The sequence below is a fragment of the Pleurodeles waltl genome, chromosome 3_1 (assembly GCF_031143425.1).
Source record: "Pleurodeles waltl isolate 20211129_DDA chromosome 3_1, aPleWal1.hap1.20221129, whole genome shotgun sequence".
NCBI lineage: Eukaryota > Metazoa > Chordata > Amphibia > Caudata > Salamandridae > Pleurodeles > Pleurodeles waltl.
The window spans coordinates 1912187121-1912475478 of NC_090440.1; the positions used below are offsets into that span (position 1 = coordinate 1912187121).

Below are 288358 nucleotides of genomic sequence, written 5' to 3' on the forward strand. Positions count from 1 at the left end.
GAACAAGAACACAAGCAACCCAGGAATGGTTTTGCCCTTATTAGGGCTCAACTGTCAGGTATATTTTCATTCCAGTGGCCCAGTGTTTCCATCTAGAGGGGGCCTGGCCTGGCAGTTCGAGCTAGACTGTTTCCATGAGAGCAGGACCAAGACTGATTTGCTTAAGGTGGGTCTCTGTCTAGAACAGTGTTTCCCAACCTGTGGTCCGGGGAACCCTGGGGGTCCGCCAAGCCTCCTCAGGCAGTCTGGGACTGCTTAGAAAATAAAATAATATTAACAGATTAAGTACCCAGCTTTCATTATTGACTCAGTGGGGGGTCCCCGCAGTGCAATAATGATTCAGTGGGGGGGTCCTCAGGTTCCAGTAATGAAAAAGCGGGGTTCCACAGAAGTCAAAAGGTTGGGAACCACTGGTCTAGAAGGTCCCAGTGAGAGTGAATGATCGTCTGGAATGCATCTCAAAACTATCAGCAGTGTCAGAGATTAATTAAAGCATTTGTTCCATCACCACGTCGTTTTTGCTGAAGACGCCGTAATTGCAACAAGTTTGTACAAATGTTGTTCCTATGCTCAGTGTGACATATGAGTCAAGCTATACCTCACTGATGAAACATAAGTAGGTTGAAACTGGTCTGGGTTGCTTTTGTTCCCATCTCAAGAGGACCTGGCCTGGCAGTGCTGGACTGCTGCATTGCAGCAGGACCAAAAATGACTTGCATTAGGTGGGATCTCCATCTAGCACAGTGGTTGAAAACAATGGTCTGTAATCCGGGGGCCAGGGTGATCACCAGTGGCTGAGATTAATTCAAGCATTCTTTCCATCATCAAATAATATTGAAGCATGTTGATTCTGTATACAATTCTTTTACTTTTTCTCACATTATAACCGAGATTATTCGCTGATGTGTTGTGAAATTACTATGATGACTGTGTGCTTTTATATACTCTTATAGAATCTGTTATTAAAAGAAAGGTTTAAGGTATTTTTTTTTTCCGAACGGTTTCATTGATTTTGCCATTAACCAGTACAGCCAAAGTTAGTTCCATGTAGATGTCAAGTGCACTATGGGTGTTTAACAGCCGTTCATGCAAACATTTATATGTCAACATAGAATAAGGTGGTTGTTCACAGATAATAATTTATCCAGCAGGTTCACTGTCCTATAATGTTTAATTGTGAGTGCATGTTGTGAGAGCCTATTACACTTGTAAACTTTCATAAAACAATCCTAACTTGTGTGATCCTAACTTGTGTAAATGAACTGTGTTGCACGAAGGGCTTCTCTATACTAATTTCTTGTGACACGTATTACCTGGGCAGCAGTGTCAGGGTGGGACAAAGCTGACCGCTGTGAACCTTGGTGTCGGTGGGCAGGAATGCTGGCCCCCTCATAGGTGTGTCGTATTAGGGCTTTGGGATGTGGCAAGTTCCCTTGTTTGTTCTCAAAAGCAGTCAAAGTCCCCAACCACCTGTCTGATAGAGGTGTCCTTCGGAGGCCTTTGGCCTCCTCCAGCCAAAGGACTGCTCCCTCTGCAGTCGCCCAAGTGCCTTCCATCTATTATGCAGTGGGCCTTCTAAGGACTTCCAGTGGTGTGCAAGGTCTCTACAGGCAACACCTAGTGCAAGGTCCATAAATCTGTCCCCCGCTTTCATCTTTTGTTGGTTTGGAAATAAGTCTTGTAGGAAGACCTCTGCCGTGTACAAGTCTCATCTGCCCAAGGTTCTCTCTAGGTCTGCCACCACCCACTCCCAGAGGGAGGCAACAGTTGGGCATTGCTACACCATGTGCACAAATCGGAGTTTTCTAGGGCTAGATTTATCATGGTGTTGCATTGTCCTTGTGTCACGGAAGATATTGCACGGGCAACTTAACACTAACATTTGATTTACCAAGCAATGCAAGGCAGCCTTGCGTGGACTTACAGTGTTTGATAATTCTTGAGTAACGCAAAGCAGTGCAAATCGCTGCCATGATTTTCTCTGCGCTAGGGAGGCATTCAATGAGGGGAGCATGAGTGTGGTTCATTCCTCCCCTTTCACGCAGAGCAGTGCAGCACAGTGCAGCAAGGTGTCTTTCGGCATTGCGTGAAAGTGTGATAAATCTGGGTCCTAGTGTGCATCTAGGGCAACAGTGGATTTGTGTCCGCATCATCGTGTTAAGCCTATGTGGGCTGAGGTACATCATGTGCAAATATTGAAATTGTGTGTACCTAAATCTCATGTTCCTTGACAGTGTGTATGAACTTTCCAGCATCTGTCGCCATATCTTGTCCCTCAAAGTCTGCCCAGAAGTCTCTCCCATCTGTTTCTAGCACCAAGTATGTCATTTTAAGTGGGCCATAACAACGTCTTGCAAAATCAAGATATCAATCTGCGTCCATCCCCAAAGGTGATCAACGTTTGCAATGTGTTGTCCTTTTGTAGCTCAGGGTTTATGTCTCTTAGCATGTCTCAGTTAGTCAGGAACTATGCACTGGGTAGTCCATTTTCAGTCATCAGGCTGGCCAGGCTTCTAAGGGTTCGCTCCTCATAGAGGTTTCCCAAAGTGGTTATACCAGCTGTCATCCAGTCCACCATCTGTCTACCCATGAGGAATGCCCCTCTTGCTGTGGGGAGCTCCACCAGGGGTAGTGCTGGTACACATAGCAAGTCACTTTACTTCTGTGTCCCACCCATCACCAGTATCGAAGCCTATGATCAGAAGTCTGGGTTTCGAGGCAGTCCTAGGTTCACTCCCATCAGGAGAGCCACTGGGGAGCCCTCTATGTGCAGTTCCCCGAATTCGCCCAGCTCCTGGATCTCCCGACCCATCCACAATCTAGCCGCCACAGCAATTGCACCACCAGCTATTATAGCGGACAGTCAGACACCCACAAACCCGCATGTTGGGTTGGCGCTGCAGGGTAAAAAGTGCTACCCTGTTTCGGCCCCATCCTAGATCAGTTCCTGTAGCATTGTGTTGAAGGATCAAAACCATATCTGCAGAGATAGTAAAAATAGTATAACACCCTTGGTAACATGATCTTGTTGGTAAGGGTGTTCCTAGAAATGATGGGCAACTATAAAATGTGCCAGAATTCCACACAACCATGCAATCCCCAGAGAACCCCGCCTCCAAATTGACCACTAGCATGTCTGAATTCAAACAGTAAATCCTGACCCCCAGGTATTTAAGGATTCTTGGTTCCCACCAAATCCCTGCCCACTGTACAGCTGCTGGGGGCTCCGGCCGATTGCACAGCAGCGCAAAGGTACATGTCTTTTACCACTTGGTGCTAAGACCTGAAACTTTGCCCAGTTCGGCCAGGCGGGCCATGCTCCATGGTATTCCATTTGTGAGACTGCAGAGGGAACGTAGCATTTCATCTGTGTATGAGGGTATCACATGCTTTCCATCTCTCAGCAGGATGCCCTTCCCTTGGCCCTCAATATGAAGTATGCTGGCAAATGGTTCCACCACTATGGCAAGTAGCAGTGAGGAGAGAGGGCAGCATTGTAGTCCCCGTGTGGACTGCAAATGCCTTTGAGATGTCTCTGCCAACCCGAACCCTTGCCTCTGCACCTGAGAACAAGAGCAATACCCATCTATCCCAACCTGCTCCCAGGTTCATTGTGTGCACAACCACCCCAAGTAGCCCCACTGCAACGTTCACAGGCCTTGCCTATGTCAATGGACAACACCAGCACATCCGGGTGACTAATGGACTCATGTTCATCTAGGAGGCAGTATAGCCTTCTAATATTGTGCGTAGTGCTGCAGTGATGAAACCATTTTTGCCATGGTTTACGACATGCTGTAGGTGGGGCAACAGGTGGTTAGCAAAAAAGTTGCTCAGAATCTTATAGTGCAGGATAGCATGGAGAGAGGTCTGTAATCCGCCCCCTCTAGCCTGATCCCCAGTTACTTAGGCACCAACACTATCAAGGCTTACTTGGTGGACTCGGGAAGTGAACTACAGTCCAAGGCCCCTGCATATATTTCTGCTAGCTTTGGTGCAAGGAGAGATTCCTAGGTCTGACAGAACTCTGCTAGGAAGCCGTCTGTACCCAGTGTTTTCCCCTGAGTGAGCTCCTTAAGGGCCACTTGGATCTCAAATTCTGTCACTGGCTCTCCCAGGGCCTCACTGTCAGCCATAGGGAGCTGTAGCAGGGCTGCATGGTTCAGGAATGCTCCAGTCCTCTTATCAAAAGGCGAGTCCAGATGGTATAACTCTCTGTAGTGCCTAGTAAATACCCCAAGGATCTTCTGTAGGGCCTAGACTAGTGTGCCCTCCCGATCAGTGATATGGGTAATATGTCGTTCACTGTTGGTTGACTTCACCAGTCATGCTAGTATTCTCCCAGCTCTGCCCCCCTCAGTGTGCGCAGAGGTCAGGAATTCACGTCTGTCAAGGGCGCTCAGCATCTCTGTAGTAGTGGCATGTTTCTCTTTTTCTGTCAGCAGTCTGTGCATGGGTGAGGGGTTGCACACACATACTCTCTCCAGCCCCCAAATTCTGTCCTCTACTTTGGATACCCTACCAATTGTCCTATACAGAAACCTTGCACTACAGCTTTAAACACATCCTGGTCTATGCTAGTATGTGTCAGTGTGTGTCAATTGTGGTGGAAGTAGCTACGTATTGCGTCTGCTAGCGGGTCACGGAATATGGGTTCCTACGTGTTTGTAAATCGCGGCCTCCAAGTGGGGGGGGGAGTCACCTGTCCCACCTCATGTACATTAGCAGTCGGCTATGGGTTGGATCTGTTAGTGCATATGGGTAAGGTATTCGTCAACTGCAGAGGAGCATACCAGCCTGCGCAGGTGGACGTGCAATGCATGCATTGCTGACCTCTAGGAGTATTCCCTTCTCCCTGCATTCCTCTCCTTCCAACTGTCGCCCTGGCCCCAATGGTGCAACCAATCGTGGAAGTCTGGCCATCTGGGCACTCGGGGGGTCAGCAAGTAGGGTCACTAATCTGTCCAGGGCAATATCCAGCATGTTCGAAGGATGTTCTTGGTCTGATCCATATTAAGACCGGTTAGAAATTGAGTTTTTGGTTGGCTAGGGTATGAACCTAAGCTAGGCAAAACTCACCACTCTGGTTAGAGCATCTAAGTTAAACAACTCACCCCCTGGCAGCTTGGCGTAGAGCAGGCCCCTGAGAACTTGCAGAACAGTGCAGGGGGCCAGTCAAAATCCTCTGGAGAACACTTGGGGCACCAAGCAAGGCATAGGCAGGCCAACACAAGTGTTCTCTTTAACGAAGTGGCTGTCCTTTTCTCAGTCCAGCAGTAAGCAGATAGCAAGCCAAAATAACCATGTTGGGTGGCAGTTTCTTCCTGGTAGTACATACAGTGCTTGGTTAAAACAGGGTCAGGGTGCAGCTGGTAGCATTGCAACAAGCAGAAAGCAATCCACTGAGCCCTTCAGGGCATCCAGCAAGTAGTAGGCAACAGCAGCAGAGCAATCCAGATGAGTCTTTTGTGCAGCACAGCAGTCCTTCTGGCTGAGGTTCAGTCCCAGTTCCAAAAGTGCTCTGAAAACATGGGATCAGAGTCCTTTTACATATACTCAAAAATGTATTTGATGTAAGGGTAACTTCAAAGGAACCCTTTCAAGTGTAACACAAACCCTTTCAACCAAGCCCTGGCTCCAGACATCAGTAGGGTGTAAATAAGCCATTTGTGTTGGGGCAGTACGCAGCCTATTGACATGTAAGGTGTGAACGACCTTTCCCAGCCCAGGAATACTATCAGTATACAGATGAACGCAGATGCCTCTCCTGTCACGCCCAGCCCTTCCTGTGTGGTGGCTCTTTGGAACATATGCACAAAGTATAGCTGTCACTCTGCCCTAGACATAAATTGTAGTCAGGCTGCAAAACACTAGAGTTATAAGCACAGAGAAATGCCCACTTTCTAAAAGTCATAATAGGGGTATTCCCTAATTGGAACCTCTTGCTCAGTATGTGGACATCATTCTTAAACCATATGTGATTAAAATGCAGGCATATGTCTGCGACTCCACAGACATTATCAATAAGGTAGAAGGGTTTTCCTTTGATAAACAGAAGCAAATATTGGTAACTTTTGATATAGAAGCCCGTACACCAACATCCCACACGACGAGGATGAGGTGATCGAAGTGATCAGAGAAACCCTGCAGACAAAACCTCAATCACATATAGTCCCCACTGATTTCCTAGTGGCCCTAGCCACCCTTTGTTTGAAAAATTATTTGACTTTAAAGAAAAATTATATTTGCAAATGAAGGGAGTGACTATGGGTTGTAGCTTTGCACCGGAGATAGCCAATTTAGTGATGGACTGTTTAAAAAAGAGATGGATTTTTAACAGCTCAAATCCTTTCAGAATAAATATCAAGCATTGGTGTCATTACATCGATAATATATTTATGATCTGGGAAGGGGAAAAGACTACCCTTAGAAGATTTCATGAGTGGTTAGATCAACACATGCCGGACTTGAGATTTACCATGCACTGTGACACTGAAAGAGTGAATTTTCCAGATCTATGGATAGTGGCTAATGAAGAAAAAGTTGGAAGTTAGCTTATACACAAAACCCACAGGTTGTAATACCTTATTACATTTCTCGAGTGGACACCCTAGGACGATGAAAGAGAACTTGCCCTATGGATAATCCCTTTGCATCAGGAGGAATGGCGCCAACAAGGAGGACTATTTTGAAAATGTTGCCACTTTAGTTGATAAACTGGTCAGTAGAGGATAGCCGAAAAAGTTGGTAAAAATAGCCTTGAAACAACCATGGTTTACACCTAGAGAAACATTATTGGCACCCAAGAACCGTCAGAAGGAGATCCCTCTGACAAGTGTTCTAACATATAACCCTAAGGCTTTTAAGGTCAGATCAATTGTTGAAGCGAACTGGAAAATACTTACTTCTTTAGAAGTTCAAAAACCATTGTTCTCATTTAGGAAGGGACGTAACCTTTAAGAATATTTATTTAAATCTGCTTGTCCAACTAGAAGGAAACAAGGCCTCAGAGAAATCCACAAATTACTTCGACTGAGTGGGCACTACAAATGTAATATATGTACAGCTTGCCAATTCACCAGCAAAACCAAAATGGCTACTTTGAACGGCCAAATACATCAACAATTGACATTTTTAAAGTGTAATACCAAAAATTGTTGTATATTGTGTTAAGTGTCCATGTCAACTAGTGTATTTAGGAAAAACATCACAGCCAGTGAAGTCTTGCATTCTCCAACATAGATCAAGGATCAAGTGTGGAGTGTGCGGTGCCCCACTTGTACAACATTATGCAGATTTGAAACACTAAGTGGATGATATATGGTGGACAGTCCTTTATGTTATGGAGGCCTCCTGTTTCAGCTATGCTAAATAAAATAAAATAGAGGCCTAGTTGATTCAAAGATTTGGGATTAGATGAAATGTGGTAGTTAATTTGAAGTGGACTTAGTCTCCTTGTATAAAATATGACTGGTTTTCCCAGTCTTTGTCTTTGGATTTCAAAAAAGCTGAGTTTGAGATGTTAACAAATTATTTTGAATTGTTTCCAGATTTATAAAGCTGTGATACCTTGTTTTTTGCTTTTTCGTTTTTTCAGGGTGTTTGAATAAATAATATTTTATATGTATGTAATACAGAAATTTCATAATTGATATTTCAATGACGTCTATGTAGTTTACGTACCATCTTTTCAACCTTATGCTGCAGGTTTTTTGACAGCATGGTGAGATCTAGTTCTCTCTTTGACCGCTTTGCACCATTTTATGTATTATTTATACCTTTTCTAATTATATATGTTTGAAGTTTTTATAGTACCCAAAAGAGCATTGGGTGGAGGTACTTCATGCATCATTGACAGAAGTCTGCAGCTCTCTTTAGTCGTATTTCTCTCTGACCTGTTTAATACACATAGGCAAGAGTAAGGTGGCTGACGATATTTCCAATAGTTTTTTCCAATCGTCGCTCTCTCCATTCGTCAAGTTTTCTATTACGGGCATTCAACAAAGTATAGAGTCTTTGGATCTATCCTTGATCACTTCCATACATTCTTTTGTCTCTTTATTTTAAACCTTTGGATAGGCACCTGGCAGATGGAATTTAACTATAGAAGTATTATCTCAGTATGCTTTGCAACACAATACATAGTATTTACATCCTATCGCTAATCCGTAGTCAACTTGACCAGTGCAAGATGGCGGGCATTCTTCAATAGGCCCTCGTCACCCGTAGCATAGGTCTGACATTTAGAACAGTAGTGATAAGTTTGGGCCTCGGCCCGCCCCCTTTCAAATGTGATCAGCAACAGTTTGATTTTGTGGCAGAGCCAGGAGCATTTTTCCTCGCAAGCGTGTGCGAAGTTTTCTACCACCGATTCTTAGTAAGCGCTTCCTGGTGAGGGATATTAATTTATGCACAATGGGTTGTCTTGCCAGTTTTGTCCACAATTCTCGACTTGTGTTGCACGTTACAGCTCATATCCATTATGTGTTTCCAGGGGGCCTAATTCAGTTAGAGTTCTACATAAGTGGCCATATTTATACGCCGCTCTATTTTGCTGGGCTTTAGTACTACATGACCAAGCCCAAACGGATGGTACACGCTCACTCTTTGCCATTAGTGAGGTATGTGTGGGCAATTAATTTTGGGCTCACTCTTTCTGAGGTGCTTTTATTATTTTGACTTTCCACCACCTAAAATACATGTTTTTCGAAGACACATGGGGGGGTCATTACGACCCTGGCGGAAGGGCGGAGAACCGGCGGTAAGACCACCAACAGGCTGGCGGTCTTACTGCATGGAATTATGACCATGGCGGTTACCGCCATGGTCATCCGCCTGTTCTCCGTTCCGCCCGCCGGGTTGGAGACCTGGGTCACCAGCCCGGCGGCCGTCACTATACCGCCGGAGTTATTTTGACCCGGCTTACCGCCGTGGATTTCCAGCGGTTTGAACCGCCATGAAATCCATGGCGGTAAGCACTATCCGTGCCAGGGAATTCCTTCCCTGGCACTGATAGGGGTCTCCCTCACCCCCACCCCGACTCCCTCCCCTACCCCCCCACCACCCCTGCCACCCCCCAAAGGTGGCAGGTCCCCCCTCCCCACCCCGACCCCCAACATCACTTCACCCATACCCACACGACACGCAGGCACCACCTACATACTTACACGCACACCCACCGACATACATGCCAACATCCACACACACAGACATGCACACCCACATTCAAACATAAACGCACACATCCATAGAGACATACCCACAGACATACACGCACTCATTCCCATACACACAACACCCCCCCAAGCATACACACACTCACACACCCCTTCTACATACACACCCCCACACCCCCATGCACCCGCACCCACACAACACCCCCCCAACCCCCTCCCTTCACGGACGATCGACTTACCTGGTTCGACAATCCTCCGGGAGGGGACGGGAGCCATGGGGGCAGCTCCGCTGACACCACACCGCCAACAGAACACCGCCACGGCGAATCACAGGACGTGATTCGCTGGGCGGTGTTCTGTTGGCGTGGCGGTGGAGGTGGAGCAACCTCCACTTCCCCGCCGCCCGCCAGTATGGCTGTTGGCGGCTCTCCATCCGTAAAGGGACAGAGAGCTGCCAACGGTCATAATAGGCCGAGCGGCAAACCGCCTGCACTGGCGGTCTTCCGCACGGCGGTCCCTCTGCGGTCTTTAAAAAAGACCGCCAAGGTCAAAATGACCCCCATGGTCTTTTAGGTCTTGCTCAGAACGGGGATAGAGATATCTGTATCTGGGAGCAAAGTGGCACAAGATCATTTTTATATGGTCATGTACACTGTTTGAATTTTGTATTTGTGGTTTTGTTTTTTGTGTTATGGTTTGCTTGGGGGTGGCTGGCGTAAACACAAGTCGTGATAAATCTTGAAATGCAAACTTTACTCACAAGTATATATATTGTTTGTTTACTAGGCACTTGTTTCTTCCATGGGCCTGAGGGGGCCCGCAATAGAAAGGAGATGATACGCGTCAACAATTTATTTGGAGGAGTTGTTGGAAATTTTAAAGAGATTCAGATGTTCAGCAGAGATACATCTTTTTGAAGAGAAATGGATAGATGATTCTCCACCTGAACTACCTCCCATGTGGACTGACTCTATAAATCTATGTCAACAGTCATGAAATTGTGTAAAATTAGAAGATTGGAGTCAGACTTAATTTGTAGTGTCAGCCAGAGATCTGGCATACTTTTTCTGTTCTTTTGTTTGTCATCTGTGTTTCATAATTTTCAAGGAAAGATTTTGCCATAGTTTTGTATTTAGATGCTCTGAGTAATATTGCGTGCTTTTGAGAAATGCAAAAATAAAAATGTTTTTAGAAATGATTTATTACAGGTCCAGTGACTATGTATTCAGTGATATAACTTATAATGTGTATTTTTCCTATTGCAACATTTGTTTTGGGTTGTGTATATCACTTTCTAAAAGTGGCATTTCTAAAATAGTAATTCAAAATCCAACTACATCAGTAAGCAGGATTTTTCACTCCCATTCCAATCATACCAATGCTACTCTTTTCAGGTCAGGAATTACCATAAAAAAATGTATAAGGGAATTCCCAATGCTAGTCTACGAGAGAAGCAGCCCTCACAGTAGTGAAAAACGAAATAGGCTGTTTGTCACTACCAGGACATGTAAAACATAAAAGTAGATGTCCTAACTTTTACATACACAGCACCCTGCCCAAATGGCTAACTAGGATTTACCTTATGGGTTATTAAAAGGGGAGTTTAGGCCTTGGCAAGCAGCAGCAAGTAATTTGAAATGCCAAGTCAATGTGTCAGTAAACTGTGCATGCAGATTCTGCAGTGGCAGGCTTGAGCCAGGTTTGAAAGGCTACTTCTGTGAGGGGTGCCATCAGCGCTGCAGGCTCACTAATAGCATTTAATTTACAGGCCCTTGGCATAGGGGATAGCACTTTATCAGAGTGTTACAGGTCAATTAAATATGCCAAATAGGCGTAGGCCAATCACACCATATTTTAGGGGAGAGAGCACATAGATTATAGTACTGCTTAGAAGTGGGAAATTGCCCAGAGTACTAAAGCCAACAAAGAGAGGGTCAAAAAATAGGAGGAAGAAGGCAAAAAGTTTGGGGATAACGATCCAGAAAGGGCCATTTCCACAACACCTCTCTTGCAAACGACAAATAACGAGTAGGGTGTATCTGGCCCCTTCAGCATTAATTGAGTTACTATATTTCCCCTTACACTAGGTATGTTTCTTGCAGGAAGGTCACATTCACACCTCTGTGTTTTCAGAAGGCCAATATCTTATAACTGGACAACCGCACACCTCTCAAGTTCCATATGAGAAAACTGTGTCTAGAACCCTCAGGAGCCATTCCCCTCATCTCTCAATGTGTGGGTCCTGTGCCCACCACCGATAGTCTGGCCAGAGGTGCATCCCCTGCCCCCACCACATTGCCTCTTCTAATGTGTATGCCCACAGCTAAAGAATATGTATGCATGTGCAACTGACAGCCTGGAACCAGCAAAACTTAACAACAGTTGCCCAACTCCTTGACCCCAGGTGAGAATGGTAATGATCAGCCCTCCAGTGAACTCATAAATAGATACGGACTTTAAATGGACCCCTACTACGTGTTTTCCCTGGTTGGTCTTGGGGGTAGTGACCACGGGTGTCGCATCTCTGCCTCACCGCTTCCACCCCATCACCCAAACTGTGCTGGTGGGTAGTCTGTGTCTCTTCCCTGTTCTCAACCTCAACACAAGCGCCATACAGTTTCATGTGTCCACATATTGTGCCTTTCCCTGTCCCTGCTCTGCCTTCAAGCAGGGCCCAATGGAGTTCAAGAGGAGGCTGGCCCATTGTCTATTGTGGTTTAATCTGCCCCCTTGGTCCCCTTCACCTTCTCACAGTTAGTCTGCCATTCTGGGTGTTATGTGTGGGCCAGTGTCTGGGTCTGACAAAGTCTCTCTGTGCCGTCGCTCTCGGAGGACAAGTCTAGAGTGTGTTCACTTGAAGAGGAGCATGTCAGTGCAGCAAAGGTGTTTGATGTTGCGAATGTGGTGGCTTCTTTGTGTTCCTCCAGGGCCTTTGTCTCCTGGACCGCCCTCTGCCCCTTCTTCTCCATTGGCACTTCAGGCAAGGTGGTTTTCTCCAGCCTCCCGCATCCGTGCCAGCCTTATATGTTTCCAACCAGTCCAATGCTCCTGAAGGGTCATCAAAGAACAAGGCTCAGCCATCAATCAGAACCTTTAGGTGGGCGGGGTACAGCAGCATATATTTCAAACTCATGTCCTTTTTCACTGCCACATACACGGCCCTCTGTTGTTGGACGACAAAGGAGTAGTCAGAGAAAATTGCCGCTGCGGTGTTATCACCCTGGAATCGTACAGCCGCCTGGGACCACTGTAGTATGAGGTTTCTGTTGTGGTAATGGAGCAGTCTCTCCACCACTGCGTGAGCCTACACCCAAGAACTCTATGAGGCCACTCCAGGGCAAAGAATGGTGATAGCCCTTGAGGGCCCACTTCCTTCAACAGCAATCACTCCAGGTAGGCAACCATGTCCTTCCCCTCAACTAGTTCTGGCAGGCCCACCACCCGGATATTATTGCATCTGCTCTGACCCTCTGCATCTTCTGCCCTGAGGGATAGGATCGCCACATCTTTGGCAAACTCAGACACTCTTACTTACAATTTCATCACATACAAACCCATCTCTTTCAATTGCATTATTGGCGAGCTTGTGATGGTCGTCATAAAGGATGCCAAGGTCAAGGAAGAACTGATCAATTTTGTGCTCCTGGACTTACCTGGTAGAATTAACAGCATCCAGGATCAAGTCCAGTTTAACCACCAGGGTTACATCTTACTCTCCCCTCTGCGGCTGACACCTCGTTGTCTGTTGACTTCCCACACCACTGCATGGTTTCTGATACCTCAGTATGGCTCTCTAGGAGGGTGTTCCTCGTGGAATGTGTGCGGCCCATATCCACTCGTATTCGTCATACAAGCCACCCGGTGCCAGGGTGTTGTGGGTACACTAGCGCCTCCAAGAGCTCGATTACAGTAAGATGCTGTTGCTTGCAACATTCAGACTTATTTGGGTATATTTATTACATTCTTGAATATCAAGTTTGCAATAACCAATGCTTGTTAAATGTCTAATTTATTATAACCAATGCTTGTTGATAATGCATATTGTATTCCACCTCCTCCAACTGTACCTGCCAAAACATGTGCTCTTCACAATGTGATCTGTTTTGAACATGTGCCACAATCAGGCGGATAATTGTTCATTTCCTTAACAAGCAACCAACTGCCTTTCCACCTCCTCCAACTGTAACTGTCAAACATATGCTTGTCCCAATGTGATCTGTATTGAACATGTGCCACAATCAGGAGGATAACTGCTCATTTCCTTAACAAGCAATTAACTGTCAAAAGGTACATGTGCACATTTGATTATTTAAGGATGCTTGTGAGTCTGAGGCCTTGTTTGGCTTCCTACCTATTGCTCTGCTCACCTGTTTGCAGTCAAGTTCCTTGTCCTCCAGCCTACTTCCAGTCAAGTTCCAGTGCACACCAGGTTCTCTCCAGCCTGCCTACAGTTGAGCTCCACTGTTTCTCGTTCTCTGGCCAGCTTCCAGTCGAGTTCCAGCATTTCTCGTCCTCCGGACAGCCTCCAGTCGAGTTCTGAAGATCCTTGCCCTCTGGTCGACCTCCTGTTGAGTCCCGGCTCTCCTCTTCAGTCTGCTGCCGACAGTCCCGTATTTCTTGTAAAAGACAGAAAATAAAGGTGAAAAAATCCAGTTTGGGTTCTTCAAGCAAGTAACTTAATTTCAAGGAAAAGAAAGATGAATTACTTTATTGAAACAAAACACTGCTCTATCTTTTATATAATTTATGACAATAAGAACTAGCGTGATTTATTATTTGGGTGGAAATCCAAGATACCATTAAACAGACATTTAGGAAAGACGTATTTCCTGTAATAAGTGCTCCCCTGAGAATTAGGAGATTGGAAATAGAGCAAGTTTATCAAAACTATTATTGGCAAGAGATTACACCAGAACACAAAGAAGCCCTTTAGTCAAGTTGATTGTTTTTGAGTTTGGACATTGCTTCAGAGACTCTGAAAGTATTGTAAAAAGAGGAAGGGACTTGTTCAGCCTTATAAAAACATATGCACAATGTGTCAACAATAACTGACATTGTGCAATATATCATTTTACAATATTTAATGCAAGTTCAATGTATCAATGAAGTAATTATTTTGCAGCCCAGAATCCTAAAAACCAAGAACCAAGTATTTTGAGAAATTAGAAGTCCTGACGCCCAACACAACACACCGTCCTGGGTCCAGCAGTCCACGAAGCAGAAGCTGGTATTTTCTCTTCGCAAAAAACACTTCCCCTTGAGAATTTGCGAGAGGGCAATGTGCTCGTCATCGCTGTCACGTTAGTCCTCACCGGGATTGGGAAATTGTCATCACCTTATCGGAATGCCTAGAATTCAGGTGAGTGGCTCGCACAGAACACAGGGGGCTCGTCCACTCATGGACTGCGGGCTCAGTCACAGTCTCCTCCGGTAGCATTGGGTACATCCCTTATCAGCTATGTGACCAACTGTGTGGCAATCATGGACCTTGTTCTTGCCCTGCCCTTTGCTTTTTAGGAGGCAGCCTCCATCACTTCATTCTCCAGATCTGCAGTCACTGGAGTTGGGGGGGGGGAATGGAGGGCTTTCTTATCATCCAAAATAGCCCAACGTCCCACTGGGGTGGTTGCAGTTAGTCAGGGTCTATGCCCGGCTGTGATTGAGGCTTTTTTTGCTGCATGGGACCCTCCTTCACTGTGGTCCCCCAGCTAGGCTCTACAGATCACACTAGGGAGCTCGTCCAGATGGTTGTCTCTTTCTGTGGGGGCTTCTTGTTCTGTGCAAGCTGATCCTCTGTGCCAGTTACCCCGGTTAGGCCTCCTGTCCTCCCTGGGCCTGGGGGGATGGGTAACACCATCCCAAATGTGCAACTGTCCTGGTGTACTGCATCCCTCATGCTGTGGATAGGCAGTGAAGGGGGTATCCCAGGGAAGCACTCTCTCACTGTTGTGCCATGGAGCAAGGTACCCTAGCCCCATCTCCTCCAGCCTACCGCATGCAGATGCCTCCCACCTAGCGGGATGCTCTCACTGGCTGCGTCAATTCGGCACTGTCTGCCTTTCCGCTTTATGCCTTCTCCCCCCTACCAAACCCTACCCCACTCCCTCCTTTTGGGATGTTTTCAGCACCTACCAGGGTATTCCCCGCTTCATTCGCTGCAGGTGGGTGCCATGTTGCTTCTTTACTCAAAAGGGAGGCCTGGTTGCTGCTCCACTGTTTGGGTCAATGTCAGGTCCCAGAGGACACCCCGAGTGTCATGCCTGTCATCCTATGTTAGAGAGACCACTTCTGTGCAATTTAGGACACCAGGAGTGGTCAGGATCACTTAGGACTTGGGTGGCCGACACAGCACTTTAGCAAAGTGCGGCTATCTTCGTGTGCAGTTGGCCGTGACACAAACAAAGGTTTAAGGCTTAAACTGGAAAAGAAACTCCAGATAAAAAAGAACAAATATTAGGAATTTGAGGCACTGTAGGACGCAGAGTCCTCATTCTCTTTTCCAATTACAGTTATAATAAGGGAAAAGAAAAGTTTTACTCAGAGTTGTTTCACACAATCACAGATTTTACAAGAGTGAAGGGTATAATTAAAGGAAACATAGCTATTATTAATCCTACATTGGATCATTCCCACATTAATAGGTATTATGTCAACCATTCACCTTCATTTTCACACGAGTTGCAACATTGGACTTGACAAATGGAGAGCATTACACAAAGAGGAAAAAGACTACAAGCATCCACAAATCACATTCAAGTATAGATTACTTATGAACAAGTTTATGCAATTATCTGTTCTCTCATCTTCAACAGAACCACATATTCTGTCCGATCACGCTTATGTCACTTTCACAGTTTAGCTAGACTTTCTAAAGGCACCCTCAAGACTGTCCAGGTGAATCAGTAAAACAGCCTTAAGAGACACTGGGGGTCATTACGACACTGGCGGGCGGCGGCGGTAACCGCCTTGCGGCCGCACTCCCGCGGCCCCCATTACGACATTCCCGCTGGGCCGGAGGGCGCAAACCAAGTTTGCGCCCGCCGGCCCAGCGGGGATGATGCTGCAACATAGGAGCCGGCTCCTAATGGAGCCGGCGGTGTTGCGGCCGTGCGACGGGTGCAGTTGCGGCCGTGCGACAGGTGCAGTTGCACCCGTCGCGCTTTTCACTGTCTGCTATGCAGACAGTGAAAAGCTGGCCGGGGCCCTGTTAGGGGGCCCCTGCACTGCCCATGCCAGTGGCATGGGCAGTGCAGGGGCCCCCAGGACACCCCTTACCGCCAGCCTCTTCCTGGTGGCGCAAACCGCCAGAAACAGGCTGGCGGTAGGGATGTCATAATCCCCAGGGCAGCGTTGCTTGCAGCACTGCCCTGGTGGATTATCACCGCCGGGGCTAAAACGGCAGGAAACCGCCGGCCCCGGCGGTGCTACTGCCACGGTCGTAATAAGGGCCTCCGTACCACCACCCTGTTGGCGGTACGGACGCTACATTACCCCTGGCGGTCGGAGATGACCCCCTTTGCCTCAAGAACCACGATAAAAGAAACATTAGTGCTTTACATTAAAGGAAACACAACCAACACCACATTGGACATTAAGTGGGACAATGCTACAACAGTAATCAGAGGCAGATTAATATTACATACATCCAGATTTGTGAACATGGTGAGGAAAAAGAAATTGGAACTCAAACCGAATATTAATTGATTAACATAGCAATACTGAATCAATGATAATTTATGATGAACTATAAAAAGCCAGAGGCCAGCTGTAACAGATACTTGTGTGCCAATCTCTTGCAAAAATGATATAAACTAGTCAACTGAATTCCAAGAGAAGGGGAGAAGCAGATCGCCTGTTAACACAAGATTAGACTGAAACAATCTTTCAATAATACATGGAAATAATAGAAAACACAGGTAGTAAGCACACATCCGGTAGTAAGCACACATCCATGACTGACATTGTTAAGTTTTTCCACAATAAATACCTTTTAGTGTGGTACAAGGTTTACTACATTTGTCATGGATTGTAACAGGTGTTTGCCCTCGCTCCCATCTACCTCTAGTCCTTGGAATTATTGGCTGCCCCTTTGTTTTGATCCTTGGAATTATTCGCTTTCTCCTGGCGCTATCTTCAAAGGTCTCTGTTTAGCTAGGGAGTTAGATATCACTTGTTTGAATTGCAGAGCTCCTAATTTGCCCCTATACTGTCCCCCACACCTACGTACGTACTGGGCTTTGTTATGCACTCAAGGTTGTGCTGTAACAACTTCTCTTGGGCCTCCACATTGTTATATGCAGAACCTGTGTGGACCTTTGTTTCGGAGTGTGGCGCATTAACAACTGCTAAAGAACTAACAGAACAAGACTAGTTGCATGCCAATTTGCCGGGCTTTAACAAGATAAAGGTACTGTGCCGCTAGAGTAAAACCTTGTTCTATTTAGGATAAAAATAATCACATGTGAGACACTGCACAAAATCCAAGAGAATTCCCATCTGAGGAGGTGAGCTGTGTGACTATAAATCAACAACATCTCTGATATGCCTTCTCTCAAAGCCCTACACTTTCCCTTTTTTCGTCATCCATCAGTATCAAGTGCAATTTTGGACGTTGGCACTGTGGAGGGGGAAGATGACTGGTGAGTCCATGCCGGTCCCTCAGCAACATTCTGCCTATCCTTCCCAGGAGCATACTAAAAGCTCCTCTTCAGTTTCTCTCCATGACCTCTGTTCATGTCCCCCAAGGGTGGGGCAGGGTGGTGGTGTTATGGACCTCTCAGGTTAAAGACCTCCGATGCAAAGTATGTATTTCTCATACATCTTTTTGTTTCCCTTCAACTTACAGGTCATCCCTTATCTGTCAATGCAACATTATGCCTGAGATTGACAACGTTCTGTATTTCCCAGATGTCTGAACTAACCATTGACAAATTTTGTGGTTCCCCAATGAAAATGTCTGATCAGAACGTGATACTCGAATAATCTGGTAAAGAGATTACAATAACAAACATACAGTAGTGATCTATAGTTTAGCTACAGATTCCGTTGATACTATGAATCAAATGCCACTTCCAGAAAGAATTCCTTCTCACACTGTTGCTCAAAAATATATTTCCATAGCAAAGATTCGCAGCAGATAAAAACCCACTTCTACAGTCTCTAATGGAGACAAATATAATTAATTTACAGAATGCTGGTATGTACTTTCTTGTTAAATGTCTTGGATTTCTTGCCCGAGAATATAGAAGAGCTTTTCAGGTAACCCAGGTTATATGAGAAAAAGAAAAAGGTAATGGGTGGAATGTTTGCAAACGTCTACGACACTTAAGGCCGTATACAGTGCATTCCAGGCCATTGATTTTAGCCCACTATGCCATTTCTGAAAGGAACAAGACATATGGGAATCAGAATTGGTCCTGCTCCAGTAGGAAATCCATCTGGAATGGACAGGCCACGTCCCCTTTCAACAGGAACTGAAGCAACCAAACCGTTTCTGGCCTAGGGAGGCCTTGCTAGTTTGGTATAGCTTGAGTACTGTGGCACAGTGACCATGAAACCTACATCTGAGCACACCATCACACTTAGGGTATCACATTGAGGAAAACTTATAGATGATGGGTGGAATGCATGCAGAAATCTCAAGCACTGACGATTTCTCAGGTTGTATTAAACTCTATTGTTTTTCACCCACACTGCCACTTCAGATAAGCCCTGAGAGATGGCCACTGGCTGACCCCTTTGTTATTAATTAATTCATCATGTTTCTGTTTTCCTCAACCTAGATTCTGTCCCCAGTTTTCAAGAATGCTCCTTCTTTGGAGCACCATAGAGCAACACCAACACTCAATCTGCTCACCTCGCATGTCTTATTCTCTAGCAGAGTTATTAAACATAGTAGGAGCATGCAGGACTGACAAAGCCTTTTGCCATCTTTACAGCTAATTGTTAAGCAATAGATTAACATGTGCCATTCACGGCAAGCTGAAAAATTACAAAAGCCTTTCACTACTTCAGGCACAGTATTACAGCTTTGGCTTGGTTAATACCTTTCAAGCTAGCCTGATATTAATAAAAGCATCCCCTGACACGGTTAGCTCTAGTTAGAGCTCATCAGAGAGGTACAGCTTTTTCCAGGCACAAGGCAGTACCCAGTATAAGTCAAGAGAATACCCTTTCAGGCTTAGAGTGCTGCATAAATTATGTAAATAAGAATGAAGAAAACTCTGGGTAGTTCCCAGGTTTAGGTGGAGGGCATTTCCATGTGGGATCACAGGAAAAAAACATTTTTTGTTAACAGGGCATCTTTAACCTGCCCCTTATATCTTTTTTCACTCATTTTCAAGACAGGACACTTTTTACAAGTTGCGGACAGCCAATCAGAGAGCTCACTCCCGCAGGTGCCTCACTTCCGCAGGAACAAGATGACCCAAAGGGGGAAAAATAAATGCTCCTTCGACCAATCAGAATGTCCTATTTTTTTTTTTTTTTAAAGACGTTGTTCTCACAGGAATCTTGCAAGAGTCCCTCAAACCCAACCGTCCAGATAGACAAATTCTGTTGTTCCCTAATTTCACAAAAACTACTTTAGAGATTTACACCAACTCACAAAAGGCAAGCTTTCTTGACCAACATCTAGATTCCTGCTAAATTCAGTAGTTTTTGTCGTAAAGTGTTCCAAAAAAGTTTATAGAAAATGAAAGAGCTTTGGAGTTTTGGGACCCCCTCCTTTTCTCTCCAACCGGTTGACGGATCACCCCAGAACTTTCCATAAGCAAAAATTAGCACTTGTCAGAAAGGTTGCCCAGTGTTGAAGAGTCTGTGGCCCATATCGGGGCTGGGCCTGATGGTGCTTGACAGTGACCGCGAGGTAGCAGGTCAATGTTAATTGCCGGTGAGATGGTTGGAAAGCGAGATATTCAAAAGAGGACACTGAAAGGTTCTAATGAACACGTGGAGGGAAAGCTGAAAGTCGGACCCTACTTGGTTCATGCCCAAACCCAGTGGTAGAAAAAAAAACAAGTTAACATGGAGTTGGTGCCCATGCTCAAAGTACCTCAGGAGGTGGTACATTAGCTTTTACTAAAGTACTTTGGGAGGAGGTGCATTAGCTTGAAGTAAAAACACACATTGCTCTACTAATATTGAAAAGAACCAGTTTAAAGTTTTAAGATTCAGGCCAAGATTTACTAACAGTTTGCGTTGAGCTTATGTCACAAAAGTGATGCAAATCCAGCATAAAGTGTTGTGGTAGGATTTACTTTCCAACACTAACCATGATTTGCATTAGACAGTTGCCTAAAGTTTATTGGGTCAGCAGGCTTCTCTTCCACTCCTTTTGTGTCCAGTGAATATCTGTTTTCCTGGTATCAGGGGGTCCCTTAAATACTCAAGAGGATGTCTGGAGCTGTGGGTGAAACTTGAGCCACTGCGGCCCATAGGGAATTGACTGATCTCAGAGCAAGACTCATGGAGGAATACATGCACTTGACAAATGTCTCTATACCCTTACACTCACAGTCAGGTGGGGTCTTGGGAAAGGTGCTGGTATTAACCTTCATGATGAACACTTACACCACCAAGATCTCTGGTATGAAGTGTTGTGCAAGAAAGTTAGGGTCGCCAGATGCTGGTCTATGATGCAGAGTCCTGCCTATTAACTGGTGGTCCTGAACATGGTTTTGCCCAAAATGGTGTCCGCAAGGGCCCCCTTAAATGGTAACAGAGGTTCATTTGCCGCTTGACCATGGTGGAGTATTTGTTAGAACATTAGTGTTCACATCCATAGTAGTGAGTTGTAAATCTAGTACTTTTGCTGCCCTCTCCATAACAACAGTGAAGGAGGCACTTTCTTCTTTGGCACAGCCAGGAGGAAAAATTAGGCCATTATATGGAGAAGGATCCTGTAGTTTCTCAAACCATATTTCCTCATTATATTGGGGGACAAAATGATACCCTTCATCAAAATTGTCAATGTCCGAGTCCATGCCAAAAAGGATGTGTAAAGTCTGAGCTCTAACAATGTGGTTAGGGAAAAGTATCCAAATCAGAAGGGTTGCTGGCCAGTTGCCCTCCAGTGGGAGTGGTGGATTCTGCTGGATTCAGAAGGCACAATGGGCAACAAATCCACTGGCACCAGTGTCGATGCAGAGGGAACCAGTGTGCCAGGAAGCACCAGGACCAAAGTCTGAACTGGAGCTGGTGTGGAACTCAAAGCAGATTTCAGGGGCACAGATGGCACAGAGGGTGGACTCACCAGTAGAAGTCTGACTGGAGACCTTTGGGGAACTTTGGGGCTTAAAGACTCGCCAGGTGTAGCCGGTAAAGTGCCAAAAATTCACAGCATGGCCTCTCTAAATGCCTCCACTTGCTGCAATGTCGCAGACTGACTGAAATGCTGGGTGCATTGGAACTAGACATGGAATCAGCTCTGATGAATATCTGGAGCGAAACTGGGTGGCACGTTAACACCCTGGCACCTTCTATGGAATTCGAGTGGAGGGAAGGGGGAGGTTCCTGCTTTTGCTTCTGTTTGAGCTTACTTGAAGACTTCAACTGCGACAAAGATCTGCCGCAACCAGGAACAACTTGGAGAGCAGGAATGGAACCTTCCTTTCGACTTTGATCAGTCATGGAGTGAAGTCTTCCAATGTCCCACCTCCCCTTCTTCATGGCAGCTGCTGCGCCCATCCACGCCTGGATCACGCCCAGCGCCAGTCCCACTGCCCCACGCGCCCGCACGTCACCAGGCGCTGCTACAGGGCCAATGAACACCACGCTCTCAACCCGGGCCGCTCCATTGCCTGCTTCCAAGCCACCCTGAGGCACACCCATGGGCCCTTCTCCTGTCGGATCTGCAGCTTTACCTGCGGCCAAGCCGCCAAGCACCACAACAGAACCACACTCAACCACCTCAGCTGCATCCTCCTCAACACCCGCTCTGTCAACAAGCATGCTGTTGAACTCTGGGACCTACTCACCTCTTCCTCCCCTGACGTCGCCTTCCTCAACAAAACCTGGATGAACCCCTCCTTGGATCCCGACATCGCCATAGCCATCTCTGAAGGCTATAAGATTATCCGCAGAGACCACACCAACAAACCGGGAGAAGGAATAGTCATAGTCCACAAGAACACCATCAGGATCTCAACCAACACCAATGATACTCTCAACACCGCCGACCACTTACACTTCCAGATTCACATCAACGCCATCACCACCCTCAGAGGAACTCTTGTATACAGGCCTCCGTCCTCAGTTCAGCGACGCCAACGCCAACATAATCAGCTCCCAGGCCCTCGCTTCCACGGACTACATTCTCCTCGGTGACTTGAATTTTCACCTAGAGAATGCCAATGACAGCAACTCCACCGCTCTGATCGACAATCTAGCCAACCTTGAGCTCAAACAACTTGTCACGACGCCCACCCACTCCACCGGCCACACTCTCGAATCTGGCTTCTCCGCCAGCAACCACGTCACCATCAGCCATACCACCGAACTCCACTGGACCGACCACCGCTGTGTCCACTTCACCTTCCAGAAATCCAGCGGTCACTACCGCCCACATCAGATCCCCCGCTGCAACTGGAACAAGATCTCGGAAGACCAGCTGCTCTCCACCCTCGCCCGTGCCCCGCCACCTAGCACCACCGACCCCAACACAGCCGCTCTCAAACAGTGGATTGATGACTGCGCCAACATCCTCGCTCCGCTCAGGAAACCCTCCAACAACTGCACCAGCACTAAAGCAATCTGGTTCACCACCAAACTTCAGGCCTCCAAGCGGGAATGCCGTAAAATCAAGAGGAAGTGGCGCCACAAACAAACAGAGAGCAACCACGCCGCCCTCAAGACAGCCATCCGCAAGCACCACCAGCTCATCCGGACCACCAAAAGATCCTTCTCCAAGGATCACATCGACAACACCGCGCACGGCAGCAAAGAGCTCTTCAGCATCGACAAAGAACTCGCTAACCCCAGGTCCTGCTCCGTTGACCCCCCCCACCTTCACAAGACCTCTGTGACTCCCTAGCCACCTTCTTTCACCGCAAGATCACAGACATCCACTGCAGCTTCAACTCCTCGTCCCCCACGACCACCGTGGTCACCACTAACCCCAACGCACCCAGCCTCACCAACCTCTTGCTCACCTGGACCCACATCAACGACGAGGATACCAGCAATACCATGAGCACCATCCACTCCGGATCACCCTCCGACCCCTGCCCCCACCATGTCTTCAACAAAGCAAGTCAAACCATCGCCTCCCAGCTCCGTATTATCATCAACAGCTCCTTCGAGACCGCCACCTTCCCGGAGAGTTGCAAACACGCCAAAGTCAACGCCCTGCAAAAAAAAAAAAAGCAGACCTCAAGAACTACTGGCCCATCTCCATCTTTCCCTTCCCGGCGAAGGTCATGGAGAAGATCGTCAACGGACAACTGACCCACTTCCTGGAGGACAACAAGCTAGACATCTCCCAATCTGGATTCTGTAAGAACCACAGCACTGAGACCGCACTCATCGCCGCAACCGACTACATCAGGAACATGCTCGACAAAGGCGAAACCGCTGCCCTCATCCTTCTAGACCTCTCGGCCTCCTTCGACACCGTCTGTCACCACACTCTCCGCACATGCCTCTATGACGCTGGGATCTGCCACAAGGCCCTGGGCTGGATCACATCCTTCCTCTCTGGCAGAACTCAGAGAGTCTGCCTCCCTCCTTTCCTGTCTGATGCCACCAAGACCATCTGTGGCGTTCCCCAAGGATCCTCTCTCAGCCCAACTCTTTTTAACATCTACATGGCTCCGCTCGCCAACATTGTCCGATCTCATAACCTCAACATCGCTTCCTACGCAGACGACACCCAGCTGATCCTCTTGCTCACCAAGGACCCCGCCACGGCAAAAACTAACCTCCACGACGGACCGGACTCCATCGCCAACTGGATGGAGAAGAGCCACCTCAAACTGAACTCGGACAAGACTGAGATCCTCATCCTCGGCTCCAACCGCTCTGCATGGGACGACTCCTGGTGGCCAGCCACCCAAGGGACCGCACCAACACCCACCACCCACGCACGCAACCTAGGTTTGATCCTAGACTCATCGCTCACCATGACCCAGCAAGTCAACGCTGCCTCATCTTCGTGCTTCAACACCCTCCGCATGCTTTGCAAGATCTTCAGATGGATCCCTACCAAAACCAGAAGGACGGTCACCCACGCCAGCAGCAGACTGGACTACGGCAATGCACTCTACGCGGGAACAACGGCCAAGCTCCAGAAGAAACTGCAACGAATACAGAACGCCTCCGCACGCCTCATCCTCATCATCCCACGCCGCGACCACATCTCAGCCCACCTCAGAGATCTACACTGGCTTCCCGTCAACAAGAGGATCACCTTCAAACTCCTCATCCATGCCCACAAAGCCCTCCACAACGCAGGCCCTGCCTACCTCAACGAGCGACTCACATTCCACGCTCCCATCCGCCAACTCCATTCTGCCAACCTCACCCTCGCCACCGTTTCTCGCATCCATCGAACTACAGCCGACAGCAGATCCTTCTCCCACCTGGCCACCAAGACCTGGAACTCCCTCCCCGTTCACCTAAGACAGACCCAGGACCTCCTGACCTTCAGGAAACACCTCAAGACCTGGTTATTCGAGCAGCAGCAACACTTCCCCCACCCCCCAACTCCCCCCTCAGTGCCTTGAGACCCTAGCAGGTGAGTAGCATGCTTTACGAGTGATTGATTGATTGATTGATTGATGTCTGAAAAAATACAGTTTCACCTTGCAGTCCTGCGTGGCCTTCGGATTCATCTGGCTACAGTCGTCTCAGGCGCTGGAATCATGCTCTGACTCGAGGCACCACAGACATACTTTGTTAGGGTTTGTCACAGACATCTGTTTGTGACAGTCCCTACTGAGCTTGAACCCTGTTGTCTTAGGTGACATTTTACCTTGCACACTGGTAACGTTTAAAACAAAATGAAGCTCCGGACCCACGTTTGAAGGTCCAGAAAGAAATGAACGGATGTCAGAGTGCACGGGTGTGCTTACAAGTGGCTCTGCTTGTCATTTCAGGAGAAGAACAATGTCGGCATGGAGACACAAAACAGCACCTACTGGTGCACATGAGTACTGCTTTAAAGTTTCAGATCCAGCTTGGAAATTTACAAGGTGAAGATAGGAATATTCAAAAGGTGAGTAATCTGAGACTAGAAGTACCCGAGGAGGGTGAGACTAAACAGCATGTCCAGATACCTCCTTCACATTCGCAAAGAAGGCTGTATGACAGGTATTAAATGTTTCAGACCAATACTGCCATAGCAAAAACTAGCATTGGCAAAGCCAATAGGTCTCGCCTATGTGATAGCTATTTGCTTTGCCAATTTCTTTTAGGCAGAGCAGCGTGGATGCTGTCCAGCATAGCTGAAGGTTATTTAAAAAAAAAAAAAAAAGAACTACAAGTGCTTTTTCTTTGAAACGTATTGCATCATAGCACTTTTCTAATAACCTTTATGGGACTTTTAAAAAAAATACTTTTGGCCATGCTGCACAGCAGCCATTCTGCGCTAGAACATAGCTAGGAGACATTGGCAAAACCAATAGCTCTCCCCTAGGTGAGACCTATTGGATTTGCCAATTCTTGTTTGTGAAAACAATTTTGGAACTCAACACACAGTTCAGTCTTGTTTCAGAAGGGAAGTATCATGTTTGAGGAAAGTGATTTATTATATGGTGTGGTTTTGGACTGCACTGCCTGATACACTTAGAGTACCCGTCTAGGTCCCAATCAGACTCGTTTGTAAACCCTTTAGCTCAAACCTGGGTAGCTGTGGCTTCAAGCAGTTTGGCTTAAACAAAAGAACAAATGCAAAGTGTTTAGTAGTACCAAAACAATTGAATAAAACAAGTCACACAGCACTAAAGAAATCCAACAGCAGTTCATGAAAATAGATCTTATTTTTATGAATTGTACACACCAAAACAAATTAAATCAACCAGGGGGTTCCAAAAATATAGATAGTATATAGAATAGTGTGATATTTATGCCTAGAAAGTGCCCTCTGGGATGTGGTGGTAACTAGCCAATGGGCTACTATGTTTCTTCCAGCCTGATGATAACTTCCTTAGATATGTGCCATAGTGTGCAATATTCTACCTACTCCCAAAGTGTGTGGAGCTTGGTAGCCCACCCTAGGGTTACAAGTCCAAGGTTTGGCAACCGGTTTTCCCCTCTGTGTCCCCCACACCAACCTGTCTACCAGAACAAACGAGAAGCCCCTCTTGCATGTGTCCACCATTTGCCCTTCAAACGCAGCTACCCCTTTGAAGCTCACTTTTTGGGCTCACACCGTGTGTGGCTTCCTGCCAGGAAGAAGTAAGGCCTCTATTGTGTCCATTCATCACACCTCTCCCCAGGAAGGCAGAAGGTTACCTGGTGGCCACCATCTGCAAATGGCCACTGGATAAACTTGGACAAGAGAGTATCAACTTTCTAAAGTTGCCTTCTAATTAATCTTTACATCAAGTCGACTTTGGCCTCAAGTCGGATTTAATGTAACACACAAGAAGCCTGCAGTGGAAAAAGTTGTTACCTCTGCCTGGCAGGAAGCCAAACAGAGTGTGAGCCCAAAAGGCGAACTTCAAAGGAAAAGCTGCCTTCAAAGGGCAAATGGTATACACGCAGAGGAGGGACTGCTCTTTTGTTCTAGTAGACAGGTTGGTATTGGGGACAGAGATGGGGAAAGAGGGGCCAAACCGGTTTTACCATGAGCATGTAGCCACATCTCTAGGATGGTCTACCAAGCTCCACATACCAAAAGAAGGGTTCTGGCATCCTAGGAGTGGGCAGAATATTCCACTCTGAGATAGCTAGATACCACACTTTTCAGGAAGTCATCATCAGGTGAGAGGGACCTGGTAGCCCATTGGCTAATTTTCACAGCATCCCCCTCGAGGGCAGGTTTTGGGCATAGACACCCACCTGACACCCAGATCTCAGGTTATGTCTGCACTGGAGAGAGAACCGAAGGGCTGCCCTGCTTTTTCCAGGATCTGGCTGAAAGATGAGCCTCAAAAGGGTTTAAGTCTGCAGTCTGACACCAAGAGACAAACTTGTCATACCATCCAGTGTAAACCTACTTGGTGACATGTTTTCAGGCAGCCAAGATCGACTACCTTTGGAAGTAAGCTATCTCGACTACCTTTGACTGGTGCTGCTCAGCCTCCACACATTCAGAGGAAGTGTCCGAGGGTTGAGGTGGAGGACCTCAACTATACTGTTACAAAACGGATCTCCATCTCTAAGAGGAAATCGAATACTTTTTTTCAACATGTTGGCATACGAAGTCCTCCTTGCCCATTTTGTGGCGATGAGAATCCATCCATTTAAACTTTCTGCTGAACTACTGGGATTTACCTCTGGGGCAAACAGTTTGATGCAGGACAGCCCCTCCTGGGAGAAGATCATTACTGCCACATCGAGATGGATCTCTGCTGTGTGACCCTCCAGGGTCAGGCGAGTCAAGGAATTCACCTTAACATCCAGAGTGAGTGCCAGATAAGATGCTGCAGGAAAATCCCCCCTTTCAGATCCAACTTCCACAATCACAGCATCCCAAAATAGAGTCCAAGAATCCACTGTGCATTTTCTGCTTAGGTACCGACAGTGGTTTCAACATCAAGGTTGATGTTGATGTGGAGATCTTCCACACAGTTCTTGCAGACCTTGATTGGTGGATGTGGCTCTGCAACCTCACATGGGTTGTAACTTCTGGCCTCCATAGTTGCAGGTCACAGTTGTTACAGATGCCTCCTTGTTGGGCTGATGCACTTATCTGGGATAGATGGTGGTGTGAAGGCTTCAGTCCCCGGGGAAGGATGGGTCGGCGAACATTTTGGATCAACAGTGTGGGCTTATGTCGCCTGGCCTGAAAATGGATTTTCTCATCCACGCAGCACTGGCTCTAGGAGTGCACTGTTGAAAGATAAAAGTTCAGAAGGGGCCGAAGAGGGCTGCAGGATTCCTGTATGAATATTGGATTTAAGCATAACAGCTATAACTTCCTCAGAGGGGGGGCCTGAAGGATAGCGAATATCACACTCAAGGTTGTTTCCAAACCACTGGCATTGTGAAAGTCCAAGTAAAGCCCACCATATGTTTGATAGGGAGGACGGAGGTTATCATCCCTCAAATCCTCCTCCTTGTGCAACTGTAATTTGTACTGTGTGTGTCAAGTGGGTCTTGAAATGGATTCTAAGGGTTCTTCTATGTATGTAATACCCTGGCAGGAGCCTGGTCACCAAAGGAAGCTTTTACCTCCTCTCTAGCTACCAAAACGATTTCCTCCGATTTAGAGGGCTAAGGCGGTGCTGAATGCAGTGCAAAGCAAGCTGTTTAAGTCAATAATAAGTGTGTCCGAGGCCAAGTAGCTTCTGAAGAAGCATCATTGAGGCCAGAGCATACGGAAGTGTTCAGTCAGGTGGCATCAAGGTAGGAGCTACTGAAATTGCAGGGAAGGGGCTCGGGAGGTAGAGGGGCAGCCTGGAAGGCCCATGATAGCATGCTGGAGAGCATCAACTTCAGATGATTAGGTGGATGGAGCCAAAAATTCAGATCAAAGCCTCTTGGTAATTAGATCAGTGCTGAGGAAGATGGCATCGGGTGTTGCTAATGTTCACAAGAGTTCCTGGAGCAGGACTATTCCTTAGACAATAAAGAGGTCTTGTCTTCTGTATGGTATTTTTTTTTTTTGTGGGGTGAGCCATTTATACATACCTATCAGGAAGAACATCAGAGGGCTGGAGAGGGAGGGCTTGGGGTGGGGGTCTGCATTTAGAATCAGCCAAGAACAACCTACCCTGTTGCTACCTGAGGGCCTTCTGGTGTGTGAAGGCACAGGAATCGCACGTCAGAGATTGCGTTCAGGCCTAAGACATGACATACTGATATCATGAGGATCAATTTTAAGGTTTGATCTCTGGTACCAGAGCACGTGGATTGTGAACTAATCTGCTGAATCTGCATTGAGGAAGTCGAAAACCAAAGAAGAGCGCCAGACCTGTCAGTAAAATGCAGAAAAACAGGAACTGATGTCAGGAGGTGCCGTTTATATAGTCCAATGTTATTCCTTTATTGGCTAGGTAGGGCCGCGACTTTTGTTATGTGGCACCGTCTGGTGGCACCGGAGAGCTGTTGTCAGAGGAATCAAAAGTGTATAGTCCAGTCTGGCATCTGAAAATATTCATACAGTGAGGAATCGGAGTGAAGACGTATACATCAAAACATTACTAAAATATGTCTCTATTTGTAAATCTTAAAACACTAATTCACATGTGTAGTTCATAACGTGACTGTTTAATCCAATTTACTAAAACTAGTAGTTGTCTTCATGACATTCTTTATCTGTACGATGATATAACTAGTGTGTCATATTTATTCTTACTACCCCAGGATGAAGAAGCTCAAAAAAGGAAAATGAGCATAAAAAAGAAAATGCACCTTGCAGATATGGAAGTGTATCAAAAAGGGGAATTTCTCTTATATTCTATGGATTTAGGAAAGCCAGTACACTGAATATAGTGAGCTCAAGCGACACAATATTCTGAATCCCATATCCGGACCGACACATTTACCAATACCAAAGGATTTTATAAGTGTGGACATTACAATTATTATGCATACACTCAAGATGAAATTAAATAATTTTGCAACCCTAATGAAGACTGCAGTCATAAAATGAATGCATTTATTACACGCAATCCTGTTATTACATATATTTGATAACCCGTGCATGTTGAAAACAGTAAGTAGATGCCACCAAATGAGCCACAGAACAAGGTGCAACACTCAAGTGCTCGGTACATGGTTTGCACGTTTTCCATGACCATACTTTTTTCTGATCATGAAACTATAAAACACAACATTTCTTGGCTTACAGCACATTCAAAACCAAAGGGGGAAAGTAGTGTAAGTGGGGGTGCATCAGGGCATACCAAAATGCTAGCTCTACACCGTAAAGAGGAGGCATGGGTTAACAATTTATACACAGTGAGACGAGAGGTGGATAAAGACCGAACTGCTGATTTTTCTGTGCTTCTTTTCTTAAATGTGTATTCTTTGCGAGCTGAGAAACCCACTATACTTTAACTGAATAAACATTAGGTTTCCTGTACTGATTCCCCCGGTTTTTCTTTTGCAAAACAGACCAATAATAATTTGAGATATCAGATTGCCTGATTGAGGCAATGCAATATACTGTATTGTTATTGGCGAACAATATTAGAATTACACAAATCTACAAAGGTACATAGATGTGATGAATTTTCAAATCCCCGCTATTAATTCTGGCTCATAGGACTACAGTGTATGTAATGTTAGCTGTTTTAGGATCATCATCAGCAAATTATAGTGCCATTTTATGTCACGAAACACGATAGCTAGATTTGCTGTGATAACTACTTCCGTGGACGACATTTTCCAATAAATCATCTGCTATTTTCACAAGTGCCCCCTCAGCCCCCCTCCCACACATTGTTTTTTCTTGGCTTGTCATCCCTCCGCGTGCAGACAAACCCGGCCCTTTTGTGGATCGCTCTTCATGCTGTTGATTGTTCATGATCTGCCTTTGACTGCCAGATTGGAATCTTAATCAGATTAATCCTTTGGCGGCTCAATGCTGAGAGAAACCGTTTCCTCTTCTCTGGTGTGCTATTCCTCCAGGTGACATTTTGATTTGTAGCTGCCTATGGGCTAGTTCTAAGCTCAGGTATCCCTACTGACGCAGTGCCCCTATTCAGACTCCGTCACGATCACAGCCACTCCCCCCAAAACCGGATTCATTATGCTTGTCTGGTTGCAAATGTACTGGCTTCTCCCCATGTCACTTCAGCGGATGTCACCAGACCCAATATTTCTTTCATGTCCGGGCCACCATTGTGTTTTCCTCTTGGCGCTTCCCACTCAAACTATCCTACTGTTGTTGGGTGATGCATAATGGATCTCAGCTATTAGCATCTCTATTCTGGTTCCCCACCTCTGCACTCACTGGATGTCATGGTGCACACAGATTGTCATGTCACTTTCTTGGCTGTCAACACAATTCTGACCACGAATGCCCATGTTCTCTGAGCAATCCAGCAAACAGATGTTCTTGACTTCTACCACACACGGGGCTGAGGGAAACAAGGAGAGGTGCACCACTGCTCACTGAGGAATTTCCCCCCACTGCTATTCAGTTCATTTGAGATCGGGCGTCCGCTCCTAAGTACCAGTCATCTTGACTGGAAGTCAGTAGTCATTATTTTTGAAATCATGTTTATCCATTTTAATCATGTATGGCTCTGAAAATCATACAATGTATTGATTGTGGCATGTTCTTATAGTTAGAAATAATCGTCATATTTTCTCTTGATGAGTATTCAGTTTATACAATAAGGTATATCGACATACCAATAAAGCATTTCCAAACCTAACATCATCGGTCCAGTTTCGATAAAACGTTCTGCAGGCAAGCTACTGGTATAGCTATAACAGTACCACAAACCATTCAATTGTCACAGGCCGCTCATATAAGAACAAATAAATTACATTACATTCAAACTTCTACATCCCTTTCAATATGGTTTTAGATGATGCCATATCTTAGAAACTGCCCTATTGGTGATAGCAGAATCTATTAGGATGACCTTACATCTTGGTCATAATCCTACCTTGATGATATTGGCCCTCCTGGCGGCTTTCAATATTGTTTTTCGTGATCTTCTATTCCAATGCCTGGTAGCCATCGGGGTGGGAGGAACTGCACCGATGTTGTTTAGTTCCCTTCTGAACCTCAGAGAGCAGGCAGTCTGGATGAAGCCACATTTTGTGGATGCTAAGACTATTAAATGTGGAGTGCCACAGGGGTCGACACTGAGCCCTACCCTATTCAACATGTAAATGTTCCCGTTTGCTTTCTTGGTGGAATCTTAAGGCATAAAATCATCTCATATGCGGATGATACTCAGTTACTGCTCTCCCATAAGGGTGATTCTGCCTCAGCCAAGGAGACCTTTTCAGCCTGTATAAAGGCAGTCATGAGTTGGCTGAGATCTAATATTCTGCAATGCAATCAAGACCAGACGGCAATACTGCTTGTTGGCCCCAAACCACTACTTGGATGGACGGAATGTTGGTCGAGGAACTGACGGACTCCCCTTTCTCCAACAAATGTGGCTAGGAATCTGGGGGTGTTATTTAATGGTCATCTTTCTTTTAAGGCCCAGGGTTCCTCTGTTGTAAAAACATGTTTTTGGATACTGAAAGTACCTGAGAAGGCTTTGGCCTTTCTCCCATGGAAAGCACAGAAAATAGTTGTGCAGGTGCTGATTTTATCCAGGATGGACTATTCTATAGTTTCACTGGCTTACGGTTGGCAAGAGAATTGTATTCAAGGTTCTTGTGTTAGCTTACCGGGCCCACCATGGAAAGGAGCCCAATTACCTCAATGCCAAGATTTAGGAATACTGTCCTCTGATGTCTTTGCACTCGGGGGACGCACAGCTGATAGTGGTCTCCCATCTTAAAAAGTGGAGACTTAGAGGATCTTCCTGCTCTGTTTGTGTCGCCTCGATTTGGAATTAGCTTCCATTTAAACTTAGAACAGGGGTCTCCAACCTTTTCTATAATGAGAGCTACTTCTGATCAGCGCATATCGTCGTGAGCTACTGAAGGCCAAGTAACTTGCACATAGTTACTAGACACATCCTCGTCCAGCTTCATTGACTTTAAGCCTAATTTTCATGGAGCCCGATACTATGGTTTGAATAAAATACTATGACCATGGGTACTATGATAGGGCTGCCCTGTGCGTCAGTGAGTGCATGGTCTGTCGGGATGTATGAACATATGTGTAAATGAATGGGATATGTGTATTGGTGACTGAGAGCCTGTGTCATGTGTACTTGTGGCACAAAACATACTTTTCGCCATAAGTGGCACCGTTACATGTACATACAACCATTTTTTTTAAATGGGAAGACATTTAAAGTGCAGAAAAATGTTCTGCAAAGATGTTCATAAGGAAAATGTTTCTACACTTAATGGAACATTTTTCTGCACTTTAAATTTCTCCCACTTAAAAGAAAATGACTATTTTTCAGTTATAAATATGGCACTGTCTCTACCAGCCACTGGGAGCAAGATGCCTGCTGTTTGCAAATGTGACATTTTGAAAAGGGAGAAAATTAAAATGAAGAGTTGACTTAATCATTGTTAACTTTTCATTTTAATTTGCTCTGGTTTAAAAGCATTCAAAAATATCATTTTGTTCTCATGCTCTAACATTTAGTTGAGAAAGATGTTTATTTATGAGTTAAATAACTTGGCGCTTCAGTTCTGAACCTTTGTGACCCACATGGGTCATAAATCTGACTGGAGCACTGATCATTATCAGGCTCTGAAATTTGCAAGAAGATTATAATAATTTAAAATAAACATAGCCTTTCCTTTACTTTAAAAGGAAAGCACGAAACGTATTTATTGCACTTCTTAGTTAAAAATGAACTCCAGGCTGTGAGATACTCTGAAGGTTTCTGCGAGCTACTGGTAGCTCGCAATCGACTGGTTGGAGACAAGTGACTTAAAAATATGCCTAATGAAACTTTCTTTCGTAAGCTGCTAAAAAACAATTTGTTTAGCCCATAATTGTGTCTCCAAACTGTATTTGCACCTTAGCACTGGGACACTTGCTTAGTAGCAGAGCGCTTTACAAATATGGTCACTCACTTATTGATTCATACAATTTTGCTGTTCATGGATATGCTTTACAGCCGTTTTGTCAGCCACCATCCCTTGTATACAGCTCAATATTCAGTGTATATGAATTTAATTTAGATAATCATGTGATGGACAGCTGTGAGAGGTAAGTGCATTTTCCTTTTACTGCTGCAGTTCCAACCTAACACTAACCAGGCCAATGGTAACAGTAGACACATTTTTACGCCTAAGACGGTGTCCCTAGTTCACAACGTGCAGTTTTCCCCAGATTAGTAATTTCCAAACCGATCAACAAGAGAGTTAACACAGGGAAAATATGGGAGTGATGGCAATAGACAAACTGCATATGAAATATTAGGTGAGATTTTGAACAGCAATGACATCCACTCTATGCAGTAAATTGTTTCCAAGTGCATAGAAAAAAAAAGTGTATTTACCTGTAAACTTACATCTAATCAAACATTCAAGGGCCCATATCTAGTTTCCCAGTTAGTCTAAGAAAAGGAATGCATGAGAGAGTCGGTGCAGGAGAACAGTGATGGAGAAAAAATATTCAGAGCAGCCCACATACAATCAGACAAAATCTAAAATGGTCAGACGTGCTGATAGCCAATTTTATCGATGGGTAACATTTTAAAAATGTAGTTTTTTTTTAAAGCAACAATTCATATATTTACATGTGCAGTTCAAAAGGATCCAACACTCTCTTAGTGGATGCCCTATTTGGAAAGGATATGGGTTACCAGGGACGTGTGAAGCCTTTATATTAACCTCAAAGAATTGTAGTTCATCAGCAAGCGCTTGCCTTTCATCCATGTGTGCCCTAGTGATACTCTGTCTTCCATACATGTACCTGGAAATAAACTCTTATTGAATCACTAATAACTCAATAACAAGAATTCTGATGTGAAGTTATGGACTAATTTTTTGGCAAAATGGGTTTACCAATACTTTGCTGAATTCATATATTTAAATTGTGTTGTATTTTGATGTGAATTGTGCATTTATTGTTTAATTCCCAGTGAGTGGGTTGGGGGGAGTGTGTGTGAGAGAGAGTGAGTGAGTGAGTGAGTGAGTGAGTGAGTGTGTGTGTGTGTGTGTGTGTGTGTGTGTGTGTGTGTGTGTGTGCGCGCGTGTTACTGATTTTGTTGATTATTAGTACACTGGGTCCCTGCTACACGGGACCCAGTGCCAATGCTCTTTCCCTAAAATCAATTGGCAAGGATGTTGGCACCCCTGGAAATCTCTAGCAAATGGTACCCCTGGTACTTATGGCATGGGTACTAAGGGCTGCAGCGTGTATTATGCCACCCTAAAGGACCCACACACAAACTGCACCTGCATGCAGACTGCCATCACATGATGTGTGAAATGGTGCAAACCGTTTTAAAAACACAACATTGCACACTCCTGTGTGCAACGTCCACTGACACTGCATGGGTTATGTGTAAGTCACACCCACAGCAGGCCTTAGAGCCCTAAGGCAGGGTGCGTTATAGCATATATGAGGGCATAACACCATGAGCAGATGTACCCCAGCAATGCCTAGTTCAATTGCTAAGCACTGCAAGTTTTCAGGAAGCTATATTGAGACCATGTACTTGGCACTAGTCATTACGAGTTACGCAGCTACATGATGGCTTTACTGAAGATGCTGAGGTTTGGTATCAATCACCTTGTCTGGATAAATCCGTACTGATGTCAGTATTGCACTTTACTTGACGTGCACCAAGGCGGCACCTTAGAGGTGCCCCCTTGAAACCAAACCAGCCATGTATTGTGCTGGCTGACTGGCACTGTCCAGCTTGCCACCACAGATGTGTTTCTGACCTCCTGCTTGGGAGAGCCCGTTCTCTCAGAGGTCAGAAACACTGTCTGCTCTGGAGGAAGGTATTATCACCTCCTCAGCATGATTGCTAGCAATTTAGCATATCTGGGCCAGAGGCTTCAAAGACCTGGGGAATGCGAACCCCTGCCTTGAGGACCATTTGGCACCAGACTTGGTGGGAAATTAGATATTCAGGAGGCGTGTTGCACTTCTGGGCTAGTCACACCCTTAAGGTGGGCTAGCTGAAGTGCATAGCCAAAGAAGCGTTTCACCATCTTTTTTTAGGAACTCTGGGTTAGGCAAATGCCGACTCTTCACAGAAAGTGGTCATCTGGGGGGTGTAGCCACCCCAGGGGTAGTTAGCCTACTGACTACTACCCTTCACTCCCCTAAACACCCCATAATTCAGTATAGAGGGGTCCTCCTGACTCCAGGAAATCTAATTTGTCTACTGGGAACTGAAGGAAGGAGAAAGAAGAGCCAAAATTGTGAGAACAGTGGTTGGCGCCAAAATTTACCTAGCTGCTTACACTGTGACAATCACAAAGGCTGGCTCGTCCAGAAGCTGAACAGCCTCCCCAAACTCTTGGAGGACTGTCTTATCTTCAACGACCTAGCAGCATCTCCCTTGGGGTGGAGTAGCCATCCTGCTGCATCAGCAGGCACCAAATGCAACGATCCGGTACTTCTTATTGCTGGCCTTCAGGCCCACCGAGGGAGCAACTCGACAGAAGGAGGTTGTTGTGAGTCCAGGAGGTCAGCCCTATCGCTCTCACCAAGTCTCAAGATGCTGACCCCTCCAAGAGCCTCTCAGCATCGATACCCTGGGTACCAGAGCCCTTGCAACTATAAAGGCTTGTTGGGTTTGCCAGTCCAAACACCACCGACGTTGCCATCGATCTGCCATTGAGGAGCTTCGGGATTCATGAGGCCATCATGGAGAGTGGCCCTGCTGTCCTGTTTTCTCTCCCTCTCCAGGTTACCAAACTCGAGTGAGAGCCTCTAACCATAGTGACCCGCCAGACAAAGCCTCTGCACTGAGCCCCCCCATCCTGGGTTCACAGAACCAGACTGTGTCTCTGTGCCCCAGACACCGTCATGAGCCAAGCCACCTTCAGGGTTCTGCCAGACTTGTCCCCAAGTCACCACTTGCAGCCTTTCTTTTACAGGTCCCCCTTCCATAGGCTTCAACACATAGTGCTCAATGTTACCACCGTGACCAGCAACTTTGCACCCGGACACACCAGGGCAGGTAAAACAAAACTGCTGGTGGTTCCTTGGACCTTGGTCCCTAAGAATCTTAAGTCCTGGAAATGTGCCCCCCCAAAACAGTTTGCAAGTATACATATGCAGTGTATGTTTTTCCCATGATAAGATAACCAAGTTCGAGGCTCTTGCCTCAAATCTTACAGCTGTGCTATTTTTACTGTTTTATTTGAAAAATCTACAAGTCCAATGTACTTAAACAATAGCGCTGATCTTGGTGTCTAAACATATATAAAAATCTGTGTTGGTTTTAGGAATTGGTCTAGGATTTCTTTCTTAAGTGTGTGTCCCATTTATTGACTGTGTGTGGACAACAAATTCTCAACACTCCCCTCTGATGAGCCTTAGCTGCTCAACCACACTACCACAAATAGAGCTTTTGGGATTATTAAAGTAAGCCCCGCAAAACCAAATAGCGATCGTCTGGACTTTTTAAATGGTGTGCCAGTACATTGGCCCACTACATAAAAAGGCAGCTTCCTACAGTGTGGACAAATGCTACAAGCACACACACTTGCAAAGTCTCACACACAGTTCACTTTCCACTACTAGCACCTCCACAGCACTAAAGTCTAGAACATACAGAGGATGACACCAAGTCCGAAGACTCATTTTAAGGTTCTTTATTAGACTTTTTTCCAATATACCTGTATTGGAATATTAGGAGACAAAAAGGCACAAACTCACAAAAAAGAAACGACCAAATCTAGTCAATTCTACAAAGGGTACATTGGACAGCACTAGAATCCATTCAAAAGTGTCAGAGTTCCCGCTCGGGCTTTGAGAGGATTGTCCCACTAGAAGGGCACCTATTTGGAATTAACCCCGCCTTCTTCAATGCACACAGTGGTAGGATTTGTGACAACTCAGTGAGGTCTACATCAGATAACCAGGCCTGGCACATCGAGGACTATCCAAAGCACAAATTAACAGTGGCAAGTTGCTTCCAAGGAACCAACTCAATGAGAACCACATCAGTTACTGAGGCAGACTCAGTGGGAACTAAGTCCCGAATACAGGTTTCACTCAATGAGGATGTCAGACACCCAGGCTCAACTCAATGAAATTACTTAAGATCTTAGGGCTAACCCAAGAATGACTCATCAGGAAAACAGTTTTGACTCAGTCACTGGCAAATATCATGGATGCCTCAAGTATATTCCTTACAAGAACTGAGGGCAGCGAACCAGAGTGATACAGGCAAGGATTGGTTACCCTACAACACACAGGCAGAGCCCATGACGTCACACACACATTTTCAGATTAGGCCCTACAGGCCACTTGCCTTGAGCCAATTGGCAGTTTAGGCCCCCACACACAGAGTTCGCTGCTATCATAGCGCAGATTCTTCAAATACATAGAAGTCATGATGGGCAATAGGGAAGTCACTTTTTGCCAGTTATAAATTGCATACAGTTAAGTGCAGAAATTTTTAGATTAATTTGAATCTAAAAAACATTCAAATATGCAGGAACAATTGAACTGGTAACATCACCTCTAGGAAACAGGGTAAGGCTTTTCAAATTAATACTTTTTCCACCACATATTCTGTCTCCCAAAAATAGAATCAAAAAGCCAGATTTCTGTTGTGTGCAGACTCTGCTTTGGGAACCACCAAGCATTCTACTTTGTCAGCTCTGGGACTTTCCAGTAAATGGATCTATAAGCGCTCAATGGTATGGGTACCCTAGCACTGCACTGTGTGGGGCCCAGCTCTGGGTAGCTTCAGCATTCCATTGTGTGGGGGCTCAGCTATAGATATCTCTTGCATTCCTCAGCGAGCAGCTTATCACTAGGAATCCATAGAGTTCTAAGGTGTGGGTATTTGGAACTGGACAGGGAACATAAAAAGCTCCTCCAGAATGTGAGCTCTACACTAGGAAAACGTTTTTTTTGCATACGAAATCTACATTAATTTTGGCTATGACAAGTTCTAGGTACCTATTTTGGAACCAAATCGAAAGAACACATTTTGGAGGAGCCAAGTTAGCTATTTACGGTGATTAGTCATCAATGAATCTTGTCAAGTCAGTGGCCCATGAATACAGGTAAAATATGAACAGTTCAAAGAAAAAATGGGCCTATAACTATTGCAATGCAGTGCAAAAGTCAATCATCTTCCAAAAAGAGACACATGTATAATCTGTTTCCAGGAAAACGCTCTGGTTGGGTCAGTATTTGATGAAATAGGACTTTGCAGAACCAGGGTGCTCCTCAGAAAAGGAGCTCAGCTTAACAGGACTGTTCCAGGGAAAAGACCCTGCAGAACATGACTTTTTACAGGAATAGATTTGCATGGAACGTGACAGCTCCCTGGAAAGATACCTATGGAGCATCCAACAGTTACTTCCCTGCAAAACTAGGCTGCTGCTCAGGAAAATACCTTAAAAGAACCAGACTGCTCCTCAGAAAGTGAAGAGAGCTACTTAGAATTTGACTCTTGAAGAGCCAGATGAATTCCCTGCTAGAAACCCCTTAAAACTGGTTGCCCCAGATTGCTCTGCTGTAGAAATCGTTCCTGGAACCAGACTGTTACTGAGGAGGAGACTACAGCAGAGACATTATTCATCAGAATTCCCAATATATCTATAGATAGTGGATTAAATATTTAATTCCCCAAAATCTGAGATTCTCACTTGAATGCGCTCATACATTTAGAGCACCAGGACAGCCTGATTTGGGTATCAGTTATGCTTTACAAATTTCAATTCATATATTGCCGTTCTACAGGACATCCTATCACAAGCCTTTGGTCCCTACAAGCTCATAGCCATAATTGATACATTATATTGCATCAGACCTGGGCGGGATCTACATTTGTCATCCAACTGACCTATGACAAGTTAACAGACCCTTCCTGAAGAAAGAGCCATTGTCACAATTGCTATTGCAAGGATCAAGATTGGCATGAGAAATGATGAGCAAGTTACCTCCAAGAAAGAGACCCTCCACCTCATTATCCACCCCTCCCCGTACCACCACAACATTATATTTTTATTGCAGCCCCATCCATTCAGGAGATGGCCCAGCATTCTAGTGTCTCTAACCTGCAAACCACAGCCTTCAGTAGAAAGGGGCCACAATTATTCTTGGAGAAAAGAAAGGTGCCTTGGTATTCTGAACTCTTTAGGTATGCTATGGCTTCTGTTCAGTTGAAGGAATGTAGCACAAAGAAGGATTGAGGGGGTGTGGAGGGGTGTAATCTTATTAGCAAAAGCGATTTTGCACCAGGAATGTCTGCTTACACCTCAGGAATGCTTTCAAATATTACCCTATCATCTGCCATATTATTTGTGTAACACAAAGGGGAGATGCTATATGTCGCTCTATGAGATGCTCCCAATTGTACTGGATACAGTAAACAATCCTTCTTCTGGGAACTGCCAAGTTTTGTCATCATTCAATGGTATTCCTGGGACTACAAAATGAGGATGGACAGTAACCTCCCAAGAAAGTCCTGAAAGGGCTATGAAACAAGGTATGGGCAGGCTAACAAGTATGGGCAGGTTAGCTAGTATGGGCCAAGTGGAATGTATTCCTAGAAAATTTACTCACAGAGGTTGTATGGTGAAGAAGTAATTTACAGTGAACAGCACCCTGTAGGGAGAAATTAACTTCATGCAGGGTTCTACTAACATCACCCTTACTATACAGTCAGATACTCCACAGGTTACAATACCTCTAGATCTGCCCTATCCCTCTATTCGGCCCACTGTAGGGCATTGGGCAGGAACCAAGGTATACATTAATCCTGGTTAAAAAAAATAATAATAATCCTTTTAAAATGACAAAATTATAGATTTGGTAAACAAGTGACAGAGAAATCAAAGTGAGGCACGAGCACACTGCTCAGAACACAAAGAAGAAATAAAAGGAGTGAATGGGAATATAGCAAGAACATCCGAGCTGCACAGGGCGAGCACCAGCCCTGCCGGAGCTCAGGATTTGTTGGGATTAATACTGGACTCATCTGCTCACAATATTAAAGGGCATCTAGATTTAGCTACAGGAGGTTTCCAATGTCTGCCAAAGCTGGGAGAAGGCCGGATCCAGTGTTCGGCATCACTCCAAAGGTAGAGCCACTCAGCCTCCCTGTAGGCTGGTCTCGCACTCTATGGAAAAAAACAAGATCACTATGAAATAAAACACATTCAGGGGATTTGTTGACCTAATTCTTAAATCAAGAATGTTCTCCACGTTTGTGCATGATCCCAGATCACTTTTTATCCAAAGAACATTTTTTAATTAAAATATATAATGCAAAACATATTTTAATGTTTCCATTATGAAGATGTAATCCCCCATAAACTGTGGTCAGAATCAGCACAAGGACAGTGCATCAATTTCTGCAGAACATCACATTTCCTGTTTATCATATAGTTTAGAAATTTACGGAACATTAGGATTATGGTGTCAAACAATCCCTCCCTGATTCAATCATTCACATATTTATCTTGCTTCATTATCCCCTTGGTCACTATGCGGCCTCCAATCACATTTTACCAGGAGAACATGGTTATTTGGTTATTACATTTAGTCCATATTGCTTATCGCGCACCACTGTCCACAAATCTTTTGGTATTTCTGTGAGCACCCATTGCTCTTGTATATTTCTTGTTCCACTGCCCTACACAAGCCTATATTCAGCAGCAAATCATCATATGTTCTCTTCTTCTTTGAAAGTCATTCCCCTGCAACACTGCCTAATCTCCCCAAGCTCATCTAGTAACCCCATCAACCATCTATATGCACTCACATACACCCACTAACAATCACATCTAACTCCTATTAGTTTAATCTACCACAAAGAAACTGGAACAAATTAATAAAATGGTTTGCATATGCGCACAAGACTAATCTGACTGACCATTAACACTGGACTAACCTTGGGTTCTGGAGCAGCAGGCTGCCTGGCGTAAAGCGTTTCAATGATCTGTTAGAGTGTAGCACACGCAAAATATAACAAACTATAATACAATAACCATAACTTAGTACTGTTTTCCCATGCCAGGGCCATGCTATGTTCCATATTGCCACTGCTAGTCCTACATAGCAACTGTTTGTATTTGGGCAGCAGCCATTTACCCCCTATAACTTGTAAAATTATTCTGGCTTTCCATTCAATTAGTAGATCAGTGATCTCATTTAGTTGTCTGACATTTTGTTCTCCAATATTTGGTGATTTTCAGACACTATCACCATGTGTGAATAAAAGTTCCATCATTCCACACCCTTTTAAACAAAGGGCTGATAGGATGTGTCCCCAAGCCCTGCAATTTACCACAGTGTAGTATCTGGGATGCAGGATTTACAATTATACTAATCAGAACTCTTGCTTGACTGCTACCTTGCGAGGACCTCACACTGCCTTCTCTCATTCTTGGTCTTCTATTTGGCCTACGTCCTTTTCCTCATTTTTCTTTAAACCACATCAGTACATCTGGCGAGTTATTTCTCGACGTTTTGCATTTCTGCAATGTGTCTTTTTTCTTGAGTGGTTCAGTCAAGATGCTGTTTTCAATTCGGATAAGTCCTGCATTTCTTTTAGCTGATCTGAGGACCTCTCCATGGCATGTTTTTATTGGGAATAGAGGAAGTGTTGTTATCACACATAGAGTATTCCTCTCAATGTTTTAAAGGGTTTCATAAAGTTTTCTTCCCAAACATCTCCAGCTTTCGAAGTACCTTTCACATTTTTCAATGTCAGTAATTCCCCCGCCTCCTTTAGATTCTGTCTCGAGGGATTTTCCTGGTAACACCTCAGGCAATCTTATGTTTGTCACTGCTCTCCATGCTAATATGACCTTCTTTATGGCTCATATGTGTGGGCCATAAAGAAGGGTTCCAACGCATATTATTGATAGGTACCCCAGTTCTATTATTTTCTGGTCTAGACTGTATGCGGGCTCCTCGGGAGGTGTGAAGATCTATTTTTTTTTATGTTACCATATGTGCTAGCCAGTAATATTTGCAATTGTCAGGGGAGCTCTCTCGTCAGAGTGATAAGGAAGGTTCTCAAGAGCTCTTGGACGTGCAAGACAAATTTTCTTGGAAATGAAAATGGGATGTTCTGCAGTAAAGAAAGGACATGCGCCAGAGTTTCTCTTTTGTACATTGCTGCTTGCGCCATCAATGACAACGAGAGACTCATTTTTTAAAATTGATCTTTCATTGTATAAAATGAAATACCAGTAAGTAAGACATTTAGCGATCCAATACAGCACTCAATTTGCAATCACACATTAATAAGCTTGGAGTGGCTGGGTGTTATGTGATCTTGGGTCGTGCACACTACTGTAGGTTGTGAGTGATTGGCCAACCTGCTGGTGGAGTGTGTCCTAAAGTTCTCTCAGTTGTGCTCCTTAGCCTACAATGGGAGGGGTAGGGGGAGAAAAAAGGGGCATGTGTCCCTCCCAAGACCAGATGAGAATGGAAGACGTTGCCAATGCGTCACAAAAGCCTTCAACCAATCTATGGCCACCTGTAGATTTCATTATAGGAATACTTGGTCTTCCTGAGAGTATGCAAACTGCACCACCTTGCCCTCAAAGCATAGCACAAATGGTGCAATGTAGACACTGGCAATAGTGCAAACATATTGTATTCTCAGCTGTTTTATTTATTTATTTATTTTAAATTAGGAAGGAATGCAAATGGTGCTCACTCATGTTTTGTTTTCACTTTCACTCAGTGCGAACCACCTCCCACCCTCATCACACTTCAATGAAATAGTTACCTTCTTGTCTCTTGTGGAGCATCTGCTTAGAATGTTGGAGAGCTAGTCTTTATCATAGTCTCCAGACCTTTCCCTTTTCAGAGCTTGTTGCATTTGTCTCAGCTACTGTAGCTCTATGACTTTGTCATTATAGCTCACAATATTTTTGCAGTATGATGACTCATATGCTGAAAAGACAATTGCAAGCCAACAGTAAAGGTCCCTCTTCAATGTATCTAGTTTCGGTTCATGGCCTCTAAGTATCTTCTACGGTTATCCTAGTATTTTCCCACATTGAACAGTAAAATCCAGTTTGAGGTAGTGACAGAAGGCTGGTAGAACATACATGCATTTTTCCAGCAACCAGACAGTGGATACTAGTGCATCCAGTTTCCCCTCCTTTCAAGTGCACTTCCGGTGTTATATATAAAACCCAGATATAGAAGTCTTGTATGACAAAGCAGGGCTCACCACCACCTAGATAGTGGATACACAAGAATTTTGTTTTGCTATACTGTTTTCTGCTATTCGAGTGCTCACCAAAGGGGTATATGTAAACCTAGCAGACTTGTCAGGCAGGATTTGTCACTGCAATGTCAAAAAGGATGCTCACAGCCCAAACAATGCATTTTCAGGATGTTCAGAGGAGTCATCTCTCTTCATTCAGGTCATCCTACTTCTCCTGGGAAGCATTTAACACCTGGTTCACACCTCTTAAAATGTTAATCACTGAATGGGAGCTGTTTGAGAGAAAATGGAAATTAGCCTCCAGGAAATTCAGGCATGGAAAGGGTATCTTTCTAAAAGTTACATTTCGTTAAAATGTATTAAAAATCACACTTTGCCATTGAATTGGATTTTTAATAACTAATAAAATAATAGCTGTTAAATAATTTCTCTAGTGAGTCCCATTTCAGAAATTACAGTATCAGGATTTTAATCTGTACTGTGGTTTTCTACATAGGCCAGGTATGCCTGCCACAGTGAAAAAATAGCTTTTTGGGTGCTATCAACTGTAATGTCATGTTCAAATTACATATCCACATTGAAGTCCAGGGCCATTACTTTCCCCCAGGATTCCAGCAATCATAAATGTGGGCAGATTTCAAGGCTAGCATGCAGTCACCAGAGACAGTAGAAGACCCAAGAGCAGTCCTCTCTCTGTTACAGGTAACTAGCAAGGACCGGTACCCTCATCACCAGTATCCAACACCTGCTACAGTCCCTCTCACGGCTCAGTGTACATATGTGCATTAATTTCAGTAGGCACGATATATTTTTTTGAATTAATACCTTCTTCGAGATCTTACCCACTTGTATGTCTGTACGGCAGTCCAAACCCAGATAGTATTCTTCGGCAAAGATTTTAATTGATCTTTGGAACCTTGTATAAACATAACACTAAAAGGTAGTAAAAATGCTTGCAATCGCAGTTGCATCTATCTTACCCCTAATGGATAGAATTAAGGCAGACACAAAAGTCTTATAGTTTTGTAACACATGCAAGAAAGTGTTACACTAGCCACCTAGTCAAAGTTAACTCCAAGTCGTACAATTTTTGTGGTCTCTATTTTTGTCAAGATGTACAAAAGGACTCTAGTCAATAGGTCCCCTTTGCCCTTACTTCTGAAAGCTTGTTCGATGAATGGAAGATGGCCTTTGCTTGGGTACAGCAATTTTCAGGCAGTTTTTTCAGCAGAGGGGCAATGTTGTGCCATTATTGTCTATCAATAAACCAAAAAGCTAGTGGAGGCACTGGCAACTTTCACTGAAGTAGCTGCGAAAACACCCACATGCTTGCTGATTTTATCCAGCTGGCCACCTTCCTAACTCTGGTTGTGAGAAGGTGTACGGATGCTTGAGCAGCTCAATTTGCATTTACTAGGCTCAAAAGATGAGTGAGAGATGTATGCAGGGCTTTGTACTTTTTCTCAAGGCGAGCCATTGAGCGCCTGTAGCAAGAAAAAGCCCACCTCCCAAAGATAATCTAAAATTGGAATGGACTTGATGCACCTGATATTATTGTCTTTAAAGTCAAATAGTAAGCTTTGTTTGATGACATTTGGAAAAGGGATATTACACTTCTGCAAAGTGAAGAATCATGAGGTGCAGGTTCCTAGTCTACTGAATAAGACAGTACAAGGGAATCGTATTCTGAATGTTGATCGTCCCTAGAGGATGAACTTTCTGAGTCATGACCTTGGACATAACTGCCATCATTTCCTTGATCCTGACCTACATGAACATCTGACCTAGTTGACCTGGTAAATTAAGAATGGTTATCAGGTCCATGGACAACTCACAGAGGTTTAAAAGCAGTTGGCTGATAAGGCACTGAGACAACATCTGGAGGCTGAGTAGAAGGAGATGGTGGTTGAGGCAGAAACACCAGCTGAGGTTGAAGAAGCAAAGTCAGAGCTATTTGCTGAGGCCAACAGTAAGGAGTATATAGGAATGCTAGACGCAACCTTTCATAAACATCTTAAAACATCTGTTTCAAAGAGCTTAGGAACTCAGCAAGAACTTAAACCATCAATGGCATAGGAAATACTGGCTGCTCTCTGAAGAAGGGATTCTGTTCTCTTGCTGACATTGACAATAATACACAACATGGACAAACTGTATGACCAAATCATGAAGACTGCATGATGATGAAATCAGTTACTAGGATTATTATCAATGGTATTGGTGCCGGTGTCCTTGTCATTTGTGGTCGAGTAATTAACAAAAGCATTGTTATTGATGGGTGTGTCACCAAAGGAGCACACAATGGAGTAATTGTTGAGCGAGCAGTCAACAAAACCCTTGTCATCCTTGTTGGTAGTGTGGACAACAATTTCTTTGATAACAGAGCAGAAATTGAACAAGCTGTCAAACAAAAATATTTGTGTGACTTCCCAGAGCTGATGCATCACCAACAGATCATTGATTGAAGCCTTAACACCTACAGCAGAGGGCTGGTCCTGAGAGGCAGAACCAATGGGTGCACTGAACGTTGTCCTGACAGGATCTTTGGAAGTGACAGTATCACAATTGCACTGTTTGTCCTTTGGTGACGGCTCCATGGGAGCACTTGTGACAGAATTCCTACCAGGAGAATATGACTCCAAAGCCTGAAGGAGCCAACCTTCTTTCTTATGAAGCATATATTTTGTAAATGGAACATTCACATGTACTTTCTTGACCTCACAGGTGTCGCAAGGTTTGAAAAAATCTTTTCTTTTCTGGGAGAATGTGCACCTTAACTCTCGGTGAGCCACCCAACAACACAAGAGGAAGTAGGACTTCTGCAGCAGAGGGTGAGAAATAAACAATTCAACCCAAACCAAACTCTATTTTCAGAGAAAAAATACTTCTGGAGAGGAGTTGACATGATTCCCATCCATTCACCAGACGTGTGTCAGAAAGTCTGAGACAGGGTGAGGGTGGAGCTCTGCGTCTCTTCAGTCATTAGGCCTAAGTTTCCATCATAAAATTAGGTGGACACACTTCTTGGGGCCTTTGGCTTTTTCTAAGTTGTTTGTGTATATATATATATATGTTCGCTGCTATGCTAACATTTATTACTAAGGATTCCCAAACTGACATCATGGAATAATTAAAGCATATGAACCTATGGAAAGTTAAATGCTAGAGAATTAAGAAAACATGATGCTAAAGAAATATCTGGATTTACAAGAAAGTCTTGTACTACCTTAGAAGGAATTGTGAGTGATATATGAGCAAATATTATGGAATGCAAATACAAGTTACTTACCTTCGGTAATGATCTTTCTAGTGGAAACTATCGAACAGCAAATTACTCACATTGTGAACAAACAATCAACTTCAGACTGGATCCAGAAACTTTTAGAGCAGTACTCCTGAGCGCCTGTACCTAGTGTTGTGTGGCTCTGCACCAACGTCATTCCTCTATGATAGGAAGATCAACCATTTTGGACAGGTTAGATTGGAAGCTGAGGGGATTCACTATCACACTTTTACCTCTCCCTTGTGATTATGACTTAAGCAAAAAAATGTCACAAGGGTGTTAGCCTGGCCAACATGAAAAGGTGTCACCACTTTTGGCAGAAGTGAAGCTCGATCCTCACTGATCAGGAGAGAGCTGTATATAGTGGGTTGACAAAGACAGCCTGAAGTTTGCTCAAGCATCTAGCCAATGTTACGATGATTAGAAACAGTCTGAAATCTCAAGGGACAATTTTGCAATGGCTCAAAACAAGTGTGCATCAAGAATGTGAGGACTAAATTCAGGTCCCTTTAGGGCATTACAAAGGGTTTTGGTGGAAACAAATTTTGCAAACCTCTCAAAAACCTCATCACAACATGTGATTTGAATAACAAAGGTTGACCAAGCAACTGCAAGAAAGCTGTGTGAGCTGATAAATAACCCTTAACGGCATCCAAAGCAAATCTTTGATGGGCAATTAACAAAAGAAACAATAAAACTTCAGACAACTTTGGCTGTAATTTTTCGGGTGCCATGCCAGTCCAAAACTTTGTCCAAATGGCTGGTGTATACTGATTTTGTGGACGAATGCCTTCCTACCAAGATTACATCAATGAACTTAGAGTGCATGTCTAAAGAGGTCAACAGACACTGCTCAATCTCCATCTAGAACCACTAAGGTGACTTGGGACCAATCATTCCTGATCTTCTTCGGAGCTCAAATCAGGTGAGGCAGTGATAGGAAGACAGAGGCATAAAGGAGCCCTGAGCTCCACTCTAGACGGAATGCATCTTTAAGTGGCAACTGCTCTAGAAACTCCATTTGCCACTGTGTGCACAATGTTGGCACAAAATAATGAGCCAGAGTTCTCCCCATTACTGGAAGACAGCACTCTGTGCCTTTCAAGATCCTCTAGGCATCTGACTGAATTTGTCTGCCATGGTGTTTTCAGATTTCGTTAGCTGGTTCACCTCCAGAGAAATCTCTTGTCAGGCCAGCCACCTCCAGAGGCAAAAAGCTTCTCGAAACAGCAACCAGGACCCCACCCTGTCCTGCTTCTTGCAGTACCACATGGCGGTGATATTCCTTTGTTGGTGGGAAAGAAGGCCTTCAACCCCAAGCGAATTGCCCTCAACTCCAACAAACTGATGGGAAGTGAAGTGTCTGCCACAAGCCAGAAGCCTCTGATCTCCACCTCTCCCAGATGGCCTCCCCAATTGAGCAGTAATGCATCTGTGACCACTGTAATCTCTGGGTGGGCTAAGGAGGGGGGCCAGCGCGGTCCAGTAGCCACCACTGCAGATCTTTTGCAGTGTCTGCCGAAATCTGGATACAATTTGACAGATTCCCCTAGTGATGTGCCCACTGGGACTTCAGTTCCAACTGCAGAGCCCACATATGGCATTTGGCAATTTTGACCACCAGGATGCAGGAGGTCAACAATCCCAAAAGCCTCAGAGTTATCCACGCTGAGATCCAGGGCAAAGGCTGAACCATCCGGATCATAGGCTGAACATCCTGGACTCTCCGCTCTGGGGGAAAAGGCATGAAACCATAAAATAGCCAAAAGGGTTCAGATGAAGGCAAGTGTCTGCAAATGAGTCAAGAATGACCTCAGCAGATTGATAGTGAACTCCAGCGATTTTAGGATGGTCGCCATTGTCTGGAGATGGTTGACAAATGTGAAGGGCACGCCCACCTTCAGCAGTCAATCGTCAAAGTCGTGAAAGACTGGTACATCCTGACAACCGAAAACATGCTGCAACCACCACCATCAATTTCATGAATACCATAGGGGCAGTGGTGAGGCCAAAAGGGAGCAATGCAAACTGCAAATTATCCTGACATACCATGAACCGCAGTTAGCGCCTGTGGGCCTGCAGGGTGGGGATGTGAAAATAAGTATTCTGCACGTCTAATCAGGTCCACCATCCAGTCTCCAGTGTCTAGGGCAGACAGGACCTGGGCTAGCTTGAGCATTTTGAATGTGTCTTTCCGCAGGAAGGCGTTGAGAGGGTGAAGGATCTAATATAGGATGAAGGCCTCTGTCCTTCTTTGGCACAAGGAAGTAGTGCAAACAACACTCAGTTCCTACTTTCGAGGTCAGAACTCTCTCAATGACTTGTTTGGCCAAAGGACCTGCCCTTTCTGCCGTAAAATAGATAGATGGTCCTCCATTACCCTTCCTGAAGGTGGTGGAAAGTGCAGCGGGTAGAAATATATGGAAAGAGGGCATAGCCCGGGTGGATAATTTGGAAGACCCACTTGTCATTTGTGATGGCCTGCCGCCCTTGAAGGCAATATTGTATCCTGCCTCTGACAGGGTGTAGGCTTGGTCAGGTTGGAAAACTTCCATTAGTAAATTCGTTTTTATAGAAAAAAAAAGTCTGGTACACCAGGAAGAAGCTCCAGATCCATGTCTACTTCATGGAATGAAAGGAACTGACATCAGTATGGATAGGTGGCGCTTTTATGCAGCTCCACTTGTGAAGTGGAACAATGTCTGCGTAGAGCTGGAAGATACCACCTAGCAGCATGCAGGATAACTTCACTTAAAATGTTACGGTCCCATATGACGTCTGGGGATTGATTACAAGGTGAGAATCTGTGGTTAAGAAGCATCCATTAAAATACAGGGCTAATAGGAACACAAGGATTTTTGGCTGATCTAATAGCTACTTTTCAAATGAGGTGAAGATGGTAAAGTTTATTCTTAGGTACATACATAAGGTTCATTTATTTGGAAAGGATCACATGAAACCATTAAAACATTAAATTATAGGCAGTTGCTTTGCCCCTCATCTCTTTAACTGTTCCTGCAGTCTAGAGGGCTCTTTGTTTTTCCCTTTATTGTTCAATGTTATGTTGAGCATCTGACTGCCCTTTTACATGTGTAATGCTGTTATTTTTATAACCATGCAGACATCACTCAGATACGCCTGTGTGTGTGCCCTCATGGTTTTACCCATGCATGTTGGACATGTGTAACTGAATGGCTGTCATTGGATTAATGACAAGGAGGTAATGATATGGGATTATTCTGATTATTTACGGTGCTTCGACCACTGGCTGAAAAACTGTGCCAGATGCCAGTGAATCGGGTTCGGAATATGGACTTTAAACTGAATAAAGTATCTTCTTAGAACCTTGAGTGATAGAGAATCCTCCACTTGTCATCACCAATTAATGATCCTGTGGAAAAACCCCAGTCTTCAACAACGTAGCCACAGTAGCAGCTATGCCAAGTTTAGTAAACTCCTGTCTACATTATGGGAATTAGTTATACCAGGGATGCCATCATACCCATTTGTGTCATCCACATCTTGTCCAAAAACTCCTGCTCAACTAATTGTTGAACAGCATATATTTCACAATGTCCCCCACATATTTTTGCTTGCTTCACTGGTTACTGGTGGAGCAGGAAGTAAGATGCAAAACTGCCCTTTAACTGTGCGCCAAACTGACCATACAAAGATGGCACACCATTCTCAGGTTCGACTGCATTGCTGTGGAAAATAACCTTCTTCAGTACAGGAAAGGATTAAAAGAGTTTGCTTCCAACCAAAGAAACTCTCTTGTTTAGCCATCAAAATAAACAATGGTTGAAGAAGAGACATTTGGGACTTCGTTGTATATGTTCATTACTTTTGTGCACTCTTGTGATCCTTAACGTTTCATTTATTTCCCTTTCATCCCTCTACCAATGTGGTCCATAGCCATTTGACTACTCACTAGTATGTATTCAGCGATAGTGCAGCTAGGTTTACAAAGTTCTTCCCTTGCTAGCTTCCAACATTTCTAACAAATACTGCAATTATTAACCATAGTTTTCAAAATTTTCTACATGTGTGTTTTCATAGTAAAACGGAGACTCTCAATCCTCTTTTAACCAATAGCAAACAAACAGAGAGATTCAAAGTTACAAGGAAAATAGTTTAAAGTTAAATTGTGATAATCACAGGAGAATTGTAATACTCTTGGAACTCCGGATAGGACAATATTAAGGATCAATTAAGCTTTCTTCTTGTAACAGATACTAAGTCGCTATTGTGTTCCTCTGTTTTACTCATACTTTGCTCCTATTGAAAGGGACCAATGACGTCTGCAGTTCTCAGATTTTTTATGGGTTTAGCGGGGTGTTCAGGATCTTAGAAAATGTAATTGTGGGTTGTTTGCTACACCTCTACATTCAGTGGACTTTACTTTTTAACACTGTTTTTATTATTAGACCCACTGCACTCAATATGACGAATAATAACCGACAATTCCAAAAGTGGCCACTTGTAAAACCTAACATGAGTCAATAAATATGCATAACAGAAGAAAAAGATTCCAACTCTCATACTCCGTAAATATGTGTCTGTGAACTATTGATTCCCCCTGTGGGCTCCACCAATTTACAGTAAATATGTATGTAAATCAGTTGTTATTTACCATCCTGCGATCTACTGCTACCCTGAAGGGCCTCGGAGTGAGAAGAGAAAGCAGGGAGACATATAAAACTAACCACTATTCCAGGACCAGACATCTCCAGCTCCATCCATTTCCTGAGGTAGTTGTTCCCCTATAAGTACCCCGAACCAGACCCATGCTTCGGTCCAGGAGACTAATCAAATCACTGTGAAAAAAATTCAAAGCATGTAAGCCACTTAGTATTATATTAGTGCGCCCCCCAGAAAAAGCCTTACCCGAATCTGCTTGTGTGGGGTGTTCCTTTCGCCATTATTGCTTTCTTGTGCACCGCTTTGCACAGACTAAAATAATCTTATTTTCTCCTTGCTACCATATGTTCTACTTCTGAGGCACCAGAGCGACATCCATTTTAGACTCAGGAGCTCTCAAAAATGTCACACTCAGTTCCTATTGCCTCCAAGTTTCACACTGCTCGGCTTCAACAGGCCAATCTTCCCAGAACTGGTGCTGGGCTGGGTATTGTGTCCAGACCGTTGCAGTGTTCAGAATCAAGATGTTCTCCTAGGCCTATGTCTGGCACAAGGGGTCAACCACCCAACTCGCCTTCCCCATCACTTGCCTGCTACAGAGGGAGCGCCTCTCCTCACAGAACTGTCCGATTGCACGTCTCCATTGTCAGGTGTGTTCCACTACACCCAGGTCACACTCAGTCTACTGCCACTCCAGCCTCTCACACTGTGAGGCAAGCTGCAATATATGAACCACCATCAGCGACACTAGTCGTTTAATGCTTTGGCAAGGTCTCTGTGTCGGGCCTAGGAGGGCACAATGCATTCCTTAGCAGTCATGCCACTAATTAGCTCCTGGGCTTGGCCTCTGTACCCACTGCCATCTAATCCTCTACACAGTAGAAAGAAGGCCATACAATCCTCTCACCCACAGAAGGTCCTCTAGTTGGGAAAGATAATAATTAGGCCATAAGCACAGAGTGTTTGCAGCCATCTTGTGATGCGGTCAGTCACATACCCTTTCAGTGTGTTTTAAAGTTAAGACATATCACTTTTTGCAATACTGAGTTCAAAAGCTATACCTTGTTTCTATTTTCAATTATGTTCTGTTAAAGGTTTTCCTAATTCAGAGTCCTGTGGAAATCCTTAACCCAAATCAATATTTCACAATCTGTGCTATAACTGCCACACCCCAACTTTCTCTAGGGCAAGCTTATTGGAATTTGCATGGAAACAGATTAGTTATAGGGACAGCAACATGCAGAACTCTGAGTGATGCAGGAATATCGCACCAGGGGAAAACTGCATCTGGCGAATACCTCATCCTGTGACATCTGTATTTACAAGGTATGGTATTACTGTGGCAAATAAAGGGGCTGCCATGCTGCCACTAATACAGTGCAAGAACTCAATTCTAAATAAGTGCCAAATGTCACACATTGCATTAAGGATCTAAAAATAAGCACTATTTTAGCACTAAACCATAATATCATTTCACATATGCTCCACCAAATAATTTTTGTACTGAACAAATGATACTCCTGCAGGAAAACACTACTTACTCAATATGCATCTGTTCGCAGCTTGCAGTGCTGTAGATTTAAAAGCTCTTCATACTCCTGCCATCTAGTATCGGACTCAGACTGTTGGTGCAAGTTGTTTCAGTTTGAAGAAATCTTTTTGAGTCACAAGGTACTCTATGACTCCTCCTCTAGTTGTCAACGTGCATGTTTTTCACATAGTAGGTGAGTGTAAGTATGGAGTGGTGAGTAGTGAGAATCTGATGTCCAGGCAAATAGTGCATAAAAGTAATACGTTAATATTGCAGAGATATGCAACCAAACACCGACGCTGGAGAGGAGAGTTGGCACATGTAATTCTAAAGTACTACAAGCTACGAACAGATGCTTTTAGGGTAAGTAACATTTTCTGTTCATAGCATGTGCAACTGTAGATACATATGCTCTGCTCAGACTGAACAGCCGGACTCTTCAAAGCAGTGGCTAGTCAGTGGATGATGCAGATGTCTGAAATAAAGTTCTTAATAGTGTTTGGCCAACTCTAACCTACTGAAGGGTACTTAGTGTAGAGGAAGTAAAGAGAAAGAGATGTCCAAGCAAATGAAACTACATATGTACAACTATATACAAGTATAAGACAACTGGAATGGCCTCAGGCGTCCAGGGAGGGCTCATGTGAATCTACAGCAGTAAATGCCATGAACAGATGCTTACTGGGTAAGTAACATTTTCTGTTCGATGGCATGTATGGCTATAGATACACATGCTCTGGATAGACGGTAAAACAGTCCCTCCACGAAAGCTGTGGCTAGCCTGAGGGTGTTGAAGTTGACTGGAAAAGTGTTCTTAGCACTGCTTGGCTTGCTGGCGTGCAAGTACATCTACACAATAGTGTTTTGTAAATGTGTGTAGTGTAGACTACGTAGCTGCCTTGCAAATGTCAGCTGTGGGCATATTTCCAAGGAAAGACATAGTAGCTTCCTTCTTCCTGGTAGTGTGTGCCCTGGGAGTAACAGGAAGTTGTCTTTTTGCCTTAGCATAACAGGTTTGAATAAGTTTTACTATCCACCTAGCTAAGCTATTCTTTGATATTGGACTGCCTTTATGTGTTAGGGAGAAAGCAACAAAGAGCTCCTTAGTCTTTCTAAACTCTTTAGTTCTGTCAATGTAGAACATTAATGCCCATTTAATGTCTAAAATGTGAAGGGCTCTTCAGCAACAGATTCAGGTTGCGGAAAGAAGACCGGCAACTCAGTGGATTGATTAATATGAAATTGAGAGATCACTTTAGGGAGGAACTTCGGATTGGTATGAAGAACCACATTGTCCTGATGTATTTGGAAGAATGGCTCTTCCACGGTTAGGGGCCTGGTGCTCACTTACAGACCTAAACGTCAACTTAGATCCATGGGATCTTTTTTGATTCAGGTCCCTCGTACTTATAAAGCTAGATGGGGTGAAAAGGCATTTACGGTAAAAGCGTCTAGATGCTGGAATTCTCTCCCCCGGGCATAAGGAAGGAACAAAATTTTATGGCTTTTAGGAGGCTTGTCAAAACTTTGTTGTTCCCGCGTTAACTCAGTCTTCTCTTGCTCCTCTCTTGAGCGCTTTGATACTCCGGCCGGAAGGCGCTATATAAATACCAAAATACAAATGAAAATACACTAACACTTCTGAGTGATGCGATAGAGACTAAAAAAGCCACTTTCCAGGAGAGATATTGAAGGGGACATGAATGAAGTGGTTCAAAAGCAGGACCCATAAGCCTGGTAAGACAATGTTTAGGTTCCAAGAAGGTGCAGGGGGTAATCTTGGTGGAATGACCCATTTAAGACTTTCATAAATGCTTTAATTACAGGAATTCTAAAGAGGAATGTATGTTGTCTCTTCTGTAAATATGCAGCTATTGCTGCAAGATGTAAGCAAATGGAGGTGAAAACTAAATTAGCTTTCTGTAGATAAAGCAAGTAGCAGGCAATGTCATGGACAGTAGCTTTAATGGGATTAATGTGTGTTGGTTGACAGTAACAAACAAAGCGCCTGATTACAACTTTGGCGGAGGGTGTTAATCCATCCCAAATGTGACAAATATTCCACCCACCGTATTACGAGTTCCATAGGATATAATAGACTCGTAATACGGCGGGTGGTATATCAGTCACATTTGGGACGGATTAACACCCTCCGCCAAAGTTGTAATCAGGCCCAAAGTGTTTTCACCTTGCAGTATAACATGCTCAGGTAGTGGGTTTACGAGCTTCTCTGAGAATGTTCATGCATTCTGCAGGGAGGAACAGGTAACCAAACTCTATGACCTCAGGAGCCATATCGCAAAGTTGAGTGATTTGGGATCTGGATACTTGACCTGACCTTGGTTTTGCGTGAGAAGATCCGGTCTGTTGGGAAGCCTCTCTTGGGTAGCCACTGAGAGATCCAATAGTGTGGTGAACCCATGCCCATGTGGGAGCCACAAGAATCATGTTGAGAGACATTTGCTTGATCCGTTGCACTAGAAAGGGAATGAGAGAGAGAGGAGGAAAAGCGTAGGCAAATATCCATGACCAGTTCATCCATAGAGTGTTGCCCTTGGATAAAGGATGTGGATACCTGGAGGCGAAGCTTTGGCATTTTGTGTTTTCTGCTGTGGCAAAAAGATCTATGTGAGGTATGCTGTGGACTTGTTGCTGCATTCTACTAAACAGGTCTACAAAACCATCATGCTGTCATGGTGTCTGCGGACTAGGACAACTTTGTGAGAGAGGTCATGAAGGAATGGCTTTCAGGACTAGAAATACTGCCTGAAGCTCTAAAACGCTGTTGTGTAGGGATGATGATGACAAACCCAATATCCCCATACTGAGAGCTCTTGAAGGTGAGCACTCCAGCCTGTGTGTGAGGTGTCCGTTGTCAGAATGATCTGGGGCACAGGAAAGGCTACCCTTTCAATGGGTTGGTGGTGTTCCACCACTGCGGTGAGTATGGCGGTCTAACAACACTATGTAGAAGACGCATGTAAAGTCTGGCGTGGGGAACGGTGGCAATACAGGAGGCCATCCTCCCTAACAGGCGCATCACAGACCTGTGTATGAAGAGTTCTCTTAAAACTGAGGGAGGAGAAAACTGGAAGTTGTGAACACATGCTGGATTGGGGTATGCTATCCCCAGTTGTGCACTGAGTATAGCTGCTATATAGAGCTGTATCTGGAGAGGATGAGATGGAATTTGAGAAAACTGAGTGTGAAACCTAACTTGTACAGAAGGTTCACTGTCATCTGAGTGTGACGTTGCCACTGTGCCAACGTGCTGGCTTTGATGAGCCTGTTGTGTAGGTAAGGGAATATGCGTACGTTTTGCCACACAAAATGTGCTGCCACTACAGCTAAGCCCTTGTGAAGGCCCTGCGAGCCGTGGTGACCCTGAATGGAAGAACTATCATTATACACAAGCCTCTTCCTCCTCCTTCTCCTTCTCCTTCCCCCTCCCCCTCACCTTATTCACCAGCCTCTCCTACTGTGGGAGATTTCACACCACAGGGTTCTACGCTATTCACAGGGGGGTGATTTAACACAACATGACCCAGATCCTTGCGATACATATGACCCTGATCCCATGTTATCACAGACCCATACTGCTAACCAGCTCCCCAATGCCAGTGTTCCTTCCCCAAAAACAAGACACCTGGTAATTTGATCCCCAAGTGACCAGGCCATTCAGCACCTTTGAATCCCCAGTATATGGTACCCTTGGTACCTAGGGCATGGGCACTGAAGATACCCTGAAGGGCATTCGGTCGGTTCTCAGACCGACAGAGGTGTAGCACAGCCATTGCAGGCTGCGTGACAAGGTGCAGCCAAAATTGAAAACACACCATGGCACACACTTGTGTGCCATGGCTCCTAAAACACTGATTGTAGTATCAGTAAGTAACCCCTATAGCAGGCCTTGAGCCCTAAGGAAGGGTGCATTATATTACAAGTGAGGGCACATATGCATGAGCAAATATGCCCCTACTATGTCTTTGTCGATTCTTAAACATAGCAAGTGTGCAGGAAAGCTATTTTAAATACATGTGTTGTGCATTGGTCAATACGAGTTCCCCAGCTACATGATGGCTTTTCTGAACCTGAGGATATTTGGTATCAAACATCTCGATTTAATAAACCCTCACTGATTCCAATGATGGGTTTATTAATACATGCCCCCAGAGGGCACCTTAGAGGTGCCCACTGAAAAACCTATCAACTGCTGGTGAGCTCAATGACCGGTTCTGGCCAGCCTGCCACCAACAGACAGGAATCTGACCTCCCAGGGTGACAGCCTCCACTCTCGAGAGGTCAGAAATTAAACCCTGTCCAGGCTGGGGTGTTACAAACCCCTCCCCACAGGACGGCCTGAATCCCAAGACGGGAGCTTCAAAGAAGCCCACCCCTTTGGTATACAGATCTAGCCTTTCTCAGAGGAAGATGTAAGCCCCCCCACCCCCGGGCCCCATCTGGCACCTTAACAAGTGGGAAAATTAACTATGCAGGAGGTGTGCCACACTTCTGAACTGGGAACACCCCTAGGGTGGCCAGCCTGAAGTGGACACGACTTAGGAAATTGTGTGTGTAGTTGAATATAGGAACTTTGGACAGGGTGATGTCCACTTCCCACAGGAAGTGGTCTTCTAGGGAGTGTAGTGAACCCAAATGTAAGCAGCCCAATGGCTACTACCCTTTACTCCCCCTAAACTGAGTATTTAGGGGATCCCCTCAGAGCAGATCCTCAGATCTTCGCTAGACCCAAAAGAAGGAGTGGACAAGAAGCCTGCTAAACCCGAGAACAGAGGAGCAACCCTGACATGGAGTCTACCCTGCCGGCCTGCTGCACCCGACCCTTGAGGAGCAATTGAACTGTCCTGCCACTGCAGCCTCCAAGAAATGGGGAGAGCTGCCAGTGCTTTTCCAATCGCCAGGAGGAACTCCCTTGGATACAGGAGCTGCTCCTCTGCATCCGCAGGTACCTAAGAAAGACCTGAGAGGACCGGGACTGCCAGAAACCTGATACCGGAGATCACCACTGCACCCGAGCTGCCCAGTCCGTGTTGAAGTGGGCCAACAGTGTCAGCGTGGTCCCCAAGCCTTCCAGAAAGGAAGCCCACCCTGTGCTCGTCCACTGTGAACTTCACAACAGTGTCTGCAAACTGTTTCTGCAGACACCTCAGCAACCTTGAGTGACCATGAGAGAAAGACCCGAGCCCTAGGACACCTCTGCACCCGTCTGCCCTGGACCCAGGAGAAGAGAACCAAGGGTGTCTCCACGTCTTCCGACCTTGTGAGACCAGAGCCCACTAGTTGGCCTGGTCTAACTGGACCCACAGGCCACACCTGCAGAGTGTTTCTGCAGGCCACCCTGCAACCTGGAGGAACTTCAGTACCAGATCTGATGCCAGAAGACACCCCTGCACCTGCACCACACAGCCTGAGGAGGAGTGGGCTGACTATGCCCCCACATGCCCGAGGACCTCAAGGGTCGAGCTCCCCTGTGGGTTTCCCTAGACTGACCTTCCAGCCCAGCCCTGCAGCAACTTTGTAACCCGACCGATCCCCATTCACTTGAATGGGACACCCAATGCCCTAACACCTTTGCACTCGGACGCACCAGAGCTCCCAGAGATGACCTGTTGGTGTAGTCTTGGACATTGCCCCAAACTCACTAAGTCCAGGAGAATCGTTCCGTAAGTCGCTGTACTGTACCTGGTTTGCCGTCTTTGTTTTCCTCCATAGAATTGCATTGCAGCTTCCTGAAAATGCAACGTCTACTTTTAGAAACTCTAAAAATTAATAACTCGAGAAGTACTCACCTGACTCCGGTGATCTTGGTATCAAAGTTTATATAAAAGTATGTGTTATTGTTATAAATTAGTGTTAAATCTCTTTATTGAGTGTGTCTCACTTACTGCATGAGTGTGTGCCTTAGATGCTTAGCACTACCCTCTGATATGCCTAACTGCTCGATCACACTACCTCACTACTCTGTGATACCTCTGGGGATTGTCTGGACTCTGCACAGTGTTCCTCATTTTCATCCACTTTATAATGAGCCAGCTTCCTACAGTAGTGGACAACTTGTTTGTACTTTGCTGCATAGCAGGCTCTAGTAGTACATCTACAAGCTTCTTTTAGGATGTCCATGCATTCCTCTGGGTGACATGGATAACCAAACTCTAAGACTTCAGGTGCTAAACTACTAGATCACGTTGCCTAGGGTAGAGGTTTCTGAACTTGCCCTGCTCGAAATTACCCTTTCTGTTGGGGAGCTTCTCATGAGTAGTCACAGACATCTCAAGGAGGCTTTAGAACCATAGCTGTCTTGCCCACATGGGAGCCACCAGGATGGGGATGAGAGACTTTGCTGTAGATTGATTCCTTATTACGTACTGAAGGAGTGGCTACTCTGTGGGACGAGGGTAGAATGGCGCCTCAATCGTCTGGCAGGGTATAAGAATTTGGGCTACCTGTATCCAAGAAGGAATGTGAAGTCCCTGCTGAAGGATGTGATGGAGTTGGAGGCAGATCACTTGAAGGTGGTGGAGGAGGAAGAATGTGTGGAAGAGGACTAGTAGTTGCATTCATGAACTATTTGGGTTGTGGACCAGGCTCTGACAAAGTGTCTGACATGGGTTCCTCGATCCTTAGAGGAAACCTTACCCATATTAGCATGGGTAAAACACATTTTTGTCTTTCAGCTGGTTCCTCCTGAATTCTTTCTAGGATCCGCCTTTGAGAGTTTTCAGAGCTGACAGTGGCTGGGCAGAAGCTGCACTCAGTGCATGTTGTCCAGAGAGAGGCAGAGATTACACTCCCTCTGAAGGGCAGTCGAGTATTTGGCATGGCACTGAGGGCACCCTTTAAAGGTCATTCATTCCATCACCCTCTATGTCTCTTCATTCTCCAGAGTCAACAGAGGGAAGGAATACGGAGCCCCAAAAGGGAGTGGAAGCTCCGAGAGTTGAGGACTCCGTCTTCCGCAACAGTCTCAGAAGAGTTGGAAAGAGAGAGAAAACCTAATGGAGGTGTCACAGAAGTCTTGCTCATTGACGGGAGTTAAAGATCTAAAGCATGGGCCCAAAGCAGTGAAGATGGAACACACCCAGTCCAGGAGCTCTGTTGATAGATGCCCAAATCCAATAGCAGAGGAAAACAATTTAAAAGTGGAGTCTGTGCCCGTGTGCACTGCCAACTGTCACAGGGAACCTAGTGACTCAAGACCAGCTAGCAATGTCTGTTGTATCTAAAGCCACACATGCTATGAAAATTTCTTTTCTGCTTCACTTCAATAATGCTGCGGATACCTATCAGTTCTGTAAATATTAAATGATTTCATGAGTTCTTCTTGACAATTGTCTATAATACCTGCAAATGTTCGGCATTGTAACTAGAAAACCATGCTTTAAAATAGAGTTTTGTTGCATCTCCCAGACCATTTCAGGCTATGACATCCTCACAAACATATTTGAACGTATTAATGTGGCAGCCTGTTGCTCATAAACTGAAAGCGGAAGACCTCATCACTCACTTGAATGCATGATCAACGAAATTGTGCAAATCATCAATTCATTTATGTAAACATAAATAATTAGAGAGAACTCTGTCCTTCAAACCTGTATTATGTACAAGACTGCCATCTGCACATCAGCCTGATACAAACCATTGCCTGCATATTCCACAAAGCATAGTTTATCGACTATGTGGCCTTCCTCTACATGTAACCTAGATTCATACTCAAAATCCAATGCACTTCCTTGGACATACAAAGCTGTCTTTCAAAACCCCACTTGGGACAAAAAACATTTGCAAAAATAAAAAAAATAGGCAAAGTATCTACAATCTATGTAAATTATAATACTTGCACAAAAATCAAAAGAATGACCATTAACTTTTTTGAAGGCCTGACCAAATGCTGCACAATCAATTCTAACATCCCGAATATATCAAACACCTGGATACAAAACACCTTTTGAAGTAAATCCACAGCTTGTGCATGCTTTTAAAAATGAAGCCATACAAAAAACATCTTAATAGGAACAACTAACAAGGCTAACTATGCACACACTAACAGTCTGTTCAAAGGATTAAACCCACTTGCAAATAAACAGTCCATTAGGAAATACGCATTCTGTTCACATATGAAGATCGGTCCAGAGCAACTCTTTATAAGCCATTCAAAAACAGAACAGCTGCACTTCCAGAATGCATACCCCATAGTAGCGGAACAGACGATATAATTACTGTACAGGGACTGCTGGATGCCAAATATGGAAATAATAACAGAACATACGGGAAAATGCAGAAATATTTAAAAAATTCAACTATTCATGCAAGTTAGAGTTAGCCAACATCACAATGCTTGCATATATAAATCTGAAGAGAACAAATAGCCCTAATAAAAGTAGTTTTAAAGGCCCAGAAATAGAATTAAAATAAGTCAAAAAAACCTTTGCAATTTAGTGGACTACTGACCAATCTAAATCACACAGCTTACAACTTGACAATTTTTAGGATAAAACCCACTTTTGCCAAAAACTGCACGTACAATACATCCCATAGCTAAATATCCAGTTAAAATTATAATAAAACCACAAATAGCAGACTGTAAGGTTTGCAAGTTATGCAACATTTGCAGTTGCATGCACCATTAGGAAGAAAACAGACAATGAATACTTGTTGGGTAATTAGGTGTGTCTGATGAACAAGTTACTTACCTTTGGTAATGCTCTTTCTGCTGTGTATTCTATCTCACTGCAGGCTCTTCACCTTGTGAATATTTCTCAGGCGTCAGACTGGAGCTGAAAACTTTAAAGCAGTACTCCTAAGAGTCGGTAGGTATAATTGTGCAGCGTCACACAGCCCTGGAAATGAAGAGCAGAGAACCGTATAAGCAAGACCTATGCACACTGACATTGGTTGCGTTCTCAGACTGCCGTGCCCTCACTTGCAGAGCTAATCAGCAAACTGATATAATAAATCAGTTGAATAGTGTGCAGATCTTTAAACTGGGACCTTTTCAGATGAAAAAAAAAAATCCAGTTAAAAAAGCAGGGAGGCAGGACGGTAACAGCGGTTAGAGTATCCACCAGAAATATTGTTACTGAAGGGTAATAACGTTTTATTCTGCTGTATACTTCTAACCACCTCGTGAATAGATACCATAGCACTACCTCCCCAGGTGGTGGGTCTGTGAACTAGCTCAGACCAAAATGGCCTGCAGGACAAAGCAGGTAAAATGCCACTCTATAATCCTGACTGTTAAGGCAGTAATGCTTCATGAATGTATGTAGCGACGCTCACGTAGTAGCAGGACAAATATCCAATGCAGGCACTCCACATGCCAGCACAGTGGTAACAGCTTTGCCTCATAAGCTGAATGGTCTGTTTTTGCCCCACCCTTGCCCTCCTTTGCCCCAAAGAACCCCACAAAGAGCTGATCCTTGCCCAATGGTCTTTGGTGTAATATATACACAAGTTATTATGGTCTAAATAAAGGAGTCTTAATTCCTCCTTAAGATGGATGAGGTGGGGCAAAGAATGTGAAAGGGTGATAGCCTGCATGATATTAAATAGACTGACCACTTTCAGCAGAAAGGAAGCTTGGGTTCTCAACACCAATGTATGTGGAAAGAACAGTGTATAATGTGGGCTTACAGAAAGAGCCTGCAGCTTGCTCACATGCCTAACTGATATTAGAGCAATAAGAAAGATAATCTTCAATGTCAGAAGTCTTAATGGGCAACTGTGTAGCAGCTCAAAAAGGGTGCATATGAAAAATTAACTAAGTTCAAGTCCTACTGTGGTATCCAAAGATATCACAAAAGGGGATTTAAATAAAGAAGGGTGATCTGGCAACTGTTAAAAAAACAAACCGACAAAAACTGATAAGTTCCCCTTAGCAGTGCCCAAAGCAAGTCCTTGCTAGGCTTGGGACAAAAAAGAAAAAAAAAAACACTTTAGACAATTTGGCTTGCAGTGGATCAATTTGGTAGGTGCCGCACCAAGCCACAAATGTGTTCCAATTACTACAGTACACTGATTTTGTGCAAGGGTGCCTACCACCAATATGACATCAATGACCTCAAGAAGAAGGTCAAATGAAGTCAACCACAGCAGTTCAATATCCAAGCAGATGCAAATTGCGCAGGCCGGGTGCAGTACCCTGCTTCTTTGACAGAAGATCCTGAGTAAGCTGTAGATTGAATGGAAATCCAGATACCAAACTCTCGTGGCTCAATCTAGTGCCACTATGGTGACTTGAGCCCAGTCGTTCCCGATAATCTTCAGAACTCTGAGCAGAAGACGCAGCGACGGGAAGGCATACAGGAGTTCCAAGCTCCACTCTAGGTGGAATACATCTTTGTGAGAAAGCCTTTTTGGGAACTTCAAGTACTGACATTGGAAATTTATGGCAGTCGTGAAAAGATCAAGCAAGGGATCTCCCCATTTATGTAAGAGGCCCTGCGCCACTTCTGGGAGTAACTGACATTTGTGGTCCACTAAAAACGTTTGTCCACCCCAGCGTTTATAGATCTTGCCAGGAGGGTCACCACCAAACATTCTCTGGTAGTCCAGCCACTTCTAGATATGTAGCTTCTTCTAGCACAAGCCCAAGACCCCCTTCACCCTCCTTTTTGCAGTACCACACTGCGGTGGTGTTGTGCATTAGCATCTGCACAGCTTGCCTCTGATGGTGGGCAGTATGGCCTCCAACACCAAGTATGTCGCATTCTACTCCAACAAACATGTGGAGTTAAGATTCTTCCAGAGACCAGAGGCCTTTGATCTGTATCTCTCCAAGATGGCCTCACCAACCTGGAAGCAGTGCATCCATAACCTTTGCTGATCCAGAATGGTGTAAAGAGAGTGGGTCTGCCACTGATCCAATCGTGGTCCACCAGCCACCACTGCAGGTCTCTTGCAGTCTCCTCCAAAATGTGGATATAATCCAATAGACTCCCTTGATTCTGTTACCCTGGAGGTCAGGTCCCACTGCAGAGCCAGCATAAGCCATCTGGTAAATTTTAGGAAGCAGGAGGCCAACAATCCCAGCAGTCTTACAGTCATCCATACTGAGAACCAGAACATAGACTGAAACATCTGGATCATAATCTGAATACCCTGTACTCTCTGCTCCGGGGGAAAGGCAAAAAAAAACCTGTACCATATTCAGAACGGTTCAGTTGAACAAAAGCATCTGCAAATTAGTCAGGTGTGGATTTGACATACTGATAATGAATTTCAACAATGTCTGTTGTTATCTGGAGGTGGCTGAGTCTGCCTTCAACAGCCAGTTGTCCAGGTACGGGAAGATCGGTATCCCCGACCTCCAGAGAGTTGGTGTGACCACTGCCATCACTTTCATAAATACCTGAGGGGCACTGGTGAGGTCACCTGGGAGCACTGTGAACTGAAAGTGCTCCTGCCCCACTGTGAATCAGGGGGAGCGCCTGTGGGTCTTCAGGATGTTGATATGGAAATAAGCGTCATGCAGGTCCATCACCGCTCTCCTCGATCTAGGGTAGAGAGGACCAAGGCTAGCTGAGAATTTTTGAATTTGTCCTTCAGCAGGAAGGCCTTGAGAAGGCAAAGATCTAAAACAAGATTAAGCATGGTCCTTCTTCAGCACAGCGATGCAATGGGAGTATCACCCCATTGGTACTTCCAAGGCCAGAACCTTCTCGATGGCCCATTTGGCCAGAAAGGCCTCATTTCTAGCTGCAAGACGGACATGTAGTCCCCCGTTACCCATCCTGATGGCCGTACAAGGTGTAGTAAGGTAAAACAGAAATAGGAGGGCATAGCCCCAATTGAAAATTTGGAAGACCTACTTGTCTAATGTAATGGTTTGCTACCTGCAGCTGAAAACCCAAATCTTGTCCCCAGCAATGTGGCAGTGTGCCACGAAGGACACATTAATGAGGTTTTGTGGCTATTGCTGCTAGGAGTGTGGGGAACGCAGATCTCCGTTGTTTCTGATGTCCTGCATCCATGCCTTTGCAAACCACGGCCTCTTACAGGGCTAGGAGACCTGTTGTACTGGCTGCGGGGTCCAACATTTGTTGGATTGGAAATCCTGACTATACATAGGGGCAAAATTGCTGGGGGAACTATATGGGTGGGGAAGACAGGTCCAGGGACTGTGTCCTGTTTTCTTTATAATGGTCCAGAGCGGAGTCCGCTTTTTAGCCACAATGGCAATTAGAAATTTAGCTGTGTCATGGCCATCCTGGATTGCTTGGCTCAGGGATGCCTAGAGGTTGTCCAGATATGCTGGAAATTTAAACCACTGTCTCTCATATGGCATGGGAGTAGCGGCCTAGAAGGCATCTGACGTTCACCGATTGTTCAGCAAGACATGTGGAGAAAAGATGGATTTGACAAATGTCTATAATCTTAGAGTCACAATCGGGTGGGTTGGCCGGGAAAGTGTTCGGAACAGCCTTACCGGTGGACGCTGCATCAGCAGCCTATTAACTGGAGAGCCTGAATATGGTTTTGCCCAACTGCCCAAAATGGTGTCCAAGAAGGTCTCCTTAAATTATCATAGAGGTTTTGCTGGCACTTGACCAGGGTGGATTACATCTGTCAGAATATTAGTCTTCACCTACATAGCAGGGTGTTGTATGTCTAGTACTTCTGCCGCCCTCCACATAACAGCGAAGGAGGCACTTTCCTTGGTGGCAGGGCTGTAGGAATAAATGAAACCAGTATCCAGGCCACTGGCATCCTGTAGTTCCTCATACCAGTTTTTCTGATCATACTGGGGAACAAGATCACCCCCTTCATCAAAATTGTCAATGTCCGAGTTAGTGCAGAAACAGTTGTGTAAAGTCTGAGCCCCACCATTTAGCAAGTGCTAAGTGTTTTAATCCTAAGGATTGCTGGTGGCCTGTTCTCCGGTGGGAGTAGGATGCTGCTTCAAGCAAGGTAGATTTTGCTCATAGTCTGAAAGCACAATGGGCTGCAAATCCTCCTCTGGTATCAATGTGAATGAAATTGGTGAAGTGGGTGGTGGAGGAACTGAAGTCAGCACCTAAACTGGTGAGGAACTCAGTTTTGAGGGGCACAGACGGAGCAGCGCACAGGCCAACCACATAATGTCCAATTAGAGGTACCTGGACATCCAAAGGCAGAGTGCCAAAAATGCACAGCATGGCCTCCCTGAAGGCCTTCACTTGGTTTGACAGCGCCAACAGAACCAGAAATTCTGGATGCATCAGGACTAGACTTGGAAGATCCGGAGCAAGATAGGATGGCACATTGACATCCTGCACTCTCTGGAGTTAGTGAGAGGCAGGAAGGGGCAGACTCCTGCTCTGGTTTATTATCGTTCTTCTTGGACTTACCTGAAGACTTAACCCTCATGATTATCTACCGCAGGAACCACTTTGGGAGAGTGAAAGGGAATTTCCTTTCGCCTTTGAGTAGTCACGGTGTGCAGTGTTCCAATGCTTTGTGACATACATCTTTGTCTCACAGTCCTGTCTGGCCTTCAAATTAATTTGGGGGCATTCATCACAGGCCCGTGAAGAGTGTTTCAACCCCAGGCACTACGAGAAATAAGTTACTTACCTGTAACTGTAGTTCTCCAGTATTGGAAGCTTTCATAAATTCATATGCTTGAAAACATCCCTGTCGTCGAGATGGGAGTCCCCCATGGAATATAAAATCAGGCCTGAAGATGTATGCACATAATACATGGAACTAGGCCTCAGTATAATAACCCATCATAGTCGTTTTGTAAAATAGACCCAAACTCAAACCTGAACCAATCAGATTGTCTCATCCGTTTAGAACCTCCTGTGAGGAGCTGCCTTCCCTGAGATTTTTAGAGCATAAGTGCTGTAATAATAAAGAATACTGAGAAAAGATAGACTGTGAGCTTCCCCGGGGAGGCGGGCGGGCCGCATGTAAATGTATGAAAGCTTCCAATACTGGAGAACTACAGTTACAGGTAAGTAACTTATTTCTTATTCCAGTATTGGAACTTTCATAGATTCACATGCTTGAATAAGAGTAGCAAGCAGTAACTAACACATTTTCTGTATCAACAAATACTGTCTATCCCAATTATCAGAGAACATTGTCATTAGACAGATACATGCAAAGCAATAAAAATAAATCTTTAAAACATACATTAATATGCAAGAAAGGTATGTTAATAATGAACGGAAAATGCGATATTATATCAGAAGCGGATGGTGGGAAACAAACAGCTCACCTTATCTGAACAAATGTCTAAGAACTGCTCGACCCACCGCAGCATCACGGAGCCTCTCAGCATCCAGGCAGAAATGCTTCATGAAGGCGTGCGTTGTCCTCCACATGGCTGCTCGACAGATGTCTGGAAGGGATACCCCAGAGAAGAGTGCACAAGATGTGGACACTGCTCGGATAGAATGTGCACGAACCTTAGTGTCCAGGGGTCGACCAGCCTTTAGGTGGCAAAAGGCTATGGCACTTGAAATCCATCGAGAGATGGTTTGTTTAGAAACAGGAAGCCCTCTTCTGGGGGCACTAAATGCTCCAAACAGTTGATTGGACTATCTGATTGAGGATGTTCACTGCAAATAAAATTTAAGGCATTGTTTGACGTCCAAGGAATGCAGCGATCTTTCTGCCCCAGTTTGAGGCCGTGGAAAGGAAGTCTTTAGCACTACTGGCTCATTGATGTGGAAGTCAGATGGTACTTTGGGAATAGATTTTGGGTTTGTCCGTAGAATGATTTTATCATCTGTATCCAGGCTCCTGGATGGTAAAGGCTTTGATCTTGCTTACTCTACGAGCAGATGTTAACACTAAGAGGAGCGCTACCTTCCACGTAAGATACTTAATGTCTGACTTATGAATAGGCTCAAATGGCTCCTTCATCAACTGACTCAGGACTGTATGGAGCTGCCAAGACGGAGGTCGTCGTTTGGCTGAAGGAAAGGATCGGAACAAACCTTAAAAAAATTGCTTGATAAGCCGATGAGACCAGAGGGATGGTTCTTTGGATAGCCATCTATACCTGGAGATGGCAGATAGGTGAACCTTAATGGATGCCTGCGCGAGACCAGACCTCGCCAGGTGGAGAAGGTACGGCAAGACCCACTCTGGAGCAGATGTAAGCGGATGAATGTTGTAAGGAAATGCCTCCTTGGCATGGTTACCCCCTGACTTTTTGCCTTTGCTGATGCTAAGTTTTGATTTGAAAGTGTGCTGAGGCCTGCTAACCAGGCCCCAACCCCAGTGTTCTTTCCCTAACCTGTACTTTTGTTTCCACAATTGGCACACCCTGGCATCCAGGTAAGTCCCTTGTAACTGGTACCCCTGGTACCAAGGGCCCTGATGCCAGGGAAGGTCTCTAAGGGCTGCAGCATGTCTCATGCCACCCTGGGGACCCCTCACTCAGCACAGACACACTGCTTGTCAGCTTGTGTGTGCTAGTGAGGACAAAACGAAAGTCGACATGGCACTCCCCTCAGGGTGCCATGCCAACTTCACACTGCCTATGAAGTATAGATAAGTCACCCCTCTAGCAGGCCTTACAGCCCTAAGGCAGGGTGCACTATACCATAGGTGAGGGCACCAGTGCATGAGCACTGTGCCCCTACAGTTTCTAAGCAAAACCTTAGACATTGTAATTGCAGGGTAGCCATAAGAATATATGGTCTGGGAGTCTGTCATGCACGAACTCCACAGCACCATAATGGCTACACTGAAAACTGTGAAGTTTGGTATCAAACTTCTCAGCACAATAAATGCACACTGATGCCAGTGTACATTTTATTGTAACATACACCCCAAAGGGCACCTTAGAGGTGCCCCCTGAAACCTTAACCGACTATCCGTGTAGGCTGACTAGTTTTAGCAGCCTGCCACACACCAGACATGTGGCTGGCCACATGGGGAGAGTGCCTTTGTCACTCTGTGGCTAGTAACAAAGCCTGTACTGGGTGGAGGTGCTTCACACCTCCCCCTGCAGGAACTGTAACACCTGGCAGTGAGCCTCAAAGGCTCACCCCCTTTGTTACAGCACCACAGGGCACTCCAGCTAGTGGCGTTGCCCGCCCCCTCCGGCCACGGCCCCACTTTTGGCGGCAAGGCCGGAGGAGATAGTGAGAAAAACAAGGAGGAGTCACTGGCCAGTCAGGACAGCCCCTAAGGTGTCCTGAGCTGAGGTGAATAACTTTTAGAAATCCTCCATCTTGCAGATGGAGGATTCCCCCAATAGGATTAGGGATGTGCCCCCCTCAGGAAGGAGGCACAAAGAGGGTGTAGCCACCCTCAGGGCTAGTAGCCATTGGCTACTAACCCCCCAGACCTAAACACACCCCTAAATTCAGTATTTAGGGGCTCCCCAGAACCTAGGAACTCAGATTCCTGCAACCCAAGAAGAAGAGGATTGCTAAGCTGAAAAACCCTGCAGAGAAGACGGAGACACCAACTGCTTTGGCCCCAGCTCTACCGGCCTGTCTCCCCACTTCTAAAGACACTGCTCCAGCGACGCTCTCCCCAGGGACCAGCGACCTCTGAAGCCTCAGAGGACTGCCCTGCATCTAGAAGGACCAAGAACTCCAGAGGACAGCGGCTCTGTTCACCAAAGACTGCAACTTTGAAACAACTTGCGTTTCCCGCCGGAAGCGTGAGACTTGGCACTCTGCACCAGATGCCCCCGGCTCGACTTGTGGAGAACAATCACTGCAGGGAGGACTCCCCGGCGACTGCGAGACCGTGAGTAGCCAGAGTTGACCCACCTGAGCCCCCACAGTGACGCCTGCAGAGGGAATCCAGAGGCTCCCCCTGACCGCGACTGCCTGCTTCTAAGATCCGATGCCTGGTAAAGACTCTACACCTGCAGCCCCCAGGGCCTGAAGGATCCGACCTCCAGTGCAGGAGCGACTCCCAGGTGGCCCTCTCCCTTGCCCAGGTGGTGGCTACCCCGAGGAGCCCCCCCCCTTGCCTGCCTGCATCGCTGAAGAGATCCCTTGGTCTCCCATTGATTCCTAAAGAGAACCCGACGCCTGTTTGCACACTGCACCGGCCGCCCCTGTGCTGCTGAGGGTGTACTTTCTGTGTGGACTTGTGTCCCCCCGGTGCCCTACAAAACCCCCCTGGTCTGCCCTCCCAAGACGTGGGTACTTACCTGCTGGCAGACTGGAACCGGGGCACCCCCTTCTCCATTGAAGCCTATGCGTTTTGGGCACCACTTTGACCTCTGCACCTGACCGGCCCTGAGCTGCTGGTGTGGTAACTTTGGGGTTGCTCTGAACCCCCAACGGTGGACTACCTTGGACCCAAACTTGAACCCCGTAGGTGGTTTACTTACCTGCAAAAACTAACTCTTACTCCCCTCAGGAACCGTTGAAAATTGCACTGTGTCTAGTTTTGAAATAGCTATATGTGATTTATGTGAAAACTGTATATGCTATTTTGCTAATTCAAAGTTCCTAAAGTACCTACCTGAAATACCTTTCATTTGAAGTATTACTTGTAAATCTTGAACCTGTGGTTCTTAAAATAAACTAAGAAAATATATTTTTCTATACAAAAACCTACTGGCCTGGAATGGTCTCTGAGTGTGTGTTCCTCATTTATTGCTTGTGTATATACAACAAATGCTTAACACTACTCCTTTGATAAGCCTACTGCTCGACCACACTACCACAAAATAGAGCATTAGAATTATCTCTTTTTGCCACTATCTTACCTCTAAGGGGAACCCTTGGACTCTGTGCATACTATTCCTTACTTTGAAATAGTGCATACAGAGCCAACTTCCTACAAATGTCATTTGCAGTACACCATAAACAAAACCGCTTCCATTTTAAGGTATTCGTCTTATTGGTACTATCTGCACGTGCTTTGGCTAAAACGGTTTGACAGTCAACGGGAATATCTAGATGTCTGAATTAATTGAACTCAGGAGCCATGCACATAATCTGAGAGACTTGGGATCCGGATGCCTCACTTGGCCCTGGCTAATGGTGAGCAGGTCTGGTATAGGTGCTAACTTGATGGGAGGACATGAAGACAGCAACGGAAGCTCTGTGTACCACGGTTGACATGGCCAGGCTGGAGTAATTCGAATTATCTGGTAGGGTTCTGATCTTTTCTTGTTGATGACCAGTGGAAGAAGAGGTATCGGAGGAAAGGCGTAAGCATAAATCCCTGACCATGCTATCGAAAGGGCATTTCCCCGCGACCCTGGCTGGTGATGCCAGCTTGCATAAAACCGGCATTTCGCGTTCTGAGACATTGCAAAGAGGTCAAGGTTCGGTGTTGCCCACTTGCAAAATACTGCGTCCAGCGTTGTCTGGTTCAGCTCCCACTCGTGTGAAGATGTGCCGAGTCTGCTGTGGTGTTGCTGACTCCCAGAAGATGTTCTGCCCGTAGGTGCACTGAATTCTGAATGCACCAGGTCCAGATGACCTGAGCTTCTGTGGAAAGCAAGTGAGACCGAGTTACGCCTTGTTTGTTTATGTAGTGCATGCTGGTGGTATTGTCCGTCCGGACAAGCACCGATGAACCTCAGATGCTCGGCAGAAAAGCTTGCAGTGCAAGGTACACAGCTCTGAGTTCGAGGAGGTTGATGTGCAGGGTAGCATGAGAATGGGACCACCTGCCACAGACTTGAAGATCTTGGAGAAATGCTCCCCAATCCCTCCATCGAAGCATCCGCAGTGATCGTAAATGGAGGGACTTGAGCCAGGAATTCTAGACCTTCTGAGATGTTTTTAGGTGTTGACCACCAGTGGAGGGAGTCGACCATCCTTGTCGTTATCTGAATGATGTCCCCGAAGGAACCTTGCGTCTGCTTCCACTGTTTGTCGAGCTCTTACTGAAGAGGGCGCATCCGAAGGCGACAGTGCAGAACTAGATTGATGCAGGAGGACATCATCCCCAGTAATGACTTGAACCTTCGAACTGAAACAGACTTTTTTTCTTCAAACTGAGTCCACCAGAGTCAGGAGCTTGAGTTGACATTCCTCGGCTGGGAAGGCTTTTACAAGAGTCATGTCCAATATAGCACCCAGAAACACTATCCTTTCGGTAGGTTGAAGCTGTGACTTGTCTCTGTTGAGAGTGAGACCTAGTTGCTGGAAGAGACATAACATGGTCCTGAGAGAGTGACATAGGGTAGAGATGTCGGGAGCTTTTAGCAACCAGTCATCCAGATATGGGAATATCTGGTGTTTGAGGCGTCTCAGATATGCTGCAACTGGGGCTAAGCATTTTGTGAAAATCCGGGGGGCGGATTTGAGTCCAAAGGGTAGCACTCTGAATTGAAAGTGCCGGCCGGCTACCATGAATCTCAAAAATCTTCTGTGTTTGGGGTGAATGGGTATGTGGAAGTAGGCATCCTGCAGATCTAGGGAAGCCATGAAATCACCTCTGTTGAGAAGCTGTAGGACATCCTTCAATGCTACCATATGAAAGGATTGCCTTTTGAGATATTTGTTGAGCTGCCTCAGATCCAGGATGGGCCTCCACAAACTGAACTTCTTTCTGATGAGGAAGAACCCAGAATAAAAACCGCTTCCTCTTTGCGAAGAGGGGACTACCTCTAACGCCCCTTTGGATAACATGCCCTCTATCTCCAGGAAGAGAAGATGTAGATGTTCATGCTCCCGGGAAGGTGGAGTTTCGGAAGGCCTGCAAGTGAATTCGCTTGTCGGTTGTAATCTGCCTCCAACGTTGCAGGTGATGAGTTGAGGAGGGAGAGGTAGCCTGCCCCTGGAGGTTGTCATTTCCTACACGATGCATCCTTAGATTGTCTTCCCGATCTTCCTCTAGGAGGAGGCCTGCTGTATGCTGCCGCCGGAGGCTGCCTTTGATGGTACTGGGGTCTGGATGATTGGTACTGGGAGTAGTAGGCTGGATATCGAAAAGACTGGTTGCCACCCCGAAAGGAGGAATGGCCTCTACCCCTGGCTCCTCGAAAGGGAGTACATTTATACTGTAGGGACCCCAAAGACCTGGCAGTATCAGCTTTAATCGCCTGAAGAGCATCGTTGACATGCTTGCCAAACAGGTCTTGGTCATCATACGGGAGGTCCAGGATCTTAGTTTGGACGTCTGGCCTGAAATTTGTGGCCTTAAGCCATCCCTGGTGCCTTAGGACAGCTGAACCAGCCAGAAGCCAAAATCCCATGGCTGCAATGTCCAGGGTGCAATCTATTACCTCTGCAGAGGTCCGCTGACCCTCCATAAGGATCTTTTTTGCTTCCGACTTGCTGGAATCCTGAAGATCATCCACAAAGTGCGAGATGTTGGACCACAGCTGCCCGTCGCACCTGCCCAGGACAGCCAAGGAATTTGCAGCACGGAGTACAATTGCAGACATAGATGAGAACCTCTTTCCGATGTTGTCCAGGCGCCTTCCGTCCTTGTCAGGAGGGGCCGATAAAGGCGCTGAAGGGTTCTCAAACCTCGCTGCAGCTTTTACCGAGAGGTTATGAAAAGAGCCAATATCCCCAGGAGGAGACTCGACTGCCAATGGATCCTGTGAAGGGAGTGCAGGGAGTACATACTCATCCCATTTCCTCCTGGTCTGAGAGAACCTCCCCTTCCTCTGCCGCCTCATCCGAAGAGGCCTCGACCTGGGGACTCGGTGGAACCTAAAGAGGAATTTGTGGCGTTGCAGGAAAAACTGGCAGAGGTGCCGGAGTAGCTGGTGCAGTCACTGTTGGCGTGGGGTCCTTCCCTGGCTGAGGGTACAAGCGCTCTCTGTAGTCTGCCAGCATAGTCTGCAGATCGGACACAAGACTGGAAGGCAAAGATACCATTCCCTGTTGTTGTGGTACTGGGTCATAATACTGCTGACCATAATATGAATAGTCATCCGAGTACTACTGGCATTTGATGTGCAACTGCGAAAGACTCCTTGCCACTCCAAACAGTGCATCCTGATCTGAGTCTTCATCATCATCATCGCCATCCAAAAACCTAGATGGCAAGAGCCTTGACACCTTGCTTGGTGACGTGATAGAAGGTGTCAAACGAGCCTTTAATAGCCTTTTGAGAGGAGTATGCTGCACTGATTGACTCAAAGGCAATGTAGATGGTATTTGCCTCTTCGTTGGAAACATTTTAGCAGTTGAAGACAAGAAACCAGCTGTCGTCGACGGGGGCGTCGAATATATCGTCGTCGCTGGAAACACTGTAGCCAACGACGGTTGAACCGCCGACGAGAGCATCGCTGATGGAGGCATCGTCGACGGGGCGCCGCCCACGGGAGTGTGGTGAGATCAATCCTCACTGTTAGTGTTGTTGGCGAGAAAAGCGTCGACGAGATGGGGTGCCCCGTCGACGAGGATGATAACGTCATTGACGAAGATCCTGCAGCTGCTGCTGTCGACATGGGGATAGTTACTACCACTGGCGTCACCGATGAGACAGTCGTCGACGAGGGTACCGACGACGATGGCGCTGCCGACGGTGCTGAACTAGGCTTCTTAAACTTGTGAAGCACTTCAGGAGGAGGAGTAGCCGGTTCTGAAGCAGTTTTCTTTGCTTTCTTGAGGGATTCTGCGCCCACTTTCTTTTTCTGCGGAGAACCATGACTCCTAGCAGAGGCCCTTGCTGTCTTGTGTGCCATTTTTCTAGGTGGCTCTTCAACCTCAGAGCTTTCCTGTTTCCTCTTAACAGGTGTTTTAGGGGCAGAAATAGAAGAGGCACTGTCCTCATCAGAGGCAGAGTGTCCAGTCTTACCTCTTTGAAGCCACAACAGAAGACGACCCTCCCTGTCCTTCAGGGTCTTTGAAGAAAACTTTCTGCAGATTTTGCAGTCCTTAGTCTTGTGGCTGGGGTACAAGCAATAAATACACTCCTCGTGTGGATCCTCCACATATAACCTTTTTCTTTAAACATGAGGCACAGGATCTGAAAAGGCCTTTCTTTGGTGTCTCTGACATGGCAGCCAGTTTGAATCACCAGAGTAGAAAAGAAATGTCCAAAGCCTGTAGAAACAGATCTTCTGAGAGAAAATCTTGAACATAGCTCAAAGGAGACTACTCGGCACAACGTGCGGTGGAAAATCTGAGGGAAGGCAGCTCCTCACAGGAGGTTCTAAAGAGGTGAGGCAATCTGATTGGTTCAAGTTTGAGTTTGGGTCTATTTTACAAAACGACTATGATGGGTTATTATATTGAGACCTAGTCCATGTATTGTGTGCATACATCTTCAGGCCTGATTTTATATTCCACCGGGGACTCCCATCTCGATGACAGGGAAGTATTCAAGCATGTGAATCTATGAAAGTTCCAATACTGGAGTAAGCATACTTCGTGAGGGTCTGTCACAGGCATCTATTTGTGACAGTCCCTACATGCCTTGAACCCTGTTTGAGGCGACTTTTCCCTTGCACACTGGTAACATTATAAAAAAAAAAAGAAAAAAAAAAGGGGCCTTGAACATTCCAGGGAGGAGCTACAGATCCCCACAGGAAGGCACATGGGGAGTGCTTACTATGCGTGCCTCCGCTCTCCACTCCCAGAGTCGCACAACACCACCTGATGACTTGCAGGAGTACAGCTCTCAAGTTTCTGGATCTAGTATGACACTTGAAAAACATTCAGAAGATTATAAATCTACAGTTTGAAGTATCCATCAGAAGTAACGGAAGCATCTATTAAATTAGATGACTCATGGGCCTTAACACAGAAAATAAATATATTATTTAGGTGATGATTGATTAAGAAATTTTTAGAACTTTGCCATAGGAGAGACTCCAATAGAATTTGTTACTATTCTAGAAAGGATAGATGAGCAAAACATATATAAAATAGCTTCAAGATCCAAATGACAAAAAACATCTTGTGCTGAAGCTCCCCTCGTTCAGTTAACAGTCTGCAACATTAAGGATATGAAACTTTATTAAGCTGCATTGCACAAGAGTTTGTAGGCCACATTGAGTGTATTTTTGGGAGGAGAAATCATGATATTAATCTGCCATGAGAGGACCAATGTTTAGCTTGCTTTAGAAAAATCTTGTATTTACTTAATGAAAGTTATACAGCTGTTGACTAACAAGACCTATAAATACTGATTTGGACCACAGTGGGTCATGCTGTATATTAGCAGGAATATATTATTCCGTACAGAGGTCGTCTTGACCCTTGACTGTGTATTCTCACATGAGTGAAGTTAGGGAATTCCTAGTAAATGAGCAAATTCAATAAATGTTGAGGATTCCAGCCAAGAACTGATAATTTAGGTACTGTGGGTCTTCCCAACTTCAGGTGCAAAAGACATTGTAGTGTAGAGCTGCACAAAGAAAGCAGTTCTCTCAACCCTTTAATTTTGAGGTTCTCAGAGTACAGCAGTCAGTACAAAATGCAGGAGGGTAGTATTATTATCAAAGATGGCCAACAAAAGGCAAGTACAATACCCATATCAAATTTAAAACCAACATAGCGAACAAGCAGATATTCGGCACCAACTCCAGCCTGGAGTTCCTTATAAGTCATTCTTCTGGAAAGATGTCGATTGCAGAGGAGCTCTTCTGCTGTGCTCTGCAGTGCCATCCCACCAAACTACACATTTCGCTGCCCCATTGTTCTGGAAACCTTGGGCAGGTAGAGGAGCCTGTCGAGAGTCACAGCACAGGTGGCGGTTCTTTGGTAGGCTGCGGTGACCAGTGGCGGATTGCTGTAAAAGCTTTCCTCATGACTCCACTGCAAAGATGGCAGCTGCGATTCCACGCAACACTCTGGCGTGCTGTTGGGAGTGAGCCCGGGGTGGGGTAGCCCAGGGGAGCAGTGTCCTACCACTCTAGGTCTCGCTGCCTCTTGCGGCTGCCCCAGGGCCAGCAAAGGCCACATCGGGCACAGCAGGACCTCCACCATCAGCTGCAGGGGCCTAACGGCACAACTTTGCTCCATTCAGGCCTGACGACCTAGCACCAGCGGCAGCCTTACCAGAGGCCATCTGTGAGCATGAGAGGCCTCATCCTACCCCAGCTGCAATGACCACGTATGTCGACAGCCACTGAGAATGCCAGAAATTACCAATACTTATCTGCAAAAGGCTGCTAGAAAAAGGAGCTCACACTAGCAAAGTGCACACCAGCAGGAGGCCTTGCATCGGCTTTGGAGAGGACTGAGTCCAACCAGTTTGTTGCTAACAAGTGAGGGGCTACTGTGGTGGAGGAAGGGAGGGCACTGCAAAGACGATGGCAATGGCAACCCATAAATCCAAAAAAGATGGCAACCTAAAAGATATGCTGGCTAAGGTTTCTACGAGAAAGCTGGCCCCCACAGCTGATACGCAGCCTTCCAATGATACTGCTCAAGACCATCCTCAGCCAACTACAGAATAGGAGACTCTTGAGGTACCCACTACTCGCTCCTTCCCAGAGTCCCTCTTTAACAAAAATACGGGAAGACTTCAGTACCACGAAAGTGGACATCAAAGATTTCTGGAGGGAGATGTCAGAATTAGGCAAACAAGTAGCCACTTTAGTGGACAGTGGCCATGCCAAAGAAAAAGAACTGTACAACTACAGGTAGGTCTAAGGCCACCGTTGCTTTCCTCTCTTACTATAAGCAGAGATACTTCTAGTTGCAGCGAGAACCCATAAATCCCCTCATGTTCAAGGGTAACCTGGTACGGCTCTACCAAGACCTCTCTCCCACCACCCTTCAACACTGCCACACGCTTCATGAGGCAACCACCTTCCTTCACAACAAGGGAATTAAAATCAGATAGGGAAACGTATTTAGACTTCCATTCGTCTGCGACAAGGAAACTAGGGAAGCACGCACTACGGAAGAGGCCCAGGTGATTCAAACTCTCACAACTCTGACCCCAGTGCAGACAAGAATAAGCCTTAACCTGCGGATGGCATGGACATGCTGGCAATGGTCCCTTCGAAGGAAAGTCCGCAGCCCAACTGACGTCAATTAGCCCAGAGAAAGCTCTGAGCTCTATCAGCTCCAATAGGGAGTCCGCCTGAAGCCTAGGGGGCCACTTTGTGGAGACTTTAACTGGTCTCACAGACTCCTCCTGAACCACTCAGGAGCGACAGGTGACACAAAATGTGCTCAATAGCACTAATTCGAGCAACCCCCTTCGAGTTCACGTGCACCATGTTTGTCAGCGACATCACCCTCTCAAGACAGTTGTAATAGCTCCCTTTCTGGAAGCATCCCAATTTCACGCTCTCCTTTCCAGTTTGAGATCTTATTGCTACTGAGCCAACCCTCCCTATAACTGTCCATTAATTGTGTGCATTCGCCCTATGTGACTAGTGAGTCCAGACAACCCACACTGTAGATCCCAACCTTACAGCTTGAGTGAAACTCTCCCTCAAGGTGAAGATACTCACCCTCAATGGTAGAGGTCTCAAAGCCCCAGTTAAATGCCTGGCAACACTCTTTACTGCAGAACGCAGACTGTGATATCTATTTTTTGCAAGAAACTCACCTCCTCAAGCACAATTGTAAAAGACTGTGATACAGATGGCTTCCAACACAACACTTTTCCTCAAGCCCTAACAAACAGCCCGCAGTAGCCATTCTCTTTGCCAACAAACTCAAAGGGTGCTTTCTTGGGACCCAGGCGGAAATCCCAGGGTGCTTGTTGTCACTCAGAATCAATCATGGCCAATATTCCTTGTACCTGGCCTAGTCCTTTACCCTAGCCTCCTTATATGTGCCCAATAACCATCAGGAACACTTTATCACTACAGGACTCCGTCAGGTTCTTCTCTCTCCAGATAAAGTCCTCCTGGTGGGAGGTGATTTCAATCTGGTACTGCACCCCCAACTAGACTGTTCAGTCAAAAGATCAGGGCAGACTGGGATTCTTTCTTTGAAGGGGTGGATTGGCTGCCGGAGATGGGTCTTAGGGAAATTTGGAGGGCAAACCAGCCAACGACAAGAGTTTACACTTTCTTCTCTTCCACCAACCAGATATGTGCCAGAATAGACTAATTCCTGGCCTACCCTCGAATGTACACAGTGACTACTCAAATTGTCATTGGAGTGGCTGAGCCCTCTGACCATGATGCTATTTAACTTACATTCAAGGTCCCCACACTCCTAGCACCTAACCTACCATGGCGATTGAATGACAGGCTGCTCACCTACAACTCCACCCGCAACAAATATAGCAACAGCACTCCATCACTATCTCGAACTCCACAACACACCAGAAACTCTGATCCCTCTCTTGTGGGAGACCCTTGAATCAGTGATTAGAGATCACTTACAGGACATTTCAGATGATCTCAACAGAGTTAGCAGCCATAAGACAGCAGAGCTGTAAGGGAGTGTATAGGCTTTGGAAGTTAAACATCAACGCACAGCAACCCATAAACTTACACAAAAGCTCACTTTAATCAGAAAACAGCTCACAGCCCTACATGTCGACAAGGCAGAATATGCACTGCTATGGACCAAACAAAAATACTACACAGGGGGCAATTAAGCGGGCAAATTCCTGGCGTACAAACTGCAAGCTTGAGCACAAAAAGACAGAATATCAGAGATCCGTGTGAAAGGAGGACCAGCCATAACATCTGATAAATTTCCTCAGCCTTTGAACAATTTTACTTGACTCTATGCTCCTGAAGCAGCTGACCCAACAGAGATCAAGAATTACCTAGCTGCTGTCAATACTGCTACCATATCACCTCAAAATGCTGCCTTGCTCAAAACTGACAGGCAGGCCCAGAAAGCCCTTACAGCAATAGCTAAAGTGCAGCCTGGGAAAGCCCCAGGGGTCAATGGCTTCACTCTCTCCTTTTACAAAGCCTTTGGACCCCAACTGGCCCCTATCCTCACATGGCTATAAAACTCCTTTGCCTAGTATGAGGGGGGCAGTGCTCACAGTAATCCCCAGACAGGGAAAGGAGCCAACTCAATGCACAGCATACTGGCCCATTTCCCTCCTTAATGTCAACGTCCAGATCATCATAAATATCCTAGCAGCCAGACTTAGCCCATATATGCAAGGACCATTGAACTGGACCAAACAATGTTTATTCCCAAGCAGAATTGTAGTGACAACATTATAGTGACAACACCAAACACCTACGACACAGGATAGAGACAAAGAGGGTCATTCTGACCCTGGCGGGCGGCGGATGCCGCCCGCCTGGCGGGAACCGCCAAATGGCCGCTTCGCGGTCAGAAGACCGCGGAGGCCATTCTGACTTTCCCGCTGGGCCGGCAGGGCGCCCGCCAAAGGAGCGCCCGCCGGCCCAGCGGGAAAGGCCCTGCAACAATGAAGCCGGCTCCGAATGGAGCCGACGGAGTTGCAGGGGTGCAACGGGTGCAGTTGCACCCGTCACGATTTTGACTGTCTGCAATGGAGACAGTGAAAATCTTTATGGGGCCCTGTTAGGGGGCCCCTGCACTGCCCATGCCAGTGGCATGGACGGTGCGGGGGCCCCCAGGGGCCCCACGACACCCGTTCCCGCCATCCTGTTCCTGGCGGTAAAAACCGCCAGGAACAGGATGGCGGGAAGGGGGTCGGAATCTCCATGGCGGCGCTGCTTGCAGCGCCGCCATGGAGATTCAGCCCATGCAGGGGAAATCCGGCGGGAAACCGCCGGATTCCCTTTTCTGACCGCGGTTTTAACGCCGCGGTCAGAATGGGCTGGGAAGCACCGCCAGCCTGTTGGCGGTGCTTCCGTGGTCGTCGACCCTGGCGGTCGATGACCGCCAGGGTCAGAATGACCCCCAAAGTCTCAAGAAACCATAACCCTGCACTGTTGGCCTCCATCAATACTGAGAAGATGTTTGAATGAGTCATTATCCGTTTCTATATAGTGCCCTGGACGAATGGGCATGGCGACGCAGTTTAAAACATGGATATGGAGTAGCTACGGTCAGCCCACTGTATGGGTCAGGGTCAATGGCACAATCTCCCAGCCTTTTACAATTCATAGAGGAACACGGCAGGGGTTGCTCCCTGTCTCCACTTCTTTTTGCCTTGTATATAGAGCTGGTAGCAGAATGCATCAAGGCAAACTGGCAGATTGTGGGCATTCCCATGGGTCTCACAAGCTGACCTTATATGTAGATGATGTTATAGTGACTCTCAAAAAATTACATAAGTCGATTCCCGCGTTCCTACAGAAACTGCCAGCCTTTGGGAAAGTCTCTGGCTTCAAAGTTAATTTACAAAAATCCCACATTATGAGTCCTACGGTCCCGGCCCGTGATACAGCACAGCTGGAGCGCTCCCTGCCTCTCCCCTGGTCTGCACAATATATCTCGGTCTTATGATCTGCCCCTCCCTAAACAAGACAGTGGAGCGTAATTATGCAGACATGCTGACGACCTCACTTTCAGAACTGCAGGCCTGGTTAACTGGTGGCCTTTCCTGGACGGGAAGGCTAGCAGCGGTAAAAGTGTCACTCTTACCACAAATCCTCGACATAATACGGACCCTCCCTCTCAAGCCCACTTCCTGCTCACTTCTTATGCTCTAGTAACTTATTGAAAGCTTGATAGGGGAAGGAAAATGGCTGCAAATAGCAAGAAAAAGAGAATACACAACAATCTCTGATGGCAGCCTCAGGATCCTGAGCTACCATCTTGCTGCACAACTTCGCTACATGGTTGAATGGGCCAGACCCCTTACGGAAAAGCATTGGTGCTTTCTGCACTAGGCAGTGGCTGGCATCCATATATGTAAAATACCTTGGGTCAGCAAGAAACACATACCACCTGGTTTATATATCTTTCCGGTAGTGTGAGCCACTGAGGCAATCTGGGATACAGTACACATTAAGAAGGAGCTCTCCTCATTCGGGAGTCCACTCACATCACTTATTGGCAATCTTGTCTTCCTACCAGTCCAATCTGTAAAAGACTACCAGGCTTGACAAGAGGCAGGCTGCAAGAGATTGGGTGATCTGTTTGATCATACCGACCTCCAGACTTCTGCCCAATTGCAAGATTCCTATGGCCTCCCAGCCCAAGAAGAATGAAGATACACAGCAGCCGGACACTGGGTCACTCGACCCGTTCTATCCCTTGCTAGTCGTAGGCTGACACCGTACGAAAAAAGGATTGTCAGCCGCACTAGTCAGGAGAGACTGCTGTCTGACGTCTATGGCTTTCTGATAAAACCTCTCAAACAGTCTAAATCCCCAGCTCAAGCCTGATGGGAAGCCAAGCTAAAATGCACCTTCACATCCAAAGAATGGGTGGATATTCTTCGCAGAACCTGCTTTTCCAGTCGCCCCTGGAGGGAGGTGTTTGGGGGGGGGGGGGGGGGTCATCTAATTGGGGGTGGATTTCGGGTAAAGGGGGGGTTTGAGGAAAACATGCTCAAAACAACTCTTCACTGGTAAGAAACCCTGGGCAGATTGGCAGAGTGGTGGCAGGGTACAACTGACAAATGCAGCGAGACATGCATACTCACCCACCTCCTGTGGCGTCGCCTCAAAGTACATTGATACTGGGACAGCCTTCGCGACATCAATAATATCTTTGATACAGAGCTTCCCTGTTTCACATTCTAATGGGTTTGCTAAAAGTCTAAACCTACCCCTGAAATGTTGACAGGGAAAGCTATCACGCTTGCTCTCTGTGCATCAAAACAGGTGGTTCTGGCTAACTAGGGCAGAAGACAGTACACTAACCGACGAAGACTGGCTACACAAACTGTGGGATCTACGGGGATGGAAAACTCATTGTGGCCATACAGTCTACCCTGCTGCAGTCTGACAAAACGTGGGCACCCTGTGAGTGCTTCTAAGCACAGGAGGCCAGAGAACTTTCTTGCATTTGCTACCTATGGGTTCTTCGACTCACACCAATTGAGTCCTCTCCACCTGCCTAAGGACGGAGGTTGAATTCTATTCCACCTGTGGGCAATTATCTCTTCCCGTCCCTTCACCTTTTCTTCTTACCCCTTCCCTCCCCCTCCTCCCTTGGACCACTCCTCTCTCTCCCAAGTTCATTCTCCCCTAACATGTTCTCCCCCACGCCAGCCTAATGGGAGTAGGTGAAGGTATACGCTCATTATAAAACTTTATAAAATGTTCGGAACCATGAGCCATCTCTCTGCTCTGCAACAGCACTGATTTTGCCCCCTTAGTGCCAACTGAAAAATGTTCTAAATCTTCAATGCCATAGATAATGTACTTTAACTGTCTTACACGTGCACCAGTGCATACACTTGGTACTGATAACATTCTTCCTTCAAGCCTCCCTCATGCTGTTAAAGGCCTTACTATGAACAACCACATAAAGAGTATGGTCAGGTGCTTACAGTGCAGGAGGACACACAGCTAATCGTCTGCAGCCGTCATTCCCTTCACTGGGTCCTTCTTTCGCATCTAAAAAAAATAAAGAAAACATGTCTCTCATAAGCTCTGCAAAAAGGACGTTCAGCAGAGATCTTCCACTTTCTGCAGGTTAACAGAAGCAACTTTCTTATTCCACGGACACATGAAGAGACCTCTCCCATTCCACAAATGAATAGTAGAGGTACCTCTTTTTTCTCAAAGCCACAACACTGACTTATCAACTTCTGCAGACGGAAGGCCATGACCATCCCTTTTTAACCACCCAAAAGCAGAAGCCTCTTCAGCTGCTGAAATAATAATTAAAACTTGTAGAAGCATTTCCTACCATTGCATCTCCTCTATTCATGCACGGCTCCTCCCACATCATCAGAATGGTCCCACAAACACCTGGACACTTCCAAGCAACCATCTTCCAGTAGGCCTCTTGCACAACACTTCTCTCATACTCACCTGTCCTGAATTTGCCCGTCCTCAGGATCATCCCTTGCAGACCTCTACAGCCAGGCACAGCCACTCCAGCTATCCTGAACCCGCTGACCTCATTGCCCTTATTGACCTCCAACCTTATCTGGCAGCAGTCACTCACCTGCTCATTTAACTTTCCTTGGCCGTTCAGGCACAGGATCCTTCCACCATCCCTGGAACCTCCCACAAGCTGCCTAAGCGCCTTCTTCTTGATGCCCACCCTTACTCTCACCTCATCCAGCTCCCTCTTGGTCTCATCCTCCATCCTGCGGATGTCCTCCATGGTCAGCTCCACCCATCGGTCTAGCCAGCAGAAGAGCTGCCGATGAAAGTTGGTAAAAAGACGGCGTTCTTGCTACAAGGCAGAAGAGACACTAGATCACAATGAATGCTAGTAGCAAAAGGACATTTGCACAGATCGAGTGCAAGGATAATAAGTTCTACTCAACTGTTTAAGACCACTGTAATAATACTTTCACAAACCTGGAAATAAAGCACGGTGCCCTTACACACATAAATGGACTTTAGACACAGCAGCAACTGTGCATTCAGCTCCTGCTGCTAGCCCCATACTCAAACTCTAGTATCCGTTTAGGAACATTCACTGAAAATTTGTTTTGCTACCACTGGACAAGTATTTGTCACCTAGGCCATTTTACCAGCCATTATTAATTTACAGAGTATGATAGTGATACAGGTTCTCTGATCCACATGTCAAATACTGAAAGCCCAACCATTTCTACTTATAACATCTAAATCCTTATACTCCATAAACCTCCACAACCCTTCTCACATTTCCACATCTCCTAGGCTGCTTGTACATTCATCCTTAAGCCCTTAGTAATAACATCCTCCACCCAACCACACCACTGCTTGCCCTGCCTTGTACAATTTAATAACACCTCCACTCTGACACGGCCACTTACCAACTACAAACCAGTGAATCGCTCCACACACACAACCATCACCACTACCACCCCACTCAAATGAGTAGACAAAAACCCTATTCACCTTATGTATGAAGTTCTCCACTTTGTTCTGCAGGCCCCACCACTTGAACTTTACAGTGACTAGTTTATATGCACACATGTGAGGACAGTCCATCTGCTGCCCCAGCACCTTCTGCAAAAAAAAATAAACATCTAAATAAAATCACAATGAATGGCAACATATGACAGTATGAACAGAGGTTGGGTTTTGTGAAGGCTGGAAACTACAGTGTGATCCCTCCAATGTGATGAGTATTGACCTCCAGGAGCATCAGCACCATATCTCTGGAGATTGTCAAAGTGTGCTCAAACGCTCTGAGGGCATCTTGGAGTGGTCAATATTTTCACTACTGTACTTTATGAATAATCAATGTAACAAGAAATCCCACTATTCAGTAGCCGTAGTAGTAATTATTTCATGAAAAAGGGACATTTGAAAAAAGGTAAATAAACCATTAACACTGAAAATAGGTTGGCTACCTTTGGGTAACCTCTGTCCTTTAGCCCTAGCCCTCTTCCAGTCACAATGTGTTAGGGGATGGGATTGCAATATTTTCTTAAGCAATAGAGCCCGTTGAGGTACAAAGGTAATGATATATGCTAATGCGTTCTCCCTGCCCTTTATTTGCCACATTGATATATCATTTTCTGTTCCATAAAGAGTACTGACCATTGGATTATGCCTCAAATTTATAGAGCTGAGTGGAAATAAGAATTACTCAATGTGATGAGACACATCTTAGAACAAAGTGTATAGGAATCGCTACATGAAGTGAGCAAGTAGTATGTTACTTACCCTGTAAGCATCCTGTTCCTGGCAAGTAGTGCTGTAGATTCATATGCCCTGCATACATCTGCCATCTAGTGTTCGGTCCGGAAGTGTGCAAGTTGTTTTCAAAGAAGCTGTAAAGGTAAAGTGACCCCCTTCTCTCAGTGATAGTGGGCATCAACTCCATTGTTAGATTGTTTTCCGGCAGTCGGGTGAGAAGGGAGTGTGATTAGAGTGTCTAGAAAAGATGTCCATGCAAAGTAATAAAGTACTATAATGGCCAAGGGTGCCTGGGGAGGAGGTCTGGCGCATGTGAAACTACAGGACTACATGCCACAAACAGATGCTTACAGGGTAAGTAACATAATCCATTCGGTGGCATGTGTATCTATAGATACACCTTGTGCATAGACTGTAAAGCAGTGCCCCAGAAAGCAGTAGGTAACCCATGGGTGTTGCAGTTGTTTGAAAAAGAGTACTGCCTGTCCAAACATTTGCTGTTGTTGTGCAAGTACATCCAGAACAATAGTGTTTAGTGAACATGTGTGGATTCGACCAAGTGGCTGCTTTACAATTTTCAGCAATTGATATATTACCCAAAAATGATATAGATGCACCTACTTTACAAGTTGAGTGTGTTCTAGGAGGTGTGGGTGAAGTTCTTTTAGCTTTAGCATAACAGGTTTGGATACATTTAATTATCCCTCTTGAGATACCTGCTTTAGATATAGCCTTCCGTGTGTGTGGAGGTGAGAAAGCAACAAAGAGTTGTTTGGTTTTGAGAAACTCTTTAGTTCTGTCAATATAATACATGGATGCCCTTTTAACATCTAAAGTATGTAGAGCTCTTTCTGCAACTAATTCAGGTTGTGGGAAGAAAACCGGTAATTCAACCGATTGATTTAGGCGAAAAGTACACACAACCTTTGGAAGAAATTTAGGATTGGTACGTAGACTTTCCTATCTTTATGAATATGGAAGAAGGGATCCTCTAAGGTTAATGCCTGAAGCTCACTTACACGTCTTAGTGAAGTGATTGCTACTAGAAATGTTACCTTCCATCAAAGGAACTGAATTAGACAGTTATGTAATGGTTTAAATGGTGGTCCCATTAGTCTAGTAAGTACAATATTAAGGTTCCATATTGGTGCTGAAAGCACTTTAGGTGGAATTATTCTTGTAAAGCCTTCCATAAATGCTTTAATCACAGGTATCCTGAACAGTGATAAGTGTTGTCTATTTTGTAGATATGGAGCTACCACTGCAAGGCGTAGTCATATTGATGTGTACACTAACCCACAAGTGTGTAAATGAAGCAAATAGCAAACAATATTTTGAATGATTGCATTTAAAGGGTCAATGTGTTTGTTTTTACAATAGAAAGCAAATCTTTTCCATTTGGCAGTAGAGCATGCTCTAATTGTAGGCTTACGTGCTTCTTTAAGACTCTTCATGCATTCTGTAGGCAAGTTCAAATATCCAAACTCTATGACTTTAGGAGCCAAATCGCAAGATTGAGATCTCTGATATTTGGGTGCCTGATTTCTCCATGGTTCTGAGTGAGAAGGTCCCGATGTTGGGGGAGCTTCTCATGGGGAACTACAGACAGTTTGAGTAGGGGGTGTGAATCACAGTTGATGTGCCCAAGTGGGAGCTCCTAGAATGAGTGTGAGAGAGGTCTGCCTGAGCTTCCTCACCAAAAATGGAAGAAGAAGGAGAGGTGGAAAAGCATAGGTAAATATCCCTGACCAGTTCATCCACAGAGCATTGCCCTTGGATCATGGGTGTGGGAGTATGGAGGCAAAGTATGGGCATTTTGCGTTGTTTGCAGTTGCAAACAAGTCATTTGTGAAAATCCCCACCGTTGAAAGTATGGTTGAGGACTCGAGGGTGGAGTTTCCAATTGTGGACTTGCTGCCGCATCCTGCTGAGCAAGTCGGCAAAGTCATTGCCCATCCCTGGGAGGTGTTCTACTAAGAAGTGAATCTGATGTCTAATTGCCCAACGCCAGATTGTCTAAAATAGGCGTGACAACTGTAGAGAGTGTCCCCCCCCCCCGTTTCTGTAAATAAAACATTGCTGTTGTGTTGTCCGTCCAGACAAAGACAACTTTTCCTTGAAAGTGAACCAAAAAAGCTTTCTATGCTAGATGAATAGCCTGGAGTTCCAAGTAGCTGATGTGTATGGCTTTGTGTTTGGAGTCCCAAAGTCTTTGCATTGACAGGTTGTGTAGGTGAGCACCCCAGCCAGTCAGTGATGCATTCACAGTGAGTGATCTGGGAAACAGTGTCTAGGGAATCTTTTGTAATGTGACTTCTAATATATGCAGGATCAGATGGAACTGCCTTATATTTTTTGTTGATCCTGGGTGTAATTATTTTGGCACGTCCAGGATCTTTAACAATATTGTCTGCATGACATATTATTTCCCTTAACATGGGCAGATACTGGCATGCTAAGGGGCTGGAGGAAATTGCTTGAATAGAAAATCTTCTTCTATGGGGTCCTTGTGTAATGGGACCTGGTGATATGCAGCGGCCCTAGCTACCAACTTCTTAAAAGATGGTGTGTCATCTTGTGGAGAAGGTTTAACCGGATAGTTTAACCAGATAGACATCCAGGTCAGTGTCGCCTGGTGGGTCAACATCACAGATATCCCAAGGATCTTTTGGCCCTGGTGCATGAATATCATCATCATCACCCCCTTCGTCCCCCATGTAAGGTTGTGGAGAAGCTTATGGAGTTGTCTCAACAATATCCCATATAGTAGGTAAAGAGTGGTGTGGTGAAGTGGGTGGAGGAGAGGGTGGAGCAAGAGAAGAAATATGACTGGTAGCAGTGTCCTTTTCTTTTTTTTGTGAGGTGGTGGTGGTGACGTAATCTCCTCCTCTACTGAAGGCCAACGTTTAGTCTGGTGGACATATGCTTCATAGACTTAGCAATGATCCGACCGGTATTCGGTTGACTATCAAAAGTCTTGTTTTGGTTCGAGTATCTCCTCCATAGTCTGTAGTACAGGCTCTGGTTTGTAAGCAGTTTTTTTCGATGCTGAGGCCGACAATTTCAGTACCGAAGTGGGTTTCTGTTTCGGTGCAGATATGTTTGGTAACGAAGAGCCAGATGTTGGAGTCGGTCCTGAAACCGTTCAGGCCTGGTGAGTGGCAGGTGTTTTTAGCTTAGCTTTCGGTGCCGAGCCGGAGGGCTGGGTTTCCTTAGCGACTGATCGGTGCCTACCATGGCCAGTCGGCAATCGTGGTCCAGAAACTGTATGTTTGGTCAGTGATTAATGTCTTTTGATGGGCAGGGTAGGGGCCTTTGTACCCACTGCGTGCTGTGCCAATGGAACATCCTGAGTGTGCACGGTCATCTCTGTTTCAGAATGTGACTCGGAGTCTGGGATGGAAAAGGCCTCTTCCTCAGCTGCCGAAGCCTCATGTAGCTCTTCATGTGGCTGGATGTCTTGGAAACCGAAGATGTCTGGCACCTCTTCCAGTTCCCTGCCCTGCATTTCTTTCCTGCGTGCTTGATGATCCTTCAGTGTTTCCTTCGATCGAAACGATTGACAGGCGTAACAACTCACATTATCGTGTTCCGGAGAAAGGCAAAGGTTACAAACCGAATGAAGGTCTGTGTACAGGTATTTAGCGTTGAACGGGGACAAAATCGAAATGGTGTCCTTTCCATCAGCAGCGCATTGCTTGTACTTACCGACGGATGTAAAATAAGATGACAAAGCACGAATGGGCCGGAAGGCCGGAATTGAAAGTCGTCAGACCGACGAAAAAGAGTTTACTTCTGTTCTCAATGTAAATTAGAAGAACGTGAACAAAAACAATACATACAAGTATGGAAACGTAAAATGTTCCAAGGGGACCCCGAAACGATTTTGAACTGGAGCACCGAAGAACATGTCAGAACCCGATGGCGGACAGAAAACATTCTAACAATGAAGTCGATGACCATGCGCACTATTACTGAGAGGAGGGATCACTTTACCTCAGGACTCCAACAGCGTCTTCGAAGAAAAACAACTTGCACACATCCGCACCCAACAAGATGGCAGAAGTATGCCAGCATGTGTGTCTACAGACACAAATGCCACTGAACATACATTTTTCATCTCAAACACCCCCCATTCCAAGCAGCCTTCTGAGCAAATGCAAAACAAACAGATTGAAGTGGGAGTGTGAATCAAGCAGGCATGCATTTCAGATATGCTTGCCTAAGACAGAGATGTGCCTTGAGGTAAACGTCCAGTGCCTGGTGCTTAAGAGAAGCTCCCTGGGTTAGCCACATGCTTACACTAGAAACAGGTTTCTGAAAACGTGGATACCTTGACATGAATGAAGCAATCATGTACACCTTCTCAAAAGGAGCCGCCACCAATGTGGTAGCAGCTATCTGTGTACAATGATTGCATAGGAAGTAAAGTGTACCCCTTGACTCCCAATAGGTGAAAACTGCAGTGTTTTGGTCTCTTCTGAAATGAAAGCTAGAAAATGGATGTCACAAATATACAAAAATAAATTATTTGTACAAGAGTCATGAATAGTGGCAATTATCTTCACTGGGCTGGGCCACAAGTTCCAATGCAGTATAAGTTACTGGCTTGAGGTGGTGTGTAAAAGCAGCTTTTACTCTTCCTGGGGGGCATTGGAAGGAGGCGAATGCCACAGTGGAAAGTTCTTTGAAAATATAAGCACTCCTCCAAATAGGACTGGGATTCAGTTGGTTACTGAAAAACGTGGATTGAACACAAATGTACTGTGCCAAGGTCCCCTGTTTGCTAGGAGCCAGCCAGAAAAAGAAAGGAATGGGAGAAGGTAAGTCCAAGTACAGCGTAGGAAGAAACTGGCAGACACAAAGCAGATGGAAAATGTTACTTGTCCAGTAAGTATCTGTTTGTGGCATCTAGTGTTGTATATTCACATGCTTTGCATACTCCTGTCATCTAGTGTTGGGTCCGGAAGTGTGTAAGTTTTTTTTTTTTTCAAAGAAGTCTTTCAAGTCACAAGGTATAGTGGCTCCTTCTGTTCCTGGTAATGCACATGGGCATTGACTCCATTGTTATCCCCCAGGCGTGTGTCCATGCAAATGAACTGCAACGGCCACACGTGTGAATCTACAGCACTACATGCCATAAAAAGACGCTTACTGGGGAAGTGACATTTTCCGTTTCCTGGCATGTGGGGCTGTAGATACAAATACTTTGCACAGACTGTAATGCAGTGCCTTCCAAAAGGTGATGGCTAAACGGTGGGGGTTGCAGTCATTTGTAAAAGTGTACGTAGAACTGCCTGACCTACATTAGCCTGTTAGCATGATCGGATAGCCACATAATAATGCTTAATGAAAGTGTATGGTGTAGACCATGTAGCTTCTTTACATATATCAGCTGTAGGTATATTACCTAGGAAATCTCGAGTAGAATGTGCTCTGGGAAGTGAAGGAAGTTTTTTTTGGCTTTAATGTAACATGTCTGTATACATTTAACTGTCCACTGAGCAATGCCCGATTTAGAAATGGGCTTTCCTTTCTGAGGGGGCAAAAAAGAAACAATTAGTTGTTTTGTTTTATGAAATTCTTTAGTTCTGTCAATATAACACATAAAAGCGCTTTTGACATCTAATGTATGAAGAGCCCTGTCTGCAACTGATTGTGGATGAGGGAAGAATACAGGCAAGTCCACTGATTTAGGTGACAGTGGGAGACCACCTTTGGAAGACATTTTGGGTTCTACTACCCTATCTTTATGAAGTTGGAAGAAAGGTTCTTCCAAAGTTAGTGCCTGGAGCTCACTGACACACCTGAATGAAGTGATGGCAATGAGAAAAGATACCTTCCAAGATAGAAACTGGAAGGCGCAATTGTGTAGTGGTTCAAAAGGATGACCCATAAGTTTTGTGAGGACTGTGTTAGGGTTCCATGCAGGCGCTAGAGGAACCCACGGTGGAATTACTCTTTTAAGACCTTCCACGAAGGCCTTAATATTGATATTTTGAACAAAGACAGATGTCTGATCTGGAGGTAGGCAGCAACCGCTGCTAAATGTAAGTGTATTGATGTGAAAGCAAGGCCAGATCGCAGTAGATGTAGTAGGTAACAAACAATATTTTGCATTGTCGCATTAAATGGAGTGATACTGTTATGACAGTAACAGACAAATCTCTTCCACCTAGCTGCATAACATGCTAAAGTAGTAGGTTTGCATGCTTTTTTAAGGATGGCTATACAATCAGGAGAAGGTTGAGCTAACCAAAATCTATGACCTCAGGAGCCAAACTGCTAGATTTAGTTCCTTGGGATTTGGGTGCCTAATTTTTTCATGGTTCTGACTGAGAAGGTCCGGGTTCGAGGGGAAGCTTTTCGTGAGGGAATACTCATAGTTCAAGGAGGGAGGTGAACCATAGCTTTTGTGCCAATGTTGGAGCCATGAACATATTACAGAGAGGGATGTTTGCCTGAACTTCTGAACCAGAAGCGGAAGAAGAGAGGGAGGCGGAAAAGCATAGGCAGCTAGTCCTGACCAGTTCATCCATAGTGCATTGCATTTGGATTGAGTGTGTGGGAACCTTGAGGCGAAGTTCGGCCATTTTGTGTTGTCTGCTGTTGCAAACATTTCTATGTCTGGAACCCCACTTTTGGAAGTAGAGGAATAGAACTTGTGAGTGGAACTTGTTGCTGCATCCTGATGAGAATATCAGCAAAATTGTTGTGTGATTCCAGAAGTTGTTTTGTTAAAGGTCGAACTGTCTGAGATAAGCGTCATAACTGTAGAGGATGTCTCCCCCCTGTTTTTGTAAATAGTACATGGTTGTCATGTTGTTCGTTTGGATCAAGACAATCTTACCTATCATGGTATTGAGTGAATGCTTTCAATGCTAGGTGAACAGCTGTAAGTTCTAGGTAGTTGATGTGGAGAAGCTGATGTTTGGTATCCTAGGGGCCCTTACTGTGAGAGCCTGAAGGTGAGCACTCCAACCGGTCTGTGATGCGTCCGTTGTCAGTATGGTTTGAGGAACAGGGTCGGGGAAAGGCCACCTCTTTAACAAGTTGCTTTTGTTCCGCCACTGCAGAGAGCGTTGAGTATGGGGGACTGGTCAGATTTAAAATAGAAGAAAGGGGAAGGTCCTCTCGCCTACAAGGGAAAGTATAATACTGAACATCTCCAGAACAAAAGGTATTGAGGGGAAGGTCCTCTCGCCTAGTCCTCTTGCCTACAAGGGAACGTATAATACTGAGCATCTCCAAAACAAAAGGCATATCAAAAAACTTTTTTTTTTAAAGTGATATGGCATACCTTTTCCAGACATGCAAGAATTTTAAAAAGAATGTCAATGTTGTTACATTTTCAGATTAGCCTTTTGCTTGTATCAGTCATTGCTGACCATGCATCCAGGTCCACTGTAACTGTACTACCACTTACAGTGACAATCGCCTGCATGAACCCCTGTGAACCCCTATCCCTTATCATATGTGGATGCAAAGATGACTGGGAGAGTCCATGACTTGTACTCTTTCCCTCGGCCTATTGTCCCCTTCTGCATGTGAACTCATTTGCAGTATAATTAGCTTTTCCACCCCAATCCAATATGTATAGAGTGCAGAGAATCCACACTTGTAACATTTCAACAGCATGCCTTGTCCTGTTGTGTTATGACCTTGGCTCATTGCCACTTTTAACATTTTGGAGGGACTCCCAACAACACTGATACTTCAGACACAGATGCATCATGTTCAGGAAGCAGTTATACAAATCTATTGCAGTGAAAGCATCCACTGCACCATTTTGTTAGGGGAGGGATTCCTATATGTTTCTGTTGCCCACACCATAAACTAGGTAATTTCCTCAATGGACGTTGCACACATGTGCCAAAACTGCAAGTGGGTGCAAGTCATCCAAGCTCTGCAAACTAGTTATGCAGCTACTCCTACTTGAGCTTGGATAAGTAGAATACTTTTACAGATCTCAAAAGATCCTGAAGGAAACAGAGGTCAGCACTGCATTTTGTATCCTAAGCATATTTTAAACTAGTATTGGAACTGACATTTTTTTAAGGAGTTCTCAGATCCCTAAATCACCCTCACCCACTTTCACCAACACAGTGAGGAACTGTGCAATATAATTTGCCTGCATTACCTGCCTGGTCTGTCTACACAGGGCAGCTATTTGTAGAACTAACTGTGTGGAGTAAGACAAACAGCATCATCTTTCTGTCACCTTTACATCTGTCCTGTCTCTGTAGTTGTTAATTTTGAAGTCCTTCCCTTGAGGAATTTAGTTGTCCCGTCTACCTTGGCACAACTGTCGTACACATAGCCAGATGCAATTTCAGAATAATGACAGCTTAGCTCCATCAATTAGGCCTTTAGCAGCTCACTAATCTTGAATTCAAATTCAGACTTCACACAGGAGTGCATTGCTCTTAACACACTGTGTCACTTTTTAGGATGAAAATTTCTACATCATAATTTCGGTTTAGAGTGCAAAACATGATATCCTCTTCCTGCATCTGCAGAGAAGCAGTGTTGCAGAGGACACCAGGCAATCCTGCTCTGCACTGTGAATTCGTCTGTGAATAGGTATGAGAACCAGGGCCGAAAGGTGCAGATTCCTATGACTATACTGCTGGCCTTGTACAATTTAACATTTTCCTCTCAATAGCTTCTGACTAAATCATCTTAATGACAAACTAGACAAGGAATGTCTCATGCGCAGTGATCCAAGAAGCTAGAAACGTCCAATGGCCATGCTGATCTGCTAAAACAATAAGTTATGTACCAGCCCTTACATATTATTATCCTGACTCTGGTTACCAGTATTAAAAAAATGCTGGTACGCACCAGCCGTGTTAATCCCCGTTACAGATTCTGAAGCTCTCCATTGATTTTCTATTGCACAGTTCCTGTTTTTGAATGCTCATGCCAATAAAACAGAATCTTTAACCAAAGGTCTCAGCCTAGTTCTGTTGTAAACAAATATAAACTGCTCTTTGCTCACACATGTATGGACAGACTTCCGCTGGTGACAATCCAATCAAATTCATATCCTTGGATGCACTGAAGCTCTCTCTTCTCTCAATAGTCAATCTCCAGCGGTCTTAAATTCGAGCTTGCCCATTATGCACCAAGCCTCTGGCTTCACCCTCCAACATCCTCTGACATCCATATGAGCCGCTGTTCTTTCGGCAACAGCAGACAAGGTGTCTCCCACGACGGCCTCTGTAATAGACTCCTTCTCGTGGACTAAAAATGGGAGTTTGTAGGAAAGTGTCCCTTTTTGACATGGTCACTCCCACTTTTTGCATAGTATTCAATGCAATTTTGACTGAAAGAGAAATTTAGTATTCAGGGAGGTGTGTCCACCGCTAAGGTGCGCTGCCTGATGTTGACACAACTTTTAGAAATCGTCCACTTTGGTTTTGGCAGATTTAGGAAATCTGGGACAGGGTTATGCCCATTTCCCACAGAAAGTGGTCATATAAGGGTTGGCTAATAGCCTACACTCGCCGAAACTCCCCTAAATGCAGTATTTAGGGAAGCTCCTGGCACCAGGAAAGAAGATCCTTGCTGACCTGAAGAAGGAGGACACTTCAGAGATGCAAAAGGCAAGAACTGAAGAACCGTGACAGACTTGGCATCAACCCTGCCAGCCTGCCTGTGGACTTCAGCAATTGCAAGAAAGACGCCTCGTCCTCCAGCTGCTCAAACTTCCAAAAGCCCCAGAAGACTTCCAGCTTTCACCCTAGCACAAGGAACTCCCGTGGAGTAGCGGATACGCTCCCCTGAATCCTTGCAGGCAACAAAACTGACGCTATACAGCACCACTGCACCAGAGCCTCGCAGCTCACTTTGAAGTGGCCCACCTGGTCCAAAGCCTCCCCAGAGACCAAATCCATCATGGGTTTCCCCACTGCAACCTCCACTCGGTCTCTTTGTGCAGCTCCCTTCCCCAACCGTGACCACCTCCGATGATGGCAACACCAACAGTCCACTGCAACTCTGCACCCAGACGCCCCTAGACCGCGGACAAGAGGACCACTGGTGTCTCTGTGTCCCCAAGGCTCGTGAGACCTGAGCCCACTTGTTGGTTCCCCCAGGCTGGTCCCCCAGTCCACTTCTGCAGCCTGTTCTGTGGGGCCCCCCTCCACCATGACTGCCACTGGTGATGGGCACCTGACGGTCCAAGAACCCTCTGCATCCAGACGCCCCGGACCGAGGAGAAGAGGACCACTGGTGTCCTTAAGTGCGGGAGCATCGCAAGAATCAAGCCCACTTGGTGGCTCATCCTGACTGGACTCCCAGTCCTAACCTGCTGCCTCTTTTCAACTGGACTGATACCCATTGACTAACATTGGGCAACTGACTCCGTACTACACCACTGCATCCAGCTGCCCCAGTGCCGCCTGGTGTCACCTGCTGGTGTGGTCCTGACCCTAGCCCAATACTTACCTTAAGCCCAGGAGATTGGTCCTATAAGTCACTGTACTGTACCTTTTTGCCATATGTTTTTCCTCCATTGGATAACATCGCAGCTTCCAAAAATTGTTGATTTTTCAAAACTGTAAACATTTTTCTTGCAAAACATCCTGATTCAAATCATATTGATTTTGGTGCCTAAACATATATAATGATACTTGTAATATTTGTAAATTGGTGTGGGTTTCCTTCTTGAGTTGTGTGTCTTATTTATTGACCTTGTGTATTTGCAGATGTCTCACGCCTCTCTGATAAGCCTAATGCTGCTAAACCACAGTATCCCCTGAAAAGAGCACCTTGGGATTGCTGGAGCACTCTGGACTCTTTGCACAATATATCTCATTTTGATATATCACATAAAGAGCTATCTTCCTACAGAGTTTGCAAGAAAACATGATTTCCGACACTTTACCAGATTCCTCTGTGGTCTTTCTCTGCTGCTTCAAGCCAGAAGGCCTTGGCACATAGTGCAAGACTCCCAAATACCCAATTTTCAGTGTCATTATGCAGTCTTTAAGGGCCAAGTTGTGGACTGAACTAGAAGGAGTCTGTGTCAAACAGTGACACTCTTCATGCATGCTTCCGCAAAGTCATATCTGTTAGCAGGGACACAACCAGAGATGTGGGTGATCCTGGTTATCTTTTCTTGTCAATTCCTCTAAGTCCTTAATTTGGCACTGCTCCAGCTGCTGCTACACCACATGTATTCATGTTGTGTGAATAGTTGGTCCTTTCTAACAAAGCTGACCATCTAAAGATAGTGCATCTACTACAGACCACCTTAATTATTGCAGACACCTATCGACTAAAAAGTCTGCCTGCCTTTGAGGTCTGCCTCTTTGGTGGGTTTATGTCACTGGCTGCATTCAGACCTGTCTGGTTGCTTCCTGGGCCATTGTTTTCACTGCCAGCTTGCAAACCCAGCAGCCTCCTACTATTTGCAATCCTATCTGCAACCTCCCATTAACTGCCAACAAAAGACGTTTTTCACCCATGCCATTACAATCTAGCATTGTACAGCTAATTGGGTGTCTCCAAATCCTGCCCTGCTCCCACTGGTCATTATCCATTTCATCTCACTGGCTAGGTCCAATCTTCATTCGCACTGGCTCTTTTGACATAATAATGATGTCAGAAAATACTTGCAAGAAATAAGTTAAATTGAATGACCTGAAATAAGTTAAAACATGCAACCTCTGACATCAGAACATCACTCCACTAAAGCCACAGATCTCCCTTCAACAGCTGCAGGTCCTGAAATGTAGGCATCTCTCAGAGAACCCTTGTAGACAAAGTAATAATGATTCAGCAAGCTATATGCATAGGAGTTCATATGAGACATGCAAATAAAGATGCACAAAATGAGAATTTGCATTTCTAAATCTCTTTACTAAAAGTTATTAACTCAATATGTTGCAATATGATGTGGGACTAAATCTGCACCTCTGGGTGTGGAATGAGCTTTACAGGGGAGGGGTGGCCAGCAAAGGTTGTGCACACTTTAAAAGGTTACAGATTTACATCTGTAAAGGTCAGGATTAAATAAATTTCTAGAGTGGGAGTTTAAGGAATAATCCCAGAATGGGTCAGGCTGTAGAAGGTGAATGCACTTTTGGTAAGCATTGTCTCATGTGCTATTGTACTCAATGAACAATTGCACATTTGTAACTGTTTACGATTATGAGTAACACTGTGATTGTCTATGATTATGAACACTACCAAAACGCTCCCACTGTTGCACCCCTCCAGGAGTGTTCTTGGCATAGATTTTAGAACTTCTCGTGAGGCAAGCCCAGTTTTTTCCTGCCTTTCTTTCCTGCCAGACTGTGGCAGTGAAAATCGCAGATGAAATGTCTCTCATGTTCTCTGTTCAAGTGTGCACCAGAGTTCTACATAAAATGAAAAAGGGAAAGTTCTTGAAGGTAGGGGCAAGAGGAGCTTCATGGCATGCACAAAAGGTAAAAATATTACATTTGGCATTACTCTGTCTTTCAAGAAGAAAAGCGGGAACATAACACTACTTTATGAAAGGGATCACTTTACAAATCTAAATAAAGGCTAAACTGAATAAAGGGAATAAGAAACAAGTAGCTACTTTCTTCTAATCCTAGTTTTTCACTGTAGGCTTTCACTCTGAATTCATAAAAGGTAGATCATTTCTGCACATCTGCGAGATCCTGGAACATAACGATAAACTAATGTCACGCTTCCCAATACAAACAGCAACATTTTTAAAAAATCATCTAAACTGCACAGATAACAGAAAACATGTGGATTGAAACACAACAGCAAAACCAATCTTTGAGCATAAAAGCAGGAATGGTGCTGTAATAAATCTTACCTTTAAGAATTTTTGATGACCGCACTAGCCCATCCTGCCCAGTACAGAGAAAGTTTGATTTTTTAAATAAAATACAGAACTACTGACTTGGTGCCATAGTTGTGGCTCCAGCAACTGGGAGTTATGTGTGATTTGTAAGGATTCAGAAAGAATACACATGATTAAGAATTAGGATTATGTAAGAAACTTTTCCTTCATCGTGATTGGGATTCTCTCAGGAGTCTCCCAAAGTGGCAGAAGCAGTGCAATGTAAAGTAGTGGATCTCTGCTTCGTCATCTATTTCTGCCTTAAGGAAGACTTTTTTCGCCTGTTTTAGCCTCAATGCAAAGACCTACCCTGCTTATAAACTTCCTGTTTGACATCCCGTGCAAATATCACAGTCCTTGATGGAGTGAGGGTTATATACACAGAACACACACACATCACTGTGGTGATTCCCTGGCATCTTTTCCCCACCGGCTGTACTTTTGTCAGTCAAAAAGAGCTGGGATGATAGCTTCAAATTTCACATGAATAAAACGAAGAACCTTTTTCTTCTTCAGGTAACAAGGGAAGAAAATGGATGGCATCAAAAGAAGTTGAATGAATGCCAGTCTACGACCCTCAGAAATTGGAGTTTGTAGCTAGAATTAGCTTTAAACAAATCTAAGTTTTGCTGAAGATCAGAGTAGAAAAAATGAAGTACAAGACCAGAGGAGAAAAAACAAAGTTCCAAATGGACTCCCTTGTCGGATATAATGGGATAGTGCAGTTCTCTAAACTCTTTAAAGGAGTAGGGTCAGTTTGCACTGATACAATGCTATTTATTACTGCATCATCTCCATCTTGTATTTTTCTCAAATGGTTGGTTTTCTAATGGTCTATTCGTCTAAATGCTTTCTAGTAACTGTACAATTTGTCAGGTTGGTTACAAAAAAACAGACATTAAATGTTGTCCTTTCTGGCATAATTTCTAGTCTTTTCAATAACCTGCAAACCATCACATTTGTTAAAATCTATCTTGCATGATTGCCAACATTCTTGGGGAAATTTTGCTTTTTATTAATATTAAGAGAGAATCCCTTAGAGAAATTGTAAAAGCTTTGTGCATTTTTTGAAGGGGTGGTGTGGAGAATAACTAAAGTATAAATCTGAAGACTAGAGCAGCATGGCATTGAGCATCTGCAGACAGAAATGCCACCACAAATTTCACAATGGAGGGGTACGGCAACTTATGATCCATACATGATAAAATTGTTGAGAAAAGGAGGGGATATGTCTCAATAATTAAATTCCCCCAAATGTGTGTAGGGAGAAGGTTGACATTACCTAGGAGTACCAGAGCTTGGTAAAAGCAGTCGGTGTCCAATCTTGCTCCTATCTATGGTGATGGAACTCATTTGCCACTTGCAATATCTGGATTACACATTTTCCGTTCCTTTATGTAATACTATAGATCAGTGGTTCCAAACCTGTGGAACCCCAGGAGTCTGCAAAACATTCCTGGAGAGTCCACAGGCATCTCAATTCTTGGGCTAGCCAGAAGGCACTTCTAAAGCTGGTGCCTCTGGACAGAAACATGTGAGTGTTTTTATATTTGTTACTTCATCTATGCAGCAGTTTTAAAAGCACTGGCAAGTTACTTGTATATCCAGCAGTTTTCAGGCAAAAGTAAAAGTGTCAAGAAAACTCTGGTGATTAATGTACCTGTGGCGAGAGATGGGAGTTTGGCAGTTTTGACTCATCTAAGTTAGTGTAGATGGTTAATATGCCTGCTGCAAAGAACGTGTATTATGCATATCAAAGAACAGTATTTTATGTGCATAGCACAGTGTATTACAGCTTTTGTCACACAGATTACTTTTGTTACTGTGCAGTTCATAAGTTACAATTGAAATCTAGCAGAGTGAGCAATGAACTCCCATCAAAAAGATGCATGCAAACTTTATGGTACAAGTTAGAAAGTTATGATTTTCCCCAGTCTTCCATTATCCTGATGATTCATGGTCTCTGTATGTGTGTAATGTAAAGTACTCTGACACCCTACACTGGTATTAGAGGTGCTATAAAAACAAATGAAATACATGTGACATAGGGGCTATGGAGAGATGAGAGGCACTTAAGGTTTTACTTTCTTTCCTCACCACATATATATGTGAAAAAGCTTTCTCAGATCTTATGTACCTAGAAATTAAATGCACAAATCGCTTAGGAAATGTACAATCTGACCAGAGCATTCAACTTTCTGAAATAAAACCAAACACTTAAATGTTAGTTATCGACCTTCAGTACCAACCTTCCCATTAAAATTTTTCGATTTTTGCATATTTTTTCAATATAAAATAATAAAATCTTTAGTAATTCAATTAATGGTTTGGTGTGTACTAGTTTGTGTATTTTTTGCGAATTACTGTTTTAATGTTTGAAATTTAAATAGCAAAAATTGCTTGGAGGTCCTCAGCTTTCAGTAGTGATTATGGAGGGGGGTCGTCAGGAGTCAAAAGGTTAAGAACCACTGCTATAGATCATATATTCACAACAGCAGACATCATAGACAGTTCCTTGTATCAAAGCATGTTTATGCAGGAGCTCCACTATCACTCAAGCTACATTTTGTACTGCAGAGATTTAAGGTCGCTACTGATGAGTATAGAAATGTGATAGACAAGTGGCCTAGCGCCTGTGCAACCATATTAAACTTTTAAACTTTAAAGAATTTAACAAGTTTGCTAATCATAAACCTTGTGCAGTTTGTTTATGCCTGAACTAAGCAGGGGTATACCAGAGTTGTTATCCTGAGGTAAGTACTCTCCAATTCTAAAACGTTTATGCATAAATGTTATCTTTGTTAATTTCTTGTTAGTTGATCCCTGTGTAATTAATCATGAATACCACATTTTTTAAGACCTAATTTTTTAAGAACTTTGATTATTTATTTCACTCAATTATGTGACGTGAATTAAGGAAATACAGTACAAAATATGAAGGCCTGGCTTTTGATCTTCATTTTACATGTACTTTTTGATTCTTGTGGTAATGCCTTAGGGGTGGTCCTAGCCTGTTCTCCTTGAGTACCTTCAGATTTGGCTATAATTACTGACTGACTTTAAAGGCAGCTTTTATACAGAGACTAATTTGATTGATAGTAAATAGCCCTGAGCACTACTGAGAACTGGCTAAATTCACTGAGGACTCCGTTTTTTTTTTTCCGGGGTACATGTTCATTTATACACTATTATGTTGAAGCAACGTTGGTAGATTGTTGCTTTACTGGGGGTGCCATTGTAAGTATTAAATAAAGGACTACACTGTGAAATAAAAACACAAAGCTAGTATTTTAAGTCTAGCAGAAAGCCTGCAGTCACACTGTCGGTTGACTATAACTGCTGGCTGCTAGAGCCAGCACATGCCCCTTCAATTGACATTGAGCCGATTTCAAAACTTTGCTGCCTTCCCGGCATTTGACTGGATCTAACAATCCCATGATTCAATAATACCATAAACTGGACCCTGTAAAGCATAACAGGCTGCTTGTTTAAGTGCAAATCAATGTCACATCATGTTTTCAGTACCTTCCAATCAGGGCCCAGAGGACCACGGCCAGTCTTCAATGATTTGTATTTTGATGGGTCTTCATCTGGTTTGTAATCCTACAGAATAATGAACAAAATAATTATAATAAGAAAGAGTCCATCTGGAATCAGCAAGATTTGGGTATTTATGACTGATTGGTTAAGTTTATTGTTTTAGTTGATTAAAACTGCAACAATTATACGACAGTGATGCATATCATGTACTTATTTCACTACATTACATACAATTGTTACTATAAGCCCTCATGGAAAAAAATAATGTAACCCTCAAGATCACTTGAATAATAGACAGCAGAATCACATAGATTAATATATGATAATCCTATAATATTAAACATTTTTAAATACACATTCTATTTTTAACATCTGCTGCTTAGGTAAAAAGTGCCAGCGCTTTACATTAATTACCGCAGAATAATATTTGGGCAGAATGCCATTGAGCCTAAAAACAGATGGCCTGGTTCATCTACACAGCGTGACTGACCTAAAGTGGATGTGTTATCAGCAACTACTGAGTGACAAATTTCCTAGTGTGGTGCCCGGCTTGCCTAACTATAGTGCACACAGGCTGTTTTCAATACTACAGCACATAAACTAAATATTCAAACATGACTTAATCTAAAAGTGTTGTGTAGTCTAAATTTTGGTACACGTAAACTACCCTAAAATCCGGTGCAATCAAGAGCAGCAGAGTAACAAATTGACCTGGGACGATGCCCATGCATTTTGCAGCAGTTAAAAGATTTACAAGTACTTCAAGACGTTAATTACCCTGGAACTAACACCTGACAGTAATACTTAATCATCATAAACTAAGCTAAAGTGCCTGTGCAGTCAGCCGCGACCAATGATAAAATAACTTGAGGTGGTGTAAATTTCAAAACATGTCCCTTGTTATTTAAATAACCACAAAAGTATTAAAAACAACTTTCTTAATAAAGGTGTTATAATAAACAGTGGTTAAATTGCACTAGTGCTTTATCTACAAGCCTATTGGGTTTGTGATTTGGTGACCAAATTGTCATAACACAAAGAGCAGATCAAAATTCTAATATATGTCTCTGTTAAGTCATCTTGCTTGAGTAGTTCTCATTGTTGACCACGGATTGTATTACAGTAGGGCTTTTTACAAGAATCTAATAAATGCACAATTTAGCTGTGGATCGTGTAGATTGACACACGCTACTATAGCTGACTTACAGGACTGGATGAGTCTCTCGATAAAGGTTCCCTTTAAAAGCTTCCGCCAGAGCTCATACAGACAAGGAAAGATGCAAACTATGCGAGTAATATCTTCCTTATGGGGTTTACAGTGCCTGCATAGAGCCGATGTACCGTTCCTCTATGCTGGGAGGTTGGCTGCTGTTGGCATGTCACCCATGTGCAGCATCATTAAGTTTTGCTTCATTCGAACCGGAAAAGTGGTGGAAAGGTTACTTGCAGAAGCCAGTTTAGAATAGTATTTTATAATCATCCAGGATGGGAGCGGGCACTGAACCGGTTTTGACCTCTATAAACGATAGTGATATGACAGACCTGTCGACAGCCTTTTTTGAAGGAGACATACGAAGGACTGGCCTCCCACAGCCCCTGTAGATGTAATTAATTAATAGAGGACTGCAAATACTTATTGTAAACAGACTGCTGGTCTCTCTCTAGAGCTAACCAAAGGGCACTGTTTAAGAAATCTTGGGCGTGGCTGATTTTATATCACATTTGTATCGCTGTGGCTTTCCTATCTAAATCTTGTCGGATCAAGCCAAATTCAAGCAAAGTTGAGCTGGATAAGTAGATCCTGATAGACAGAAGATTCACCTAAACACAGTAAGCTGGATTTTGTCTAAAAGTGTTGCTTCCAGGCTGTTCAGCACCACACTGGCATATGTGATTGTCGATAGCAATTTAGCAAAAATCACTGTTAACAGTGGGAGATATGAAGGACCATGCAAAGGTTTGGCCAACACAGAGAAAGAATATGTTAACGCTGTGACCTTTTTAACAATATATTGTTTCTGCTGTAGAAACGCACCCCGAGCATCCGAATATACATGCCTAGATTTTTATAGTGTGACTCTGTCTCTAGCATTGTGTTCCTCAAGGCAACTCTGGTAGGATGCAAGTGATGAGAACCGATCAACATAATTTTGGATTTGGCTCCTGATGGTTAGATTTTACATAATTTGCCAATATATATTTAAGGTTTGTTGCAAACCCACCTTTGCATGGCTGAACAGGACAAGGTCATCAGAATATAATTGATGGGTCAGTCTGAAAGCTAGGTGGGGTGGATGAAGATTTGCCTTGTCCAGAGTGAGAGAGAAATCAGTCATAAACAAATTAAATAAATGTGGGGCTAACACGCAACCTTGCTTTACGCCTAAATTAACAAGGATTTTCCTCGTCACCCTTGAACTATCCCCCATTTTTATTTGGACCCATGTATCTGTGTATAGTAGGATTATTGCATTCATCAATGGGTCTGGCAGACCCCACAACTTCAACTTATCCCAGAGCAGCTGTCTATTGACCCGACCAAATGCGGTCTTGAGGTCTATAAACCAAGATATCATTTCTTCTTTTTGAGCTTACTTTGCTCAACTAGAAACAGCCACAAGTCCTTTTTTGAAGCTCGCTTGATTTGGTGGAAGAATCTAGTTCTGAGTAGTCCAATCTAATATGTCAGCCACCAGCAGTGATGCATAGTTCTTAGGCTCTGAATTAACGAGGGCTATTGACCCTGTAGTTCACAGGATTTGTTCTGTCTCCACTCTTATGAATTCGATTTATTACTGAACCACATAAGCTTTCCGGAATCAAACCACACATCCTAATGTCCTGGCATAAGGAACTTAATACCCCAGACCAGAGGTCTGATTCTTCCTTGAATATGGCTTGAGGCAAGCCATCTGGGCCAGGTGCCACTCATGGGGGGCCTTCATATCAAAACCTTCTGAAATTTAGCTGGAGTCACATTGCAGTCTTGGACTTGAATGGCCTTTATCATGGATATAGCCAGTGTTTTGGTGAGATGGCAGAATCACTTCTCTGTGGGCCTATAGAGAAAGTTTCTTGAAGATGTTTCACCCATTTGGTCTTCGAGATGTTTGAATTATTGATAGGTTGCCCTTTAATATTCATATGGTTAAAAAAGTCCTAGAACTTTCTCGAGTTATTCTGCTTTGCTATATAAATTACTTTGGTCCAGAAAAGATCCTTTGCTTCAAGTTCTACCGATTTTCTTCTTATATTCCTTTTTTGAGTTCTTCAGACGTTCCCACCCACAGAATATTGCATGGGCACGCTTTCAGTTGCTTTGCCAACCTCTTCTGCTCCTTCTTGAGGAGTCTACAATGTTCTGAGTTTCGAGTAGGGCTGGATCTGCCGAAGTAGGTGCTAGACCGGTGGCATGAGGATTTAGTATGTTCCTCTAATAGTGCCTTTCCAAAGTGTTCCCAGGCATCTATTACGTGGGGAAAGATGTTTAAGCTTTCTGTCAGTACCTGCTTTGCAGATTGGGCTATATCAGCTATTGTTTTAGATATCCAGTCCAACCATTTTTAATTGACTGATTCCATGGTTCCCACTTGGGCAAGGGCCCGGGATGTGCACTGGCGAGGAAGACCTCAAAACTAGTATTTGATATGAATGGTCACTTAACGTGCTGTATTCTACTGCAAACTACTGGACCAAAGGAATCAGTGGTAAAGTCACTACTGTGTTATCAGTAATATATCTCGATTTGAAATGATGATAAATGTAGCTTGGTGGGGAGTCTTCTGGGAATCTCCCATTTACAATTCGCATTTTCAGAAATTCCAATGAAGTTACTAGATGTTCCCCTTCGCGGTCATGTCATTTTGTAGTTAAGTTTGCTTGTGGAGGAACATTCCAGCATAGATTATCAATATTAAGAATTTCCTCATCCTCTGCTTCCTGCACTAAATGGGAGTTAAAGGCACCAGTCAGTATTATGTCCCAGTCAGGAAATGTTTGTCTATAGTAGGTAATGGTTGATAGTAACTTTTCGATTGTCACTTTTTTTCCTGGAAAGATTGGGATGAATATAAAGATTAATCAATAACAGAGGGGGTCTGTCACGCAATGCCCAATTACCTCATTTTATAATTTGAAAATCTGTATCAGTTTGCAACAGATTTTCAGTGGTTACATTCAGATGCAGGGAGATATAAACCTCTAGGCCCCCACTGGATCTGCCCAACTGTTTATGCTTGACAACCTTAGTACCAGGAGGTCATATTGGAGAAAGGTTTCCTGAATGGCAATTATATCCATATATTCCCAGTTTTCTGGGGGAGTGCCATTAAGTAGCAGTGAATTTGCACTGGCTATGTTCCAAGATAATAACTGCAAAGAATCCTGGTCTAAGTGGGCATCACAAATATTCTCTGCTCATGCCACACAAGATGAATTTAAGGATTGGGGAAGCCAGTCCCATCGGTCTTCATTAGGGATTTGGCAGGTTGTTTCAATAAGTTGCACTTTTGGATAGCTGTGTGTAGTATGCATAGGAATGTAGAACTCTTGAGAGTGGATTGGAATCTGGTGATGTCATGGCTGAGGTGAGACAGAGAGAGCTTGGTGAGGAGAGGCTGACAGTTGGATCTTGGCTGGATGGGACCTCTTATATATTGGAATAAAGCTTCCTCGTGACTACATGCCGTTGTACATCTTTATTTCATCTGGAAGAACATCTTGATTCATTACACTGGCGACGGAGGATGGGATGCGTTTCTTTTAGCCTTCTACATCATCTAAACGGCTGGTTACATGGAGGTCTCAACAAGGGATTTTGATTCAGAACTCAAGGAGTACTAACGGGAGAAGGTGACTTTTGTTTTTATTGTTCTCCTGTTTTTTATTTTGTCCTTTGAACGCTTGTTTGTTGAGAGGAAGGACCGTGCGCGTTGACTCCCAGCGTGCGTTGTTTTTTTTTTCTTTCTTTCTTAACTAAACAGCTGAGCGCGCGCCGGCTCCACGCGAGCGCTTCGTTTGATCTAATCAGCTGGCCTGTGTACGCGTTTCTATAGAAACCGTACAGCGGCAGAGCTTTGGAACTGCACATGAGCTTAACAACGACTGTAACGCACAAGCACTGCGCGCCAGTTTCTTCATGATATAAATATATATAAACATTTGTATCATAGCCCTAATCCTACGGAGTTATCTGGATCGGATCAGCTCATATTAACTATAAAGCAACCAGTCAGCTACACGGCAGCTTAAACGCACACACTTCCGCGTCAGCTGTTTCAAGTTCACCAATAGTTTGGCCAATGTATAATGCAGCTATTAAAAGATTTTTAAAAAAAGGAGACCATTTTTTTTTCTACCAAGCAGAAAGATACGTTTAATATAACTATTATAACGAACTATTTAAGACCTTAAAATTAAGGATTCAGAGACAGGAGTTTGTGAGTTGGAACACACAATTATGCAGAATGTTACTGCGCCCTCGTTTTTCTTGGCTTTGCCAGGAGAACCGCCTATAAAATGGCAAAAGTGGAAGAAAGTTTTTGAGAGGTACGCAAAAGTGTGTGGTGCATCACTTAGCGTTGAAAGGAAAACTGCATTATTGTTACATTGTTTAGGATCAGAAGGTCAGGAAGTTTTTGATAATCTTCCAGACATATTTGACGAGAACCTAAATGAATATGAGACATGCATAGAAAAGTTGGATAGACATTATCTTCCAAAGGTTAGCACCATACTCGAGAGATACCACTTTGGCAGGTAAAACCAGGAAGAGTGTGAAACCGTAGAGAGCTATAGTACAGCCCTTAGGAAACTAGCATCATCATGCAAATTTGGGCCACTTTTGGATGAGAGAATCAGGGATCAGTTTATGCTGGGCTGCAACATTGAGAAGGTCAGAGAGGAAATTTGGCAAAAAGATGATCCGACACTAGATGAGGTTGTAATACTGGCAAAGAAAATTTAACATTCCCTCAAATGTGACGAGGCAATTAAGAAAGAGGAGAACAAATGTGACTGTACATCTCATCAAGAGTCATGGAGACAAACATGAAATCTCTCTGAAACAAAATTATAGAAAGGAACAGAAAAACTTTCAAGGGAAATGTTTTCGTTGTGGTAAGCAGGGCCACATGGCGATTGATAGAAATTGCCCAGCCATTAAAGTAACATGCAATTTGTGCAAAAAGAAAGGTCATTTTGCCAGTGTTTGCAGAACCAAAAGTAGGAAAGGAGGTATCTATGAAGTTAATGATGATTCAAATAACATGGATGGAGATGATTTTGAGTGTGGCCAAATTATTCTCCAAGTCGGCAATGGGAGGTGAGGGCCCATTGATGAAATTCTGGTAGATGGTGAAAGAACAAAGGTTCTTTTTGACTCTGGAGCGAAGATTACCATCATATCAAAAGAGTTCTATTTCGAAAAACTCTTAAACAAAGTTAAGTTATACAAACCTGATATCACTCCTCGTACGTATGGTGGAAAACCTATCAAACTGTATGGTTACTTTAGAGGTTTACTGGAATTCAAACACAAGTTGATCAATGCAAAGATCTATGTTTCAAAAGAAGGAGACAGTATCCTGAGTTGGTTTCATCAGAAAGATCTTGGAGTGATACTTGATCCTAAAAGTGATCCTCCTGTGAAGATCAAGTATCAAGATGAGATAAACGAAATTAAGGAACGTGATGAATCTGTTGTCCAGGAAATTAAAAAAGACAATGACTTTGTGGAGAAACTAAAATTGAAGGTTCCTTTCGTGTTTCAAAACAAATTAGGGTGTCTTCGGAACTATTCTCATCATATACACCTCAAGGAGGGAGCTAAGCCGGTGTGTAGTAAAGTTCGTGGTGTACCTGTGGCCTTGCGTGAAGAAATGAAGGTAGAACTGGAGAGACTTCAGAAAGAAGGAATTATTGAAGAAGTTGAAGGAACTGAATGGTTGGCACCAGTCGTTGCAGCCAGGAAGGCGAATGGCAGTCTACGTTTGTGTGTGGACTTGAGAGAACTGAATAAAAATGTGATTGTGGATAGATATCCCCTACCAAACATTTCAGATATGTTAATGTTATTGCAAGGAGCGAAGGTTTTCTCCACCATAGACTTAACATCAGCATATCATCAAATCAGACTAACTGAAGAATCTAAAAATCTTACTGCCTTTGTAACTCCATTTGGAACATTCAGATACACAAGATTGCCATTCGGGCTGATTTCTGCAGCGTCAGTCTTTCAAAGAATGTTGGAAAGGGTTTTGAAGGGATTTGAAGGTGTAAGAATATATCAAGATGATGTTTTAGTTTTTGGGAAAGATGATGCTGAACATGAAGAGAGGGTATGTAGAGTTTTGATGAGGCTGGGAGAGTGTGGTCTAACCATACAAATGGAGAAGTGCAAATTCCAGAGGGACTCCATTGAATACTTAGGTCACATGGTCACAGGAGAAGGCATATCACCGAAGAGAGAACTAGTAGACACCATTAAGAATTTGCAATCTCCTTCAAATAAGGAAGAAATGATGAAGTTTATTGGAATGGCTGAGTATTATGGGAAGTTTATTAAGAATTTTGCGGATTTTTGTGTGAATATGAGGAGGTTGTTACGAAAAGGTGTGGAATTTGTGTGGTGTAATAATTGTGAAAGAGAATTCAGAGACATCAAAGAGAAGTTAATTTGTGCTCCTAAGCTAAAAAATGTCAACCCTAATCTTCCTTCAGTTCTGATTACTGACGCAGTGCGAAAGGTCTTGGGGCTGTGCTTCAACAAGGTAATCATAAGTGTGAGGAAGTGGTTTTATTTCTGTCACGAGCTTTGAAAAATGCTGAGCTGAATTACTCTGTTATGGAGAAAGAAGCTTTGGCAGTGCATTGGGCAGTGAAGAAACTAAAAACTTTATTGTGGGGCAGCAAATTTGAAGTCAGGACAGATCATAAACCACTTTGTGAGATATATAAGAGGAAAGGGGTTGATGCGATATCAAGCAGGATCACAAAGTGGGTGATATCGTTACAGGATTTAGATTTTGAAGTAAAATACATTCCTGGAGTACATAACATGGTCGCTGACACATTATCAAGGTTGGTACAGTCTACAGGTAATAGTCAGGAAAGAGAAGGGAGTGATGATGATTCAGACGGTGAAGCGGTATGTGAAATAGGAGGCAGTAGTTTTGATAACGATGTGGTCACAGAAGAGAGATGGAGGAGAGAATGCGCTTTGGATAATACAGTAATAGAAGTGCTTTCTTTGCTAGAGAAAGATTGGTGGAACAAAAATAATGGGAGTGCAGGGACACAGACGTTTTGGCATGTAAAGGGGGAATTATCGAATAGAGACAGCCTACTGTTTATGGGCACAAGGTTAGTTCCTCCTACCACGCTTAGACAGGAGATTATTTCTCTTGCCCACTCGGGTCATCAGGGAATTTCTAAAACCAAAGGGCGTTTGCGAATGACATATTGGTGGCCAGGAATGGATAGGCAGGTGGAGAGGACCATTAAGGAGTGTTTGCAATGTGTGTTGAGTGAGAAAACAGTCAAACCTAGAGTTCAACCCATGGAGATTAGAGAACGCCCCGCTCAACCCTGGGAAGAAGTTGCATTAGACATTCTGGGACCCATTCGTGGAGGGGGTGTGGACGTATATCTCCTGGTGCTGCTAGATGTTTTTTCAAGGTGGCCGGAGATCAAATTTACCAGAGGTATTGAGACGAGGCATGTAAGTGAGTTTCTGAAGGAAGTGTTTGGGAGAGAAGGGTTTCCAAAATCCATCCTCACCGATAATGGTGTGCAGTTGGTATCTAGGGAAATGGAACAGTTTTTAGCAGACTGTGCCATACGACACAAGAAATGTGCACTTTACCATCCAGAAACCAATGGCATGGTAGAGCGTTTCAACAGAGTTTTGAAAGAAACAATTGTGTTGGCCAAAGACAATGGTATGGATTGGAAAAAAGAAGTAATTAAAAGGATTGAGGCATACAGGGTTTCCCCGCACTCCACCACGGGAAAAACACCTTTTGAATTATTTAGAGCCAGACACCCAAATACCTTAGTAGCTCCCAGTTGGGTGAACGATGTGGAGTCAAGATCAGGAATGAATGTGTCAGATGACAGCTGGAGAGAGCGTGAACGAAAGAAAGTAGAAGCTAGGAAGAGATATTTCGACTCAAAAAAATCAGCACGAGTAACCAAAGTTAAAGTAGGAGATTGGGTACTTATTCGTGGCCCGGTCAACAAAGGCAGAAGTACACATAAATCCAAGCTTGTAAAAGTGGTGAAGTTATTTAAGAATGCCGTAAGAACAGAAGATTCAAAGATGTGGAATCTCAATCGAGTGGTGGTTCTCAAATGTAATATGTTCAATTAGGTTTTTTTGGCTCTTTAATTTTTATTTTGCTCTCTTAATGTATTTTATTGTTTAATTTTTTGTTGTTGTTGTTTGTAAAATGGGGGAGGTGTGTAGTATGCATAGGAATGTAGAACTCTTGAGAGTGGATTGGAATCTGGTGATGTCATGGCTGAGGTGAGATAGAGAGAGCTTGGTGAGGAGAGGCTGACAGTTGGATCTTGGCTGGATGGGACCTCTTATATATTGGAATAAAGTTGCCTCGTGACTACATGCCGTTGTACATCTTTATTTCATCTGGAAGAACATCTTGATTCATTACACTGTTGAAACTGCCTTTTGTGTACTTATGATAATCATCCAAAGCACGCTGCAAGAATGTCTTTAAGCAATGCACGTTGTGAGCTGCAAGGATATCACTGAGCAGTGTATAATACAAAGATGCTATTGAGCAATGTATTGTGAAAGCAAGCACACCACGTTCCTATGTGTTGTGAAGAGAAATTATCAAGCAAAGAACGATGCAAATATTATTTACCAGTGTGCATCGCATGTATATCTGCTAGCACAAAAACAACCAAAACAGACTGTAAACATTCCTTAGGCTACCAAGGTTGGACGCATGTTGCCTAACAAAGGCACAGTGCAATCTTATTTCATTTTCTTCAAACTAACGTACAGTACAAACATGCCACACTGCAGATCCTATATCAATGTTGAGTACAAAGTTGTCATCAAGAAGGCCTTAAATTTGAGGCATAATTGCCAAATGGTTACCACTTGGTCAAAATCAAATGGAGATTTCTCCACTTTAAGTGGCATCATTTTGAAACACTTAAAACCCACAAAAGCATGAAACTTTCAATCAAGTGCAAACAGTGCTTACAGCGTATACTGTTGTACACAAGGTGGGTTGCCATGGGTACCATGGCTTTTTGGCTGCTACATGTACAAGAAAACCCTGCTGTCGATTTTCATTTTTGGGTAGATAAAATAACCCAAAAAAAACTGTAGAATCTGATGAAACACACGATGGCAAGAAGGGCAGTTAAATATTATAGACCTGATGGTAGAACCTACTAATGTTTTATGCACAATGGCAAAGAAAAGTGTCTTGGGGTCCCCTAACCAATCCATCCAGATTGCATATCAATATTTAAGCAAATTAAACTTTGTAAAGGGCTGACAGGGTGCATAAGGGAAACAAATTCAGTGGGTCAGAGTTAGAGTTGTAAGAAAAAAAGGAACAAAGGGGTTGCCTCTAGAAGCACTTCTAAAGGGCAAAGCTGTCAAAACAGAAAACACTTTACGGAACAACCCTCCCCTCCCCAGACCATTGTATGGATCAGTAATCCACACAGATTGAGAATTACACCACTAATTGAACGTTTCAGGGAGAAAATAAGCGGGCTAAAAGCTGCGTAGGCAGTGAACTGTGTGTACAGAGAAAGGTTAACGCCAGATAATAACAGAGTATGGCTCAGGCAGGCAGATGACCACTGAAAACTCAGTACCCAATTAATGACAACTGCCAGCTACTAACCACAGAGATGGCAATCCAAGAAACATAACAACTATAGCTACTGACTCGGGAACAAACACCATCACTTAAAGTCCTGCACTTCTAAGGGAAGTAAAGGTAAACCTGTTCTACCCTCTCCTTGAGCTGCTATCATAACTGAGCCCTTAAAAGGACCAGAAAACAGGCATGTGCCTCCCTCTTATCAGGAAGCGCTAGACAGAATTCCCTTGCACCCTACCTGCAACGTATTGCTTCACTTTGTTTACGGAGCCGCCATATTGCCTTGGTTGGTCCCGCACTGCATTCACCATAGGTGCTTCTATCCGTTTGCAACGCTGCCTGACATGGCCTGCGATGTCAACCCCCTTTGCTGTCACTATTGAAACGAAGTTCCCCATGGTGCTCCAGCCTGCATGTTCCCCACTGAGGGCCATGGTAAACTGTCTCACTTCTTTGGGTCCGTTAGGGCAGCCTCAGGGCCACCTGCTCTTTTCTTCTCCACATCAAGCACTCTGACATTTAATGCATTGCTAAACTTACACCATATTTTTCGCTACTGTTCATAAAATTATGCTGTCTTCCCAAAGCTGACTGTCGGCATTATTTAAAGTAGGACAGATGCGTGACATCCATCAAAGTACAAGATGCTCCATCCTCTTTGGTATGTGTACATAGAATGTCGTTGGGATAAATGAACAAACAATTGCAAATATCTGCTATTTCTTGGAGGATTATGTGTCGCCAAACTCGACCAAGTCGTTTTTTGTATACGGATGTTTCCTGCTCAGCTGAATTTGCACCCTGTTTATTGCTGTTCTCCTACTATCGCATTGTTCTTTCAAAGTTGCACAAATATTTTGAACAGAGATTTGCTGCTTATCTAAATTTGTACAGCGACTATTACTGCTGGTTTAGCATTTGCACTAATTTACAGACGCTATCCATGCGCACATAGGTTTGCAGATTAACTCACTTTGGAATTTATTGCTATTTTGGTAACAGAAAATGCATTCACCTGCGAAAGTGGCACACTGAAATTAGCTGCTCAGTCAAATTTGTTAACAGATAATTATGGTATGCAGCCTTCCTACTACATACTCTGTTGCCACTTGCACTGCATAAATGACGCAGCAGTTTCAGGCAGGGAAACGTCTGAGGCAAGAGTCAAGGAATGGGAGGGAGTATGGGGAAGGACCCAGAAGTATAGGAGAAAAAAACAGCAGTGGCACCTGAAAAGAATTAAAAAAAATGTGATATGGCAGAAGCCCGGGTTCACACCCAGGTCATGGTCAACATGGAAGAGCAGCAAACAAGAACAAGAATTAGCAAAGCCGACAGGTCTCATCTACACGAGATCTATTGCTTTTGTCAATATTTTTTAGTCATTGTACAGCAACGCGGTTGAAAGTTAGGAAAAAAGTGTTATAACGTGGCAAGTACTAGCCTCATCATAGCGCTTCTTTTCTGGAGGGACTGCAGGGGGCAGCAAACAATGCCGGAAGGTGTCACAGGGGCAGGATAAGTAACAACAATGCGGATGGACCGGGCAATCAAGCAACACCATGTGTTGGGGGCTTGGGGGTAAGAGGGACGGGGCAAGCAACAATGCAGGAGAGATGAGGCAGGCAAGCAAGCAACAATGCGGGCAGGGTGGGAGGGTCGGAGCAAACAAGCAACAAAGCGGGAGGGGGGCAGGAGGGACAGGCAAGCAACCAACAATGCAGGAGTGGAGATGAGACAGACAACCAGCAAAGAGGGAGGGGGGCACGGGATTACGGGATAAGCAAACAATAGCAAGGAAGGGAAATGGACAAACAAATAGATTTGAGGGGACAAGCAACAGAGCGGGACTAAATGGGGTGAGACAGCCTTCAAACATATGCACTCCTATGGAGTACTGCATCTAATTAAAAAAGTAACTGCAAAAGCACGAGCAGTGGAAGGACGCTGGACAAGGAAACAGTACTTGGACCATGCTCCAGGCGAGGGAAAACCACAGAGAGGTAAAGTTGGCGTGCGCTGACCAAAGAGAAGCAAGGAAACTGGAGTGATGGTGAAGCCAACCAATGGTGAACAATGGGTGGGCTCTACGTGCCTTGTAAATAAACAAAATGCATCACGTATGCGCTGTCTCAGGCACGACCTAAAAAGATACACAGGTTAATGGGGACGAGGGTCAAAAATTCAAAGCATGAAGGAGCTATCACTGCGGGTCAACCACCTGTGCATAGAGTGCAGTGGTATTTGTTCTGTGGTGAAATGTCCACAAGTGGAACCTTTGTGCTTGAAACTGCATTTTATTCCTATACTTGCATATCTTTTGCACTGTGAATCTGCACTATGAAATTCTGCACACTAATTAACCCCTCATATGCTGAGGTTTTTTCATCCGAGTGCTGAGCACTTTTTTGATGTTTGCTGCACTTTGCTATTAAGTAGTCATAACTTTTTCCCTACAAATGGCATTCAGAGCAAATATGTGTCCCTTTTCCCCTCACGTTTTCAGAGCCTAGATGTACCTATGGTTTGTGAATACAACAAGAACACTTTTTGGAAAAATGGGAAAAAAGAACTGTGCCAGAAAGTGTATGTTCTTCTTTAATGTAAATATAATTAATGGCTAAGAGCATCATGTTCCCCGCTTATTGGTTTGCGGTGGAAAAAGGTGTGAAACCCATGGGTGAACCTGGAAAGTTATATATTTCTAATACCTAGACAAAATTATGAATTCAGCAAGAAGTGATTTGTGTAGATCACCTACCCAAAGAAACTAATTGTTAAAATAATGTAAAGCAACAAAATAGACATAACTGACAATGTTTTCACATGTAATTTCGTGCCTCAATGACAACTTTACAGAAGTAACATATTGGCACGTTTATCCGACTCTTCTGGTCACAAGTATTTTTAGTGTTTGTTGGTCATCCAAAAACAAGTGACACCCAGAGCCAAGAACTGTCCTGCAGCTTATTATGAGTTCTCATTGCATTCAGGCTATTCAGTTCATTCAGTAAAATCTAATTAATTAATTTTGGGTATGAAGGCAACTTATGCATTGTTTAAGTGCGCACAAAATACTGAGTTTAAAGGCAATGGTTATCTGTACATCTCGGACTTTGGGGTTAATCATACTATCATGGGACTCAGTAGGAACTTTGCAAAATGTGTTCCTCTTGTATACTGCCTCACAATTGGCAGCCAAAAATGAAGAGAAATTCAATTGATATTAATAAATGCTAAACTATTCTGGGTTTCCACACTTCTCCCACTAAAAATGGTACCCCACTTGTGTGGGTGGGCCAATCGGAATGGCAGAAAGCCCCCAAAGGGCAACGTGGAGACGTTACATTTTTGCCATCAAAACTGACCTGTTCTGCGATGTGGGAAGGAGCAGAATTTTGGGCCTGGGCTCTGCTGCCACATATGGAATCATACTAAACCCAGACATTTCTGAAAACTAGATGGCATGAGAGTCCAGAGTCGTATGACTTGCTTAGATTGCTCTACATTTTGTTACATAGAATACCCAAGAAAACTCCACAATTTGGCTAAAATCATGCCCTTTCCTCACACGGGGAGGCTTTCTCCCAAGTCTCCACTTTCGTTTTACCTGAAAATGATTTTCTTTGCTAGTGCAGTAGACAAACAGTTCAATTCTACCACACTTCAAAAGGTAATGCTTCAGATGTAAATGGTTCCCAGGCGCATTGAATTGGTACAGATAGCCCCTTTTCTCATGTTTCCTAACTAAAACTTAACTTTGACCAAGCCACCCCCATTACCTGCCCATGCCTCCTATATACATGTATCTCCCTAGTCAAAATAGAAGCTGCAAGATCTTCAAGAATATCAACCCTTCTGGGCTCTCGAAGAATGCCTCTACAACCCAGCTCTCATCTCATCTTTGCCGAGAAATATCATAGGCAGAATAATACAGAAACCAAAACTGACTTCACCTTCTACTCTCCTAAAAAGATGCCTAGTAACAGACTTTCTGTATTAATTATTTCAAGGGCTAATGGAATTATGCGGCAGAGGAGCACCAAATTATGTGGCACGGTTGAGTAAATTATGCTTCAAAAATGGGCCAATTACGCCACATAATGCAGCACATTTGGTGAGAATATTACTTCATTATAATTTTTACATTTTTAAACAATGTCTGGGCATTGGTTGCACCTCAGTAGCTTCAGTTTAGCACCAAAATCCCCCCAATCCAACATTAATTTCATCATTAGAAATCCAATACACAGTGCTACTGATAGTCTGACTTTAACAAAACCAAACTAGTGATATTGACTGTACTTCCTCCTTCACCACCTCTTCCCTCTCTGCTTCCCCATTACCATTATAATGCTAAATCTCCTAGCTTGTCCCTGGCTAGCACTCAATGGACGCCACCCAACCACCATCTTCACCTGCTCATGTCGCACACTCCCTCTCCTTTATGTACTACAACATACTCCACTCTTAATTCCCCACCATTTAATTTTTTTCCCATCCATTTCCCCTCACAGCCCCTCTCTCACTCTTGATGCCTTCGCTCATGTTTTCTATTCTGAAATCCACTCATAACCTTCTTTCTTCCTCCCCCCCTTCCGTCCTTCTCTAAACCTCCGTAACTTCGCTCTAGCATCTGCTCCTCCCAACACAGATGGACTTCATATAGCTTCCTCATTATATAAACTTTTCTCCATCTCACCACTCACTCTTTACCTGCTGCACCTTATTCTTACTTAATTCCTATAACCTAACTCATACTTCTAGGAAACCTTGTCTACCCTGCAGAAGACCTCATACTGCAAACCTCATTACCATCAACTTCTACCATAGGAATATTGCAGGAAACTGGGTTCTGGTTGCAGAAGCCCCCCCTCCCCGACTATGTGTCTGTATTTTTAATGCAATTTTGACTGAAGGGCACTGGGTAACCAGGTCCTCACTGTCAGTGTTCCGTTCCCAAAACAAAACGACCAGGCTTTTAGCATCTTTTATAAGTCCCTAGTAAATGGTACCTCTAGTACCTAGGGCATAGGTACTAAATAGAGTCCCTAAGAGCTGCATCATTACTTGTGTCACTCTAAGGGACCCAGCACCAAACTCATGCAGACTGCCACTGCAGGCTGTGTGACAAAGTACGCCAAAAATGAAAACACAACATGGCACACCCTTGTGTGCCATGTCCCCTAACATTGTAATATTTGTAAGTCATCCCCTATAGAAGGCCTTTCAGCTGTAAGGCAGGGTGCATTATATAAAAGGTGTGGCCATATATGCATGAGCAAATATGTCCATACTACGCCCTTGTAGATTCTTTGACATAGTAAGTGAACAGGGAAGCCATTTTAAGTACATGTTCTGGACACTGGTCAATACGAGTTCCCCAGCTAGACGATGGCTTCACTGAACCCAGGGATGTTTGGTATCAAACATCTCGTATTAACAAATCCTCACTGACGATAGTGATCGATTTATTAATACATGCACCCGAGGGGCAGGAGGCGTGCAGCATTTGGAAGTTAGACACAACACTAGGGTGACCAGAACACAGCCTTAGAAATTACACTATCTTGTGTGTGGTGGAATTGAATTGTGTATTTAGGGGACCCCCGGATACCAGGGCTTCAGAATTTCACTGGACACAAAAGAAGGAGTGAACAACATGCATGCTGACCCAAGGAGCACGACTGACTTGTCGCCAACCCCACCAGCCTGCTGCACCGACCCTTGTGGAGCAATTGACCTGGCCTGTCACTGCAGCCTCTAAGAAACCAAGAGAGCTGCCAATGCTTTGCAAAATCCCCAAGAAGAACTCCCTCGTAGCAGCGAGGTTGCTTCCCTGCATCTGCAGGCACCCAAAGAAGAACTGTGAGGTCCCAGGACCGCCAAAACCCAACATCACCACTGTACCTGAGCCTCCTAGTCTGAGCTGAGGTGGGCCAACAGTGTCAACGTGGTGCCCAGACCCTGCAGAGATGAAACCCAACTTCAGTTCACCCATTGTGGACTTCCCAACTCCGCTTGCAGCTTCTTTCTGCAGGCCCCATCCAACCATGAGTATTACCTGCACTGGAACAGGATTTCAAAAGACACCACTGCACTGAGCCCTACAGCCCAAGGAGAAGTGGGCCAACAGTGTTCCTACGTGCCTGAGGATCTCAATCTCAGGGTCGAGCCCCCACCCCTGTGGGTTCCCCCAGATTCCTCCCCCCACCCAGCCCTTAAGCCCCCCCGCAGCTCAGCTCCTGCTTGCAGCCTCTTTCTGACCGGACCGATCTCCAATGAAGTGAATGGGACACCGGAGATCATAACAGCTCTGCAACCAGATGCCCCACAGCTCCCTCCCCACCACTCCTCCGGAATGAACTGTTGGTGTGGCCTTAGACCTTGCCCGATACTCACCTCAAGTTCAGAAGAACAGTAAGGTAAATTGTTGTTAAGGGCCCATATGCAGTGTCTGTTTCTTTCTTTCTTTCTTTCCCACAGGATAACATTAGGGCACCTAAGGCTGAAAAGCACCTCTGCGCCCGGATGCCTCAATGCCTCCCAAAGTGCTGCTTTGGCCCTTGCTCCATACTTACCTTAACTCCTAAAGAACAGTCCTGTAGGTTGATGCTAAGTGGCCGAATGCAGTATATGTTTCTTTTCTCATATGATAACATTAGGACACCTGACACTGAAAAGCCCCTCTGCACCCAGACGACCCTGCGCCTCCCAAAGTGACTTGTTGGTGCTCCCTTGGACCTTGCCCCATACCTACCTAAACTCCAAAAGACTGGTCCTGTAAGTCGCTGCTGAGGATAACATTACCACTCCAAACATTGCACTGTCAACTTTTGAAAACTTTAAAAAAATCCATAACTAGAAAAGTGCTCACCCGATTCCGATGATCTTGGTATTATAATTTATATACAAGTACATATTAATTTTATAAATTGGTGTTGGATTTCTTTCTTGAGTGTGAGCCTCACTTACTGCCTGTTTGTGTGCAAAACATGCATAGCACTACCCTCTGATATGCCGAACTGCTAACCCACATTACCACAGAAGAGAGCATTTGGGGTGTCATTTGTGCTTCTATATTTCCTGTGGAGTTTGCTTGGACTTTTTACAAAGTGCACCTCTTTTTGGTCCACTATATAAAAAGTTAGCTTCCTACAAGTATCCATTCTCCAGATTAACACCCAACAACTGTGCTCTTGTAACAGTACATCCACTGCCTCCATCTACGTTAACATTTCTTCCTTTATCCTTGAAAGGGATCTGGCTATTATTGAACTGATGCCGGAGAAAAATAGCAATGGTTAGCAGGGAGGGGGGGGGGGCAGGGAGGAAGGGGTTGAGGGGGGGAAGAGGGTTAGTAGCATTGCCATCATTCAAAAGCCCAATCTGCCTTGCTCACTCTCTCCTGCAACACCCTTCTACTCACATGACCCCTAGAAACAACCCTAAATTATAAAATGAGCTAATTGAATTCCTCTTATTTCCAGTGTTCTCTTATTTCACACCATCCTACTTGGAGACTTCAGGTGGGTCAAGTCCTCCAACCCTATCACATCTTAATTGGCTTCTTTCTTCTCACCTAATTATCTTTCTGAACCTTTTAGAAACACTACTCAGGGCACATGATCTATCCTTGAACTTATTTCCAAATAAGATTGTGTCCAAAGCCTAAACCCAATCATCTTGGATTGGTATAACCACTTCCTCATTCCTTTCTATCCATCTCCACCCACCACTGCCTCGTGGAATCAAACAGTGCATAAATACACTTGGTGTCGTGACCTCTGACTTGTGAATAGAGAATATCTGACCAATTCCATCACCAACACGCTCACACTACCACCTGCCTACAGCAACACTAATCACCTCTTTTGAAAATTAAGCTCCTTCACTGATGGCCAAGTCAACAATATTACCCTCTCTCCTCAGGAAAGCCCTGCACAAATACAATACAGGATTCAAAATGGTTCTTTTTTTCCTGCCTCAGTGTCAAGAGATGCTTGGTCTATAGAGCTGGAGGATTGTGGAGAGCCATAAAAACTCTAGAGTGACTTAACACGCTCAAAGTAAAAAGGAAATACTACAAATTCTCCATCCCCTCAGCTAAAGCTCCACACCTCGCCCAAAAATAGACTTAATTGATAAAAAAGTAATGGCTCTCAAACCAATGCTTCCTCACCCTGTTTTCCTGACATAACAAATTATCTTTAGCAGAAATAAAAAATATCAGGCAAAAACCTGATATTTGCAACAATACTTCCTCAAACAGGACAGAACCTTCCAACCACACTCCACATTCTATTCCAACACTAAACCTATCTGTGACTAGAATCTGTTCTCCTTCATCTTGGAAGAAACACAGTTCTTTGGTGTATCTCGTATCAAATCCCCTTCTTAGACAAGTCACCCAATCCCTCCTGCCACTGCCACATACCTTGTTCGGGTCCTTATTCTTTAACTGCTTGCCCTCACTAGCTTAGCTCTCCCAAATGCTGTACCTAACGTCCTAATAGATTCACACGAAGCTCCTCTAAAAGAGACATAACCTTTAACTCTATAAAGTTGAAAACTACCACCTCATCTCAAGTCTACCCTACTGGACAAGGTTACTCCCAGTTGATAAAAACATATTCAAGAAAATTATCTGTTCAAAGTGTTCCAATCTGGTTAGACAGCAGGATACACTACCAAATATGCAACACTTCTGTCAATTATACCCTCGGTACTTTCAATAAAGGCCAACTTTGCCTCCTCATCCTACTAGATTTAACCACTGCCTTTGGGTATAATCGACCATGAAATACGGCTTGACATGCTAAAAAGCAGGATAGGCCTTGGAGAAACTTAGCTGTTGCACTCTTAACTTTCAGCATGCTCTCAAATGGACAACATTAGCTGCAATTCCTTTGATCCCTACGCCATTAGGTACAGGGCTCCACATATCTCCTCCCTAGTGCCAATTCTTTGCAATATCTATGCTGAACCCCTGAGTGAACTCTTAAGGTCTTGGCATCTCCTTCCACCAATACGTAGATAAAGCCAGGTCTATATAAAACTGCACTACCCTATCTCTAAATGCAATGCAATAAAAAACTGTTTTCTCCCACTAACACCCAAGACCAGGTTCAGCTATCCACCTTACCTGCAGATTTTAGGAACTCAGTACAGATATCAGACCAAAACGAACACTTCTGCTAGATTGTTTGGCTCCCAACTAAACTCAAACCTTAAAAGCCACATTCCAGTCATGGCTACATTGTCCAGATTCCACTCCCACAAAATAAGGGAAGCTCAAGCACATTCTCCACTCCGGGATCTGAAGTAGGTCATGGAGGCTCTGGTAATCTCCCCTCCCCCTTGACTATGGCTCTTTCGTTTTCATTAGCTTGCCAAAAATAAGCTTGCCGCAATCAGGGCAGTGCTACCTGTGGAGGTAAGGTTCTTAACAAATGCAAAAAACTGAACATATTACCCCTGTACTTACCTGTCTTAAATGGTTCTCAATCAAAGCTGTAGCACTATGAGAACTGCCTTCCCAATATTCAAAGGCCCTAGTTTGCAGAGCCTTCTCTATCAATGCTCCAATAATTTGGAATGCACTTCCTCTTCACATCAAAAATGTTTTTAAAGCTTCAAATTCTTCAAGAACATGCTTCTTGTGGAATCTCTGCAACTGATTGTTTAACATCACCTAATGCAGTTCATTCCTCTATTGCCAAACAACATGCTTACATCTTGCTTCTAATATACAGTTTGTTAATACTAGTACGAGTTGATTGCACTTGTGATCAATGCTAAGCAATTCAAAACAATTGCCTTACGTACTCGGTGTATCACAACAACCTCCATCCTCCACCTTTGTAATTGCTATGTAATGGTGTTATTTATTCTACTGATTCTGCTATTCTGATATTCTACCACATGAGCCATTCTCCTTCTGCTGAAAAGTATTTACCTCGCAGTTGCCTGTGCCTAAATACACTCTAGAAACTATTACTCACAGTTATTTTTTTTAGCTCACATTGTATCTTGGTTGCTCCATTTTCTGCCTTTTGAAGAAGTATCTATTTGATATTCCTTGAGTCCTGAGGATGTCTAGCAAGACAAAACACGTGTTGGTTGTGTTTTATGATTGGGCATATGTTACAAAGACATAAAAAGTATTTTTATACGTATTATATATGGTCCGATCTTTGTACCATCTATGTTGCCATTCTATTTAGGTTGTACCCATTGAACTGGCTAAGTGATTCATATTTCATGTTGTAACTGTTATTCTTATTTCTTGTATTAAGTGTTTTTTTATACTAAGCACACATATCTTGTAAGAAATGTAAATGATCTTTGCAATACTGTTCTGATTTGTTTTATCATGAGTTCTCCACTCAATTATGCAACATTATGAATGGTTTTGTTGTTAGCAATTTCCATGTTTACACTTCCTTGCAGCAGAAATAATACCTATCACTTACTTTTTCCTTTTTTAGGTTGAGCATAGTTGCGCACAAGCACTGCTCTTCTTGACATGTTGTTATCTATTCTGAGGACTTTAAACACATCCATCACTTTCAAACATTCCTAGGCCTGCCTTTCAAAAACTCCCTTGAAGTCGTTGGTAAATGCATTAAGTTTGTCCCGCCCTGAGCCTGTTCTGTTACCCTCCTTGGAGACTAACTCTGTTACATGTATTATTGCACTAACGGGCATGCACCTTAGTGTGGGGCACTATTTTTCTATTTTGCCTTCCCCTTCACGCTGCGTAGCCATATGTTGTTATTTCATCTTCCTTGAATTTGGGCACCTTGCTGCTTCTTTGCGATGTCTGCTGGGTCTTTTTTTTTTTTTTTATAATAAAACAAATGTTTTTTGCAGTTTTATGTATTGCGAAATTGACACAAAGACACTGGAGTGCTTTACATTAGCACCTGTTACATTACACATGAGCTCATTCATTTTTGGTAGCAAGGGGATATTAACTGATTTGCCCATAATCACAGGATGTTGAGCCAGCGCCGAGACTTGTACAGTGTTCCCCTACTCCAAAGTCAGCAGCTCTGGCCTAAATGCCACAACCTCTCCCTTTGTCTGGTGTGTGCTGGGGCAGTCTGGGGATATCTTGGTTTTTTTACATAGCACTTGGTAATACAGGTTCTGCCATTTCCTAGCGTTGCAAAGCAAATGCCATTCTTAATAAAATAGCTATATTTTATTTGCAACAACCTTGCAGAGATGAAGAAGCTATGTCAAAATATTTTTTTTTATTTGCAGTTTTATGCAGTGCGAACGCCACACAAAAGTATTTGAGCGCCTTATTTTTTTTGTTGCAGTTTTATATGGAGCAAACTCAATACAAAGGTATTACTGTGCTTTACATGAGCACCGGTTTCATTACACAAGAACACATACATTTTTGGTAGCTTGATAGCAAAAAACGTCTAGCCGTTGGATGTAAATTGGGCCTTTTCGAAAAGAGTTCAGTTAGCGAAACTCAATACAAAGGTGTGACAACACTTTACATGCGCACTGGTTACATTACACATTAATTTTTGGTAGCAAGGGGAGATTAAGTGATGTGCCCAGAATCACAGGATGTCTAGCCAGCGTCGAGACTCGAACCGTGTTCCCCAGCTCCAAGGTCGGCAGCTCTGGCCCTTACGCCACATCCTCTCCCCTAGGGTGCGTCTGGTGCATGTTTGGGCAGTCTGGGAATAACTTTTTTTTTTTTTATATAACGCTTTATAATACAGGTTCTGCCATTTCATAGCGCTGCAAAGCAGGTGCCATTCTTAACAAAATCGCTATAATTAATTTGCAGTTAAGCTGCCTCTTCTGTTATTCTCTTTGTATACACTCAATGTTTTTAAAAGTTAGGTTGGTATTGCCAATGTAGAGGAATAATTCCTTTAAAAGTTTAACACAGAAATATATGGCTGGCCCTTTTTCTTTGCTTTGCCCTGCCCTGTGCCAATCATGATGAGCAGCATTATGATTGGCTGGAGCACCCTGTCTGGGAGCTCCAACGCAGAACTGGAGCCTGGGACGACTCTCACCAGCGCAGCAACACAGTGCCAGGTTGGAGAGAGCCCTTGTGTGCATGTATGTTTGGCCAGCCCGAGACAGGGTGGGGTTACGCTCCTCCTCCATCATGGCAGAGGGGCCTCCCCTGGGTAAACACACTAGAAGGGGTTGCATCTCTAGGGTATCACAGCAGGTCTGTAGGATTGAGGCAAAAACACTCCCAAGATGGTGGCCTTGTTGTGCCCTCTATCCTGCAAAAGGCCTGAGAGGGTTGCTGTAGCACCTGGCATACTTCTTGACATTGTCATTTACAACGCTAATAGCTCTAATGCTCATAAATGCAAGACCTATTGCGTTGCAAATGCTTGTTTTAGATTGACAACTTTTTGTGGGGGGGCTTGTGCATGTAGTTTGCTCTACTGCTGCATATTGTAAAAGTTCCTTTAGAAATTAGGCTATCTACAGAACTGGCCTGGTATTGCTGAAACAAATTAAGGAAACAGTGAAAAAACTGTTGCAAAAACGAACACAGCTCGATTTGATGATGCACTGTTGGTTTCCTGTTCTGCATAAGAAATGGTGACAGCCATGGTTGCCATAGCCTACAGGTAAATAGCAAACAGTCCAGATTCTTAATAATTTGTTGTCTGCCTTCAACACATCTGAACTTCAGCCACTTTAGCAGAGAATGACTCTTTGGTAGGGGAGAGAGGACAAACTAAAGCCTGGCTGATGTCTTTCCTGATGAATCCGATCCAAGAGGTGAAATTAGGCATTTTTATCTCTATCTAGGCCCTTGAATTAAGGGAGATTAAAGGACTCTATCTTCTACAAAGTTCTTTTTAATGGGTACATGCTACAAGGTGTATGTTCATGAGCTTCAGACGTACATCATGCGAGGTAAGAGTTGACCATCCACGTACCTCCACTGCTAACTCCAGATAATACGCCGCAGAATGAAGCCGATCCCCAGATCCATTCCTGCCGAGAAGCCCAAATATTGCTAGAAGAGGAGGCTTACAGAGCACGCTTCCATTAAATATTTGGCACAGATTCAGACCCTGTGGAGTTACTTCCCTGTGATGATCAGGCCCAGGATCCTCTAGAGGTTCAGAGACTGTCTTCGGCAAGTGATCTGAATACTTCTTCAGAGCTGGCTATGGAATACCCCACTGGTCCACCAAAGCGTGAGGTAATGTCACTGTAGAGGGTCATGTTAAAAGCTACAGAGGTTTGGGACTTGCAACTACCAACAAGTGAGATGAAGACTAATGTCCTCACGGAGGTCCTCCTTCTCTCTTCAGCCTACTTGGACCCTATTCTCCCCTTTAATAAAGCGCTAATAGAACCTGTCTTTGCACCATGAGAGAAGCTCTCCTCTCCTCCGGCAGTAAATAGACATGTGACTTCTTGTTATCGCTTGCCTCCTGGTGATCCAGCCTTCCTCTCCATACACTCTTCACTGGAAAGCCTCGTTATCTAAGCTTCCTGTTTGGGGGCTCAATCAGGTGCTTTTCCTACAGATCTAAGTGACTGGGAATCGAAACATGGAATCTGGGGGCAAGGTGGCCTTTCAGGGAGTTTGTGACTAAAACCCCTCAATCCCAACTGCTGTCTCACCTGCTGCAATCATGCCTTGTGGGACATGACCGAAATGATTCTATCACATGTCCCTGCAGACATGAACCACCATTTCCAGGAGTGTATCACACATGATCTGAATGCTTCTCATCACATAATTAAGTCTGAGCTGTATACTGCAGTCTCCATTGCCCGAGCCATCAGTACCTACGTTACAGTACATCATGATTGACTCAGAATGTGCAATTTCTCATCAGATGTCCAAGCCAACCTTCTGGACCTCCCTTCTGACAGAGAATGCCTACTTGGAGACAAGGCCAACTCCGTGCTGGAGTGATTAAAAGCTTGAAAAGCCACACAAGATCTCTAGGCTTTCAGCTCCTGTCGCGGACCAAAGACTTATGGTCTTTTTGCCACTTGTGTGGCTTCAGGAGAGTTTCTTCATTTTAGGCCTAGGAGTATCAACTAGTGCTTCAGCAGCAACTAAGCTCTCTCATTCATCAATACAGGAGCAATGGTAAAGGAAAGGGCTGCAGATCTGCCTTGCAACTTTCCTCTTCCTACTCCCCTGCACCACCAGGAAAACAAGCTTAGTCTGCTTCCCCACCCTCACATGGAGCCTGTGGGAGACGTGTATCCCACTTTCTTCCGGCCTGAAAGGCCATTACTTTGGACCAGTGGGTTCTCCAAATTATAGAAAGGGCTACACCCTTTCCTTTCTCTTCCTTCAGGTTATGCCTCCACCTCCTAATCATTTAGCCATTCTAGAGCAGGAGGCGACCAGTTTGCTCCTCAAAGGAGCGGTTGAATTAGTGCAGAGAAGAATAAGGGCCAAGGTTGTTACTCATGTCACTTCCTGGTCCCAAGAGGGATAGAGAAGTGTGTCTGATTCTCGCTTCTAGGAGCTTGAACTTCTTCATCAAAAAGGAAAAGCTCAAGATGCTAACCCTAACTCAAGTTCTACTACTGGCGCTGGACCTTGGAGACTGAATGGTGACCTTGGATATGCTGGATGCATACTTTCACATTCCTATCCTGCGGTCTCATCAGAATACTTGTGATATGTGGTGGTTTCTACGCACTACCAATCTGAGGTACTGATCTTTGTTTTTGGCATCAGCATCTTGAGTCTTCACAAAGGTGATGGCAGTGGTAGCAGCCCACTTCAGATGGTCAGGCATCCCCATTTTTCAGTACCTGGATGCTGTTCCTCAAAGCCAGCTTGCCGGAGAGGGTGTTGCACAGATGCCAGAATCTCTGCGGTTCGACACGGCCTTTTCGATCAAACAGGCCAAATTTCACCAGTGGCCCTCTGTAGTAAAGTGCCTCTTTTGGCATGATTACTAACTAGGTCCCAGCACATGTTCCTTCCCTAAACTGTACCACTGTTTCCACAATTGGCACACCCCTGGCACCCAGCCAAGTCCCTTGTAAAAGGTACCGGTGGTACCAAGGGCCCTGTGACCAGGAAGGGCCCCTAAGGGCTGCAGCATGTATTGTGCCACCCTAAGTGACCCCTCACCAAGCACATGCACACTGCCATTGCCTTTTTCTCCCCACTAGCACACACAATCTGCAAAGTCAGCATGGCACCCCTCTCAGGATACCATGCCCACAAACCACTGCCTGTGGCATAGGTAAATCACCCCTCTAACAGGCCTTACAAGGCAGGGTGCACTATACCACAGGTGAGGGCGTAGCTGCATGAGCAATATGTCTCTATACTGTCTAAGTCCGTTCCTAGACATTGTAACTGCAGTGCGGCCATATTAAGTACATGGGCTGAGTGTTTGTCATCACAAAATTCACAGCTCCATGAAGTCCATTTGTTAGACATTGTAAGTGTGTTGTGGCCATATTAAGTACATGGGCTGGGAGTTTGTCATTACAAACTCCACAGCTCCATGATGGCTTCACTGACGGCTGGGAAGTTTGGTATCAAACTTCTCAGCACAATAAATCCAGACTCATGCCAGTGTTGGATTTATTGTACAATACACCCAGAGTGAATCTCAGAGTTGCCCCCTGTACTTTAACCAACCCTTTAGTGTAAGGCTGACCAGTCTGTGCCAGCCTGCCACTAAAAGACGAGTTTCTGACCCCAGGGGGTGAAGGCCTTTGTGCCCCCAGGAGTCAGAAACAAAGCCTGCTCTGGGTAGAGGTTCTTCACACCCTCCCCCCCTGCAGGAACTGTAAAACTTGGCGGTGAGCCTCAGAGGCACAGGCCTCCTGTTACAGTGCCCCAGGGCACTCCAGCTAGTGGAGAGGTGCGCCCCGAAGAAAGGCTGCTAAGACGACCCCAGCAGAGAAGACTCCAGACACCAACTGACTTGGCCCCAGCCCTACCGGCCTGTCTGCAGCTTCTGAACCTCCGCTACAAAAAGGTGACACATCCTGCAGGACCAGCAACTTCTCCAAACCCCAAGAGGACTGTCTACCCACATGAGGACTAAGAACTCACAAGGGCGACTGCCCTGTCCACAAGAAACTCCAAGAAGTACTCCTGAACCACCCCTGATCCGAAAGTCCTGCCCACTCTGCACCTGACGCCCACGTCCTGAGTCCAGGGTGCCCACCAGTTCAGAGCAGGTCCCCAGGCGATTCTGACCTTGTGTCCACTCGGGATTGACCCCCTCCCTGCCAACACAACGATGCCTGCAGCCTAAGTCTGGAGCACATCCCCCCCCCAACCCCTGACCGCAAGAAAACTGCATGAAGATTCTCGACGCCTAATGGTACCCCTGCACCTGCAGCCCCCTGGCTTTGGGGAATCCAACCACCGGTCCAGCAACGTTCAGCAGGCAGCCCCTCCTCCTTGCCCAGCCTGTGGTTTCCCAGAACCGACCCACTGGACCCAGCCTGCAGCATCTTTGTGACTCCCGGGGTTGCCCCGGTTGAAAAGCATTGGGAGCCCAACGCTATGTTTGCACCCTGCACCCAGCCTCCCCTGTGCCAATGAGGGTGTCTGGTTGGTTCTAACCTGTGCAGGGTCCTCACCTAAACCCCCCAGGTCTGCCCTCTGAAGTCGCGGGTACTTACCTACCAGCAGAACTGTTTCCGAGTACCCCCAGTCTTTATAGGATCCCATTCTAAATCTAACCTCAACTTTGACCTCTGCACCCGGTCCGCCCCATGTTGCTGGTGGTGTACGTTTGGGGTCATCTTTAACCCCAACCAGTGGACATCCTAATCCCCAAACACTGGAACTGTAAACTGAGTACTTACCTCAAAACTGCACTAACACTTACACACACACACCCCGGACTGTTCTGAAAATTGTTACTAGCCTGTACACTGTTTTATTTATCAAATCTATACAAAATGCCTTTGATACATATGCTTGATACTTACTTGCAGATATACTTACCCGCAACAAGATCCTTTTAGTTCTAAAAATTAAGTAACACAATATATTTTCCCAATATAAATACATTGGCTTGGAGTTAGTCATTGAATGTGTGGCTTATTTCTTGACTGTGTGTACAACAAATGCTTTGCACTACCCTCTGATAAGCCTAACTGTTCGACCACTTTACCACAAAAGAGAGCGTTAGTATTATCTACTTTAGCCTCTGTTAAGCCTCTGGGGAACCCCTGACCTCTGTGCACACTATACCTCATTTTCAATAGTATATACAGAGCCAGCTTCCTACACCTTCTCAACAACTAGAGTTCCTAGGGCTGGACACCACCCTTTACCACACCTTTCCTCCATCCTAGAGAATCAAAGACATCCAAGAGATTTGCACCTTCCCAAGCTCAGAGAGGATCTGACACTGGCACTGCAAATAGTTATTTAGCTGCCCTGCCTGCTTTCTTCTGTCTGTCAGATCAGACAGAGGAAAGCAAATCTCCTATTGTCATGTATTTTCATAAGGGACGGACCAACCTTATTGCTCCAGCTCCCTTTGTGGTTTCTCAATGGGACTTAAATCTGGTTCTTACCTTTTTGAAGTGGACTCCATTTGAGCCCATTTGTAGGAAGGTACCCTCTTTTTGGCATCGTTACCCCCACTTTTTGCCTATTAGTATGTTTTCACCGGGATCCTGTTAACCCAGACCCCAGAGATTGTGCTCTCTCCTTCTAAATTCGGTTGCCTAGGACATTGCACACCCCACTGTTGGCATACTGGTGCCCCCTTATAAGTCCCTAGTATATGGTACTTAGGTACCCAGGGCATTTGGGAACCAGGGGTTCCTCATGGCCTGCAGCATGAATTGTACCACCCATGAGAGCTCATGCAAAATGTGTCTGGAGGCCTACCGTTGCAGCCTGCGTGAAAAGGTGCAGGCAACCTTTCACTACAGGACACTGCACCAAGTCACTGTAAGTAACCCCTATGGTAGGCCCTCCAAGCCCAGAGGGCAGGGTGCTGGTACCTGTCTGTGAGGGCTCCCCTGCATAAGCAGAGGTTCCCCTACGAACTCCAGCACCATTACACTGGACTTTGTAAGTGCAAGGAAGCCATTTTACTTGTGTACTGGATACAGGTGTGTCCAGCTACATATTGGTAACTCCAAACCTGGGCATGTTTGGTATCAAACATGTTGGAATCATACCCCAAAACTGTTGCCAGTATTGGATGTCTAATTCCATGCACTTGGAGGACCCCCAGCATTGCTCCTGCTAGTCTTCTGGGGTTTTCCGGGCAGCCCGCGCTGCGGCCATCCCTCAGACATGTTTATGCCCTACTGCTGCTTGACCAGTTCAAGCAGAGGAAGGCAGAACAAAGGATTTCCTGTGGGAGAGGGAGGTAACACCCTCTCCCCTGGAAATAGGTGTTACATGTCTTGGGAGGTGTAGCCTCCCTATGCCACTGGTATGCTTTGAAGGGCACATTCAGTGCCCTCCTTGCATAAATCAATTTGCCCCAATCCAGGGTCCTCCGGTCCCTAGTCTGGCACGAAACTGGACAAAGGAAAGGGGAGTGACCACTCCCCTGCCCATCACCATCCCAGGGGTGGTGCCTAGAGCTCCTCCAGGTGGCCACTTGATTCTGCCATCTTGAATCCAAGGTGGGCGGAGGCCCCTGGGAGCATCTGAGTGGCCAGTCCAGGTAGGTGACGCCACAGCCCCCTCCTGATAGGTGGGAACCCTGCTAGGAGACCAATCCTCCTTCCTGGGCTGTTTGTGGTCTACCTCAGATTCGACATGCAAGATTCCAGCAGCACTCCTCTGCATTGTTTACTTCATCTTCTGGCCACTGAAACCACAAATTGACTCTTCAGGAATCAGCAATCTGCAACTACAGCGACGGCTTTGCTTCGCAACATTGTTTCTCTGGCTCCTTTCAGCAACGGCAACATTTCCCCGGGTGTGCATCCGCTGAGGTTGATGAGACTCCAATCTGCATCAAGAAGTAAGGAGTGAAGGAGTCACTCACGTGCATCTGCAGGCGCCAACTGCAATGATGACCGGCTGCGTGGATTTGCTCTCCTCTAGAACTGGTGGTCTGGATTGGTCCCCATGGTCCTCTCTGCCAGCTGTACAACTTGGGAGATGGTAAGCCCTTGCCTGTCCTTGAAGAACAGTACCCCCATGCATTACAACTCTTGCAACTACCAAGGCTTGTTTGCTTATGCTCCAAGGGATGTTCAAGCTTCGTGTAGCTTTGGCACTCAGCACTCCTTCCTGCCAAGCAACCTCCTCTCTGCTGCTCCAACAACATGGGACTCATCTTCAGGTGTGCTGAGTGGGCCTCACTGTGACTTGCTGTGCCTGCTGCTAGTGGGTTGCCTGTGGGGACTGCCTCCTCTTCTTGTGACTCTCCCAAATGCTGAGGGTCACCCCGAAGTTCCCTCCTTGGGTCGAGTCCCCTAGGCCATGCTGGTCCTCTTCAGCCTTGCAACTCATCATCTTCCTCGCCTGCATTTGCCAAGGCTTGTTGGTCTTCCAGCACCACTAACCCACTGCAACCAGACCGCAAACGTGAGCATCAGGTGCATCACTTCAGTGACTCCTCTTCAGGTCATGGGCTACACAGCTGGTCTTCTTTGTCCCCTGACGACCTGCTCCTGCCAACCAGACACTCCATCACAACCTGGACTTGGTCCCTTTCCTTTGCAGGTCCTCCTCTACCAGAATCCACCTTTGGGTTCTCCCAGTCCTGTTTGGGTCTTGCACAATCCTTTTCCAACGTCCTCCTGTTGGGTTTGGGGAAAACCAGGAACTTACGCCTGCTCTCCTGGTTGCTGGGGATCACTCTGGCGCTCATCTCTTGGGGTTCCTAGTTCCCCCAGCTCCCCTCTACCGATTCCACATCCTTAGGTGGGAGACTGTATCCCGCAATCTACTATTTAGTATATGGTTAGGCCCTCCCCTAGGGCCTACACGGTTTTCTAATACTCTGCCAATGCTTATTGCTTTTTATGCTTTTTACTGATTGCCATTGTGCATATACTTAGTGTGTTTACTTACCTCCAGTTGGGGGGACTGCCTAATAGTATTCTAGTATTTGTGTTACCATAATAAAGTACCTTTATTTTTGTAACACTGTGTGGTTCTTTCATGTGTGACAGTGCTGTATAACTATAGTGGTATTACATAAGCTGTGCATGTTTCCTAGATAAGTCTTGGATGCTCACCCACAGCTATCTCTAGAGGGCCCTGGCTTTCTAGACACTGCCTACACTTCACTAATAGGGGATACCTAGATCTGGTATAAGGTGATAACCCCACAGGTGTCCACTACACACCAGGCCAGCTTCCTACTCCATTCACAGATGTACTCTTCGTATGTTAATCCTCAAAACTGTGTTTTTCATTCCCATCACTTCTGCTAGAGGGGTCAGTGAGTTGCATGCCCTTAGCTGTCACCCTCTTTTCACTGTCCTTTCCAGCTAATTTGGTATGGCAAAAAAAAGTGCTGCTTTCCTCCCTTAGGTGGTCACTCCTTTTCATAACGCCCAATCTAACAGTCTTCCGACCTCCTACCCTCTACCTTATCCTACGAAAGAGGAGGAACTGTGCATCAGTTGGATCCTTGACAAGCGTTAATTACAACCTTGATCACACCAAGAAATTCCGATCAGATCACCAGCATTTTGTTGGCTACTGAAGCGCCATAAAGGGAAAGGGGGTACAGTGGAGGGCTCACTCTTGGTGTATCACCCTCTCAGCCTGCTATGCCTTAGCCAAAAAGAGTGGAATGAAGGAAATCAGGGCCCATTCTATCAGGGCTAAGTTGTCCACTTCGGTACCCTCTCAAGGTGTTTAGAATGCAGACGTCTGTAAGGCACCAACGTGGACTTTCTTGCACACTTTTGCTAAGCAGTACTGCCTGTATGCGGAGGTGCAAAGGGATGGGCACTCTGCCAGGTCTGTCTTGCAGGATTTCCTTGTCTGACCATCCACAACCCTCCTCCTGGGCAGGGTATTGCTGTGTAATTAGTGCTACAGGTGAGGAATCTACAGTAGAAATATACATCAGTAGAAAATGTTACTTACCTGTGGTAATGTTTCTGGTGGATAATCTATCTACTTGCAGATTCCTCACTGTCCCACCCACCTCCCAGTCTGATGGCTGGATAATAAGGAAAGTTAATAAGAGCCCATGTTGCAATCTCAAGTACTGCATTCCTTCATTGATGTCAATCTGCCCTCTCGCCTTAACCAGGGTGGGTGCTTTATGGTCTTGGTGGCGTCACCAACATCACATTCAACGTTGACTAAGTTCAGCACCCTCTCCCGTTGACCTCACTGCTTTGATGTTTTCAGGATCCAGCCTGATGTCTGGGGACTGTTCTACAGGTGAGGAATCTGCAGGTAGATAGAGTATCCACCAGAAAGATAGTTACAGCGGGTAAGTAACTTTTTCTTCTAGCACACTGCCTTACTAAGGCATGCCATTAGAACACCACCCTGAAGAGGCATACTGCTAGCCTGGGTGAGGTCGGTTGCTAGCATCCTGAAATGGTGAGGGATATCTCTAACAAACAGCAAAGTAGAGAATATTGCAAGCACATGCCAAGTATTGCAGCCCACTACCATGTCACTTGTACAGGCCTAAAAGACATCATAATGTTGGCCCCAAACAATGCATCAATAACAGTTTTGTTAAACAACAGACAGTGAAATGCAGGACATTAAAGAATATGTGGGAAGACAGGAAAGATGACTGGGGGAACATATAGAGAATACATAAAAGTCTGGTCTTTGGTAGTACAATAAAAAATGACACAAAGAAGCAAACCACACCTTTGTTAAAACCTGGTGTCTGTCAGCAATGTCAATATGAACTACCTCCACATTCTTCCATACTTCTGGCTCCAGTTTGTGCACCTGTAAAAGGTGAGAAATGCTATATTGTAAACACTTCACTTCGAGGAACGTGATGTTTTATACACATAGGGCCTGGTTTAAATCTTGGCAGAAGGGAATACTCCATCACAAACATGACGGATATCCTGTCTGTTGTGTTAAAATCCCAATATATCCTATGAGGATCAAAATACTGTGGATGGGATATCTGTCACGTTTGTGAATGAGTATTCTATCCGCCGAGATCTAAATCAGGCCCTTAGTTATTGTTGCTTGTCAATGTTGGTCAAATGATGGCACCAAGTGAAGAATGCAAACCATGGAACAGAAGAGACAAAAAAATGCCAGAAACCGGGTTTCCGGACACTTAAAGGAAGCTAATCATAGAGTGTCACTACCCATTTGTCATTTTTGTAATGCCCTTTGGCAGCTCACAGAGAACATATCAAACAGAGAATTAGTTCACACACCACCTTTGTTTTGAACAAGGGGAATATAAGTAACTGAGACCCTCTACACCCAACAGGAACAATTAATGACTCTTCTTTCATCACAATGGTATAATTTCACAATGGCTTCCTAAGGTGAAATCTTTCATGCCAGCTATAGCAAGAAAAAGGGGATAGCTCTATTTTTAAGTAACCCTCGAGTAAAATGCTAAGGGTGAGGAGTAGACTTTAAACAAGCAATGAACCCTGGACCAATAGCCTATTTATGCAATTCACGTAAAGGATATTCCTATATTTTTATGAGTTGTCACATAAATCCTGCTTTCTTACTGTTCTATGCACAAGGGAGGATAATATCCATCTCGATCTCCAAACACCTTGTGAACATGCTAAGTGCTTTACCCAGGAGAGGAACAGAATATTCTGGAGTGTAATAAGCAAAGCTGTTCTATTTCTAAGACCACAGTGAACACTTAGAGATTGAGGAAGTAACATAGTTCTCCCCAAAGTGAGGACACTGATAAAAGGTTCATGCAATTTCACTTTGAGATGTACCACTAGAAGAGATCTATTTGGTAGGTCTCAGACACACAAACAATAAAGAAGGCCCTACATTATATTTAAATGGTCTGAAAACATCAAATTACTTGGGATTACAGCTACAAGCTTTAAGGCATACTATCCACACTCAAGCACTCAGGTGATGGTTGGGAGGCTTTCCATAACGTCTGGTGCTTTATGGGGTGGGTGCCACACACTGCACATATAGATACCATAACATAACTTCTGCCCAGCACAATAAAAGGAAGATATTTCAGAAGAGACACACTGAAAGAGGGTTGCCTCACCACCATAAAATTATGGTGTAAACTGAGATGGACAGACTCAACATTAGGTTAGTGTTTATGATATGTACTTACATTTTCCTGTGTTCCCAGATCCGGTTTGTGCCAAGTTTCAATTTTAATCAGGAAATCATCTTTCATGTATTCGTTCTGTAATTGAAGAAGAAACTGTAATGTTCTCACCCAAAACTGGTAACACATGCACTTCTATACCATTTCAATAAAGAAAAGCAGAGTCTTCCAGCACAATTTGTCTGTGGTTTTAATGTATAGAGTCTCCCCTTTCATAACTTCCGTAAAGTGAGGAGATTCATTATTTTTCCTACAGTCAAAGCTAAGTTGGAATCACAGACTGCACCTCCTAATTACATTAGAGTAGAGCTGGTGTGGCCTATTCTAGGCATTAAGAACCACTCATGGAGTAGGAGAAAGGCAGGAAATTCTAGGCATTACATCATTAGAGTCACATGTTAAGGGGCTGTGATAATCATGACTTTGAGACAAATGCTTCGAAGCAGGAAGTCGTTCCATCAGGGCTTCAGAGCCATAAGTAGGGGAAGGTCTTATCATGACCAGGAGCAGAGCTCATCCAGGGCCTTGAGTACCTTCCAGGTGACAACAAATAGGTGGGGACCATTGGATGGTTCAGAGTTACACACGAAGGTAAAGGATCATCATCACTTTACAGTTACAAGTGAATAGATGGGTAGGCTATCGTTATAAGAGCATCCGATATAGAAGGAGGTGGTGGGCAGGAGGGACTCGTTCTCAACTTTAGTCACCCATGATGACTAAGGGCCAACTGCAGCCTCTAATGAACCACATGCAAAAGAAGGGGGGGTTATTCGAACACAAGACACAAATAGAGGGGAGTCGGCTAATTATGGCCTTCAGAACCACACATGAAGAGTGTGGTTAATCATGGGTTCAGGGTTGCATATAAAAATGAAGAGGTTCTCAGTTCAGCCTTCAGAGCGACACCAAGCAGGAAGTCCCCACCACCCCCCTTTCTAAATGGGTGCTCACTGGAGCAAGTCCTGAACTTTTCCAAATCCCTTTTTACTTTTCCCCCTCCCCATCATCTTCTAGGACATTGGGGGAGAAGCCAATAAGCATGCAACACAGGAAGCATGCTGACAGCAGAGTTCTGACTAACACAGGGCCAGTTTGTGCAGTCTGCTTCTACTGGTTAGGGAGCCACTTAGCAGCATCAAGGCATGTTTCTGTGGATTTCAATAGTGCTGTATAATGAACAGAAGAATGACAGTGTTACTAACAATGCAACCATGCAGTGAGGGGCACCAGGGCCTACACCATCCACGTTACACTACCTGTTTTATAAAAATCTGATGACATGTTTTATTATTCATTTTTCTGTTGTGGTTATAATTAGCCTTATGCAATAAAATGTGTTCATTCATTCTACTGTCATATGTTTATTCCACAATATATCACACGTAGGAGAGAAGACAATACATACTGCATGCACGTCTTAACTCTAATCAATTGATAAGTCAAAGAGGGGTATAGATCGTATCAAGAAGACAAATATGTGACAACACTGTCATTGGGACTATGCAGAAAGTATATTCCCAACAAGTATCATAGCTGGCGGATTTCTGTAAGATCATGTATGTTCATAAGATGGGAAAAATGATTACTCACCGTAATAACTGAGAGAAACAGGTAAACATGGAAAAAAAGAAAACAAGCATGTTAAAAAGAGAAATAGCAGTGAAAAATCCCAATATCCACAACATCTTTTCAGATTCTGAGATACCCACAATCAACTAAAAGCTAAACAATCCTATGACCGGTGACTCGCACAACAGGGGTCTGCACCCAACCATATTAGAAACTATTCTCTAAGGGAACAGGTGACTGAATTCCACATTTACCAGTGTTGGTTGTCCCAGACCCAGGGAAAGATGCCTCACACCCAAGTGATTAGTAGACTACCATTTAGAAGGATAATGTAAATAACATTGAAGAAACTGAATGTCTAGTCGCTGCTATACATTACAATGAAGAGTAAGACACTTATTAACAGTTTTTTTAAAAAAGCAGTAAACTAGATTGTGCTGCCAGTTCGTAAGGCTGAGATACGGCTCTAAAGTGTATTGAGACATTTCAAACAAATATTGCTCCTGGTTAATATTATCCTATGGGTGAGCTGTCACAGTAGTTTGTCACATTGTCATCCTCCATTGTTCCACTTTAGAAGCAGGGAGTGCTCCATTGCCCCTTGCTGAGAATGCCTCCTTTCAACTGAATCATTATTTATCACACAAGAAATGTTAGTAATTCCACTGTGAACAAGAGCTAGAAAATGTTATGAAGAACCTGGGCCCATTTGGACGCAACAGTCTTCTAGAGCATTCCCGCATCAGCAATTGTCTTGGGAAGCATAGCAAAGGACATGTGGCAATTACTAAAAGGCACCATCGAAGGCACTAGTTTTGTGTAGTCAGCAGCATTTTGTAGAGCAGCGTTTAGGCCAGTGGCTACAATACCCCACCAAGCACACCTGAGGAATTGATTGTTTTCCTGACAGATCTAAATAAGAAATGCATTTTCTGAAAATCCAAAGAGCACAAGTGAATGTTAAACTGAACTGTTATCAATACATACACTAGTGTCAGCATCATGTTCTTTTGGAATGGAGTGTCTAGTTTAGATCACACACATTTTGTACTGCCCCAAACCCTCCACTTTTTCCACTGGTGACATAAGAAGAAATCATTGACAGGAGGGAACATTTTCTCCATAGTGGAGGAGCATGCATCCCCAAACATAGGCTGACCGGGGTTGCTGGGTCTAGTCAGTAGAGTTTTTTTTCGTATCTTTGGAGGTCTGTGTGGGCAGGGTTGGTGTTCCCTCACATTGTCTGACACTTATTGCACCAGTTATGTGTTTCTTTGATCACTCTTCTTTGTGAAAGGATCAAACATATTTATCACATCAAATAGCAAGTCTGTCTTGGCCCTCCTTCAACCAGGTGCGGCACAGCATGGAGCAACTGGTTTTAATGAACCATACAGTGGTATTGATGAAGTCTCTTGCATCAACAATTTATTCTCAGCTACCTCTTTGCCAAGGCATAACATAAACTTATGCTCTTCCTAGACATGATTAGGCAACAAGGAGGCATAGCGGTCTAACTTATGCCAAAGTTGTAAACCACAGTCTGTTATCATCACAAACCACAGTGCTAGAGGATCTCAACAGCACATCCCAGTTCGGCTGAAAAGGAGACATCCCGAATGAGAGAAAACCAAAGCGAGAGTGGTTTCTGCCATTATTTAATTAGGCTATCAGTGACTGGTGGTGGCACTACTGTATTACAATTCAGTGGTAGAAGCCTTTTCAATTGCACCCAATAAGAAGGGCACTTCTGAGGAACTGTCCAACTAGCTAACTCCCCAGTAAATTTCCAACAAGTCTGCCGCAGCAAGGGGTAAGAGGAGCAACAGCCTGCCTCTCCCTTAGCTTAGGGCTTCCCTACCCAAAAGTGGAGTTAGCTGGATGGTGCAAGAGGAATCCTCATTACTTCACGTGTAGGTATGGGTGTGGTGGTTAGGTACCACACACCTCTATTCTTTTAACAAAGAAAATTTACAGAAGAGAATGCAGCTTCCACAGGTGAGTAGAGAGCACGGGAAAAGAGGTTGATTAAAGTGAGGAAGGAATGGTACACTAGAAAAAAAGCTGTGAAGGTAACCAAGGTGTGTGGGGGAAAGCTGGAGCATGTGGGTGGTAAGTCTGCTTCAAAAGTCTCAGATCCTGTTGAAGTCATGAAGTCAACTGCTTATGAGGTTAATACATAAGATAATCACATCTGGAATCTTAATGGGAGATGAAAGTGAGACTGTGTGATGGCATCCAAACGATGTACATAAATAAGCAGGACTGAGGAAATGAACGAGAACTACACTGACAGAGATTATATTGTGAAGGAAAATAAATAGAAAAGGCATAGCACTTTATTTAAAACACCATGTAAAGTGATCTTAAGTATTTATGATTGCTTATGCTTTAATTATTTTTATCCCATTGACTAGCTTAATGTATAAATACTGTTGTAAAATCCAATAAATGCTCAAAGATCAACAGAACACTCTCTCATAAGATAATACTGGCCATATAGCTAAAAAGTATTGAAAAAGTTGGCGTTATAAACGCGTTTGAGGTTGTGTATAAAGTCATATTCTTCTTTGAAGTTATGGCAGTAGTACAGTAATAAAAAGTGAGAGCGTGTCTATGTGTTTCTACACCTCACAGAGTAACCTTTATTTGGTTGTTTCTTGAAGTCAAGTGCCCAAAATGATTATCTAACAGCTCTCATGTTCAACAATCATAATTAGTGATGAAATGGAAGGAAATGTCTTTGGAAAAGGTCAATCAAATTTTGTATCAGAGAAAGTATGTGCTACGCTGGACCTGTGCAATATGACAATTAATTACTATTATTTGGCTTTATAAAAAACATAAATGATGCATCCCTACATTGCCTGCTTCTTGCAAATCGGGAGGAGATCAAGCAGCAGTATGGCCCCAGTTTCCTCTGACTGCCAGAGTCTGAAGCGCTGCTCTGCTATCACTGTAGCAGCCAGAAATATCTTCTAGTATACTGCTTCAGAATGTAACATTGGGGGCTGAACAGGACCAAGCTGCTGACAGGGGCAGAGGCATTTGTGGAGAAGAATGTGTTACAAAAGCGCCTGCTCTTCCTAGCACAACATTGCACAAGAAAGCTATTGGAAACCTCACAACTGGCAGGTCCAGCATGGTATATGGCTACAAAAAAGAACAAGTGGAGCAAACCCTAAGGAACACTGAAACATAGCACAACAGTGTTGCAAATGAAAAGGAGCTCGGGGTAGGGTGGCCTTGTAATTGTTGCAACAAGTCTGCCATTATTACAAAGAAAGGTTACAAATGTTTCCATTATTTCTAATACCCATAGACCTGTGATATACCAGACACCCAGCCATCTGCACCACCTGGCCTGTGTGCTACCATGCACTCAGATCTACTCACCCGACACTTTCCGTGCAGTGCTGCCCTTCTCACTCAGACTTTGCATCCCTCCCAGCCGGCACCTAACCTTCCTGACACTCCCATCATGCTGTGACACCCACCCCCCTCCAGATCACTCAGTACTCACCACAAGACACCAAATCGCAGTTTTAAACCTCCACCACCCTGCATTCTCCCACACAGCATTTTTTAGGAAGAACTACCCTGTACTCTTCAATCCTACCAGATAATGTGTCTGTGATAAATCCCCAGTCATCTGATTTCAGCAACTATTCAGGAACAGAAAAAATGACTCAAGGAGAGCTCACCACCAAGATGTATCATTTAGTGAGCCTATGATCCTTTGTTATGTGACCAAGATAACCATGTAACATCTGACCATCTACAATTCTGTGGTCTCCGAACCCTGACAACCCAGTGAAATGGTGACATCCACTGCAACTCTCCATTCCAATCAAAATTAACACTTGTACATGCCTTTAAAGAACCCTCCCCCAACTCTGAACCACATGCTGTCCCCTAACTGCTACAAACTCAACACCCAGAAATTTGAATGACTCAGAAGGTTTGAGATCCATTCTCCTAAACCTAAATTTTGCTTTTCCTACCTAGCGATTGTCAACTCCAAAACAACCAGAGAACAGCTATCATCACAAACATGTCTACATCGCCCCAAAAACATAAATCCCCATCAGAGCCACATTCAACCTCTCACACCATCTGGAAATGTTTAAGCCTCACCCATGACCTAATAATATCCAGCATCCTCTCACACTCCTCCTGCTAGCAATAACCAACCCATTCGTAGGTTGGCACTATCAAATCACTATGTTCCTGCTAACTGGAAATGTTCGACCATCTCCATGTCAATTAGCAATATCAGACTTCACCTGTAACCTGGCAAAACCTGCCAACATGACATCACTATGCAACAGATGACCCCCAGTTAATCCTGGAGAAGACCACTAAGAGACAAGTTAATATCAAACCACAGTAACCTGTGATCTGTTACTTCCATCTTTCAAAAACCCATATTCAAATGTGTTTTTTCCACTGTTGTTTACTTTATGTAGCTGAACTGATAGGAATACAATTTTCTTGTGGAATTGCCTGCTACTGTTGCTCTTTGGCCCAAGCCCGACTTTATAGGACTGCCTGTCACAAACTGTTTTCCACCAATCAGATCACACTGCACTTAAAGATCATCTGCGAAGGAACAAAACACTCATTAGCAGGCAGGGAATAAGGACTTGATGTTGCCAAGTGTGCTCCCTTTCACCTCACACATCGTATCATTCCAGGCACGAGAAACATGACTCCTGAAGAAGAGTACTGAATTATTTACCAGGGAGAGCAAAACTGGAAACGGGCTCCCATATTACCAGCACAGTAAAGGTACCCACATCAAAAAACAAAACAAGTTTGGTCTAACACTCCAAACAAACCACACATACAGACAAGGGACTTACAACTATCACCAGGAGATAAAATCTACCCACATGCATGGGCAACAACCACTTCACCCATCTCCCTCATTGCTTACAGAAGAACAAAGCAGCTCATAAACAGAGGCAGGGTGGGCACTCAAACAGAACAGCAAGAAAGCAGTAGCTCAGAGCCATCGGATGGGCAGAAATTATTTACTAACACCAGTATACAGAAACCTTCAAAATACAACGCAAGAACTGTACACTGTCATAGGCACAGATAGCCTACCCACAAACAGTGATATGGTGTGTCCTCTGAAAGAGAAAAGAAACACACATGTTGGAACAGACCTGTATGCTGTAAAAAGCAAAGCAGCAAAATCAGTCACTTCACATTCAATACTAAGTATGCGCCTGTATGCAATGGTATTTCCATAGAGTAAACCTACCTAGAGAGCAGTGCGGTGTCGTAAAGAAGGTATGGGTCGTAGGATACAATCTGTGATCATCTTGCAAGCTGACTGTCCATTGCCACCAGCCAAGTAATGAAACTCACATACATGGTCAAACACTGTTCACTGCAAACAGCATAGCCATGTCACTTGCATAGTCCATAACTGTCACTGGTTACAAAAGAGCAACCCAGTCACCGGGGGCAGGACCATTCATAACCACTAGTACAACTACTCATATGCAGAGTTTGGCTCTGTCAAAGTCTGCTAGAAGGAGGAAACCATCCACATACATGGCAGTATTGTCAATTGGCAGTGATAAAGCAAAACCACTCATCTCAAATACGAGGGTGTGAAACCTTGTTCAGGGGACCAAATGGCAGAGATGGGCTGCTAATTCATAACCAAGGTGTCTGGGGCCATTTGCCTCTGGTGTCTGTCCAACTAACTTGGCAAAGTGGGGGAAGTACACCCGTCTGCACTGGGCTCTCAAAGTAGTAAGGATGACCAATCAAAGGCTTCTCAGGGAGGTAGTGTGGAAGGCAAGAACTCAGAACTACAAAGTAAACCATCATACGCAATAATATGATGCCCAACTCAGTGCCTTTCTTGTTAAAAAAAGAAAAAAATAAGTACTTTAATAACAAGACAATATGTAATACTACACAGGAATTAGGTTCAGTTACAGGTGTCTTCCACAATTATGCCTCCAACCCTAAAGCTCCTACACTAGCAGCCAAACGTAAAACGACTACTGTGGGGACACTAGGGCAAAGAATAGGCTAAAGTGTATGTATGCTATTGAGTTAGGCAAATGATCGCTCAATGCAAAGGAACCATTGATCAGCTCAAATGATACCTTCCCAAAGAGTTTGTGGAGGCACGGATGACTGATTTTGGTATGCTATTCTAGGGCAAGATACAGTCTCTCAGTCTTTCAAACACAGCCTTATGTTATCTGTCTGTGTGGAGTGCAGCTCTGGTTCGACTGCACCTTTCAGAGTCACATGGCCTCGTCCTTTGGCACCAGGAGCACAGTTCTTGGCTGTATGTCAACAACCCAGGATCTTAATGCTAGTCCCATGCTGTGGCACACAAACACACAGATACACACGTTAGGTCACTCAGGGCAGGGGTACATACCTGTATCACATGTAGACAGTACTCCAAAGGAATTCCAATAGTTGGATGGGCAAAACTGCCTGGAAAATCAATCTGCATTCAGACATTTTGTTCTATAGTGTAATCTAGGACTTGTAACTAGATAACAATAGCAGCAACTAGGGATTCCCACCATTTCATTGCAATCAACAACTTGAACGATTTGTTATCAGTCTGTACACCAGACCTGAAACTAAATTAATTAAAGCAGAAAGTCTTCAGGGCCTACAATATAGAACAACATTATTTTTCAATTGAAGCCCAGTTCTGTTCCACAGGAAGAAGTCAGTACCTGTACCATTGTCATCATGTTGCCGACCGAACTCCCTTGCCTGAAGTGTGTATCTGTACAAAAGGGCTGACCTTATTCAGGTGTTTTCCACATAAGAGCATTGCATAGTGCTGATTTCAGATTCTCAAATGTCTTCTGACACTCTACATTCCAACTCACTTTATTAGGTTGTTTCTTGGGTGCCAAGGCTGCAACTATAGACCCAAAGTTGGCCACAAAGCTCTATGCTATCTAGCAATTCCTAGAAAGGTCTGGGTAGTAAGTAACAAATACTGTTGACAAAAACTGGATCTTAGTGTCTAGCAGGTGAAACTTCCTGTTGCCCACCTGACAGCCAAAGGAGACTGCAGAGGTCTACCACATTTGGCAGTTGGTTGCCTAGATGGTCAGTTTCTCTATGTTTCCTAAGGAACACCGGTTCAAGGTGCCTCAGGTGGTCCTCCTAGGATTGCTAAAGATGGATATTTCGTCAAAGTAGGCCCCAAAGAACTCCTCCAACTCTGACAGACCAAGGTTTACTTGGTGCTGATAAGTGGCAGGTGCATTCTAAAGCCATAGAGGCATGACTCTAAACTGCTACAAGCCCTCTGGTGTGGAGAATGCAGTCGTATCCCTTGTACTTGGCACAAATGTGATCTACCAATAACCACTGATAAGATCAAAGGTGCATAAGAACCAGGAGCTTTGAGCCAGCCCACCAGCTCATCAGCTTTGGAAATCTGGTGGGCATCAATCATGGTCACCTCATTTATGGCCGGGTAGTTCTCAAAAAAGTACAGGTCTGGAAATCCTTTGCTTGGACACCAACACTACAAGAGTGGTCCAGGGACTACAAGAACACAATCATTCCCAGGCCTAACATCTTAGCATACTCTGCGTTGATGCTCTCTTGGACCCGACCTGACACCCTATAGAATTAGCATGTCCGTGAAAAGCAAACACCCTATGTCACTGCCTAAAGATGGATTTTAACCCGAATGTCAGCGAGAGGAGAAAATCATCCCAAATCAACCCGGTACACTCTACACTCTTCTTACAAGTCAGATCAGGGGTAAGCTGTACCCTTTTTAACCCATCCCCACCATTGTGTAATATGTAGGGGAGTGATTAGCCTTCTTAGTCTCTTCTGTCAATGCCAAAATGTACACAGTTAAGTCTCTGCAAACGTACGGCACACAGAACACCATTTTGGCTTCCAGTGTGGCATCTGTTTCTACCAAGTAGTTCATGTCAGATACCTTCTGCACTGCCTTTCATGGAAGACACCACTTATCCTTCAAAACTCTGGTACACCTGGGCTTTAACACCAACATACCCTGACCGCAGTCAGCAACACTTTCTGGTCCTAACAACCCTTCATCAGCTCTTGGATACCCTGAAGATTGTTCTTTGCCTGAACCCAGATTGATGCACCAGACTTGTTTCCTGAGGTCAATCACACAGTCCCCCACATAATTCTTGGGTAACTTAGAAGAACCTTCTCTAAATAGAGTCGGACATGCACTGGGTGCCCAAACAGAGGTTTGAAGGGACTGAACCCAAGTCCTTTCTATGAGATTTCTCTGCAGGTGAAAAAGAGGCCTGGCAGAAGATCCCACTTCCTTCTGAGGTTCTCTAGCAGAGCTTACATCATGCTTCTCTAGAGGGAAAGTGCCAGACATCAACAACCTCTGGTCTAAATGTTATAAATAACTTGCTAATACATTACCTCCACATCTGCTTACTCTGTTCAAAGGAAGCCTTCACATTAGTTAAATCCTACAGACCATCCTCTTTCATTAACTTAGACACTAAGGGCCTCATGTATATCCTGCTGGATGTTCGTTATCCCGCCAGGGTGACAGAGAAAATTACTCTGTCACCCTGGAGGAGGAACCACCCGCCAGATTTATAAATGAATGACTGGCAAGCTGGCGGTCAGTTACAAAGCACAGGCAGAAACTGCTGTGACAGCGGCTTCGGTCAATGCATTTTGCTGTTTGGTGCAGCGCTCCATCAACATGACGGAGTCCTGCACCAAACAATTTTCTTTTTTTGTTTTAAAAAAGGAAATAATAAAGCTAGATTTTCTTTTTGAAAAAAAAAAAAAAGATAATGACCCCTCGCCATGGGAGTCATCTCCCAATGCAAGGTGGCCTTCTTTCTTTTATGTCCCTTACGCCAGGGTTTGCCTGACTATGACAGACAGAAAAAAAAATAGCCATATGCATGCCCATCCTAATTTGGCAGACAGACATTTTGCCAATTCTCCTGTGACCCTTACTCCATCAGAGTAATCACTGCAGTGGCCAAAGTTAATGTCTGCCCACATCTAAATCGGGTGGGGAGACCACTGTGTTGGTGGGAAGAAAATTCAGTCGCTGTTGCGACGGAGTACCCTCTCTGCCAAAATATAAATCAGGACCCAAGATACTTGCTAAAAAGATTGCGAATAGATTAATCCCTCTCCTTCCAGATATGGGCAGCCTTGACCAGACATGATTCATTCATGCACACAACATACGTAACATATACACCCTCAAACACCAGTTAGACCCACAAACAGAAATAGTAGCCATTTTCCTGGGCACTGCTCAAGCGGCAGACTCCGTGGAATGCCAATACGGATTTACTAGACTTATAACAAAATGGGTGCACAGACCATTTGTGGACTGGATCTCACTGCGTTACTCACATCTCATGGTGAAGCTGTGTGTTAAATGGCCTAGTCTCCCACCAATCGCACTAGACACGGCTACCTCTTGCCCCGATTCTATCTGCCTTGATGCCTGAAGTACTGGACATTAAGATTAAATAGCACTGGAGAATGTCCTTTGAGTTACCTTGTGCCACCTTATTATATCACTTTATGCAGACACAGCAGTCTTCATAAAAGATCTTGAGGGCCTATGCCCAATTCTATGTGAATATGTAGAATGTGGAGTCTTTTGGGTCTTAGAATAAACTGTGACAAATTGGCAGTATTCTCACTGACTACAAACACAAGTATATTTGTGCTTGAATTTCCTCTCACATGGTGTTAAGGCTCAGTTAAGTTCTTAAAGTTGTAGATTAGTCACAACATGAACAAGATCATACAGAAGAATTGCAGTAGAGCCATCTGCAGAACAGATCTGCTTCCTCTATACCTCTTCAAACAATCTTTTAACACATTCCACACAACATGTCACTCACAGATACAACAGCATGCAATGCATGGGCATGGGATAGGCTGCTTATCAGATTTAAACCCGTTCTGATAAGCAGTCTATCCCATGCACATATAGTGCACGCTGTTTGAAGAGAGGGCCCTTCATTCAAATCTGTATGATTATGGAAAAACTAGATCACACACCCCTAGATGTGTTCCTTCTCTGTTGGTTATAGTTGATGTACAAAGGTGGGTTTCCCTCTTTTTTCCTGGAACTTTTATCTTTAAAATACTTGAGGTGTTATTAACTGGAAAGACCATTAGGGATTTCATTACAAAACTGTACAGTACCATGCAGGAAGAGGCTTCAGGTAAAATGTCATCCTCCAGAGAAAAATGGAACCAAACTAAATTAATAAAGCAGAGTGGGAGTTCTGCTGTGTGCAAATAGGTGCTCTTTCTCTAAAAAGGAAACTTAAAATGTTGCGCTTTCAAGTTAGCCACAGAAATAATTGTACCTTTAGAGTATTTGGAAACAAAGCTTAGGGAAGACTCGACATGTAGATGTTGTTCGGCACCAGATACAGTTTTTCGGCAATTAGCTTGGTTTTGCCATGGTACAGATACTGGCAAAAGATGATCAAGAAAGTAACCAAGATGATTAACTTTAGCAGTCTAATGTAGCTTCAATTAGCATTGCTTGGCTTTGTGAGTGCTTTTCCCAGTGCAACCAGGGGATACATTCTGGTCCACAAAGATGAGGAGGAACTGTCCACTGCCACCAACAGAGGAAATAAACTCACGGACTAGTCAAATATGTGTCCTCAATCACAAAAAAGTGACCTGCACAACACCATCCATGGACACTGTGAATGGGAAGCTATGCTGTCTAAGGGAATTCAAATGGAGGCCGTGAACAACACTACTCCCAGTTGTTATACTGACAAAATCACAGCAAAACAGCTTGCACTGTTGATCGCTATCTTCTCAAATGATGGAAGATCACTCCCTCGTTCCACATTCCAAGCCCCTCTCAATTGAAACACTGATACTCACTTGTCCTGCAGTATGGGTAAGCATTCCAGGCTTTTTCGTGCATGGTCAGAGCTCCTTCAGGAGCCAACATCCTCACATATGGGGGGACTTTGCTTCAAAAATGTGAGAACAAAGCAAATGTTAACATATACACAGTACATCATCTGGATAAATAAATAAGTAAAACCTGAATTACAACTATATGACAGCATGGTATAAAGACCCACATGTATAATGCAACATGGTATGATGAACTTTAGCCTCAAAGTCCACAGGAAATGTCTTCCTTAGAATTCACTTCAATAGTAATATTATCTTGGGGAGACTCAAAGAGTGCCAATAGGAACCCCAAATAGCAATAAAATATAAATACAATTCAGTGACTGCATAAGCATATATTATGGACATAGTACAGATGACTTGACATACAAGATTGTTAATAGGCGCTCCCAGTGAAGAAACAATGCAAGTGAGTAGTGACATGTGTGACAGAATGGCATAGGGTACCACTGCAATGTGAAACAAATGTACACAGATACCGGACAGTATGGAGCACAAAATCACAGATACAGACACGCAAAGCAAATGAAGCCACAGATACAGTAATGCATTTCATACAGAACCGTAGATACAGGAACAATTACTGGCCCACCATGGCATACAGGGTGTATAGCAGAGAGTAAAAGGTACAGGGATCATGAAATACAGTCGCTCAGACATGGGACCATAGCATACCAGTCTTAGATGCACTGAAGCATTTCATATACAGTAAAAGACTCATGAAAGCATGGTATACAAGCCACAAGTCTAATGAAACATGGCATACGAACTACAGATAAGCGAAAAGCAAGGAACCATTGCACATGAAGCCAAGTAGAGGGTAACATTACAAATGTGGTTACCATAGCAGGGAGCATAGCATTAGGAGTCGCAGACAAGCAGATTACGTCACAGAGGGTCAGAGAAAGAGTGTAACATGGCATGGAAAGGCACATACATAGGGATGCATGCTATATTGAGAACTACATAAAGAAAAACTTGTCTTTTGGGCTAAGGAACAAGAGAACAAAGATGATCCAGTGTGAATGATGCTCAGGGTTCTCTACCTGTGCAGATGGTAGATCTTATGAGTATACTGTCCTCTTTCTCCATCTTTTTCGTACGGTTCATTCTTGAGCACTTCGACTCCTTCACCACCACCTGTTTCATTTTTACTGGCTTCAGCTACAGAGAACAGCTGACCCACTTGGTACTGAAAGGTTTAATTAAGAAAAACTCTTTAATTTGGAAAGACGTTATAGTAAGGCATTAAAGTCATAGGGCACGAAAGGTGTTGACCATCAGACTTTTCTATGCACTGTCTCAATTATTTTTGCAAGGTAAACAATTCTTTTCATTTTAAAGTACAACGTGGGAAAATATACATAAATGGACCCAATAAATATACATTTTGGCATGTATCCATAGTGCTTTAATAAGGATAGATATGGAAAATGTCACTTACCCAGTGTACATCTGTTTGTAGCATGAGACGCTGCAGATTCACATGCTGTGCATTATCCTGACACCTAGTGTTGGGCTCGGAGTGTTACAAGTTGGTTTTCTTCGAAGAAGTCATTTGAGTCACGGGACCGAGTGACTCCTCCCTTTTGGCTCCATTGCGCATGGGCGTCGACTCCATCTTATATTGTTTTCCCCGCAGAGGGTGAGGTAGGAGTTGTGAGTATACTAGAGGTGCCCATGCAATGGAGTAATAACGTATGTATCTAATGTCTATTAAAATAATATTTATTTACATATTTACAATTGTCATGCAACTAAAAACGGCTACAGGCTACCGGGGATGTGGGAGGGCACATGTGAATCTGCAGCATCTCATGCCACGAACTGATGTACACTGGGTAAGTGACATTTTCCGTTCGGTGGCATGTGTAGCTGCAGAGACACATGCTGTGCATAGACTACTAAGCAGTTATCTCCCCAAAAAGCGGTGGTTTAGCCTGTAGGAGTTGAAGTTGTCTGAAATAATGTTCTTAATACAGCCTGTCCTACTGTGGCTTGTTGTGTTGCTAACACGTCTACACAGTAATCCTTAGTAAATGTATGAGGCGTGAACCAGGTGGCTGCCTTACAAATTTCTGTCATTGGTATATTCCCAGGAAAAGTCATTGTGGCGCCTTTCTTTCTAGTGGAATGTGTTCTTGGTGTAATAGGTAATTCTCTTTTTGCTTTTTTGTAGCAAGTTTGAATACATTTAACAATCCATCAGGCAATGCAATGTTTGGATATAGGGTTACCTGCATGAGGTTTTTTGGAAAGCTACAAACAATTGTTTTGTTTTACAAAATTGTTTTGTTCTGTCAATGTAATACATTAGTGCTCTTTTTATGTCTAATGTATGCAAGGCCCTTTCAGCTACTGCGTCTTGTTGTGGAAAGAAGACTGGGAGTTCCACAGTTTGGTTTAGATGGAATGGTGATATGACCTTTGGTAAGAATTTTGGATTTGTACGGAGAACCACTTTATGTTTATGTATTTGTATAAAGGGTTCCTGAATAGTAAATGCTTGTATTTCACTCACTCTTCTAAGTGATGTGATAGCTATTAGAAAGGCTACTTTTCAAGTCAGATATTGAATTTGACAAGAATGCATGGGTTCGAATGGTGGGCCCATGAGTCGTGTTAATACAATATTAAGGTTCCACAAAGGTACTGGTGGTTTCCTTGGGGGTATGATTCTTTTTAGTCCCTCCATAAATGCTTTAATGACTGGGATTCTAAAACGTGATGTTGTATGTGTAATCTGCAGATAGGGAGATATTGCAGTGAGATGGATCTTAATGGAAGAGAATGCAAGATTAGACTTTTGTAAGTGTAATAAATAGGTTACAATGTCCTTTGTGGAGGCATGTAGTGGTTGAATTTGATTAGTGTGGCAGTAGCAAATGAATCTCTTCCATTTGTTTGCGTAAGAACGTCTTGTTGTAGGTTTTCTGGCTTGTTTAATGACCTCCATACACTCTTGTGTAAGATTTAAATGTCTGAATTCTAAGACTTCAGGAGCCAGATTGCTAGATTGAGCGATGCTGGATTCGGGTGTCTAATCTGTAGTTGCGTTAACAGATCTGGTCTGTTTGGTAGTTTGATGTGGGGTACTACTGATAAGACCAACGGTGTTGTGTACCACGGTTGGCGAGCCCAGGTTGGTGCTATGAGTGTTAGTTTGAGTTTGTTTTGACTTAGTTTGTTGACCAGATAAGGAATGAGTGGGAGAGGGGGAAAAGCGTAAGCAAATATCCCTGACCAACTGATCCACAGTGCAATGCCCTTGGACTGAGGGTGTGGGTACCTGGACGCGAAGTTTTGGCATTTTGCCTTTTCTTTTGTTGCGAATAGGTCTATGTTTGGTGTTACCCAGCGGTGGAAGTGATCCTGTAGGATCTGGGGATGTATTTCCCATTCATGAGTTTGCTGGTTATCTCGAATGAGGTTGTCGGCTAACTGATTCTGAATGCCTGGTTTGTATTGTGCTATTAGGCGAATGTGGTTGTGAATTGCCCAATGCCAAATCTTTTGTGCTAAGAGACACAGTTGTGACAAGTGTGTCCCCCCTTGTTTGTTGAGATAGTACATTGTTGTCATGTTGTCTGTCTTGACAAGAATGTATTTGTGGGCTACTAATGGTTGAAACGCTTTTAATGCTAGAAAAACTGCTAGCAGTTCCAAGTGATTTATGTGAAGTTGTTTTTGTTGATTGTCCCATTGACCCTGTATGCTGTGATTGTGGAGGTGTGCTCCTCACCCCACCATGGAAGCATCTGTTGTGATAACAGCTTGAGGCACTGGGTCTTGGAATGGCCGCCCTTTGTTTAAATTTACAGGGTTCCACCATTGAAGCGAGGAGTGTGTTTGGCGGTCTATCAACGCTAGATCTTGAAGTTGACCCTGTGCTTGTGTCCATTGTTTTGCTAGGCACTGTTATAAGTGTCGCATGGGTAATCTTGCATTTGGGACAATGGCTATGCATGAGGACATCATGCCTAGTAGTTACATTACAAACCTTACCGTGTAGTGTTAGTTCGGTTGTATGCTTGATCTTACATTTTGGAACAATTGGACTCTTTGTGGACTTGGAGTGGCAATTGCCCTTTGTGTGTTGAGTGTTGCTCCCAAGTACTGTTGTATTTAGGATGGTTTCAGATGTGACTTCTGGTAATTTATACAGAACCCTAGTTTGTGTAGAGTTTCTATGACGTATTGTGTGTGAAGAAGACACTGTTTTGAGTGTTGGTTTTTATTAGCCAGTCGTCTAAATATGGGAATACATGCATGTGCTGTCTCCTTATGTGAGTGGCTACTACTGCTAGGCATTTTGTGAATACCCTTGGGGCTGTTGTTATTCCGAACGGTAGCACTTTGAATTGATAGTGTATGCCGTGCATTACAAACCTTAAGTATTTTCTGTGAGAAGGATGGATGGGTATGTGGAAATACACATCCTTGAGATCCAATGTTGTCATGTATTCCTCCTTTTTTAATAAGGGAACTACGTCTTGAAGTGTTACCATGTGGAAGTGGTCTGATTTGATGAAGAGATTCAGTGTTCTGAGATCTAAGATAGGTCTTAACGTTTTGTCCTTTTTTGGAATCCGGAAATATAGTGAGCAGACGCCTGTTCCTTTTTGATGATTGGGTACGAGCTCTATTGCTTGTTTTTGTAGTAGTGCTTGGACCTCTATTTGTAATAGGTCTAGGTGTTGTTGGGACAGTCTGTGTGTTTTGGGTGGCACATCTGGTGGGAATCTTGTGAATTCTATGCAATAACCATGTTGGATAATTGATAGGACCCATGCGTCTGTGGTAATATGTGTCCAGTTTTGGTAGTATGTGGTTAGCCTCCCCCCCCACTGGTGACAAGTTTTGGGGTGTTGCGACATTGAAGTCACTGCTTGGTCTGGCTTGGTTTGGTTGTTTGGAATTTTCCCCTTCCTCTTGGGAATTGTCCTCTATAGGAACCACGAAACCTTCCCCTTTGGTATTGTGCCTGATAGGTGGGTCTGGTTTGAGAGGTGGAAGGCTCAGAAGTTTGTTGCCGAAACCCTCCTTTGAATTGGGGTTTTCTAAAGGTGCCTCTGACTTGTGGGGAATAGAGCGCGCCCATGGCTTTGGTCGTGTCCGTGTCTTTTTTCATTTTTTCAATGGCTGTATCGACTTCCGGCCCAAACAACTGTTGTTGATTAAATGGCATATTTAACACCGCTTGTTGAATCTCTGGCTTGAATCCAGAACTTCTCAGCCATGCATGTCTGCGAATGGTCACAGCCGTGTTGACAGTCTGTGCTGCCGTGTCTGCCGAGTCTATTGCGGATCTTATCTGGTTATTAGATATGGCCTGTCCCTCTTCAACTACTTGCTGGGCACGTTTTTGGTGTTCTTTGGGCAAGTGCTGTATGATTTCTTGCATCTTGTCCCAGTGTGCCCTGCCGTAGCGTGCAAGTAGGGCTTGTGAATTTGCTATTCGCCATTGGCTGCTTGTGATGCCACTCGCTTGCCCGCAGCGTAGAATTTTCTACTTTCTTTGTCAGGTGGTGGAGCGTCTCCTGACGATTGAGAGTTTGTTCTTTTCCTTGCTGCCCCTACAACCACTGAGTCCGGTGTGAGTTGCTGTGTTATGAACACAGGATCTGTTGGGGGAGGTTTGTTCTTTTTCTCAACTCTAGGCGTGATAGCTCTTCCCTTTACAGGCTCCTTGAAGACCTGTTGCGCATACTTGAGCATGCCCGGGAGCATCGGCAGACTCTGATAGGAAGCGTGGGTGGATGCCAGCGTGTTAAAAAGGAAGTCATCCTCCACTGGCTCTGTGTGCATTGCTACGTTGTGGAATGTAGCTGCCCTGGATAGTACCTGCGTATATGCAGTACTGTCTTCTGGTGGTGACGGCTTTGTTGGATAACATTCCGGACTGTTATCCGATACTGGTGGATCATATAATTCCCATGCATCAGCGTCATCCTGTGTCATCCCAGTATGTGTGGGTGATTGCATTATAGGCGTTCCCACTGGTGACAATGGTGGTGAGTGAGGTGGGGACGGTTGTGGTGAGAACATCGGTTGTGGAGATTTGTCTCTAACCACTTTTGCCTTAGGTTGCATTTCTGGCTCCTGAAATGCAAGTTTCCTTTTTGATTTGAGTGGAGGTAAAGTTTGTATCTTGCCAGTCTCTTTTTGAATGTGTAACCTCTGTTGTGTATGGGCAGGTTCTTCCATACCTAACTCTTGCTCTAATCAATGTCTTTCCTTGAGTTGGCTGGAAAGTCCTTGCTCTTCTGTAAAAGAGCTTATTTTCGGCTCAGAGGCCGGTTTTTTCGGTACCGAGGTTTCTGTTACAGTCTTTTTCAGTTCCGAGGAGATTTTCTGTGGTTTGGTCGATTCGAACTCTCGGTGTCGAAATCGTTCGGTGCCGGATTCTCGACCGGAGTCGGAAGTCTTCGGCAATTCTTTGGCCTTTTTCGGTGCCGATGTTTGGTCACCTTCCTTTCGGTGGGTTGAGCCATGGCCTGCTGGCGGTGGCGTCCCCATGGCCTTAAATGTTTTGGTGTGACCCTGAGTTTTGGACGGCGGAGGTTTACTCACGGTTCGTTGCACTGTCGAGGGTCGTTCACCTTTGGATTCATCCGAGTCCGTCTCTTGGATGGAGATGATTTCCTCCTCTCCGACGTCGAGCTGTTCTTTCGGTTTCAACGCCATTTGTAATCTTCTTGCGTGTCGATCCCTCAAGGTCTTTTTCGATCGGAACGCTCGGCAAGCTTCGCAAGTATCCTCTCTGTGTTCGGGTGATAAACACAGATTACAGACCCGGTGCTGGTCTGTATAAGGATACTTTGCGTGACACTTAGGACAGAAAGGAAAAGGGGTCCGGTCCATTAGTCTGGGACGATGGGTGTGGTTGGGTCGACCAGGCCTCAGTGAAGAGTGGAAGCCCCGAAGGGCCGCCGAAGCGGTCTTGATGTCGGTGCCGATTCACTAACACCAACCCGGTACCAAGCGATAACAATACTGTAAAACTTTCGATACCTTTGCTAACTTTCCCAATTCAAAATACGGAGCGAAGAGGAACACGTCCGAACCCGATGGCGGAAAGAAAACAATCTAAGATGGAGTCGACGCCCATGCGCAATGGAGACAAAATGGAGGAGTCACTCGGTCCCGTGATTCGAAAAGACTTCTTCGAAGAAAAACAACTTGTAACACTCCGAGCCCAACACTAGATGGCAGGATAATGCACAGCATGTGTATCTGCAGCTAAACATGCCACCAAACATATATATATATATATATATATATATAAATATATATATATATATATACATATATATACATATATATACACACATATACACACACATATACACACACATATACACACACATATACACACACACTTTATCAATACTCCTTGGAGCAAGACTGTTAATTTTTAAAGCACTCAGAGTCAAGATTAATTCCCATTGTGTTCTGCCGAGAATCGTCCTTTATTCTCATGGTGCTCCTGCAAGCATCATTTCATATTCTTCCGCTGCTCTTACTAACATATATTCCAAATTCTCTTTGTGCCCCTTTGACCATTGTGTCAAATTCTGACTTTGATCTAAACATACTGTTATTCATATGTTCCTGGCAGCATCCTCTTACACTGTTCTGCTTTTAGCAACACTGCCTCTGCATCCCAAATGTGCACCTCCAAGCATAACTGTACACTTTCATTATGCTCCACAGAACATCATCTTTCCATTTCAGTACAATCTTCTGAAGGTTGTCTCGTATTGGTATTGTGAACCTCAGTGTACAGTCTTCTATATCAGCCTGCTCTTTCCACCATCGTCCTACATTTTCCTCTTGCTCTTCCAACAAAAGTCTCATGCTCTTATCATATCTCTCAGTCGCATCATACTCTTCCAAGATTGCCTCTATTCTCTTTGTTCTTTTCTTAGCATTTTAACAATTTCATTCTGCTCGTTCAAGATAGCTTCATTCGCCAACTGTACTTTTCAGAGTATTCAATCTGTATCCCACTGTTCTCCTCCAAACAACAGCACAGAATCTCATTGTGTGCCTGAAAGAGTCTCAATCTTATTGTGCTTTTCAACCTTCCACTCACAGGCTCAATATACTCCTTGAAGTACTGCTCTGCAAGCGGTCTCGTAACCTTCTTCTCGAGCGAGACCGGGAGCGACGCAGAGCTGACTGCTGGGCCACAATCAGCTTTAGGGATCACTCGGATGGGTTCATGGCCCAGCATTCAGAGCACGACTTTGGGTTGTAGTCGCGCTCCAGACACAACAAACAGACAAGGTGCGGATCCGTCACAGACATAATGTGGTGATACACACAGCTTGAATCCAGTCTTACGGGAAGACATCTCGACACACCAAGTAGGTCAAAATGTCGACAAAAGGGTTGAAAAGTCCATCAAAAAGCAACTGAGGGTAGCTCTTCTCTGGATCTGCGTGTAGGCTGGCGCGGATAGAAAAGAACTGATGGCAGTGCCCCGGGATGGCACCTATATACAACCTCAACATCATCAAGGCGACCACGACGCCAACGACTGACGCAGAGTCGATCAACGCCACCAGATGGCGTGCAAGGGTACTGCTTGAAGAAAAATCTAAGGATACAGTCTGACATCTGGAGGAAATTCTGAGGTAATGAATCTGCAACTAGAAGTCTCTATAAGATTAAGCGGTTTATAATAAACATTCCCCATGTATACAATTAAAAAACAAACACATGTCTCTTTCCTCTGGTGCATGGAGCACAACTGACTTTTTGAACCACCGCCCAGCCAATGTACCTGGAATGCGCTCTCCCCTCCCTTACTTCCCCAACTGCTTCAGGATTGCCAAAAGCTGTAGAGGTCCGAAGGTGGTTTCTCAAAGAGAAAACAGACACCTTAAAGGTTTTAAGGGAGCCACGATGGAAGCATTTGTACGTACAGACACAGACACAAACATATACACACACACACACAAACACACACACTCTCCTCCCCACCCCCCTTTGTGGGTGATGCCTCTCTCATTTCCTGACAGAAAAATAAACCCCCCAAAGATCTTGCCTTATTTACTTAACAATGAACCATCAGGTGCAAAGGACATACGTGTAAAACGCAGAACAATGTAAATACATAAAACAGTACCAAGAATAACAAGTATGCCCTTATAATACTGGGAATTATCTGTGGATTAATATTAGCAATTAAAATTTAAACAGCATCAGAACTTTCAATATGTGCAGTCTTCCCTGACTGGTAACTGTTAGCCAGGAGATGAAGATAAGTGATGGCGTCCTTCTTGACCCATCTCATAGAAGGGCATATGCATCACAATCAAAGGACCAGAAGAATAACCCTTCCTTATATGCCACTCTCTTCTGGAAAAGACATACTTCTAGGAAGCCTATGGAACGCACTGATGCTGCAACTGGGGAAAGATGCTTAAGACAAGGGGTTAGCCAGGAGGACCTGCTCTGATGAAAATATCTAATGCCTAGCTAGAAGGAAGGACATACAGACATCGCAGGAGCAATTAGGCTGTCCCAGCCACTTATCCAGGACCCACCATGATAACCTGCCATCAAGGTTAAGAAGGGTGAGTCTGCTGTGTTCCTGACTCCTTCAAGGACCCATGTTGCATCTGCTGTTACGTCATCCCACTTGTTTAGAGGTCTGGAGACATCCTGACTTCAACCTCTAGATTAAAGTTCCATCTTGTTGGCTGGAGGAGGTTGCTCTGAGCAGTTTTTATTGACTTCCTACCTGCTCATTTGCATTTTGAAGAGCCAGGTAAAACCCCTTTTGTCCCAGCTAATAGCTATTAGTCACTGGCCTCTCCACCTGAAATCTTGACTGTGACTTGCAGTTCAAGAAATAGAGGCCTGCGAATTTGAATTACCACCTAAGGGACATCCAGTCTTCTTCCTTGCTAGCCAGCCACTACCCCACCTTCGTGCACTAAAGGGACATCCAGTCTTCTTCCTTGCTAGCCAGCCACTAACCCACCTTCGTGCACTAACCACTGGACTTTGGATTGCAGCAAATTGGATTTGGGCCCCTATCATCGAGCAGTGGTAACTGGATACGGAGTCATCCCTTCCCTACCTTGGGGATTCCCTGAAGCAACTTGAAAAACCTATCTACAAGGGTGAGAATGTATTTGCTTAGATGGTGGGTTTTATGCAAGAAAGGAGTTTGCACTCTGAATTTCTGAAATAACTTTTCTCTGCAATCTACGCCACTGACTTAGAGGCCCAGACATCAGAAATGAATCTTGTAACCTGCAGCCTGGCATCAACAGTCCATCAGCTAACACGGCAACTCTAACACTTCTGAACTTACCAAAGATTCTCTGACGATACCCCCACTGGCAAGTATTGGTCATTGGGCTCAGTATTAAGTGGATTCCATAGGAGCTATAACTACTTGTAGGATTGGTTCCAGGCCCAGAAAGTACTTATCAAAGTTAGTTTTCGACGTGCATTGTACTCCTTAATATACATTTTTTAATTACCTGTAATAATGTTTCCAAAGTAAAGAAATGCCTATCCAAAGTCTGTTTCTGAGTTTCCAACCCAGTTTTGGACTTTTCCAAACAACCTCTTTGAGTAAGCCTTGGTTGCTCAACCCTGCTACCCTGTGAGTCAAGTGCTAAACGGGAGTACTTGATTGTTAAAACAGAGTATTACCTTATCAAAGCCCCAGCACAGCAAATGTAGGCGATAGCTGACCCAAACAGTTAAAGCACAGTAACTCGTAACAGTACCAGAATAAAATCAATCATTCTCACTCTCACTCTCTCTCTCACTCTCTCTCTCATTCTCTCTCTCATTCTCTCTCTCATTCTCTCTCTCATTCTCTCTCTCATTCTCTCTCATTCTCTCTCTCAATCACTCACATACAAGGCTAGACAAGCGACTCCTGTTATTGTGAACTGGACACACCTTTAACAGAGACAGCAGCCTGCCTTCCCACATGAGGACAGGTAAAAAGGACCCATGCACACTGTTAGTCACCTCACAAATGGGCATGAGGGAGGACCTGCCACCCAAACACAGGCTTAGGGTTTACGTCTTTGGTGAGCAACAGAGCTAGGCAAAGTAAAAAATGTGGAATATCTCTGGTGTCCTAACTGGCTGTTGAATGAAGTAAAAACAGACTAGGCAAGAAAAATAGAGGGACTAGAACAGTAAAGATTTTCCATGCCATGCAGAGGGCTTTTATCTGTACAAGTAGATTAAATATTATAAATATTATTATTATTATTATTATTATTATTATTATTATTATTATTAGCAAATGTTTACCGAGTTTTCTTTCTGCTAATTTTCATTGTATGGGGAGGAGACGCAGGTGCAGGTTCCTCTATTATAAGCCTGGAAATGAGGAAGACGAATGCAAGGTCCAGAGTATTTTTTAACAAGGCAGGAGCAGTGGCTTGTTTGCCTGGAGCAAAAAGGGCTGGACAGAAGAGCAGTCTGACAAACAATTCCTACCATGGAGCAAGTACTTGGGTTATTCTGTTTAGGATGGCAGTGGTATGATGGTGACCATGTTTTGGGGTACAGATGAATTGCTTTTTGGAATGAGTCATAGTTTTACTTTAGAGAACAGCCAAATATTAGAAAATGTACATTGCTGTACTGTCAGACAGTTTAGCTGGGTGATTAAGATGTTATTCTGCAGAAATATTTTTCAGCACTCCATAGCCTAACAGGGAGAAACAGAATTTGTAAAGATGCAAAATAGAACAAACAAACACAGATATTTGTTTTTTTAATCCTTTCTTCCCTTAGCGCCATTTTACTGGAAATAGAAAAGAATGCAGTACTTATGTGTACCACCAAAAAAGACCTCTTTGTTTGATTTGTCGTGACTTATCTTCTTGTGCATTTTCTTTATCTTTTTTTCTTGTCAGAATTCAAGGGACAACCAGTAAACACATGGCACGAAAAAGGAAATGGTAAAACTTTTTAGTGCTATGTATATATGTTGCATACATCATTGTTAATATTGATAGCATTAAAACGAAAAGACCAGGACAAAAAATGGGTTAACGAGGACGCATGGTGAATCGACTGCTAAGACTAACGTCCTCTACATGACTTTTGTTAAGCTGCTTAACTCTGCTCTTGGACCTTTCCAGACAGCCCTGTGTGTTTTTCTCCCAGTGAGCTAGCCCACCAAGTCCACTGTAAGTTCTCCCTTCAACTGTCAGCACTGATGTCAAAAGGAACTCAAAGTGTACTACCTTTTCAATGAGCAGCTACTGCGCCCTCAGCTCAGACTGGTGGTATTTACAGCATATTTACAATTGGGACATGTACCATTTTAATTGGCGGCATGTGGGGAGCGTGCCTCCTGACTCTCACCTGAAAAAAGGTTAGTCATTCCCCATAACTGGGACACTTTGCCTTCACCATGGCAGTGGTATGCACAAAGGATGCATGTAATTTCTGGGGTTTGTATCTGTCTATGTGTAACTGGATTGGGAGTGCTGGGGTCGACATGGCCAAACATCTGTATGCTGACCAAGATGTGCTCACGTATCTGCAGGCTGAATTGCCAGCCCAGCACAAACACTTTCTGTCCCTCTACCCATCTTCGTAGGTGGGAAGGGAAGTAGCCAGGTCAAATCCCTAGCATTAGCACAGATTTCCACCGCCACACCGAAACCCACCCAACACCAGTGCCCTCTGTTATAGCCATGTCCTCTGCCAAGGGTGCTCCACTCCGAGGTAAATACATAAATCACTTGAGCCAGAAGGAGGACACCAAGGCGAACCCTCCCCCTATCAAAACATTGCCAGCACCAGGAAAAAGACTCCCTTTGGCTCGAAAGTGGGGCAGGACTTTAAAAAAATGTAATCTACTCTGACTGGTTCTGACAACACACCTTTGGTCAAAAAGCACAGTAAGAACTAGTCCCATCAGCCTGTACTTGGCTCATCTTCTTCAAACTTACACGGCTCATTTTCTTCAACCTTACACAGCGGAAAGAAGATTGATGGACTAGGAATGGAACCTCCTTGTGATTGCCATTCTCCTTCCAGAGTATAGATGTCTCAGAAGGCTGCTGACGTACAATGCTTCATCAATCGAGGAGGAGAAAAAGGAAGACTTAACTGCTTGCACTTTGTCTGCTATGCAGAGTGACCTGTTCTGAAAGAAGAGATCCAAAAGCCAAGCTGTCTATATCAGTCATAATGAACATTGTTCATGAAAATGAGCTGGCTCTTGTGCCAACAGGTTGCCCTAGTCTAGCTGCACAGAAAATGTTAAGAAAGGCATAAGGGTTTTTTGAGCTGCTCCATCACCTTCAAAAGTCAGCTGTGTGCAGCTGCTCCAGCCTCGATCTTCCCCATACTCATAGGATGTCTACCCCTTTTCCACTACAGTGACACTCAGACTATCAGTTAATTCTCAACGACTCGAGAAGGCTCTCACGTTTGTGGAACCGTTTGAACCACCATTCAAACACCTATGGTTCCATAGATATTGCGGACTGAAGTAGTGCCTCCCTTTCCTTAATTCTATACAGTCTAGTATGGTTCCACTGTGACTTACAGTGGGTAGTCCCATTAACTGTGGGTGCTTCACCACTGGAAAATTCTACCACAACTGCTAGTTTGGAAGATACTTATCACTGGGCCAAAAATACACCTTTTGGACAATCAGAGGAAACGTACCCATTATTTTGCCATGGGTCCCCACCAAAGGCGTAAGGGACCTATAGGGCCTTGAAGTGAATCCTCCACTCAAGTAAATCGGACTGCCACACCCCTGTGGTCGCTTTTTGGCAGCTATCTAGCCATCCTGACAAATGAGTTGTTACAGATTCCTGAGAGTGACAATCCCTCTGTTTGAGCAATGGGTTACAGGCATTTGTTAAAACTATTCTGGACTATTTTAAAGAGATTAGGAGTATTTCACGTGTGCCTTCTTTAACTCAGCAGATCCGTGGATACCACCAGCAGCTACATTAAAGTAAAGCCGGTATCTCTGCCTGAATGGCATCACTCAAATGTCTATTTTTAGTTAGGAGACCAGAGTGTCTCTAAACATTGCACAGTCGACCAGAAGAAATCCACATGTTAACCCTGGCCATATGGCTCAATCTTAAATAGAATAGCATAAATTGGTACGAGGGATCTATAAGAACGTTTGCCATCTTGGTGCATGATATTTTTTATGTATACTATTTACCTTACCCATTATTAAAACACTTGCTGGACATTGAAGTTATGAAGTGTAATATGCTGCGTTATGCTATTTTTTGTGTTTCTAAGACTCTCCTTCTCCTGCAGTAAGCACTGACTGCACACCCTCGCTTCCATGAGCATTCAAGAGCCTAAAGGGAGTCTCTTGGCTATCTAGTTTGGAGTGCACCAGTATTTGGGCAATGTGACAGCAGTGACAAATACTATTTCCCCATATGGCGGTGCCTAGTAATCTTTGACTGTCCCATGTCACAGAGAAAAGACCTCAGATTAATGGATCTGTAAATCTTTCAAGTTCTTCATGGGAAGGAACACCAACGATGCAGCAGAACCAAAGTAAGAGGGTGTAGTTTTATATACTCTACATAATGAGAATAACTTAAATCTGGAATAATGACAGACATTAGACTAATGTGTGTTGTATAGGGACAGGGCAGTTGAAAGGTTGAGAAGTTTTTAAGACCTCTAGCTCAACTTGATAAACATTTTTTGTAATTTTCAGTGCATTCAGGTAATATAATCCATTCTTAAGTCACACCAAGAAATCAGCTTCTCCGTGTAGAAGATGTATAAACTAATTAGATAATATACGATTAACTGTACTTTGCAGAGCAGTATTTGGTGGGGGGGGGGGGCGGAGAAACGTTTCCTCAGTTCATGTATCAACTGGCTCCTGTTGTTGCTAAGAGAAAAGGACAAACGGAGACGAAGAGAGAGATTATGCTCTGAAGTAAAGGTCATATATTGGAATGGCTCACTACACCTGCCCTAACTAGTTTCAAATGGACACGTTTTGCAGCTTTCTAGTCAGCAATTTGCATTGGTCTGCGGTCAAACGCACTTTGAACTACCAGAGCCCTGAAAAGACAGTTGGATTGTTGCCAAGGATGAAGAGCCCAGTGACATGACAACGTCAATAAGAGTGCCAGGGTAATAATTATCTCCTTTATAAAACACTGGCACCATTGCAGAATAACAGTTTGTACTGCGGCTCATCGTTATCGGTGTGTGAAACCGAGGGCTCCACACCTTGGCAACACTGGCCTACTGCCAATCTCAGCAGAACAAGGCTGCTTGCATCGAACTGTTTTAAATGGGAAAGAACTGTCAGCAGGCAAGAGGAACGAGTTACTTACCTTCGGTAACGACTTTTCTGGTGGATACATTAGCTACCTGTGGATTCCTCACCTCATGAATACTCCCATGGCGCCAGCATTCGACGGAAATCTTCTTACTAGTCTCTGCACGTCGACGAGGACGTCACTGTCTCGCACGCGACGCCGTCTGACGTCATACAGGCAATAAGAGGTCCTCGACGACGTGCAGACGTCAGTACCAATCATTTTTTACGTGCATGAGAACAACCAGGCAATGCAATGAAAGAGCAAGGCAACATCCATTATATTGTAAAAATACACCACATTGTATGAATAACTGTAAATCTTTTTATGTACATATATATATATATATATAAAACTCTCTCTTTTCAAAATATATACACACACCAAGTATATACATAAAGATATATACACATATACATATATATATATATATAAATATATTACAGGGGTGTGGAATTTATTAAAATATCTACTTGTCCAGGGGACAGGTTGCTTCTCAAATCTACTTGTCCTGTAAAAAGATCTACTTGTCCCTTTGGTGCCATGTAGTGTGGCGACAAATTATGGCCGCAATTAATAGCCTCTCTGATTATGCCAGGGCTACTACCATAGTAGGGCTTGAATACTTGCAGTTTCAATCCCTACTGTAGCAATTTCCTTATTTTGCCACCTTTCTGCAGATCTGCATACTTGGGCTGGAGGAAGCAGAAAGCAATAGTTCCAGGGCTGGAATGCCTTTAAGTCTGCAAACCTACTAACCTGCATGTTTTAAAGATTTTTACCAGCTTCTCTCTAATATTTTCCCATAATAAGAAAGGTTGGACATTTACTCCTGACAATGGCAGAATTAGAACTTCTTCCAGGGTTGGGAAGAAAGTGGCTGGAGGGAAAATGAACTTGCAAATGCTCAATAGATTTTCACATGAGCAAATCTACACATCGTATTCACCCATGCTAAAATACAGTTCACAAATATTTTACAGGGGTACGACATATACCATGGGTGCACTTTTGTGACTTTCTTTAAGTATTTGGGGCCACATGTAGGTAGGTTCAGATTTGTGACCTGCAAATTGCGAGTCGCAAATCTGAATGTAGGATGGTGTCCTTGACACCATCTGTGATTCGCAAGGGCTTCGCAAATGCCCACCTCATGAATAATCATGAGGTGGGTCGCAATTTGCGACCGCTTAGCGAATGGTGGCCTGCTGGAGACAGCAGACCACCATGTCTGTGACTGCTTTTCAATAAAGCAGTTTTTTTTTTTTTTTTTGTAATGCAGCCCGTTTTCCTTAAAGGAAAACGAGATGCATAACAAAAATGAAAAATTAAAAGTTTTCGTTTCATTTTTTCAGAGCAGGCAGTGGTCCGCAGGACCACTGCCTGCTCTGAGAAAATGTTTGCAGGGACATTCACAATGGGGAAGGGGTCCCAATGGGGATCCCTTCCGTTTTGCAAAAGTGTTAGCACCCATTTGAAATGGGTGCAAACTGCGATTGGTTTGCGCCCGCGTTCGCGGTCATGAAACAATCCTACATTTCCCTTGCTAGTCGCAATTAGGAAGGGAACACCCCTTACTAATTGCGAGTCGCAAACCCGTTTTGTGATTCGGTAACCAGGTTACTGAATCGCAAAACTGGGCTTGTGCATCGCAGTGTGCTTTTTGCACGTCGCAAACAGCGAAAGTCGCTGTTTGCGACATGCAAAAAGCTACCTACATGTGGGTCTTGGTCCCTAATTAGGTCTGGTGTTAAAAAAGACATTTTGTTTTTATTAAACTTCTATTTCTCTCTCTTTCGGCTGGCTTTACTGTGAGTGATCGTATTCTGCTCTTCCACAAGGAGCATATTGCCACACAAAGTAGTTTTGTTCAGTGTCGGAAACTACAGTGGCAATCAGTGACGTAACGAAACTGGAGGGTGCCCCTTTGCAAAGAACATGGAGGAGCCCCCTCTCCAGACTCACTCAGGGCAGGTGCTGTGCTGAAGGGGCCCCCTGGAGGGCGGCTGCAGGGCCTTTGTTATGCCACTGGTGGCAACGTGTGCTTTTAGAGTTCAAAAACCTTTTGGGGGGGTTTTGCCAGTGTTTGTTACAATGTTGAGGGCCTGGTAGCTCCCACAACAATAAAGTATTACAAAAGCCATGTCAAAACAAGACACGCATTGATGAAACTAAAAGACTTATAAAAATATGTCAGATCAGTTGGCTTTGTCAGTGTTTGTTTATTTTCATGTTTCCCATAATCGTGTTGAAAATGGTTACACTGATTTTCCATTAGAAATATTTTTGGGAAATACTAGCATGCATCAACACATTTTATTAAATGACACTTCATTTGCATAAAACCAGAGAGCATTCTGGGAGAATTATTCTTAGCCTCTTAGTCTAAACTTTTCAAACATGTGTGTACACGTTTTTTTTTTTTTTTTGTACTGGAACCAACGTCAGTAGTGAAGTGTGACCTTAAAACATTTATTTACAGCACTCACCCTAATAATGAAGGCTTTCAAATAATGAACCATAAATACAAGTTCGAACAGCATTATCTTTTGGAAACACATTTGTCAACTGCAGAGAGTTCCACTCTCTGTAAACAGGCAGCCAAAGGGTTTGTGCTGCAGGGGGTTGGGCCTACTTGTCCCAAGGACAAAGTAAACATAAAAACTTGTTGCCCTTGACCCCAAACCAGATGTCCCGGGCGTCGGGCAATAGGAATTCCACATCCCTGTATTATATATACATCTATTGCACCCTCAAAGACCAAGAGGAGCGCACTCAAGGATTACTTGGCAAGACCATAAAGGCAACGGGGAGGCGGGTGGGACCGTGAGGAATCCACAGGTAGCTAATGTATCCACCAGAAAAGTCGTTACCGAAGGTAAGTAACTCGTTCTTCTGATGGCTACAACTACCTGTGGATTCCTCACCTCATGAATAGAGTCCCAAAGCAGTACCACGCCCGGCGGTGGGTGCCTAAATGGTCAAACCAAGAAATCCTGCAGCACTGACCGTGCAAAATGACCGTCCCTTCTAACCTCAGAATCTAAACAGTAATGTTTTGCAAAAGTGTGAAGGGACGACCAAGTTGTGGCCTTGCAGATGTCGACCACAGGAACACCTCTGGCTAAGGCCGAAGTGGCCGACTTAGCTCTGGTGGAATGAGCTCCAATGCCCTCAGGAGGATCCTTCTTTGCCAAAGAGTAACATATTTTAATGCAAAGAACAACCCACCTGGATAGTGTTCTCTTGTGGACTGCCTTTCCTCTCCTCTTGCCCACGTATCCAATAAACAGCTGATCCTCCAGCCTGAAATCCCTTGTTCTATCGATAAAGAAGCTCAACGCTCTCTTTGGGTCCAGACGGTGCAGTCTTTCTTCCTCTTTCGAAGGATGAGGCGGAGGATAGAACGTGGACAAAGTAATTGCCTGAGCCAAATGGAAGGGTGAAACAACCTTCGGGAGGAAAGCAGCCTTGGTCCTCAACACCACCTTATCCCCATAAAAAGTTGTATAAGGGGGTTTTACTGATAAGGCCTGCAACTCACTCACTCTCCTTGCTGATGTTATAGCTATCAGGAAGACTGTTTTTAAAACCAAATACCTCAAGGGGCAAGAATGCATAGGTTCAAAAGGGGACCCCATAAGGAAAGTCAGGACTAAGGACAAATCCCATTGCGGCATAACGAATGGCTTTGGAGGATATTGATTTAGAAGACCTTTCAAGAATCTGATAACAATAGGGGATTTAAATAAAGATGGTTGGTCTGGAAGACATATGAAGGCTGACAAGGCCGATAAATAACCTTTAATGGTAGCCACTGCACAACCTTTCTGCGCCAGAGATAGAGCAAAAGACAAAACGTCCGATAGATGAGCATGTAAAGGATCAATCTGCCTCTCTCCACACCACGCAACAAATTTAGACCACCTATTAGCGTAGATAGATTTAGTGGAGTGTCGCCTGGCCGCTAATATAACATCCACTACCTCAGGCGGGAGAGAGAAGGAACTCAGGTTGCCCCGTTCAATCTCCAGGCATGTAGGTGCAGACTCTGGAGGTTGGGGTGTAGAACCTGCCCCTGCGACTGTGAGAGGAGGTCTGCCCTGAAAGGGAGACGGAGCGGCGGGCACGTTGAGAGTTGGAGAAGGTCGGAGTACCACACCCTCCTTGGCCAATCCGGAGCTATTAAGATTACTAGAGCCCGGTCTTGGCGAATCTTCCTCAATACTCGAGGAATCAAGGGTATGGGAGGAAACGCGTAAAGCAACTGGCCGCACCAGGTCATTTGAAACGCGTCCCCCAACGCTTCCTGCATCGGATACTGAAGGCTGCAGAACAACGGACAATGCGCGTTCTCTCGAGTGGCGAACAGATCTACCCGAGGAAACCCCCACTTCTGGAAGATTAAACGGACTTGATCTGGATGGAGACGCCACTCGTGGTCTGCCGAGAAGTGGCGACTGAGACTGTCCGCACGCACGTTCAAAACTCCGGCCAGATGGTTTGCTATCAAGCAAATCCGATGGTCCTTTGCCCAGGACCATAGTCGAAGAGCTTCTCTGCAGAGAAGGTACGACCCCACTCCTCCCTGCTTGTTTATGTACCACATCGTGGTAGTATTGTCCGTTAGGACCTGTACCGACTGGCCACGAAGGGAAGGGAGGAAGGCCTTGAGAGCCAGACGTACAGCCCGTAACTCTAACAGATTGATGTGAAAAATCTGTTCCTCTGGAGACCAAAGACCTTTGATCTCCAGATCCCCCAGATGAGCTCCCCACCCTAGAGTGGAAGCATCCGTTATGACTGTGGCCACTGGTGGCGACTGCTGGAACGGCTTTCCTTGTGAAAGATTGTTACTTGCAATCCACCACTTCAAATCCACAGCAGCATCTCTGGAGATCTTGACAGTACCCTCTAGATCCCCTCTGTGTTGAGACCACTGCCTTCGGAGGCACCACTGAAGAGCCCTCATTTGGCAGCGAGCATGCGTGACCAACAGAATGCAGGAGGCAAAAAGACCGAGCAGACGAAGGACCTTGAGGACTGGAAATACCGCTCCATTTCGAAACATTGGAACCAAATCCTGAATATCTTGAATCCGCTGAGGCGGAGGAAAGGCCCGACCCAATGTTGTATCCAGTACTGCCCCTATGAACAGGAGGCGCTGAGAGGGCTCTAGGTGAGATTTGGGCTCGTTCACCGAAAAGCCCAGGTCGAACAACAACTGGGTTGTTGACTGCAGATGACGCAACACAAGCTCCGGGGACTTGGCTTTGATCAACCAATCGTCCAAGTAAGGGAATACTGCTATCCCCTTCCTTCTGAGCTCTGCCGCAACCACCGACATCACCTTCGTGAAGACTCGAGGTGCTGAAGTAAGACCAAACGGAAGGACCGCAAACTGGTAGTGTTGCGATCCCACCACAAACCGGAGATACTTCCTGTGTGACTTGAGTATCGGGATATGAAAGTAAGCATCCTGCAAGTCGACAGACACCATCCAGTCTTCCATGTTCAACGCCAAAAGCACCTGTGCTAGGGTCAGCATCTTGAACTTTTCCTGCTTGAGGAACCAATTCAAGATCCTCAGGTCCAGAATTGGTCTCAAACGACCATCCTTCTTGGGAATCAGGAAATACCTTGAGTAAACTCCTTGACCCCTTTCCTGCTCCGGGACCAACTCCACCGCGCCCTTTAAAAGGAGGACTTCTACCTCCTGTTCTAGCAACAGGAGGTGTTCTTGTGAACAATACGAAGGGCGGGGCGGGATGAGGGGCGGAAACTCCCGAAAGGGAAGGGTGTAGCCTTTTCCCACAACACTGAGAACCCAAGTGTCCGACGTAACAGTCTCCCATTTGGTGAGAAAATGCTGTAATCTTCCCCCTACAGGAGAGGAGTGAGTGGGAAATGGTGGAAGCCTAAGGCTGCTTCCCCTGCTGCACCCCGCCAGAGGATGAGGAAGAGGCAGAGTGCTGCTGAGAAGCTCCCCTGGTGCGGACCCTACCCCTCCCCCTAAAAGATCTATAGGGATGGGAAGAGGCAGGTTGCTGATATCTTCCCCGAAAGGAAGAGGAGGAAGAGCCACGCCCAAATCCACGAAACCTCCTGAAGAATCTGGAAGAGGCCGTGGAAGAAGGAGCTTGGAGTCCCAACGACTTAGCCGTGGCCCTGCTCTCCTTAAACCGTTCCAAGGCCGAATCAGCCTTAGCCCCAAACAGTTTGTCCCCATCAAACGGGAGATCCAACAATGTGGACTGTACATCTGCCGAAAAGCCCGAGTTACGGAGCCAGGCCTGTCTCCTTTCCACCACAGTTGTGCCCATTGCTCTGGCTACCGAGTCGGTGGTATCCAGTCCCGTCTGGATAATTTGGGTCGCAGCAGCCTGGGCATCAGAGACAAGATCCAAAAGACCCTGGGGAAGCTCTGTAAACGAAGAGGAGATGTCATCCATCAGAGCATGAATATACCTCCCCAGGATACAGGTTGCATTGGTGGCTTTTAATGCCAGACTGCAGGACGAAAAAATCTTCTTCGACTGCGCCTCCAGCTTTTTTGAATCTCTGTCCCCAGGCACCGTCGGAAAAGAACCAGGCGCTGACTTGGACGAACAGGAGGCCTGCACAACCAAGCTCTCCGGCGTAGGGTGCCTAGATAGGAAACCAGGATCAGTTGGAGCCGTCCGATACCTCCTGGCCACGGCTCTGTGAACTGCTGGGGAAGATGCCGGCTTCTTCCACACCTCTAAAACCGGATCCAGCAGAGCGTCATTAAAAGGTAATAGAGGCTCCGCCGCGGCTGAGGCCGGATGCAACACCTCTGTCAAAAGGTTTTGTTTCGCCTCCACCACCGGCAAAGGCAGGTCCAAAAAACTAGCTGCCTTCCGTACCACTGTATGAAAGGAAGCAGCTTCCTCGGTATATTCCCCCGGGGACGAAAGGTCCCACTCAGGGGAAGTGTCCAGCCCACTGGCCGACTCCAGTCCACGCAGCCCATCACCCGAGTCCTCTAGCTCTCCTTCCTCTAGGGCTCGTTGGTACTCCTGCTCTTCTAGTACCCGGAGAGCACGCCTCCTTGAATGCAGTCGTTGCTCAATCCGCGGAGTCGACAATACCTCCGCTGAAGTCGGAGATCGGCGCCGATCTTCCGAAGCCACCGACGCCGCATCCGGCGCCACAGGTAACTTCGGCGCCGACTGAAGAGCAGTTGAAACGGATGGACCCACCGGAGTCACAGGCCGAAATCTCGACGTCGACGGGATGGAAATCCCTGGGGCCAATCCCTCCGAAGCCACCGGAGCGGCCACCGGCGCCGACACTGGCGCCGAGCCCACGTTCCCAAACGGGAGAAAGGGCATAAAGGGTGCCGGCCGAAGAGGCGCAGGATCACCCAAAGAAAAGGCCAAAGGCCCAGCCGGAGCACCCCCTGGAGCCATCTGTTGGAAGATGGCATACATCGCATTCAAGAATGCGGAACTATCGGCTCCAGGGGTAGGAAAAGCCGGATACTGGGGTGCCTGACTCGGAGGCGACCCCGACGCCGGCCTCGGCGTCTGCGCCGGAGAAAACACTTGAGGCTCCAATACCTCAATCACCGACGCCTGTCCAGGCGAAGTTGGAGACGCCGGAGAGGGCAACGGCGTCGAAGGATGCGGCGTCACCGTGGGGCTGACCTCCCATGTCCTTCGGCGCCGATCCGGAGACCTGGAACGAGCCTCCCTTGAATGACGCCGAGATTCTCTACGGCGCCGGGAGTCTCGATGACGCCGATGTCTTGGAGAAGACTTTTTCTTGTGATGCTTCTCCTTTGACTTGGCCATAAACAGCTTCGCCTCGCGTTCTTTAAGGGCCTTCGGATTCATGTGCTGACATGAATCACAAGTCGAGACGTCGTGGTCGGAGCTCAAACACCAAAGGCAATCGGAATGAGGATCCGTCACCGACATCTTGCCTCCACACTCACGACAAGGCTTAAATCCAGACTTTCTCTGTGACATTATTTCCACAGAGAAAGAGTACGCAGCAAGATATACACTGTAACCGCAAGAGTAACAGTTGCTCCCTCGAAGATAACCGTTTCGAATGCACGGAAAAAAGGGAACTGACGTCTGCACGTCGTCGAGGACCTCTTATTGCCTGTATGACGTCAGACGGCGTCGCGTGCGAGACAGTGACGACCTCGTCGACGTGCAGAGACTAGTAAGAAGATTTCTGTCGAATGCTGGCGCCATGGGAGTATTCATGAGGTGAGGAATCCACAGGTAGTTGTATCCATCAGAACCAGCAGTTATTACATCTGAAGAGAGTTCCTGCACTTCACAGCAGATGTGCAATACTTCTGATGGAGTAGCAGAACTTCTCAGTAGCCAACTGGCACTCTGGGATAGTGAGTCGTATATTTCCATTTAAAGCAGTGGCCATCACTTGATTGGTGGCAGAGCTGGAAGAGCACATCCCTGCTCGAGGAGGAAAGGAGCCTGGCTTCCCAGCAGCACTAATACATGGCACAGTCAAAGGATATAGGGCTGCTCTGGGAAGAGGCGATGGGACTCTCAACACCGACTCGCCAGTCTCATGGCCTAGAGGACAGGCAGACAGAAAAGATGCTCAATGAGAGATGAACAGTGGGGCAGGACACATGGAATGAGGGAGTTGTCTTGTGGATTAAGTGGTCCTGCCCAAAGCGATATGTCACCGGACAGAGAGACTGTGCACTATGGGTAACCTTGTCTTCAGTGTCTAAATGTTAAGATGGATATGCATGGCATAGGCAAGGTAATGAAGAGGAAAGGATCGGATGGAAATGGAGAAGAAAGAAGGTAGAACCTGAGGTGAAGAGGGGGTGTAGCCCCGCTCCAATCCAAAGCAATTTGCCCCGCTCCAGTCCAAAGCAATCTGCCCCGCTCCAGTCCAAAGCAATCTGCCCCGCTCCAGTCCAAAGCAATCTGCCCCGCTCCAGTCCAAAGCAATCTGCACCCCTCCAATCCAAAGCAATCTGCCCCGCTCCGCTCCTATCCAAAGCAATCTGCCCCGCTCCAATCCAAAGCAATCTGCCCCGCTCCAATCCCTCCCACTCCAGTCAAAAACAATCCGTCCCACTCAAATCCACCCCACTCCAATCTGCCCTGCTCCAGTCAAAAACAATACATCCCACTCCAATCCAATCCACCCCATTCCATCCCAATTCGCCCTATTCCCATCCAGTCTATCTTAATACAATCTGCACCACTCCAATTCTGTCCCACTCGAAACAAAAAACAATCTGCCCCACTCCACTCCAAAACAATCTGCCTCACTTAAATCCAAAACAAACTGTCCCAAACCAATCCATTTAAATCTGCCCCACAATAATCAAAAACAACCTGCCCTACTCCAATCTGCCCCACTAAAATCCTAAACAACACATTCCAAAACAATCGGACCCACCCAATCCAATCCACTCCACTATAATCCAGTCCACCCACACCAATCCACCCCACATCAATCCATGCTATAATAATCCAATCCACCCCACTCCAGTCTGATTCACTCCACTCCAATGTACCCCACTCCAGTACAATATACCCCACCGCAATCCAATCCACACAGTTAATGCACCCCACCCTACCCCAGTCCGATCCACCCCACCCAAGTCCGTTCGACCCCACTCCAAACCAACCCACCCTACTACAATCCAACCCACCCCACTCCACCCCAGTCCAGTCCAATCCAATCCACCCACTCCATTCAAGTCCACTGCTACCCAATCCACCTCACTTCAATCCAATCCGCCCCATTCCAATACAATCTACTTTAATCCACCTCACTACAGTCCAATCCACTACACTCCAAACCACCTTAATCTACCCCACTTCAATCCAGTACACCCTTCTCCAATCAATCCACCCCACACCAATCCAATCCACCTAATCTAATTAAATCCACCCAACTCCAATCCAATGAACCCGACCCACCTCAATGCACCTTAACCCTATCCAATCCACCCCACTCAATCCAATCGGCTCCACTCCATTCCGATACACCCCAATCCGATACACCCCCACGCAGCCCAATCCACTCCACTCCACCCCAGTTTAGTCCACCACACTCTAATCCAAGTCATCCAGCCCACCCCACTCCAACCTAATCCACTCCAATCAACCCCACTACAATCCACTCCTGCCCAGCCCAAACCAATCCAATCCAATCCTGCCCACCTCCATGCAGTCCACCCCACTCCAACTGATCCCACCCCATTCCAATCCATGCCACTGCAGCCCACCACACCCCAATCCAATCCACCACATTTCGATCTACGCCACTCCAATCCAACCCAACTCACGCACTCCGATCCACAACTCTACTCCAATCCACCCACTCTATCCCAATCAAATCCACCCACCCCACCCCATCCTAGTTCAGTCCACCCCACCCCACCCCACCCCAGCCCACCCCAATCCATACAGCTATCCCCACTTCAATTTTTCAAACTCACCCCAATCGGATCCAGCCCACCCCAATATGATCTGATACACACCACCCCACCCCAATCTGATCCAATCCAATCCACCCCAATTTGATCCAATCCACCCCACCTCATCCCAATCCACCCCACCCAAATCTGATCTGATCCAATCCACCCCAATCTGATCTGACCCAATCCACCCCACCCAATCCGATCCAATCCAATCCAATCCAATCCATCCCACTCCAATCCAATCCAACCCACCCATCTCCAATCCAGTCCAGTCCATCCCACTCAAATCCAATCCACCCCACTCCAGTCCAATCTAATCCACCTCCCTCCACTCCGATCCACTCCTGTCCAATCCACCCCAGCCCTATCACTCCAATCCAAACCACCCACCCTAATCCTATTTTATCCATCCCAGTCCCACCCACCCCACCACATTTCAATCTAATCCACCCCACTCAATCTACCTTCTCTTTCCTAATCCAATCCACCCTATTCTACTCCAGTCCAACCCAATCCTCCCCACTCCCACAATCGGTCCACTCTACCCCAACTCCAACACTCTCTGCCGCTGAACTCTATTCGAATCTACTTCTCCTACTCTACGACATTCAAACAAATCTACTCTACTCGCCCACTCCACGGCACTAACTTTTAGCCATGCTGAGCAGCAGCCATATTAGTGTACAACACGGCAAAACACATTGCCAAAGTCAATAGCTGCTGTATAGGCAAGACCTATTGGCTTTGCCAATTTGTTTTGAAAAGTTATTCTAAGTGATAAAATAGTTTAGGAATACAGTTCTTAAGTAGGAGTGCTGACGTTTTTTTCCACATTTCCCATACTATCAAAAGGAAGAGAGAGTTGTGAAGTTCTAAGTGAACTCGGTTTTCGCATGAAAAGTGTGACTTTCTCAAGCATTCTGTATGCAAGTGCAATATATGCTGAATCACTGAAACAGTAAAGCTACACAAGGTATACACTGGTATACAAAATGCTAGTGGGTTATTACCGTGGTATCACAGAACTCTAAGGAAAATTTAAGCAAGGCATGAATTCAGATACAAAATGCTGAAATACTGATGCAAAAGGATTTCCAAACACTTCAATAAGTATTTAGGCAAGGTATGCACTTGTATAAAATGGTCACAAAAGTAAAGAAAAATCTAAGCACAGTGTGCATTGAACATTCTCATGCGTTTCCAGCACCAACTAAACTCTGCAAATGTATAGGTGTAGGAAATGCAGGAACCTTTGCACACTATAGGCAGGCCAATAACTATGCAAGACTAGTAGAGAGGATTCATTGTATCTACCCATAGATTAAAAAAAGTTGCATATTTCTTTATCGTTTCTTTAAGACTTCTGTTTTATTTATAGTGAGTATTTCATTAACTCTCCAGCGTGAATTATTACAACAAATAACACACGTATAGTAATTATTATCTGTGAGCAGCCGACGCGTGTTTGGCCCCTCAGCGGCTCGATAGCCTGGGGCTTTGTCAAGGCTCTACAAAAAAAAAAGATTCTCAGCAAATATTTTCACATTCATATGACTCTTTATAGTTTCCGGAATAACTCAATTAAAAGGCAATATTGAAATCATTGTCAGTAATATATCCTTATAACGTTCATCTGGTTACTGGGTAAAACCAGAGTAACAAATCCACCTCCGCATGCACCAAATCAAAGCTGCGCATAGCCTTTGGCTGTGCAGAGTGGGAATTTCACATGTGAATGGGTTGATCACCACTTCATGTTTCCTATGGGGGTCAGGAAACTTGTATTCTGACCCCTTAAGTGTTTTCCCCTTTTTTCCCTCTCCCCCGGACCAAGCAAGAAATAAAATGGACGTACAACGTTCATGTCAGGTTGCAGCCAGCCAATCAGACCCTTGCTTTTCCCTGGGATCGGCGGATCCCCTGGGAGTTTATCAGTGTCCCTAAATATCCTTTTCCTCTAATAACTCGAAACTAATGAACAGATTTACACCAAATTACAATAAAACATGTTTTCTGGACCAAGATCTAGGTTACTGCCAAATTTGGTGTAATTCCGTTCAGTGGTTCAGGCTGTATTCATGTCTAAATTCCCTATGAGAAACTACACAGGGAAAATTAGTTTTGGAACGTCTTCTTTTTCTCGGTGGCCGCTTGACGAATCACCCCAAACTATTTCAGATAACTATACCTACCCACTGGCTACCACAAGTATGCTATATAAATATTTATATACATAAATATATATGATTTTATTTTTTAATAATTTTGGGGAGAGACTCCCAACCCCCCTTTTTAATTACCCTATCACCCTATGCCCCTACCCACCCAAAAAACCCTAAAACACCCTTATCACCCTTTATCCCTACCAACCCCTAAACCCAAAAATACCTTTACCACCCAATTCCCTTGTCCACCCCTAAATCCCTAAACCCTTACCACCCAATTCCCTTACCCACCCCTTAACCCTAAATACTCTTACTACCCAATTACCTTTCACTAAAAATACCCTTACAACCCCAAACCCTTATCCACCGCTAAACCCCAAAACTACCCTTGTCACCCAATACCCCAACCCATTCCCAAAACCTAAAAATACCCTTACCATCCAATTCCCTAGAATTACCCTTACCACTCAATACCTTTACCCACCGCTAAACCCTAAAAATATCCTTACTCACCCCTAAGCCCTAAACACCCTTACTGCCCAATACCCTTCTCCACCCCTAAACCCTAAGAACATCCTTACCACCCAATACCCTTACCCAGCCCTAAAAATACCCTTACCGGTCCCTACACTGATTCCCAACCCTAAATCCTAAAATACCTTTACCACCCTATACATACCCCTAACCAACCCTAAACCCCTTCACAACCCTAAACCTAAACCCTTAAATGTGTTGTGTATGTATGATTACAGGGACGTTCTAGTTAGGTTGATGTTTTACCCATACAAAACCACAGAAATTCAGCAGTTATAGTCATACTTATAGACATACTTGTTTCAAGAAACTATAACTCGTGTCCTAAAGTTACTTAACGGCACAAGTTATAGTTTCTTCAGATAAGGATAACTATAACTGCTGAATTTCTACGGTTTTGCACGGTCAATACTTCAACCTAACTGTAACATCCCTGTTGGAAATGACCCTTTTTGCAGGGTTATCCCCAAACGTTTTGCCTTCTTCCTCCTATTTTTTCAGGTCTGTTTTTGCTGGTTTATTGTCTCTGCGCACTCTACCACTGCTAGTCAGTGCTAAAGTGCAACTGCTCCCTATAGAAATTGTACTGTTGATTGATTTATCCATGATTGGCATATTTGATTTACTTGTAAGTCCCTAGTAAAGTGCACTAGAGGTGCCCAGGGCCTGTAAATCAAATGCTACTAGTGGGCCTGCAGCACTGGTTGTGCCACCCACATAAGTAGCTCTGTAATCATGTCTCAGACCTGCCACTGCAGTGTCTGTCTGTGCAGTTTTGACTGTAACTTCGACTTGGCAAGAGTACCCACTTGCCAGGCCTAAACATTCCCTTTTCTTACATGTAAGGCACCCCTAAGGTAGGCCCTAGGTAGCCCCAAGGGCAGGGTGCCGTGTATGGTTAAGGTAGGACATATAGTAATGTGTTTTATATGTCCTGACAGTGAAATATTGCTAAATTGGTTTTTCACTGTTGCAAGGCCTGTCCCTCTCATAGGTTAACATGGGGGCTACCTTTAAATCTGATTAAAGTGTAGATTCCCTTTGGGAGCGGATGTACATGTGGAGTTTGGGGTCTCTGAGCTCACAATTTAAAAATACATCTTTTAGTAAAGTTGATTTTAAGATTGTGCGTTTTAAAATGCCACTTTTAGAAAGTAGGCATTTTCTTGCTTTTTCCATTCTGTGACTGCCTGTTTGTGGATTCCCTGTCTGGGTCAGTTTGACAGTTGGGCTGTTCACACCGCTCCTCTAGACAGTGACACAAAGGGGGGTGGGGTGTAGCCTGAATACCTTGATTAGCCATCTGTGCTGGAGGGGAGGAGTGGTCGCTCACACCTGAAAGGACTGTGCCTGCCCTCACACAATGCCGTCTCCGACCCCCTGGTGAGTGTCTGGGGCCTGGCCTGGACAAGGAAGGACCTTGCAAACTAGAGGAGAAACCATTGCGACGCCGCTGGCCTGCACCGTGACCTGCCGATGCCACACGGAGTTGCATTGCCCCTCTTCGCACCGTGACCCTGGTCTCCCCGACGAAGTCATCGGACGACTTAACTGAGCCGCTGCTCGCACCGCGACCTGTGGGCCCTGCACTCCGGCATCGCCTGCTCACACCGCAGCCTGGGCATCCCCAACGACGACGCTCCTGCTGACACCGGCGCCGCTGCCTCCACCGTGGCCTGTGGACACCGCTCATGAGGTACACGAAGCACAGTCCCGTCCCGCCGCCCCGGTCCACGGACGCCAGCACCATCGACTCCTGTGTCGTCACCAGGCATCCTGCCTGCACCGTGGCCTGGGGACACCGCTCGTGAGGGTCACAAATCACTGTCCCGTCCCACACCGCTGGCTTGGGCCTACTGACGACAGCGCTTCAGCAACGACGACCCCGCTACCTGCACCGTGACTTCACACTGCAGCCCTGGTTTCACCAACGCCGCTGGATGCCGTCACCGAGCCACTGCCTGTACCGTGACCTGTGGGCACCACAAGTCGCATCGCCCCACTTCGCACCGCAGCCCCGACGCCATCCACGCCGTTGCACCTGACTTCATAAGCCTGGAGTTCGATCTGCAACACGTGTGACCTCAAGGGCCCGACGAGTCCTGCACAGACTTCGGACCCGACACCGCGACGTCAGTGATGCCGCCATCCGTAGCTCACTTCGAGGATCACGACTGCCTGCAAATCCAAGGTACTGTTTTTGCGGGTCTTCCCGACACTGTAGCTGGCCCGCAACGCCGCAGCCGGCCTGAACTGTTGGTTTTGTTGATCACGACGCCGTGATAGCCCAGGTGGAGCTGTCGACTTCAAGGAACTGTAATTTGGAGTAAATCTTGCATAATTCATATTTTTCTCACTGTATGTTGGATTCTTATTGTGTTTGGTCTTGTTTTATATAGATAAATATTGGCTATTTTTCAAAAACTGGTGTGGTGTCCTTCTGTAGTATTTTCACTTATTACTGTGTGATATGTGCATATGCTTTACACATTGCTTCTGAGATAAGCCTGACTGCTTGTGCCAAGCAACCAAGGGGGTGAGCAGGGGTTATCTGAGCGGGTATCTCCCTTATCCTGACTAGAGTGAGGGTCCCTACTTGGATAGGGTGCAAACCAACTGCCAACTAGAGACCCCATTTCTAACAATCCCTGTAACCTTTGGTTTTATCAGTGAATTAGTATGTCTTTTTTAACATAAAGTAATATATAACTACTGTACATCAATACAACCACTGCCGCATTTGACCCTGCATAGCGGGGGTTGGCCGCAGCCAACCCCTCTACATGCACCCAACCCCAGGGCTACACACGGCCTTTGGCTGAGCGCAGCGGGGTTTCGTGTGTGATTGGGTAAATTGTTTTTGTAAGTCTGCTCTGGATCTGCTGATCCATCGTGGCTTACTCTGGGGGGTGGGGGGAGAGGGCAGAGGGGGTTGAGCTCTGCCTGGGGTAGATATGTGGATCGACCTAAAAAAATAATATATATTGGGAAATTATTTGCCCATGAAGGGTTCCTGAGGGACCCCACCTTGTGTCCTATGGGACGAGGATACCTCTATCCTGACCATTTATATGTTTTTACCCCTTTTATATTCCTTACCCAGCCCAAGTGAGAAAGAAAAGGGTGGCCACAACTTTTCTTTCAGGTTGCGGCCAGCCAATCAGGGCCTTGCTTTTGGTCCAGGATCCACGGATCCCCACGGGTGGATCCGCGAAGCATACGCAGATATCTATATGTTAATTCTTTCAATTGCTCCAAAACTACTGAACAGATCTACACCAAATAACAAAAGATTTTTCTAGACCAAGATCTTCCTTCTTGTCAAATTTGGTGTAAATCCATTCAGTGGTTCAGGCGGTAGTTTTGTGTTCAAGAACTGCAAAATCCCCATAGACATAACATGGGGGAAAAAGTGTTTTGGGACACCACCCTCCCTGCTTGCCAGAAAACCCCCAAACTTTCCAAACAGCAGCTAAACTAATTAGTGTACAACTTTTGAACAGTTTGTGACGATTCGTCAAACAGCACCAAAGTTATTAGTAGAACTAAAAATACACTGCGCCAAAGTTATTAGCACAACTAAAAATGCTTCTTCCCAAAACACGTTTTCCCCATGCATTTTTCCATGGGGATTTTCAACACAACTGCAGCCCTAACTGCTGGATGGATTTACACCACATTTGGCAGAATGGTAGCTCTTGATCCAGAAAGAACCCTTTTTAGGTTGTGCATAGCAGCAGGCAAAGGCTGCTCTTCTCGACATGTAATAATTTCTGTGGGATTTAGCCAAGCCCATCTCATGCCCATCACTTTCATTCGTTAAGGGGCCTGCCTTTCAAACATCCCTTGATGTCGCTGGTAAATGCTTAACGTTTGTCACACCTTGAGGCTGTTTTGTCACCACCTTGGAGAGACAGACCCTACTGCATGGATTATTTATGCACAATTGGGAAGGTACCTTAGTGTGGCACACTATTTTTTCTTTTGCATAGCCGTTTAGCTCATGGCAGTATGTTGTTTCTTTGTCTTCCTTGGTTTTGGGCATCTTGCTGTTTCTTTGCTATTTCTGCAGTTTTTTTTTGTTGCAGTTTTATGTAGCGGGAACTCAACACAAAGGTACTGGAGCACTTTATTTATTTTTGCAGTTTTATGTAGGGCCAAATCGATATAAAGGTATTACATTGCTTTACAAGAGCACCGGTTACATTACACAAGAACACATTCATTTTTTATAGCAAGGGGAGATTAAGTGATTTGCCCAGAATCACAGGATGTTGAGCCGGCGCTGAGACTCTAACTGTGTTCCCTAGCCCCAAAGTCAGCAGCTCTGGCCCTTAAGCCACATCCTCTCCACTAGGGTTCTTTGTCTGGTGCATGTTGGAGCAGTCTAGGAAAAACTAGTTTTTATTTTATATAGCGCTTGGTAATACAGGTTCATCCATTTCATAGCACTTTAAAGCAGGTGCCATTCTTAACACAATTGCTATAATTCATTTGATCAACCCTGCAGGAAAGAAGAGGAGAAAAAGCTACATCAGGATTATTATGTTTTTTTTTTCCTCTGCAGTTTTATGTAGCGTTAACTGGACACAGAGGCACTGGAGTGCTTTATTTATTTTGCAGTTTTCTATAGTGCAATGTCAATGCAAAGGTATTACAGTGCTTTACATGAGCACCAGTTACATTACACAAAAAAACATTCATTTTTGGAAGCAAGGGGATATTAGGTGATTTGCCCAGAATCACATGATGTTAAGCCGGGGTCGAGATTCGAAACGTGCCCCAGCTCCAAAGTCGGCAGCTCTGGAGCTTACGTCACATCCTATCCACTAGTGTTCCTTGTCTGGCGCGTTAGGGCAGTCTGTGAATAACCCTTTATTTTATATAATACTTGGTAATACGGGTTCTGTCATTTTATAGAGCTGCAAGGCAGGTAGCATTCTTAACAAGATCGCTACAATTCATTTGCATCGACCTTGCAGACAAGAAGAGGTCAAAAAGCTGTCAGGATTGTAATCTGTGACATTCGCGTTCTGTCAAGACCTCTGCAGTATTAACCAATTGACTTGAGAAGAGCTTAACACTAGGAGATAGCATGTGCTCTTGATAACCTCCAGAGAGCCACCAACCAAGAACACAGGTTAGTTCTAGGCAAGAAAATGGCGAAAAGTGATGTCTCCAAAATGGTGAAAAAGGAGTCGTGACTCCAGACCCAAGCACTTCACGGCCTCAAGCTCTAGCCTTTGGATGTAAATTGGGCCTCTTCAAATAGAGTTCAGTTAGAGCAAACTTGATACAAATGTATTACAGCGCTATACATGAGCACTGGTTAGGTTACACAAGAACACATTCATTTTCGGTAGCAAGGGAAGATTAAGTGATTTGCCCAGAATTACAGATGTTGAGTCAGTGCCAAGACTTGAATCGTGTTCCCAGGCTCCAAAGTCTGCAGCTCTGGCACTTACGCCACATCCTCTCCCCTAAGGTTCTTTGTTTGGTGTGTGTTGGGGTACTCTGGGAATAACTTGTTTTTTAAATATAGTGCTTGGTAATACAAGTTCTGCCATTTCATAGCACTGCAAAGCAGGTGACATTCTTAACAAAATCACTATAATTCATTTGCGGTTAAGTTGCCTCATCTGTTATTCTCTTTGTATACAGTCTATGTTTTTAAAAGTTAGGATGGTATTGCTAATGTAGCGGAATAATTCCTTTGAAAGTTTAACACACAGAAATATATGACTGCCCCCTTTTCTTTGCTCCTAATTCTTTTGACCCCCTCATTCTCAGGGATAAATGGCAGAAATATGCCGCTTTGTGCTTGCTTGGTGCTATAAAATTTTAGGTAAACACACTAGAAAGAGTTGCATCTCTAGGGTATCACAGTCAGTCTGTAGGAATGAGGTAAAAACACTCCCAACATGGCGGCCGTGTTGTGTCCTCTCTTCTTCTGTGACCGGCCTGGGAGTGCGTCTGTGGCACCTGGCATATACCCACTACACTCCAAACACACTAGGCAAAAAAGCATTTTTTTTTTTTTTTTTTTTACATTTTTGTCAAAAATCGCACAGATCTGCGAATCTGGCGAAAATTCAATTAAAAAAACACCAATGACAACAAGCACATTTTTTTTTTTTTTAATAGAGACCCTGGGTGGGCCAGGTCCCACGGGCATTTTCTTTTTTTTTTTACAAAAAGCAGGGGGGAGTATGGGGCACCCCTAAGGCTCTTTGGGACCCGGGGACCACCACCTCTCTGGGGGTTTATTTAAATATTGCAAAGGAGCAGCATGGACCCCCTTCCATGGGCTAAAATTAGCCCTGGGGATCACCACCTCCCTGGGGCTTTAATTAAGATATGAAGGGAAGCCATGCGCACCCCCTCATGGGGCCGATTGATGCCCCAGGGACCACCAACTGAGCTTACGCAAAAAAAAGAGGGGGGGGGGGGTGTGTGGACACCTCACCATGGGTTGCAAGATCCACATGGACCACCACCTCTCTGGTGCTTTCTTCCTTTTTTTGTTTTCCTTCCTGGAGCCAGTTATGGCCCTGGGGACCGCCATCCCCAGGGCCGGCTCCTCCTATATCCAGGGGGTGCCCACTCCCAGGACACAGCTGTTTGCTCTGACTCTTTGGGAGCTTTGACAGCTTTCGCCAAGTCAGAGCAAACACAAACTCTGCTCTCAGGAAGCAAGAACAGACAAACAGCTCTCGCTTGTTGGCAGTGGTGTTTTTGTCTGTTTCCCTGCTCCCATATCTGCAGGCGGGGAAACAGACTAAACCATTGATTTCACACAGAGAGAGCTGCATGTTTAGCAGCTCCCTGTGTATGAAAGTAATGCTGGCTCCAGCTGGAGGTGGGGAGCCGTCTGGGACTGAGGGGACATTCAGGCGCCACCCCACCTCCCCAATGCTTCTAACTGTGCCCTGAGACATGCCCAGACCCCAGAGGAAGGGGGCCCCGGGGCCAAAAATCGGCCTGAGGAGGAGGTTGCACAGTTCCCCTCCCTCACTGAATCAAGGCCAGGGCCTGTGAAATAGGGTACCAGGTGCCGAGATCGGTCCACCTCCCTTAAATAAAAACTGAAATCCTTCCTGGAGGTGAAGGCATCGTTGATCTATCTTCTGCGATAACACAAGGCATGAAAACTTCACACAGAAATGAGAATAACAGAAGAATAGTTGCAGACTAACTGGAGAGAAGCGTACACAAATATTACAAGGCTGCTCCGAGGTATCAGAGTGTTTCTAGGTCTGTCAGTCCATATGAGTATTGTTAGTCCGCACGGCTTGGGTGCTATATGCCAGTACAGCATTATTTATTTAAATGCCACAGACGGACCTGCAGCCATTTCTTTTTTTAAGTAAGAAACAACACCTGAAGCACAACACGAGGAACGGATGACCAGAGAGGGGACAATAAACAAACAGTTCATCTATGTTTGGTCTGTCCACCCCGGAAAGAAAAGGAAATGATAGATGGCAAGTGCCACCTAATTATGAGGTAGAAAAGAAGAGTGACAATGATGTCAAAGAATGGTAAGCAATGGGTGGATTCCACGCCCATTACTGAACACAAGAGTCTTTCAAGCAAGAGTGCACACACTAGAGCATGCTCACACAGGCTTGATCTAAAAATAGCACATTTAAGCAACACCAAAAGTGTGCGACTGCTATTAGTCACACTAAACTGTTGAACGCTGTGCCACCCTGCTGTTCTGAAGCACCTTTCATAAGTCACCATTCCTTATTTGAACCACACAACGCAGTTTATAGTTAATGTGAAACCACTACAAACCCACTGTCCCAAGAACAGTTAACTAGCAGACCTAAAATTAAACACAGAACATAACGGGGCAAATATAAAATAGTATGTAATCAATTGAAACTACATAAAAAACAAACAAGAATTTACAAAGCCAATAGCTCTGCCTTTCTTAATTAGATGTTATTAACTAAGAGTGCCTTTCTTAAAGCCCACAGACCATCTGAGTGCCAAGGTCATCTGGAGAATTAACTCTTAAACCGTCAGAGTTGTGGGAGAGTCCCCGGATAAAACGGTGGCCCTTCTGTAAATGTTTCCTTATAATGCATTTGCTCGACTATATGAACAATTTCCAAGGAAATTGTTGTTTAAAAAAAAAAAAGTGAACATTAGGTGTAATCTCATCGGCTGTCCAGGTTGCTCTTCTGATGGGTAACCAGTGAACCATATGCTGCTCACTGACTTGCAAGAAGTGGTACCTTTGCAAAGAAGGGATCAGGAACATTTCTGTTGCCAGGGGTTAGAGAAGTAGAGTCAAAAGGCGAACGAAGAGACGAAGAAAAGAAAAATACGAGAAAAACAAAAGGGATAACAAGAGTGTGGATGGAAGGTGGACGGAGGCAGAGGGAAGATCAAAGAGACCACGACATACAAAAAGGAGTAAAAGGGTGCGCTTTTAAGTAGAGAAAATGCTACATAGAGAAAGAGGAGAAAAATGCATTTTTTTTTTTTACTTATTTTTTTATTCAGCAATCGCACAGCATTCAAAAGAACAGGATGGTGTACATGCTAGCAACTTATAGATCACAACAGTGAAGTCCAGTACCGCCGTCTGTGAGATGGGAACATAAATGCAGTACGCCAGCAAGTCATGGAAGGGCCTTCTGACCTGGGTAGCACTGGAGGTATTACCAACCAGGCATGTTGTGTGCGATAGTATATTATTGGAGCAAGGTAAAAACCAAGTAATGCATTAAACAACGCAAAATAAAACTACAGATCAACAACTAATAGTAGTGGCAGCAACGAACCAGCGCATGTTTGTCCCCCCCAGGGCAGCCATCCATGTAGGGAGGGAGTTGGGGGTGCAGGGTGGTGAACCTGGCGGAATCCCAGGAGGCAGGCAAGTGCGCGGAGGGGGGCCAGAGAGACGGAGATTTGACGGCCCGAGGATGTAATAACCCCAGCCCTGTAAGAACTGCTGTGTCCATTCCTACCACTCAGAAGCACCAGTAGGTGCATGTATATGCCAGCCTCCAGGCATCCTCCGCCCACAAGAAAATATTTATATAGTTAGTCTCTCACTCTGTCACTCCAACACAGCACACAAATGAACTGACACATCATTCAGGTGTCATTGGAGGCATAACTGTCCACGTGGTCTCAGAGGTTACAGCCAAATTGATGCCATGTGGGTTCCCAGAGGACATAGCTGGCAGAAACTCCTAGGCCATCAGACCTTCCAACATAGCGCCGGTGCTGACCAGCTTTAACATGCGCTCCTCTACCACACCCCATTTTTGCAAGTCTGCCCTCCATCTGTCCAGCGTGGGGGTCTGGAACACATCCAGTGGATTGCTACACATGTGGCCAGCACCAGTCCCAACAATGCAAACATATGTTTCATCCACATTCCTTTTTTTTCTTTTTTTTTTGGAGGTTCACAACAATCCTAAGAAGCAGTGCTTGACCGAGGTTACTACTAGGACCAGAGTGACCACCCACAGTTCATACAAAACCTCGCCCCGTTAGGTCCACAGCATACAGCAGTCCAAGTCATATGGGGGAATGCTGCTTGGTCACACCGCAGTGGGGACAGGCTGGAGATCACTCCACATTAAAGCTATGTAGCCGCTGAGTTGTCAAGTAGGTGCGGTGCAGGTAGTGGAATTGTGTGAGCTTCAAGCAGGCGTTGCTTGCCATTCCGCAGACCTGAGCAAACGTTCGCTGCCATTCACTGTCCCAGAGGAATACCGGCAGGTCCACTGACCATCTTTCACGAATCCCTGTCACGTCATATGCAGGATATCATCCTTCTAGTTGAGCCCAGGTCGAGCAGTAGCTGTAAGATCTGAGACTCCATCGGTTCTGCTGGGAAACCAACCCATACTTCGCAGACCATGAGTGGGCTTCCTCAATGTAGGTAGTATGCCATTTAGATACAGGTCTCCAGGGCTGGAGCTCCCCCCATCATACCTCTGCATTAGGTCCATCACTGACTGTGTCTGTCAAAAACAAGGCAGCCACTGTAAGAGCAGCAGGCTGGCGTATGGTGTTTGCCGAAGCACTAGAGTAAATGCCTGTTCCCATACCTCCACAACCTGGGTGATGATAAAAGGGCAGTCGTCCAACACCCTTGAGTCGCTCATCAGACACCCAGGAAGTTCTGCCCCATCTGGCCAGCAGGGCCTTCTCACTATTCAGGCCTTCTGAGCAACATTGCACAGCTTACTGCAGTATTCCCATGAAGTAGTACAAGCCCAGGTCCAGTAGACCAAGGCCCACAGCTCCACGTCCAGTTTCAGCACCTCCAACTTCACCCTGCTCCGCCTACTGTTCCACATCAGAAAGACCAGCAGGCTGCTCAGCCTAACAAAAGTGGCTCTTGAAATGCGGCACATGGAATTCTGCAATACAGAGAGGCAGGCAGCGTGGGAGCAAGACCATCCTGCTCAGCTCCACTCTACCCATGAGGGAGAGAGAAAGGCGATTCCAGAAGAGGACTGAAGCCTTGAGACAAGTGATGACCGCACCCATGTTTAGATTATAGTTATCTTTAGCTGTGTGAGCCATCTGTTTGCCCAGATAGCAGGGGTAGTGGAAATGACTGCATTCTTAACTGAACTCTGTCACAGGGAGATCAGATGCATCCACCTGACCAAGCCTGCCAGCAGAAAGAGGACTGACTTCTGGCATTTAACGCGTAAGCCTGAGGGCTCTCTAAAGGCGGTCATAATCTCCAGTAACGTGACCACAGATCAATCTAGGTGCCTGACCTATATTAACAAGTAATTTGCCTAAAGGGAGACAACATGGATGTGACCCTGCCCCCACCATTATGCCCCACTGAGCCATAACGTGTTGTAACCTTATTACCAGGGATTCCACTGCCAAGGAAAAGAGGAGTGGGGACAGCGGGCAACCCTGCCTCGTACCTTGCTCTATGGGTATACAGTCTGAGACTACTGTAGCATTACAGACATGCCATTGATTAGGTGTAAAGCAGCTGGACCCACAAAAGCAAAACTGGGCCCAAACCCATCCTCCATAACACCTCCCAAAGGTAGTCCCTTCTGAAAGAGTCAAAGGCCTATTCATTATCCAGTGCCACCCTTCCGCCCTCAGGACTGTGCCCGCCACTGAGTGGAGCACATGAGAAAGCCTCCACAGATTCATCTACATACCTCTACTCGGCATAAAGCTACATTGGTCCTTGTGGAACAGATGGGTCACCACCCATCCCAGGCACTTCGCCTGGGGTCTTAGCCAGGACTTTAGTGTCAACTCTCAGCATAGACAGGGGACAGTAGGAACTGGAGTCCATGGGATTCTTTCCAGGTTTTGGGAGCATGACTATTTTGGCCTCCTGCATAGATCGTGGTAGGGAACCGGTATATCTGGATTCCTGAAGGGTCTCCCGCAAGAGGCCAGTGAACGTTTGATAATATTCTACAGAGCCTCGGTGGCGACCTAACCTTGCAATTTGGACACATATTGCTTGGTGGCCAGGGATCAGTCCCTCACTGCGGGCAGATCAGCCAAAACAGTGGCCTTGGAGCTCAGGGTGAAGATGCAGAGGCCAGTCTAGGTGCTGCAGTCTTGGCTACCCTCAGTCCAACATCCAATGAGACAGCATCTATCTTGAACTGCACTGCCATGCTGGATGCTTCTACAGCTGCCAGTATTTGTAGCCTACCTAGTAGGTTCCTGCGGTGCCCCCCTGTTCCCATGCAGCTCCTCACAAGGGTATCCTCTCTTGCAGACTCCCTAGGAGCGGTGAACTGGTCCATTTTGGTCTGTTGCACTCCTTTATACGGTCTGTCCTTCCCCCATGATATTGGTGCACCAAGCCGAGGAAGGTTGTGGGGCACAATGAGTTACCGTCTACTACTCCCCTGGGTGCTGTAGTGCAATCCTTGATGCCACTATGGCTCCCAACTCCAACAAGACCTCAAACAGGCATGCTTGTAACACAAGGGGGGTCCTTGACTGAAGGCCTACAGAGACAGGCCAGGCACCATGAATCTCTATTCACCCTGGTTCCCCGAGTAAACAGGTGCAGGAAGAAGACTCAAAAGTATCCCAGCACCTTCAAACTCAGTCCTTGACTGAAGGTCTACAGAGACAGGGCAGCACCCTGAAGCTCTATTCAGCTTGGTTTCTGGAGTAACCAGGTGCAGGAAGAAGACTCCAAAGTATCCCAGCGCCCTCCAACTCAGCCGGTACAACTATCCGTTGACTCCCAACCTGATCCCAGGTGCAGTCTGGCGAACCAAATGCATGGAGGGACTGACCAGCCGGTGTAGTTCCACCTCACAAGTAAAACAGGGTCAGCCAAGCAAGAGATGGGCCAGATCCTAGACGCCTGAGGGGTCACAAAGCACAATGGAAATCTCCAGAGCGGGGTCGAAGACAGGGAGCAGCACCACCGATCGATCTGCCACTGCTCCCTGACTGCAGGCCACTCAGTGTCACATGAGTCCGCAGGAAAGGAGAAAACTTATCCCTAGGAGGCGGAGTATGGGTGTCCGCATCGCCGGGTACTACCCACACAAGCCCCAAGTGTCTCTACCCAACTAAGGCACAAGGTCAGGTGAAGATCTACACAATATTATTAATGTCACTGCACTGCTGTGAAATCGCACACACTCCACAGTACCTGGTGGGTGTCCCCCAAGCCAAGCATACTCACTCGATGTTCCAGGCCGTGGCGAACCTGTGGACACTCACTATGACGTCAGCAGGCACTCCAAAAGGATTGCTCTCTTCCCCCTGGCCGGCCATCCAGGCCCGGACCAGTGGCATCACCTGCCCCCCCTCCCCCCTTCACAGGCCCCGGGTCCAGAGTCCCCAGGCTTCAGACCAGCGGGACCGAGACGCAGCACTGCGTCGCCAAGGGGCCACCACTGCATCATGATTCAGATGTGGGGGCGTCTCTCCATACCAGGCATCTCTTCTTTAACCACATAGGCGTGGGCAGACCCAGCTGTACAGGGAGCACACAAGGTAAAGAGGCTCTCCAGGAGATCAGGGGGGAGATCAGCATGCCCTCACACAGACTCCACCTCTGGACACCTGCTCTGCACCAATGTTCTTCATGCTGGAGTCCACTTGCTGGTCAGATTTCACAGGGGTCCCCTGCTGGGAAAACGAATTCCAGCCACAGGGCACCTTTGGAAGGTGTGGGGGTGGAGGGGTGCAGTCCCCACAAGATGGCAGGATCACTTCGGCTTGAATTAGCTGCAGGCCGCAGCCCCAGTCGCCACTACGAATCAAGCAGCCAGCCAGAATGGCAACATCCATTTTCCAGGGCCAAACATGTTCCTGGCACGTAGAACAAGGAGGGTAGGGAATGTTTTCAGACAGGTGGTGACAGGATGGGTAGGATTGACGGAGGAATGTGCTAAAGCTGGCCTCAGAGCTCTTAGAGCACATCCACCATATCCACCATCTTGGCCACGACCCTCTGGGAGGATATTGTTATATACAGTGGAGCAGGATGTTATTGAAAGAAGGGAGAACAATAAAGAAATAAAGTAGAAAGGTAACTTTTTCCATAAAAATATTTTCACAATCCTCACAGTAGGTGTCACCTTAGTGGAAGCCAAAAAGTGACTAGCAAGGAATTTAAACTCCATCACCCTCCGGAGCAGGTTTGAAATCACACACAAGCACAGCATGAAGAGTCAGCACTGATGGGCCCTGCAAAGAGTTGACAAAAGTACACGGCCTGAAGAGGTGGTATTGCTCGATGGTGGGAAGAGGCATTTCTTGGCAGCATAAGGAATGCTCATGACAGGCAATGTAAGAAGCAGAGACCAACTTTTTCACGGTATGCAAATCCTATACATAAAGGCCTCATATTTGAAATTCTCCAGAAAACGGTGCTTCAAATAAAAATGAAAGCCTTCATTATGGGAATCCTTATTCTAGCTATGCAAGAACTCCTCACTGGAATCCTCAGACCAGACAGACATCACAAAAAACAAAAATCATAGTTATCACAAACCGGACCACATTAAGCTAGAAGGAACGCTTTATGCCTTGTATAAAATAAGCAAGACGTGCTTGTTTCTGGCATCAGATGTGACTGGTGGATCACGAGTATGACTCTCAGCAAGGCCAACTCGAACTTTTAACCGGTCAGGGTGAATGGAGTAAGTTAGATAATAGTTACATCTTTTAATCACTGTGCTTTAAAATGGAAAAGCTCTGTAATTAAGCACTGCATAACAAGTTATCACACAGATTTCTCTTGGTCCAAAACTTTCAATAGTGACAGAGCTAGTGCATTAAGTATCTGATATTGCACCACTAGAAGGCAATATGCCTCACAACACCCGATACTGTGGTCTCCCAATTACCATATGAGATGGATAAGCACTCAAACAAAACAGTGCCACAAAGAACCAGGAATTTTAAATGGGGATTGGAAAAGAACGTGTCCAAAGGTTACAGCAGGCTGCTTCATCCTACAGATTAAGCGTGCTTAGCGATAAGAACAAGGGACGCCTTCTATTGCTTATTTAAATGGATCTACTGTTCCCTGCATCAGATGGATAAAAGATCAAGGTACAATCTGGACTGAACTCTTAATCTCCTCTGCTGGCCTAACGAGAAAGGTGCAGACATCTCTTTACTCTGCTTTACACTAAACACTACTTTCCAATAATAAATGTGACACTGAATGTCCGGTCTATAGTGGATTAACTTCATAACATGCTCTAAACAATGTGCATACTCACTTCCTCAGAGTACACATGCATTGTTACCGAAACTGTAACGTAAACCCCGGAGACCGTTTTTCCCATTTAGGACATGCACACCACAGCCTCAATTATGTCTCGCTTTTGTATATAGGGTGATGGTTCCAGTGTCTGTCCTTACAGTGGAGCCATTAACAAGGAACTCCGTGTAAGAGGGGACTGAGCCAACCAGTAGGAAAGCTTTCGGCCACACTTGTGTGTGGGACAGTCCCTATATTCTGCTGTCCAACAGAGGAAAATCACTGATCGGTATAGAGGACAGATGCTTTGAAGGCCTGAGCCCACAGCAGAAATTAGGCAGCCCAGTCTTCCACAGAGAAGCAGTTAAATCTTGGAGGGAGCAGTCCTTTTTACTCTACAGGGAAGCGAGTAAACCTCAAAGGGTGTGTAGTTAACTTTCCAGTCCTAACAAGAGCAAGTTCACCCATGGAACACACTAGCTGAATACTAACCCAAACCCCTAGTACAAACCCTTTCCGTAGGGAAAAGCGACCATACCACACAGACCAATCATGAAAGAAAATATCTTGTCGACCTTCAACGATAAACATAGCTTCTGAAAAAAGGAGACAGGCAGACCATTTAACCCAGAGGCACCCACTGGAAACAGCAGCCTCTAAGGAAAGAGGCCAAGCCCTGCATAGGCATTTACAGGTGAAAGAAGTCTACAACAAGGATAGAGCACATCAATTCATACAAGTATTTATCTCAAAGTCTGTCCCCGAGTAGGACTGTGTGCAGTATTGCTTGTATTCATGTGATCTCCTGCATCGAGCATCCAATACTGGGGGAGGGAGGTACATGCCTTCTAGTCAGTTGTAAAATACAGTGGTAGAGCAACAATGCTTGACAGGTATTTCTGGTTCAGCGTGGGTGCAACGGTAACGATTCACTTCCTTTTGGGTGCCTCTGACCAAGTCCTAGAAAGTATTGTGAAAATGCATTGTTACCCAAACGGTGGATAATAATTACAAGCACAACATGAGATGCTTTACGCCCTCCTTGTCTCACGGTCTGAAGTTCTTTGTCCTCTTTGAATTTTAATCTAAGATTCTTATTGTCCTTCACGCATGCCATGGTAAGCAAAGCCATCAGAGGGGTACCCACGGAAGATACCAACTTGTGAAAAACCTGCAATATTCGGTGTTTTGTTGCATGGATCAAGACAATGATTTCTGCGACTGTCCTCGTTTTATGAATCCCCTTATTGTTGAATTGCACCCGTGTGGGGTCAAGTGCTTCAAAGCGCTCTGAAGCAGTTGAAAGCCTGAACGTTGGCGCCTGTAATCAGGACTTTCCCACACACCCCTCTTAATTTGGAATCGGCCCTCTCTCCCCATTACATTTTCATCCCTCTAAGGTGAAACTGTCCTCCCCCGACCCCGCCCCTGCAACGGAGATTTCCTTTCCCCGCTCACGGTTTCACTTCTCCATAGTTTGTGCCGTGAAAGATTGATTTACCACTGCATGATTCAAGGGCTTCAAGAACTACCTCGCCACCTCATCACCACCAATGCCCCACCCCCAAGACAAACTACCCGGAACCCTCTTCAACCGCAATCCTAGCAAGAGAAGACCTCGCTCAGTTCTGACTAGAAGCACGTTTCCCTAGTTTACGGAGAACACTCATACAAACATGTCACAAATATACAAAAATCCCAAAAAAGGCAACCGAAAAATTCATCCAATGTGCACTAGGGGCTGGAAGAAAGGGGCTTGCATCGCTGGAGTTTACTGGCGAAAACAACATTATTACTGTGTTCCTCTAGAAGGCAAGAGAAAAGCGATGAATCACGAAGCCCGTGAGTAACTCCAGGCCCAAGAATCAGCAGGCCGCACCCAAGTCAGGGGCTGTTGCGTATGAGCGGGAACTCCCTGCACAAACGAAGTACGTCAGCAAAACGTATTAACTGTCAGAAAAAAAATAGTCTTACCTCTTCGACGCTCAGCGGCAGGAGAACTCGGCTGAAAAAAAGAAAAAAAAATCGGTGAGAACAGTCCAATCTCACGACACAACCATTCGCACAATCAGACACCACGGGGACATGTTTCTGACAGACGATGCCCCAGGATTCCAAATCAGCATATCAATGAACATGAACTCAAACTGCAGAACTTTCCAAACTTTTCCTACTAAGAACACCGATATCTGCTGTCAAACTTTAGAACTCCCAATACCGAGTGCTGCTCTCAAAGGTTACAGCTGTCAACATTGATAAACTTGTAAACTTCTCAACACAAACATCACGAACAGGAGAGGTGGGGGACGCTGCTCTCTGGACATTACACTGAAACGTCCCCCGGGTTATCTCCCCCTTCTTTCTGTGCTCCAGTCACAGAAAGACCATGGGAGAGCAGACTTCATTGCATCTTGTGAAGAACCTACTCATACACGGTTCATAAAACCTGGTATTTCTTTCCAACTGCAGCACACTTAATGCTCAGAAGGACCACGAGAGTAGCACCGTGCAGCTGTGAGAGACACCGCCATCTTTGGGACGAAAGTACAACGTGACCCACGAGAAAAAAAATCTCTTGAAGAATACTGAGGCAATGCCGTAAGGGAACTTTCGGTACGGTCCCATTATCCAGCTCTGCAAGTAATCGTGAAAGCACGGAGCCACAGATATGCCCGCCATTATCCCTGTGAGGATATCCAGTGAAGAAGATAAGGACCTCCAAGTATGCTCCATTAGCTATACCTGCATCAGCAAGGAACACATACCTCTTGGTGTGGCTCAATGCCAGCATTTGGTGACAATCATGAAGATGAAAGGCAGCTCTAACTATGCCTCTCTCTTTCTAGTCTTTTTGATAGTGACGAAATGGGGAGGTCTCCTCATATTCTTCTGTACAATTCTTTCGCGTAATGGAGGAGCTCTAGGTACTGCCCCAGCTTCTTCCTTGCACAACAGTGAAGACGAGAGGGAGCTTACACCCTTTCTTGCCCCCTGCATTTAGCTAACTATGATGTTAATACTTTCTTCTCTGTCCATTTCTGTGTCTGACACTGCTGAAGGAAAAAGAGTGCCACCAAATCCCAGGCATTCCCAGGGGCTAAACTGATGAAGGGAGCTCAGTGTAGAATATGTCCACTGGCATAAAACAACATAAGTCTCCTGTGACTCCAACACTGACAAATAAAACCATGTAAACAACTGACACAATGAGCTGTGACGATATAGAACTCTACATGAAACAATGTGTGACTGGGCTGGGAAGAGGAGCGAGGGAATTATGAATCTCAATAGACATCTCTCTATTAAAGCTGGGCTCCTAAACTAAGCTATGGGAACAGTGCAGTTAGAGATATTGGAGTACAATTTAAAAAAAAACAACAGTTAACAAAAGGACTATGGTCCAAGCTGCCTCGCTTTTAGCTTGGGAGAAGAAGGTGTGCCCAAAAACTCTACAAATAACTGGCAAGAGCCTGATCTGGATTCTTCCCCGTCCAATATGTCAGTTGCTTTCACTTTATTCCAACATCCTCCACTGACAGCTTTCTTCCCCAAACACACTTTCTACTCTCTGAAACAGTCCTGAGAGACTTCTTTCCCCACTTTCGCCTAACACCCCTTTACATGAGGCAGTCTTATTTGGAGACATACTAGCCCTCACATACTGAAGCTGTATTGTCCAAAGACTCCAATAGCACTGCTGTGAAAAATCGTGTCTAAGCTAGAGGACACGTCAAGGGGCTACAACTGCCGTTTCACAACACCAAACAAAAGGATACAGTGATTAAAAAACGTGCGTCCAAGCTTTCATAACAAGCCTTTCATGAATTTGCAGAAGACGTTTTGTTTGTGCTAGGACAAGGCGGACACAAAAGATATTAGGAGTCTGGTTGCAATAAATTAACTTTTATCCTTCGGCAGAATACAGTTGTGTAGGGACTTAAATCCTCGCATGGCTTGGGAAAGATGTGCTGCCCAGCCAGGTCGATTTTTCTAACCAGCCCTATATACTTTTCCCAGTCGACATGACAATCAATGAGTCCACTGAAGGTGCGTCATGATTTTGTGTGACTTTCCCGGTGAACAAGTACATTTTATTTGCACTAGGTGAAATGGATGCCAACAGGCTATCTCCATATACAAAAATGCCCCTTTTCCCAGAATATGCAGCAACACCTGTTGTAATATTTACTGAACCAAGACAAGTGAGCAGGATGGATGGTGCCCAATAAAGGCACAGTGCGCAAATCTGCACAAGATGGTAACTTCCTTGAGGGCTGCCTTTGTCCCCTGTGGTCATCATAAACTGAAGATACTTTGTTGACTGGGGCACATAACATCAGCGATGTAGTCAGCCTGGGGGTAATAGAGGATAATCACCACGCACCACCTTGCAAAACAATGTCCCCCTTTACTCCACTGAACCCCACCTGTCCCCCGTTTCTGTCTTGTATTAACCAATATCTAGTAACCAAGGAAACTGGCTAAAGCAGTGTAGCTCGAATCTGTTAGTAATACAAATGAACTCTACATTGACGGGTGAAAGATTTCGAAGTTTGAAAGAAACAGGCACTTTGGTTGGCTTTAGCTTTCCACCAGTGCTCCAACAGAATACAATATACTCTCTCTCTAGGTCAAGTACTTCAAACCGAGGCTCTGCACTTTAGTATAGAGGATTTTTATTTTTATTTTTTTTAAATCAGGGACAGGAGCCTGCTAGTCACTGCTAAGGGGTGGGAAGATGCTCTAGACTCTGAACCACCCTTGCTTCTGTGACCTAGGCAGGACATGACACCCACAAATCATAAAATGTATTTGAAAAGTACATACTCACCCAAGGGGGCATTTTGGTGCAGAATAACTGCGATTTATTGTAACCAAACTCAATGGTACTTTGGAGAAGGATAAAACTGTACTCTCTGGCTAAGAGACGGGACCTGACAGGAATGATTCCTTGCTGTCTGAAGAACTGAGGATCTGGGGCAACAGGAGCCAAGAAAACCAAGCACTACAGCTGACTACGCTCCCTAAAAAGAAACTGGAAATCATTTGAGGTGGAGGTTTCTGGAAGAAGAGACTGTAAGCCTTCACCGGCCCAGAATTCACGTGTGCTGAATTAGTCCGACTATCATCTGACGGCACAAAGTTTGTCTTAGGTCTGGTAACTCAGCCGTGCTATCTGCAGGGGTCGACTGAATTCTGTCTGAACCGTCTCTCTAGATCTTCTGGCTCTAGAGCTGTACAGTTTGAAGGGGCCTTTTGGACCTAGATCCTCACTCCAGGTCCCAGTGAAAACTAGCCACTACAATGGGTCCAGTAGAAGCATGATGTGCCGTGGGTAACCCTGATAACAGAAATGTTTGAGCTCTACATCGCCGCTTCAAGATAGGGAGCTCTGAAGTTGGATACTTCTGTAAGAGATCCTTTTGTGAGTTCAAGCTACGCTCCGTACCATTTGTACTTCAAAAATGAGAGGAGGCACTATGGATCTTAACTTTTCTCGAAAAAGAACAGTGTCTCTCTGAATATGTAGCATGCAGCATTAACCAAAAATGAGAATTGCTAACTGGACAGAACCACATGACCAATAACTTGGGTGGAGTATATTTCAGTTTGGGAATTGGGCTAGCATGATTTCCTGTAACTGGCTTGGTGTGAACTCAGCCATAAAGTCCTCAATCCACTAGGTGCAGAGCCTTGTAATGGAGGTTAGATGTGGCATATGTAAAGAGATACATTGTGTTTCTATGCCTGGCACCTCCACTACAATAACTGCATAAAAAGCAAACTGTAATATGACGTCACAAGCCATGAAGGGTTCAGAGAACACTTAGAGGACAAATGGCTCAATGTTAGGGAAATCTAACACCTAGCAGGAAAACCTATAAGGCACTCTAGAGAGAAGCAGGAAAGCGCTATAAGAAAAAGTTACTTACCTAAAGGAAACATGGTCTTTCTGGTGGATATTCTACCTACCTGCAGATTCCGCTCCTGTAAAATCATCCCAGGAGTACGAATGGATCCAGAAAGTTGAAAGCTTTTACATCACTCTTAGGGGCACCAGCCTGGTCTCAACATCAGAAGTGGCACCACATGACGTCATCATAGCCACATAGTGGTGCAGCGACGTCAGTTTCCAATCTATTTTTTTCTAAGGTTTCAAGACAAGGGCATACCGACATGGATAGAGTAGGTCAGTGCCAAAATATACTTATATGGAATTTTATGAACTTTCCCTATACCAATGCATTGAAGGGACAGGCAGACAGGTCGACAAGGGATTTGTAGGTAGATAGAGTATCCATCAGAAAGCTCTGTTACCGCAGGTAAGTAACTTTCTTCTGACAGATGCTCCTATCTGCAGATTCCTCACCCTTAGAGTAGGTTGCCAAGCAGTATTGTATGTAGAAGAGGGGTGAGGGGGTTGATGGACAGGTATATTATAAAATTCTGCAAGACAGATCCGGCAAAGTAATCGTCTCTAAGCGCCTCAGAATCCAGGCTGTAATGCTTGGCGAAGGTGTGCAGCGATGACCACATGGCTGCTTTGCATATGTCTGCATTTGGAACTCCTCTTGCAAGAGCAGAAGTGGTGATTTTAGCCCTGATGGAATGGCCTCTGATCCTTGCCAGAGGTTCCTTTTTTTGCCAAACCATTGCAGGTTTGACCTGGAATGGGTTGGTCTGCTTATGTACCAGTATGCCCTTCTTGGCCTCACAATACGCCACAAAAAGCTGGTCATCATATGCTCTTTGTGCGGTGTAGCTGACAGTCAGTCCAGTATCTAACTTATGTAAACACTCCTCCTCCTTCATGGGATGGGGTGGGGATACTAATATAGGAGGGTGATAGACTTGTCCAGGTGGAAGGGAGTGACCACCTCTGGCAGGAAAGCAGCCATGGTTCACATCACTAACTCACCTGGGGAAAATGTAGAGAAGGGAGGACAAAAACGCAGAGTGCGCAGCTCAGTTACCCTTCTGGCCGAAGTAATTGCTAATAAAAAGATTGTATTCAACATCAACATCCGGAAAGGACAACTATAAAGGGGCTCAAATGTTGTCACCATAAGAAAAGTTAACACTAGAATAAGGTTCAACTGGCGCACCACATAGGGAGTTGGAGGATTAAGAGTTGATAGCCTCTAAAAAAAATGCACAACGGGAGACTTAAAAAGGGACAACTAATCTAGCGGACACTGCTAAATATCCTTTGACAGTGCCAATAACAACCCCACTGAGCTAGAGATAATTCAAACTGAAGAACCTGAGACAACTTGGCCTGCCAGGGGGTCAAATCCTATTGTCTGCGCACCATGCAATGAACTTAGCGCATCTACCAGAGTAGACCAACTTTGTGGAGAGATGACACACTGTAATGATGACATCCATCACCTCATGTGGCAGCTCAAAAGAGCTCAGATGTCTCAGCTGAGTCACAAGCATGAAGGTGAATGTTCTGGAAAGTGGGATGCAGCACCATTCCCAACAATTAAGAGGAAAGATCGGGTCTGAATGGCAGCTTGAGAAGGGACGGAGGGAGAAATGCCAAAGGTAGGCCAAACTAGGCAATGAGAATGACTTGGGCCCGGTATAGCAAGTCCTCATCAGAACCCTTGAAATCAAGGGCTGGAGTTTAATGCAGCTGAAAGTTACAGCTCAACTAAAACACATCCCCCAATGATCCACTCAAAGGAAAGTGGAGGACACAAAACTGCTGCCACTGAACACTCTCCGACAAGGAAAATAAACTCCCCTGAGGTGTGCTCTACTGAGACAAGATGTTCTGGACTACCTCCGTAGAAGACGTCACACATGACTGGCAAGATAATACAGGCTCAGACTATCTGCTCCGACGTTCAGAGACCCTGCTAGGTGATTGTCAGGGAGCCAGATCCATTGGCAATGTGCCCAAGGTCACAGTCTCAACGCTTGTAGGTAAAGGAGGAGAGACTCTAGTTGTCCATCAAGATCTGGGCAGAATAACCCTGGATGGAGGGGACGAAGTCCTTCAGCACCAGCCAAACTGCCTGCACTTCTATCACGTTGATATGAAGAACATGCTCTTCTGGAGATCAGTGGCCCCGATCTCAAGATCCTCCAGGTGAGCTCATTACCAATAGGTAGAGGCATCCATCACTACTGTAGTCACGGTTGGAAGGGGACTGAAGCCCATCCTGCAGGTCAGGCTCACCTCATTCCCCCCCACCATACCACTTCTGCTGCAGCCTTGGGAAAAATCATGATAAAGTCCAACAGATCTCCCTCGTATTGGACACATGGACTGTAGAGGCACCACTGTAGAACCCTCAAGGGCCAACATGCATGTGTGACTAGGAGAATGCAAGAAGTGAGCGGATCTAGGAATCTTAGGACATTCAGGACTGGAGTTCGGTGCGTTGCTGGAAGGACGGGACAATTTCTTGTATTTCTTTAAGCCTCAGAGGTGGAAGAAAGGCAAGGAAAGGGGTGGTGTCCAGTACTGACGCTATGAACTGAAGGCGCTGGGAGGACCTCAGTTGTGATTTGGACTCTGTGATGGAAAAGCCTAGGTTGAACATTAGGGAAGCTACTACAGGAGCGTGGGATTTAATAACATATCCTGTAAAAAAAATCTACTTGTCCCTTTGATGCCATGTAGTGTGGTGATAAATTATGTCAGCAAGCTCATCATGTAAGAGCTCAGATAATAGCTGCGCAGATTATGCAAGGGCTAATACTACAATAGGGCTTGAATAATAGCAATTTCAAAGCCCTTCTATAGCAATTTCCTTATTTTGTCACCTTTCCGCAGAGCTACATACGGAGGCTGGAGGAAGCAATAAGCAATAGTTCAAGGGCTAGAATGCCTTTGAATCTTTGCAAACCTACTAACTTGCATGTTTTAAGGATTTTCATAAGCTCTTCCCTAATCCTTTCCCATACTGAGAAAGGTTGGAAATTTACTCCTGACAAGGGCAGAAGTATAAGTTCTTCCAGGGTTGTGAATACTTTGGTTGGAGGGAAAATAAACACTCAATAGATTTTCGCATGAGCAAATCTACACATGCATATTTGCTCGTGCTAAAACACAGTTCACATATACTTGCTAGGAGTACGATTTCTCGGTCTACTTCTGTAAATGCTTGTGAATTCATGAAAGCCACTAATGCAAAGACATATACCATGGGTGCACTTTTGTGAATTTCTTTTAAGAATTGGGCCCTCAATTAGGTCTGGTGTTAGCCAAGGCATTTTGTTTTTATTAAAGTTCTATTTCTCTCTCTATATATCTATCCGTTGGCTTACAGTAAGTGACAGCATTCTGCTCTTCTACGAGGAGCATACTGGCACAAAAAGTATTTTTGTTCAGTGCCAGAAACTACTGTGGCAATGTGTGCTTTATGAGACTTAAAAAAACTTTTTTTGCTTTCTGACAATGTTTGTTACAATGGTAAGGGCCTGGCAGCTCCCACAACAATAAAGTGTTACAAAAGCCATTTCAAAAGAAGACACACATTGACAAAACCAAAAGACTGACAACCAGTGTCAGATTGGTTGGCTTTGCCAGTGCTTGTTTACTTTCATGTTCCCCATAATCTTGTTGAAAATGGTTACAATGATTTGCCATTGTATTTTTTGAAAATACTTGCATGCATCAACACATTTTACCAAATGATGCTTTAAAGAAATAGTACCTAAAATTTCACAGTAATTTAGCAAAATGTTTTTTTCCTACTTGCATTATTTTCTGAACATTTTAATTTGAAAGCATCAATCTTGCTTACAAGCAGATACAAACATTTGCATCTAATCAGAGAGCATTTTGGGAGCATTATACGTACGTAGCCTCATATTGTTAAACTTTTCAAATGTGTGTGCACATTTTTTTAAAAACTGGAACCACTGTCAGTAGTGTAGTGTGACCTTACAGCGTTTATTTAGAGTGCTCACCCGAATAATAAACGCTTTGCATTACGGAACCATAAACACAAGTTTGAACAGTATTAACATATGGACACAAATATTACCTCAACTGCAGACAGTTTTGTGCTGCAGGGGGTTGGACCTACTTGTCCCAAGGACAAAATAAACATGAAAACTTGTCCTTCACCCCAAACCATATGTTCTGGGCGGATTGGGTGCAGACCACCGTGCTTTTTTGGCACAAGGAAATAATGGAAGTAGCAACACTGGCCTTGTTCCTGTTCTGGCACTAGCTCCACCTCCCTTTTCTGTAAAAGAGTGGCCACTTCCTTCGGAAGAATGGCCAGGTGTTTCAGGGTAGGGGATGAAGGAGGGGCGGGGGAAAACAGTGGAGCCTGAAGGAAGGGAAGGATGTAACCTCTTTCTACAATTTGAAGGATGTACTGGACCGAAGTAATGGCCTTCCAGGGCAGGAGAAAGGTCACTCCCCCTGCCACAGGCTCCAAGTGTGTTAGGGATAGAAACCAAGGACTGCTTTCCCAGGAGCATTGCTGCATGGATTCACAGCCCTTACATCTGTTCCCGTACTGACAGACCAGAGGGTTTCTGGTGGTGTTGCACCTGAGGCTGATAGGAATGTAGCTTTTAAAAGGAAAAAAGTGAATCCTCGAAAGTGATGAAATTACCTGTAATCTCATTGGGACTGAACTTGCTGGAGTCCTCAGCAGCACATTGTGGCCTTGCTAGCCTTAAACATCTCCAAGACTGCATCCATTTTTCACCAAACAATCTTGTGCCATCAAAAGGCAGGTCCATCAAGCTAGCTTGCACGCCTGTTGAGAAGCCAGAGGTCCAGAGCCAGGCAATGAGTCCAATGGAGACTGGCCTGAGCCACTGAGTTAGCTGTCTCAAGGCACGGTCTAAGAACTTCACTGTATGTAAATGAAGGTATATATTCAAATCTTGTTTAATTCAGTTTTCCTCAATATAAGTTCCATCCATCACAAAGCTCCTCGTACATCCACCTCCCAGATCAGTCTTGGTCGTTTTCCATGGCTTCACATTCCATCACCAAGAGAACTAATCATTATTCCAGAATTGACCATCATTTACATTACAGCAGATGGGATACCACACATGACTTCATGATGGGCCTAGAAGCACTCTTCCCATCATTAACAACCTCCTGGAAATGGTCCTGCAATTCTTCTGGGACATGCAGTACAATTGCATGGCCCGTACCCCACAGTACATGGATATAGTGTGCCAGAAGGCAATTGGCATTCAATGACCTCAGGCCCAGGGTACCTGCTGAGCACCTTCCTCACCCATGCTTTTAGCTGCTTAGATTCCCTGTCTGATGAGGCTGTAGGAAATGTGCTTGTGAATGCCCGAGGAAAATGAAGCCTGGATCACTAGGCTCTCAGATGAAGAGTGGGTAGAAAGAAAGGAAGGGTCTCAAGGACTGGGATGGTGGCATCTGGCCACTAGACAGTTGTCCGATGGAGCAGATAATGGTTTCTCCAATGATGCAAGTCATTTGCAATGAGGCCAGCAAGGCCTCATTGCAAAGCACTAAAGGTTCCGAGGTTGGCTGCATATGAAGAACCTCAGTAAGGACATTCATTTTAACATCAGCTGTTGGCAGTTGCAAACAGAGAAACCCAGCTGCCTTTTTAACCACCAAATAAAGGGACATGACATCCCAAGTTAGTGCCCCAGCAGGAAACTACATGTCCATCTCTGGTTAAGTATCCAGCCCACTGGAAGAAGACAAGTCACTAATCTCACAAGGGTTCTCAGCCTCCTCATCAACACAGGGATAGAGGTTCAGAGGGTCAGAATCGAAGCAAAGATATTGTGGATTTTTTGCCTGTAGTTATCTTCATCAATGAGCTGATGAGCTACTCATCTAGATCTCTGCTGAGGTGGGGGCTCGGTAGGAGGTGGAGGAGTCGTCAATGGCTCTGAGTGTGGCTCCAGGGGAGGCGGAGGCAGTGAAATCTGTGGTGGCACCAGCCCCGAAGTAGATGCGGAAATAGTGAGGTTGGCAGCTGACAACGGCTGGAGTCGACACTGGGGCTCCTGGGACCGCGCTATAGGCCAGTGGTTCCCAACCTGTGCTTTGGGGACCCCTGGGTATCCGCAAAGCCTCCTGAGGGGGGGCCGCGACTGCTTAGAAAATTAAATAATATTAACAGATCAGGTCCCCCACTGACAGTAATAATTTAGTGGGGGGGTCCCCGGATTCCCATAATGATTCAGGGGGTTCCAGTAATGACAAAGTGGGGGTCCACAGAAATCAAAAGGTTGGGAACCACTACTAAAGGCTTGAACTTGGGGAGGCCATATTGAGACTGAGCCTCTGAAGGGTTTGTGACTCTCATGAAAATGGCAAACATCGCAATCAAAAACACTGCTAGGACCGCAACCAGCACCAGGATCGTTGGCAGCTGCTGAACCGAAGGATTCAGCTGGAAGGGTGCTGGCAGTTTCGGGAAGGCAGGCATCAACGTCAGCACAACAGGCACAGAGCTACTATTCGCAGTCAGTAGGCCCAATGTTGACTAACTTCGGTTTGAAGATGACAATTCTGTGGGAAACCAGGTGTGCCAAGGAGACTTGCCTCATCCAGTGCATTTCCTGCACTTCTTCTTGGTTTCCGAACAATGGGAACAAGGCAACAACTGTAATGACTCTTCTTGTCATTGCGGGTCCAGGCCATGAAAAGCTTGGCCTCGTGCTCATTAACGGTCTTCGTATTCACAGTGAGGGACACGCTGTGAAACGAGAATTATGATCAGAACCCAGACGCTATAGAAAGATAGAACTAGGCAATGATGATGTCCCTCGCATTTCTTACAGGGCATACAGCCAGAGCACTCGGGTGGAGGGAAAGCAATGCACTTTGACTTTTGTGAGGAAAAAACTTACATCTCTCAGAAGAGAGCAAGCTCCGGACCTGTGTCGAAGACGCAGGAAAAAGGATGCTGCTGCACCAGGGTGAGTGCTAAATGGCTTTGATGACATCATGCAACGCCACTTACTGTGTACAGACAAAACTGGCACCCCCCTACCGATAACATGAGAGCTTTGAAGTTTCCAGATCCAATCAGATGCCTAGGATAATTTTTACAGGTGAAGAATCTGCAGCTAGAAGCATCCATCAGAAAAGTATTTGAGAAGGGAGGAGTCATATCTAGGCTATAGAAGGACAACTTTCTGTTGTGTTATAGTTTTAGTTTAGACCTGTTTTGACAAACTTTAAAAAACAAACCTTTAAAGTCCTATTCATCTTAGAAATTACAGCACTGAATAATCATTTGATTTATTGATTGGTTATTCCGGTCACATTTTATCCAATTTACTACTCACTAGACACTGCTAGAGTCAGCCTTGAGTGCTTACCTATACCCCAGTCACGTGCCAAAAGGGAACAACTTATTTATCCAATAATAGTGGCGGATTTGTGGCAACACTGGGGAACACATTACCCACCATGGATATTGATCCAGCAACCAAGGATTGCCCTAGGATGCAAAAGGAAATGCTTCACAAGTGGCCAGCTGGCTCTATTAGCTAACATTGATCTGTATGCTGGAACGTGCAGGCCAGTATCTAAAGGGACATGAGAAAAATACATTACAAACATGAAAATGTAGTTAACTTAAAAGCCTGGACTGGCTCAAGGGGACCCTCATAACAATGGGCCTGTTGGTGGGCATGGAAATTCTTAACAATTTATAAATGTAACTTTTCAGTTCAGTCTTTGCAACACAAGCTCAGGAATTTGTCTATCCTTCTAAGATATATGTGACCTCAACTCTTGCCACAGGCATCCGGGCTAGTACACAGTCATATAAACACTTGTGGTGCTCTACTCAGCACACATATTCAGAGTGGCTTCCACTGGTCATGTTGCTTAATCCATATTGCAATTTCTACGGACAAGGGCAGGCTTCTTGCCAGGTTAAAAAGCACAGTACCTATATAGTGAAGGTACAAAATTAACCTTTCAGAAATACAGATTAAGAAAGGAGTGTCTCCTTGGACATAGCACTTCTGTTCGGATAAGATGGGGCTCCTCTCCAAATTATGAAATATAAGCAGGACCTCGTTCAAATACTGTCTTCTACACCACAAAAACATCAGCTCAGGATCAAAGGGCATTCCATCATCTGGCTGAAAATCTGTCACTTCAAAAAGGATCTTGGACCTACATTATTCCTTAATGGTGCCATCTTACCATAACAAGCAGCAGCCAAAAATCATTAAAGGAGCCAGGGAGTTCACATTCTACTACTTCTTCGATCCTGCCTCAGGAGATCAGTTCATGTCTGGTGTTTAGCTCTATAGCAACAAAACAAGGGCTATCCTACAGGGAACATCACATTGTCTAACAATAAAACACTGAGATAAAGCTAGGAGAGTGCTGAGTCTTGTCGACCTACTTCCAGAGCATGGACGTTGCAGACATTGTGTAATCCAAACTCTGAAAGTAAACACCCAGAGTGGAGAGCTATGCAAGCATTTTGTACAACCTGGACTGTGCTGAAATATAACCAATGTGCAAACTCTGCTAGCATAATCACCGAGCTGGGCAGTCAAGCTGCACACTCTAAGGTGTGTGGATATACACCAAAAGCTCAAACCTGACACACAGCCAGGGCGAACAGCTGTGCAGACATTCTGTACACCCTGAGCAGTAAAGACATATCTTGAGTACCAACCTATCCAGACATGACTCAACAACAAGGATGTGAATGCATACACCTAGAGTTCTGAGGTGTGCAGCTGTATCACACTGCATAAATACTGGAAAAAAGACAGTGAGCAGAAGCATGAAACCTCTCTCCTTACTTTGTTATGAATCTTGTGCCTTTCTGCTTTAGTTTTCAGACTGACTTTATAAGTGGTGCTTGCAACACCTGTATGCCAAGGTGTAATGGAATTCAGCAGAGATTATGTCAAATACAGGCTTTGCAATACTCTGTGCTGCATTCCAGTCTATTGTTTTTGCCCACGAGGTCACTTCAGCCAAAGTCCTGTCATATGTATACCAGAAATGGGCTGGCCCTACTCCAACACAGCAGTCCATCAGTGAGGTGCAACTTGAGTTGTATGTCACAGTGAGCATGAGACCCACGTCTGGGCTTATCTTTTACACTTACGGTGTCTCAATTAGAAAAATAGAAACGTGGTGATTGGAACGTCTGACTTAATTCAAAATGAAAACTTCCAAAAATGCTACTTAAGTCGTTAATTTCTGCTTGGAATATGGGCACTGAAAAACCATAGCTAAGTTTACAGCATCAAAAAATAAAAATAAGTCAAACTCAAGGAACTCTTCTCTTAATTTGCAATCCATATGCTCATACCCAATCCAGGATTGTAGTTTTACCGTTACCACTAGAAGCACGGATTTACAAAATCTAGGATGCAAAACACGGATGGCCAAATGTTCCCATACTGGCTGAAAGGGTCAGACATGACAAGAGGTGCATTGGCGTGTACGTCATTTTACATTAACCAGCGTTCCACTCGTACAAATAACCCTGCATTGCAATGTTGTGCATCAGCTACCACTCCCTTCTGCATTTGGCAATATGTGAGAGTTGGTCTGTCTGCAGTGAAAAATGCATGATTCTGGTCTGTATGTGTGCGTGCCTTTTTAAAAATTTATTGGACACTTGCAAAAATGACTGTAAGTCTGTCTGCATGCTGTGTGGGACTTGTATTTATCTGGACTTCCAAAGAAGCTATACAACAGGGGCTGAGAGACACATTTGACCAGCACCAGAAAGGGCACTTTTTTGCTCTGACGTTAATGCTCCCAGAAAACTGAAATCAACCTCAGGCCAACAAGAGAGTCCGCCAGATGTGTTTGACTGGGAAGACTAGAACTGTAGTACCCAAAAGAGGAGTGTTTACCTTACAACCAAAAAGAAGGCCTGGATGTATAATGTCAGTGGAGAACAACTCAAAAAAATTAGTATGACCTTTAGCATCTAAGGGTGAAAGACAAGTTTGGCATGGCATGTCAGACGAGTGTGCCAGTTAGCGAGACTGCTCCCACATTGTCCTTCCCTGACATTGTAGGAGCATGCATACAATATAGAAAGATTTAAAGGTGCAGAATAAATTCCAATTACAGTTGGCACCATGGATCAAGAGGGCTGCTCCAAGTCCCACAGGTGCCTACACCACACAATAACTTCGACCACATCCAGTTATTTAAGAGAGACAGATCCCTAAAGCAGAGGTCTTCAAAGTGAGGATCACGCCCCCTGTGGTCCACCACTTAATCTCCAGTGGGGCACCATTCCATCAAACACATTTGTGGATCATACCAATGTAAGGAAGGAGGAAGGTCAGTGCATTCAAATAGCTGGGACCGTGCACACTTATTTTGCATATTTCAACACTGTCTTTGTTTAAAAATACAAGGGAGAGGGCTGGGTAAAGGATGCTAGAAGAGAGCCCACAATCAAATAGGCAATTGGGCTCATATAGTCAACCAGTGCCTTGACTACAGGGGTGCCTTGGAGCCCAATGTCAATGGATTGACAGGGCAGTAAAATTGGGAGGGTGTGAGTCTGAGACTTCACAACACTAACCGTGGTGAACCCAACTAACATAGGAGCTAGTGACAGCAAGGAGCATCAACCCTTCATTATCTATGCAAACGTTTGGGGGGGGGGGCGCGATGTAGTAATCATCAGTGGCTGAAATTAATACAAGCATTTTATCCATCACCTTTTGATACACTTTAGTGTGCCGCCCTAAGTGAGATGGGTATGCCCAGATGTGGGTCCTGTGCACACTGTGTCTCTGGAATCAAGCTATACATTGCTGATGAGCCCTAATGGCGATGCAGCTGATACGGCGAAAACAGCCCTGGGTTGCTTGTATTCCAGTTCAAGGAGGACCTGGCGTGGCAGTTCGCGCTGGACTGTCCCCAATGGAGAGGGTTCAAGATTGATTTGCATATGGCTGGGTCCAAACTGACGTGGCATGGTGTGCAAAATAACAATGGGCTAGGATGCGGCCCGAGTAATTACCAGTGGCTGAGATTAACTCAACAGTTCAATTTATCACAAGTTTGTATTTTTACGATGGTAGGCGAGACCATTGCCCCAGAGAAGTATGTGTGTGGTTATCTTTTTACAGTGACATACTGGGTACCATACTAGTCAATTAGGACATATTTTGGCTGTGTTAAATGTATGTTAGGAATTCTCTTACTCTATTTTATTGCATGATACTACTAAATGCTATGGTGTGTCCTGGTAGAGAGTGCAGCTGCAAGCACAGTGTTAACCAAATAAATGGTACGCTCCGTTGTGAATGTTTGTGCAACGTCACAAAGTATAAAGTGCTACACAAATGAAAATACAACACAATGTACTTTCTAAAGTGTATTGTTGACTACTAGTGTGTATCTGTTGGGTTGTTGCAGATGCATGCTGTTGTTAACAATGTGATGGCCACATACCCAGCTAATCAGCATATCCGTGCAGTGTTACATTTCTGTGCAGTGTTTTCTTCAGCATGTCCTGTTGAGAGTTTGTGTGTGCTGATCACACAGAGAATCGAGCAGGCCTCTTCCCCAGCCTTAATAAATTTGTAACCACTGCAAAGTCTCCCCTGCACATTTATGTAATTATTTTGGTGTTGGTGGCATCCCATTTCACCTCTTTAGGCCACTTCAAAGTGTTCATTGGCAAGGCTGAGGGGATGGGAAGCTGAGCTGTACAGCGGATGGTTCAGCACTATGTGGGACCTGGCCCTTACAGGCAGGATGGGTTGAGGCCATCACCATTCTTTTACGGGGTAAATATTGTGCATAAATTCTCCTATCCTAAAAAAGACTGGGAGTGTTTTGGTAGGAGTAGCTGTACTACGAGTATAAAGCAGCATAACGCAAAGCAGTATAAAGCAGTATAGCGACTGGATACCCTATCAGGTGATTAGCTGCACTTTATAAATCCTGATTGATTGACTGACTGATTGATATAACAAACTAAGTAATTGCTTACTTATAACATGCAAGTTTTATAGCATGTCACAATCTTGTGGTTCTCACCTGCCATCAAAACCTTGAAACAGAATATCCTTAAAAAGGACCTGAAAGAAATAGACAGAAGCCACAAGAAGGCAGAGTGACTTGCAAAGCATTGTGCTAGAAAATAGAAACACGTCAGGACCATCTTTAAATATCCACACTCTTGTCCTAAATTGTGTCAAGAAGCCTGAACACTAATGGGTCGAAAGATGCAGAGAAGAGATGGCAATAACTACTGGAGGAACCACTGCAACTGTGAAAGAGGATCAAAAGTTATCAGTGGACAACCAGGAGTAAAGGAAAACCTACTGAGAGATTATGGATGCGGATAGAAAGATTAGGGTAGGAAAGCAAACACCAAAGAGCCAAAGAGAACCACTCAGAGAACGAGATGACTGTAAGCAACAAATGATGAGCAGGAGAAAAGGATTCCCGCAAATTGCTAGTACCCAACAGAAAAACAGCACAAAGATTAAGTGGAGCAAGCAGCTGTCAATGGTCACCAACCGAGAGTCAACTGAAAAGCTTGTATTTAGAGCATTATGAAATGACAAAATTGTGGCATAAAGTATCACATCTACAGATTATTATTGTTGTTATAAAGCTCCAATAATAAAAGGAAGGTGAACCCTGCCAATGATTCAGTGGTTTAATAGAACACTATGGCGAAACTATACCCAGGGTACGAGTCGAAGGCAGGTGCGGGTAGGTGGAGTCTATCACTTCTTTCAGAGGGTGGACGCCGTCTACCCTGCCAAGAGGTTGGACCCCACCAAAATATGCTAAACTTGTCCCGGTGTGATTTTTAAACACCAGGAAACATTCTGCGCTGCCTGAACAGTCTGCTTTCCTTACGGGCAGTAACGTTCAGGCGGACAGGAGGCCTGTCGGATTCCAGCTGAGCCCATAACAAAGGCCAAAGATAAGGGGCCATCAGGCCTCCTTTTATTGGAGTTTCCTGGCTGGGAGCTCTCGGGAGCCTCACAGGTAAATGTAATGAAGTGGAAACAAACGCAGGCAGCATATCACTTCGCAGGCAGCATATCACTTCACAGGTAGCAAGAGTCACGCTTTTGACTTTGTTCAGTCCCTGTATAAAAGGCATAAGCATTCAATGTAAAAATATCAGACTGTTGATCTGCCCCAGTATTTACACAAATTATTTAAGTGTCACTAGTTTGTTTTATTTCTCTTATAGCGATACTCACCCAAATACAGGGTGTTAGGGCACTTTACATCACAGATGAATTACCAGGCACACAAAGATCTCTGCAGCAAGTGTCTTAACCCCATATAATAATATTTTAAAATGCAGACTTTGCAACCAATTATGCAGAACAAATTTACTTTCACATGTGTCCTTGTTGCCAATTTCTTTGTGGCAGGGTTTTAAAATATAAATGTATACGTTAAGATCCAGATTTTGTGTCTTTTTTGGGACATCCTCAACGCAAAATCGTATTTGTTAAATATTGTAATGTGCTTAAACGTGCTCATGATAGATCTGTTAAACAGATATGTGAGGTCTTAAGACCCGTTGTCACTTCTTGTGATGTCACTTACTGTGAGGTCACTGGCTGTGATGCCACGTGCCCTGCTATTACCTGCATAGCACCTAACTTGGTTAGTCCCCCACTTCTTTTTTTTAGGACTTGTGCACTGATTATACCCACAGCACTGTGAGGTGGGATATTGGATACTGCGACGTCTGCTCATTGTTCACATATACCTTACATTAAAGAACGTTTATGTTGTTCTGTATTAGATCCCTTAGGTGAATTTAGAAGCAAGAAAGCTTGTAAACGTCGGGACACAGGTTATGTTTGATTAGGAAAAGAGAAAACCAGTGCACAACTATCAATGCACGTTAATATCACTTCTTGAAAGACACATGAACGACAGGTTACATTTCCATTCCTTAAGAAAGGGTGGACCTGGAGTGGAGGCAAAAGCACAACCCTGTCATGAAAAATTGGGGGAATACTGGGAGGAAGGGATAGTGAACAAAGCATTGCATTGTTTTAATATTGCATTTACATAAAGTAACATGGAACATCTACCAGTAAAAGCAAAGGAAGCATCTCCTGCCACTATATTTCTGTCAAGAGATGAGAGCCAAGACACTTGTAAAATAATTTTATCCCCAGAAGGGTGATTTAAGAGTAAGTGAGAGACATAAAACAAATTAAAAAATTGGGCCACATTCTTCTTACTGTTATGAGGAAAGTGCTTCATTTCTTTTTAGGGAAGTATGGATTACCAGTTTGCTTACATGGAATAAATTACAAAGACTTGCGAATATTATGGGGAATCTAATTATGCCAGACTATGCCATATGGTTCTTCGGCTCTGCCTCAAACATAAGACCAAACATGAGCGCAGTGATTGACAGCAGACTCCCTCACGTGTACCTGGACTACAGCAACGAACTATCCCAGTGATGACACCAACCACTCAATCTACTGCCACACGGTTATGTCCCAAGCAATGTCCTACAACCGAGTCACGTCCAAACCACTGCATCAGACTCCTAAGCTAAAAATAAGAAGCACCATGAGCCTATAAAGTTTGCTCAACAACGGTACTAGTAGTTATGTCATACTACAGTATCAGACATGTCCAGTAGGCAACAACTATTTCATCATGCTCAGAGCATCAGCCATACCACCATACCCCCCTCAATTATGCACAGGGAACTCTTGAGTGAGGTGACCAAATTAATGGAGGACTCAATGAAGCACAAACTATAGGATAAAACCGCAACAATAGTACTCGACCCCGCATCCCAACTACGCTGGGATAGCTGCACTTAGCCCCTCAAATATGTCCTAATCACAGCAATAGCTCTATAGCCGCCCTCCAATCACTGCACGGGCCACTGCACCACAGCTCTTGCGTATTAAGGACAATAGCATCAGGCCTAGTAAGCTATGAACTAATGGCTAGGTTAAAGATCCCCTGCAATAAAAGCGGATGGCGCACACATCTACCTCTGCCAGTAGCCCCTAAAACACTTTTCTCCTGAAGGAATGCATGGGTTAACAACTGACTGATCATAAATCAGTGGGTTGTGCGCTATGTCCCATTCACTTGCTCAAGTCCCTACCCCACCTTCCCTCATCATCCAAGCTAGGTTCCAAAGGAGACAGGATTCAACTAGGAACTTCTCCCTTACATTCCACTGGGCCACCACTGTCACGACCACTCTTATGAACCCTGAACTATCTGAATGTGCGTGTTGGTCTTCCCGATTGTCAGTATGTCTGCCTGAAGAAAGTCCATCCAGAATGAGTCAACTTGGCTGACCCATGGCATTAAGAAACCTACCCACACTATCCCTTTTCTGAGAAACGTTCATTGGTTCTCTGGGCAACGCATAACCACTTGTAATCAACTTTGTCTCATTTGTAAATATCTTTGGAATGGCCCCACTTTTTACTTGCCAGGCTTTTGCTCTACACCTTACTTCAGAAGGTGCTAGCTTGGAAGATAAAAGCGTTATCGTTTAGGATCCAGTTAGAGATATAAGTGTCTCTTGACACGAGAGCACTCCCCATTTTACAGGCTTTCGGGAAACTTTGAAAAACACCCTCTAGGTCAATGGTTCCCAACCTGTGATCCAGGGACCCCTGGGGGTCCGGGAAGCCTTCTCAGGGGGTCTGCGACTGCTTAGAACATTAAAAAATATTAGCAAATATTGACATTAGGTCCCCAGCTTCCAGTAATGACTCAGGCGGGGGTCCCCAGATTCCAATGATGATTTAGTGGGGGTCCCTGGGTTCCATTAATGGTAAAGTGGGGGTCCACAGAAATCAAAGGTTGGGAACCATTGCTCTAGGTTATGCCCCTCTCATTTGGTGCCTTATGTGTTGTTGTCCAGCGTCTACAGGTAATTTAGTTTGCACTGTGTGTTATAACCTTCATTAATAAATAGCCCATAAGACCAAACCGCTCATATCTGAAACAAGCAACACTAGACCCCTCGGCAAAAGACATATCTCTGTACCGGACGAATCTAATACACCGGTACTGCAGCACTAGGCCCTCTACTATAATCTGGCCACCAAATAACCAATAGTATTAGATGACTACCATAAACGGAATGGAATCACCACACATTCGCTATAAACTGACCACAGCCCGAGAGCATCAGCTATAAACTGATCACAGTAGCAGACTGACTTTAATCAAGCTGTCACCTTTAAATGACCACAGCAGCAGAACACTCAACTGTGGCACAAGAGCAATCAGTAATACTGCACTGACCACAGGCACGAGATATCAGCGAAAAAACGACTTTGCCATCTGACAATTAACTGCACAACACTGGACCTCTCAGCCATAAACATCCCACAACAGCAAACCAGGATCAAGAGACCGGCCAGCGCATCAGGTGCCTCAGTTGTGTTCAGATCGGAATACCTATTGCTTCAGCTTTATTTAAAAAGAGACCAGCACAAAGCCACTTAGTTACACACTCAATAACTCACCTGCTATAAACTAATAACCAGAACTTCAGAACACTAGTTATAATAGATACAGCGCTAGATCCCTAACTGTAAACTGGCCACAGGACCCATTCATTAATAAATCAACGGATCGACACCACACCGAACAAACCAGGCAGACAGACCACAGTACAACAGGCACAGCAATGTCCAGACTAGAGCACCGGATAGTCACAAAACCTGTGTGTACTGCTCCCACGCGTGTGCCATGCACCTCAGATAGCCCACACTAGCTCCCTCGAATACTCACAACTCCTTGATGAGAACCATGGCGCCTCCGTTGGCTCTTCCTGAAGGGCAGTGGCGATTTCACTCCTCGGGACCCCGTTTCACTCCAAGCCCGGGTCTCCGTTGCCGCGGACGTCCCTTACGTTCCCTTCCACTAGTCTCCCAATATAACTGTCTCCTGTTTTACCTAATGTGACCTAATTCTCCCAGCCCCACCTGCGATCGACTCTACTACTGGTCTACAAGTTCCCTGCTATTTACTGTCTCTGTCACCTGGGTCTCAAGACCGTCCTGCTCAGTGCTTCTTCATCTAGTCTCAAGTGCCCCACTTTCATTAGTACTTCTCCGCCCAAGGTCCCTCTGTCCCTTCGGTTGCCTCCTAGTCCGTCTAGCTCTTTCCCTGTTCCAGTTCCTCCGTTCTCTTGGACATGAACTGCTCTCCTCTGCCTTCTTAATGAAGGTCTCAGGCTCCCCGTAGCCTCTCGGTCTTTCTATGTTACATCCAGCTGTCAATCCTCAATTTCGTCCTCCGCTGATCCGGGGCTTTCTTTGATGTCCAATTCTTGCTCTGCACCCGGAGTGCCTACCCCGGTATCTTGGTTCCCGCTGCCCACTATTCCCCGCAACTCGGCAATGAAGGTTACTGGCGCTTCCTGGTCCGCTAGGCGCGGGGGCGGAGCGTTACTGCAGCAACAGGAACGTCACGCGCACCGCTAGCGTTGACACGTCCGATCGACTTGCGATCTGATGTCACACGCTCGGAACACGTCAACTCCGCCTACTGCTGCTATTTCTCACTTGAGGACACCGAGCTGGAAAACGTGGCAAAGTGTTATTGATCAATAAGTAAACAAAGAAGAAATTTGGAAATTCAAAATGGATATGGAATAATAAGGCTGCCGCTTCGGTATTCAAAACACACCGCTGTCAGAACGAATTTGACAGTCAAAGAAGATAACTACGCGCAGTAGTCACAGGACTTCTTTTTACTGTAACCTCATAGTTGGATGCTTTTCTTATTAATAAACATACTCATGCGTGCAGTACTCCAGATTAAGGTGTTAGGTTTACCACTTTGAAGCTAAAATGTTTATATTTTTGCTTTCTTGGTGCTTAAAACTTCCTGTACGTCATTGAAAGTTGATGGAGAAATTAAACATCCTCCCCATTTTTCTGCATCTTCCTTTTTCATCTGTTCCCTAAGTATTCGCACCGTGTAATGGGTGTACCCTTTACAAAAACATTTTATTAAAAAAAATATTTGAAGAGAAAAATGTTCTATAAAATGCAATACATGCTCTGTAAACAGAGAATAGAGTGCTATCTACATTGAGACCATCTGTGGGAGTATGAGTTTTTTGGTGAAAAGATTACTGGTAGTATGAATGGAAATGTTTATTTCTAATTGTTGGTTGCATCTCAATACTACCAGGTTAACACCAGAATATAGCAATAAGCAACATAAAGGTGACAAGTCCAGCTTTGAAAACAGCCTTCCGGTGAGGCAACACATGTTGCTGCATTTTTAGTAACTTTTGAACTGTTTGAGCTAGAAACATTTTTTTGTTAAAATCTGCAGATTATGCAGGAGATGATGGATTATGTGGCTAATGCAGTAAATCTATAATTACACATAAATTGCAGCGGCTGCACAATCGCCTAATTCCAGTGGCCCTGATCATATTAAAGTATTTGTTTCCAGCACACTTCAGAAATAACAAAACACGTGCTTCATTTGTGCATTCATAATTCTGATATGTTCCATATTACACAATACATTTAAATGTTGTCATATGCTAGAAACAAGCTCTTTCCTACCCCCAGTATCCAGCAAGATTGTCACATAAACCCTCTAATTTTGAAGTTAGAGAAAGAAAAATAAACAAGCACCGTTGGGAGGCAGCACCTGACTTTTGACCTCGGACTTTGATTACACAGCAAATGTGACGAGATAAGAACAGAATGGAAAGGCCTGTTAACAGAAAGCACTTTTGTGGAAGAATACAGAAAACACAGTTTAGCTAACAGAGCGGAGGGGTGAGCATGGTGGGGTGAACTGAATCTGAAGAGCCTGAAGTGAATAAAGACAGCAAATGGAGAGCCAGAAAATGTGAGTTACCAACCACAAAGCCAACGGTAATCAACAAGTGAAATGCATTCGTAGGTCAACTTTCTGAAAGTCCCTACAATGTCTTTAGCAAACCAGACATCTGCACTGTATGGTAGGCTGCAACCTAAAAAGAAGAGACAGATATAGGAGCATGAGGAAGGCAGTGGACATATTTATAAACTCGATTAGTATAGGACTACGTGTAAATGTACTATAGTTATAGTGGTAGGCAAGGGGTTAATGGTACATTGTGTGCCATGATGGCTATCATGTTTTGGAGTTTTGTAGCTATAGGTCTGGTGTTTTCCATAATCTCTTGATTGAGTTAAGATGAAAAGTGCTGTTATGGACTGAGTCATCAGCACCTATTATGAAGCATAGACCAATTGGCCGATCTCAGAATGTCCTCTAACCGGGAACCTGCCCAAAAGGCTTAGGAAGCCATGGCCCCACGGGTAAAATGGGCTCCAAATTTGGACATATTGATACCCGCTAGGGACATAACCCATCTAACCCATCAAGTTAGAGTGGGAGACTAAACATATTTGTGGGATTTTCTGAAGGATACAAGGAGTTGGGTAACAGAGGACATTCTGAGATGGAGAATTCTACATTCATAAGATTTTAGGCAATTTCCAACAGACTGTTTGTGTTGATTGGGGAAAAAAGGATAAAAGACAGTAGAAATGTTAGTTTTAGTGCATCTTGTAACATTAAAAAGAATACCATTAGGAGTGAAATGACGGGCCAAAATATCTAAAGCCTTTACATCTGAAAGTCGTTTTATAGTAATCAAACATAAATAACATTGTTAATTTAGCCGAAAACATTTTGAGAGATAACGAATCATTATCAGGCCAGGACAAAAATAATTGTAGAACAAGATTAACATCCCATAATTCACTGTATTTAGGAATAGGGCGTTTAGAAAATTTAACAGACGGCGTATAAGATGGTGTTCACCGACAGGCTTGCCGTTATAGAGATGGCCGAATGATAGAGGTTGATTGTTATATATGATTTGCCTGAACTGGCTTGAAATGCCACAAAGTTGGCAATTAGAGAGATATCTGCTAAAAAGGGATTGCAAGATTTTCCCAAACACCAGCCAAATGCACCAGGCTGATTTATATTCCTTTGTTGTGCCTGGAGCCCATGACTTGCTGATATAGTTTGAAGCTTCAGCCTAAATTCCTGGATAAGAGAAGGAAGACCCGTTACCTTCCAGGCTGAAAGATGAAGTGTGTTGTTGAGGACAAGGTCGTGAGGAAGACCCTGAGGGTTGAGGAGAAGATCGGTAAAGTAGGGGAGAAGATTTGGGAAGTCCATTGCTAGCTCTAGGAGGGTAGGATACTAACCCTGTGATTGCCAGAAGGGAACCACCAAGACCAAGATGGCTTTTTGTTGTCGCACCTGGGCGAATATCCTGTTGATCATCAGAAAGAGAGGGAATAATTTGTTGACCCGTACCAGTCCTGCAGAAAGGCATCTGTTGCTGAGGCTAGAGGATCAGGTCTCTAACTGAAAAATTGAGGAAGTTGAGAGTTCAGGCAAGACGCAAAGAGATCTATGTGTAGAGGGCCCCATATCTAGGAAATGGCATGGAAGACAGATTAATGAAGTTCCTAATCGCTGGCGTTGTGCAAGTGGCGGGGGTATCAACCCGCTATTGCATTGAGTTCTCCTGGTAAGTATTCCTCCTGAACAGATATTTTGTTTTGGAGGCAGAACTCCCAGAAGCTTTTCGCTAGTTCTGCTAATGGTTTGGATTTGGTACCGCCAAGATGATTGCTATACGTGACAGCCGAGAGATTGTCTATCCTTAGAAGGATAGAACACTGAACCTTGTTCTTTGCAAAGCTTTTGATTGCAAAGGAGCCTGCAATCATCTCTAAACAAATGATGTGCAATGAAGACTGCTGTAGAGACCATGTACCTCCAATCAATATTTGTCCACATCTTGTGCCCCAACCTGTTAGGCTTGCATCGGAATCTAACACAGGATTTGAGGCTGATGCAAAGATAGTCTTGCCGTTCCAAGCGTCCAGGTGATCTAGCCACCATTGAAGTTCTATACGGGATTCTTGATCCAGGGGGATGGAATCTGAATAAGCAAGACCCTTGCGGAGGTGGCGAATTTTCAATCTCTGAAGGGCCCGATAATGGAAAGGAGCTGGAAAAATTGCTTGAATTGAAGAAGAAAGTAGACCTACAATCCTTGCAAGAGACCTGAGGGAGAGAGAAGGAAGGCGTAAAGATTGGGTTATATCTGATATTATAGCATTTACCTTCAACTGGGGCAGATGAAGAGTAGCTTCTGTTGAATTTACTAGAAAACCTAGAAACTCTATGACTTAAGAAGGACTGAGGATAGACTTTTCTTTGTTTACTATGAAGCCTAGGTTCGAAAGGAGAGAAGAGGTATATTGGAGTTGTTTGTTAAGAGTATGAAGGTTGTGACTCATTAAGAGGATGTCGTCCAGCTAGATTATTAATCTGATGCTCTGGGCTCTGAGATGAGCCACCACAGGTTTCATTAATTTAGTAAAACACCAAGGGGCTGATGAGTGACCAAAAGGAAGACAGGAGAATTGATAAGTTTGATTCTGCCACTGAAATGATGCAAAATAGCCTCCATTTTGAAGTGTCGATATACCACAAATTGGTTGAACTGTTTTAACTTTATGACCGGTCTCATTTTCTTGTTCTTTTTTTTGAACCAGAAAGATAGAACTTAAGAACCCCATTGGATGTCGATGGGTTGTTTGAATTGTGTGTTTGTGAAGGAGCATTTGAATTTCCTGTGAAATTAGAGAGGACATACTCGTGGAGAAAGGTAGAGTAAAGGGAAGAGACGTTTGAAAAGGTTTTTTGCACAATTCTATGGAATAACCCTGAACCGTATCTAGAACCCACGGACCGGAAGTAATGTCTGTCCATCTGTGGAGAACATTTTTTAAACAGCCCCCTATGGAAAGATGGCAAAAAGGGACAAGTATCTAGAACCAACGGACCGGAAGTAATGTTTTCCAGCTATTGAGAATTTTTTTTAAACAACCCCATGGAAAGATGGCCAAAAGGGACACTTACTTGTGGGGTGATGGGATCCGAATTTCTGCTGATTTCAACCTCTGAAGCTTCTTGTTCTTTGGGAGTAGAACTGTGGATGATATTCCTGTTGGGAAGCATTGGAGGAGCCTCTGTAGCCTTGAGATCTGGCAAAGCGGCCGGTAAAGTGACTCCTTCCTCTACTAACCCTGGCAAAAACACGATTGCTGAATACCTTTTTAGGAGACTGTTGAGGCTTGTCCAGGGATGCAAACATAGTGACATACTTGCTGAGTTCCTTGATGAAGGAATGTCCAAACAATAAACCATCAGCTTTAGGCCCTGGTTCCATAACAGCTAGGTTGGCTAATTTCAAATCCAGCTTAAGGAGTAAGCCTTTGCGCCTCTTGTGTGTTATGGCCGAGTTCCCATTTCCTAAAAGACAGAAAGCTCGCTGGATCCATAAAGATAATTCCTCTGGATCAATAGCGTTACTCCCCAGTCTTGCTATTTCTGCCATGTCAAATATGCGGGATAGAGGACCAACAATATTCAACATTTTGTCTCGGCAGACAGACCAAACTCTGTCAACCCCTTTGCGGGGGTCTTTTCCGAATTTGGTAAAGAAAGTAATCATGGAAGAGTCAATGACAGGAGTGGAAGTTATATGTAGAGGTAAAGACAGTCTGGGGCATTTGGAACGTAGCTGATATCTGACTTGCTTGTCCAATGGCAAGTGTAGTTTTGCAGTGATATAATCTCCCACATGGTTCTGAGGGTAGCCACTCCATGGAGTTAGGATGGTGGATCAGTTTGGGATCGAATATGGGATTGCCCTCTGAGTCTAGAATAGTTTTGGAATCAAAAGGATCAACCAATGGAGAACATTTTAGTTTTTTAGGAAGGGGTCCCCATCAGAAATTGGAATTATGCATGTCATCCGTATCATCGTCTGAGACAGGATCATCCAGATCGTCGTCTGTATCTTTTATAGTGGAAATCACAATCTTTTGGGCAGGAGATAGTTAGTGTTTGGTTTTAGACTTTTAATGCCTGAAGTTTTCCTCTCCTGATTAGAAGGCCTGTGAGGAACGTCGTCCTATATCAATTGTGTGGCAGATTCACCATCCAAAAGCGCAGGATTAGATTTAGATTGAGTATTTTGAGCAGCTTTCCTTGGCAGCTTTGTGCTTTCTGCTTTCCCCCGCCGATAGGGCCAGATTAAATTGTGACATAAAAGATGACACAGTATTCTCCAATTGTTTGGAAACCTAGCACATTGAGGCTGACACCACCTTAGCAACAGAGGAGTGAATAAATGTATTCAATTTGCTTTTAAACTCCTCTTCACTGTCAATGGATTCATTTAAAAATGAAGAAAAATCCATTTTGGTAAGTAAAGGGCTAAAATAGTAAGGGGAGTTTTATAGGAGGAGGTTTTCAGTCAGGAAAGGAGGAGCAAGCTATTGTAAATGGTGAAGAGGGGCGTGACAGGCCAAAGGAAGGCCGCACCCACCCAGGAAATGCCAACAACGTATCCAGAAGGCTACATTGGCGAAAGAAAGTTCCGCCGTCGAGGGCCCCCTGATAGTTGCTGAAAACACCTCAGGAAGGCGTGGCAAGAAACGTAACCGACACGCCCTGAGGGAATGGAAGGAGGCAGCGGATCGCGCTCTGAGTGAGAGAAAGGAGACAGCGCGTCCTTGAGAGATGCACGTAGCAGGCAAGAGCCGTTAAGGCCAGCACCAACAGGTAACGGGCGGGGTGGGGGGAGCCTGAAACTTCAGAATAACGTCGCAGACGCGACAAAGAGTAAACAAACAACGTAAGAAACACACCAAATATACATTAAATCAGCAAACACACGCTTTAAAAATACGACATAAGGATAATATTTAGTATGTACTGGAAAATATACTTATCTTGATTGCGAGCAGCAAGAAAAGAGGGCTGCTTGCGGTCATGATGGGTATACCTTGCATGGATGCCTGTGTCTGATTGGTGCATCGTATATTCTGTTTTTTCCCATTGGCTGCTTGTTCGCTTGACCTTGGGATTGATTTAACTTTTCTTGACTGTGGCTGCTATTCGATTAAAGCAAGAAAAGATAAGCATAATATGAGCCTCCGGTCTTGTTATAAAAATTCTGGGGAAGTCCTAATCTTTAATATGTAGGATTCCTTTCTCCACACAGCAGGTCTTCTTTGTTCCATCTATCATGATTTGTAGATTAAACCATTACAAGGCTAATACAGATTCCCATATTTATTTTATTTTTTTGTCCAGAGCTTTGAGTTACTATAGTGTTTTTTTAATATGTTGTGTAAGTGGGAGACCTTGATGCTGTCCATCGTTAAATTGTTAATAAAAGAGAGAGAGAGGTTTTAATAGATCAACTTTGATTTCCTCCCAAAGGGGTAAGTCAATTTTATCTGGCTGTACTCTCCAAGAGGCTTGTCTCCCTAGGAAGCCAATTTTATAATTTAGGCAATAAGGTACATCAAGACCTACGTTTATTTTATGTATTATAAGGTTAGCAAGAGAGATTCTGGCTTTTTTATTTCTTTCTTTCATTTTTATTTCTCTCTGGGGTAACTTGCTTGTGATAAAGTTAATTTGGAGCAAAATCGTTATCTTACTGCATTCTGTTCTACTCAACTAGGTAATAGACTGTCATGTCTCATGGAAGGATTCAGAGTAGTATTGGCAGGCAGAATTGTTTAGAGTCATGGAGACTGTGGAGACTGGTTCACAAGTGGCTGGGGCTCATATACAGGAGCTGGGGCTTCCAGGTCAAGCAGAAGACAGCAAGCAATTAGGTCAATGGAAGGACTGTTTCCCAGCTAATTTAAGCAGCACACAGACTGTTACACATTACCAAACAACTTGTAAGTTGCATGTTTCTTGTTCACACAGTTCATTCACCACTTCACATATCCGTCACTATTGTTTGTTCCTCCCTTTTGAGATGCATATTTCAACAGATCTATTCCCATCTGAATCTGTATTCCCACTTCATTAGATGCATGTGACATTCTTCAACATCTCCTGGTGCTCCCAGACTCAGGGAAGGTCTCTGTTCTTGGTCGCTGCATTGTCTGCTGAGTATCAGGAAAGGTGGAAGGGGAATAGGATTGTATTATGTTAAAGATTACACCATTTCCAGATTTTTTACATCTGTCTTGTTTGTTCAGTCAAACCAGAAGAAACTGTGGTGTGGGTGACCCTTAAGGCACTGGTACAAGACAGCCTTAAACAGAGATGTACCAATGAACTGCTAAGAGACATACCATCTGTGCCAGGGTGTTTCTTCTCTCTTACCCTATTTTCCTCATTCCAAGCCAGTAGGCGCAAGATTTCCTATTCTTTACTTATGTTTTTTACTGGGTAGAGTTTGGTAGACTAGCGTTTGAGACCTATTTCTCCACACAGCTCTCCACAGAGTCATGATATCAACTTAGGTGACCAGGATGCAGTTAGGTTCTTGATTTTGGTGTAAAGGGGTGTTTTCAGTATGTCTTCTTGAGTCTTCAAGCCTTTTTTTTACACATTATATGAGTAGGAGTCCTGAGGCTGTTCCAAGTTATTTCAGTTCTGAAGTTAGCATTTATTACTTGTGTTTTTGACTGTGACCTAGGGGCATAAGCTATTGTTGTAAAGTGCCTTTTTGGATGGTTACCCCCCACTTTCTGCTGCTTGATGCTGTCATTTTTTACCTGTCGGTGTGCTGAGGCCTGCTAACCATCCCTCAGCACCAATGCGCCTTCCCTTAAACTGTATTTTGAATTGCATAGGGCAATTGGCAAAGACTTTATCACCCCTGTAAGTCTCTAGTAATTGATATCACTGGCAAGGGTGGTAAAGGGGTCACCAGGGCCGCACCACTGATTATGCCTCTCTGGGTGACCCCAGTAAAAGTGAGACTGCAGAGCTGCCATGTCAGACTGCGTATGCAGCCTGCTGCTTGAGTGTGATACTGCCCACACTAAGTGCAGTCAGAGTCCCTTGACAGCCCATAAGACAGGTCAGCTACCTAAGGTATAGCCCAGGAGGCAGGGTGCACTGTACTGTGGGTGTGGACATATATGCAGGAGCATATATGACCCGTGATAGTATTTAAAATGTAATGCTACCATGAGTAACCAGCAGTCCATAGGATAACAGGGACTGGCACCTAGGTAGTTCCCAGATGTCCAGCTCCATGATGGCCCAACCAACCCCCGTGTTTGGTATCAAACAACTTGCTTTTCAACCCTGAGCATGATGCCTGTGCCTAGATTAAATAGCCTGTGCCCTGGTGGCATCCTTAGAGAGAGCCCACAAAGTTATCAAGCTCTCTCTACTATTTTGGTGGGCTATCTTAAGCCTCTGCAACTACAGACACTGTTCCCACACCATTAACACCCCTAAACTAGAAATGAAGTGGCTCCTTTGACACCAGACCCTAAGTTCTTACTTGAAAAGCAGAAGAAGCACAAAAAAGACATTGTCACCGACAACAGGACCTGCACTCCAGCCGCAGCACGAAAAGAGAACACAGAAGTGACCTAAGGAGACCACCACTGGAACTGAGTGACCCACGTGTGCCGGGGTGAAAGCTTGTTGGTCCCAGCAAGAGGGACCCCTGTGGACACCGGGAAGCCAAGCAAGACTCCTTTGACTGGTGGTACCAGTCCCCTGCAACTTGCAGGAGTAAACACTGTGCTGAAGTCGAAGAAGTGCGACCCAACAGGCTCCATGTGAGTGAGTCTAAAGAAATTCAGTGTCCAGCATCCAAAGAGTATGAGTGAGGAGATCTCTGCAAAGTTTCAAGCCTCTATTCCCTTCCAGACGACCTCCCGTCGTCAAAGTGCCAGCGGTCCACCTTTGCAGCAACCAAGGCTTGTTTGTCGCAAATCCGGAAACCGACGGACACTCGGACATCAGCAACTCCAGAGCAGACCCCCAGCATAAAGCCTGATGTTGGTAACCACCCTGCTCCTGTGATTCTGCATCCTGAAGAGAGTGACCTGGAGCGGAGCAGCAAATTGTCTTTGGTGTGACCAGCTCCCTTGACTGACAGCTAAAAGTCACTTCTGCACCGAGAGCCACCGGACGCGGTGGTGAAGTTCCAACTGTTAATTCTTAGTTCTGCCCCCCCAAAGACTTCTAGATCCAAAGGGTAGAGCATGTGTCCACTCCCAAGTACCCGTTTGTCAAGTGGTGCAAGCTTGACAACCGCCGCGGACCCGTCAGCACCAAGGACAGCCAAAGCACCTATGTACCCGGACACCCTGGGTGTAAGGTAAGACGACACTGACTGTTGACCTTTGGTCTAGGGCCCCCCAAAACCTTAAGTCCAGGTGGGTTCCAAGGAACTCCCTCTGCAAGTGCCCGAGTGCACACTTTGATTTTCCCCATTGACTTCAGAGGTAATCATTTGTCTGCAAGAAATACAGTATTTTCTAAAGCTTCTAAAATTCACAACTCCAGTCATATGTATGATACAAAGTTTGTTGTGATGTCTAAATTCTTATAAAAATCTGCTTTTATTTTTCTAAATTGTTGTTGGATTTCTTTCGAGTCGTGTCATTTACTTATCGTCCATGTTGGTACTGTGAAATGCTTCACACGTTCCTCTAAGTAGCCTGACTGTTCTTTGCCACACTACCAGGACTGAGTTAAGGTTTGCTGGTGTGAACCCAAAGTACACTACTGGGTAATGTGATAGTATTATCTGGTAAGACTCCCCGTCATACCACATAATACTGCCACCTTGCTGCAATTATTTAGGGGATTATTTCAGTCTTCTCATGATTTAGCAAGTATTCTGAAACATCTGGGGGTAGCTAGCTACACATCTTTGGAGAACACCAGGTTATCATCTGCATAACCCGCAACATTTTGTGCTGTTCAGGGAAATGGTATCTGTTTGATATTTGAACTTGAGTGGTTGGTAGTTTGTAGAGGTGGAATAGCGAGTAAGAATAGTAGTGGCAAAATGGGGCACCTTTGTCAAATACTTTGTGATAAACTACATTTCTCTGATAGATGACCATTATCTCTGAAACAGTCTGAGGGTTGTATATAAAGAGCCATTGCCATATGTCTTAAAGAGGACCCAAGGTTAAAATTGCCTAGCACTGAGCGCAGGAAGGTCCAAGAGACTTTGTCAAAGGAATGCTCTGCGTCCAATGGTTTGGGCTATCGTGGAGAGGATAATAATATGTACCTTTCCAAAATATATCAACATAGTCTGATATTATCTGAGGCTTATCTTCTCTTCTCAACACCTGTTTGTTTGGGATGTATTACGGTTGGTAGAACCATTTCCAGCCTCAGGCAAGGCCATTTTTTGTGTTTATGGTTCACTTTCAATGTTACCTTTGGAGGCGGTCCTGCTGGATTCCAAAAGTGGGTGTACAGTTGTTCTTGTGAGCTAGTAATGTGTTTTAACAGATTGTGTAGAAGACACATGGACGCTATCTGAGCCTGGAGTATTACACAGTTCCAACAAGTTAAGTAGAACTGTGTATCAGGTCTACATCAACGTCGGAATATAGGGACGCAGTCCATCTTTAACATCAGGAAATGCTTACATGGTCCCCTAGCTAGTTCACAGTGCCCCATCTGAATCCCTAAACTTACCAGGTTAGCAGATGGTATCTGCATCCTCAAACATGACTACTCAGCTTCCCAAGGAAATTGTGGGAACAGATCCACCCTTTCGTTGTCACTCTGCATACCAAAGATAAGATACAAGAAAATACGAAAATGTCTCAAACATTTATTACAACAATTGTATTCTTGCATAAAAAGCATGCGCTGAAATTATTAGGCAGACAAAACAAAGTATGGTAACCAGCATTACAAAAATGGTGAGAAAGATAAAGAGTTCAACCATTACAGTGTTACTGTGTTGGCACATTTCTATCTTTTACTACTTACACTTTCGAGAGGATAGCAGGAGTACCCTCTGCCAGATCAGTTGGGACAGCCAAACAACTGATAGCTGGGTAAGATGTACCGGGAAGTTGGGAAGCCTGTCTGGTGTAGTGCAGGCTATCGTCTTTTTCATGATGGAGGTTAGCGTCAGCAAGGCTGCTTCTCGATCACAGTGCACCGCGTTCATCCCAGCAGAAGTGCTATTCTGCTAAATGTAGCAAAAGACAGTTTTTTTATAACAAAAACACCATTCATATTGCACAGTGTCAGAGGTACAGAGATGAGATGATGCACTGATATGTCTGCAAGTAAGGAGCTGTTTCCAATGGACAGTCATAATACAAGGGCACTGCTTTCTGTGTGCCTAGTCGTGGACAGAGTGTACAGACTGCATGGCTGCAATGCTTCCAAGGAAAAAGCTGCATGGACAATTTCTTCTCAGTACCTTATCACATAAGTGAAAAACCAAGTTAAAATGACCTTCAGAAAGAAAGGCTAATTTAAAATGTGTGATCTAAAATGGAGGCTCTATGCGGGCCCTGTTGTGCTTTACCACTGGAGCTTTGACATCTTTTAGAGACTGTTTGGCTTTTATTATTTGTGATTTTTCCTTCACTTTGTTTAGCTCTGTATTTAATTTATTGTTTTGTGAAGACAGTTTCAAATTTTTAAGATAGTTTGGACAATTTTCAGGTGCATGTAATTTGTCATGGTTATAAAGATTAAAATAGAATCTGCAGAAGCAGCTCAGGTTGCTTTTTGTGTCTGTGTAGTGCTGGACTTGTCTTTGATTGCAGCAGCCTATGATTTGCAACTTTTGGCAAGAAGCTAATTGGCGATGGACCTCCAGCTTCATTTTGTTCAAGGATGTTCCTAACGTCAGTGTTGTTAACCCATTTGTGGGCTCTTTCACCAAGTATTTTGTTGTATTCATATTTTAGGGGGGCCTACTTTGTATAAGCTGACTATGTCTTGAGTGCATGTTAATTTGTTTTCCAGTTTCTTAATTTCTAGCTCAAGGGTATTGCGCTTCAAATTAATTACCTTGTTGTTCCTAGGCATGATACCTGTCATTACTCCTCTTATGGTCACCTTAATAGCATTGCTCAGAAGATTCAAGGAAAGGTCTGGTGTTTTATTTTCTATGTAGTAATTTATGATGGATGACATAATTAGGTCATCCCAGGATCACTTAGTACCTCTTCATTCATTCTCAAAATGTTTAGGGTTTGGTGGTCTCTACATCAAGGGGTACACAAGCATGATGGAAGACCAGAATGGGTTCAAATTTAGGGGTAGCTGCCTTGGGGCCTAGTGTGTTAGTTCGCAAGTAACCTATTTTCATTAGTGTGTTTGGAGGATGAGAGTAGAAGGAAACTTTGCTACTTGTCAGTTTATAAACACATCAAATATTAAGGTTGTTCATTTTGGCTAGTTGTCTCACTTTAGTATGTGAGCTCTTTGGTCTATAATTACAAGATGAGATTCTGTCAAACGTTATGTTCGAATGGAGATTGAAGTCGCTTCCCTCTAGCATACTGCTATCATTTGGCAATTCAAAGTTTTTCTTTTTTAGACCCATCCAGAACTGAGAGTATTCGGCCATCGGGGCATAAATGTTAACCATGTAAAAGTCTAAACCATCTTCAGTAAGTTTAGAAATTGGCCATCTTCCTTAATTGTCATGGAAGGACTCAGTGACCAAGACCCCTGCTTTCTTTGATGTAAACATTAGGACACCCTTTTTCCTTTTGTTTGCTGGGAAACAGATGTACTCTTGCTCCAAGAGTTCTGCATAATTCAGGCCTACATGTACCCAATTCTTGTTTCTTGTAGGAGATTAATGTCCCTTTTGAGTTTGATTGCAAAAAGAACAAGTGATGGACAGAATGCTGAACAATGTAAAACATTCACCCCCAGTACAGAGATTTGGGCCTAAATCCATCGTTTTTTGCTACCCATGTCATTCCAGTTTGGACCCAGCCATATGCAAATCAGTCTTAACCCTGTTCCCCATGGGAACAGTCCAGCCTGAACTGCTAGGCCAGGTCTTCCCTGGACTGAAACAAGCATCCTGGGGTAGGTTTCAGGCTATCACCTCCTCCTCAGCCAGGCTAGCTTGACTCCAGTGGCATGGGGAGCATGGGACCCACGTCTAGGCATACCCGTGCCACTTAAGGCAACAACTGCAAAAAGAACAAGCATTGTTCAACATTCCGTCCATCATCTGTTCTTTTTTCCTTTTGAGTTTAAGGCAGTAATCTGAGATTGTCATCCTTTTGATTGCATGATTGAGGCTGTTAGTATTCAGAGACATAGGGGGTCATCTGACTGCCGGGGCCAGGGTCGGCGGGAGCACCGCCGACAGACCGGCGGTGCCCCGCAGGGCATTCTGACCGCGGCGGTTCGGCCGCGGTCAGATGCGGGAAACCGGCGGTCTCCCGCCGGTTTCCCGCTGCCCTGCAGAATCCTCCATGGCGGCGGAGCGCGCTCCGCCGCCATGGGGATTCTGACACCCCCTACCGCCATCCTGTGGCGGTAGGGGGTGCCGCGGGGCCCCTGGGGGCCCCTGCAGTGCCCATGCCAATGGCATGGGCACTGCAGGGGCCCCCGTAAGAGGGCCCCACAAAGTATTTCAGTGTCTTCTATGCAGACACTGAAATACGCGACGGGTGCCACTGCACCCGTCGCACCTTCCCACTACGCCGGCTCAATTCTGAGCCGGCGTCCTCGTGGGAAGGTTGATTTGCCCTGGGCTGGCGGGCGGCCTTTTGGCGGCCGCCCGCCAGCCCGGGGCAAATCCCAAAATACCCTCAGCGGCCTTTCGACCGCGGAGCGGTATTTTGGTGGGGGAACTTTGGCGGGCGGCCTCCGCCGCCCGCCGAAGTTAGAATCACCCCCATAATTTTCAGTGAGTGTCTGGGGAAATAATATTGGTGTGTGAACTAACAGTAGTTGAGCAGTCATTATTACTACCTTTGCGACAGACTTTCTTCTTGTTCCAGAAGATTTAGAAAGCCATTTCTTTAGGGGTATGCTTAAGACTTTCCCAAACTCTGTTCCGGGATCCAACAAAGCTACTCCCAAAAGAGGACAGGAGTAAAGGACAGGAAAGGTATAAAGGAAGGTTAAAAAAGAAAGAGTGACAAAATGAAAAGGCCAAACTCAGAAATCCCAACCCCCCCACCACGTCCCCACCCCACTAGATAAAAAGAACAGTGGAGGCCTGAGGTGTCTGTTGTTAAGAGCTCACAACCTACCTGGAGAGCTCTTATGGAATAAATAAGTGAATATTCAAGCACAATAATATAATATTGATATTTGACAGAATATATTGTGCAGCATTCTAACATTATAACAACTATTTTGTAATCCGAAGTTGCGCCATCAATTTGAAAGAAAACCACTTTCTAATATAGCATTAACTATTGGGAATGTGAATTGCAAACAGGTGCCCGAGTTTGCATGGGACATCAAATAGAGGACTGTCTATGATAAAGGTTTAGATTTGCAAAAGTTAATGAAAGTTTCATATATAAAACAGTTCCATAACATAGCAATAAATGTTCAGAATGATTCAATTAGAAAGTGAGGCCTACAGAATGGTAGATAATATACCTGTCAGTGACCTAATAATACTTTTGTACACATGTTGGGGATGGATATGGATGGATATGGAAGCAGTGCTTGAGCGATATGACAGAATAGATTGCACATGGGTTTCAGTGAATATTAGACCACATATCACTGAACATGTATTTAGCGAGTGGTTAGTCTGAGGTGTGTGATAACATTAGAAGTAGTATGGTGAGTATTGATAGCCAGAAAATAGTGAGGTCAATATTATGAACAGCTAGTAATAGATAATACTATTTATTAACAGTAACACAGGTACCCACTGGTGGAGTGAGTGTATCAGCATATTAGAGGCTATCTACCAGTGAGTTAAGCAGAATTAGAAAGAGACAGAAGGTGCCAGTGGACTTATTAGTATAGATCGGACCAAAGGTCCAGTTTGCAGTGTATCTCAGAGTGAAGGTCCAAAGGATGAATCGTCGAAGGCCTGAAATGGATGACGTGAGTCAGTGGTCCCTTTGTGAATGCTGCAAGTTCTTGGTGAGGATTTCTAACTCAACTGGTTCGTTGCAAATCTAAGTTTTTCCTTCATTAACTATTTTCATTTTGGAAGGGTGCACAAATGAGAAGGTAATGTTAAGCGATCTCAGTTCACCTCTTTGGACCAGAAATCCTTTCCTACGTGTTATGGTGGCTTTTGCATATTCTTGCAAAATACACAATGTTGGATCCTTTCCAGTGAATTGTTTTAATTTTTCTCACATAGTCTAAGATTTCCTCAGAATGTTAGTAGCAGAGTGGTCTAAATATCATGGGTTTAGGTTTTTTTCTTTGAGCTAAGGGCCTGGTGAGAATACTGTGAGCTCTCTCAAACTCAAAATCTTTATCAAATGAGATGTTGAGGGCCTGCCAGAACCATGAATCCGAGAAGGTTATACAAGATTTAGGGGCATATTTATACTCCATTTGCACCGAATTTGCATAATTCTTTTAACGCAAATTCAGTGCAAAACGAACTCCATATTTATATTTTGACACTAGACACGTCTAAAGTCAAAAAATTGGAGTTAACACCGTTTTTGAGATGCGTTAACATACCTTGTGTCATTGAGATGCAAGGTAGGAGTTCCATCTAAAAAAGGATGCTATCCCCATAGCCCCATATTTATTCCCTGTGCTAAAATGACGCACGGGTGGGAGGAGGGGCTCAATAATGGTGTAAAGCTTGCCTTGCACCATTATTTAATGCCTAGGTCAAACCAGGCATTAGGGGACCTGTGGGCCTATTTCCATGGTGAAACACCATGGAATGGGCCAACAGCTGCCCTCCTGAAGCCTCAGGAACACCCCCACCCACACTAGAGGGACACCGGAGGATGGGGGACCCTATTCCAGGTAAGTAAAGTAAGTATAGGTGAGTATTTTTATTTTTTAAATTAAAATGCCATCAGGGGCCCAACTTGGGACCCCCTGCATGGCACAAGGTGCAACTGCCATGCCCAGGGGACCCTTGTCCCTTGTGCTGGCCATTTGGGTGGTGGGCATGACTCCTGTCTTTTCTAAGGCAGGAGTCATGTGGTATGGATGGTTTTATGTCAGACAGTGACACTAGGCTGGTTCGAGACATGTTTTTTTGCCTCTAACCAGCCTAAAGTCATTTTGGGTGCAAAACCCCCTTCTCCCATACCGCCACCCCCACCCAGCTAACGTAATGTTTTTTTTACACTAGCCCACCCTTTGCGCCGGATTGCGCCATTCCATAAATTTAGTGCCCGGCTGGCGTCCTGCAAGCCGGTGCTATACTTTTGAGGCAAAACTGAGCAAACGCAGTTTTGCATTAAAAAGTATAAATATGGGCCTTAGGATGAAAAGACTCTCTGAAGAGGGTGAGAAGGGAAAAAGAAGGAAGAAGGCAGACAGTGCCTGTACAGCTAGAAGCACTGAACAGGAAGAGAGAATTAATTCTGTCATTATTTCTATTCTGGTTGTAGAGATTTCTTGTTGAGAGGTGCAGAGGGGTGGTCATGGAGATGATTGCGCTAAGTTATGCTTAGAAGTAGAGAGGCGACTCCCACAGTGTCAGCCAGGGAAGTTGCAGCCACGGAAGATATAGCAGCTTTGAACATTACATATGACTATGAATTTTGTATCATTCAATGTTAGTGGACTGAGCGTGCCACTCAAGCGACTCATGACCTTACCAGCTCTAAAACTACTCAAAGGAGATATATGCCTCATCCAGGACATTTGCAATATTTTGCCTCCTGTAAGACTAAGAAAGCAGGATGAGCATTCTTTTTGGTCCACGTGTAAGATTGTCACTGTCCAATTCATACACATCAAAGGAGGATTGACGGCTCCTTCTCAATGGCCATTTAAGGGGAAGAGTGGTCTCCATAGTCTCCATAAAGGCATCAACCAAGGAGCTTACTTGGAGCTTGGTGGTGAGGGTACTCCACCACAAATGTGTCGGAGTATCGATCCTGTATGCTAAACTGACAGTATGCCCACTCTTTTTAGAGCAGGCTTAAACATCATTAATCTGCTGGCATTGCCCTTCATCACTCCACCAGCGGAAAGCATCACTGAGTGCCCCATGGAATTCGATCCATCTGCCTAAGTACCTCAGACCATCCACGCTATTTAGAGTTGGCATTCTGACGTACTTTTTAACTGTTCTGGAATGCCTTGCAGTTTTGAACATAAAAATAAATAAAAAGACCCTCACACCCTGGAAAAAGCTCCCAGATTGTCAGAGACATCTTTTTTTAAGGATTTATTTGCAATTCCACTTTTATATGTATAACCCCAGGTACAAGTACAAGATCAGTTGCATTAAACAATACTCAAAATAAATGTCACATCAAAATCACAACAGGCAAACACATAAGCATGCCACAGAGAGGGGCCTCGACCAAAGGTACCCATACTGCGACATGCCAGGAGGAGAACGAAAAACAAAGAGATGAATGTTATTACAAATGCAAATGTGGTCAGCATTACAAGAGTCCAAAAAAGTACCTTTGAATCGATATCACGATCAACAGTTTCATAGGGAACGATCATTAGGTTTTTAAAAGCAAACTCCTGCTTTGGGAGTTTGGTTTTGAAAAGCAACACAGTTAGCTGGGTGGCTGAATGATACATCGCTCAGCAAAACAGTGCCTTCAGACGAGCTACTGTGGCAGCCATTCCTCTGAAGGCACAGAGATCTCTGTCAGGTAAGCGAAAGTCTCTGAATGTGACGGCAGTAATATGCTCGGGCAGAAGAGTACATACTCCGCTGAGTAGAGCTCGCCAAACCTTCAATAAAACCCTACGTTTATCACTGCCACAACTGATCTACCAGAATCTGTCTGGTTTTGTGTACAGACACTGGTCAGGGACAGCAAAAAAAGAAGAACTACCTCATAGATGCAACGGCTCAAGAGAGTATAGGTGCTTCTGCCCCGAATGCCGAAAAAGGGGTTCGATTGGGCATACTGGAGTGAATATCACCCACCGTAGTATGGATCTGTTTGCTGGCAGCTATCTAAAACAATTTACCTCTATAAAAAGCAAACAGCAGAGATGGCATGTGCAGCACCTATTGTGCCTGGACGATGAAGCATTTTGAAATTGCTGCTCCAACCAAGTCAGGTGCAACGAGGGAACTCACAAACTTTAAAAAGCTAATGCAGTCATACGATTAGGAGACCCTCTTGATGGTGAGAGTGTTCCAGATACTTGGAGCAGTGAAACTCTTGCAAAAATGGGCCTTTCAGTCTGGCTAGGAGAGGCAATTAAGGGTGGTGTCCACTCCGAAAGATTAGGAGGATATAGTGAGGTTTGTAAGCAGGGGTGCTCACACTGTCAACAGGTTTGAGACAAATTTGAAACTCCTTTATAGGTGGCACTACACTCTATCAAGGCTACACACTCTCGACACATGCGAGCTGTCATGGGGAGGGCAATGAGAAAGGGGCATTGATGTACATTTATGCCACTATCCAAAGATAGAGGGGTATTGGAAGGCTGTATTCATTGATGTCCTCCGAATTATAGGAGTGGAAATCCCAGCACATTCATACCTGAGGTGGATGCTGCTATCGCGCCTTGTCCTTAGTAAGTAAACTTACAAGGGGATGCGTATAGGTCAATAAATCTTCTGGATCGCATAGGGTATCCTAGTCAAGTATAGCGGGTAAAAGACAGTTTCAACAAATCAATCCAATCAACTTAAAATACCATTAACTAATCTAATCTGAAAAACCACCATCACTCATATGAAAGTTAGTTCGTTTTATTCCCTGTTAGTTACAATTCTAATCATAAACCTTTATTCAATGATATCATGATTTCCAAATTTTATTAGCAACATAAGCAATGAATTCTAAGCACTTTATTAATATGCAACCAACGTTAAACAAAGCATAGCAATTCATGAGCAATCGAATAATTCAGCAATATAAGTCAGTCAGTCTAAGTCACCCTAAGTCACCCTTGTCAGACTACCTATCTCCGAATTAGCATCAGCGTGTGGGTCTTCATGCAAAAAACTATTTAGTCAAAATCATTAATTTGGAAAAATCTATCTAAAAGAGAAAAACAATTTAAAACAGCGCAGTTGGTACTTAGAAAGAAAAAGCATTCATTAGTCAGTCAGGTTATAGCTACCTATCCAAGATAGATCAGCAACGAATCAGTCTTCGTCTCCAGGTCATCAGTCATCAATAAATCTCGGGCTCACAGGAAGCAAGCTCAAGTTTCAGCACTTCGGACAGCGTCTGCTAACGTCATCAACTTTTGCCTCTCCGTTCTGATTCTTCCCCTCATGTCATGACTTTTTATTAGGGTCTCTCAGTCCGTCCCACAATTTTCCCATTGGTCAATCTTGTCAGGGGTTATGACTCTAACCTATAAATTTTGTTTACCACTTGTTTACGTTATTTCGAGAGTCAAGTTCCATTAACATGATTGGTCCTCTTGTCGATGAGTACATCATCCGGTTCTGCGGGTAACGAAAATGTTTCTCCCAACTCTTAGTCTGTAGCTCTATTGTTCGAATCCTGGGAAAGTACATTTAGCCTACTCTACACATAATTGTATCAATTTATTCTGATCGTCTCCTGTCCGCTGGTGAGTTTGCAAATTTTTCTAGTGGCGTTTCATGGTGAACTCTGTGCAGTTCAAGGTCTCTTTTCTCCAGTTCCAGTCTATGGCAGCTCATCGCGTCTCCACGTTTAAGCAAGCAAGGCCCAGTGCCGACTAGTCCTCTGATATAGCTAAATTAAGGATATGAAGAATCATAACATAAATTTATATCTCTTATTATAACACATTAATACAATTATTAAACATTTTCACATTATTTTAGTACTGTTAACCCAGATGGTGACCACTCTCCGTGGGCACGTTTTGCACATTACACGTTATTTTCAATTACTGTTAATCAAATGTCAAATTTTCTCATTGGTCATTATACGCAACTCATTAGCATATTCTCATATTAGCATATCTGCTGCAACAGTCCCTCCTCTGATGACTAAATATGTCATCACACCCTTCCTTATCAAAACATTACAAATGACTTTCAGTTACATTCTGATTTCTTCTGTTTTCATTTTCCCTATAGATTCTTCTTCGAGGTGGTGCTTCCCTCCTCTGATTGTTCTTGGCTCTTTTTAATAGAATTTTGTGCCATAATTTGCATGCCCCCCATAATCCTCATATAATAAAGATCACAATTAATATTCCTTGAACAATTTTCCATAATATTCCGCCCCAAATTTGACTAAACCAATTACCTAGCGTCGCAAATCGCTTTCCCACCTTTTCCCAAACTCCTGGTTCTTTCAACTCTTATAAATCCTTACTTGCATTAGTTAAATTAGTAAGCAATTCTTTTACTATTTTCTCATTTGCAGGGATATAAGAACAGCAGTGCTTTTCGTTATTCATTTTGCAGACTCCTCCGTCTTTCGCTAAAATTATGTCTAAAGCAAGCCGGTTTTGAAGCGTCTTAGCTCTATCCGCAGCTAACTCAGTGTTTAATAATAATATAGTTCCTGTAAAATTAGTTAACATATTGTCTACTATAGTTGAGAACGTTCGTATATAGTTTGCATTTAATATAACTCCTACTGAAGGAATTACTGCTCCAAAAATATCCCCTACTATTGCAGAGGCTGTCTCTCTTCTTTGTCTCATTCGGTGTAACTCAGTCATTTTCGGTATCTTTTTCAAATCATCTATTTGATAGATTTTAGGGAATACTATTCCCAAATAACATGTCCCATACCATCCCTTAGGGTGTCGGTAATAAGCATTAAGTCCACAAATGTAATAGATTCCAGGAATCACAGGGTCAGCACCATTTAGCATGAACGTCCATTTTCTCTAAAACAAGAACACATGCCTACATTCACTCGGTCCCACAAATAAAGAATCAGTGCGTGATTTTGACCTATATATACAAAGCTTCCCTACTTGTAATGCATCTAAGGCTAGCTTCCCTTTTGTTTTAATAGCAGTGTAAGCATACTCATTTTTATAAGTCCTTTTCTCTAACCCCATTTCTAATTTTTTTTTAAATGCTTTTCTCCTATCGTCAGTATGCCCAATAAAACTCTTTTCCATGGAAGTTAATAAGCAAGTCAAATTATTACGATGCGCATAAGCTGTGCCAAATGTTAGTGTATCTTTAGCTATCTTACTTAAGTATCTAATTATAGGAGCGAAAGAATATACAAAATCATAGTTGGAATAAAAGTACTGTATATACTCTTGATTATAAAGGCGTGTTAGTAACAGACTGCAAGTTATGCCGTATGTCAGTGGTAGACTATGATAAGTAACCCCTTCTTCCACCGAGGAAGGTATTTGTGACACACAAGACAATCCTTTGCATCCATCGTTTCCACATACTCACTCAATAAACGATAAAAGACGTTAGAAGACAACTCTCCTTTTGCGTTAGTATAACCATGCAAATATTGCTCATCTAATTTAAACCTCTCTATAGCTGTTAGTGTATTAGTCTCATACACAGATGTATCTCTCATTTCTTTCCTCTCATGAACTTGACATTCCCACAATCAGTATCACAAACAATATTCCACACACAATCGCCATTCCTACACTCAAATATCTACAATACCTAATATGCCTCACGTTATCATCTAGATAAGCCATGATCTGTAAAGAATCAGAAAGCAGAGTTTACAACTCCTAATTAATATGCAGCACAAAAATAAAAATAAATAAAAATATACTTCTTTTTTCACACTTCCAATTTCGTACGACAAGACCTCTTCTTCCTTTGTCAAAATCGGTTAGCAGCTGGTCAATTCCAGGTTTTAGGTGTCATATCAGGTTATCAATGTCTTTTCCGATAAGTAATTTCAAACATTTTCTTTATTCAACAATACAGTCTATCTTTTCTTTTTCTTCAGGTTGCGTCAAAATACTGATTCAGAACTTCTCTGTCAAAACAAAAGGACATAAACTCGTTCTGCCAGTCTCTTGTTGTGGCGTATGCCCACTCTGGTCCTGCGTATTTTCGATTTGCCACTCTTTTTCTTTTCAACCTCCTTTCCCCTGTTAGTTCTCCATCACTCAGTTCATCTTTCCTTGTAGTATCTTGTTCTTCCTCTATTGTTTCATTTATTACCAAGTCATTTTTCTTGCTGATTTGAGATTCAGGCCAATTATCCCCTTTTGTTACACCTCCTGTCAGCAATCTCTTTAAGATAGGACTTTTCTCCTTGACTTTGTCTGAAGTGCCCTCTCTTGATGGGCCTGCAACGGGTTCAGGAGGAGTCAAATCACTTTTGCTTTGACCTGGCTCAACTCCTTCCCCCTCATGAAGTCTCCTTGTTTTTCAGTCCCCTTTGTTTGAGTTAGCACATCTCCTGTGCATGGATCTTGTAACGTCTTTTCTGCACTGTCTGCACGTTCTGCCTCTTGATTTTCCACACCCTCGTCTCTTACTGGGGTGATCGATCCTTCTTCTGTCAGTTCTGGATCCACTTCCGGCTCAACTTGCTCTGGCGCTGGTTCAGGCAGAATTATTTGTTTTGCTGCTGCTGGTGTTCTCAGCAACACTTCTTCATGATCCTGAGGACTCACCACCTTTTTCGTATGGCTTGCATGTATCCAATTAGGCAATCCTGCACACTTTACAGCTGTGGTAGTCGTCAACAGCACTTTGATGGACCTCTCCAACGTGGTTCTAGGCAGGTTTTTTGCACATGCTTTTTAATCACGACTCAGTCTCCGGCTCTCAAGTTGTGACCTGGATCATGGATAGGTGGCAGAGTAACAGCTTGTACCTGCTGAGAAAAAGATCGAACCACATCAGCTAGACCCTTACAGTAGTCCAACACCATATCACCTGTGATATTGACAAGAGCATTGGCTGGTATTGCTGGTAGTCTCATTGCTCTTCCCAAGAGAATCTCGTGTGGGGATAAACCTGTCTTCCTGTCAGGTACATTTCTCATTGACATCAACACTAAAGGCAATGCATCTGGCCATTTCAAATTTGTGGCTGCACACATTTTGGCAATTCTTGATTTCAGGGTACCATTCATTCGTTCTACCAATCCTGATGCTTCTGGACAATAGCTGCAATGTAGCTTCTGTTCAATATTCAGTGCTGCACATAAGAGTTTGATCACTTCGTGATTGAAGTGCGTTCCCCTGTCTGATTCTAGAGAGATCGGAAAGCCGAACCTTGGTATCAGCTCTCTAAGCAGTAACTTTGCAACTGTGAGACTGTCATTTCTGCATGTGGGATATGCTTCAATGCAATGACTAAACACGCACACAAACACCAACACGTACTTCAGTCCACCACATGCAGGCATCTCAATGAAATCCAATTGCATTCTGCTGAATGGTCCTCCTTCTCTTCCAATGTGGCTCAAATTTACCGCTGTCCCTTTTTCCACATTCAACAGCTGGCAAATCACACACCTTTGGCACACTGCCTCAGCTGCTTGTCTAAATTTCTGACTAAACCAATCAACCTTGAACAACCTAATCATGGCATCCCTTCCAATGTGTGCCTGACCATGATAATACCAAGCCATCTGAGACAACAGACAATTTGGTAGCACCATCTGGCCCTCCTCAGATACCCAGATTCCATCTGGTCTCTGCATGCACTTCAACTTTACCCACAGCTTTTTCTCTTCCTTGTCTGCATTTTCTTGCAAAGTTTTCAATTCCTCTAAAGTGTCAATTACTTTTAGAGCAAAATTTGCACAACTGGTCTCTTCTTCTTGCATTAGTTCCCACTTATACTTATATGATATACAATTCAGGGCACAAAACCTTGCTACCTGATCCGCACATCCATTTCCTAAGGAAATAGTCTGGTGTTTTGTGATGTGCACTGCATTTTACTACAGCAATTTCCTCAGGTAACTGTATTGCGTATAACAACTCTTTTATTCTGTCACCATTTGGTACTAGGGTTCCACTGGAGGTCATGAACCCTCTTTGGGACCACAATTGACCAAAATCATGAACAATCCCAAATCCGTATTGGCCATCTGTGTATATTGTCACTCTCAGCCTGGTAGAGACATAACATGCTCTAGTGAGAGCCACCAATTCTGCCACTTGTGCTGAATATACACTAGGGAGCCAAGATGCTTCTAGGGTCCCCGTAATTGTACACACAGCATATCCTGCCCTCAATGTACCTGTCCCATCTCTAAGGCATGAACCATCAACAAAAACAATTTGATCATTTTCTTCCAGTCGAGTGCCTCTAATATCAGGTCTAGGCTTTGTACAGAGATCTGTAACTTCAAGACAATCATGCTCTATGTCTTCCTCTTTTTCAACTTCAACAGTATCACTTGGCAGTAATGTTGCTGGATTCAACACTGTACATCTTTTCAAAGTAACATTTGGAGCTCCCAATATACTTGTCTTATACCTTGTTAGTCGAGCCCCCGTCAAATGTTGTATTTTTGTTCTTCTCAGCAAAATTTAAACTGAATGTGGCACCATTACCGTGACTGGGTATCCCATGACTACCCCTTCACATTGGGAAAGACTTTGACCAACTGCGGCTACTGCTCGCAGACGACCTGGTAAAGCTGCTGCAACCAGGTCCAAGGTAGCTGAAAAATAGGCTACTGGGCGATAAGCACCTCCATGGACCTGTGTCAAGACAGACAAAGAACATGCATCACGTTCATGACAAAACAGTGTGAAAGGCTTTGTGTAATTAGGCATTCCCAACGCTGGCGCTCTGCACAAACTCTCTCTTAATTCAGTGAAGGCCCTCATTTGATCTTCGTCAAGAGTGAATGGGTCTGTAACTCCCTTGTGTGTCAATTGTTGGAAAGGTTTGGCAATGTCAGCAAAATTCGGGATCCATTGTCTACAGTATCCTACCATTCCCAAACACATGTGTACATCCTTCTGGGAAGTCGGCGGATTTCTCTGCAAAATCATTGTAATTCTCTCTCGGGAGATTCTTCTCAACCCTTTCTCAATCTGATGACGCAAGTATTTGACAGACTTCTGACAAAACTGCAATTTTGCAGGTGAGACCTTGTGACCAAAGTCTCCCAGATGATTAAATAAGATAATTGAATCATGTTTACACTCGTCCCTTGTTCTGGGCGCAATCAATAAATCATCAATTTACTGTACAAGAGTCGACTGGCAAGGTAGTTCCAATGACTCCACATTCTTTTTCAAAATCTGGTTAAACAAGGATGGTGACTCTGTGTACCCTTGTGGAAGCCTACACCAGCTGTAGACTTTACCTAGGAATTTGAAACTGAAAAGAAACTGACTATCCTCATGAAGTGGTACTGAAAAGAAAGCTTGTGACAGATCGACTACTGTAAACCACTCTGCCTCGCATGGAATCTGAAACAGTATCACTGCTGGATTGGGCACAATCGGGCAACACTTAACCACCATGTCATTCACCTTTTGGAAATCCTGCACAAGTCGCACTTTCCCACAGGGCTTTTTCAATCCCATTATCGGTGAATTACATGGACTGCTCAGCACTTCCTTCAAAACACTCTGCTTCAAGAAATCCCCAATTATTTTTGCCACCTTCATCAACACATCCTGTGGCATATTGTACTGTGGAAGATATGGAAACTCAACATTCAGCTTCAAAGTGATTTTAATTGGCTCCACATCCTTGATCAAGCCCACTTCTTTCCCTGTCAAATCCCAAACCTTCTCCATCACTGTTCCCTGTAAATCTGCATGCAATTCCTTCAAAGTGAACATTGGGAAAACTTCATTCAAGGGATATTCTTCAAATGCTCCATTAAGAACCAAAGCTGATGCTTGCTCTTCCTCATCATCACTGTTTGTCTGGACTTCTGTTCCTGCATCTGTACAATTTATGGAACATTTGGTCTTGTATAACAAGTCTCTGCCTAACAAGGATACAGGACTTGAGTCGCACACTACAAATCTATGCAGTCCTCTAGAGCTCCCAATTTCAATCTGTACTGGTTCCGTGATAGGATTTGTTAATTGCCTATTTTCTACTCCCACAACCTGTACTGTTCTTCCGGAAAGGGACACATCTGGTACTTCTATACTCCTTACTTTGGAGCATTTGGCTCCTGTGTCGACCAAAAATGACACTTTATGTCCCATTGGCTTTCCCTTCACAAAAGGCCCTCTCTGATCCACTTCTAGAGATGCGGCAAAAATACAGGCTCCTTCATCCGAACTGTCACTCATCCATTCATCGTTTATTTCATGCTCACTGTGAAATAGGAATTGGTGTACTGTATTGTTACTGTTATCTGATCTCTGACCATTGACCTGCTGAGTAAGCATAACTTGTTGCTGCTCCATCGGGGCTTGAGGTATGTACATTTGCTGTCTAGGCACCATAGAAATCTACTGCTGTACCGGTGCTAAAAGAGTAAATTGTGCTCGTGGCACCTGCATCTGTTGAACTGGTAAAAAGTTCTGACCTCGAGTTTGAACATTTGGGACTTGGCCCCTCACTCTGGAGACTCTCACTGTTTGTACTGTACTGACATCACCTTGCTGAATCATTCCTTCCTGCACCATTAATGGGCACTCCCGCTTCCAGTGTCCCACGTTTCCGCAAAATTGACATGGCAACATTCTTTTCATCCCCTGCATGTCATTCTGAACAACCACTGTATTCAGATCAGGACCACGCATCACATCCATACCACGTCCCCTACTCCTCACGTGGGGCTGAAATGCGATAGCTCTCTGTTGCGGCGGCATCGGCGGCACTAAAGCTCCTTGCACTCCTGATTGTGCTGCCTTAATCTGCATCACCATCGCCTTTTCCTTCAAATTATTTTGCTTTAGTTCAATCTCATCACTACAATATTTTGCATACTGCAGCACCTCATCAATCGGCTTTGCCTGCCAACAAATCAAATGATTCTTAATCTTCTGCCCTACTTCAGGTCTCAGCCCTTCAACGAATCTAAACATGAAATGCAACATGTTTTTGGGTCGGCTGCTTCCTTGCCACTGTACTCCTTGAAAGCCTTTAGCAATCTTTCATAATAGGTATGTATTGACTCTTTGGTTTCCTGACCGTACTATCAATTCTCTGCCAATCAATGTTTTTCGGAGAAATCCTAGTTTATAAAAACTCAATCACCTTGTGTAAGGAAATGCCTCCTTGGCATGGTTACCCCCTGACTTTTTGCCTTTGCTGATGCCAAGTTATGATTTGAAAGTGTGCTGGGACCCTGCTAACCAGGCCCCAGCACCAGTGTTCTTTCCCTAAACTATACCTTTGTCTCCACAATTGGCACAACCCTGGCACCCAGGTAAGTCCCTTGTAACTGGTACCCCTGGTACCAAGGGCCCTGATGCCAGGGAAGGTGTCTAAGGGCTGCAGCATGTCTTATGCCACCCTGGGGATCCCTCACTCAGCACATGCACACTGCTTGCCAGCTTGTGTGTGCTGGTGGGGAGAAAATGACTAAGTCGACATGGCACTCCCCTCAGGGTGCCATGCCAACCTCACACTGCCTATGGCATAGATAAGTCACCCCTCTAACAGGCCTTACAGCCCTGAGGCAGCGTGCACTATACCACAGGTGAGGGCATAGGTGCATGAGCACTATGCCCCTACAGTGTCTAAGCAAAACCTTAGACATTGTAAGTGCAGGGTAGCCATAAGAGTATATGGTCTGGGAGTCTGTCATACACGAACTCCACAGCACCATAATGGCTACACTGAAAACTGGGAAGTTTGGTATCAAACGTCTCAGCACAATAAATGCACACTGATGCCAGTGTACATTTTATTGTGAAATACACCCAGAGGGCCTCTTAGAGATGCCCCCTGAAAACATACCCGACTTCCAGTGTGGGCTGACTAGTTTTTGCCAGCCTGCCACACACCAGACATGTTGCTGGCCACATGGGGAGAGTGCCTTTGTCACTCTGTGGCTAGGAACAAAGCCTGTACTGGGTGGAGGTGCTTCTCACCTCCCCCTGCAGGAACTGTAACACCTGGCGGTGAGCCTCAAAGGCTCACCCACTTTGTTACAGCACCACAGGGCATCCCAGCTAGTGGAGATTCCCGCCTCTCCGGCCACTGCCCCCACTTTTGACGGCAAGGCTGGAGGAGATAATGAGAAAAACAAGGAGGAGTCACTCCCCAGTCAGGACAGCCCCTAAGGTGTCCTGAGCTGAGGTGACTCTTACTTTTAGAAACCCTCCATCTTGCAGATGGAGGATTCCCCCAATAGGATTAGGGATGTGCCCCCCTCCCCACAGGGAGGGCCATTGGCCACTGCCCTCCCAGACCTAAACACACCCCTAAATTGAGTATTTAGGGGCTCCCAGAACCGAGGAAGATAGATTCCTGCAACCTGAAGACGAAGAAGGACTGCTGACCTGAAGCCCTGCAGAGAAGACGGAGACGACAACTGCTTTGGCCCCAGCCCTACCAGCCTGTCTCCCCACTTCAAGAAAAATTGCAACAGCGACGCATCCAACAGGGACCAGCGACCTCTGAAGCCTCAGAGGACTGCCCTGCATCTAAAAGTACCAAGAAGCTCCCGAGAACAGCGGCCCTGTTCAACAAATCTGCAACTTTGCAACAAAGAAGCAACTTTTAAAGACCACACGTTTTCCACTCTGCACCCGACGCCCCCGGCTCGACCTGCGGAAAACCAACACTACAGGGAGGACTCCCCGGCGACTGCGAGCCCGTGAGTAGCCAGAGTTGACACCCCTGAACCCCCAAAGCGACGCCTGCAAAGGAGATCCAGAGGCTTCCCCTGACCGCAAATGCCTGCTTCAAGGAACCCGACGCCTGGAAACCACACTGCTCCCGCAGCCCCCAGGACCTGAAGGAACCGAACTCGGGTGCAGGAGCGACCCCCAGGCGACCCTCTGCCTAGCCCAGGTGGTGGCTACCCTGAGGAGCCCCCCGTGCCTCCCTGCATCATTGAAGAGACCCCCGGGTCTCCCCATTGATTTCTATTGAAAACCCGATGCCTGTTTGCACTCTGCACCCGGCCGCCCCTGTGCCGCTGAGGGTGTACTTTCTGTGCCTGCTTGTCCCCCCCCCGGTGCCCTACAAAACCCCCCTGGTCTGCCCTCCGAAGTCGCGGGTACTTACCTGCTGGCAGACTGGAACCGGGGCACCCCTATTTCCATTGAAGCCTATGTGTTTTGGGCACCACTTTGACCTCTGCACCTGACCGGCCCTGAGCTGCTGGTGTGGTAACTTTGAGGTTGCCTTGAACCCCCAACGGTGGGCTACCTTGGACCCAACTTTGAACCCTGTAAGTGTTTTACTTACCTGTGAACTTAACATTTACTTACCTCCCCCAGGAACTGTTGATTTTTGCACTGTGTCCACTTTTAAAATGGCTTATTGCCATTTTTGCCAAGACTGTACTTGCTATTGTGATAATTCAAAGTTCCTAAGATACCTGAGTGAAATACCTTTCATTTAAAGTATAGTTTGTAAATCTTGAACCTGTGGTTCTTAAAATAAACTAAGAAAATATATTTTTTTATATAAAAACCTATTGGCCTGGAATTGTCTTTGAGTGTGTGTTCCTCATTTATTGCATGTGTGTGTACAACAAATGCTTAACACTACCCTCTGATAAGCCTAATGCTCGACCACACTACCACAAAATAGAGCATTAGCATTATCTCTTTTTGCCACTATCTTACCTCTAAGGGGAACCCTTGGACTCTGTGCACACTATGGGGGTCATTACAACCTCAGCGGTCTTTTTACAAGACCGCCGAGGGACCGCCGTGTGGAAGACCGCCAGTAGTGGCGGTTTGCCACTCGGCGTATTATGACTGTTGGCTGCTCTCCATCCTTTTTCGGACGGAGAGCCGCCAACAGCTATACTGGCGGGTGGCGGGGAAGTGGAGGTTGCTCCACCTCCACCGCCACGCCAACAGAACACCGCCCAGCGAATCACGTCCTGTGATTCGGCGCAGCGGTGTTCTGTTGGCGGTGTGGTGTCGGCGGAGCAGCCCCCATGGCTCCCGTTCCCTCCCGGAGGATCGACAGAACAGGTAAGTCGATCGTCCGTGAGGGGAGGGGGGTGGGGGGTGTTGTGTGTTGTGTGGGTGCATGGGGGTGTGCGTGTGTGTATGTAGAGGGGGTGTGTGAGTGCGTGTATGCTTGCGGGGGTGTTGCGTGTTTTGGGAATGAGTGCGTGTATATCTGTATGTATGTCTATGGATGTGTGCGTGTATGTCTGTATATGGATGTGCGTGTCTGACTGAGTGTGTGGATGTAGGCATGTATGTCGGTGTGTGTGCGTGTGTGTGTTGGTGGTGCCTGCGTGCGTGTCGTGTGTGTGTGTGTGAGTTCTGTGATGTTGGGGGTCGGGGTGGGGAGGGGGACCCTGCCACCTTTGGGGGGGGGGGGTGGTGGGGGGTGTAGGGGAGGGTGTCGGGGTGGGGGTGTGGGGTCGGGGAGACCCCTATCAGTGCCAGGGAAGGAATTCCCTGGCACTGATAGTGCTTACCGCCATGGATTTCATGGCGGTTCCTACCGCTGGAAATCCACGGCTGTAAGCCGGATCAAAATACCGGCAGGGGTATTGTGAAGGCCGCCGGGCTGGAGACCCAGTTCTCCAGCCCGGTGGTCGTCTCCGCCCTGGCGGGCAGAACGGAGAAGCGGCGGATGACCATGGCGATAAACGCCATGGTCATAATACTAAAAAAAAGACCGCCAGCCTGTTGGCGGTCTTACCGCCGCTTCTCCGCCTTCCGCCAGGGTCATAATGACCCCCATTTTCTTACTTTGAAATAGTATATACAGAGCAACTTCCTACACCTTGTAATAATTTTTCATTACCTCAGGCGACGGTGCAACTGTAATTTTGTGCCTCTCAGGTTCACTAGTTGGCCAATCTACTGCTCTTTTGCACTCAAACCATAAGTCAGCTGGAACAACTATCTCAAACAAAGTGTTCAAATCTTCTCACAAGCATTTGGAGAGTTTTACAAACCTCTCAGTCTGTTGGTACCATTCAACTGGCTTTTCTCTCAATTTAGGATAATCATTGGTAAAAGACAGTGGGGGTCATTACAACATTGGGGGTAAAAGTCGCTTACCGCCGTGCAGAAGACCGCCAATACACCGCTGCGGCCGCGGTAGACCTGGACAAGTTGCAGGAGACCCTGCGGCTGCAGGAGGAGCAGTATTTGGGGTTCAGGGAGGAGCTCAGAACCATCAGCTCCGCCCTGGGCACCATCGTAGGGGTGCTGAAGGACATACAGCAGACCATGCGGGACACGGTGGCACTCCAAGGGGCCCCTGACAGTAGCCAGGATGATGAACTGCCCACCACCTCCGCCGGCGCTAGTGGACAGGACTCTGCCATGGACATTCCTCCACCATCCCCCCTCTCCATTTTACCACCCCCTCCAATAATTTGCACTTAAATAAAAACCCTTGAAACACAAAACAATCTGGAGTCAGTCTATGATTTCGTACTTTGTATTATCAATGACAGTGTTATAATGGCTGTACCATTGCAAGGCTAACATACCTATGTCACAAATCACAAGCCCTTGAAGGATGCAAGCAGTTGACACGTAGGTTACCACACCTGTGAAACCGTAATGGAAGGGTACAACTCAGTTAACAAATTGTGATTGAAATAGACAAACAGGATAGAGGTAGACGTGTGACAGTGAATGTAATGTAAAATCTGAAAATTTTCTCACCTGTGTGTCACTGGAAATATTGCTGTATGACTGACTCCCTGTTGTCGTTTTCTTCTCCCTCAGCTTCATCCTCATCACTGTCCACAGGCTCCACAGACTCCACAGCTGCAACAACACCGTCATCTGGATCATCCTCCTGCAGAAAAGGCACCTGGCGTCGCAAAGCCAAATTATGGAGCATGGAGCAGGCGATGATGATGTCGCACATCTTCTTCGGTGAGTAGAATAGGGATCCACCTGTCATATGGAGGCACCTGAACCTGACCTTCAGGAGGCCGAAGGTGCGTTCAATCACCCTCCTAGTCCGCCCATGGGCATCATTGTACCGTTCCTCTGCCCTGGTCCTGGGATTCCTCACTGGGGTCAATAGCCAGGACAGGTTGGGGTAACCAGAGTCCCCCAATAGCCATACACGGTGCCTTTGGAGTTGACCCATCATATCAGGGATGCTACTATTCCGCAGGATGTAGGCATCATGCACTGAGCCAGGGAACATAGCATTTACCTGCGAGATGTACTGGTCTGCCAAACAGACCATCTGGACATTCATGGAATGATAACTCTTCCTGTTCCTGTACACCTGTTCACTCCTGCGGGGGGGGGGACCAGAGCTACATGGGTCCCATCAATGGCACCTATGACGTTGGGGATATGTCCAAAGGCATAGAAGTCCCCCTTCACTGTAGGCAAATCCTCCACCTGAGGGAAAATGATGTATCTCCTTACGTGTTTCAGCAGGGCAGACAACACTCTGGATAGCACGTTGGAAAACATAGGCTGGGACATCCCTGATGACATGGCCACTGTTGTCTGAAAAGACCCACTTGCAAGGAAATGGAGCACTGACAGCACCTGCACGTCAGCGGGGATTCCAGTCGGATGGCGGATCGGTGACATCAGAACTGGCTCCAACTGGGTACATAGTTCCTGGATAGTGGCACGGTCAAACCGGTAGGTGACGATTAAATGTCTTTCTTCCATTGTCAACAGGTCCACCAGCGGTCGGTACACCGGAGGATTCCGCCATCTTCTCATATGTCCCAGCTGACGGTGCCTACGAAGGACAACAGCGAAGAACCAGTCACTATTCCTCCAGGTATGTACCCACAGTTACACACAAGACTACACCACTCACAAAACCCTTCCTGTATGTGTGTTGAGTGGAGGCCTAGCTATGTGTGACGCAGTAGTAAATGAAACCATGTGGGCCCCTGAAATGGCGGCTGACTGACCTCTAAACTGGGACAATGGGATTGTGGGGTAACTGCGCTGGCGTTGCACACCGTCGCGGTAGGCGGTTGTAGACCGCGGCGCAATGCTGTATTGGTTAACAGTGGACCCTATGGGTCCCAGGAGCCAATGAACAGGTGCGCCGGCGGTGATGATGCGCACCGCCATGGACGTCACCGCCGCGGACGTCACCGCCATTTTCTAACTGTTCAATCACTAGATACCTGACCTTCGACAGGAGAGGACCTACACTGCTAGTGCTGCTGTGACCTCGGTCTGGAAGCGACGATGGCTGCTGCGTCTGGGGAAAGGGCCCCTGCCTTCACTGCACAGGAGTTGGAGAAACTTGTGGATGGGGTCCTCCCCCAGTATACGCTACTCTACGGTCCTCCAGACCAACAGGTTAGAACCCAGGGAGCACGTTGTATGGGCTAGGCCTGGGTGGAGAGGGCTGGGTGGAAGAGGGAAGTGGGCAGAGTTGATTGAACATTAATGCATGCAAATGAATGGGCCACATGGCCAGAGTAGGGAGGGGGCCACTCACAACAACGGTGCAGTTGGTAATGACTGTTCCTCTTCCCTTGTGCATGTCATGTAGGTCAGTGCCCACCAGAAGAGGGACATCTGGCGTGCCATCGCCAAGGAGGTCCGGACCCTGGGGGCCCACCACAGACGGGGCACCCACTGCCGGAAGAGATGGGAGGACATTCGCCGCTGCAGCAAGAAGCCGGCGGAGGCTCAGCTGGGGATGGTCTCCCAACGTGGGAGGAGTGCCCGTCGCAACATGACCCCCCTGATGTTCCGGATCCTGGCGGTGGCCTACCCGGAGTTGGATGGGCGCTTGAGGACATCACAGCAGACACAAGGGGGTGAGTACAACCTCATTCTGTGGACTTTGCGTGCAGTGGAGGTGTCTGGGTGGGGGAGGTGGGCTGTGGGTGTCCCTAGGCGAGGGCGAGTTAGGTAGGCAAGGCCCCTCTGTTATGTAGGCCATGTGGCACTCAACCCCACCTCAGCAGAGTGCCAAGTCGAGGTATATTTGCCCCTGTGGCATCCATGTGCGCAGATGTCCACCATTGCCATGTAGGCCATAACCCAAAAATTGCGTGTGCAGAGTGCAGGAGCACGGCGTAATGCAGGGGGCTGCTGCGTCTGTCTTATACGCCAAGGTTAGCGGAATACCATGCACTAAAACTCTCGTTCTTCTGTCTCCCCCCCCTTTTCCTGCTCTCCCTGTCCTTTTGTACATCAGCATCAACAGGCGGAGCTACAGTGGCACCGGAGCACGAGGGAGCTGCATCCCACATGGCCATGGAGGGCCACACCACGGACTCTGAATGCACCAGTGGGACGGAGGGCGAGGGGAGCTTCACGTCGGCCACCGGATCACCAACCAGCGACACGGACTCGTCCCCCGATGGGAGCTCCCCTGTGGTGGCGGCACCATCTGTGCGCACCACTTCTACAGGTACAGCCACCACCTCCCCTACCAGCACCGCCCTCCCAGCAGCCCCTCAGCGTTCGCCCCGTGCCCGCTCACCCAGGAGGGTGGGCATCACCTTCACCCCAGGCACCTCAGGCCCTGCCCCAGTCACCCCTGCTGCCCTCAGTGGGGAGGCCATTGACCTCCTCAGGTCACTCACAGTTGGGCAGTCTACCATTGTGAATGCCATCCAGGGTGTAGAACGAGAGTTACAACACGGTAATGCATTCCTGGAGGGCATTCATTCTGGTCAGGCTGTCCTTCAGCGAACCCTGCAATCTCTGGCCTCAGCACTGATGGCAGCCATTGTCCCTGTGTCGAGCCTCCCCCTCCAACTTCCTCCACCCAGACCCAATCCCCTGTACCCCAGCCCATCCCAAGCACACCTACAGACCAGCATGCACACAAGTCAACACCCAAAAGTAGCTCAAGCAAACATAGGCACCACACATACCACAGGCACTCACACAAGCATCACACCCATACAGACACAGCAACATCCACTGTCTCCACTGTGTCCCCCTCCTCCTCTTCTCCCTCCTCCCTCCCAGTCTCGTCTACACACACACCTGCATGCACCACATCTACAGGCACCAGGAATCGCACTAGGACACCCAGCACCACAAGCCACTCACCTGCACTCACCACCTCCACTGCCATTTACACGTCCCCTGTGTCCTCTCCCAGTGTGTCTGTGACGCCCCCTCCCAAAGTACCCAAACGCCGGCAATCACTCACCCAACATCCATCCACCTCACAACAGCCTCCTGTACCTGCACCTGCACCCAAAACAGCTAAAGTAACACCTCCTACAACCACCTCCTCTTCCTCCACCCCCAGACCCCCTCCAGCTACCCATCCCAGTGTTCATCAGAAACTGTCCCTGTGTAAAATTGACCTTTTTGCCCCCACCCCCCCCTCCAATTCATCAGTCCCCTCGTAGCGCCTCAGCCAAAAAGCCTCCAATACAAGTGGTGCAAGTTCAGGGATTGTGGAGTGCACCGGCCACTAGGGCAGGTAGTAGGACCCGGAGCCAAGGCACTGGCAGCCCACCCCCTGTAAAGGCTCTAAAATTGGAGAGTGGACGACGGGACCGTGTTAAGACTCCTGGTGGGACAACTGACCTGGGTTCGGAGGGGATTGGAGAGTCAGCTGTGACTCCACCAAAGGTGGGGAAGGTCCAGAGGAAGTCTTGCCAGCCTGTTGTGAGTGTCACGGCGGAGAAGTGCGCCATCATTTCCGGCGGTCCAGACACAACCGCCTGCACCGTCGTCACTGGTCCAGAGACCACCGCCAGAGTCACAGCCAGGAGGGCCCAAGTATCGTCACTGGTCCAGAGACCACCGCCAGAGTCACAGCCCAGGAGGGCCCAAGTATCGTCACTGGTCCAGAGACCACCGCCAGAGTCACAGCCCAGGAGGGCCCAAGTATCGTCACTGGTCCAGAGACGACCGCCAGAGTCACAGCCCAGGAGGGCCCAAGTATCGTCACTGGTCAAGAGACCACCGCCAGAGTCACAGCCCAGGAGGGCCCAAGTATCGTCACTGGTCCTGAGTCCACCACCAGAATCACAGCCCAGGAGGGCCCAAGTATCGTCACTGGTCCTGAGTCCACCGCCAGAGTCACAGCCCAGGAGGGCCCAAGTATCGTCACTGGTCCTGAGTCCACCGCCAGAGTCACAGCCCAGGAGGGCCCAAGTATCGTCACTGGTCCTGAGTCCACCGCCAAAGTCACAGCCCAAGAGGGCCCAATTATCGTCACTGGTCCTAAGTCCACCGCCAGAGTCACAGCCCAGGAGGGCCCCGGCTGCCACAGCCCTGCTGGGCAATGATGGAACGTCATGCCACACACCAATGTCTGTACCAGAACCGCCATGGCAAAGCACCGCTGAACAGGGCAAAGACCGCTATGGCAAAGCACCGCTGAACAGGGCAAAGACCGCCATGGTGAAGACCGCTGAACAGGGCAAAGACCGCTATGGCAAGGCACCGCTGAACAGGGCAAAGACCGCTATGGTGAAGACCGCTGAACAGGGCAAAGACCGCTATGGCAAGGCACCGCTGAACAGGGCAAAGACCGCCATGGTGAAGACCGCTGAACAGGGCAAAGACCTCTATGGCAAGGCACCGCTGAACAGGGCAAAGACCGCCATGGTGAAGACCGCTGAACAGGGCAAAGACCGCTATGGCAAGGCACCGCTGAACAGGGCAAAGACCGCCATGGTGAAGACCGCTGAACAGGGCAAAGACCGCTATGGCAAGGCACCGCTGAACAGGGCAAAGACCGCCATGGTGAAGACCGCTGAACAGGGCAAAGACCGCTGTGGCAAGGCACCGCTGAACAGGGCAAAGACCGCTATGGCAAGGCACCGCTGAACAGGGCAAAGACCGCTATGGTGAAGACCACTGAACAGGGCAAAGACCGCTATGGCAAGGCACCGCTGAACAGGGCAAAGACCGCTATGGTGAAGACCGCTGAACAGGGCAAAGACCGCCATGGTGAAGACCGCTGAACAGGGCAAAGACCGCTATAGCAAGGCACCGCTGAACAGGGCAAAGACCGCTATGGTGAAGACCGCTGAACAGGGCAGGCACCATGTAGGAATGAATGGACCGCCACATCAGGCATCCTTATCCCATGTGCAGCTGGGACAGTGACAGGACAGGAACTTTCACATGGAGACTCATCCAGTATGGGCACCAGTCCCACCCAGTACCAGTAGAGAACTGCATCTACTTGAGAGACTGTAGCTTTGCACTCCCAGGATGGCACAGTGGGCAACTCACCCACTGTAGAGACTTGAGAGACTGTGGCTTTGCACTCCCCAGGATGGCACAGTGGGCAAGCCACCCACTGTAGAGACTTGAGAGACTGTGGCTTTGCACTCCCCAGGATACATCAATGGGTATGGTGCCCCGTCGTGGATCTGGTTTCGCATTCATCTGGCCTAGGTGCCCTCCCTTCCCTTCCCCCTGAGGTGCCTGTAGTATTTCTATCTGATGCCCCGGCAGTGTTCTCTCCGATTGTGGACAGGTATCTATTGTGGGCCTCGCCCATGCCTTTTTGGACTGTTGGTGCACGGACATTGTTGTGTACATATCTGCACTACTTCTCGTATTGTATATAATTATGAGTGATTTTCTTATATATATCAGTATATTTTTGTATGACATGTATATTGGCACATTATAATGTTTGACTGAATTTCGCATTGTGTTTTCATTCTTCCGGGGGGATTGAGGGTTGTTCTTGTGATTTTTGTGAATGCATTGGTGTGTATGTTGTGATATGCGGGGGTGGGGGTCGGGGTGTTTGGTGTGTGTCCCCCTAACTTTTGCCCCCCCTCCCCCGTGTCGTAGGTGCAGTACTCACCGGTGTCTTCTGCGCCTACGTAGCTGTTGTTCGTAGAGGAGCAGAAAGACAAGGGCAGGGAGTATTTGTAATTCCGGGTCCATGGAGTCGTCGTTCCTCGTGGGATGTGTTCAGGTGAGCGTTTTCCCATAGCAAAAGCTGTTTCCGCCATGTTTTTAGCCACGGTGAATCCGCCCCGGAAAAGGTGGCGGATTGGCGGGTTGTAATAGTGTGGGCGGTACATTGTCTCCCGTCTGTCTGTTGGCGGTAACCGCCACGCTGTTTGTCTGTACCGCCGTGGCGGTCTGAGTGTTAAAGTGGCTGTCTTTGTTGGCGGTTTCCGCCAGGGTCATAATTCCCTTTTTTTGTCCGCCGGCCTGTTTGCGGTATTACCGCAGCTTTAACACCGTCCGCCAGGGTTGTAATGACCACCAGTATGTCACTTCGATGCCAAGAAACATGAACAAACTGTCCTCCTGGAATTTCCCTCATCGGTAACATCTTGACTGCTTCTCCTTTTTCTACTCCCTGTTTCCCCTTTTGAATACCGTTTTCGTTTATCTTTTCTTTTCGCCCATCCGCCTTCCCATTTCTCTAATGCTCCCCAAATCTGCGCACTATGCAGCAAATCTCTCAAATGTGCATCATGCCGGCTGACCTCATGTGTTCAAAATCCCTTGCTTCAAAATCTAATCTGTAAATCCGTCTCAAATGTTTCGTTGCCTTAAGATCAATATCATGTTTTTCTGCTACTTCTGCTAATTTCTGGTGTATTTTTCCCACTTCCCTTGTAATCCTCGTACACAAATACCTCAGCTCTTCTTCAGTATAGGATTCTAACCTGTTCAATCCCATTGTTCCCTCGACCAATTCATTTGCCTCAATATTTAGTCCTATCCGATTCAGTTGCTCTTCCCCCTTTGAGACACCTTGCGAAGAACATAAACTGTCCAGCCAACTAGTTAACTGCTGTGCTGTCAATCCTTGTAATGAAATGTTATTCGCACTAACCACTGGCAACTGTTGTACCCCTGTCCCCACTGCTTGTGGTGTCAAAAATCTCATACCCTGATTCGCATCTGGTAATGCCACTAAAGGATTAAATCCCACAGGAGATTTAAGCTCACTCGAACAAATACTTGAGGATGCTGTCATCGGTGCTGTGTTTCCCGCTCCCCTTTTCCCTAAGTTCTGTGATTTCTCAGTTTGTCCCCCTGCTTCTGATTTCTTCTAAGCATATAAGAGTACCGCTGGACCAGCAGTAATCAGTAGCGATATTGCATCTGGAGCGGTACTAGAGCCTGCGCTTCGTGTGAGTGGTACTCCCATTGCCTGATTCATGGCCGGAGCGAGATTCACTGATGCCCCAGTTAACTGATTAGGCCTCGGCATATTCTGTATCTGTGCTAGTGGTGTTGGGTCTGTCTGAACTAGTATTGGCTGCGGGTGCTCCTGCTCCCTCGGCACCAAAATATTTGAAACAGTCTCAAGAGTCGGTACATTTGGGTAAATCACTGGTGCTGAAGATGTAGGTACCTGCACTCGAGCTTCTGCTCTCGTTCCTGCAACTGGCGTACTCTGCACTACCCCTGGTATCTGTCCTCCTTCCGTTTGTACAGCACCCACGACTCCCTGGGATGTCCCAGGTGTAGCAGGAGGGGCTGTAGCAATATTCCCTGGACCCCCTGCATAAGTTGTCATAGGTGGAGGTCTATCCCTCAGCAACTGCGTAATGTAATCCTCTACATCAGAATCATCATCGTCTACATAAGACTTTTTCCCCTTTTCTTTTCTCCTCAGTCTCTCTTTCCTTGTTATCGTCTCCCTTGTCTGAATCGTCACTCTCTGTAATTGCAGGGAACATCTTAATCTCCTTCATGGTTGCCATGCTCCATCTTTTTTGTTCCCAATCCCACCTAGCTTCGGCTAGTGATTTCTCTATCTTCTTTATCCTTTTATTGGTCTTTAGCTCGTGCTGCTGTCTGGCCACTAGCTCCCAAACTACTAAAGCCTCGAACTGTGCTGGTCTCGGTAACGGTCTCATGTTATACAATGATAATCGCAACTGGTCTAGAACCCTTAAAGTAAACGTTCCATGCTCTGGAAATGCTAAGGTTCCTTGATTCTTGGTCAATGCGCTCCATTGCTTTAACCAAAGACAAGAAGCTATGCCCTTTTCTGTCATTACGAGATGTGCTGGACTATCCTCGGGGGTTAGTTCCTCTACTGAAGCCTTAATGTAAGATTCACCCTTCATCGCACTCCTAAAAGCCTTGAAAAACTTCATTTTGCCTGTTTAATGTATTACAATTTAATAAGTGAAATGACTTTTACTCCCAAGATTCCCTACACCCGTTTGTTCAACCAATTGCCTCTTGTGGATGGCTGCCAATCCGGTTGTGGCTCTTCTCAGTAACTGACGTCACACTAACACACAGCGGCTGACAAAGTCTTGCGGCTTCGCCCTACTCAACTCAAATTCATTCGACTAATGCAATTATATTGCAAGCGTCTTCACCAAATAATAACTAAAACAAATCCGCTGGTTTACTACAGGAAGGGACACAATCGCTTCAGGGACCTTACAGATTTTCACTAAAAGGCACTCTCTAGGACCTTAGCTATTCCTCTTTCTCAGTCCCCCACGTTGGCAAGTAAAATTCGACCAGCAAACATTACTCTCAACTGATCTTTGGGTCTGTCCTGGTGCACATAGTACTCGCCAAATCTCAGTCGAAGCTTCTTTTATTCAAGGTTCATTCATTCAGACTTGTTGACCACGCCTGATCAACCTACTAAACCAGACAGATTACAACAGATACCCAAGTATCTCCTACACTTGTCAATATACTCCGGAGTCCTAGACCACGCAGGGTCCGTACATCACCAACAACCACGTGGACAATTTTTTAGCACAAAGCGCCGCACACATATGAAGTTCGATGACTTCCCTACTCTCATACCATTTAGGAGTACGTACACTCCCACTAACTCTAAACTGGAATATACAAACTCCCTACTGTTTACCTCATATACATCACAATTCACCTGAGATCGATTTAAGCTTAGGCAAGCGCAATTCTTCCGCTCTCATACTATCTCAAATACGCCAGGAACATACCAACCTTATTCACAGGATCCAGGATCTGGGAAAGTCATTTCTGGGCTTAAGGGAACACCATCTTTGCTACCATTATTAATTCAGAAAAACAAAATCCAAACCTCATGAAATCAAAACAACTATATTCAATTTTTAAACTACCACCCTAACCTTTACTCGTTACTTAACTAGTTCCCTAAGGAAACTAACCATCAAGCTTCTACCAAAAGCTGCTAGCGCACCTTGTCCTTAGTAAGTAAACTTACAAGGGGACGCGTATAGGTCGATTAATCTTTTGGATCGCATAGGGTATCCTAGTCAAGTATAGCGAGTAAAAGACAGTTTCAACAAATCAATCCAATCAACTTAAAATACCATGAACTAATCTAATCAGAAAAACCACCATCACTCATATGAAAGTTAGTTTGTTTTATTCCCTGTTAGTTACAGTTCTAAGCATAAACCTTTATTCAATATCATGATTTCCAAATTTTATTAGCAACATAAGCAATGAATTCAAAGCACTTTATTAATATGCAACCAACGTTAAACAAAGCATAGCAATTTATGAGCAATCAACTAATTCAGCAATATAAGTCAGTCAGTCTAAGTCACCCTAAGTCACCCTAAGTCACCCTTGTCAGCCTACCTTTAAAAAAAAATATTTTTATTGATTTTCAATACAAATCTGTTCACCATAATTTTGCACTTGCAGTGATAGAATATGATTGTACTGTTATAGAACATGCATTCAAAACAAACAATAAAAACTTAACTTAGGTCTAGATGTAATACTCAAAATGTGTTTGACCTCTGTACCTGGGTGATAGGCATCCGGACTGATGTCTGACTATGGCGTGTGCTGCAGTAGTGCTTGTTACACTTATTCTAATTGTATGCTCAATTCTTGTTAGGAGATGTATGTTGTGGCAGGTTGGGGGTGTGGGAATGAAGGCACTTTCATTCCTTATGGTGTATTTCGCCTTGCTTACTTGATTATATTAGAGGTGGTCGGGTGCGTGGCCATTTATCCCAAGGCTGATACTTAGTCGAGTTCATGGCGGCCTTTCATCATTCTTGGCCTCCAGTCTGCTTACTATGATTTCCCAGGCTTTGCAACCTGTGTGTTGTTGGCCCTCCCTTGCTAGTTTACGTAGTACCAGAGATTCTATGCGGGTCCATCGCAATGTCATGTTGTGCCAGGTTTTCAAATCTGGTGCTGTGGGCGCTTTCCAATTCATAGCTATCAGTCTTTTGTACATCACATATGCTAGATCTGTGAACTTATGTAGGTGCCTATGTTTCTTTTCTCTCGGTCTCAGCCCCAGCAGGCAGGATTTAAGATCAACTGTGAGCGCCAGGCCAGTCAACTCTGAAACCTCTTCTACAACTCCACTCCATTCCCTGTCCACTTGGGGGCAATCCCAGACCATATGATAAAAATGTGCCATTGGGGCGTTGCATCTAGGACAGGTTGGGTCCGAGCCGGGGAACATGTGTTTAATCCTGGCTGGTGAAAGGTACATTTGGTGTGTATAATTGAATTGTGTATAGCGAAATCTGGGATTTCTCGATACCCCCGTGTGTGCTGTAAAACTTTCAGCCATTCCTCTTGCGGTAACAGGCTTGGTAGAACTGCATTCCATCTTTCCGTTAAATTCACCAGGTTGGGTTTGGGGAGTTTATTCAGGGTTTTATATAAGTTCGACACTACTTTCATTTGTTTGTCATTTTGTAGCATGTAGTGTAGTGTAGGGGAGATCGCTGGTTCTTGATCTCCAGCCTCCCATGCCTTCTTAATTGCATGGCATATAGCATAATATGTTATAAATTGCCCGGGGTTCACTGCTGTGAGGGCTTGCATAGATTCAAATGACATCAGTTTTCCCTTTTCGAAGCAGTCTCCTGCTGTCAATATACCCGCCTCTGCCCAGGCCGATAGTAAGTGTGTCTTAGCCGCGTTGACCCATCCAGGAATCAGTCCCAGTGGTATAAGCGGCGAGTAAGGGAGCGAGCTGTGGCCGTTTTGAATGTACCTCTTCCAACATGAATGTGCCGCTAGCATTAGTAGGTTTTCAGACGTCCCTTTCAGTATTTTATTTGTTAGCCAAGTGATTAGGGGTTCACCCTGTAGTCTCGCCTGCATCCACGCGGACTCCGCCTGCGTGGGTCTATGTATCCAGTGCAATATCCACTGTAGCTGTGCTGCCGCATAGTAGGGTTCGAAATTGGGGGCTCCCAGGCCACCTGCGCTTATTGGGCGCTGCAGTGTGGTAAGTGCGACGCGCTCTCTGCCCCCTCCCCATATTAGTTGCAGAAGGATAGTGTTCAGGTCACTGAAGAAACTCTTGGGGATCAATAGTGGCAGAGCCGCAAAGTGATATAGCAGTTGGGGTAATAGTAGCATGTTTGCTACTGCTACTCTGCCCAGGGGTGACAGTGGTAGTTTACACCAGAATTGCAGCGAACCCTTCATAGAAGCCAGTGTTCTCCCCAAGTTCCCATCTCTGAGGTCTACAATTCTATGATATATGTAGACCCCCAGATATTTAAACGTATCAAAGCACCATTTCCTTTGTCCCGCTGGGGCCCCATCTTTCCTCGACGGGGACAATATAGTTAGTGTGAACACACAAGATTTTTCCCAGTTTACCGCCAAGCCCGACATCTCCCCGAATTCAGTCAGGAGTGAAATTACTAGGGGTATCGTCTCGCTCCCTTTTCGCACGTATCTTAGAGCGTCGTCTGCATATAGTGATATAACACGGTGTAGCCCATTCCTGACTATTCCCCAATTATTTCCCATAGACCGTAGACGAGACGCTAGCGGTTCCATTGCTATAGCGAACAGCAATGGAGATAAGGGACATCCCTGCCTGGTACCTCTAGCGATCGGGAAGCTTTCAGATATAACCCCTCCTGTTTTCACCCGGGATTGTGGGCTGGCATACAATGTCTGAACCCACTGTATGTAGTTAGGGCAGATACCCATTTCCCGCATGGTGGCAAACAGAAAGTCCCACCCTAGTGTATCAAAAGCTTTCTCGATATCTAGCGAGAGCACCATTTCATCCCATGCATCTGGGGGGCTGTCTCCCATTACGCTCAGCAATCTACGGATATTTAAAAAGGTGTCGCGTTTTGGGATGAAGCCGTTTTGGTCTTCGTGTATCAAAGTATGCATGATGGGAGCTAGCCTATTAGCCAATATTTTGTCTAGGATTTTACAATCAAGATTTAGGAGTGAGAGTGGCCTATAGGAGTTAACGTCTGTGGGATCTCACCCTTACTTAGGGAGAACCACTTTCATTGCCTCTGTGTTGGGGGCAGTAACTTATTGCGCCATGCCTCCTCAAACAATTTCAGCAAGTGGGGCTTTAAGTATTTCGAATACCTCGTGTAATATTCTATAGGGAGGCCGTCTATACCTGGCGCTTTGTTCCTGGGCATCTGTCCCAGCGCTAAGTCCAGTTCCTCTATTCCTCGTGGGGCCTCCAGCATTTCCCCGTCCACCTGTGATAGATGCGCCAAGTGTGTTCCTGCTAGAAAAGATTCAAGTTGTTCGGCTGTGCATACTGTGCGTTTAGTGTAGAGGTTCATATAATAATCCCTAAACGCCCGTTTATCTCTTCTTGCGTGGTGGCCGTTCTGCCGTCTACTAGATTTATGGCCCCTATGGGAGCCTGCTGACGGTTCCCACGAAGGAGCCACGCCAGCAGCCTGCCCGATCTGTACCCCTCTATTTGTAGGCGCATTAAATGATATTTGTGGTTGTCCCGGCGGAGACGAGAGTCTGCTTCATTGTATTTTATACACGCCTCCTTTAGCACTGTGTGAGGAGTCTCCCCTCTTGCTACTGCAGTTTCCATTAATCTCAATTCCTTTTCCAATGTACTGATCTCTACGTGGAGGGCGCGTCTTGCTCCCCATGTAGACGAGATACAGTGTCCTCTGATAACCACTTTATGAGCTTCCCACGCTGTTGCTCTTGTGTCTGTGGAATTTTTATTAATTTCCCATTACTGACTCAGTGTTGTGTTCAGGCCTTCTGCAAATGCTTGGTCCTGGAGGGCTTCCACTTGTAATCGCCAAGTGGGGACCAACGAACGTCTCCTGCCCCAATTTAATGTCATCCTGAGCGGCGAATGATCTGACAGTGTTTTGGACAGGTATTCTGTCTCATTGGTCAATGCACAAATGTCCGGGGACCTCCATATTATGGGGGTCATTACAACCCTGGCGGACAGTGTTAAAGCGGCGGTAAGACCGCCAACAGGCTGGCGGTCTTTTTTTTAGTATTATGACCATGGCGGTTACCGCCATGGTCATCCGCCGCTTCTCCGTTCCGCCCGCCAGGGCGGAGACGACCGCTGGGCTGGAGACCTGGGTCTCCAGCCCGGTGGCCGTCACAATACCGCCGGCGGTATTGTGACCTGGCTTTCCCGCCGTGGATTTCCAGCGGTAGGAACCGCCATGAAATCCATGGCGGTAGGCACTATCAGTGCCAGGGAATTCCTTCCCTGGCACTGATAGGGGTCTCCCCCACCCCCCTACCCCCACCCCGACTCCCTCCCCTACACCCCCCACCACCCCTGCCACCCCCCAAAGGTGGCAGGGCCCCCCTCCCCACCCGACCCCGACATTACCTTACACATACACACCCGGCACACACGCAGGCACCACCAACACACAAACATGCACACACACCGACATACATGCCAACATCCACACACACAGTCAGACACGTACACCCACATTCACACATTCACGCACACATCCATACAGACATACATACAGACAGATACGCACTCATTTCCAAAACACGCAACACCCCCGCAAGCATACCCGCACTCACACACCCCCTACATACACAGACGCACACCCCCATGCACCCACACAACACACAACACCCTCCCCACACCCCTCCCCTAACGGACGATCGACTTACCTGTTCTGTGGATCCTCCAGGAGGGGACAGGAGCCATTGGGGCAGCTCTGCCAACACCACACCGCCAACAGAACACCGCCGCGCAGAATCACAGGACGTGATTTGCTGGGCGGTGTTCTGTTGGCGTGGCGGTGGAGGTGGAGCAACCTCCACTTCACCGCCGCACGCAAGTATGGCTGTTGGCGGCTCTCCGTCGGAAAAACGACGGATGGCAGCCAACGGTCATAATACGCCGAGCGGCAAACCGCCACTACTGGCGGTCTTCTGCACGGCGGTCCCTCGGCGGTCTTCTTAAAAGACCGCTGAGGTTGTAATGACCACCTATATCTATTCTTGTGTGTACTTTATGAGGTATTGAGTAAAATGAATATTCCCTCTGGTGGGGATGTTTCATTTGTCATATATCATGGAGCCTCATGTTGTCCGCCCAGGTCAACAAGGAGCGTCTGGCATTCCTGTTTGTTAGTCCTTTCGAGGGGTGTTTGATCTGTCTAATACAACATTCGGTATGCTATTAAAGTCTCCTCCCCATATGGCCGGGGCTGCCATATTTACCAACAGTGCTGGAGTGAGCATGCCCAGGAATTCCGCTAGCGCATTGTTGGGGGCGTAGATCCCTATTATTGGTAGTTGTCTCCCATCTAAGTGCCCCTCTATTACCACGTATCTGCCCCCCTGGTCTATCTTATATGAGGTTTCGGTAAATGGCACGCCGCCCGCTATCCATATTAACACTCCTCTGGCGAAGGCTGAGTATGTTGTGTCTGTTATCTGCCCGCCCCATTTCCCACGAATCTCCTGCAAGTCAGTCTCCATAAGATGTGTTTCTTGTAGAATAGCAAAGTGTACTCTCTGGCGTCTGAGATGTGCATATACCCGAGCTCTCTTACTTGGTGTACCCAGTCCTCTCACGTTCCAAGTGACTATTACATATTGGTGTGTATTAAGATTTGCGTGCTGAGTCATGTGGCATTTTATAGTGAACCCATATGAAACCCGATCCTGGTGGCAACACCACCCCCACAGGGTATAGAATTAGAGCTAGCAACCGCAGCAGTGAACCCTTTAATCTGAGTTGATGTATTGCATACAACTTAACTATATCACCCCCTACTCCCCCCCTGCTACTTCCCTCACACATCTACAAACATTTGTTTAACTACATAACACTACTACTACTTAAGGAAACCTGTATCTATGCGAATACCTGTGGGAGAGTTATTTTGGCAACCGGGTGTGGCTCTTATACGGAGCTCACATCCTTCCACAGACATGGTCTACGTATGTGTCTGGGCGCTTCCGGAGTGTTGGCACCCCCCCGGGCTCGCATGTACTTTAACAGTAGCCAATGTTCACAATAACAAGGAGTAGATTGTTCAAAAGATACTTGTAGGTAGCAGCGGCGTGTTCCGGGTTGGTTCTAGGAACGATCCCACTGTCTTCCCGCGGCTTGTCATGCGGTTCGGGTGAATATGTGATCTAGCTGCTTGTGTTCACAGTTCATCCGCGGATCTAGGGCTGAGCTTCGGGCCCCTGAGCCCTTCTATTAATGTGGAGTACGAGTTAGCCGAGTCGGAGTCCGAGTTGGCCGAGAGGGCCGCACGGAGTGCCTCAAAGGAGTATTGTGTATGTAGGGGATTTTCTTTCAGTACTTTTGCCCTTTCTTCTGTTGCCTGTTTTTCCGTGGGTTGACCCCTGGGGCGTTTCCTGATGCGCTTCCGCGATGAGGAGGTGAGCCATTCCTCTCCTTCCTCCTCTCCCCCCTGGGGTTGTACGAAGCCTTTAGCATGCATCCACGTCCAGGCATCTTCAGGAGAAGTGAATATATGGGTGCGGTCGTCTGATATTACTCTGATATTACTCTCAATTTAGCAGGGAATAGAAGGGCATATTTAATGTTGTGCTCGCGGAGGCGTTGTTTGATTTTTACATAAGTGTTACGCTGTTTCTGTACCTCTTGGGTAAAGTCTGGGTAGGCATTAACCACTGAGTCTTCGTGTCGGAATGGGCCTTTGCTGCAAAATTGCTGTAGTATTAGATCGCGATCTCTGTAGTTCAAGAATCTTGCTATCAATGGTCTAGGTGGTTGGCCCGGGAGCGGCGGTCTACCCGGGACTCTGTGCGCCCTTTCCACAGAGAAAAACTTCGATGGGGATCCATTTAGTACTTCTTTGATTAGTCATTGCTCTAAGAATATTTCTGAACTCTGTTCTGATAATTTCTCAGGGAATCCTAGGAAACGGACATTGTTACGCCGGGATCTGCTTTCTGCTTCTTCAGCGCGGCGCCCTAGGGTCTTCACCTCCGCATCCAATCTTTGAATTTGTTTTTGATTGTCCAGGACTGTAGGTTCCGTCATATTTAAGGTGTCTTCCGTCGCCTTCACTCTCTCTGCCAAATTGCGGTGGTCTACTCTGAGTAGATTCAAGTCTTGTGATACCGTACCTATCCTGAGTTCCAGAGAGGATTTAGGTGGTCATTCTGACCTCGGCGGTAAAAGGCGCTTACCGCCGGTCAGAAGACCGCCATAACACCGCCGCGGTCGCGGTAAACCGCCACGGTCATTCTGACCCGCAACTGGCAAACCCGACATCAACAAAAGTCCGCCACACCAACGGCCAGCGAAAAACTGGCGATGACCACACCTCCACCGTCACGCCAACAGAAATACGCCCATTCCATTCCGACCCACAAATCCCCGCAGCGGTCTTTCAACCGCGGTATTCCATTGGCGGTACACACCGCCGCGGTCAAAATACACACACCTTTACAAAACACTACCACATTGGACAATTCAAAATACACACACCTGAGACACATACACACACCACTCCCACACACCCAATACAATATAAAAAACACACCCACATCACCCACAAACCCTTACGACCACAATTGCGACTGAAGGCCAGGGAGAGACAGCACAGAATAGAGTAGACCATCACACAGAGGCAATTCACTACATCACCCACACAATATCCACGCACAAAACACCACACACCAACACACTCACCACACTCTACAACACATACCCCACACCCACACCTCATCCACACCACCCCATGGCACCCCAAAGACACCCCAGGTTCTCTGACGCAGAACTCAGGGTCATGGTGGAGGAAATAGTTCGGGTAGAGCCCCAGCTCTTCGGGACACAGGTGCAGCACACCACCATTGCCAGGAAGATGGAGCTATGGCAAAGAATAGTGGACAGGGTCAACGCTGTGGGACAGCATCCACGAAATCGGGACGATATCAGGAAGCGGTGGAACGACCTACGGGGGAAGGTGCGTTCCATGGTATCAAGGCACAACATCGCGGTGCAGAAGACTGGCGGCGGTCCCCCACCTACTCCCCCAGAATTTACAGCATGGGAGGAGCAAGTCTTGAACATCCTGCATCCTGAGGGCCTCGCAGGAGTAGGCGGAGGAATGGACTCTGGTAAGTCAAATCTTCACTACTTCATTCCCCCCACCCTACCTGCATGCCAAATCATACCCCCACCCTCACCCCCACCCCCATCACACCAACTCCTTGCAAATGGCTCACCATCACAACCCACCCATCCCAACACCAAGCCCTGCATGTGTCCACAAAGCATGGACACCCATCACCAAAGCATGCCCACTGCACATACCCATCTCCCCCACAAGCCACCGTCACAACAGCCCCCACAAGGGAATGCCAGCACTGGGGTACACGGCCACCCACCCATTTCACGAAATGGCACACACAGAAGCAATAACCATACTCTTATACCCCTGCAGGACCCGAACGCCACCACACCGCCCAGGAGGGTCCAGAAATGTCCATCCCACCCCCAGAAGAGGCCCCCAGTGATAACAGCAGCTCTGTCTCCCTGGACCCAGATGACCAGCCCGGCCCATCGGGGACCTCAGGACAGTCGGTTCCCCTCACACAGCCACAGGCTACAGCAGACCTAACCCCCTCTGGGAACACCACCCCAACAACAACAGGGACCTGGGGGCAGTGGTAGTGGGCACACGGTCCAGGGGACAGAGGCCCAGGGAAACAGGGGAACTGGGAGGGCTGCTGTGCGACAGGGGGGGGACAGGCCCAGGGAACCCACTCTCCACGAGGCCCTCTCCTCCATCATGGGAGCATACCACCGCTCCCAGGAGACGATGGCTACGGTACTGGCCAGGTTCCAGGAGATCCAGGTACTGCAGGAGGAACAGTACATGGGGTTCAGGGAAGAACTGAGAAACATTAGTTCCGCAATGGGGACCATCGTCGTGGCTCTTAACCAGATAGTCACCACATTGTGGGACCATGTGGCACCACAAAGGGCCCCTGTCACTAGCATGGACCAAGACCAGGCTACCACCTCCGCCGGCGCTAGTGGACAGGAGGCCCCCACACAACGACAGGCCACCAGAACCCCACCTCCTGCAGAAGAAGAACCACCCCGCAAGCGGGGCCTGAGATCTCAGAAGAAGACAGAGTAGGATGCCAAGACCCCCGCCAGCAAAGGATACCCCCTGATGTCATCCCACTGTCCCACATTGTCACCCTGTCCAACCTTAAACTGCCCCTGCTCCATCCTTCCACAGGCATATGGACAATGCACCTGTGAGACTGAAAACTGGACTCTGCCATGGACATTACTTCACCATCACCCATCACCGTTTTTCAACCATGTCCCTAAATTTAGCACTTTAATAAAATCACTTATTGCACTAAAAATATCTGGAGTCTGCTTGTATTTTGAACAAATGTATTAGACAGAACGGTGCCAAAATGTTTAGTTACATTGTGATGACAACATACCACTGTCACACAGCTGTAGTCCATGGGCAAAGAAAGCAGAGGTCACGCAGTGGGGCCCACATCTCTGAAAACGGAAGGGAAAGTCACAACTCAGTTAACATAAACTGGGGGGAAACACAGACAGTAGAGAGGCAGGAGACTGTAAGTACATGTAAAATGGCGGTGTTGATTCGTACCTGTGTGCTATTGAAAATACTGTTGTATCACTGTGTCCCTGTTGTCTGTGTCGTCCCCGTCGTCCTCCTCCTCTTCACTCTCCACAGGCTCCACAGCTGCCACAACACCACCCTCTGGACCATCCTCCTGCAGGAAAGGCACCTGGCGTCGCAAAGCCAGGTTGTGAAGCATACAGCAGGCCACGATGATCTGGCACACCTTCTTCGGTGAGTACATTGGGGATCCACCTGTCATATGCATGCACCTAAACCTGGCCTTCAGGAGGCCGAAGGTCCGCTCGATCACCCTCCTAGTCCGCCCATGGGCCTCATTGTACCGTTCCTCTGCCCTGGTCCGGGGATTCCTCACTGAGGTCAGTAGCCACGACAGGTTGGGGTAACCAGAGTCACCAATTAGCCACACACGGTGTCTCTGTAGCTGTTCCATCACATAAGGGATGCTGCTATTTCGCATGATGTACGCATCATGCACTGACCCAGGGAACTTTGCATTTACATGGGAGATGTACTGGTCAGGCAAACAGACCACCTGGACATTCATCGAATGATAACTTTTTCTGTTCCTGTACACCTGCTCACTTTCACTGGGGGGAACCAAAGCCACATGGGTCCCATCAATGGCACCAATGATGTTGGGAATATGTCCAAGGGCATAGAAATCACCCTTCACTGTAGCCAAATCGCCCACCTCAGGGAAAACAATGTAGCTCCGCATGTATTTCATCAGGGCAGACAACACTCTGGACAAAACCTTAGAAAACATAGGCTGAGACATCCCTGATGATATGGCCACTGTTGTTTGGAATGATCCACTTGCCAAAAAATGGAGTACTGACAGCACCTGCACCAGAGGGGGAATCCCTGTGGGTTGGCGAATGGGTGACATCAGGTCTGGCTCCAGCTGGGCACACAGTTCCTGTATAGTGGCTCGGTCAAGTCTGTATGTCAGTATGACATGTCTTTCTTCCATTGTCGACAGGTCCACCAGCGGTCTGTACACGGGAACATTCCTCCATCTCCTCGCAAGTCCCAGCGGACGGTGCCTAGGAAGGACAACATGGAGCACAGAGTCAAGCTACCCACAGGTACGTAACCACAGCTTGCACAGAACACGATTCGCTATGCATTGAATGGCTTGTATGAGTGGCAATGCAAGGCCTAGGCCTGTGTGACGCAGTAGAAATTAAGCCATGTGGGCCCTTGAAATGGCGGCTGCCTGACCTGTGAAGTGTGACAATGGGATGTGAGGTCAATGCGCTGGCGTGGCACACCGTGGCGGTAGGCGGTCGAAGACCGCATTGCAAAGCCGCATTGGTTAACATAGAACCCTATGGGTTTCAGGAGCCAATGACGAAGTGCGCCGGCGGTCGCGGTACGCACCGCTGCGGTACGCACCGCCGCGGGCGTGACCGCCATTTTCTATGTGCTTAATCACTCGAGACCTGATCATCCACAGGAGAGGACCTATACTGCAAGTGCTGCTGTGACCTCGGTCTGGAAGAGACAATGGCTGCTGCAACTGGGGAAAGGGCCCCTGCCTTCACATCTGAGGAATTGGAGAAACTTGTTGATGGGGTCCTCCCCCAGTATGCGCTACTCTACGGTCCTCCAGACCAACAGGTTAGTACACTGGGACCATGCTTTGTGGGCAATGCCTGGGTTGAGTGGGGTGAATGAACGATGGTGCGGAGGGGAGCGTATGCGGCATGCATCAAACGACAGATGAGAGCATGTGCCACATGGCAAGGGTGGGGATGGGGGGACACTCACATCGAGCATGCAGAAAATGATGATATTGTATTTTCTCTCCCTGTACGTGTCACATAGGTCAGCGCCCATCAGAAAGTCGACATTTGGCGTGCCATCGCCAAGGACGTCCGGACCCTGGGGGTCCACAACAGACGGGGCACCCACTGCCGCAAGAGGTGGGAGGACATCCGCCGCTGGAGCAGAAAGACCGCGGAGGCTCTGCTGGGGATGGCCTCCCAACGTAGGAGGGGTGCCACACGTCAATTGACCCCCCTGATGTCTCGGATCCTGGCGGTGGCCTACCCAGATTTGGATGGGCGCGTGAGGACATCACAGCAGACACAAGGGGGTGAGTACACTCTCATTCCGCTGACTATGTGCGCAGTGGAGGTGTCTGGGTGGGGGAGTAGGGCTGTGGGTATCCCTAGGCCAGGGCGATTTCTGTAGGCTAGGCCCCTCCGTAAGGCATGGCCCTGTGCCCCCGCCCCCCACCCCTGTAGGGTTCCAAGTACAGCTATCCATGGCCCTGTGTCACCTATGTGTGCAGTTGTCGTCCATAGGCTTGTAGGCCAAGTCCCAATGATTGAGTAGTGTACCCCAAGTGCGCGGCGTTGTGCAGGGGGCTTCTGTGTCTGTCCTCTCCGCCAACTGTGTTGCCAATGCATGCACTCAACATGTCTTTATTTCCCCCCCCCCTTTTTTGGTCTGCTCTTCCTGTTCATGTGTGCATTAGCATCATCTGGCGAAGGAGAAGTGGCATTGGAGCACGAGGGAGCTGCATCTCACATGGCCCCGGAGGGCCATGCAACGGACTCTGATTTCACCAGTGAGACAGAGGGCGAGGGGGGCTCCACAACGGGGACACGTGGAGACATCAGCGACACCGACACGTCCTCGGAAGGGAGCTCCCTTGTGGTGGCGGCAACATCCGTGCCCACCGCAACAACAGGTACAGCCGCCACCCAGCGCACCAGCTCCGCCCTCCCAGCAGCCCCTCAGCGTTCGCCCCGTGCCCGCTCGCACACCAAGGCGGGCATCTCCTTCGCCCCAGGCACCTCAGGCCCTGCCCCAGTTACCCCTGCTGCCCTCAGTGAGGAGGTCATTGACCTCCTACGGACGCTCATTGTTGGGCAGTCTACCCTTTTGAATGCCATCCAGGGGGTGGATAGGGAGGTGCATCGGAGCAATGCATACCTGGAGGGCATTCATTTGGGTCAGGCTGCCCATCAGCGATCGTTCAACGCTCTGGCCTCAGCACTGACGGCAGCCATTGTCCCTGTCTCCTGCCTCCCTCCTCCAACTCCCTCCACCCAGTCCCACTCCCCTGTTCCTCTGCCTATCTCAGACACACCTACAGACCAGCCTGCACACACCTCAACATCCAAGGTCAGCTCATCCAAACATAAGCACAACACATCACAGAAGCATTCACACAAGCAACATCCACATGCAGACATGCCAACAGCCACTGCCTCCTCTGTGTCCCCCTCCTCCTCGTCTCCCTCCTCCCTCCCTGTGACGTCCCAACTCACACTTGCATGCACCACTTCATCAGCCACTACGTCCATCACCAGCACACCCACCAGAACACTCCGCACACGTGCAGTCACCACCCCCACTGCCATTTACACGTCCCCTGTGTCCTCTCCCAGTGTGTCTGTCACCCCCTCTTCCAAACCACACAAACGCAGGCAGCCACCCACCCAACAGCCATCCACCTCACGACAGCCTCCGTCACAAGCACCTGCACCCAAAGACAGCACACTTGACTCTCCTACAACCACATCCTCTTCCTCCACTCCCATACCCACTGCACCTACCCTTCCCATTGCTCCTAAAAAGTTTTTCCTCTCCAAAATTAACCTCTTTCCATCACCTGACCCACCCCCTCCATCCCGTAAAAGTCCAATCTGCACCTCAGGCACCACAACCCCTGGACCTACAAGGACCATAGTCCAGGGATATTGGAGTCCACCACCTTCGAGGGCAGCTACATCGGCCAGCAGCAAAGGGACAGCCAGCCCACCCCCTGGGAATAAATCCAAAAAAGGCAAGGGCCGGCGCAAGAGGACAGAGACCGAAGCCTCCACAGGCACCACCCTGGCACCGTCAGGGAGTGGGGTGCCACCTGGCACATCTCCAAAGGGAGGCAAGGGCCACAGAGGATCAGGCAAGGATGGCACGGGCAGCACGGCCGACAAGACCGGCAGCAGGCGACCTGCCCAGGAGGGCCCCACCAGCCCCATTCCGGGGGTGAAGGAGGACACCCACGGGCACGGGACACCAGCACAGGAGGGCCCAGCAAGCGAGAAGTCGGATGGCGAGTGAACACCATATATTGGCCGGATCTGGTGCCCTGGAGACACATGTGAAGAACCGCAGAACAGGGCCCCGCCGTCTCAAGAACCGCTGAACAGGGCCCTTCAAGACAAGCACCGCTGAACAGGGCCCTTCAAGACAAGCACCGCTGAACAGGGCCCTTCAAGACAAGCACCGCTGAACAGGGCACCGCCGTCTCAAGAACCGCTGAACAGGGCCCTTCAAGACAAGCACCGCTGAACAGGGCCCTTCAAGACAAGCACCACCGAACAGGGCACCGCCGTCTCAAGAACCGCTGAACAGGGCCCTTCAAGACAAGCACCGCTGAACAGGGCCCTTCAATACAAGCACCGCTGAACAGGGCACCGCCGTCTCAAGAACCGCTGAACAGGGCCCTTCAAGACAAGCACCGCTGAACAGGGCCCTTCAAGACAAGCACCGCTGAACAGGGCACCGCCGTCTCAAGAACCGCTGAACAGGGCCCTTCAAGACAAGCACCGCTGAACAGGGCCCTTCAAGACAAGCACCGCTGAACAGGGCACCGCCGTCTCAAGAACTGCTGAACAGGGCCCTTCAAGACAAGCACCGCTGAACAGGGCACCACCGTCTCAAGAACCGCTGAACAGGGCCCGTCAAGACATGCACCGCTCCACTGGGCCCTTCATCTCAGGCACCGCTCCGCTGGGCCCTTCATCTCAAGCACCGCTCCGCTGGGCACCGCCATCTCTGCACCGCTCCGCTGGGCCCTTCATCTCAAGCACCGCTCCGTTGGGCCCTTCATCTCAGGCACCGCTCCGCTGGGCCCTTCATCTCAAGCACCGCTCCGCTGGGCACCGCCGTCTCTGCACCGCTCCGCTGGGCACTTCATCTCAAGCACCGCTCCGCTGGGCCCTTCAACTCAAGCACCGCTCCGCTGGGCACCGCCGTCTCTGCACCGCTCCGCTGGGCCCTTCATCTCAAGCACCGCTCCTCTGGGCCCTTCAACTCAAGCACCGCTCCGCTGGGCACCTCCGTCTCTGCACCGCTCCGCTGGGCCCTTCATCTCAAGCACCGCTCCGCTGGGCCCTTCAACTCAAGCACCGCTCCGCTGGGCCCTTCATCTCAGGCACCGCTCCGCTGGGCCCTTCATCTCAAGCACCGCTCCGCTGGGCCCTTCATCTCAAGCACCGCTCCGCTGGGCCCTTCATCTCAGGCACCGCTCCGCTGGGCCCTTCATCTCAAGCACCGCTCTGCTGGGCCCTTCAACTCAAGCACCGCTCCGCTGGGCACCGCCGTCTCTGCACCGCTCCGCTGGGCCCTTCATCTCAAGCACCGCTCCGCTGGACCCTTCAACTCAAGCACCACTCCGCTGGGCCCTTCATCTCAGGCACCGCTCCGCTGGGCCCTTCATCTCAAGCACCGCTCCGCTGGGCCCTTCAACTCAAGCACAGCTCCGCTGGGCACCGCCGTCTCTGCACCGCTCCGCTGGGCCCTTCATCTCAAGCACCGCTCCGCTGGGCCCTTCAACTCAAGCACCGCTCCGCTGGGCACCGCCGTCTCTGCACCGCTCCGCTGGGCCCTTCATCTCAAGCACCGCTCCGCTGGGCCCTTCAACTCAAGCTCCGCTGGGCCCTTCATCTCAGGCACCGCTCCACTGGGCCCTTCATCTCAAGCACTGCTCCGCTGGGCCCTTCATCTCAAGCACCGCTCCGCTGGGCCCTTCATCTCAGGCACCGCTCCGCTGGGCCCTTCATCTCAGGCACCGCTCCGCTGGGCCCTTCATCTCAAGCACCGCTCCGCTGGGCCCTTCATCTCAAGCACCGCTCCGCTGGGCACCGCCGTCTCTGCACCGCTCCGCTGGGCCCTTCATCTCAAGCACCGCTCCGCTGGGCCCTTCAACTCAAGCACCGCTCCGCTGGGCACCGCCGTCTCTGCACCGCTCCGCTGGGCCCTTCATCTCAAGCACCGCTCCGCTGGGCCCTTCAACTCAAGCACCGCTGACACATTGGCAGAAGGGGCAGGCCCGGATCAGTGTCGGACAGGGCTGCACGATACACTCTGGGCACCAAGAGTCCTCCAGTACCGCTGGAGTCTGTCATCCACTTGAGAGACTGTGGCTTTGCACTCCCCAGGATGGCACAGTGGGCAACCCACCCACTGTAGAGACTTGAGAGACTGTGGCTTTGCACTCCCCAGGATAGCACAGTGGGCAAGCCACCCACTGTAGAGACTTGAGAGACTGTGGCTTTGCACTCCCCAGGATGGCACAGTGGGCAAGCCACCCACTGTAGAGACTTGAGAGACTGTGGCTTTGCACTCCCCAGGATGGCACAGTGGGCAACCCACCCACTGTAGAGACTTGAAAGACTGTGGCTTTGCACTCCCCAGGATGGCACAGTGGGCAACCCACCCACTGTAGAGACTGTGGCTTTGCACTCCCCAGGATTGAACAGTGGCCGTGGAGGCCCCTCGTGCATCTGGCGTCGTGGACTCATGTGGCTGAGGTGCCCCCCTTCCCTTCCCCCTGAGGTGCCTGTAGTTTTCCTATCTGATGCCCCTGCAGTGTTCTCTCCAATGGATTCGGGTCTCATGTGTGGGCTTTGCCCATGTGTTGAGGACCATTGTCCCACGTACAATGACAGAAAGCCAATTCTGACGGGACAATATACATACGTGTATATAGTTATGGGATGTTCGACTTACTTATTTACTTAGCCTTACAAAATATTTGTATTACAATAACATATTATTTTGTCATTGCATTCTTCCAGGGGGTTTGGGGGGTGTCACTCTGAGTTGTTGCTCTGCATTGGTGTGTAGGTAGTTGGGGGAGGGGGGTGTGTCGCGTATGTGTGTGCCCGTAATCTTTTCTCCTCCCCCCTCCCCTGTGTCATAGGTGCAGTACTCACCGTTGTCTTCTGCGCCGGCGTTCGTGCTCCTGGTAGAGGAGCAGGTAGACAATTGCTGGTAGGATGTGTAGTTCTGGTTCCATGCTGTCCAGATTCCTCGTGGAGTGTGTAGAGGTGAGCGTTTTCCCGTTCGTAGTCTGTTTCCGCCGTGTTTTTATCGGCGGGGCTCCCGCCCCGGAAAAGGTGGCGGATTGGTGAGTTGTGATAGGGTGGGCGGTACATTGTCTGCCGCCTGTCTGTTGGCGGTCACCACCGCGCTGCTTGTCTGTACCGCCGTGGCGGTCGGAGTGTTAAAGTGGCGGTCTGTGTTGGCGGTTCCCGCCAGGGTCGGAATTCCATTTTTTTGCCCGCCTGCCTGTTTGCGGGTTGGCCGCCGCTTTAACACCGACCGCCAGGGTTGGAATGACCCCCTTAGTGTCCATGATCGCCTGTAGTACTTTTTCGAATTGTGTGGAGTGGGCTTGTAGTGTGTTTTCCAGTGACTGCAGTGTTGGAAGTAGCTGTTGGTGGCTCGGTGCTAGTCCAGGCGCATTTCGTTCTTGTTTTTTTGCGGCTTTAGACTTCCCGGCCATGTTGCGCGCCTGCTGGGTAATTCTCGTGGAGCAGGGCAGTGTTGATATGTACTGCTTGAGTCTCTGGGTCTGCAGTTGGCACAGGAGCGCTCCTCAGTGTGTGATTCTCCGCCGTGGTTGGGCCGGGCGCAGGGCGGGGGCCGATGGGTAGTAACCACTGTCGCTGATACTTGAATGTCCTGGGACAGGGGCGTGTCCTCTTTTTCAATGTGCCCAGCCACCGCCAGCAAGCGGGATTCAGGGCTCCCTGGGCCACCACGGTCGACCCACAGCGGGCGCCGCCCTGTTATATATATGTGTGTGGCCCCTGGTAGAAGCAGGAGGTGAAGGCTTGAGGAGGAGGTCAAAAGATGAGAGATGGCAAGGCGGGGGGGAGAGAACCTGGTCCCTCCTGACCAATCAGCCCCCCACTCATGCCAAAGGTGTTGTTGCTCCTGGTCCGTGGGGGGGGAAGAGAGTTCAATTATTGGTGTTGTGGAGGGAGTTGCCCTTCAACATATGGGCATCAACGCCGGCCGCGGGTGATCCCTTTTTTATCCAGAGAGGCTCCTTTTTCAGTGCGCCGGGCCCTCACCGCAGTCTCCGACTCGCTGCAACTGCTCAAGGCAGCGAGTGCTTGCCGCAGGGCAGCGCACGGCACACAGCGGTGTTGCTGCAATGTTAAAGCCCAGCCTGCAGGGCATCAGGCTCGCTCACAGGCTCCGCCGGCCTCCCCACCGCAGCGCGTCTGCTCCCCCGTTCCTGCTCCGTAGCTATTAGGGCGTCCCACCTGGTTGAGGTGAGCCGCGTCGAGCGCGGCAGCCGCCAGCATGCGATGGAGGGGGGAGAGCAGGAGGGGACAGAGGGGAGAAGCCGTGTGATGACACGGCTCCCCCCGATGGGAATCCCCCCTCCAGCTCACCCTCCTCACCTCTCTCCGCTTGCTTCCTGTCACCGGGGCGCGCAGCCCAGCGCCGTCCCGAACTCCACTGGCATCCGCCGTCATGCGAGGTCGCGGCCTCCGATCGATTCACGGCTCTCCTCCAGTATCGATCTTCCCGACCTCACTTTCAGTGCCGCTTGGAACTGCGGCAGCCCAACGGCCCCCTGAGCCAAAGCACGGCGTTTTAGGCGCCTAGCCTCACTCCGGGAGCGCCCCGCAGGATGATTACCGTGAGCCCGAGACAGAGCTCACGGATTAGGCGTCCGACTCGGATGCCATTTTGGCTCCTCCCCCTTATCAGCCTACCTATCTCCGAATTAGCATCAGCATGGGGTCTTCATGCAAAAAACAATTTAGTCAAAATCATTAATTTTGAAAAATCTATCTAAAAGCGAAAAATAATTTAAAACAGCGCAGTTGGTACCTAGAATGAAAAAGCATTAGTCAGTCAGGTTATAGCTACCTATCCAAGATAGATCAGCAACGAGTCAGTCTTCATCTCCAGGTCATCAGTCATCAATAAGACTCGGGCTCACAGGAAGCAAGCCCAAGTTTCAGCACTTCGGACAGTGTCTCCTGACGTCATCAACTTTCGCCTCTCCGTTCTGATTCTTCCCCTCATGTCATGACTTTTTATTAGGGTATTTCAGTCCGTCCCACAATTTTCCCATTGGTCAACCTTGTCAGGGGTTATGACTGTATCCTATAAATTTTGTTTACCACTTGTCTACGTTATTTTGAGAGTCAATGTCCATTAACATGATTGGTCCTCTTGTATATGAGTACATCATCCGGTTCTGCGGGTAACGAAAATGTTTCTCCCAACTCTTAGTCTGTAGCTCTATTGTTCGAATCCTGGGAAAGTACATTTAGCCTACTCTGCACATAATTGTATCAATTTATTCTGATCGTCTGCTGTCCGCTGGTGAGTTTGCAAATTTTTCTAGTAGCGTTTCGTGGTGAACTCTGTACAGTGCAAGGTCTCTTTTCTCCAGTTCCAGTCTACGGCAGCTCATCGCGTCTCCACGTTCAAGCAAGCAAGGCCCAGTGCCGACTAGGCCTCTGATATAGCTAAATTAAGGATATGAAGCATCATAAAATAAATTTACATCTGTCATAATAACACATTAATACAATTATTAAACATTTTCACATTATTTTACTACTGTTAACACAGATGGTGACCACTCCCCGTGGGCACATTTTGCACAGTACACGTTATTTTCAATTACTGTTAATCAAATGTCAAATTTTCTCATTAGTCATTATACGCAACTCATTAGCATATTCTCATATTAGCATATCTGCTGCAACAATGCCAAGCCTACACTGGGCAAGATTAACAGGTATGCTTAAACTTAACCATGCTACTGCTCTTGAAGGCCAAAGAACCACTGTTATCACACTGGAAATGGGCTAACCCACCAACAGTATTGGACTGTACCAAAGAAAATGGCATGTGCTGAGGATGGGAAAGAGCAAGGATGGGAATGGTCACCCCTTCACTGTCTAGCAGTCGTGCCCGCAGTCAGTGGGTGCTCTACAGCTCTTCTGTGGTAAGAGATCACTTCTGAGATGACATAGCTGGGGGGAGGATTTCTGGACACTACCAGCTGTCTAGATAAGGCAGCAACAAATATATACAGTTTAAATTTGTCTGGACAGTGCAGCATCGTCCTGATGGAGGGAGAATGGCGAGACGGGGAAACATGGGGATAGTGTTGCCATTTAATTCTGTTTTGTATATTCATAAAAGCTATGTAAATAATTTATGGAAGCATCAACTGAAACTTTCTTGTACTTTTAAAATGTTTACTGAGTACTTTCATACATGAAATATAGAAATGTTTTACAAAAAACACACTTCTATGTTTGGTGTCCAATCAATATCTTCAAGGGCTTTTTGCAAACAAATATGGTACAAAAAGAGTGAACATTTTCATTGGCCCTCTCACATTCAAAACAACATTAACAGCGGAAACCCTTCCAAGCAGTAGCTCATTTTTGTTTTTAAGGCAATCCCTCTAAATAGTGTGTGCTGAAAATACTACTATTTGTAGTTCGCGGTTCTGCGTCAAAATATCAGATCGCTTGTAAAACATTAATGCTTTGAATAAAAATGAAAAATTAGAGAATATCAAGTAGAGCAACTTAAGAATGATTTCTCTACAGGTCTGCCATGTCATTTTGCAGATTTATTGCTTGTATTACATTTTAAAGCTGACACGTGTTCAGCCAAGAGAAAGACTAAAAACTTTAAATGTATGTGTGACGATAATGCAAACACACAAAAGGTGGTAAGAGGAATGTTTGCAATAAGTCTAACCACTGGCGATTGCTCAGGGTAGCATACCAATCATCGTTCTTTTGCCCACCATGCCACATCAAATTAGACCTAGCCACAGTTGGTCCTGCTCCTGTAGGAACAGTCCAGCCCGAAATGCCATCAATGCCATCTCTGAACCGGAACAAAAGCACCTCAAGACTGGTTTTGGCCTTTTTGGGCCTCCTTAGTCAAGTGTAGATTTGGTCCAGTGGCACAGTGAGCAAGGGACACGTCTGGGCTTACTCTAGACTGCTTAGGGTGATACATCCAACACACAAACACTAATGGAAGAATTGTTTGCAATAATTCGAACCAATGGCAAGTGCTCAAGGTAGCATCACAACCCATTGTTCGTTTTCCCACCATGCTACCTCAGATTACACCTAGCCATATGCAAGTCAGTCTTGCCCCAGTTACTATAAGAACAGCCCAGCTTGAACGGCTAAGCCTGAGTCTAATCTGAGGTGACATGGTGGTCAAAAGAACAATAGGTTGGAATGCTAACCCAAGTACTTGCCAGTAGTTAGATTCCTCCCATCAGCTTTTGTCTGTTTGTTAGCACAGTACTGTACAGGCAGTGACAGGTTCTATATGGGTTAGTATCACATGTGATACGTGGCACTGGAAGATTTGCAGAGCCACCATTTGGAGTGACAGTCTCTCGCTGTCTCTATTAAAACCCTCCTCATCCATAGTGAGCACAATTGTCCTCTCAGATTGCCCATTGCATGTATGTAAACTAGAGGTTCAGACAACTTTTTTTGCCCTAAAACTTTACGCATCTAGTTTTTGAAGACTGCATTTTTTTGGAAGCCCTTGCTTGATATTTTGATAGTAAATTACATGAAATAACGAAATATGACAGTCAATAGTTAAATGAGGTGCCTGGCGGAATCTTTAGGATCTATATTTTCACTTGTAAAAGGGAAGTCAAAGAATGCATTCGTTTTTTGAATCATTACAGCCAGAGCATAATAAATGGAAGGAGTGACTTACAAGTATCTAAATCTGGGATTCATATTTAAACGCAGTAGAACCTGGACACAATTTGGCTATGAGGTACAAGCAAGGGAGGGAGGCCGTACCATCATGGGAGTATGCAAGTGGATACTGAAGGGCCTGGCAACTTTGATTCCAGGCTTGTAAATTTAGGGGCTCCTCCTTACCCTGAGGCTCACTCAAAGGAAAATCCAGTAAGCCCCAGTTGAGATCATGAGCACTTAGGGCCTGATCTAGAGTTTGGGTCGGATTGCCACCTTATATTCAATGGGATTTATATTTCAACAAACGGGATATCTGTAGTATATTTCACATTTTTAGTTAGTATTATTAGTTATGTTACTTAGTTCACCTTGTTTTTTTTAAAGTTTATTTTATTGTTATAATGTTATATTGTTATTGGTATGCTCCACTTCCCCCCATGCTGCTCCAGACATGAGAAATTCTGGAATGTATGAGTTGTCAGTTGAAGACTAGTCGAGCAGCTTGGAGGTGAGGCTGGAGTTCTTTGGTTTTGTATCTTGAAGAATAAATACATCAAAAGAATCTACTACTGTTTCCAGAATCCTTTCATCATCATTTCAAGAAAGAGATTACTTCATTTTTGGCGACGAGCTGAACCCCTTCAAATCCAGGAACTCCAACTCATCTTACTTCTTGTCACCATCAAAGGTAATTTGTTTGTTTTTTTCATCCCTTTGATCCTAGTGACATTTCATTTTGTCTTCGCTGCTACGTTTCTTATTTTTTTTTCCTGCTACTAGTTTTTTTTAACTACAAATCCGTGCCTTTCCTGGCAGTTTGACTCAAGTGTTTTGGTTGCCGTAGCAACACTTTCCTTGAGTCCTTCCTGTAGCGTCTCCAAGCAACAATCTGAAGCTTTCCTTCCTGACGCGCGTGCGGTATTTATTGATCGACGCGGTGTCAAATTCAAACTCCTTTCGGTGAAAGCTTTCTTTCATAGCACGCTCGCGCTATTATTTATCGGCGCGGTGCCTGAAAGTGTCAAATTCAAACTCCTTTCGGTGAAAGCTTTCTTTCATGGCACGCTCGCGCTATTATTTATCGGTGCAGTGCCTGAAAGCTTAATGGTGATGAACTTTGTTGTATAACGGCATAATTGTTTTGTACTCGCGCCGAGTACATTTTGTTTAACACAGCCCTTGAGATTAACATTCCAAACTTCAATAGTTTTTGAATGGACAAATCTTCGAATGCAATGAAACTTGTTTGGGCATTTTCGGACTCATTTTCTACCAACATTTTTATTTTTGGGTATTTCAAGCCTTTTGATGTTTGAGACAAATCTCTGCTATACATTTCATTCACCATTAATTGTTTTTTATCTTGGTGACGTAAAGGTACCGGTGCTCACATTTTTCTGATCCTTTCTCATCAAATATGCAGAACATTTCGCCTCCACCATTATTTCTTTCTATACCAGGTGATCCACCTATTCCCTGGAACAAATGGAAAAAAGTTTTTCTCACTTATATAAGAGTTTTTGGAAGTAATTTATCAGCTGAGAGAAAAACATCTCTTCTACAGCATTGTTTGGGTGCGGAAGGACAGGAAATTTTAGAGCCACATATTACCCACCCTGACGGTGCGGATGGCGACTCCTCATTAAACGAATTTGAACCAATGTTACTTAAATTGGACAGACATTACTTACCAAAGATTTCGATTATTCTTCAACGATATTATTTTGGGAAGTGTAAACAAGGTGATTCAGAGTCTATTGAAGACTTTGTTACCAATTTACGGAAATTAGCGGCACAGTGTAAATTCGGAGACAACTTGGATGAGCGCATTCGAGATCAGTTCATGTTAGAATGTAAGAGTGACAAAGTAAGAGAAGCTTTGTGGTCTAAAGGAGATCCTACGCTGGAAGAAGTCTTGTTTGTAGCAAAACAGATTGAACATTCTGAGTCTTGTATCGAAGATCTAAGGAAATCTAAGAAAACGGATTTCACAGTACATAGTTTGGATGCTAAATCTAAAGTGACGCAAAACACCACTGTGAAGGGAAAATTACTTTGTTTCAGGTGTAATTCACCATCACATTTAGCTAACAACAAAATGTGTCCTGCTCTTAATGCTGTTTGCAACAAGTGTGGAAAAAAGGGACACTTTGCTAAATGTTGTAGGGAAAGAAGAATGTTAAAGTTAATGAAATTGAATGCACCGACCGGGAGGAGGGAGAGCACAGTTTTGTTCTTCAAATAGTTAATGACATCAACTGCATTTCTGATCATCAATGTGTGTACCCTTCAGATATTGTGGAGGTAGATGGGGTCGACATATCTATGATGATGGATTCAGGAGCTAAATTGACTCTCGTTTCAGAATCTGATTATGTTAAGTATTTCTTGGATAAAGTTACATTACATGATCCAGATGTTACACCATTTGGTTATGGCGGCAAGGCCATTGAGCTAAAGGGTTATTTCAATGCGAACATTAATTTCAAAGGGAACAGAATTGTAGGCAAAGTTTATGTTCCTGTTGTAGGAGACACGATACTAAGCTTGCCCCATCAGAAGTTATTGGGAATCATATTGAATCCTAATTCGGATCCTCAGGTGAAGGTACAGGAAATAACTAATGTTAGTGATAATTTGATGAGAGAATTTCCCTGTGTTTTCAACAATGAAGTGGGTTGCATCAAAGGGTATAAACACCGTATTGTTTTGAAGGATAATGTCACTCCCAAAATATGTAAAGTTAGAAACATTCCTTTTACCTTTTGCGATAAACTTAAGGTGGAACTTCAGAGGTTGTTATCTCAAGGCATAATTGAGAAGGTGGAGGCGGCAGAATGGATTGCTCCCATTGTGGTTGCTGCGAAGGCTTCAGGGGAAATCAGATTGTGCGTGGACTTGAGAAACCTTAACTTGGCTGTTGTTGAAGACAGATTTCCTCTGCCAAATATATCAGAGATGGTTGGTTCCCTAGGAAATGCTAAATTCTTCACCACTCTTGATCTCAGTTCGGCTTACCACCAGGTACAGTTGTGTGATGAGTCCAAACCTCTTACTTCCTTTATTACACCATTTGGTGTTTTCATGTTCAACAGAATGCCTTTTGGTTTGTGTTCTGCAGCTTCCGTATTTCAAAGACTAATGGATGATATTTTGGGGGGCATTGAGGGCATAAACTTTTTCCAAGATGATGTTTTGATTTTTTCAGAAACGTTTGAATTGCATAAAGAATTGGTCGGAAAGGTACACAGAATATTTCAGTCACATGGTATTACATTGAAAGGTAATAAGTGCAGATTTTTCAAAACAGAAATGTCATATTTAGGTCACATCATTTCAAGGGATGGAGTTAAACCTAAATAGGAATTAGTAATGACTATTGTGAATCTAGTTGCTCCAGAATGTAAAAATGATGTTCAAGCCTTTTTGAGGATGTCAGAGTTTTATGCTAAATTCATTCCTGATTTTGCCAAAAGGAGCTCTTCCATAAGGAACCTGCTGAAGAAAGGTGTTGATTTTGTCTGGGATGCTGATTGTCAAACTGAGTTTGAAGACTTAAAACAAGCTTTATCTAGTGCTCAATCCCTCAGCAGTTTCCGACCTGGTTCACTTTGTTACCTTACTACAGACGCTTCTGAGAAGGGTTTAGGATGTGTTCTGAAGCAGGTAGACAATGACAAGGTCAACAATATTGCTTTTGCCTCACGCAGTCTGCGTGGGGCAGAGAGCAAGTATTCCACTATAGAAAAGGAAGCTTTGGCAATATTCTGGGGCATCAAAAAATTCAAACAGTTTCTTTGGGGAACTCGGTTTGAAGTGCATACAGACCATAAGCCTTTACGTGAAGTGTTTGAGGAGAAAGGATTGGATAATATTTAATCTCGTATATGTAAATGGATTGTGGGTCTGCAAGATTTCCATTTCACAGTTAAGTATGTGCCTGGGTGTGATAACAGAACTGCAGATTGTTTATCTAGAATGAGGGTGAGAAATTTAGATGAGAATGAATATGAGGAGTCTTGGTGGGTGGATGAGGAGGTGAAAGTTTGCAATATTACTGATGGTTGTGTTTCTGAAGAAGAGTGGAAATTAGAGCTAGAAAATGATGAAGAATTGAAAAAAATCAAAAGTATGCTGTCTACTGGCAGGACTCTGTGTAATAAGGATAAGTATGGTGAACGGTTTAGGAAAATTTGGCATGAGCTTTCTGTTTGCAATGATCTGGTTGTGAGGGGTAGTAGATTAATACCTCCTAAAAGTTTGTGTGGACGTTTGATGGATCTTGCGCATGAGGGTCATCAGGGAATTTGCAAAACGAAGGAAAGAATGAGATGCGTATATTGGTGGCCCGGAATGGATCTTGAGATTGAGAGAAGAGTTTGTGAGTGTGTGGAGTGTAGGGTTGCAGATAAAAGTCTGAAACTTAGAACTCAACCAATGTTTTTGAGAGAAATTCCTAAAGAAGTGTGGGAGGAAATCTCCATTGATATAATGGGTCCTATAGGTTCTGGTACATCTTCAAAATATGTCATAGTTGTTATGGACGTATTGTCACTGTGGCCAGAAGTATTGGTCACACATGAAGTTACCTCATCCATTGTTATCCGTTTTTATCAGAAGTATTTGGTAGAGAAGGTAACCCGAAATGTATTGTGTCTGACAATGGAGTTCAATTCACGTCGAGGTTAATGTGTGATTTTTTGAACTCAAGAGGTATTGTACATAAGAGGTGTGCACTCTACCATCCAGAAACTAATGGTATGGTAGAACGATTCAACCGGACTCTAAAAGAAACTGTTCAATTAGCTAGACAATTGGGTGGAGATTGGGTGAGTATGGTTAGACGTAAAGTTGAAGATTATCGTTTTACTCCTCATTCAAGCACTGGACAATCTCCGTTTGTTTTGTTCAAGAAACGTTTTCCTCATACTAGATTGGATCCTCCCTGGATGAAAAAATATACTCAATAAGAACTTGATTGTGAGTTGCAAAAGAAGATTGCTGTTGAGAAAAATGTGCACTGTCAAAAAGAGAGAAAACGCATTTATGACTTGCGAAAGTCTGTGAAGGAGGTACTACTTGATGTGGGGGATTTTGTTAAAATTAAACTGCCAGGGAAAACAGGAGGTGGACAGTCTCATTATAGTAAAATTTTTAAAGTTGTTAAAGTTTTCCGAGGAGCGATAAAAGTCGAAGATGGGCGTATTTGGAATTTAAATAGAGTGGTTAAGTTAAGATGAACTATTATTATATTATTATTTTTTTGTGTCTTTCCTTGTTGTGAAAAGGGAGGTAGTGTAGTATATTTCACATTTTTAGTTAGTATTATTAGTTATGTTACTTAGTTCACCTTGTTTATTTTTAAGTTTATTTTATTGTTATAATGTTATATTGTTATTGGTATGCTCCACTTCCCCCCATGCTGCTCCAGACATGAGAAATTCTGGAATGTATGAGTTGTCAGTTGAAGACTAGTCGAGCAGCTTGGAGGTGAGGCTGGAGTTCTTTGGTTTTGTATCTTGAAGAATAAATACATCAAGAGAATCTACTACTGTTTCCAGAATCCTTTCATCATCATTTCAAGAAAGAGATTACTTCAATATCCTTCACTGTTGTGAAAGAGTAACCCCTCCGCCAAACTCTAAATCAGGCCCTTAGTTTGGAAATCAGGCCCTTAGTTTGCTAAGAGGTATGAGAGGGTAGGTAGAGGGCAGCAGGCAGCATTAGTGTAGGAACAGGTAGGCAGAGAATGGAGGATCAGGGAACACTGGGTTATACAATGCCAGTTGTGGGACTCTTCCTTAGCCCCTATCTACCCAACTATAATTGAGGTTATTGCTACTGCTAGCTGTGAGCACCAAGCACACTGAAGCAGCCTTTAGGATGATCGAGGCTGCCACCATCTGGAAATAATGATTGTTGCTCCATTCAAAACAATAACTATGCCATGCGCCCTTTGTCTAGCACAGCAAAAGAAAAACGCCATGGGTCATATGGTTGTTTGATGATTGTGTTGTAATTAAACTGGTGCAGAGTTTACTTCTGCAATTAAACCTTTATTTTATTCTTTTTAACACAGAATTTAAAAGCAGATGTACAATATGATGGCTGCAAAAAAACTGGTTGCAATTTGTAGAGAATATTTATGAACTGACATATGTATTAACAGGGGGGTCATAAAATACAGATCCGGAGTGGTTCGTAACCTGACTAACCTCATGAATGAGGTAGGTTGAAAAATACAACCTGCTCCAATTGGTGGCCACCACAGAGATGGTGGTCTGCCGGGTTCAGAAGACCACTATGTGTGTGATTGTTTTTTTATAAAGTAACCATATAAATGCAGTACATTTGGCTTAAAAGAAACTGCGCCATGCTTTAAATAAAGTTTTTTTAAATTTTTTATGTTTGAATGTAGGCAGTGATCTTCTGGACCGACCGCGCCCCCCCCCCCCCCCCCAATATTTATTCTAAATATTCGCAAAGAGGAATGGCTTACCATGCCAGCTCTGGAGTCTGTAAGTTATCAATCTTTTGCAAACAGATTTCCATTCCAATATGATATGTGCCATACGATTCTGTATTTGGAAGAGATACCCACAGCACACTTCCTCCAAATACAGGATTGGTATGGGGTCGCATTACACATGTAAGGAGTTGGTAAAAGTTTATTGAATCCTAAAATTAAATTAGTACATTCTTTAAAAATTGCAAACACTGAATCAGAGTATATGCGACTGTAAAACTTATTTATACATATGGCCCTAAATCTCCCTCTGCTAGTGACAGTTGCATTTGACAGTGATAATGAGCAGTACCTCTTTCCAAACTTTGAATTTTCATCGTCGTCCAGGTCTAGATTGTGCAAAGTCAACTGGAATAATATCTGAACAAAATCTTACTTCATATAATGAAACAAGCAACAACTTGCTGATAAAGTGCTGAGTAATTAACAGATTACTTGTGTGCCTTTGTAGTGGAAATACCACCAATTTGACACCCTGGAAGAATCTGTACCATTTGACTGTTGAAGTTGTATGGTAGTAGCGGTTAAAGTAAGTTGACTTCAGATAGTGAGGGCCCAATCTTTCCTTTACTTTCTGCTTTGGCTGCGACTGTAACAGCAGTAGTTATTTGCCTTGGGGCAAAAATATACAAAAACAGTAGCTCAGGTAATTCTCTTAGAGGAGGTAGCAAATCACATTGCAATTACTCAGGATGAATGAGATGAATGGTTAATTTCTTGATCAAGCTCGAAATACAGATTTAACCTCTAAAGAAATGAGAAGCACTACTCTGCTAGAAAATATATCTGTAGATAGGTATTTTGCAAGCATTGAAGCATTTGTATTCCTATATCTGAGATGTGCCTTCATATATTTACATCATCTCTCTTTTTTTTTAGTTCGACCCTACAGCTAGCACAAGTTGTTTTGGTTACGAAAGACTTACTATGGCATGGAGCCTGCCAATTGCTTATCATTAGTTGGATTTCCTGTCACTCAAATTTGGCTGCTTCTTCTTTGATTTTTTGTGTCAAACTCATGTTTGTCCCTCTCTTACTGCATTGTCTCTTTATCAATCTCTTTGATTGTCTGCCTTCTATGCTTCCACTGCTCGCTTTCAGGGAACTACTTTTTTATTTTTCTTTAAACACTCCATGAGAGCACATGTGTTTTCCAGCTGTCTCCTTTATGTGCTTTTTTTCCCCCTCGGTCACTCTTTCTCTGTGCTTCCTCCACCCACCCGCATTTGTGTTGATGTCTCTATCGTGTGTTTCTGCACCCCCCACATTGTACATTGCTCTCTTTTGTTCTCTCCCTCTTGCTTCTTCTCCCCACCCACCGTATTGCTTGTCCTCTGGCCATGTTGCTTCAACCCCGCCCTGCAACCTGAAACACACTCATTCATTATTATTTTTTTATTTTAAAATGTGTTTTTGCTCTAAATTTTTGAACAATGCTTTGGCACTAATTATTTTAAAACATACAGTTTGAACCAAAACTAAAATTGTGGATAGGCCATTTTTTTAAATAAACAGTAGTTAGGTGAGGTAAGCCGAAAATTACAAACTCTACACAAAGCATGTGCCTCCAAATTATGGTTATACTTTGGGCTTCTCAGAAATGACAAACATAAACTTGACTGGTCACTGTATAGGAATGTGCTAAAGTATTACTTATTTTTTTATTTTGACTGAGAACAAGGACAAGCAACAATTTAAAGCCCCTGAACATGGGGCTTCACTTGGAACATGAGAAATGTAAGCAACTGGATCAACAAAAGCACCACTTTGTGCAGTTCTGAGAGCACCACTGATTCTTTTGTTTCTTTGTACTCAATGAGTTCCTTGCTTTCACAAGACTGAGCTCACTCACTCTTGTTTGAATTTAATTTGATGTTGTAGGAAAATGCCCCCTTTTGCGTGGTCACCCCAACTTTTTACTAGATTGTATTGCTGGTTTTGGACTCAGCACACTGGGACACTGCTGTCCAGTGCCCAATACGTGAGCTCAGACTCCTTAAAACTTGTTGAAATTGGCTATAATCTTAAAAATACAATCTTAATTTGCATATTTAACATACCTTTAAGTCCCTAATATATGGTACAAAGTGTACCAAGGGCCTGTAGGTTAAATGCCACTAGTAGACTGCAGGTCTCATTGTGCCACCGCTAGTGACAGTGCGAAACTCAGTTGCAGGCCTACCACTGTAGCCTATATGTGCAGTTTTAAAACTGCTTTTTCGACCTGTAAAAATAACCCCTTTTGGCAGGTCAAAACCCTCCTTTTAAATATTACTAAGTCACTCCTAAGTAGGCTTTAGATGTCCATAAAGTGGGATGCATGGTATTTAAAAGTAGGAAACGTAAAGGTTTAATGTTAAACATGTCCGTAGTGTCAAGGCCCTAAAAGCTATTTTCACTATACCAGAATTATAGGTTCCATGGAAAGCACTGGTATACAATATCACATTTAATAATGATATCTCCAAGACCCAGCTACGTATTTTTAAAAAGGCACTTTTTACCAGCCAAAAGGCTGTAGAAAAATGTTTCCAAACAGTGGGTTGTGACCCACTGGCTGGGCCATGAACTGATTTTAGGTGTGTTGTGAAAGGCCGAGGAGAAAATAAAGGTGCCTTTAAAATCTATTTGTCTTGCCACAATTGCTGGTCAAAGACAGAGGTCAAATATCAGGCTATGTAGTCTGACAGATTGCTATTTATTTATATTTTTTAACACAGGGATTGGTATTTACAAACTTCTCTCACTTTGCAGTCAGTGAAACAAAAGCAAAGTGAATTATGTGATAATCTTGCCAGCGTACAGGGAGTGTGGAAGGAAAGGCTGTTGGATGTCATTTTTTGAAACACACGATAAAATGCAAAATGCAAATACCTGTAAATCAACTGTGCACATTCAGGAGTTACGAAAGCAAAAATGAAGCACATTTCTTGTAATTTTGAAGACTGTTGGAAACAAAGATTTTAATGGGATCAAAAAATCAAGACACTTTACTTGGTGATGCACAAATGACAACAATTCACTGAAAACTGCTTTCCATGCATTATTGTGTGTGTGCAATATG

The 288358-nt window shown here is 45.4% G+C and overlaps 1 protein-coding gene across 1 annotated transcript; it reads right to left on the reverse strand.

Moving 5' to 3' along the window:
• Nucleotides 1-38920: 38920 nt before the first annotated feature.
• On the reverse strand, nt 38921-215705 carry PITPNA (phosphatidylinositol transfer protein alpha). Its single transcript, XM_069226109.1, has 12 exons — nt 215093-215705; nt 194341-194371; nt 150216-150361; nt 149131-149222; nt 138238-138245; nt 136648-136722; nt 135216-135299; nt 102531-102608; nt 85412-85522; nt 84633-84755; nt 83899-83965; nt 38921-41156 (listed from the first exon to the last, which is right to left on the reverse strand). Exons 1-11 carry the CDS (start codon nt 215110-215112, stop codon nt 83918-83920), a joined length of 816 nt encoding a protein of 271 aa, XP_069082210.1. The 5' UTR covers nt 215113-215705; the 3' UTR covers nt 38921-41156; nt 83899-83917.
• Between the last annotated feature and the right edge of the window lie 72653 nt (nt 215706-288358).

Bases quoted from the DNA above. Each gene is read 5' to 3' on its own strand.
- PITPNA (XM_069226109.1), bottom strand. From the start codon at position 215,112: ATGGTTCTCATCAAGGAGTT. The intron at 150,362-194,340 runs GTAAGACTATTT...TAAACCTTTCAG, and splicing joins TGCCGCTGAGCGTCGAAGAG to TACCAAGTGGGTCAGCTGTT. The intron at 83,966-84,632 runs GTGAGAGTAAGG...TATTTTTTTTAG, and splicing joins CCAAGAGGGAGCTGGATGAG to ATGCGAAAGAAGGACCCAGT.